Source organism: Lithobates pipiens, unplaced genomic scaffold (genome assembly GCF_037356315.1).
Source record: "Lithobates pipiens isolate NorthernLeopardFrog02 unplaced genomic scaffold, aLitPip1_a1.2 Scaffold_16, whole genome shotgun sequence".
Lineage (NCBI taxonomy): Eukaryota > Metazoa > Chordata > Amphibia > Anura > Ranidae > Lithobates > Lithobates pipiens.
Genome location: NW_027507748.1, coordinates 107,904,659 through 108,193,016, shown reverse-complemented (window position 1 = coordinate 108,193,016; position 288,358 = coordinate 107,904,659). Strand labels below are relative to the sequence as shown.

General features: G+C 44.2%; 2 protein-coding genes across 2 annotated transcripts in view; one reads left to right on the top strand and one right to left on the bottom strand.

Moving 5' to 3' along the window:
• Positions 1-42,700, bottom strand: part of ZRSR2 (zinc finger CCCH-type, RNA binding motif and serine/arginine rich 2) — a 55,654-nt gene extending 12,954 nt beyond the window's left edge. The window contains exons 1-9 of the mRNA XM_077480239.1: positions 42,542-42,700; positions 38,160-38,239; positions 29,544-29,628; positions 29,271-29,376; positions 22,675-22,758; positions 17,465-17,503; positions 17,100-17,215; positions 14,921-15,134; positions 4,675-4,730 (exon numbers count right to left, since the gene is read on the bottom strand). Coding sequence (XP_077336365.1) covers positions 4,675-4,730; positions 14,921-15,134; positions 17,100-17,215; positions 17,465-17,503; positions 22,675-22,758; positions 29,271-29,376; positions 29,544-29,628; positions 38,160-38,239; positions 42,542-42,585 — 824 coding nt within the window. The 5' untranslated portion in view covers positions 42,586-42,700. The remainder of the gene's footprint in view (positions 1-4,674; positions 4,731-14,920; positions 15,135-17,099; positions 17,216-17,464; positions 17,504-22,674; positions 22,759-29,270; positions 29,377-29,543; positions 29,629-38,159; positions 38,240-42,541) is intronic.
• Positions 42,701-76,567: 33,867 nt separating this feature from the next.
• On the top strand, positions 76,568-221,619 carry CLTRN (collectrin, amino acid transport regulator). Its single transcript, XM_077480238.1, has 6 exons — positions 76,568-76,711; positions 82,554-82,612; positions 159,226-159,308; positions 159,752-159,868; positions 194,536-194,727; positions 221,089-221,619. Exons 1-6 carry the CDS (start codon positions 76,621-76,623, stop codon positions 221,231-221,233), a joined length of 687 nt encoding a protein of 228 aa, XP_077336364.1. The 5' UTR covers positions 76,568-76,620; the 3' UTR covers positions 221,234-221,619.
• The last annotated feature ends 66,739 nt before the right edge of the window (positions 221,620-288,358 follow it).

Here is a 288,358-nt window from a genome sequence, read left to right as displayed (position 1 = left end):
ACAGGGAGACCAGGCAATACTGGTGGCTAGTCAATTTCCCTCTGCTGGCCTTTTATTTTTTTGGGACATTGCTTCAGACATTGTTCAGTGCCTCTAACACACATAGAGAGGAAAAAAAAAAAAAACACACTTGCCACAATCCAAGTTAACTATAGCAGCACAAAATGGTGCCTTCTTTGCTGCGAGGTGACTGCAGGCCACTTTAACCTTGATTTCAGATATTAGGTGTATGCCCTGTTGGTAGCTGAGAGACTGCCATAGGCAGTATCCTTCAGTCATAGCTGACAGACTGGCTAGCCAGAGATGCTGCAGAATAATGCTCCCTCTGAAAGTATTGCATCACAAAAGTCATTCCTGCAGCTGCTTGTGTGTTCTATACTTTTATAACAGTGCCTCTTCAAAGTACAACTACACTTTTGCTACAGATACTCCAGTCCCCTGAGCTAATTTAACATAGAATCCACTTAAGTATCTGTACTGTAGGAGTACTGAGTAAATTCAGCCAGCAATGGAAATTACTACACAGAGGATAAAAACTCCACTGGGTGTCACTAACACAGAGAAGTAAATATGTAGCTAAAGTGACTTTGTCCTTTAAGCACTACTGTAACAACATGAATATAGGTTGATATTTTGTGTCTCTGATAAAAAACCGAGCTCATAGCTGTGTTTAAGACAAAGGATTAGCTTGGATCATACTGAGCACTTCAGAAGTTCCTCTGCAGAATACAAAATGTAAAAAACACTGCATGCCCACCCCTGTGAATGAAACATTTTACTTATACTACAATCACCCAGCTCAGAAAACCGTTGTTTTGGAGAGATAAGAAATAGTGACTTATTTGTTATCTGGGGTCTGCCTAAAAGACAACATGAAAAAAAAAATCTGTTTGTTCCAAACACATCATGTGCATTTCTGAAATACAAATCAAGCCAAAATAGTGAAAATATAAATTGATGTAATTGTCTGCAACAATTTAGAAATACTGTTAGAAAAAGTTAGAAAACATAGCAGGGAAGAACAAAAAGAAAAAAAAAGAAAATAAAAAAGGAATCTACTGCTCAGCTTCCTTTCATATACTGCCATCTGTAATAGTCAAAATATATTGCTCATTGATGCAATTTTCTTAGCGCAGATGATCAAATGTTAGTTCCAGCAAACATACTCAATGATGGACATGTAGGGTCAGATCTCATCTTCTTACTGAACTGTTTTTGGATACCAGAGCAAAAAAACAAAGCAAAAACAAGTAGGGATCAGTGGTGGCAAACAGGACAGAAGATGAGAGTAGTAGTAGTGTGTATCAGCAAAGCTGGGACTAGAGAGTTGGATCTGAGAAGTATAAGGTGATCTATACTACCTTTTAATACATAGATATACAAGAGCTTATATACATATTTTCTAGGTAAATACATTCTGCTCTTGTGCAGCCATCACTGATTTTACACACTGAAGGCCAAGCTCTACACCTATGCATGTATGACTCATTCAGGGCCAACATGTAAACAATATTGTGTAACCAGCAGTGGCAGTTTGACTGAAGCCAAGGCCATTCTGTCGCTGTGCTGCCTCTGATTACAAACAAATGAGGTTTACATGCTGGCGCTAAGCAGCGGCAGCATATAGGGCTCACTTACACTGTATGTAAACAATAGCATAAATGTTTACAAGAATAGAAACCTAAAATGCAATCCAAATCAGATCAAGAATACCCAAAAAACGGACCAGCGTGAATAAGCCCATACCATATACAGTGGGGCAAAAAAGTATTTAGTCAGCCACCAATTGTGCAAGTTCTCCCACTTAAAAAGATGAGAGGCCTGTAATCGTCATCATAGGTATACCTCAACTATGAGAGACAAAATGTGGAAACAAATCCAGACAGACAATCACATTGTCTGATTTTTGAAAGAACTTATTTGCAAATTATGGTGGAAAATAAGTATTTGGTCACCTACAAATAAGCAAGATTTCTGTCTCTCACAGACCTGTATCATCTTCTTTAAGAGGCTCCTCTGTCCTCCACTCATTATCTGTATTAATGGCACCTGTTTGAACTTATCAGTATAAAAGACACCTGTCCACAACCTCGAACAGTCACACTCCAAAGCGCTACTATGATGAAGACCAAAGAGCTATTGAAGGACACAAGAAACAAAATTGTAGACCTGCACCAGGCTGGGAAGACTGAATCTGCAATAGGCAAGTAGCTTGGTGTGAAGAAATCAAGTGTGGGAGCAATAATTAGAAAAAGGAAGACATACAAAACCACTGATAATCTCCCTTGATCAGGGGCTCCACGCAAGATCTCACCCATGGGGTCAAAATTATCACAAGAACAGTGAGCAAAAATCCCAGAACCACACAGGGGGGGGGGCCTAGTGAATGACCTGCAGAGAGCTGGGACCAACGTAACAAAGGCTACCATCAGTAACACACTACTCGCCAGGGACTCAGATCCTGCAGTGCCAGACGCGTCCCCCTGCTTAAACCAGTACATGTCCGAGCCCGTCTAAGGTTTGCTAGAGAGCATTTGGATGATCCAGAAGAGGATTGGGAGAATGTCATATGGTCAGATGAAACCAAAGTAGAACTGTTTGGTAGAAACACAACTCGTGTTTGGAGGAGAGAGAATGCTGAGTTTCAACCAAAGAACACCATACCTACTGTGAAGCATGGGGGTAGCAACATCATGCTTTGGGGGCTGTTTCTCTGCAAGGGGAACAGGACGACTGATCCGTGTACATGAAAGAATGAATGGAGTCATATATCATGAGATTTTGAGTGCAAACCTCCTCCCATCAGCAAGGGCAATAAAGATGAAACGTGGCTGGGTCTTTCAGTATGACAATGATCCAAAACACACCGCCTGGGCAACGAAGGAGTGGCTTCATAAGAAGCATTTCAAGGTCCTGGAGTTGCCTAGCCAGTCTCCAGATCTCAATCCCAAAGAAAACCTTCGGAGGAAGTTGAAAGTCTGTGTTTCCCAGTGACAGCCCCAAAGCATCACTGCTCTAGAGGAGATCTGCATGGAGGAATGGGCTAACATACCAGCAACATTGTGCGACAACCTTGTGATGACTTACAGAAAACTTTTGGACCTCTCTCATTGCCAACAAAGGATATATAACAAAGTATTGAGATAAACTTTTGATATTGACAAAACACTTATTATTTTCCACCATAATTCGAAAATAAATTAATTATTTCCAAATCAGACAATGTGATTGTCTGGATTTGTTTCCACATTTTGTCTCTCATAGTTGAGGTATACCTATGATGACAATTACAGGCCTCATCTTTTTATGTGGGAGAACTTCCACAATTGGTGGCTGACTAAATACTTTTTTGCCCCATTGTAATACTGTTGTGTGCAGATCTATAGAAATTATGGATCTCAGCACAGCAAAAAGTACACCAGTGTGCATGAGCCCTAAAGTTAATGTGACAATGAGGCTTGAACAGAACTTTGCCTGATGGAACCTTTTGCTTGCACTCCTATGTCTAACTGCGAACTGAAATGGAAAGGCAATTTTTTTTATGACATTATATTAAACCATTTTCTTACAAAATATTAAAGTGGATGTAAAGCATCTCATCATTTCTAAATTACTTCCATAGTGCTGATCTATAAGGATATACATGCCTCCTGCATGTATCTTTACCTGTCACATATCACCCTTTTAGCCATTTGGAGATCTGCAATACTCAGGATTCTGTGGGCAGGTCTGTAGTCCAGGGCTCGGTTGGTGGTGTTGTGAATACAGTATACTCCCCGCCCACCTCTACAGTCCCCTTGGCCAGGCATCATATTTCTTACACTGAACTTCTGCTGGTCTTGTTTATTATGCCCCATGATCACCAACATTCAGTCAAAACAAGAAAGTCCCCACATGACTTCAGCATGCCCAATCATGCTGAGGTGTGGAGCAGCCAATCCTGGGAGAGCTGGAGAAGAAAGGAGGGGGGATGTGAAGTTCACAGAATGCCTCTCTCACACTCTGAATAAGATAAGGATATCTGTTTTTATCTTGCTGAGAATAAGAGGACTGCTCAGAGCTGGATTAACTCTTCACGTCAAGATTGGACACAAATGAAACGACATCCTCTGCTGTAAGAGAGGAGTCTTGCTTCAAGAAAGGGAAAAAAATAAAATCTTCTCCCTGCAAGTTATGAGCACAATGTGCTAGTATGCATCACATAGTATTAAAGACTTACCTTAGAATGAAACCCTCCAGTGGTGCGATATCACAGCTGACAGGGTATCCATCCTCACCCGGTTTTCCTTCCGGGTTCACAGGCTTCAACAGTTTGACTGGCCAAGGTGTGAGAACGTCACTCCCGTGCATGCACGTGACAGTCACAGGTGTAGCAGGGCTCTCTCAATGGATGGTGCGCCGTCCATTGAGAGCGCAGTGTGCCCGTGACGTCACAGGCTGCTACAGCTCTCGAACGGTGCACATTTAGGAAATATTTACTGCAACTACAAGCCCTATTTTAGGTAAAAGAATACGGAGTTTACTACCACTTAAACAAGCTTGGAGAAACAATGTCAACAGCTGCACAGTGCATGCAGCCTGGTGGGAAGTAAACTTGTAAACCATACAGTTCACAGCAGAGAGAGAGGAAAAAAAAAAAAAAAAAAGAGTAAATAATAAAATAGTAACACTTACATCTGATATTGTACGTACACATTTCCTCTTAAATGAGGCTCGAAATTACAGCTAACCTGGAGAGAAAACAACAAAGAGATTACACTTGACTTGTATATAACATGTAGATACATATTTCTGATTATGACTACTCTCCGGGACTTTTACCAGATGCAAGAAGTGGGGTTTTCTCCATTACACAATACCTCTCATGAAACATTAAAAGTATGACAAACCCCCTCCAAAAAACAAAACAAAAAAACAAAACAAAACAAAAACACAATAAAGAGCTTCCCATAGCATTCACAACTGAGTTCAACACATTCCCACCGTTGTACAGAAAGTGAAAACCTTGACAGGTGTGCAACTTTATTTCTCTTTCATTCATTGACTGACACAGCTCCAGTAATCTTGACCGTAGGTTATTACACCACCTTCAGGAGAGGACTAGGCAGAACATGTAATATGTGAAAAACAACAGAACTTTACAGTTCTGCCCAGGGGGCGGTCTCTCTGGTAATAACCTCTCAGCCTGCCTCCTGCAGCTCAGCTTATTTCTGCCTAGAGAATGAGAAGGAGACTTAGGGTCCCTGCGGGACCATCGGTCCTGGGAATTTTCTGCATTTTTGCCTTTTGCGCAAGATTTTAAGATCCTGTGATCTGCTATCAACAGCAGGCTGGATAATCTAGATCCTTGAAGTCTCCCCAGGCTGGCTCGGCTACGACATGCCACTCAGGCTCCAGGGGCGGCCGGTGAGTGCAACGCTCCGGGGCACACATATGACCGAACTATCAATGGCCTTGTCACAGTGTGCCGTACTGCTCAGGAGTGGGTCTGTGATGGAATGTCCCCAACTCGTCCGGATAGCAAGTACAGCTCTCCGTGCCTCAGTGGGATTGAGCAGCTGGGCATTCCCCTGGGAGGTCGATTAGGGGGGTCCCTCTCTGTCCACATTTTCCTCCCCCCCCCCACGTGGGGGATGCTGCATGACTGGGCTTCTGAGTGGCGTGGGTACCTGGGCCAGGGGTCCTCCGGGGGGGCTCTGGCCTTAGATTGGGGGCTGCGTTGGGTGTCTGTGTCCCTGGGTGTCTGGAGGCTCTGCATGTGCTGTCGCCATAGTGCTGTTCTGCCGCCATTATCTCTGTTCATTCACTGTGTACAGTTGCTTGTCGGCCATTTTCTGTGCATCTCAGTGGAAAGCATGGTCGGTGGCCATTTTCCCTGTGATTGTCCCTTATACAGGGCGGCCATTTTGTTGTAGCTTAGCACAGTTTTTATCCTCAGAACGGCAAGTTTTTTTTGCTCTGGACACCTGGGAGCTGATACCGGATGCAGACACCTGTAACAAAATAGCACAGCACTCGGTCGGGGTGGCGAGTTCTGAGGTGGGGTTCTGAGGTCTGCAGCAGCTAGGAGGGTAGGATTGTGCACCTGTCCTAAGTCCCCAAGGTGGAAGACAGGGTGGGTCAGCATGGCTTCAGAGACTGGTGTTTCTTCCCCAGAACTCCCTGCAATTGCAACCGCCTCATCTGAAAACAGTGCAGTGCCTTTGGACGGTTTGTCGGCAGTCCTTGAAACGTTCGTTGCCAGGGTGGAGGCGGTGTACAGGCACAAAAGGTGATAAGTGGCACCTGCCCCCCCCCCCCCCCATCCTCCAGGAACAGCTCTGATGCAGACTCGGGCCCCGCAGCAACTGGCTGCCCCTGCTCTGATGTGTCTGATGACGCTGACCAAGACCGATCGGACAGTAAGGATGATTCCCTGTCCGGGTCCGCGCAAGACAAATCGCTAGTTGGAGCACTTATCACAGCTGTGTGCGATACCCTGAAAATTCAGGATACAGCAGGATCCTCTGCTGAAGTAGCAGTCCCTTTTGGGTCCCGTAAGCCAGTCCGTACACCTAAGGTGTTTCCATATCTGACTTATTTCGATAAGTTCATATACAAGGAATGGGGAAGCCCGCAGCGGACCTTCTCGGTCCCCAAAAGAATGGTGGGATAACCCTTTGAGGAGAGCTTTCTTAAAAAAAAAAAAAAAATGGTTGGCTTCCACGGTCGTGGACCCCCCCCCCCCAGGATCCAGGTTAAATAAAGTAACCACGATCCCGGTAGAGGGGACACCTGCATTTAAGGACCCTACCGACAGGAAGGCCGAGGCAGTGGCCCGTTCCTTGTTTACGGTTGTGGGGCAGCATTACGACCAGTACTGGTCACAGCACTAGTGTCACAGACACTGAATGGGCAAAACTTTTGCACCCTAAATTGGAGAAGCAGTAGGCTACTCCTGTCTGTGTGAAACTAGCAGACCAGTTAGTGCACGGCCTTAAGTACGTTTGTGTCGCAGCCCTGGATAGGCTTCCTTTGCTCTCCAGGGCTTAAGTGTCAGTAGTGGTGCTGCGGCGCCTGATTTGGCTAAAATGCTGGTCTGCAGACCAGGCATCTAAAAAAGCCTTGACGGATCTACCCTTTCTTGGTAATCAGCTATTTGGAGCCTCGCTGGATGACATTATTAAGAATGTCACCAGGTGGGAAGAGCACCTTGCTCCCACAGGCCAGGAAGAGTAAGGAGTCACACCGCAAGCAGGGGCCCTCATTTTCCGCTCAAGAGACTTTTTCGTCTGCCTGGGACTTAGACTAAATGATCCAAGTCTGACAGGGCGACTACTGAGCGACAGACGTGCCCCTGGACTCGCAAGTCTAACAAGCCTGCAAACAAAAGTGCTACGGTATGAAGGTTTCTCCCCGCCCATCACTCGGATGAGGGATCGCCTTCGGGAGTTTGCAGTGTGGTGGGCCTCTAGGCTGTCCGACCAATGGGTCTGCGGACTGATTTCATCGGCTACAAGATAGAGTTCCTCTCTTGGCCACCAAACAGTTCTTCCCCTCCAGCATACCCTTACTCCCGGCTCACCGGGAGGCCCTATCGGGGGCAGTAAGGGACCTGCTAAGCTGCGGGGTGATAGTGCCTGTTCCGGAAACGGAAAGGTTTCAGGGGTTCTACTCCAATCTGTTTGTAGTCCCCAAAAAGGAAGGGGGTATGTCCAATTTTGGACCTGAAAGCCCTCAATTTCTTTGTAAAAGTACAGAGGTTCAGAATGGAATCAGTTTGGTCAGTTGTCGCTGCACTCCATCAGGGGCACTCCTTGGTGTCCTTGGACATCCAGGACGCGTACCTGCACATACCCATATGCCTCAGGTTTCTGCAATTTGTAGTAGGGGAAGCCCACTGCCAGTTTGTGGCTCTCCCCTTTGGCTTGGCTGCAGCACCCGAGTCTTTACTAAAGTATTGGCTCCAATTTTGGCATTGTTGCAACAACGCGAGATCGCAATCGTGGGTTACCTAGACGATCTCCTCCCGAGAGCAGCTTCCGCCTCAGAATTAAAAGGAGGATGTGGCGATCACCATTCAAACCTTGCAGAAATTTGGGTGCCTGTTGAACCTAAAGAAGTCAGTGCTTGTGCCGACTCAGCACCTGGAGTACCTAGGCTTACTGCTGGACTCCGTGGAAGCGAGTGTTTCTCCCTTCAGACAAACTGCAGACTCTGTTGATGAACCGCAGGTTGTCGTAGATGCGCTTCTGCACGAGAGTCCTGGGTCTCATGGTGGCTTCCTTCGAGGTGGTACCGTGCTCCCAGTTTCACACCAGAGTCTTGCAGAAGGAGATATTGACAAAATGGGACAAATCTCCGTTATCCCTGGATCGGCAGATTCGGGTGAGCCAGTCAGTCAGGGACTCCCTACTCTGGTGGCTGAGATCCCCGGCACTTCGGTCTGGGAAGTCATTCCTACCTCTACATTGGGCAGTGATCACAACGGACACCAGTCTGACTGGCTGGGGTGGAATACTGGGAGTACAGTCGACCCAGGGCCTCTGGTCGGGGGGAGGAATCCAAGTTGCAGATCAATGTGCTCAAGCTCCGAGCGATCAGGCTATGCCTCTCCACATGGTCGACGAGACTAAGAGGGCGTCAGATCAGGATCTAGTCAGACAACGCCATGGCGGTGGCATAGGTCAACCATCAAGGAGGAACAAGAAGCTCGGCTGCAGCATGGGAGGTCGTTCACATCCTTCAGTGGGGAGAGCGACATGTACCGGGCCCTGTCGGCCATTTACATTCAGGGAGTAGAAAACTGGCAGGCAGACTAAGTCACCAGATGCTGGACCCATTAGAGTGGTCCTTGCATCCAGAGGTGTTCAGGCTTCTGTGCCTGCAGTGGGGCACACCAGACGTGGATCTCCTGGTCTCCCGACTCAATCGGAAGGTGCCGAGGTTCGAATCTAGGACAAGAGATCCTTAGTCGGGCACGTTAGACACGTTGGTGGCTCCATGGGATCAGTACCAACTGATCCACGCCTAATCTCCACTAAAACTGTTACCACGTCTGCTACGCAGAGTGGAGGATGAGGTACTGATACGGATTGCCCCAAATTGGTCTTGGCGTCCCTGGTACGCTGACCTAGTACGCCTGGTTGCGGATGCTCCCTGGCGGCTACAGATGCGAGAAGACCTTCTGTCTCAAGGTCCCATTCTCCATCCTGCTTTACCATCTCTCGTTTTAACGGCATGGCTGTTGAGAGCCAGGTGCTAAGGAACCGAGGCCTGTCTAATTCTGTGATTTCAACTATGTTGAGGGCACAGAAATCTTCTTCTCGGATGATATACCATCGTACATGGAAGGCTCAGATCTCCATGTGTGAGGAGATGGTATGGCGTCCACGCACCTGTTCCGTTTCCAGGATCCTGCTGTTCCTACAGCGAGGAGTAGAGACTACAAACTGGCTTTTAGCAGCTTTAAAGGGACAGATATCAGCTTTGGCTGTGCCCCCCCCCCCAACGACCCCTGGCATCTCACTCCCTAGTAAGCACCTTTGCACAAGGAGTCCAGCATGTAGTTCCTCCGGTGCGCCCACCCTTGCCCCCATGGGATCTGAACCTGCCACTATTAGCACTTCAGAAACCGCCATTTGAGATCATCAGGGAAATTCCCTGGTTGTCTCTTTCCCAGAAAGTGGTCTTCCTAGTGGCCATTACATCGGCCAGGAGGGTTTCGGAACTGGCGGCCTTGTCTTGCAAGTCACCCCATCTTGTTATCCACAAGGAAGGTGGTTTCATCTTTTCACATCAATGAAGACATTGTGTTACCATCTCTGTGTCCTGAACCAACAAATCCCAAGGAGGTGGCCCTCCATTCCCTGGACGTGGTCCGGGCTCTAAGGGTATATCTGTCTGCTATGGCTCCCTTCTGGAAGTCAGCCTCTCTGTTCGTTTCGGTAGCTGGTCCGGAAAAAGGGATGGCGGTCTCATCAGCTACCATTTCCAGGTGGATCAGACAGATCGTGGTCCAGGCTTATGCCTTGAAAGGGCAGGTGCCCCCCCTTCCTGTCATGGCCTATTCCACCAGGGCAATTGGGACCTCTTAGGCCTTCCGGCATCAAGCGTCAGTTGCTCAAGTGTGTAAGGCAGGGGACTTGGTCGTCAGTTCACACCTTTACAAAGTTCTACAAAGTGGATGTAAGCGCATCGTCTGATGCCTGCTTTGGCCGCAAAATGTTGCAATTTTACACTCCTTCTTCTGTTAAGAAAAAGTTACCTTTTTTGAATGTTAATGCACTTTGCTGCATTTGGTTTAATCGCAAGTTCTGATGCGGTTAGTTCAGATGGTGACTCCCCTGTTAGGGCGCATCGCAGGTTGTGGGTGACGTTATGTTGCTGTTCCCACCCCCCCGTTATGACACGGCTTGGGGGGAAGTCCCTACGGTCAAGATTACTGGTGCTGTGTCAGTCAATGAACGAAATAGAAAAAAAGATTTTTGCACTCACCGTAAAATCCTTTTCTCTGAGCTTCACTGAATGACAGCACCCTCCCCTCCTATTGGTTTACGTTATACTGCTTGTTGACGTACTGAGCTGCAGGAGGCAGGCTGAGGGGTTATTACTAGAGGGACCGCCCCCCGGGGCGGAACTGTAAAGTTTGGTTGTTTTTCACATGCATTACATGTTGTGCCTAGTCCTCTCCTGAAGGTGGCGTAATAACCTACGGTCAAGATTACTGGAGCTATGTCAGTCAGTCAATGAACTTCAGAGAAAAGGATTTTACTGTGAGTACAAAAATCCTATTATCTTGGCTATTACAGGCAAACATAACAGTCTGTAATATTCTTCCTATAGGGCCACTTCAGTTGTGTGTTGGAATATATAGCTTACCACTAAGGCATGTGTGTTTTAATTATCTTCTATGCCAATAATCTACAAAAATGATGACATTAGTATTCATATTTATTATAATCAATTTCACAACCACCATTTAATGAAAGGTCTGTATTTTGTGTACAGTGGTCAATGATCACTGACCTCCCCCCAAAGCACAGGGCAAAACATGTACACACACAGTTCCATTAAAATTCATGGACATCTTTCACATATTATTTAAAAGCAGAGGTCCGCCCACCCCTGCAAAAATGAAAAGCCAGTAGCTACACATACTGCAGCTGCTGACTTTTAATAATCAGACACTTGCCTGTCCTGGAGTCCAGCGATGTCAGCACCACAGCTCATATGTTTCCGTCAGGTGATGCCGTCGCCATTGCTGGTAGTGAGGCATTACGGCTTCACGCCGGGTCCCTACTGCGCATGTGCGAGGCACCTCTGGACTCTTGGCGGGGGAAGGAGGAGGAAGCTGAGCCACTGATGTAATGCGCTGCAGTCTGGTCTCCCAGAAGTGGGGACAGGATACCCACAACCCCCCCCCCCCCCCCCCCCCCGAACGTTGCCAAATGGGATCGGAGAATTTTCTACAAGCAAAGTCTGTTCTCAAGCCCCTCCCACTCCATTCAGAAGAAAATACCCAATACTTCTGGGTATTGAGTGTGTGAACACATGTCGCACAGAGTCCATGACTACTGGCTTACACAGACCATTCCATTGCTCTCAATGACTGAATGGAAACTGATGACTTGTATGACTGAACTGAACCAAATGACTGGTAAGTAATGCATTTTCTAACTGCAGCAGAATTTCATTTAAAAATTGAAGACTGCATAGGGACCTCAAATATAGCTAACAAAATAATTAAAGTTGCTGGAAATGTATCTTGTTAATGCAGCTGGTTAGTAAGAGAACAGATCCTATTTTTCAGGCCCATGTGTTTTAATTAGAGGTTGACTGATATATAGGCAGATTTTTGGCGTTTTCTTTAAATAATCAGCATCGGCCCATTGTGCTAATAAAAAAAGGCGGATTTAAAACTTCAGCGCAACTTGCAAATGACTTCTGTAATAGAAGTTAATGCAAGTTGCCTGAAGTCTTCCCGTGGAGGCTTGTCTCTCCAATCTGGGCAGCCTGCCAAGTCTGAGAAAAGAAGCAAAGATACACAATGTTTATACTTATCAATGGACTGAACTCCAATTGTAGGAGTTTTCAGTTTAACCATTTAAAGACTAAATCTTTTCTGACACTTGCTGCTTACAAAAATATTGTATTTTCTGCTAGAAAAATCACTTAGAACCCACAAATATATATATTTTATTTATTTTTATTTTTTTAAAGCAGAGACCCAAGGGAATAAAATAGCGGTTGTTGCAATATTTTATATCACACCGTATTTGCACAGCGGTCTTTCAAACTAAATTTTTTGGGGGAAAAATACACTTTAATGAAAAAAAACAAATAAACTCTAAATAGTAAAGTTAGCAAATTTTTTTTCGGCCAAAAGTTTTGATTACCTGTTTTTGTGTATTTAATATTTAAGATATCGTTTATCTAAATTATACATACAAGTGAACCGATTGGAGGTTTGTTTTGTTTAATAAATGTTTACATGCAAGACATTTTCTGTATCACTTATTACTTAAGGCTGCATTCATACTCGAACGGGCAGGCCTTGATGGTAAAATGCTGCTAGTTTTAGCGGTGCTTTACCGTCATTTTAGCTGCGTTATTCGCCCGCCAGCAGGGAGCTTATAACCCAGCTAGCGGTCGACGAAGGGGTTACATGCGCCCGTGTAACGCTGCTGCCAAATTGATTTACAGGCACTTCGGCAGCAGTGCCCATTCATTTCAATGGGCAGTAGTGATTGAGGAGCAGTATACACCGCTCCAAAGATGCTGCTTGCAGGACCTTTTTATTTTTTTTTATTTATTTTTTTTAACATCCTGCCAGCGCACCACCTGGCAAGAGACACATAGCCAACATATTCTGTTTGATTTTCTAGTTGTTATTGATTTGCAAGGCATCACAGTTAGGACTTGGTGGCCCTGTCCAGAGAGGAGACAGGACCACAGTACAGTCACTACCTGATGGCACATAGCCTGTCAAAAATGTTTCATGGTCTTTTGATCAGACCTCCAGAGAAGAATGGGGAAACAAGTCTTTAATAATTCATCTGTCAAGCTGTCGCAGTGAAACAACAAATACTAAAGAAGTGACATTTGGAGAACTAAACAACTCAAGTACAAAGTATCTGAAAGAAAAGTAGAAGTCATCCTTAGCAACCAAATCTCCAACGATCAACTGCTTTCACATCAATAGAAATGATTAGTATAGCTTTAGAAAAGTATTACGTGTAAAGAGAATATGCAATCATGTAGAAATCCCTGTGTGTGAGAAATATATATATATATATATATATATATATATATATATATATATATATATATATATATATATATATATATATATATATATATATATATATACATATATACACACACAGTTTTTATCGGTGTATGACATGCACTTATTTCCCCCTTAAATTCAGGTGGAAAATCACGGGTGCTTGTTATACACCGATCCCTGCCAATTGTGAGTGGAGCGTGCGCCAACGACATACATAAAGCCGAGTACATTGTGTAGGTCAGCGGCGCTCGCTTCGCTCCTCTCTCAATCAGCGGAGATCAAGCACCAATTTTAAATAGTCTGCAATCATAACACAACGCATCATACACACTCACCTCTGTCATCATGCATTAAGACCTTAAATGGCCTAGTGGGATCGGTAAGCACAGATGCCATTTTCAGGGAATCAGGCATCGGACAGTATATGAGCCTTTCTACTGCTGCATTTAAAGCTCAACATCCTTATCGACATTGCAAGGTCCATCTGTGCTGTCAGTCCCCCAAAGCCATTTTTGTAAGATGCTCTGAGCCGCAGTCGCACATCATCAAGTACAATACAGGACCAATGGCCTATACAGAACATGAGGACAGCAGGGATGCGAGAGAGGGATAGCACCGGAGTAAGGCAATTATTACACTTTATTAATATCCTTATTCTTCATCCCACAGTGTTAAAAACGAATGTTGCAAATTCAAGTGATTGTAAAGTTTTTTTTTTTTTTTAAACAGTGCAGTTGGTTTTGCACAGGGCAGCCCGGATCCTCCACTTCTCGGGTCCCTTTTTGCTGATCCTGGCCTCTCCCTCTCTCCGTGTATATTGTTAAAAAGATGAAGTAGCAATGTTTATGTGGTTGATATCTACATCCAGTAGATGCTTTTGAGATCATATTGAGTTTGTGTGTGCCAATTAAGATTTCCATGCACGTTTTGAACAACATACAATTTACAAACATGTGTACAAAATTTGGACATAAAAAAATTAATTGTTCCATTGTTTAAAATGTCTTTAGTTTCTATGCTTTCTGGAAATGTATGGTCGGAGGATCTTTGACAAACGTTAAAGCCTGTGATATGAATGTGAAAAATATTGTCTCTTGAGGTGAAAAGTGGAAGACAGCGCCCATCAGTCAAACAATTTAAACTTCTTGCAACTTTCTGGGCATAGACACACTTACTTTATTTACAGTACATTGTCAGGAAATTCTGTAGTTGCAGCATGACTGACACCTGCTGGCCACAATCAAAAATGGTTTCCAACTTTCTAAAACTCCTTTTACTCAAAAGTGGAACTTCCGCTCATCTTTCTCCTCTCCCCCTCTAGTGCCACATTTGGCAGGTCCCCCTTCCCCACTTCTGGAGATGGAGCCGTCCCTCGGAAGTTTGGCCCCCCTCCTCCTTCCTCCAACGCCGGACCAATTAGAAAGCGCACTTCGCGCATGCGCAGTAGGGAACCAGCGGCAGCACCCAACAGCTGAAAACAGCCTGGGGTGCCGACATCACAGGAACCCTGGACAGGCAAGTGTCCTTATTTAAAAATTCGGCAGCTACAGTATGTGTAGCTGCTGACTTAATTTTTCATGGGGGGGCAGGAGCACCTCTTTAAGGAAAGCAGAAATAACCTTCGATGACAAGTACTATGTGGAGCTTTACCTTGAATTGGATGAGTTGTCCAACGCTCTTAAATTCAGGTACAACATCATCGTAGAATTCTAAAAACTGCTGGTAAATTTCTTCATCTCCATATTCCAAGCAGGCGTCTGTGTCGTAATCATCCCGTCTGCACTGCTCCATACCATATGTAATAAACATGTTACGGATAAGGAGGGTCTGACTTGAAGAAGGGTAGTCATGCTTGCGGGAACACCTGTATATTAGGGCAAAAAGATGCAAAACCCAATAGGGATTATCACTGATATTATAATAAATCATAAACTGAAGACAGAGTCAGTCCACCTAAATCTATATTTGTCTTGAGTGAGCTGAATCACATACTGAAATCTGTAGCCCATCATGAATTCTCATTCTCCTTGATGCATCATCTATACATTAGGCAACATAAGATGTGTAAAAATTGCAGCAGGCCACACTGCCACTGAAGGTCCTGCCATAGAAAACAATAGGGGATAGTATAACCCACTTCCATATATTGAAATCAGAGTGCCTTAGAATTTAAATGCTAAAAGTGTAAACTCTAGAAAATGGTTTATCTTCTTGTGAAGACAAAAAAATAAAATAAAAAATAAAAAGAATAACTGCAACTTCAGGCCTCAAGTAATAGTAACGTATAAAGAATGTCACGAGTCACGACTGGGCTGACAAAAATCTGAATATTTGTCTTAAATGATTTAAGATATGGTTGGGCTACAGCAGCGGATCCGCCTGCTCAGCGGGGATCTGTCCACTCCTCTTGTTAGATGTAAACAAACCACCTGTCCTTTTACATCTGGCTGTCATCCAATCTGCTAGACATCCATCTGTTTCTAACGGATAGGATCAGATGTTGGTAGGTATCAATGGATGATCTGATTAGGTCCACCTGAAAAGCTGGCAGGCAGATCAGATTAGTCCGTCCATGTGAAAGGGGCCTATCTGGCCACTCTTGGTTATGAGATGAACATTTGCCCCTTTATTTACCTATGCTGAAATTCAAAATCATCCAAAATGTCTTAGGGCATATGTTGACAGGTGTTTTTTTATGTTGTGTTTGCTATACCACATGCATCATAAAGCAGGTCAAACAGACTGAATTGTCATTTGTACTGCTTAATTCAAGTCAATAGTATTTTAATGATCTGCATTTCCAACACATCAAACAGAGGAAAACATCATCTGTCAGCATGAGCCCTTATTCAACTTCGGAGATAGCAGGAAACGGATAGGACCTCACAGTGCCTTTAGGGGTGACTGACTGCAGCCAATTTTCACATGACTCGGACTTGGAGTAAACTCCCTTTCAACCTCCAGTATGAATAGATGAAGCAACAGTGGGTTCAAAAGGAATGCATTGGCTTAGAATTTCACAGTACAATTTTAAAACCAAAGGATGGGAACTATGAAGCTAAAGTGATTTAACTAGCACATTTAAGGAAAAAAAAAAACCCACACACGCACAGGAAGTTTAGAGTTCATTTAGTGGAGGGTCAACTCCTTAAAGGCGTTACTAAACCCAGGACCCTGCATTCACTATATCTGGTATCCCACAGCACACACAGAACATGGAAAATGCAGTTATTTTAGTAAATATAACCTTCTAAATACCTTTTCTCATGAGCAGTATATCGCAGTCTTGTGACTTCTATCAGTGCCTGGTTATAGCTTGTAGAATACATTTTCATACTGCACTGGCTGTCCTATCAGGATGCAGGACCCCTGACCCTCTGTCTGGACAGTGAAAACAGGCCCTGTGCTGATCACATGCACTCTCCCAAGGGGGGGGGGGGGCCCAACCTCTAGAAATACACACCAAAATGAGCATGTGCAGCCTATTTATCTGGACATGTTTTGGAGACAAAATGCAAGAAGGGGGGGGGGGGGGGGGGAATCAGTCTTTTTACACAATTAACCTTATGGTCCACACTGAGTATAACAAGCATGCTTTACTGCATATACAGACTTATTTTACCGTTGAGGGTTTAGTAACACTTTAAGACAAATGCAACAATGAATGGCATGGTGTTCTCTTCAGCAAGTGTAAGTTTCAAGTCCAGGCCTACAAGCACAGCAAGCCTGTGATCAGAGACACCTTGAGCGCATCAAAACTATTAGACGGTATGAAAAGTTCAAAAATATTAAACTTCTACAATAATGAACATAGGTTTTTGTCAATTACCTTTCACCAAATCTACAGGATCCAGTTTTGAGGTAAAACGGGCAATTAGCTCTGTCTTTTTCTGTGCCATAACCTTCTGGTGCCTCTGGATTGTGCCATGTGCCACCATTTTCTAACTGTGGAGGAAACAATGACATGATATCAGCCAAGAAATAGGTTTGACCTTCTTTGTGTTCTTATTGGGATAAAGAAATGTATTTTATTAGCTAATGCTAGGAATGTAAAGGTGCTCATCAAACCCAGTAGAAGACTGAAACGGATCACACTTTAAAACAAAGTCTTAGTTGAGCATCACGTTAGCTTAGTCATGTAATATCACCATCTTTGTATCTTTAGTCAAGCCCAGATAATGTCATATATCTTACCTGACTCTCAGCTTCATCCAGCATCTTCTGAACGGCCTCCTAGAAATGGTGTAAACACAGGGCTAGTAAAAACCTCCATAGTGCACAGTATCTGCTTCACGGGTTAAGAATGTCTAACATGTATAACATACACAAGATAAACACTACATAATGGTTACTAAAATGATACTATATAATGCACTTTACAAAGACAAGAGTTCATAATCTAATAAAATTTACAAGTCTCCCCACTGTCAGAATACAAAAGCCCAGCTAGGAGTATTCCCCCATCCACACTCCGCTGGTTGAAAAAAAAAAACCAGACTCATCATTTGGCTGCCTAACACAATCACTAAAACATGTAAAAAATAGTGACACACCTCAAAAAGCATGCAAAACAAAAAACAAAGCATAAACAAATAAAGTAATAAAGCTGTAAATTCCACTGTGATGTCCAATATAGTGACCGATATAAAGCAATAACACCAGTGTTGATACAGCAATTCTTCTTAGAAATGCTTCAGTGATCTTCCACCACCAAGTGAATGCCAAAACTTACCAAAGTGAGTAGCTGCCATCACAGCAGCTAAAACGCCCAAAAGAGCATGTTGATCCAGCAAAGAACATTGCAGCAGAGGAACTCCAAGTTCCTCTTCTTTAGAAAGCCTCCAACTATGGATTAATGAAGCTCACCAAGAGCCAGATAAAAAGTTCCTATAGTGTAGTATTGTTAAAAACATGCATACAGCAGATATAGGACAGTGAATCAATGAACACACATCTGAAAGCTGCTGTTGACCCAGAACCTAGCAATGGCTTGACTTCAGCACGAATGAAACTCTCCATCTGAAGCGGTTCGTCCAAAGGGACGTCATCAAGCGATCAAAGATTTAGGTTTTTAACAATACTATTTACTGTTTTGGGCGTTTCAGCTGCTGTGATGGCATCTACTCTCTTTGGCGAGTTTGAAATTCACGTGTTGGTGGGAGATCACTGAAGCATTTCTAAGAAGAATTGCTGTATCAACACTGGTGTTATTGCTCTATATCGGTCACTATATTGGACATCACATCGGAATTACAGCTTTATTACACTGACTTTATTTGCATTATTTGTTTATGCTTTATGTTTTTCATTTTACAATACATGCTTTTGAGGCGCTTCACTATTATTTTGTACATTTTCACTGAAGCAAACATGCTGCTTTTTGGTGTTAGCAGCCTTACCAGAAATATTTTTACACAGCACGGATAGCACTTTCTTTATAATCACTAGAACATAATGACAGACAAACATGCAGAGACAGCAGCAATGAGGTTTTCCAAGGTTGAATGACATGCAGCCTGTTCATTCTGACTCAATCTCATTTAAAACAAAAAGCCAGTACAATATTGATTTTTAAATTTGTCAGGACCTACAGATTTTTACATTTTTTTTACTTTATGCACTACATCAGAACAGATTTGAATTATGTTATTTAGAAAGTGTGAGGAACTCAAAAATAAACTGAAGCAAATAGAAAAGCACTGTTCTTGCTAGGGACGCCATTGTTTTTTGTTATTGTAAACAACATAACTCCTTCAGAACCCTGTTGAAAGTATAGTTATCCTTTATGCCACTGGGACTCCAAAGATAAAAGTGCAGAGTTGTGTCCCCTGAATTTACCATGCTTTAACATGTTATTCTGTGATAAAAAATACATTGCTGGGTACATCCATATATGCGTTTTGCGTATTCCATCTACAAAGTGTACAGCAATGCCTATTTATATGTCCAAGAAACCAACTTCTACAAAAACATGCCAGTATGCCTCAGAGTTCTGGAGATACACTCCAGTGAAACCTTTAAATGTAGCATGAAATTAAGCAAAAATGTATATGCCAACAGACACAAAGTATGCACCCCTTTCATTTATTCTAAATATGCAAGCCTATGGTTATTCTGAAACAATGTATACACCAATCTGAGCTCTAGCTGCAATGGGCCAACACCCTGGACGTCCTTCAGAACATTGTTCTGAGCTCACAGTACAATAATGCACGACTCACATTATCGTAAATGGAAAGGGTCAGGTAGAGTCACATTGGGAAAAGAGGATTAACACTGTAAAGCACTGTAGCACAGATAATAAATCAGGAAGCAGAGTCTGTATGTGTTTAGGGCAAATATTGCTACTTTGCAAACATATAGGAATTGCAAACTATAGAGAGTAAATAGTTGGGCACCTATAGCATAAAATCGAAATATACCGTATATACTCGAGTATAGGCCGACCCGAATATAAGCCGAGGCCCCCAATTTACCCCCAAAAAACTGGAAAACTTATTGACTCGTGTATAAGCCGAGGGTGAGACATGGCTGTCCATCCCTGTGTGTCCATCCATCCATCCCTGTGTGTGTGTCCGTCCATCCATCCCTGTGTGTGTGTCCATCCATCCCTGTGTGTGTGTCCATCCATCCCTGTGTGTGTGTCCATCCATCCATCCCTGTGTGTGTCCGTGCAGCCTTGTGTGTGTCCAGCCTACCTGTGTCCCGAGCCTACCTGTGTCCCGAGCCTCCGTCGTCCCGAGCCTCCGTCGTCCCGAGCCTCCGTCGTCCCGAGCCTCCGTCGTCCCGAGCCTCCGTCGTCCCGAGCCTCCGTCGTCCCGAGCCTCCGTCGTCCCGAGCCTCCGTCGTCCCGAGCCTCCGTCGTCCCTTGCCGAGCCGAGCCTCCGTCCTTCCAGGATCGCCGCTCTTCTCGGCGGCCATTCTACAATTCAAAAGCCGCGCCTCCGCCTGTGATAGGCGGAACACTCAATTTCCCAGCAGCCTGTGTTCCGCCTATCACGGACATCCTCTCATCCTCGTCCGTAGTAAGAGGATGAGCGGATGTCCGTGATAGGCGGAACACTGACTGCTGGGAAATTGAGTGTTCCGCCTATCACAGGCGGAGGCGGAGGCGCGGCTTTTGAATTGTAGAATGTCCGCCGTCTGTCTGCTCGACACGCTGATCGGGCAGTCAGACGGCGATGACTCGAGTATAAGCCGAGGGGGGCACTTTCAGCCTCAAAAAAGAGGCTGAAAATCTCGGCTTATACTCGAGTATATACGGTAAGACTTACAGGCTGCTCTTATTGGCATGTGGAAATATACGGAATCCATACACATCTATATGTACATCTTTTATATTAATTTAATGTGAAAACATTTAATGGAATATCTCAGATACTTTCTAATAAAAAGATACATCTTGGTGCAGTGAGGCTTGGTAGGCTTAGCATGTGGAAATAAGGTTAAGGAATCATTTTTCAAAAATGATGAACTAGGTTTCCTTGCAATACAGGATCAATTATCAAAGACAATGTCTTAATAATAGATTTACATATTGGTCAATATATCAACAGCCACCTAAATGTAATACAATTAATTTACTGACAATAAAAGTAGATCAGTCAATGGAAAGGTTTTGCACAAAACCAGGTGCAACGATGTACCTACATATACTTTTCTTGTGAAACCTGCTCAGTAGCTCCCTGCGAATCCTAAAACCTGGTGTAGAGGGTATATCGGTTTGCATTATGAGGGTGGAAGGGGGTGTCAGAATGTTCTACTAAAAAAAAAAGTGTATGCCCCTATGCTTGCCAACAAGATTCTGTATTAGCAGGAACTAGCTTAAAAAAAAGAGATATCATACCTACCCAGGTGGATGTAGCATTGGTCCGATTCTGCATCTGTCCCCCACCTCGCCGCTAACACTGAGAACCAAGCGATTGAACACCATCGATCGCTCGGTTCTCACAGCTCTGTGAGCAGAGAGCTCCTGACTGTCGATCAGCGGCTTTCTGCTCTGATCCCCTGCGCTTACTGGATCGGTGGGCTGTGGAATGGGCAGGAGCATCCAGCTCATGCTCTAAGCGGCTCACCGAGAGCCTGAGCCGAGTGCTGGTCCAGGGATCAGGGCGGATACAGACTCTATGGTCGTGATGATGCCCGAGCCTTGACTGACTGTGCAATTAGAAGAAAGCAGACTTTAGCCTGCTCTCTGCTGAAAACGGTCACAGGAGTGCAAAATGAACTGCACTCCTGTGATCCAGAAGAGAAGAAATACAGCCAAACAAGCTTTGGCTGTACTTCTCCTTTAGGGTAAATATGTCAGACTGATCAATTTTCCTTGTGAAGGGTTCACTTTAAAGAAAGTCTGCATGTCAGTAATATGTTAGGAGAATTCTAATGGGCTTTAATGTGCACTAAAGTGAATTCTTCTCCCCAACATTATACGCCCAGCAGCCACTCGGCTGTTATTACAAGCAGCGGGAGAGGACAATCCCACCTCCTCCCGCCCAGGCTCTCCCGTGCCACTGGGAGGCCCAAGCAAACAGCCGGCACATCTGCCGGCTGGCCGAAGACCCAAACAAAGTCAATGCTTCGTACAGATCTAGTAACCCAGAAACAAAGTCAGGACATCACTTCCCGGATTACTGGCATTTTAAGAGATGCAAGTTTTCAAATAAAAAGTATTAAAAAATGCGATATTGGCATTTTGAATACTTTCCAGTGCAGAGGAGGGGTTTGGGGTCTTATAAACCCCTGATCCCTTCATAAAGAGCATCTGTCACTGCCTATTACTGTCACAAGGGATGTTTACATCCCTTGTGACAGCAATAACTGTGATAAAAAAAATTAAAAAAAAAGTAACTTTTTAAAAGTACAGAATATTGCCACACAATATTGGCTATCGGCCTGAGAGGTTGCCGAAATATTGGTATCGTATAGGCACCCCGAAAAAACTATATCATAAAGTTGATGTGGCAGCAACTTCAACGGTGGCTGAGCTAGCCACAGAATCAATCATCTTTAGTAAACTTTCATAATCTCTAAAGAAGCTGCTAATCTCTGTGGCACATCAGAAATTCATAGCTGCATACACAAGCATTACAGCCATCTATAACAGCAGCACCACTGTATTAATCTACAAATAACCAGAGAAAATTACTAGAAAAATGTTTAGCTGCTACAAATCCCTGCTATAAAGCTGCTGGAGAGCTATGAGCCTTGGTAACCACATCCTCTATCCATCTCATAGTGCAGCATGGAAGAGCAAGAGAAACTGGATAGTCATTAATATAAAACACAAGTTATCCAAGGCAGTTCTTAGACAGACGTATTCTGGCTGTTAATTTAGGATACAACAGACATCTGACTAGAGCTGAAGCAGGATAGAAGTATGTTTATCCTCCTACTGCAGGAATCACCTCTCTTTCTCTCTTCTTCACTTCTTCTGGATCTTCTGCTCTCTCTTTCATCTCTTGCTCTCTCCATTCTGCTATCATCCGTCTCTATGGGAAATAAAAACACATCACTTACACTGAATCAAATGACTGCAGTTAGCCTCACATCTAATTACATTGTTTTAATAAGCTTCTAGGTCTTAATTTTGAAAACAGCACAATGAGACACATAATGCATAAAAGAGGTGGTATAAAACAGTAACACTGTACACAGAAGCAACTCCCAGCTGTACATATAAGAATTACATCTTATGCACATTTTGTGTCAGGGCCCTGGGCTTCCATACTTGGGCATGCTTTCACAATTTTTATCTGGTTGGAAAAGGGAAAGAATCAGCATTTCTTTTACCTTGCATACACGACGTTATGTTTTAAAGGAAACTTGTGAAGATTTTTAAGAATATTAAGTCAGGGCTCGACAAAACCCGGGCACCAGGTCGATTAGATTTAGCGACCTGGCGCAGCACAGCTGGGGGTATCCTGTCTCCTTAGACCCCCCTGGCGTGATCGCGTAGGGCCGCGCAGCCGGTAATTGAGCCCCCGGCTTTGAGGCCTTCTGCGATCCTATGGTTCCTTCTGGAATCTGGCGCCCTTTACTTAGAACTCCTAAACATGATATATATTTTTTATTCTAACACCCTAGAGAATAAAATGGTGGTTGTTGCAATACTGTCTGTGACACCGTATTTGCACAGCGGACTTACAAGCGCACTTTTTTGGGGAAAAATCATTTATTTAATAGAAAAAAAAAAAAATAAGACAACAGTAAAGTTAGCCCAATTTTTTTTTATATTGTGAAAGATAATGTTACACCGAGTAAATCGATACCCAACATGTTATGCCTCAAAATTGCGCCTGCTCATGGAATGGCGACAAACTTTTACCCTTTAAAATCTTCATAGGCGACGTTTAAAAAAAAATTCTACAGGTTGAACCTTTTTAAGTTACAGAGGAGGTCTAGGGCTAGAATTATTGCTCTCACTCTACCGATCACAGCGATACCTCACATGTGTGGTTTGAACACCGCTTTCATATGCGTTCGCTTCTGCACGCAAGCTTGGCGGGACAGGGCGCGTTTAAAAAAAAATTTTTTTTCTTATTTTAACTTTTATTTTTAATTTTTTTTTCACTGTTCTTTTAAAAAAAAGTGTGTCACTTTTATTCCTATTACAAGGAATGTAAAAATCCCTTGTAATAGAAAAAAGCATGACAGATCCTCTTACATATGAGATCTGGGGGTCAGAGAGACCTCACATCTCATATTTACACTAAAATGCAATTTAAAAAAAAATTGTCATTTGAAAAAAATAAAAAAAATAAAATGTCCCTCTAAGAGCTATGGGCAATGACTTGGAGACAGGTGGGGGGCTGGGGGCGCATCTTCCCCTCACTCGTCTCCATGTCAGGCCAGGGACAGGTCCAGATCACCGTCACGGACCTGGCGCCTAACTTTTTTAGCTGGCTCCTAGATTCCAAGCCAATTTGTCAACCCCTGTGTTAAGAACTTCTATCCTTACCCTTGTTCGCTGTTTAGTTCAAACACGTATGCAGGATAGACATTTTAATAATCTTGACCCCTCACAAACATGCCACAAAAGGCAGCTCCCATGTTTCTAAATCTATGAAATATTTAGTAAGGCAAGCACAGTTTATGAAATGGAATCCTCAAGCATTTCCCCTAGTCCTGCTCTCAGACCTTCCAAGTCTGAGAGATTGGACTGCAAAGAGAATGTAGAACCTCCCATAATTAATCTAAGGCTGGAGTCATACCACTTTCTTTACATTAATGACACTGGCTAAATGCACTTGAGCTTACCCATGTTCACATCGTTTTTTCAACACATTGCACTGATGTACATTTTTTCAATGGGTTGCATTGATTTGCAGTTTTTTTTTTTTTGTTCAAAGCAGAAGCCAAAAATAAAATGTAAATGTTATTTTCCTGAACATGTGTTGCACTATGCTGTGACAGAATGCAATGTGTTGCATGTGAAGGCAACATGTTCCAATTTTATCTAATGCACACCATCACAACTTTTTTCTTCCAATCAGGATTGCTTTATTGTAGTCAAGGTATCAGAATACCAAAAAAAAAAAAAAAAAAAAAACACACCACACAATTACAATGATCAGAACAAACAATAACCAGGTGACATGGCATCACAGCATTAAGGAGATACACATTAAGGTGTACAGTAAAACATCCAGTTTCATTCTAGAGAGAGTTAGTTGTAAACAGCATAGTAAGAGAGAAATACTACCACAGTGCCCTCAGAATAAAGTAAGATCACTGTACTATAGAAGGGGCAACTAAAGGCAGGGTGAGTCAGCAGGACATCACCATCCACCTGTCAGGGTGCACTCATTGGGAAGTCCACGGCTGCCACACCTTGGACAGCCACGACTAATGTACATTAGTTTGTAAAGAGGTAGCGTAGCATCAATCATGGCTTCATAGAACAATGTGGGAGATGACCAGTTACAAAGGATCTTTTTTTTGGCATAGCAAGTAGGAAAGCAACAGTTTGCTGTGTTGAGATCTCTTAGCATTATCAGGAATGCCCAGCAGGGTCAGTTTCAGGGACACAGGGATCTTTACCTGGAGTTGAGTATTGATGAGCTCAAAAATATCAGACAAAAAAAACTATGATCTTAGGGCACTACCAGAACATACTGTATGGAAGAATGTACCCAGCTGCGTCCGACAGCAGGGCAGTGGGGTTCCTTGTCTGGATATATTCTTTGTAACCTTACCGGGGTAAAGTATACACGGTGCACAAATTTCGTTTGGATCAGTTTATCCTTAGAGGATATCACCAAGCTAGGGCAATGTTTTTCAAGGCAATCCTTTCAGTCTTCCCTGTCTACGTTGGGGATATCCTTTTCCCAATTATCCCATAGTCTCTCAATTTTAGAAGAATCAGTAACAAGTAAGGTCCTCAATAATGCAGAGAGTCGCTTCTCTAAAACCCTCAGGGCTAGCTCTTCAACTGGATGTAACTGTAGGAAAAGCTAAGCAGGGAATTGTGACCCGGCAGCATGCCTCAACTGAGCATATCGAAAAAACATGCAACCTGGAAGTTAGTGTCCTGGACTCCGGAGTGTTCTTACATGATATCTTGCCCAGACTTGAGGGTTTGGAACTGATTGGAAGTCATCTAGCCTAGGGTTACCCCATAGAGCAGTGATGGAGAACCTTGTAGTTCCAAAACATCTGGGGTGCCAAGGTTCGTCATCACTGCCATAGAGGGTGTACAGGTGACCATCATTCCCTAAGCAGCAACCGACGCCCAGCAGCCTCCCGAACCAATGTTGTCCTAGTCAGGCCTGGCACATCATTGTATGCTCTTGCTCCTCTATATACTAGGTTTTGAAAGTCTGATAAGGAGCCCATATAGGCAGCCTCAACACATACCGCAGCATTAGCCCTCAAACCCCCAGTACGCCACCACCAAGACCGCAGCCCAGTAGTATACTTGGAAGTTGGGTATGGGTAAGGCCAATCATAGTTACAACACAGTCCATCAAGTCCAACCTATGTGTGTGATTAACCACTTAAAGACCAGCTCACGCCGATATACATTGGCAGAATGGCACGGCTGGGCAAAGTAACATACCTGTACGACACTTTAAATTCCCCACTGTGCGCGCGCCTGCCGCGAGCTCTGACCGCGGACTCGATGTCTGCGATCGTGTCACGTAGCTGAAGAAAGGGGAGATGCCAGTGTAAACACAGCATCTTCCCGTTCTGCCTAGTGACAGGACACTGATGGTCTGCTCCCTCTTATCGGGAGCAGTGATCAGCGTCGTGTCACTGCTAGCCCACCCCCCAGATAGTTAGAATCAGTCCCTGGGACACTTAACCCCTTACCTGGCCCCTAGTGGTTTAACCCCTTCAGTGCCAGTGACATTTTTACAGTAATCAATGCAATTGTATTGCATTGATCGCTGTATTAATGGCAATGGTCCAAAAAATTTATCAAAATTGTCTGATGTGTCCGCCATAATGTCACAGTCACGATAAAAAATAAAAAAAATTTGACTACTAAAAATGCCATAAAACTATTCCCCATTTTGTAGACGCTATAACTTTTGCGCAAACCAATCAATATCGCTTATTGCGATTTTTTACCAAAAATATGTAGAGGAATACGTATCGGCCTAAACGGAGGAAGAAAAAAAAAATTTTTGGGGGATATTTATTATAGCAAAAAATATTGCTTTTTTTCTCTTCAAAATTGTCACCATTTGTGTTTATAGCGCAAGAAAATAAAAACCGCAAAGACGATCAAATAGCTCCAAAAGAAAGCCCCATTTGGGGGGGGGGGGGGGGGGGGGAGGACGTTGATTTTGTTTGGGAGCAACGTCGCACGACTGCGTGTCAGTTAAAGCAACGCAGTGTCGAATCGCAAAAAGTGGCCTGGTCATTTGCCAGCCAAATTGTCCGGGGGTGAAGTGGTTATATGTCAGTATTACATTGTATATCCCTGTATGTTGTGGTTGTTCAGGTGCTTATCTAATAGTTTATTGAAACTATCAATGGCGGCCCCCCCGCCCCCCACTTAGACCACCGCCTGTGGAAGGGAATTCCACATTCTTGCCACTCTTACAGTGAAGAACCCTCTACGTAGATTAAGGTTAAACCTCTTTTCTTCTAATTTTAATGAGTGGGCACAAGTCTTGTTAAACTGCCTTCTGCGAAAAAGTTTTATCCCTATTGTGGGGTCACCAGTATGGCATTTGTATATTCAAATCATATCCCCTCTCAAGCATCTCTTCTCCAGAGAGAATAAGTTCAGTGCTCACAACCTTTCCTCATAACTATTATCCTCCAGATCCTTTATTAGCTTTGTTGCCATTCTGAGTACTCGCTCCATTTTTCAGTACATCCTTCCTGAGGACTGGTGCCCAGAACTGGACAGCATACTCCAGGTGTGGCCGGACCAGAGTCTTGTAGAATTGGAGAATTATCGTTTTCTCTCTAGAATGAATCCCCTTTTTAATGCATGCCAATATTCTGTTTGCTTTGTTAGCAGCAGCTTGGCAATGCATGCCATTGCTGAGCCTATCTACTAGGGCCCCCAGGGCCTTTTCCATCCTAAATTCCCCCAGAGGTTCTCCCCCCAGTGTATAGATTGAATTCATATTTTTGCCACCCAAAAGCATTACTTTACATTTATTTACATTTACATTTTTCTACATTGAACCTCATTTGCCATGTAGTTGCCCATCCAATTAATTTGTTCAGATCTTTTTGCAAGGTTTCCACATCCTGCAGAGAAGTTATTGCCCTGCTTAGCTTAGTATTGTCTGCAAATACAGAGATTGAATGGTTTACCCCATCCTCCGGGTCGTTTATGAACAAATAAATAGGATTGGTCCCAGCACAGAACCCTGGGGAACCCCACTACCCACCCCTGACCATTCCGAGTACTCCCCCATTTATTACCACCCTCTGTAATCCCCCGTGTTGCACCGAGAGGGGTAGCGTTGATTTAGCTAGCCGAGGAAGGGCACCATTCCAGATAAAAGAACCCACACTATGGTCCATTTCATGCCTTCACAACTAAACAGAGCTTATTGCAAACATTCCATGCAGCAACACAGGCCAATGGATTCCTGAGCATGAGGCGTAAAAAGGTTGTAAGGTATGGTGATCTGACAACATAACTGTTACAACTTTTTTTTTGTACTTTAACCGTTACCCAATCACCTTCTGTATAAATACGGCGGAATGTGGCTCTCCTGTGCTAATTGCAAAATATATTATATATATCTATCTCTCCTTTAAGAGCCATAGTAGGCGCTCGGGGGTCACGATGCGTGTGGCCACACACACATCCCTGTTCTGTCAAGGGAGGAGAAACAGATAGCCTGTTCCTACTAAGTAGTCCTAGCCCCTCAGTTAGAATACACATTTAACCCCTTGATCGCCCCCTAGTGTTAATCCCTTCCCTGCCAGTGACATTTATACAGTAATCAGTGGCTATTTTTAGCTCCGACCGCTGTATAAATGTCAATGGTCCAAAGTGTCCGATCAGTCTTGTTTTAGATGCTATAACTTTTGCACAAAAAAACTTTTGCACAAAACAACATGTGTGTGTGTGTGTGTGTGTGTGTGTGTGTACATACACACACACACACACACTTTTGACCAAAAATATGTAGCAGAATACATATTGGCCTAAATTGATGAAGAAATTATTTTTTTTTTTTTAAACAATTGGGATATTATAGCAAAAAATTGTGTTTTCAAAATGGTTGCCCTTTTTTTAGCGCAAAAAAAAAAAAAAAAAAAAATAAAAAATAAAAACAGTAGCGGTTATAAAATACCACAAAAAGAAAGCTCTATGTGTGGGTAAAATAGGATGTAAATTTTGTTTGTGTAAAACATCGCACAAACACGCAATGGTCAGGTAAAGCAACGCAGTGCCGTATAGCAAAAAATGGCCTGGTCAGGAAGGGGGTAAATTCTCCAGGGCTGAAGTGGTTAAAGTTAGGCTGTTCTATACCATATTGGATACATATTGGCCAAGAAGGAAAATCATTAAATTATTTACCTCCTCTTCTTCCCGTTTCCTGGCTGCTTCCTCCTTTTCCTTTTTCAGTCTGAATTCTTCTTGAGCTTTCTGCTCTCGAAGAAGCCATTCTTCATGCAACCTCTGCCTGTATGTGCAATAAAATTAGTCCACATCAGTTATAATTAACGCACAAAACATTTATGGTCAATTGAGAGGACACAGCTAGTTGGAAAGTTATTTTACGCTCATCTAAAAATAATGACTGCAAAATAAAACAAATTTAGAACACACGTTTGATATAATGTCACAGACCTTTCAATCACATACTGGAGGTCATCATCCTCTTCATCATCCTCTTCATCAATATCTTCAGCAGAGACATGACCTTTCTTCTCTTCTGCCATACAGAAAAGTATCAAGTTAAAGAAGAACTTCAGGATCTTTTTTCCTGTTTAAAAATTAGGTCTAAAAGCTGGAGTCCTGCTTTAAAGTATGTAAATATTTTGTTTTCAATTTTCGTGAACAACTCAACTCTTGCTTACCCCCCTCAAACTTATAGAAGCTAATCCAAAATTCAGATTTTCTTCATCGCCAGTACCAGACAGCAAAAATAATGTTCCCCTAAAAAATTATCTACACACACAGTATCGCACAAAAGGGGAGTACAAACCCTCACATTTTTGTAAATATTTTATTATATCTTTTCATGTGACAACACTGAAAAAAAAATGACACGTTGCTACGGTAGTGTAGAGTAGTGAGTGTACAGCTTGTATAACAGTGTGAATTTGCTGTCCCCTCAAAATAACTCAACATGCAGCCATTATACAGGGGAGCAGGTGTGTTAAATTTGGTGTTATTGCTCTCACTCTCTTACTTGTCACTGGAAGTTCAACATGACACCTCATGTTAAAGAACTCTGAGGATATGAAAAAAAAAAAAAAAAAAAAAAAAAAAATCTTACTTACCGGTAATGTTTTTTCCAAGAGGCTTTCAGGACAGCACACTCGAGAGACCACGGCTCCTCCTATCTCAGGAAACACTGTCTCCACCAGATCTTTAAGCCCTTGTACACACGGTCGGACATTCCGATGGAAAATGTCCGATCGGACCGCGTTGTCGGATAATCCGACCGTGTGTGGGCTTCATCTGACTTTTTCCGTCAGAGTGTCCGACCAACAAATCGACAATATGATCCGATCGGACTTTGTCCGATCGTTTCTAGAGAATTCCGGTTGGACAACGTGCCACTCATGCTCGGATCAAATTCCTAGACCAAAGCTATTGGCTACTAGCCTGAACGTAGTCCCGTCCTAACGAAATAACGTCATCACGTTACGAACGATCGGATTTTCTGACAACTTTGTCCAACCGTGTGTATGCAATACCAGTTTCGGGCAAAATTCGTCAGAAAAAAAAAAAGACGGATTTTGTTGTCGGAACGTTCGACAAAAAAAAAAAAAAAAAAAAAAAAAGATATCAGATTTCTTAAACTGTTCCGTAATCTCCAGATATTTTAGTACACATCTCCGGTCATCTAACCTGTGGAAGACATGCTCCCGTTCCCTCACAGGATTTGAACAAAAAAAGTGGGCAAACAGATTTCCTGGCTTCTATGAAATTTAGAAGCCACCTTTGGTAAAAAAAAAAAAGGCCGGATCCGGTTTAAAAATAATCCAATCCGGAAAGACTTGAAGGAAAGGTGCCCTCCTCGAGAGGGCTTCTAGCTCACTAACCCTCCTTGCGTTAGTGATTGCTATCAGAAAAACAGTCTGGAGGGTTAAAAATGTCACCATACAAGACTCAATAGGCTCAAAAGGATCCTCTGTAAGAGCCTGCAATACTAGGGAGAGATCCCAAACAGGAAAGTTATGGAAGCCGACTGGTCTCTGCCGATTTAAAGCTTTAACCACTTCAGGACCGCCGTATTGCCATTGTACGTCAGCACAATGGCACAGGCAGGCAGAATCACGTACATCTACGTGATTGCCTTCCAGCGGGTGGGGGGTCCCATCGGACCCCCTCCCGCTGGTTACGGCGGTCCGATTCGGTGCAGGAGCGCTCCGTGATGAGGGGATGGCCGTTCGTTTTCGGCCACCCCCTCTGGATCGCTCCTGGCCAATGAGAAGCTTCCTCCCCTGTGTATTGTTTACACAGGAAGGAGGAAGTGATGTCATTCTCCTCGGGGCGGTCTTTTTGACCGGACTACGAGGAGAAGAGTAAAAGTAAGTGTGCACGAACACTACACTGACATGTAGGTACACACAGGCACACAAACCCCCCCCGATCGCCCCCCGATCCCCCCCCCCTCCCCCCCCAGTCACAGTGTCACTGATTGCATTGATCATTTCTTTACTGATCAATGCATTCAGTGTCAGTTGTGACAGTAAAAACTGTCAGGACAGTTAGTGTTAGGTCCAGGGTAGCCCCCTATCACCCCCCAATAAAGATTTAACCCCCTGATTGCCCCTAGAGTTAACCCTTTCACCCCCTTTTGCCAGTGTCACTAAGCGATCATTTTTCTGATCGCTGCATGTGTCGCTAGTGTCGCTAGGTAGCTAGTTATTTTTTTAGGTTCACCGCCAGGTTTTTATATCGCTAGGTACCCCGATATACTACCCAATAATGTTTTTAACCCCCTGATTGCCGCTAGTTAACCCTTTCACCCCCTTTTGCCAGTGTCACTAAGCGATCGTTTTTCTGATCGCTGCATTAGTGTCGCTACAGTCGCTAGGTAGCTAGTTATTTTTTTAGGTTCACCGCCAGGTTTTTATAGCGCTAGGTACCCCGATATACTACCCAATAATGGTTTTAACCCCCTGATTTCCGCTAGTTAACCCTTTCACCCCCTTTTGCCAGTGTCACTAAGCGATAATTTTTCTGAACGCTGCATCAGTGTCGCTAGGTAGCTAGTTAACTAGGCTCCCAAAAAGTCCCCCACATGTGGTATCCCCGTACTCGGGAGAAGCAGCAGAATTTATTTTGGGGTGTAATTTGACTTCTGCCCATAGCATGTGTGAGCAATATATCATTTAGTGACAACTTTGTGCAAAAAAAAAAAAGTTTGTAATATTCCTGCAACTTTTGGCAAAATATAAAATATTCCATGGACTCAACATGCCTCTCAGTAAATAGCTTGGGGTGTCTACTTTCCAAAATGGGGTCATTTGGGGGGGTTTTGTGCTATTTTGGCATTTTATGGCCTTCGAAACTGTGATAGGTAGTGAGGAGTTAAATCAAAAATTTGCACCCTTAGAAATCCTGAAGGTGGTGATTGGTTTTCGGGGTGCTGTGCGCGACTAGACTCCCAAAAAGTCCCACACATGTGGTATCCCCGTACTCGGGAGAAGCAGCAGAATGTATTTTGGGGTGTCATTTCACATATAACCATGGCATGTGTGAGCAATATATCATTTAGTGACAACTTTTTGTAAAAAAAAATTTTTTTTTTTTTTTTTGTCATTATTCAATCCCTTAGGACAAAAAAAAAATAAATATTCAATGGGCTCAACATACCCATCAGCAATTTCCTTGGGGTGTCTACTTTCCAAAATGGGGTCATTTGGGGGGGGATTTGTACTGCCCTGCCATTTTAGCACCTCAAGAAATGAGATCGGCAGTCATAAATTAAAAGCTGTGTAAATTCCAGAAAATGTACTCTAGTTTGTAGACGCTATAACTTTTGCGCAAACCAAAAAATATACGCTTATTGACATTTTTTTTACTAAAGACATGTGGCTGAATAAATTTTGCCCTCAATGTATGACTAAAATTTAGTTTATTCGATTTTTCTTATAACAAAAAGAAGAAAATATCTTTTTTTTTCAAAATTTTCGCTCTTTTTTCATTTATATCGCAAAAAAAAAAAAATCGCAGAGGCAATCAAATACCATCAAAAGAAAGCTCTATTTGTGGGAAGAAAAGGACGCAAATTTCGTTTGGGTGCAATATTGCATGACCGCGCAATTACCAGTTAAAGCAGCGCAGTGCGAAATTGCAAAAAGACCTCTGGTCCTTAAGGTGTTTATTGGTCCGGAACTGAAAGGATTCACTGCTAGTTGTTCAAGGAATACACTTAAAGCCGAAACCTGACCCTTAAGTACTAAGGGCTAGTCCCTTATCTGCCCCACTCTGTAGGAACTCCAGCACTGCTACTGGACTGCGAACGTTAAAAGGAGCTCTCTGAGCACCAAGAATTGAACTTCTTCCAGACTTTCAAATAAATCTTGCGCGTCTCTTTCCTACAATTTAGAAGAGTCGCTACCAACCTTTCGGAGAACTCCTTGCTTCTCAGCATTTCCTCTTCAGTAGCTAGGCTACCAGATTCCAACTCTCCACCTGAGGGCAGCAGATTGGGCCTTGATATAGGAGGTCTTCACTGACTGGCAATATCCAAGGTGGTTCCACCGCCAGCTTCTTTAGGACAGAGAACCATGGCCTCCTGGGCCAGTGTGGCACTATTAAGATCAGGGTCATGTCCTCTGACTGGAATTTCCTCAAGACTGCGGGCAACAGTATGGGGGGCATAGCACTTTGAAAAATACCAGCTCTGAGAAAGAGCGTCCACCTCTATTGCCCTGTCCCACCGGTTCAGAGAGAAGAGGGGAGATTTTGCGTTCTCCCTTAAAGTGAAAAGGTACCCACATGGAACCCCCCACTTCTGGATAATCATGCTGTAGATGACTTGACTCAGAACCCAGTCTCTCTCCCTCAACTTCCTGAGGAAGTCTGCCATCTGGTTTAACCCCCCTTTTAGGTGTACTGCAGATAGTGAGAGCACCGTGACCTTGGCCCAGTTGAATATTGTTTCCGTCAGAGCCCACATGGAACCGCTTCTGGTGGCCCCCTGATGGCTGATTAAGCAACTGCTGAGGAATTGTCTGAACAGACCTGGACGTGATGTCCCTGGAGCTCCTGTTGGAAAGCTCTGAGAGCCAGGGAAATGGCTTTCAGCTGTCTCCAGTTCGAGGACCTCCCCACATCCTCGACTCTCCAAGATCCCTGCGTCAGTCTCATCCTCAGGTGTGCTCCCCAAACCTATGCCACTTGCGTCTGTTATGACAACCTTGGACACTGGCAGTAACCATTCCAGACCCTGCAATAGATTTGCTACCTTCCTTCACCACCACATATAGAGTCTGGAGGGCTTATGTTTCCTCGTGCGAGTCCAAGGGTTGGCACCCTCAGAAGTACAACATAGACAGAATTCTTGCCTTTCTACAAATAGGGGTAGAGATGAAGCTGGCCTTGAGTACCATCAAGGGCCAAGTCTCAGCTTTATTGGTATTTTTTCAAAGACCGCTTGCTTCACATTCTTTGGTCCAAGTTTTTATACAACCTTTTTTCAAATCAAAGTGCACTCGACCAGAGCAGTGCATCATCAGGCCTCCATAGCTTCAGTACATACATTCACTATGCTTTATCATGTGGATATAAGAAGACATGAGGATGTCGCATTTGGGCGCAGTGTGCTGCAGGCAGCAGTATAGGTCCTCAAGTCTGGGGGTGCCCTATTGGTTGTGTCTCCCTCCCCTCAAATAGCATTACTATGGGACCTCCCATATAGTTTCTACTATGGCTCTGTGTCCTGTGATATATGATAAATAAAATAGGATTTTTATAACAGGGACACAGAGGTCCCTCTCCTCTTTCTGGGGTTTAGGTATATTGCTTTGCTAAAAAACCTGACGTACTCCTGGTAGTAGGAGGGGTTATATAGGGTGTGAACTTCCTGTATTGGGAATGCCAGTGTCAATCACCTGAAGGTGCCTATATACCAATATAATTACTACTATGGCTCTGTGTCCCGTGATGTACTCCAAGAAAATTATTTCAGGCAAGCCATTATAAAAATCCTATTTTTGTTCAGATGGTGTCACTCGTGTGTGGCGGCAACCAGGTGAAGAGTACAAACATAAGTGTGCCTTGCCTACAATCAAGCATGGTGGTGGGAGTGTCATGGTCTGGGGTTGCACGAGTGCTGCTGGCACTGGGGATCTACAGTTCATTGAGGGTACCATGAATGCCAACATGTACTGTGACATACTGAAGCAGAGCATGATCCCCTCCCCTTGGAGACTGGGCCGCAAGGCAATATTGCAAAAGGATAACAACCCCAAAACACACCTCCAAGATGACCACTGCCTTGCTAAAGAAGCCAAGGGTAAAAGGTGATGGACTGGCCAACAATGTCCCCAGACCTATACCTTATTGAGCATCTGTGGGGCATCCTCAAAATGAAAGGTGGAGAAGCGCAAGGTCTCTAACATCCACCAGCTCTGTGACGTCGTCATGGAGGAGTGGAAGAGGACTCCAGTGGCCACCTGTGAAGCTCTGATGAAAACAATGGTGGCAACACAAAATACTGACACTTTGGCCCCAATTTGCACATTTTCTCTTAGGGGTGTACTCACTTGTGTTACCAGCGGTTTAGCCATTAATGGCTGCGTTTAGTTATTTTGAAGGGACAGCAAATTTACACTGTTATACAAGCTGTACACTCACTACTTTACATTACATTGTAGCAAAGTATCACACACACACAGTATTTATCGGTGTATAACACACACTATATTTTCCCCCTTAAATTCAGGGGAAAATCGTGGGTGCTTGTTATACACTGATCCCTGCTGATTGTGAGTGGACCGAGTGCCACCGACATACATAAAGCCGAATACACTCGGCTTTGTGTAGGTCGGCGGCGCTTGCTTCACTCCTCTCGCAATCAGCGGCGATCAACGCCAATTTTAAATAGCCTGCAATCATAACACAAGGCTGCAATGATGGGGGCATTTAACCACTTCCTGACCGGCGCGCGATGATGTATAGCACGGGCAGGCAAATTGGCATACAGGTACATCCATTTGTATTTGCCGCCCTGCCATCGTGCATGTCAGGATCCCCGTGAGTCCAGTCGTGGGTCCTGCGGACTCTATCACCGCGGGGAGGCTGAGGTTCTGCCTAGCAACAAGTGACAGTGATCTCTGCTCCCTGTGATTGGAGCAGAGATCAGTGTTCACTAACACACAGCCCAGCCGCCCACAGTTAGTAACAAGCCCCTATGAGACACTTAACCCCTACAATGCCACCCCCTGGTTAACCCATTCACTGCCAGTGTCATTTACACAGGAATCAGTGCATTTGTATAGCACCGATTGCTGTATAAATGACAATGGTCCCAAAAATGTGTCAAAAAGGTCCGATGTGTCTGCCATAATGTGGCAGTCACAAAAAAAAAAAAAAATTAATAAAAAAAATGCCATAAAACTATCCCCTATTTTTTAAACGGTATAAATTTTGTGCAAACCAATCAATAAATCACTTATTGCGATTTTTTTTTACCAAAAATATGTAGAAGAATACGTATCGGCCTAACCTGAGGAAAAAAAATGTTTTTTTATATATTTTTGGGGGAATATTTATTATAGTAATAAATGCGTTTTTTTTTCAAAATTGTCGCTCTATTTTTGTTTATAGTGCAAAAAATAAAACCCGCAGGGGTGATCAAATACCACCAAAAGAACGCTCTATTTGTGGGAAAAAAAGGCAGTCATAAAATCTAGCAACATCCACACACTGCAACTCCGGATCTTGTATTAAAGGACAAGTTCACTTTTAAATAAAATGCAAATTTTTTTTCTGCTAGTAAATATTTTTTATATCTTTTTTTTTTTATAGGAGCCTGAAAAGCATTGCATCCACAATTAGCAAATTGCGGTGAAATGCAGGATTCCTACACACTGCCAGTGTAAGCTGTCTGCCCTTACATCATAAGGGGAAGGAAGAACCTACTAGAGCACTCAATGCCCTAGTAGTTCAATGAGAACTACAAGCAGACAGCTGCAAAGGAAGCTGGTACTTGTAGTACATTCATTCACAGAACTCTGAATGACATGCCCGGGTGGGCGGAGCCCTGTAGGCTACGTTCTTTTCAAATATTAAACAGCAGGTACAGCTGTCACAGGGAGTGGCTGCAAGATCGGGAACATGTTACATGCTCCACCCAAAAAAAAAAAAACAGGTGGGACATGTAAAATGTTTTTGAAGGTGAATGTATCCCTTAAAAAGTAGAAAAGGTAAAACTTTTTTTCATTTTGGATAGAATAAGGAAGGGTTATAACCAGTCAGGTTTTTCTTCCCCATCTGTGTCCCACTGGGGAGATTTATCTTCACTTCCTGTCCCATAGCCTTTACAGGAAGTGAGAGGAAATCCCTCCAAAGTGAGGGAATCCTTGGTTGACAACAGCGTAACCAGAACTAGTGTCCCTATTGGAAGATTTCACCTCTATTACTGTTATGAGGACAATACAACATTTGGAACATTCTTCCACTTTTGATGATAATGGTAAGCAGGAGAAATACAGAGGGTCAATCTCCCTAACGGGGACACAGCCAACAGTGAAAATCTGACAAGTGTTTGTATTCTTCTCCACTCTACCCAAAGATAAAAAAAATAAATAAAAGTTTTACTTTTTGGCTGGGTTCACAGTATTGCAAATTTCTCTGCATCCAATTCACAAAGCAGGAGATTATGACCAGCTCTCTATGGAGCCGGTTCACACATTTCTGCAGCAGCTCTGGTGTGAACTGCACAGGAGTGCTGTGCGTCTTTTAGTCCATTTCAGGTCCAAATTTGGCCAAAAATTTTGGCTGAAACGAAACGGTGAGCGGAGACGCACCAGACTCCTGCTGTGAGCTCCTATGTGAATGCTGCATCGCACCGAGAGCTGGTGATTGTCAGTCTGTACTTCCCGTTTAAAGTTTGATACATTGCAGCTTACCAGTTCCTAGTAACCTTTATCCTAGTGCATTCTCTTCTGCAATAAAGAGTCTACCTGCTCACAGATTGTTAATTTTATACTTTAGTTCACCTTTAATTATTGGAAATTCTCACTTTCATTAGAAGTACAAAGCTTTCAAATGACAAACCTGCTTCTCTTAATTTAGCAAGAGCCTGTCTTTTCTTCCTTCGCTTTTCCTTCTTTAGAAGAGCTCTGCTTTGTTTGTGGCTGAAATAAAGAGAAATAATTAAAATTAATTAAGTAAAATCAACTCAGTCCCTGTGTTTATTAGTGTCCATGAATGCCTTTAAATGATGGGGATATGAATAAAATCTGTATAGCATGGTCCCAATTGGGCTAGAACACCATCTGTCATCAAAGGCTGCGCTGCCACATAATGTGAAGAAGGATCAGTCATTCGGCTCTTTTTCTCAATTCTTTCATAGCTACAAAACTTTTGGAGCCATAGGCAGATCACAAAATGTTTGATACGTTTTAAAGGTAATGTGTATGTATAGCCTAAACCTTTTGTATTTTGGGTAGAGTAGGAAAGGGTTAAAACCCCTGCCAGGTTATTTTTAGCTGCCTGTGTACATTTCTGCTCACTTCCTGTCCCAGAAGTGCAACAGGAAATAAAAAAAAAAAAAAAAAAAAACCTGGGATGGGGGAATTCCCTTTTTAGTTGTCACTTATATCTGTCTCCATTAGAAGTTTTTCCCCTACTCCTTCTGGGGAGGATGCCAAAATCTTGAGTTTCCCCCTTTACTTTCTCTCTCATCTGCATTGATCATCATGACAAATAAGGGGTGAATCTTGGGGACACAGACAACAAAGCAATAAAGCAGATACCTGTATAATCCAGGTATTTGTTCCCACTTCCGGGCATAGATACCTGCAGTATCTGTGGATATCTATGCTACATCCGTCACCCCCGCTGTCTTCTGGTAGACACACAGGTCCCAGAAGACAGCAGGGACCAGTTGAATCGCACATGCGCAGTGGGGAGCCAGGCTGTGAAGCTTTTCTTCTAAATTCCAAAGGATGTTTACAATCCTTGTAATAGGAATAAAAGCGACACATTTATTTTTTTTAAAGAACAGTGTAAAAAAATTACAAATTTTGAACGGGCCCTGTCCTGCCGAGCTCGCATATGAAAAGTGTTTAAACCACATGTGAGGTATTGCCGTGATCGGTAGAGCAAGAGCAATAATTATAGCACTAGAGTTCCTTTGTAAGTCTAAACATGCAACCTGTACAATTTTTTTAAACATTGCCTATAGATATTTTTGAGGGTGAAAGTTTGTCGCCATTCCACAAGCGGGCACAGTTTTTCAGTGCAACATGTTCGGTATCAATTTACTCAGCGTAACATATTTCACAATATAAAAAAAAAAAAAAAAAAAAAATTGGGCTAACTTTACTGTTGTCCTATTTTTTTAACTCATAAAAGTGTATTTTTTCCAAAAAAGTGCTCTTGTAAGACCGCTGCGAAAATACAGTGCGACAGAAAGTATTGCAACAACTGCAATTTTATTTTCTAGCCTCTTGCCAACCAGCTGCCGCAGTTTTACTGCAGCAGAATGGCACAACTGGGCGAAACAATGCTACCTTACGTCTCTTTGCCTTTTCACTGCCAGAGGCATGTGCCCAGAGCTGATGCAAGTGCCCGGCAAGTAATCAGTAAGGTTTTATAGCACCAATCACAGTATAATTGCCACTGGTTTCAAAAATGTGTCAAAAGTGTCCAATGTGTACGCCATAATGTCGCAGTCCCAATAAAAATTGCAGAATGCCGCCATTACTAGTAAAAATAATAACAATAAAAATAATGCCATAAATATATTGGCCTAAACTGAGGAAAACATTTTGTTTTTTCTTCTTCGACACGTCATGAATGCCAGTTCTGGGGAGAGGAGGGGCAGAGGAGCGGGGCTTTGTACGCCGGCATCACTGGACCGTGCGACTGGTGAGTGTCTGACTTGAATTTTTTTTTTTTTACTGGCACTTACCGATAGAGTTTTCATGGTAGTCTCTGTGTTAAGGAGCACTAGCATCACCATCTCTGCTCCACCTCAGATCTTCAGCCATTCGATTTTCTTACAGTTTATAGCAGGGTTTGTGCCCCTATGAGAATCGAATACCACCGCTTATCTGACATAAGGCAGGGCTCAAGCAGTAATGCGAGTGGCTGTAGTACTAATTCACACAGCGTGCGGTGACAGATGTTTTATTGCACTGGGGGAGCTATGTGATGCGCTCAACACACCGCTCACTACTGCAGTGATAAAGCACTCTGACAGCTCTCTGTTCGCTAATTAAAGTGGAAGTAAACTCCCCTATTGTTTTCATCCACGGAAGCTGCCATCTTTGCCTCTGTTTAATCTTCAGCTGCCACGGTGCTGCACATGTGATCCATTATGACACCAGCCAATGGGTAGTTTGACAGTTCAGTTGAGAGCACAGCCAATGTGCAGTTAGCATTCCTGGCATGCCTTTTTTTTTAAACTGTTTAACCACTTGCTTACTGGGCACTTAAACCCCCCTCATGCCCAGACCAATTTTCAGCTTTCAGCACTGATGCACTTTGAATGACAATTGCGCGGTCATACAACACTGTACCCAAATGAAATTTTTATCATTTTTTTCCCACAAATAGAGCTTTCTTTTGGTGGCATTTAATTACAGTTGGGAGTTTTATTTTTTGCTAAACAAACCAAAAAATATGCAAAAAAAATAAAATATAAATCATGTTTAATAGTTTGTTATAAAATTTTGCAAACAGGTCATTTTTCTCCTTCATTTAAATGCGCTGATGAGGCGGCACTGGTGGGCACTGATAGGCACGGTTAAGGTGGCACCGATAGGCACAGATAAGGCAGTACTGATGGGCACGGATGGGTGGCACGGATGGGTGGCACATGAGGTGCAGCACTGTTGTTGAGGCAGATTGTGGGAACTGATAGGTGGCACTATGGGCACTAAGGGGTGGTACTGATGGGTGGCACTTTTACTATATGTATGTTGCACTGGCCTCGGGCAGGTGGGCACTGATGACTTGGCCGTGATCGGCACTCAAGTCCCTCTCACGGCCGCCTGTGATCGGCACTCAAGTCCCTCTCACGGCCGCCTGTGATCGGCACTCAAGTCCCTCTCACGGCCGCCTGTGATCGGCACTCAAGTCCCTCTCACGGCCGCCTGTGATCGGCTTTTTTTTTTCTCTCCTCAATAGCCGATTACCGGCTCTGTTGTGATCACCATGATCAGCTGTCATTGGCTGACAGCTGATCACGTGGTAAGGGGTCAGGATCGACCCCTTGCTTCGATCCGTGATCAAGCGAGTCTCAGACTCGCTGATCTCAGGGGACGAGCAGGCCACTCGTGCACGGGACGACTTCAATAGACGTAGTCCCGGCAAAGCAGGTCCACGCTGTAGCCGTCATTCGGCTATAGCGCGGATCTCAAGCGGTTAAAGAGGAAGTACACCCTAATGGGTTTACTTCCTCTTTGATTCCCTGCAAAGGTAAAGCATAATGGACTACTATGCATCGCATAGTGCGCCGTAGACAGCGGCGGCTGTCTTCAGGTAAATATCTCCTAAACCGTATAGGTTTAGGAGATATTTCTTGGACCTACAGGTAAGCCTTAATCTAGGCTTACCTGTAGGTCAAAGTGGTTTAAGCCTCCTGCTGTGCGACCCAGTTCCTAGCAGAGTAAAGAAATCTCATCAGCACACCAAGGATTGTTAACAAAAGGGTCTAAAGCTTTTATTTCCGTGGTCACAAGTAAACATACAGCAAACCAGTTCCTAGCAGGCCACGGACCGGTACCGGTGGCCAGGAGGTTGGGGACCTCTGGCGTAAAGGAAAGATGTGTATACTGACCTAATCCTAGGGTGCTTTGGTCGGGTCATCTCCCCAACTTCAATGTAGGGCAGCGGATACCCCACAGTAAGTCTATGGGTGACATCAGGCTCTGCAGCCATTGTCGCCGATCTCTCCTCTTACCTGAGGCCACCCGCTGGGGAGGTCACATAACACGGGGCCACGAGCGCGGCCCAAAAGCGGGTCACGGCCCAAGAGCGGGTCGCAGACTACAGACTAGTGGCAGGGACTGTCTTAAACATAGGACAAGCCTCAATGAATTGTAAATGAATGGAGACACATGACATGAGACTGCTAGATATCACTGCTATAACACGGCAATAGGGAAAAGCCTGATTAGTGTCTGTAGGGGCCCTGAGGGCCACAGTGTGGTCACTAGGGCCTGCCATAAAGCAGTAGCCTTCTACACATGGAATATTCCCTATTTCAGATCAGTACTCCGCCTCCCGCTCTATCACCCGCACACAATATGACCGCAGCCTGTGTGTAGAAGACTGCTAAGCTTATTCTGGCCTCCTGTATACAGGCCGGGGCCTTCACCCGGCTCCCCGCACTCTCCGGTCTGATGTCCTCATACACCCCGCTTCTCCTTGTACGGCTCTCGCACCTCATACATACTGTATATACGCTTCACACTCCGAGCCCTCACCTCACCCGCTCCTCTTCCGTACTCCCCACACCGGGGGCCGCCATCTTTGTTTAGCTCCCAGCAGCGCACAGCAACTACGGAAGCCGAATGTTAACGAGAGCTGAGCGAGGAGCCATGTGATTCCGAACTCATCTATGGAATAGGAAACGTGTGTGCGGCCAGACCAGAGAGGAGGCTGACAGAGAAGAGGCTCTTCTCCTCAGGATACTAACGAGTACATAATAATAATGTACAAAGTGATGGTGAAGGACACAGAGCTGCTATTCCCCCTGAAAACACCACACATTTCTGTGCCCCCATTACACCACATGTATGAGGATACCTTTTTTTTTTCGTTTTTTTTGTGATATGACACTGGGTTACTGTGACAATTGCGCAGTCTTGCGACACTGTACACATTTAACAAGTATTTTTCTTCTCCTCCCCCCACAAATAGAGATTTCCTTTGGTGGCATTTGATCAGCACTGCCTTTTCTGATTTCTGCACTATTAACCATTTGCTTACTGAGCACATAAACCCCCCTCCTATCCGGACCAATTTTCAACTTTTCGCGCTGACGCACTTTGACAATTGTGCGGTCATACAACACTGTACGCAAATTCAATTTTTGTATTTTTTTTCCCCCAAATAGAGATTTCTTTTGGTGGTAATTGATCACCTCTGCAATTTTTATTTTTTGTTCAAAAAATGTAAAAAGACCGCATTTAAATATTTTTTTTTTTTTTTTTATTTTGTTATAAAATTTTAAAACTGGTAATTTTGTCCGTCATTGATTTACGCTGATGAGGCGGCACTGTTGGGCACCAATAGGTGGCAGTGATGGGCACCGATCGGTTACACTGATAGGCAGCACATCTATGTAGCACTGATTGGCACCACTTGCGGGCATTGAGAGGTGGCACTTGTGGGTACTTTCAGGTTCCAATTATGAGGCATAATTGCCTCTTCCGTTTCGGGGACCGATGTCCCTTTAAGGTGAGCCAGTGATCGCCTTTTTTTCTCCTCCGCTGTCAGCGTGAGGTGAAAAAAAAAGCCAGAGGGCTTTCACACTACAGCTGTGCGCTGGCAGGACGTCAGGGAAAAGTCCTGCCAACAGCTTCTTTGGAGCGGTGAAGGAGTGGTGTGTTTACTGCTCCTCCACCGCTGCTACCCATTGAAATCAATGGGGCAGCACTGTAATACCGCCGGCAAAACGCAGCTATTGCGGCGTATTGCCAGAGGTTTTAACCCTTTCTCGGCCGCTAGCGGGGGTAAAAGCGCCCCGCTAGTGGCCGAAATGCACAGCAAATCCGGCGGTAAAATGCCGCTATGGGTGGTGTGGTGTGAAAGGGGTCTTAAGGAAGTGATAGATTTTATTCCCTGCTTTTCTGCATCCAGCCTCTCTTACCGATGATAGGTGGGTGCCAGTGGACATCCCATGGCCGGCACCCACTGATTGGCTTCTGTTGTGACTAATCACACCAGAAGCAGCACACCTGTGGTGCAAGCCCCCTAAGCAGAAGTGCAGAATCACATATATACAGTATACAGCATCTCACAAAAGTGAATACACCCCTCACATTTTTGTAAATTAATGTCTAAACTGCTGGCAAGACAAGTGATTCCGATAAGCGCCCTGCCCGCACACACCCTCAACCACCGCCCAGGGTTGTTGGGAAGAGGTACTTGTCCCCCTCATCCCCACCCCATGTTGAGGGCATGTGGCCTGGTATGGTCCAGGAGGGGGCAGGCACTCGCCCCCCCCCCCCACTTCCTGACCTGCCGGGCTGCATGCTCAGAAAAGGGTCCGAAATTAATTGGGGGGGAATTGGCGTGGGGTTCCCCTTAAAATCGGTACCAGATGGAAGGGTCTGATATGGTCTTGGGGGGGGGGTGATCCCACATTGTTGTTCCCCCTCAAGAATCATACCAGACTCAAATGGCCTGGTATGGTCAGATTCCATTCATGGACGTCAGATATGAATTTGCAGGGCAAAGTTGGAGGAGGAGGAGGGAGAAGACCGGAGGAAGAGGACATGGAGCTATGATGGGGGACATTCTTAATTTTTAATCAAGGACTTGTCAAAAAACGTCTTTTGATTATATTTACACTACACTGCTTTTTTGGAGGTGAATGATTGGAGTACAATGTTCCATCATTCACATGGGGCCTGGGATCTGGGGGTCCCCTTTCAGATCCCGATAAGCCCCCTGCCTGCATACCCCCACAACCACCACCCTGGGATGTCAGGAAGAGGCCCTTGTCACCCCCCCCCCCCCATGTTGAGGGCACGTGGACTAGTATGGTCCAGTAGGGGGCAGGCACTCGCCCCCCCCCTTCCTGACCTGCCGGGCTGCATGCTTGGATAAGTGTCTGGTATGGATTTTGGGGGACTCACTCCATTTTGAAAAAAAACTAATTAGCATAGGGTTCCCCTTGAAAACGATACCAGACAAAAGGGTCAGTTATGGTCTCGGAGGGGGACCCCACACCATTTATTTTTAAACTTTTGACGTGGGTTCCCTCTCAAGAATTATACCAGACTCAAAGGGCCTGGTATGGTCGGACACTATTCATGGAAGTCAGACATGAAGTCGCAGGGCAAATTGGGATTGGAGTGTTGGAGTAGTGTGAATCCGGCCTAAGAGAAATTTTATTGTTAGCAGACAGAAAGCAATAGAAGAGATAAAAGCAGTGCATATCCATAGATTACATGTCCAGGATACAGCAAAGCTCCCAACTGTCCCTGATTTCGGGGAACACAGACATACTACTGCCTTACACAGACTCATCATTGGATCTCACCTCTTTATCCAGCCATGTGCCAAAGCTCCGTGCTCCCTCCTTAGATTCTGTGAAAAGCATTGCCATTAGAAGTCCCCTCCTTCTTCACCTCCCGCTCTCTGCACTACTCCCAGAGCCTCTCTCTGAGTTCACAAGAGCCGAAACTATAGAGAAGGCATTGGAGGTCAATGCTCACTGACAGTGTTGAGAACAGGACTGGAAACAACATTGGGTTGTAAACATCGGCCACAATCTTGATTTGCGGCAGAACCCCTGGGGACCACCAACATTTTTTCGTGGACCATCAGTGATCCACAGTCCACTGGTTGGTGGCCACTGCTTTAACCACTTCGATTCGGCACTGTGTCGCTTTAACTGACAATTCCTCCGTCGTGCGACGTAGCTCTCAAACCAAATTGACGTCCTTTTTTCCCCCACAAATAGAGCGTTCTTTTGGTGGTATTTGATCACCCCTGCGGTTTTTATTTTTTGTGCTATAAACAAAAAAAGAGTGACAATTTTGAAAAAAACACATTATTTTTTACTTTTTGCTATAATAAATATCCCCCAAAAATATATTAAAAAAATTTCTCTAATCATCTTCCAGGACGGCAGGCCTAAGAGAGATGACTGGTCCACCTGACAGGAAACACAATCAACAACAAGTTTAAAAGTCCCCACCCCTCCCTCAGACCCTCAGTTCTTGATTGTGTTTCCCACAGGATGGCAGCGAAACCAAGTTTCTCCTTTTTTGTTTTTTTCTGAGGGGTCTGGGACCCCGTTTTTCTCTAAACAGGATTATTTTTCCTGGGACTCAGACAGACAGGGTCTGTGATGGTCTCGTGTAACCCCCAGGAGCACCTGGGGGGGTTAGGATAATCCTCAGGCCGCGTACACACGCGGGGACTGTTCGCCCAACTTTGTTCGTCAAACAGTTTGAGCGGACAGTCCGCTCAAAATTAGCATGGACGGACTTGGCCACACACGACGAACGAACAGTCCGCTGAAACTTGCGCAATGACGTGAACGGCACGTACGACGGGACTAGAAATACGACGTCCTATACACTGCAATGCAACCTTCGCCGTGTAAATCCTTTCTGAGCATGCGCGGAACTTAGTTTGACGAACAAGCCTACACACGGGCAGACTGTCCGCTCAAACCAAGTTTCAGCGGACAGTTTTACGGAATTTCCGAAAAACTTTGTTCGTCAGACTGTCCGCTGAAACTGTCCGCTGAAGCCCACACACGAGCAGACTGTCCGCCGAAACACTGTTCAGCGGACAAAGTTGGGCGAACAGTCCCCGCGTGTGTACGCGGCCTCACTCAAGGTCTTTCCTCAGGAAAGCCTTGTTTTCAGCCGCAGGGGACAGGGGAGTTGTCCTAATCGTGCTGCTCCCCATATTGTGTTTGTGCCTCACCTAGAACTGGGTTCGTTGGTGGAGGCGGGGAGCTGCATCTTTCCAAGCAGTGCTGAACGCGGTGGCGTGCGTTCCAGCACTACTGCACATGTCCGGAAGTTCGTCGAAAGACGCGTCACTTCCGGGCATCGAGTTTCCGGATAGAGGAGATCTCGCTGGGTCTGGACGCCGGCGTGCGTTCCATCATCACTGCGCAAGACCGGAAGTCCGGCGGGAGGGCCCGACGTCGCCGGGCGACGGACCTCCAAAAAATGGCGCCAATCAGCGGTCATTTAAATGGCAGAGGGTGCAGTGGAAAGCACCCAGGCAGCATTTCTGGTGAAGCGCTTCATGCATTGCAGCATCTCCAAGACAAACAAGGGGAACGCTCAAGACAGCACCTGATCCAGCGATCCTGCAGGGCAGCTAAATCGCTATGGAAATGGAAGGTCCGTCTGAGCAAACAGCCATTGAGGTCGCCACAGGGGGTGAGTGATCCAGCTGTGTTTTGTAGGGGCAGGGTACTCTGAGGCAGACCCCCCCTGGCCTCTTTAGGACATGAGTAGCTAATTGTTTATTTTCTACTGTTTCCAGGGACTGAAGGCTCTAGCCAGAGGTCAGCCTGTAGGTCTAAAGGAAAGGCTACTTCGAAGTCCAAGCGTCGTGGTTATTGTAATTATAAATTAGCACAAGACCACAGCAAGCCTTTCTGTGATAGATGTATCTTTAAGCTCGCAGGCAAGGAGACCGCCCAGGTTGTGAAAGAATGTAGGGCCTTACAGAGGTTAGCCACCCTCCAGTCTTTCCAAACTACTCTATTGAAGAGTCAGGATGAGGGTCCTTCTGGGAGGGAGACCCCTCATTCACAGGAAAACTTTTCCACATCTTATACGGACAAGTTCACAGGGCCAGGTCTCCCTGTTGTCTGAGGTGGAGGAAGACAGGTCCCAGTTTTTAGTACTGAGGAGGAAGATTCAGTCCAGGATAGCCAGGGGGAGGCTAAGCCTAGGGGACTTTTGTTCTCGACGGAGGACATGGAAGGCCTATTAAAGGCCATTTACACCTCAGAAGATATCCAGGTCCCCTCTGCACAGGATAGGGTGTATAGGGGCCTAGGAAGGTTACAGGCCAGAACCTTTCCCATCCACCAGTCTCTGAAGGATATAGTCCTCAGAGAATGGAAGGAACCTGAACGTAAGCTCCTCAAACTGAAAGCTTGGAAGAGGTGTTCCTTTAAGGATGAGGAGGAGGAAGGTTTAAAAAAAAAAAAAAAAAACTCCTCGTTTGGATGCAGCCCTAGCACAGGTGTCTAAGAGGTCTGATTTATCCTTCGAAGACTCTGGAAACATCCAGGATCAGATGGATAAAAGGTCTGAGATATTACTCAAAGGGGTGGGAGGCGAATGGCGCCGGCCCTAGCCTCCGCCTGTGTAGCCAGAAAGGCAGACGCCTGGCTTGACAGATCGATGGATCACGTCTCCCGGGGTAAGGAGACTATAGAGATTGTAGACTCGCTGGAGGTAATCAGTCGAGCGGTAGCGTATGTGGCAGATGCAGCGGTGGAGACTGTTAGGACCACAGCTAAGTCAGCAGCACTTCTAAACTCCACCAGGAGGGCCCTATGGGTAAAGACCTGGGATGGAGATTTCACTTCCAAGTCTCGCTTATGCGGCATTCCCTTTGAGGTTTCCCTGTTTGGGTCAGGGCTAGATCATATCCTGTCCCGTCCTACTGAAAAGGGAAAGAAGTTCCCTGTGAGGCCCAAGAGGGAAAGGGGTAAGAGATTTTTTTCGAGGCCCCCACTCAAAGACTCATAAGGGGAAAGTGGAACAGAGGAAGAAGTGGAACCTTGGAAAGGGGAGAGAAAAAAGTGCAATTCTTTTTTCCAGTTCCGGAGCCTCTCCGAAAGAAGGTCTTCCCCCACGGAACTTCCTTATTACCTTTCTTCCCAGGGACCCAGCCAGGGCAGAGGGGTTACTGGGAAATTTAAAGGAGCTGGCAGAGCAAGGGGTTATTGCTCCAGTACCAACCAGTCAGTTGTCCCAGGGTTTTTTACTTACACGTGTTTGTTGTTCCAAAACCCTCAGGCAGATTTCGGTTAATAATACATTTGAGAGGACTCAACCGTTGCTTACTTCCCAAGAGGTTCAGAATGGAGAGTATTTATTCAGTAAGAAAACATCTTCAGGCAAGAGTCTTATGGTCACTCTGGACCTGAAGGACGCATATCTATGCGTACACATTGCTCCCGAACACCAGAAGTACCTACGCTTCGCAGTATGCATACAGCAGAAGGTACAACACTGGCAGTTCAGAGCACTTCCCTTTGGGCTGGCGGCAAGCACAAGGGTATTTACAAAGGTGATGGCCGAAGTCGTAGCATACCTACACCTGCAGGGGATAGGGTTAATACCCTACCTGGACGACTTGCTGATCTACAGTGTGGATGAGAGGCAAGCGGTGATAGACAGAGACATCATGTTAGAAGGGGACTCCTGAGTGGCTCAGTGGGTAGATGCGCCGGCTGTGCCAATGCGAGCCGGTGCAGTTGTGAGTTCGAATCCCAGCAGCGGCAGGCTTGGATCGACACAACGATAGCTTGTGACTGGCCTGGAGGCTGTAACAGGGATAGTGCAAGTGCGTTGGCCCCTGGAAGGGCTGGAGACCTTGGGCTGGATGGTCAGTCGGGAGAAGTCCTCACTGACGCCATCTCAATCCAAACTATACCTAGGCTACCTGTTAGATTCGCAGGCACAGAGGGTATTCCTACCAATAGAAAGGGTAGTGAAGGTCCAGGTTGCGGTTGTCACCCTTCTCGAAAGAGGAGAAGCCTCTCTGAGATATGAGTCTGCTGGGTCTCATGACCGCCTGCATACCGGCAGTAACCTGGGCACAACTACTTTCTCGGCAGCTTCCCTCACAGAGGAGGTCTCTCTCGACCCACATAATCTGTTGAAAGGTCGCCCCTGGTCCCAGGTAGACCCATTGGTCTCGACCACGGGGGGCTCATCTGGGAGACCGATATACCCAGGGGTCCTGGAACCGCAGCCAAGCCAGGGAATCCTCCAATTTCAGGGAGCTTCTGGTAGTAGGCAAAGCCCTAGACTATTTCCAACAGCAGCTGCAGGACAGAGAGGTTCAGGTCCTCTCAGACAACCTGGTCACGGTTGCATACCTAAACCACCAAGGAGGGACAAGGTTCTTCTTCCTGGTGTGCAGGCATTTTGGCAAGCCAGAAATGGAATTGTTCGCTTCCCGGAGGAATGCGAAGGTCCGCAGGTTTTTCTCCCTTTACAAGGATCAAGAAGCAGAAGGGATAGACTCTCTTAGGCCTGCCGTCCTGGAAGATTTCCTAGAAAAGCTGTTACCGGTAAGTGTAACTGGTTATTTTTTTTCCTCAGTTTAGGCCGATACGTATTCTCCTACATATTTTTGGTAAAAAAAAGTTTTTTAAAAATCGCAATAAGCGCTTATTAATTGGTTTGCGCAAAAGTTATAGCGTCTACAAAATAGGGGATAGTTTTATAAATTTTTTATTTTTATAAATTTTTTTTTTGTAGTAATGGTGGTGATCTAAGATTTTTATTGTGACTGTGACATTATGGCGGACACGTCTGACAGTTTTGACACATTTTTGGGACCATTGGCATTAATACAGCGATCAGTGCGATTAAAATTGCATTGATTACTGTAAAAATTTCACTGGCAGTGAAGGGGTTAGTGTGTGTCCTAGGAAGTGTTCTAACTGAAGGTGGATGGGGACTGTGTAGGGAAACTAACAGATCGTCTGTTCATACTCTGTATGAACAGACGATCTGTCAGTTTACTCCTCAGAGAACCGGAAACTGTGTAAGACGTAAAGAGGACACGTCTGACAGTTTTGACACATTTTTGGGACCATTGGCATTAATACAGCGATCAGTGCGATTAAAATTGCATTGATTACTGTAAAAATTTCACTGGCAGTGAAGGGGTTAGTGTGTGTCCTAGGAAGTGTTCTAACTGAAGGTGGATGGGGACTGTGTAGGGAAACTAACAGATCGTCTGTTCATACTCTGTATGAACAGACGATCTGTCAGTTTACTCCTCAGAGAACCGGAAACTGTGTGTTTACACACACAGCTCTCGGTTCTCCGTGTGCCCCAAGCAATCGCAGGAGCCCATCGGTGATCAAGACCGCTGGGCACTTGCATCAGCTCGGGGAGTTTATGTTAGTGGCCATTTATGTTACTGATGTAACATAACGCCGATTCGCACAGCCGAGCCATGTTGCCACAGTACAACTGCGGCGGCTGGTCGGCTAGCAGTTAAGAGAGTGAGATTTTTCTTTAAATACAGGACATTATTGTTATACAGGTCATACAAAGAGGGAGAAGGAGGTTTCACGGACACTGGCTGCAGGGACCTTTTCTGCCCACATTCACCCTGTTACATAGTTACATAGTTAGTCAGGTTGAAAAAAAGACACAAGTCCATCCAGTTCAACCAAAAAATAATAATAATAATATATATATCATATACATATATATACATACACTATACATACATATATATATATATATATATATATACACACACACATACTACATATACCTACACATACATACACATAATAAATATACCAGCCCATATACCCAATTCTATACCCACAGTTGATCCAGAGGAAGGCAAAAAACCCCAGCAGAGCATGATCCAATTTGCTAAAGCAGGGGAAAAAATTCCTTCCTGATCCCCCGAGAGGCAATCGGATTTTCCCCCGGATCAACTTTACCTATAAATTTTAGTACCCAGTTATATTACGTACACTTAGGAAATAATCCAGGCCTTTCTTAAAGCAATCCACTGAGCTGGCCATAACTACCTCTGCAGGGAGTCTATTCCACATTTTCACAGCTCTTACTGTGAAGAAACCTTTCCGTATTTGGAGATGAAATCTCTTCTCCTCTAGACGTAAAGAGTGCCCCCTTGTCCTCTTTGTTGACTTTAAAGTGAATAACTCGACACCAAGTTCCCTATATGGACCCCTTATATATTTGTACATGTACCCTGTTATTTGTTATTGTAATATTTTTCTTTTTGTTTCATTTTTGAAGGACCGTTTTCTTGTATTTGCCCTAAAAACTATTCCTGGTTTCAGTGGCAGCCCATGAATTGCAGGTGCACGCCCCCCCCCCCCTATCCCTGGCACTACCCCCCTATCTATGCGCCTGAGTCTCTTTCAGGACGGAGGGTGCATGGATTCCTATGGCGGAGGTGGGAGGGTGTGTTTTTTTCGAAGCACCTGATTAGAGCCAGAGGCTGTAATAGGCTTCAAAAAAGGGTGGGCTCTCACCAACCTGCCTCCTGATTGGACTAAAGGAACTTTAGTGTGAAAAAAGCAAAAAATGTATTCGCTATGGTCAGACAATTGGGTGGGATCGGGGGGCAAAGAAGTGCGTCCCATCCCATCCATATGTGTGACCATAGCGAATACATATTTGCTATTTTCACACTAAATTTCCTTTAGTACAATCAGTAGGCAGGTCCATGAGACCTGTTTCCTAATTGGCCAATGCTCCTGGCGATCCTATTGGATGCCTGGCACTTAGGAAGACAAGACACACCCTGGAGAGACACATGCTGGAGCAACACCTCCGCCGCCGCTGCTGCCCGCACACAAGACACAGGACTCGGAGGAGCCCCGCACACAGGAGGAGACTGCCCGCAGCCCCGCACACAGGAGACACCACCACAGCCCGGTAAGTGCCGGACCTCCCACATGGGGTCCCTGAATGCTGTCAATGCTGTGCCATGCTGCCGTGGGGGGATAGGGTGCTGATTGTTTGACGCCCCTCCCCTAAGAAATCCACCAGCCGCCTCTGCCTGGTTTGTTTTATTTGGAACTATACATGTTCATTGAAAGAGCTGGTCACATTGGTCTCTGTTCCATGTACTCCTTTGTAGTCTCGGGACTGTGTGGGTGGCTATCTGTTGATTAGCTTACTGTTAATTAGGTTAATTAGATCACTGTTAGCTGTTGGCTATTCCTAGCGCTGGCCTTACACCGAGCGAATTCCGTGGTTGCAGGAAATAAATTTGCTCAATTTCCCCATCAACACAGATCGTGCCGATGCAGGGCTCCATCCTGCCAGGCCATTGTGTTCTCCCAGCAGGGGGGCAGGGGCAGGTGGGGGAAGTAGACCCCCCCCCGGGAGAAGACAGTAATTATTGCTAGCGACAAATTGCAAGAGAATCTGGCAGGCTGGTTGTACCCTAAGTCAATCAACTTGGTAGCTTCAGCCTGCCTTTTACAGTGCCTTGCGAAAGTATTCGGCCCCCTTGAACTTTTCAACCTTTTGCCACATTTCAGGCTTCAAACATAAAGATATAAAATTTTAATTTTTTGTGAAGAATCACCAACAAGTGGGACACAATTGTGAAGTGGAACGAAATCTATTGGATATTTTAAACTTTTTTAGCAAATTAAAAACTGAAAAGTGGTGCGTGCAAAATTATTCGGCCCCTTTACTTTCAGTGCAGCAAACTCAATCCAGAAGTTCAGCGAGGATCTCTGAATGATCCAATGTTGTCCTAAATGACTGATGGTGATAAATAGAATCCACCTGTGTGTAATCAAGTCTCTGTATAAATGCACCTGCTCTGTGATAGTCTCAGGGTTCTGTTGAAAGCGCAGAGAGCATCATTTAGACCAAGGAACACACCAGGCAGGTCCGTAATTGAAGGACATTCTGTGCTCTACAAACTATTATTACCTTGTCTCTTCCCATAGTTATCTAGTTTATAAAACCCTACTAGGCACACTGATATAAAGTTACTTATGAAAACACACACATTGCTGCTAGTAAAACACTATCTTATTTATTTCCCAAGAAATTAGGAAAGCTAACATAAAGTATTAAAAAGACATTACAATATCACAAAGCTTACAATCAGAACATATAATAAAAGAATATGAAAGATACTTATCATACGGTCCTCCGTGAGGCTTTGCTGCCTCGGCTAGGCTCAGACCAGGAGAGGGCCTTCACCATGAGGTTTAGGCCGGAGCCATCACCCAGAGTAGGCCGAATCACCACATGGCAGGCTCTTGCAGCAAACAGAGAGACAGCTCTCTTTGATGAATCCCTTTTTGATAAACACACACCATCCAAACCGCATCCTACTGCCAGTCCCATTTGCTTTGGAACAATCAGTGTTCACATGACAGCCCTCCTTATATTACGCAAGGGGGCCGAATAATTTTGCACGCCCCACTTTTCATTTTTTTATTAGTTAAAAAAGTTTCAAAAATCCAATAGATTTCGTTCCACTTCACAATTGTGTCCCACTTGTTGGTGATTCTTCACAAAAAATAAAAATTTTATATCTTTATGTTTGAAACCTGAAATGTGGCAAAAGGTTGAAAAGTTCAAGGGGGCTGAATACTTTCGCAAGGCACTATAACGGTTTGAATCTCGGCTGGTTCGAACTGTATATGGCCAGTCTAAGGCCGCGTACACACGGGCGGACTGTCTGCCCAACTTAGTCCGCTGAACAGTGTTTCAGCGGACAATCCGCTCGTGTGTGGGCTTCAGCGGACTTTTTCAGCGGACAGTCTGACGAACAAAGTCTTACGGAATTTCCGTAAGACAGTCCGTTCAAACTTGGTTTTGTCCGTCCAAACTTGGTTTCAGCGGACAGTCCGCTCGTGTGTAGGCAAGTTGGACAGACTAAGTATGGCGCATGCTCAGAAAGGGTTTACACGGCCGAAGGTTGCATTGCAGTGTATAGGACGTCGTTTTTCTAGTCCCGTCGTACGTGCTGTACACGTCATCATGCACGCTTTCAGCGGACTGTCTGCTCATCGTGTGTGGTCAAGTCCGTTCATGCTAATTTTGAACGGACTGTCTGTCGGATTGTCTGCCGAACTTAGTTGGGCAGACAATCCGCCCGTGTGTACGCGGCCTTAGATGTGCTGATCATATTACTGTTTACAGTTTGCATTTTTAGGATAATGTGATCAAGCTCTTATCTGATTTTATGTGGTATATATTCTGTGTGAATTTACAGTAAAGTCAGTTCCAGTTTGCACCTAAGCTAGTGTTGTCTAGTTCCTGGGTACAAGTCTGAGCTATAATACCTGGTTCCAGATTCCAGATTGGAGGAAGCTGTATCTTGGCAGCACCAAGATGGAGTGCCAGGGGCTCCGACACAGAGGGGAAGAGGTTAATATACAGGTTACATACAGTGGGAGGATGGAGATGAGGGGATAAGGGAGCTTGAGGAGTTAAATGACCACAAGGAGATGAGATGTACAGAAGAGCAGAGTCAAAGTGTTAAAAAAAATCAATCCCATAATCAATTACAACCCCTCACCATGAATATGATGCTGTTTTTTTTTAAATCTTTTTACATGTAGGTTTGTCTGTTGATTTTTCCTTGCAGTGCTGATAGAAGTATGTTTTCAGGTTGCCCCGGTTTCAATAAACCCTAGCTACAAACAAAACACGTTATATTGTTGTGAATAGGGTGCAATTGTTGGCGCCTTTGGTATGTTTTTATTGCCATCTTTTGTTAAATCACTGGAAGAAGGTGCTACAGCTGTCATAAAAAAAACTATACTATATAAAACAAAAAGTAAAGTTAATCTTTATCTGCTATTGGTATACAATTACTGTCTTTCCTTATTTTGGTAACTTATCACCTATAAAGTATACAATACTCAGCACATTCAGGCTGATGATTAACAGGTTGTAAAAAGGACTCTGCCAGCTTTAACGACTGTTATTTTTAAGTGATGATTTGTGGACAGGAAAGGTATAGTCCGTATATGTTCAGCAAGAGAATTAAAATTATGTTGAAGTTGTTTTTTTTTTATTATTTATTTTGATAAAAGATTAAAAGTATTTCCCTTGAATTCCTATGTACCTATTTACATCTGTGCCCTGTGTGTGTGTTGCGTTCTGAAAAGCCTGCATGCAGTCATTGTTAATTTTGACATCAAATTTCAATTTAGTTTTAGTTATAGTCTTTGGACTAAAATGCCATTTTAGTTTCAGTCCTATTTTAGTCTTTTGACTAAAACACCAATTTAGTTTTAGTCCTATTTTAGTCATCTGAATTGTTTTAGTTTTAGTCCTATTTTAGTCGACTAAAATCTTTGAGTACATTTTTTCATCTAAAAATTTAATGGGTTTAGTTAATAACATATGGTTATGGTTGTTAACCTTTTACACCCACTTTAAACTACAGGTAAGCCTATAATTAGGCTTACCTGTAGCTGCACTGGATATCTCCTAAACCTACACGGTTTAGGAGATATCCCTGTATTTGCATGTGCCGACATCATGCGGCACATCCGCACTTAAGCCACTTGAAGCAACGGCACGTACATGTACTGTGCCGTTCCCAGCGGCTTCCGCGCATGCGTGGGAGTGACGTCATCGCGGCTCTAGCCAATCACCATGCCGGAGCTGCGATACCCGGAAGTAACCTCCGGGATAGATGTCGCTGACCAGAGGGGGGAGATGAGGACGGCTGCGGGGGCTTCATTCTCGGGTAAGTAATTCATAATGAGCTAGAATGCTATGCATACTAGCTCATTATGACTTTATCTTTTTTTTGTTTGTGAGTGTTTTTCTTGTTTGTTTTTTCAGGAGGGTTTACAACCACTTTAACCAGTTGCCGACCGCCGCACGACGATGTACGTCGATAGCATGGCACGGGCAGGCATATTGGCGTACATGTACGTCCCTTGCCTCCCGCGGGTCGGGGGCCCGATCGGGCCCCCGCCCGGTGCCTGCGGCGGTCGGTATTCGTGCGGGAGCGATCCCGGACGAGGGGACGGCCATTCGTTCATGGCCACCCCCTCGCGATCGCTCCCGACGAATAGGAATCCCCCGTGACATCACTTCCTCTCCTGTAATGTAAACACAGGAGAGGAAGTGATGTATTCTCTCCTCCGTGTCGGTATTTTCCGTTCCGACACGGAGGAGAGCGGATCGGTGAGTTGCACCAACACTCTACACACACAGTAGAACATGCCAGGCACACTCACACCCCCCCTTTACCCCCCGATCACCCCCCCAATTACCCCTGCCCCCCAGTCACAGTGACACCAATGTCATTTTTTTTTTTTTTTTTTTTTTATTTGCATTGGTGTCATTTGTGACTGTAATAACTGTTAGGGCAGTTAGAGTTAGCCCCCTTTAGTTCTAATGTACCCCCCTAACCCCCCCAATAAAGGTTTAACCCCGTGATCACCCCCCGTCGCCAGTGTCACTAAGGCTGGGTTCACATTGCAGCGGTTTATGAGAACGAATGTGATTCGCACCGCACTGCAGTGCAAATCACATCCGATCTCTGTGCGATTCGAGTTCAGCCATTCGCCGCACCCGCCGCACCCGCCACACCCGCCGCACCCACCGCAAATTCGCACGGGACCCTTTTTTTGGCCCGCAGCAGAATCGGATCGCATGGGTGTTCACACCATGCGATCCGAGTTTGCAGATCGCACTGCGATATGCGAACTGATCTGGGGGTGTCAGTAACATTTCACTGACACTCCCAGCAGTTCGCATAGGGCAGTGTGAACTGCCGCCGGGAGGCATGCGATGCGGGAACCCGCCGCGGATTTGCGGCGTTTCCGCATCGCTCCAGTGTGAACCCAGCCTAATAAGCGATCATTTTTCTGATCGTCGTATTAGTGTCACAGGTGACGCTAGTTAGGCAGGTAGGTATTTAGGTTCGCCGCAGCTTTTTATAGCGCCAGGGACCCCCATATACTACCGCATAAAGCCCCCTGATTGCCCCCTAGTTAACCCTTTCACCAGTGATCACCATATAACTGTTACAGGTGACGCTGGTTGGTTAGTTATTTTTTATAGTTTCAGGGCACCCGCCATTTATTACCTAATAAAGGTTTAACCCCCTGATCACCCGGCGGGTGTCATTTGTGACTAATAACTGTTAGGGCAGTTAGGGTTAGCCCCCTTTAGTTCTAAGGTACCCCCCTAACCCCCCCAATAAAGGTTTAACCCCGTGATCACCCCCCGTCGCCAGTGTCACTAAGGCTGGGTTCACATTGCAGCGGTTTATGAGAACGGATGTGATTCGCACCGCACTGCAGTGCAAATCACATCCGATCTCTGTGCGATTCGAGTTCAGCCATTCGCCGCACCCGCCGCACCCGCCACACCCGCCGCACCCGCCGCAAATTCGCACGGGACCCTTTTTTTGGCCCGCAGCAGAATCGGATCGCATGGGTGTTCACACCATGCGATCCGAGTTTGCAGATCGCACTGCGATATGCGAACTGATCTGGGGGTGTCAGTAACATTTCACTGACACTCCCAGCAGTTCGCATAGGGCAGTGTGAACTGCCGCCGGGAGGCATGCGATGCGGGAACCCGCCGCGCATTCGTGGCGTTCCCGCATCGCTCCAGTGTGAACCCAGCCTAATAAGCGATCGTTTTTCTGATCGCTGTATTAGTGTCACAGGTGACGCTAGTTAGGCAGGTAGGTATTTAGGTTCGCCGCAGCTTTTTATAGCGCCAGGGACCCCCATATACTACCGCATAAAGCCCCCTGATTGCCCCCTAGTTAACCCTTTCACCAGTGATCACCATATAACTGTTACAGGTGACGCTGGTTGGTTAGTTATTTTTTTATAGTTTCAGGGCACCCGCCATTTATTACCTAGTCTCACTAGTGTACCCCTAAATTTAGGGGTGTCTACTTTCCAAAATGGGGTCATTTGGGGGGGGTTTGTGCCATCTTGGCATTTTATGGCCTTCAAAACTGTAACGCCCTTAGAAAGCCTGAAGGCGGTGCTTGGTTTTCGGGGCCCCGTACGCGGCTAGGCTCCCAAAAAGTCCCACATATGTGGTATCCCCGTACTCAGGAGAAGCAGCAGAATTTATTTTGGGGTGTCATTTCACATATGCCCATGGCATGCGTGAGCAATATATCATTTAGTGACAACTTTGTGAAAAAAAAAAAAAAAAAAAAAAAGTTTGTAATTTTCCCGCAACTTGTGGCAAAATATAAAATATTCCATGGACTCAACATGCCTCTCAGCAAATAGCTTGGGGTGTCTACTTTCTAAAATGGGGTCATTTGTGGGGGTTTTGTGCCATCTTGGCATTTTATGGCCTTCAAAACTGTAATAGGTAGTGAGAAGTGAACTCAAAAATTTACGCCCTTAGAAAGCCTGAAGGCGGTGCTTGGTTTTCGGGGCCCCGTACGCGGCTAGGCTCCCAAAAAGTCCCACATATGTGGTATCCCCGTACTCAGGAGAAGCAGCAGAATTTATTTTGGGGTGTCATTTCACATATGCCCATGGCATGTGTGAGCAATATATCATTTAGTGACAACTTTGTGAAAAAAAAAAAAAAAAAAAAAAAGTTTGTAATTTTCCCGCAACTTGTGGCAAAATATAAAATATTCCATGAACTCAACATGCCTCTCAGCAAATAGCTTGGGGTGTCTACTTTCTAAAATGGGGTCATTTGTGGGGGTTTTGTGCCATCTTGGCATTTTATGGCCTTCAAAACTGTAATAGGTAGTGAGAAGTGAACTCAAAAATGTACGCCCTTAGAAAGCCTGAAGGCGGTGCTTGGTTTTCGGGGCCCCGTACGCGGCTAGGCTCCCAAAAAGTCCCACATATGTGGTATCCCCGTACTCAGGAGAAGCAGCAGAATTTATTTTGGGGTGTTATTTCACATACGCCCATAGCATGTGTGAGCAATATATCATTTAGTGACAACTTTGTGTAAAAAAAAAAAAAAATTTTTTTTTTTGTCATTATTCAATCGCTTGAGGCAAAAAAATAAAATATTCAATGGGCTCAACATGCCTCTTATCAATTTCCTTAGGGGGTCTACTTTCCAAAATGGGGTCATTTGGGGGGGTTTTGTACTGCCCTGCCATTTTAGCACCTCAAGAAATGAGATAGGCAGTCGTAAACTAAAAGCTGCGTAAATTGCAGAAAACGTACCTTAGTTTGTAGATGTGACAACTTTTGCGCAAACCAATAAATATACAATTATTGACTTTTTTTTTACCAAAGACATGTGGCTGAATACATTTTGGCCTAAATGTATGACTAAAATTGAGTTTATTGGATTTTTCTAATAACAAAAAGTAGAAAATATCATTTTTTTTCAAAATTTGCGGTCTTTTTACGTTTATATCGCAAAAAATAAAAATCGCAGAGGCAATCAAATACCATCAAAAGAAAGCTCTATTTGTGGGAAGAAAAGGACGCAAATTTTGTTTGGGTACAACATTGCATGACCGCGCAATTACCAGTTAAAGCAGCGCAGTGCCAAAGTGTAAAAAGACCTCTGGTCATTTACCAGCAAAATGGTCCGGTCTGAAAGTGGTTAATCTGTGCCTGTAAGTGCATGTTCAAACCTTAAAGTGGTTGTAAACCCTCCTGAAAAACAAAACAAAAAAAAACACCCTGAAAGATAAAGCCATTGTGATATGTCTTTATGAATAAAACCACGTTTCATAAACAAATATATTGCTTTTTGACAAGCAGAAGTACAACTTGAAAACATAAAAAACACATAAAACGAAACTCTATTGACTGTAATGCTATTGTACAAATTACCTGAATATATTACCAGCATTAAATATTAAAGTGGTTGTTAATGCATTATTATAAGTCTATGCCAGCCCCTCTATTAGAGGCTGGCATAGCACACTGTGTATGTTGTATTTAAAAAGGAGCAGTGTAAATATTGAATATCAGCTGTCTTCAGGGCAATCTCATCGCTCGCGGCCGCTTTCCAGCTCTGATAGATGTCGTCTGTGGGAGGGGCCGTGATCTCCCTCTGACGTCAGGGGGAGATCACGTGGCTACTTGTCTCCTCCGCAGAAGCCACCCATCAGAGCTGGAAAGCAGCCGCGAGTCACGTGACCAGCCTAAAGACAGCTGATTTCAGTACTTGCACTGCTCGTTTTTAAATACACTTTACACATTGTGCTATGCCAGCCTCTAATAGTGAGGCTGGCACTGACAAATGTAAGATTTTAATATTAAAATAATAACGGCCGGGCCGGAGACAGACAGAGAGGGCGCTGACAGCTAGGAAGGTGGGGGGGGAGGGGGGAGAGAGGAGAGCAGAGAGCAGGCAGCCTATCACAGAGGGAGGCACTTTGACCACGGAGATCAGGATGGAGCTGCTCTGGTTATCGTGGTCTGTTTAGAGAGGGTATATAGGAAGTGGTGGGTATAGTTTTTTTTTTTACAGTTTAGAGTGGGGCAGATTACATAGCACAAGTGCTGTGTGGGACCAGAATATTCCTTTTTTTTGGGGGTTAACAAGCACTTTAAGAAAAGCATTTTTATTATTTTTTTTTCTTTTAGCAGCTTAGGAGATGCCCCTACTTATTCTTATGTTGTAGTGCAATGTTAGTTTTGACGTCAAATTTTAAGTTAGTTTTAGTCATAGTCTTTTGACTAAAATGCTATTTAGGTTTTTAGTTGTATTTTAGTCATCTCAATTGTTTTAGTTTTAGTTGTATTTAGTCAACTAAAATACCGTATTTATCAGCGTATAACATGCACTGGCGTATAACACACACCTTAACTTTAAGAGGGAAGTTTCAGGAAAAAACCTTACATTTTAAAATAAGGGTCAGTGCCCTGCAGCCTCACCAGTGCTCATCAATGCAGCCTGATCTATGCCCATCTGCAGCCTCTAATATGCCCATTATTGTAGCCTGTTTAGTGCCCATGCGCAGCCTCTAACATTCCCATCTGCAGCCTCTAATGTGCCCATTCTTGCAGCCTGTTTAGTGCCCATCTGCAGCCTCTAATGTGCCCATTATTGCAGCCTCTAACATGCCCATCTGCAGCCTCTAACATGCCCACGATTGCAGCCTGTTTAGTATACATCTGCATACTTGCCTTTGTAGATGATTGTAGCCGCACCATTGCTGGATGACACAGATCCGTGATCTCCTGTGTATCCGGCGCTCCGTCACTCACAGTCCCACCCGGCTCATATGATGGACAGAGCAGTGGTCCAATGCCGGGCCAGAGGGGTGAGACTGTGTGTGACAGCGCCGGATATACTGCTCTGTGTTATCCAGCGGCGCTCATCTCCTCCTTGCACTCCGAGTAGCAGGGATCGGCGTATAATACGCACACCCGATTTCCCCCTGATTTTCAGGGGGAAAAGTGCGTGTTATATGCTGATAAATACGGTAGTATTAATTTTAGTAGAAGAAAATATTTTAGTCATCAAAATGAACACTGCATGTAGCATCTTTTGTGCACTTTGTATACAATGGGGAGCTGCGCTAAATGTGTACACAAAAAGTTTTTATGTGACCCCAAAAAATTAATTCACCAAAAAAAATTTAGTTTAAACCCAACACTAACAAAAGTGAATAAAAGTGAATCAAATTGTTAATAAATACATAGATAAATAAAGTGTAAAAAAATCAATTCATCATATGAATAAATAAACATGAAAAAATTCACATAAAAGCATCTATCACAATAAATTGATATGTGAGAGAAAAAAACCCAAATTGTGCTAACATAATATTATCACAAATAAGTGAAATGAATATGAATGAATAATATATGAAAAAACACCTCACTAAATGAATAAATATAAATAGATAAAAATATGTTTACAAAAATGAATTTCATGCAGTGTATATAAAGTAAATAAAAAATAGTCCACATAAATCCCAAAAGGTTTTTCTTTTTTAGTCGATCCAATGTGCAATGAAAAGTGACACCAATAAGAAATCGTGTGACCAGAATTCCACTGAAGCACCTCCACCAATGGATAATGTGAGCCGCTTACCAGAGCATAAGATCTCAGTGTTAAGTGGGATCAAAAACGCATTTGTAGATACCCTAGATGGACAGTCCTGGGAACTACAGCAAGCCTCTCTCTCCAGACACTCCACCAGGTGGAACGTTAATGCCACAAAATGTATAAAAAACAACAAGGGAACACATACATAGTGTAAAACCCTTTTTAATAAACTAATAAATAAAATGCAATTACACTCACATAGTCAGCATGTATATCAGCACTTCACAAAATCGAGCCAGCCGGCTCTCGGCTACCACCCGCACTTCTGGGTCTACGTAGAACGCGGTGACGTCAGCACGCCGTTCCTCCCTATGCGTTTCGTCACTATACGGACGTGGTCATGGTATCCCGTGACCCCGCGCTGGTGAGCAAATACTCCAAAAATCTAATTTACTATAGTTCCCTGAAACGAAATAGCGCCCAAATCCTTACGCTGCTAAAAGCTGGAGAATTGCACACGGAAATAATGTTTAGGCCATGATATAATTGCCTAAATAATATTGCAAGTTGTTATATTAGCAGGTTATTTCTCACACACAGCATATGCATAGCACAAATTACACTCCAAAACACATTCTGCTACTCCTCCTGAGTATGGCGATACCACATGTGTGAGACTTTTACACAGCGTGGCCACATACAGAGGCCCAACATGCAGGGAGCACCATCAGGTGTTCTAGGGACATAAGTTTCAAATCTAATTTCACTACCTATTACACTTTTGTGAGGCACTGTAGTGGCATGGATGATAACTGATGTGCATGAATGGGGATGGATGAGCCGTGGATGGGGATGGCTGAGCATGAATGAGTATGGCCGGGAACGGCTGAGTATGGATGGGTACGGCTGAGTATGGATGGGTATAGATGGTATGGGTGGGTACAGCAGAGTATGGATGGGTATAGATGGGAAGGGTGGGTATGGATAAGTATGGCTGAGTACGGCTGAGTATGGCTAATTATGGATGGGGGGTGTATGGGATGACTGAGGATGCATGGATGAATGAGTATTGCTGAGGATGGATGGCTGAGTGTGCTGAGTATGGATGGGTATGCTGAGCATGGATGGTGGAGTATGCTGAATATGGATGAGTATGCTAAGTATGGATGGGTGAGCGTGGGTGGATGGGTAAGTATGCTGAGTATGGATGGGTATGCTGAGCATGGGTGGATGGGTATGCAGAGTATGGATGGGTATGCAGAGTATGGATGGATAAGTATGCAGAGTATGGATGGGTATGCATGGATGGATGGATCTGTCACTGAGCAGTGCTGTGTATACTACACATGCAGCCCACAGTGCTGCTACCGATCTCTCCTTTCTCCACTCGCACTGGATGGAGAGGGGAGGGAGGAACCGGATATGACGTTGGTTTGTTTACATGTGATCGCTCTGTCATTTGACGGAGCGATCACACGGTAAACGACCACCATCAGCGGATGTTCTCGGGTGTTCACCCCAGGGGGCTTGCGAGAACGGGGTTCTGGGAGGACATCACTGTATGCCCTCCCTGAGTTAAGCAACCGCCCTGTAGCTGTCATTTGGCTATGGGCCGGTTGCTAAGTGGTTAAAGATAATCTGCTTTTAAACTGTGTGAAAAGGTGATTTCTACACTGAAATATCTTTAAAAATCTGAGAAGAGATAAATTCCCCATTTTTTTACAACTAGGTATCAACATAACTGAGCATGCTCAGATCTGCAAATAGCGCTATAGTAAATACCAAAATTAGCGCTTGGCTAAAATGCATTTTTGAGAGTGAAAATTATAGTTCAGTACAAATTTCAGCCATTGATTCTAATGCTACAATAAATAAATACTTTTAATGTTGAAATTAACCACTTAAGCCCCGGACCAATTGTCAGCCTAAGGACCAGAGGTCTTTTTACAATTTCGCACTGCACTGCTTTAACTGGTAATTGCCCGGTCATGCAATGTTGTACCCAAACGAAATTTGCGTCCTTTTCTTTCCACAAATAGAGCTTTCTTTTGATGGTATTTGATTGCCTCTGTTGTCACTAAATGATATATTGCTCACACATGCCATAGTTATATGTGGAATTGCACCCCAAAATATATTCTGCTGCTTCTCCTGAGTACGGGGATACCACATATGTGGGACTTGATGGCACCCCGAAAACCAATCACTGCCTTCAGGATTTCTAAGGGTGCACATTTTTGATTTCATTCCTCACTACCTATCACAGTTTCAAAGACCATAAAATGCCAAAATAGCACAAAACCCCCCCAAATTACCCAATTTTGGAAAGTAGACACCCCAAGCTATTTACTGAGAGGCATGTTGAGTCCATGGAATATTTTATATTTTGCCACAAGTTGCAGGAATATTACAAACTTTTTTTTTTTTTGCACAAAGTTGTCACTAAATGATATATTGCTCACACATGCTAATGGGCATATGTGAAATTACACCTCAAAATAAATTCTGCTGCTTCTCCTGAGTACGGGGATACCACATGTAGGGGACTTTTTGGGAGCCTAGCCGCGTACGGGACCCCGAAATCCAAGCACTGCCTTTAGGATTTAAATATAAAACGCTACCAAAAAAAACTGTTAGCGATCGCAGGGATCAGGCCTGACTCTGCGAATGCTGCAGTTATGTGTTTAGTGTTTTGTAAGTAACAGTGCACTTGGGTGGGCTGGGCGGAGGGGCAAAACGCAGGTGCTAGCAGGTATCTGGGCTGATCCGGCTAACAATGCATTTTTTTGGAACCCTAAACTGCTGGGGACGCTAGTATAGATCTGATCAGATCAGATATTGATCTGTTCAGATACTATACCACTACGGGAGGTGTATGCTTTGCGCTTGGGTGTTAGCGGTACTGGGACTAACCTAGCGCTGCCTGGGGTGACGCAGACCCTGACCCTAAAACCTAATTGATATCACCCGCCGGGTGATCAGGGGGTTAAACCTTTATTGGGTGATAAATGGTGGGTGCCCTGATGCTATAAAAAGCAAACTAACTAACCAGAGTCACCCGTAACACTTATACGGTGATCACTGGTGAAAGGGTTAACTAGGGGCAATCAGGGGGTTAAAACCTTTATTAGGTAGTATATGGGGGTCCCTGACGCTATATAAAAATCTGACGGGGAACCTAAATAACTAACTGGCTAACCAGCGTCACCAGTGACACTTATACGGTGATCGCTGGTGAAAGGGTTAACTCTAGGGGCAATCAGGGGGTTAAAATCTTTATTAGGTAGTATATGGGGGTACCTAACGCTATAAAAACCTGGCGGTGAACCTAAAAAATAACTAGCTACCTAGCGGCACCAGTGACACTAATGCAGCAATCAGAAAAACGATCGCTTAGTGACACTGGCAAAAGGGGGGTGAAAGAGTTACCTGGGGGCAATCAGGGGGTTAAACCTTTATGGGGGGAGGTAGGGGGCTACCCTGGACATAACACTAACTGCCCTGACACTTTTTACTGTCACAATTGACACTAAATGCAGTGATCAGTAAATAAATGATCACTGCAATCAGTGACACTGACTGTGTACCTACGTGTCAGTGTAGTGTTGGTGCAAACTTACTATGTCCTCTCCTCGCAGTCCGGTCAAAAAGACCGCCCCGAGGAGAATGACATCACTTCCTCCTGCCTATGTTTACACTACACAGGCGGGGGAAGCTTCTCATTCGCCAGGAGCGATCGAGAGGGGATGGCCAGAAACCAACAGCCATCCCCTCATCCCAGATCGCTCCTGAAGCGAAACGGACCGCCGCAGCCAGCGGGAGGGGGTCCGTTCGGACCCTACACCCGCTGGAAGGCAAGCACGTACGGATACGTGCTTGTGCCTGTACATGCCATTCTGCCGACGTAGAATTACATGCGGTGGTCCTTAAGTGGTTAAATATATCTTTCTCTGAAATAAATGTTCCTTGCAACAATGTTGCTGCTTCTATTTTGTTTTTTTCTCATCTATTTTGTTTTTAAAGAGGAAGTAAAGGCACTGACATTTTTTTTTTTTAAATGCAACCTGCAAGGCAAAGGCATAATGAGCTAGTATGCATGGCATTCTAGCTCATTATGAATAACTTACCTGAGAACGAAGCCCCCGAAGCAGTCCTCATTCTTCATCTTCACCGCTGCCATGTATCCCGGAGTGACTTCCGGGTCTCGCTGCTCCAGCGATGTGATTCGCTGGAGCCGCGATGACGTCACTCCTGCGCATGGGAGCCGCCACGAGCAGCATAGCGACATTATCTGCAGCATGCTCAGTGCGCCTGTGCGGTGCGGTGCATTTCTTTTTGTAAATATCTCCTAAACCGTGTAGGTTTAGGAGATATTTCTTGGACCTACAGGTAAGCCTTAATCTAGGCTTACCTGTAGGTCAAAGTGGTTTGTAAGGGTTTACAAACACTTTAAGAATACTAGAATGTACAATGTTTTGATAAAATATATTTTTCTCTGTCACTTTCACTCGTTACTCGCCATCTCACAACAATCTTTACCCAAACTCACATAGGTGTTTTTACAAAGCACAAACATTACCATTGCTGATGCAAATTTAAAATGAGTCCAAATTTTTTGTGCTTTTCATTATTTCCAAATAATCATAATTTGAGCCCACAAAATGTGATGTGTCTACCAATAGAAATCAAAATGTAATTCCAAAAAATTTGAGGATAATATCACTATTCACTACTAATATCACTATACACTTACCCACAAAGACCCACCAAATATCACAGAATAAGTCAAGAAGAATAACTTGAGTAATGTAATTCCATCACCTGTATGTCCAAAGAAATGCAGTATTTATGTGTATTGATGTGTAGGAGGCTCTCACATGTGGCAGCTCTGTGGCTTAGAGGTTTTAACTTCTGCTTAGTATCTCTGGGTTTGAATCCCAAACATGCTGCTTAATATAGAGAAGTTCTCTTATCTCCCAGGTTTATGTGTAGGAGGGTTTCACCACCATTGCAAATCTTGCCAGATACACTATCTAGTCAAAAGTATTGGGATATCTGCTTCTACACACACATGACCTTTAACCACTTTCAGACCGGACCAATTTGCTGGTCAAAGACCAGACCACTTTTTGCGATTCGGCACTGCGTCGATTTAACTGACAATTGCGTGGTCGTGCGACGTGGCTCCCAAACAAAATTGACGTCCTTTTTTTCCCACAAATAGAGCTTTCTTTTGGTGGTATTTGATCACCCCTGCGGTTTTTATTTTTTGCGCTATAAACAAAAATAGAGCGACAATTTTGAAAAAAACGCATTATTTTTTACTTTTTGTTATAATAAATATCCCCCAAAAATATATAAAAAAAACATTTTTTTCCCTCAATTTAGGCCGATACGTACTCTTCTACATATTTTTGGTAAAAAAAATCGCAATAAGCGATTATTGATTGGTTTGCGCAAAAGTTATAGCGTTTACAAAATAGGGATAGTTTTATAGCATTTTTATTAATAATTTTTTATTATTTTTTTTTTACTAGTAATGGCGGTGATCTGCGATTTTTATTGTGACTGCGACATTGTCGGGGACCCATCGGACATTTTTGACACATTTTTTGGACCATTGTCATTTATACAGTAATCACTGCTATATAAATGCAGTGATTCCTGTGTAAATGACACTGGCAGTGAAAGGGTTAACCAGTGGGTGGCAGTGTAGGGGTTAAGTGTTCCTAGGGGTGTGTTACTAACTGTGGGGGGGTTGGGCTTTCATTTAGTGTACACTGATCTCTGCTCCAATCACATGGAGCAGAGATCAGCGTCACTAGTTGCTAGGCAGAATGGAAAAATTTTGTTTATACAGCATTTGCTCCATTCGGCCGCTCCGTGAGACGATCGCGGGGATGCCCGCGGCGATCGAGTCCGCGGGTCCCGCGACCGGACTCACGGGGGTCCCGACCAGCGCGGGAGCGCGCCGCCGGCGGCGCGCTCCCGATGGCAGGGCGGCATCGAATATTGGACGTACATGTACGCCAATATGCCTGCCCGTGCCATTCTGTCGACGTACATCGTCGTGCGCTGGTCGGGAAGTGGTTAATGGCAGCCCAGTCTTAGGCTGGCCATACATTATACACTTTTCTTCTATAGATTTCCTTTAGATTTACCAAAACCATATAATATCAGGATGGCACACCTGAGAGATGAGGGCTCCTCCCTACAGGAAACACAATCACTTGACAGCTTTATTATAAGTCCCCACCCTTCCCCTTGATCCTCAGTATTGATTGTGTTTCTCCCAAACACAGCAGCATGTTTGTGTCTTATCTGTTCTACAGGTGACTGTACATCATAAAATGCAACAGTGGAGGCTGGGTGTGACTTCCTGCTTTTGTATTCCATATAAATCTTGGGCTGGCTACCCTTCAGAAATATAAGATTTATGGCCTGTATATCTGTGATATTATATAATTGTCACTTTTATTCCAGACCTTATTTTCCATGCAAATGGAAAGAACAGATGTTCCGACTGCAAAAAAAAAAAAAAAAGATTTTCAGTCCATTCAGGCATGCCAGAGGTATTTCCTAGACTTGAACCCAGTAGGACACTGGAAGAAGGACATAAAATCACCTGATTTTTTTTTTTTTTTGGAAAATATGGAGTTCTATGGTTTGTAGATGCAGCATCAGAACTTATCTGACCTGTTTACCCGATCCGATTTACAGCTTGGCAGATTTCCTTCATGTCGCCCCCTTGGACGAACTGAATGTAGCTAGTCAATATTCGTCTTTTACTATAAACTTAATTCCCTGTAGTAGGGATCTGCTTAATTTAACACTCATTAGTACCAATAGGCACCCATTTGTGCTTACAGTGGATTATGGTCTCAGACACCTGATATTTATGAAATAGTTACTATCAGTTCTTATCAGGCTCCTTTCTGCTTAATTTTAATGCATCTACCTGTAGAGGTATAAAGATTCTGGGGATATAGAACACTCTCATATCTGACATGTCAGCATTCAGATGGGAAGAGAACCAGAAGTTGGGTATGCTTGGTTAAATACCTGTCCAGTCCTCGGAGCCCAGGGAATAAGCTTCCATAAATATATTATCCTTAAGTGGGTTCTTGCCTTTTCACCATGGTGATGGCAAATAAATAAAAAGGGGGCCCACAAGGATTGTCAGTCAGGAAGCCTCTTTCTAAATCGTTCTCCTGAACAGACTAATGGTTTAAAACCAGGTGTTCTGTGTTCACCAAGTAGTTCCATGTTTCACAGAACAAGTCTCTGTTTAGTCCTTTTAATGGTCCTATGCAGCAGTTACAGACATTATAGACCACGATTGCTAGAAGGTTGACCGTCAATTTTTCTAACTTACAAAATTCACAGGCTCTCAGAATTTACCTTTAAGAGCCCATGCCACCTAGATCCTGCATCCAAAGAGAAGGCAGGGACATAGATGGAGCAGACCTGCAGATCAGTTACATGATCCAGCTAGGATACCTTCATCACACACTAAGGAGTAGAGGTCAAAAATTCAGGTCAAAGCCTGACATTTGGCAGAAAGGCCTTGCAGGCAGAGGTCCCACCCTAAAGTAGGCCTGCGGTTAATTGGTTACCCTCTCAGGTGTGCCGTCCTGGAAGGTGATAGGAGAAAACCTACGTTAGACTTACCAGTAACAGTATTCTACTTCCCACCCTATGTGGAGGGAAAAGATCATCTAAACGTTAGGCAGTAAGTACCTATGTAGAGCAATGCTCCTTGTGAGCCAGTTCAGGATTACTTTATTACATACCGAGGATCAAGGGGAGGGTGGGGACTTATAACAAAGCTGTCAAGTGATTGTGTTTTCTGTAGGGAGGAGCCCTCATCTCTCAGGTGTGCCGTCCTGGAAGGTTCGTAGAAATACCGTTACTGGTAAGTTTAACGTAGGTTTTCATAGTTGGGTGACTTTTCCAGCAAATTTGGACCTCTGAGTTGCATGACAAGTTGTAACCCATGATTCTCAATGATAACCATTCATATCTCTGCTACTTTAAGTCACACCAACTTCAAAGTAATCCCTGTACTACTTTAGTGTGACTTTCATGTGACTTGAGGTAGATAGGGCGCAGTATTACACAGGCATTCCCAGAAGTTGGGGCCAAGTTGCAGCGGCAAAGTGACAGCAAAATAGTATGACTTTCAGGTCGTGGCAGTGTGAATGAGAATTTGGCCCTATTGTCACTTGTGCATCCTGAAAATGGGGCAAATTTGTCCCTGCATACCTTGGTTTGACTTTTTGAGGTCCATGCACCACAAGATTACGCATACATTGCTTCAAGTCATGGCAAAGCTGTGCAATTTTAAGGTCGCACAAGTGCAAATGAGGCCTTATTCAAAGGTGTTATCAATTAATCTCTTTAGGTTACTTTCACACTTGGGTGACTTTTCATGCAGCTTTGGACTTTAGAGTTACATGAAAATATTGTCTCCCATGGTTTCCATTCATATCTATGCATCTTCACCCATGTTCATATAGCTTTGAATTGACATGTCAACTTGCAGGCCAAATCGGCGCCTGTTGACGGCAATAGAACTGTCTGAATTGGTGCAACGCCACAATGATTCCCAAAAGTAGTTCCTCCACTACCTTGGGCGACTTCAGGGGGCGATTTCTTACTTTACAACTTTTTGAGATGGGTATAAGGGACATACCACCTAAAACACCTTCCTAAAGGAGAATTATTCCCAAAAAAATGTAATATTAGTTAAACCTCCAAGTGCTTTATTTTTTTACCAATAATATTTATTTAGATTGGCTTTGGAAATTTACAAACAAAGCAATTTAGAAATTAGATGAAAGGTTTAACACTGGGAAACCCTTTTTGAAAGATAAAAAGTGCATTTTATATATAACTATACAGATCAGAACAAAATGAGGGACAGAGGGATTTGTTCCAAATCAGGGACAGTTGGGACCTATGTGATTTCACTAGACATCTGTGCAGGAAAGTGCACTGATGTCTCTGAAATCACCCACAAAGTCGAGCTGAGGCCCCTTTCACACTTGTGCAACTTTGGACATCAGAGTTGCATGACAAGTCATACGCCATGATTTTCAATGTGTACCATTCATATCTGTGTGACTTCAAGTCACACCAACTTCAAAGTAGTGAGCCATGTGTTCAAATCCCACTGAAAGCATCACCTCCTGAAAGCGTTCATTGTACTCAGCAGCATAATTAGCCAATGCACATCAGTTTGGTTTATTCCATATTTTAACTCCTCAAATGCAAGCAGTGGTATGTACTTAATCAATTATATTATGGTGTGGAATTCCAGAAATCAAGGAAAAAAACATCGTAGGGTCCTCCCCAGTACATACCAGGTTCTTCGGGTTTGGTATAGACTTTAAGGGGAACCCACACCAAAATGTAAAATAAAATTGAAAAATTCCTTTATTAAAAATAAAAAAATAAAAAAAAGATTCCAGCGGCGGTAATCCACTCTTGCTATCCAGCGACAGACAGTCATCTCTCCAGCGATGGCTCATCTCATCCAGCGCAGCGAATACATCCTTCTTCTGTCTCCGTGGAGGAGACACTGCAAGGTTTCCGGCGGCCTGACGTTTCTTATATACGGTGGGCGGGGCCACCCGCCACCCGCCACCCGTCACCTGACCCCACCCCCCTCTGACGCAAGGGGAAACCCGGGGTTCCCCGTGACGTATGGGTGACCCCGCCCACCCTGGTGTAACGGAAACCTGCCTGTGTTACATCAGAGGGGTGCGGGGTCACCCATACGTCACAGGGAACGGGTGGCCCCGCCCTCCGTATATAAGAAACGTCAGGCCGCCGGAATGCCTGCAGTGTCTCCTCCACGGAGACAGAAGAAGGATGTATTCGCTGCGCTGGATGAGATGAGCCATCGCTGGAGAGATGACCGTCCGTCGCTGGATAGCAAGAGTGGATTACCGCCGCTGGAATCTTTTTCTTATTTTTTTATTTTTAATAAAGGAATTTTTCAAAAGTGTATTTGTTTTATTTAACCATTTTTTACACTTTCTTTGTGAAATGGTAGGGGTACTTTTGTACCCCCTTACCATTTCAAACAGGGGGGGGGGCCGGGATCTGGGGGTCCCCTTGTTAAAGGGGGCTTCCAGATTCTGATAAGCCCCCCGCCCGCAGACCTCCACAACCACCGGCCACGGTTGTGGGGATGAGGCCCTTGTCCTCATCAACATGGGGACAAGGTGCTTTGAGGGGTCACAGACCCCCAAAGCATCCTCCCAATGTTGAGGACATATGGCCTGGTACGGTTCAGGAGGGAGGGGGGGCCGCTCTAGTCCCCTGCTCTTTTCCTGCGGCCTGCCAGGTTGCGTGCTCGGATAAAGGGTCTGGTATGGATTTTTAGGGGGAACCCCACGTCAATTTTTTTTTAATTTGACGCGGGGTTCCCCTTAATATCCATACCAGACCTGAAGGGTCTGGTTATGGATATTTAGGGGGAACCCCACGTCAAATTTTTTCTTAAATTTGAGGCAGGGTTCCCCTTAATATCCATACCAGACCTGAAGGGCCTGGTAATTGAATTTGGGGGACCCCCACGCTTTTTTTATTTATTTATTTATTTATTTTTTTATCAATGACTTTCAATGAGTGTTCTCTGTATTAGGGAGCCGACAATTCATAATAGCTGCGAGTGATTTTAAAGGACTTTTTTTCCTGCATAAATGACACTTTGTGCAGGGACAGTTCTAAGCACCAGAAACATGAGCCCCTTCACAGGCATACTATAGACAACCCCCCCCCCCCCCTACGAAATTTAAAGGGATATTACACTTTTATTGTTTCACTTTAATCATTTTTAAAATCACTGCTCCCGAAAAAACGGCCGTTTTTAAAACTTTTTTTGCATTGATACATGTCCCCTGGGGCAGGACCCGGGTCCCCAAACACTTTTTAGGACAGTAACTTGCAGAATCTTTTCTCTCTGTCAAATCTTTTTTCTCTGTCGAATATTTTCTCTATATAATCTTGGTCTAATAGAGGTAAGGTTAGGCACATTCGACCACAGGTTCTATAGACAGATTGTTATTGTCAGAGTCATGTCGAATCTCCTATTCTATATCGAACTGTTGTAACAATGAAAACGAAAATAAAGCATTTATTTATGTCGGATCTTTCGTTTTTCAGATTTTGTGCTTTCGTTATCGTTTGTCAAAACGAAAACGAAAATAGCTGAAATTCGGACGAAAATGCATTCGGACGAAAACGAATGCACATGTCTAGTTACAATACAATATGAGAGGAGCCAAATAACCACAGTTTTTCAAAGAAGGTCATTAAAGGGGTGTTCCAGCGGAAATATATATTTTTTTAAAGTCAGCAGCTACAAACACTGTAGCTGCTGACTTAATAAGGACACTTGCTTGTCCAGGGCGCCTGCGATGTCAGCCCCCCCCCCCTCCGAGGCCGATACATCCCTTGTTTCATGTCCCGGCACTGCCATCCTCACTAAGGGAAACAGGCAGTGGAGCAACGCAGCTTCACGGCCTGTTTACTGCTGCGCATGCGCGAGTCGTGCACCGCTTTGTGATTGTGACACACACATTTCCCAGAACACAGTGTGCCCCATTCCCCAGAAGACAATGCGAGGAGGAGAAGACTGAAGATCACCGCGGAGTAGGAAGAGGCAGATTAGGAAGATCTGCCTAGCAACAGGGGTTTCTGGTAAATTAAAAACATTTTTTTTCCAAATGTTTTTTTTTTTTTTTTTTTAAGAATATTAATACAATTTTTTTTTTTTTTTAGGGTGGCCCTCCATTTTAACAACTTTGCGCCCGCGCTATAGCCAAAAGATGGCTACAGAGCGGCCGGGAGGGCGTCCCTGGACGTCCTCCTGTTTACTTCCCTAATGCGCGCCGCCGCGGGCGCATCGGGGAAGTTCTGTGTTGGCCGTGTCCCTTGGACACAGCCAATCACAGATCGTGCTAAATGGCCAATCACAGCGGCCATTTAGCACTCGATCGGGCTCATCTCTCATCGCCGGCTCCCCTCCTCACACAGAGACAGCGTGTGAGGAGGTAGAGCTTCCGTGCTGCAGCGTCTGTGAGTACACACACACACACACACACACACACACAGTAAAACACACACACACAGTAAAACACAGACACAGTGAAACACACACACATGCCCACCTGTCCCCAGTGCCACCTATCAGTGCTATCTGTCCCCTGTGCCAGCTATCAGTGCCATCTGCCCCCAATGCGACCTGTCCCCAGTGCCACCTATTAGTGCCATCTGTCCCCAGTGCCACCTGTCAGTTCCATGTGTCCCCAGTGCCACTTTTCAATGCCACCTGTCCCCAGTGCCACCTAACAGTGTCATCTGTTCCCAGTACCACCTGTCCCCAGTGCCACCTACCCGTGCTACCTGTCCCCAGTGCCATCCGTCCCTAGTACCACGTGTCCCCAGTGCCGCTTGTCCCTAGTGCCATGTATCCCCAGTGCCACCTGTCAGTGTCACATGTCATCAGTGCCACCTGTCAGTGTCACGTGTCATCAGTGCCACATATTAGTGCCATCTGTCATCAGTGTCAGGTGTCATCAGTGCCACGTATTAGTGCCATCTGTCATCAGTGCCACGTATTAGTGCCATCTGTCATCAGTGCCACATCAGTGTCATCAGTGCCACAGATTAGTTCCATCTGTCATTGGTGTCAAGTGTCATCAGTTCCACATCAGTGTCACGTGCCATCTGCCATCAGTGCCAAGTCAGTGTCATATGTCATTGTCCTGGTGCTCCAGGGCCTTCAAAAGTGTAATATGTAGTCAACAAGTAACAAGTACAAGATGTGTAATTTATGCTCCTAACATGTGATGGCGCTCCCTGCATGTTGGGCCTCTCTATGTGGCCAGGCTGTGAAAAAGTCCCACACATGTGGTATCGTAATACTCAGGAGGAGTAGCAAAATTTAATTTGGGGTGTCATTTGTGGTATACACATGCCATGTGAGAGAAATAACCTATTACAATGACAATTTTGCGGGGAAAAAAAAAAATCTTCATTTTGCAAAGAATTGTGGGAAAAAATGACAACACCAAAAACCTCACCATGCCTCTTACTAAATACCTTGGAATGTCTACTTTCCAAAAAGGGGTCATTTGGGGGGTATTTCTACTTTCCTGGCTTGTTCGGGTCGCAAGAAATGAGATCGGCCACCAGTACATCAGATGTGATCAATTTTGTGTGATTCACACCACAGCTTGTGGACTCTCTAACTTTCACAAAGACCAAATAATATCCACTAATTTGGGTTATTTTTACCAAAGCTATGTAGCACCATAAATTATGGATAAAATTTCTGAAGAAAAATTTATAATTTGCATAATTTTATCATAGAAACAAAGAAAAATGCGTTTTTTTTCAAAATTTTCTGTCTTTTTTCAAAATGTTCTGTCTTTTTTCATTTATAGCGCAAAAAAATAAAAAACCCATAGGTGATCAAATACCACCAAAAGAAAGGTCTATTTGTGGGAAAAAAAGGACAAAAAATTAATTTGGGTACAGTGCTGCATGACTGAGTAATTGTCATTCAAAGTGTGAGAGCACCGAAAGCTGAAAATTGGTCTGGGCAGGAGGGGTGTTTAAGTGCCCAGTAGGCAAGTGGTTAATGGAATTATATTTATTTATTTTAAATGTACATGTAAATGTATTAAAGAAGATAAATCCAAATGTCAATGACTCAATGATCATTGAGATGCCCAAGATAAGGGCTTATATACATGACTACCTATACAGTGTCTTTGTCTCTACAGCCTTTAAAGCTTATATCCTATTTTTCATATTGCCTTCTTTTTGTCCTACAACAGAGCAGTATTTTAACGAGCAATATTATACAAAAATATATTTATTGTATACGATCTTCTACTTGGAAACTTCTATAATGCCCTTCTCAGCAATCATTATTGGTTGTATCTGGAAATCATTAGGAAATGCAAATAATTTTTTATAATTACTGTCTTATACTGGTGACAAATTGCTAGAATAACATGGCCATTTCAGATCATTTGGCTCAAGACCGTGAGATTAATAATTAAGCCCTTTTCACAGGCTAAGTTTTTAAGTCTGCTTCTCAGTGACCCAGAATTCTTTTTTTTCTCATGGATTTTCATTCTACAAGGATGCTGGCAAAAACTCTAATTCTTATTTTCTTTCTGTTCCACTTTGGAAATTCTGATCTATGCAAACCAGGTAAAACCAAATAATTACATTTACAGGACTGTTTTGTATATGAAATGTACAACCCTGATCTCATATTGGTATGTGAGAAGTGGAGAAGTATCTTAGTGCTTGGAAAATGTACATTGTATTTTATTTTTATACACATTTTGAGGGACGTGTGTTGTCTTTGTAATGCCTGCTTTCATTTTTCTAACTAGAATTGGAACAATATGTGCTGTAATCTGATTGGCTTGCAAACAAATACTGTTGTCTCAGTTTTTATGCATCAGACTATATTTTATCATACTAATTTAAAGTATTAACATTTACATCAAATTATAGTTATTAATAATATGGATGGAGGGTGAACTTGTTACATGATTTGAATTATTGCAACTCAACCATGCAATAATCGGATTGCATATTTGCAAAAGGTGACCACAGCCCGTAGGTTATGGCTACCGGAACACCAGACTAACAGCTTGGGACTTGCCAGTGCAAATATGGCAATCCCTATTGATCTCTAGCAATACAACTCTAGAGTCTGGCATACACTATCCAGTGGATGTTCATTTCAGTTTGATTGAAAACAGTTGATCCTAGGTCTATTCTTGGTGAAATGCTCAATAGCTGTGGTTTATACGAGTTCAAAAGTTATATGAAAAATACAAGCTTTTATAACTGTGTATATATCTCTGCGCTGGTCTGGTATGGAACTGCTGCAACCCAAATCTTGAAAGGGATAAAAATAAACACAAATAACTGATGATGCACTGTTCCTTTAAATTAGTGAACTCATGTGATGAAAAACGAATTTACCACACAATATGAGTGAATTGAGTGCTCAAGCGAAAACTGTATATGAATATACTCTAATGACAAATTCACCATTAGTGATACAAATAAAAAAGGTGCAATGAAAAATGCATTGTGTAAAAAAATTCATGATGTGCCAAAAAGGGATTATAGTATTAAACTCAAGTCCACTTGATAGAAATTATGACAAATGAATGTGTGAATATATCTTTCCACTCCATGACTGCCAGTGTTCAGAAAAAAATTACCACATTGTTCTGTCCATAAGAAAAGAGACCTCTTACCACATCTGATGGATCCCTATTACAGCGATCAAAGGAGCTTGTGCAGGCATAATCACAGGTGTGAAGGATTCAGCAAACATGTCTTTATATGCTTGCAGTGATGAATTCCATGTATTCAAGGATCATATATTGAGAGGGAGAAGCCTCATAGTATAAATCAGCCAACTTTTTATTAAAAAATATATGTTAAACCTACATTGAGGTTAAAAAATTCAAGCATGAACTGTTTTCCTAGCGGCTGTATTAGCCTGACAGCTAACTCAGATAGCGTTGCAAGTACTTTCCGATCCAAAATTCCCACACAACTGTCCTCTACTTGGAAATGGAGGAGACCCAGTCCCAGTAGACAGTTGTGTGGAAATGCATCGGATCGGAGAGTACTTGCAACGCTATCTTAGCTAGCTGGCAGGCTGATACCGCCACTAGGCTTGAATTTTGTTTGTGTTCATTTTGATTTAATATTAATATTATATTATTTAATATTAACATTATTTAATATTAACATTTAATATTGTATTCTTTACTCAGTTCACATGCTCCACTAACTATTAGTGTTACTGGGCTGTTCTGTGTTCTATCCTCATATCCCACTCCCTATGTGTGCATGTATATGACTGCTGCTTACCAGTAACCCGTGCAGGTTACTCGCACAACATAAGCCAAGTAACTCTACACGGCGTTGTCCTATGTTTCATAAAACATTGATATGTGTGAAATAAACGCATCAACTAAAGCAATATATATGATCAAAGCCTATAACACCATCCTCAAGTGCATATATAAAACATCTCTTTCAAAAAAAGTCCCATTAGCCAGTATGAAGTGATCTTATTCAATAAAACACTTCACCACTGCAATACTTCTTTGTGTTTCATGCAAAGGCACTTGTGCACCCCCTTGCTTCTCCCACACTCAACAAAGAGTGTTGACCCAGTGCTTTACAGAAAATTAGTCACACACTTGTGGATTTCTCCTTTCTGAGTATTGGCAGTGTTTGGCCTCCTTTCTGCTCTCCTGTTGTTGACCTCCAGTTCTTCCAATGGCAGCAACAGGTCCAGGTCTTCTGTGGGTTTGTATCCCCAAATTAACGATGGGACAACTGAAGGCAAAGCCTCCATTGTTCAGAAACATTTAATTTTAATAAAAAGAAAGTTTCCATTACATTCACATAAATTTATAATCAAACCACATGTAGACCCAGAACTGCTGCCACAGCGTGCATTCCACAGGTAGGAAGTGATATCACCAGACGTTCCTCCCACTGCGTTTCGCTAACCAATCAGCATCTTCAGGAGTAGGAGCTGCTCCTGCAGTTTGATTATACATTTATATGAGTATAATAGAAACGTTTTTCTTTTTAATGAACTGCACTGTGGCACCTTCCCCTTCTGTTGCTCCATCTTTCATTTGAAGATACAAATCTCCAGGAGATCTGGACCTATTGCCCTCTTTGGAAGAACTGGAGGACACCATCAGGAGGGCAGTAGGGAGGACAACCAATGGCAATACCCAGGAGGGAGAAATTCACAAGTGGGTTTGGCTCATTTTCTGTAAAGCACTGGGTCAACACTCTTTGGTAAATGCAGGAGAAGTAAGGGGGTGCACAAGTGTCTTTCCAGGAAACACAAAGTATTGCAGTGGTGAACTGTTTTATTGAATAAGAGCACTTCATACTGGCTGATGGGACTTTTTTTAAAGAGATGACGTTTTATATATGCACTTAACCACTCTGCGCCCGTGCTATAGCCAAAAGACGGCTACATCGCAGACGCTATCTGCCGGGAGGCCGTCCCTGGACGTCCTCCCTTTAACTTCCCCTCTGCGCGCCATCGCGGGCGCGCATCGGGGAAGTTCTGTGCTGGTCATGTCCCCCGTACACAGCCAGTCACAGATCTCTGTAAACGGCCAATCACAGCGGCTGTTTACAGCGCGATCGGCGTGCCCAATAAGAGATGATCTCATATGTAAACATATGAGATCATCTCTCAGCGCTGCTCTCCCTCCTCACACAGACAGCGTGTGAGGAGGGAGAGATGAACCGCTGCAGAGATACAGCAGTTAGTGTAAATAAATAAATAAATAAAACGAAAATAAAGTGCCCATCTGTCCCCACTGCCACCTGTCCCCACTGCCATCTGCCCCCACTGCCACCTGTCAGTGCCATCTGCACCCACTGCCACCTGTCATCAGTGCCATCTGTCGCCAGTGCCATCTGTCATCAGTGCCACCTGTCATCAGTGCCACCTGTCCCCAGTGCCACCTGTCCTCAGTGCCACCTGTCCCCAGCGCCATGTATAAGTGCCACCTGTCATCAGTGCCACCTGTCATCCGTGCCTCATCAGTGCCATAAGTCATCAGTGCCACATAGTGCCATCTGTCATCAGTGCCACGTGTCATCAGGGCCACATAGTGCCATCTGTCATCAGTGCCATATCAGTGTCACGTGTCATCAGTGCCACATATTAGTGCCATCTGTCAGTGCCACGTATCAGTGCCATCTGTCATCAGTGCCACCTGTCAGTGTCACGTGCCATCTGTTATCAGTGTCACGTGTCATCAATGCCAGGTATCAGGGCCATCTGTCATCAGTGTCACGTGTCATCAGTGCCACGTATTAGTGCCATCTGTCATCAGTGCCACGTATTAGGGCCATGTGTCAGTGCCACGTATCATCAGTGCCACGTATAAGTGCCATCTGTCATCAGTGCCACATATTAGTGCCACCTGTCAGTGTCACGTGTCATCAGTGCCACGTATTAGTGGCATCTGTCATCAGTGCCACGTATCAGTGCCATCTGTCATCAGTGCCACGTCTGTGTCACGTGTCATTGTCCTGTTGCTCCAGGGCCTTCAAAAGTGTAATAGGTAGTCAACAAGTTAGATGTTTAATTTATGCTCCTTGAACACATGATGGCACTCCCTGCATGTTGGGCCTCTCTATGTGGCCAGGCTGTGGAAAAGTCCCACACATGTGGTATCGTAATACTCAGGAGGAGTAGCAGAATTTATTTTGGTGCGTTATTTGTGGTATACACATGCCACATGAGAGAAATAACCTATTACAAGGACAATTTTGTGGAAAAAATTAAAATAAAAGAAAAAATCTTCATTTTACAAAGAATTGTGGGAAAAAATGACAACATCAAAAAGCTCACCATTCCTCTTACTAAATACCTTAAAATGTCTACTTTCAAAAAAGGGGTCATTTGGGGGGTATTTGTACTTTCCTGCCTTGTTCGGGTTGCAAGAAACGAGATCGGCCACCAGTACATCAGATGTGATCAATTTTGTGTGATTCGCACCACAGCTTGTAGACTCTCTAACTTTCACAAAGACCAAATAATATCCACTAATTTGGGTTATTTTTACCAAGGACATGTAGCAGTATAAATTGTGGCCAAAATGTATGAAGAAAAATTAATAATTTGCTAAATTTTCTATCACAGAAACAAAGAAAAATGTGTTTTTTTTCAATATTTTTGGTCTTTTTTCATTTATAGCGCAAAAAAAAAAAAAAAAACAGATGTGATCAAATACTACCAAATGAAAGCTCTATTTGTGGGAAAAAAAAGACAAAAAAATCATTTGGGTACAGTGTTGCATGACTGAGTAATTGTCATTCAAATTGTGAGAGCACCGAAAGCTGAAAATTGGTCTGGGCAGGGGGGGTGTTTAACCCCCCTGACGGTATTCCCGAGTCTGGCTCGGGGTGAAATTTTTATACCAAAAGCGGTATCCCCGAGCCAGACTCGGGACTGCATTGCTGGATCCAGGAGGATGTTTACTTACCTTCTCCCTCGGATCCAGCGTTGTCTCCCCGCTGTATGAGCGAGCCGTGTCTCGCTCTATCTATCATGGAGCTGATCTCCGTTCCCTGCGAGCGTTGCGACGCACGGGCACGGAGATCGGCGCCAAATTCAAAAAGTGAAACACACAGTATACATACAGTATAATGTAATCTTACAGATTACATTGCTGTATGTAAATATTTCACCTCCCCTTTGTCCCTAGTGGTCTGTCCAGTGTCCTGCATGCAGTTTTATATAATAAAAACTGTTTTTTCTGCCTAGAAACTGGAGATTGTCCATAGCAACCAAAACTGTCACTTTACATCAAAAATGGTTTTAGACCAGCTAGAAAACAGCGATAATAAATTGTAATCACTCGCAGAATTGAGGGATAGCGATTTGTGGGGAGATCCGTCATCAAATACTGAAAAGTAATGACAGTGACAATTCTGCAACTGAGCAAATTTCAGTGTTTTTGATTTGCTTACATTATTGAATAATTTTTATTATTGTTATATTATTATTTGGTACAATTATTTATCGTTTTTTATTATATTATAATTTATGATTTCATTTTTCAAACTTTATTATACCCGGGATGTCTGCTAGACTCTGGTTTGGACAGATTTAAGAGAGTTATTCCTAAGAATTACAGGACTACAATTTAAAACGCCAAATTTCCATGCAAAATAATGGTACCGCTTTTAGCACCTAAAATCCGAAATAATCATACCGCCAGGGAGGTTAAGTGCCCAGTAGGCAAGTAGTTAAGGATGGTGTTATAAGGTGTTAAGTTAATTTGCTTAAGCTACAAGAACATATTGGTAAGCTAACTGCCCTCTGAACAAATTGACCCTAGAGTGTATGTTTCACACCAAGTTGTATACACCATGGAGACATGATACAGTAAATATGGTTATAGGAACTATATCATTAATGCATAATGTGATGGTAAATATTAATTAGTGTTGTATTAATCTTCAGATGCACCAGGTGCCTTTAAAGTTCGACTAAGTATCAAGAAAGCTCTGGGGGACAATGCAGTGAGTACATATGTCTTAAAATATCATGTCATTGTTCCTATGTATTGGATGAGTAATATTGTAATACATTTCAGTTCTACATATTCTGTTTTTTTTTTTTTCATTGCGTGATTATAATTTAAACAGCTGTTGTATAAATGTTATGCTCCAGCCAAGCCTATTTTTTGAGTATTCTTGGGAGCCATAAATACTTATGTTACGTTTTTATTGCTGTCCATAACTTTTGTTAAGGAGGTTTCACTTACTGTAACTTGCTCTTTCTATGACAGCTGAAGAGGGGAACAGTTGTCACTGAGAAAATCTCCTCAGTGGGGGCACAGTCTAAAAGTACTACTGTTTTACCTGGAACCAAGCTTACATTTTCAGAATTCAGACAACAGTAGCTCACCTTGTCTGCGATACTGCTGTGAAGCTGGAGTCTTTATGTACATGCAACAACTGAGTAATAAAGATTTGTTAAACATTTCCAACTCTGTTCAGATGAATAGCTGTGACCCCCTTGGTGCCCATCATGCAGCCTGTGGGACAATTGCAGCCTGCAGGTTCTCTCTGTGCGGCCCACAGCATCCTGTGTAGGGTCAGCCACCTTGGGCACCAATGCAAAATGGCAGCAGGATTCTGGGCACTGGGAAGCTCTCTGTGTTCCCATACCCCAAAATATGAAGATATTAGGGTCAGGTGGAGTGATCTCTGCAGGACATTAGAAGCAAGTCATGGCCTGATGTCATCAGAGAGAGAGCAGTGTAGGAGTGTATGCCATTGCCACCTTCCGCCAGTGGGGGTGTTAACAGCACTACCACTGACCACCAATACAGAAGATGCAGGGGGTGGGGTGTAAGTGCGCTGCCACTGACTATCAAGGCAGTTTGGAGTTAATAACATCCAGCTTTGGTGCCAGGGACCACAAAAATAACCCCCAGTATTGGTGTAAGTGTCTGCAGTACTACCCCCTAGCTCTGTTGTCAATAACTGCAAAAATATCCCTCAACATTGGTGTCAGTAACACAATAATAAACTCCAGCATTGGCATCAGGGACTGAAAAATTCCCCCCAGCAAGCACTGGTTCAGGTGATCACAATAATAACCCCCAGCATTGGTGTCAGTGTCTGAATTAATAACCCCAGCATTGGTGTTAGTGCCTACAGGAGTTGCCTCCAAATTGGTGCACAGTGGCATTGCCTTTTCAAACCTCCTTCACTGGTAGTCAGTGGCAATGCCCATGTGCCCCTAGTGTGCATAAAGAATTCAGTAAGTCCAAAATTTTCAGGCATTGAGGTGTGTTACATTCCACTTTTGAATGGGCTGCCCAACTTGACACAATGGAAGGAATTTTCTAAAAGTGGAGCAGAAATAATCCGGAGCAGCAGTGTATTGTAACCAATCAGCTTCTAACTTCAGCTTGCTCAGCTAAGTTTTGAAATTGAGAGCTAGTGTAGCAGAATCTCTAACCTCTACCAGTCTAATGAGAACCTTTGAGGCCACAGACCACTGACATCCTTCAATATGTAGTGGGTTGTGAGGCATTTTAATGGTCCTTTTTATATTTTGCAGGGAAAGAGGGTTAGGGTCAGGACAACCTTGAGTAGTTGTAATTTCAATCGACAGACTCCGAGACTTCAATAGGAGGACAGCCATACAGGGAAAGGACCCAGCAAGGCACCACTTCTGTATGTGGAGGATTGCTGTCCCCTATGGCAAAAGTACTTAACAGTTCCAAACACAAAGTTCAACAGTTCACTCAGCTTCACTACAATGTCCACATGTAGCTCCTCAGCCCCTTGAGATCCTAGTCTCTCACTGAACTCACTGATTCACTGACTCTGAATCACATGAGCTCCTCAAGGCTTTTGCGGTGGTATCTCCCTCAAGCGTCACCCACGCTTCCCTGCTGGGTCTCTAGCTTGGCACTCCAGATATCTCTCAAGCTTTACCCCCGCTGACTGGCTCGGTCCCTGGTATGACACACAAGGCTGCTCTGCAAGCGTCACCTCCGCTGGTTGGGTCCCTGACTTGATCACTGCCTGAAGTTTCCTGATTCTCCACTTTGCCCATTCGACTTGCTTCAGTTACTCACTGTGGTCCTTGGTAAAGGTGCTTGGTCCCTTACAGCTTCCCTTCTACCTTCTTTGGTTGGTCTACAAGCCACAGTCCCAACCCTACGCTGCCCTCTTACTTCTGGATAGGCCCTTACACAGCCTAGAAGCCAGATGCCCCTGGATTAGGCATAATCTCCGGCCTAGCAGCCTGGGGCGTAAGGCACATCTCCACCCAGACAGCGGTCCAGGTGGCACAGAACATAGATCACCTGACCCCACTCAAATATATAGGTTCTCCCAGCAGGCCAATGAATTCGAGAAAACCCCTACCAATTGGCTGGGACCTCCCATATACCCATAACTTGACCTTGAAATGTCCTTCTCATGTCTAATGCCACAAGCACCCGACCACCTAGTGGCAGAAGAGAAAAGTACAACAAGGCCAAACTTAGGGAGAAATCAATGGATCTCTAACAACTATCTACAGTAGCTACTCCTGACAAGAAATATGGTGAGGAGGTTCCTGACTAAACACCAGGACGCCAGATCAGAATGTGATTGGTTGTCATGCACAGCTGCTCCAGACTTTGTTTGCTCCAGTCTTAGTAAATTCCCCTGATGTACTTCAATGTACAAAAATGAACTTCCATAGTGTGGCCCTCTGGAAGTGCCATGTTTTGGGCAAGAACCTAACCTGCCATTAGACAAAGCTGGGTAAAAATAGCAGAAATTACTAAAGTACATGTAGAATCTATATATGGCCAGTACAAGAAATGTGTTAGAACGATCAAAGTGCAGAATTTATAAATGTTTAACATGCAGCACATAGAGAATGAAGTAAACAGCTACCTAATCCATAAAGCTATGTTAAAGAACATTAAAATGTCCATGCACAATCTGACTGCCTTACAATGTTTCCTGGGCCAATTTCTGCCCTAAAGAGGGGCACTCTGTTTCCATAGATATTCCTTTTTCAAGCAATATAGGGAAGAGGTATAATGCAGAGATCATTGTGGCACTGGGAAAACCTGTTTGATCATATTGTTCCCTGTCATGTGTTGCCCCATAGAAAATAAATTGTGGATCTGGCCTGAAAAAAGCCGCATTGCTAGATTGTCATTAAAGCAGAATTTAACCCAAAACTAAAAATGTAATATATTGTTGTTTAGCAATCATTAGATCCGGTGGCTTTTTTAAATTTTCTTGGCATTATTTCCCTTCATTTCCACCCAGTGATTTGTCCAATAACACAATTCTTGTATTAGAATGCCCTCACTCTGAATGAAGGTGCTGGCAGGCACCTTTGAACAGCAGCATTGTTAATCTGGGGGAGGGGAGTGTTAGATGTTGTAGCAGGTTTAAATACACTAAGGCTTCATGCACACGAGACGCAGATGCAAACACTGCTGGACACATGTTGAAACCGGCGTTTAGAAACGCGCGTTTTGCCGCGATTTTTACCGCGATTTAGCGGCGTTTTACCGCGTTTTACCGCGGTTGCGTCTAGAAGCGTTTAGTTAAGCTAACATCATAGACCCTCCCCAGCTCAAAAAAACAGTATTATTAACTATTTCAGCAATTTTGTGAGACCAGAGTGAGTAGCAGCAGCTGTGAGAGCTGCAGTGTACTTGTATTTAGCGTGTCACTTGCCACGGCACCTGCCACAAGTTGTGGATTGTCCACTTGCCACGTCACTTGCCACGTCACTTGCCACGTCATCTGCCACAAGTTGTGGATTGTCCAACTGCCACGTCACCTGCCACAAGTTGTGGATTGTCCACTTGCCACGTGACTTGCCACATCACCAGCCACGTCACTTGCCACGTCACCTGCCACAAGTTTTGGATTGTCCACTTGCCACGTCACTTGCCACAAGTTGGGGATTGTCCACTTGCCACATCACCTGCCACGTCACCTGCCACAAGTTGTGGATTGTCCACTTGCCACGTCACTTGCCACATCACCTGCCACGTCACTTGCCTCGAGATGTGGATTGTCCACTTTCCACGTCATCTGCCATGCCACCTGCCACAAGCTGTGGATTGTCCACTTGCCACGTCACCAGCCACATCACCTGCCACAAGTTGTGGATTGTCCACTTGCCACGTCACTTGCCACATCACCTGCCACGTCACTTGCCACAACACCTGCCACAACACCTGCCACAAGTTGTGGATTGTCTACTTGCCACGTCACTTGCCACATCCCCTGCCACGTCACTTGCCACGTCACCTGCCACAAGTTGTGGATTGTCCACTTGCCACGTCACCTGCCACGTCACCTGCCACAAGTTGTGGATTGTCCACTTGCCACGTCACTTGCCACGTCACCTGCCACAAGTTGGGGATTGTCCACATCACCTGCCACGTCACTTGCCACATCACCTGCCACAAGTTGTGGATTGTCCACTTGCCACGTCACTTGCCACATCACCTGCCACGTCACTTGCCACAAGATGTGGATTGTCCACTTTCCATGTCACCTGCCATGCCACCTGCCACAAGTTGTGGATTGTCCACTTGCCACGTCACAAGCCACATCACCTGCCACAAGTTTTGGATTTCCACATGCCACGTGACTTGCCACATCACCTGCCACATCACTTGCCACGTCACCTGTCACAAGTTGTGGATTGTCCACTTGCCACATCACTTGCCACCTGCCATGTCACTTGCCACAAGCTGTGGATTGTCCACTTGCCACGTCACTTGCCACGTCACCTGCCACGTCACTTGCCACGTCACCTGCCACAAGTTTTGGATTGTCCACTTGCCACGTCACTTGCCATGTCAGCTGCCACGTCACTTGCCACAAGATGTGGATTGTCCACTTGTCACATCACCAGCCACATCACTTGCCACATCACCTGCCACGTCACCTGCCACAAGTTGAGGATTGTCCACTTGCCACGTCACTTGCCACATCACCTGCCACGTCACTTGCCACGAGATGTGGATTGTCCACTTTCCACGTCATCTGCCATGCCACCTGCCACAAGCTGTGGATTGTCCACTTGCCACGTCACCAGCCACATCACCTGCCACAAGTTGTGGATTGTCCACTTGCCACGTCACTTGCCACATCACCTGCCACGTCACTTGCCACATCACCTGCCACAAGTTATGGATTGTCTACTTGCCACGTCACTTGCCACATCACCTTCCACGTCACTTGCCACAAGATGTGGATTGTCCACTTTCCACGTCACCTGCCATGCCACCTGCCACAAGTTGTGGATTGTCCACTTGCCACGTCACCAGCCACATCACCTGCCACAAGTTGTGGATTGTCCACTTGCCACACCACTTTCCACGTCACCTGCCACAAGATGTGGATTGTCCACTTGCCACATCACCAGCCACATCACCTGCCACAAGTTGTGGATTGTCCACTTGCCACGTCACTTGCCACATCACCTGCCACGTCACTTGCCACGAGATGTGGATTGTCCACTTTCCACGTCATCTGCCATGCCACCTGCCACAAGCTGTGGATTGTCCACTTGCCACGTCACCAGCCGCATCACCTGCCACAAGTTGTGGATTGTCCACTTGCCACGTCACTTGCCACATCACCTGCCACGTCACTTGCCACATCACCTGCCACAAGTTATGGATTGTCTACTTGCCACGTCACTTGCCACATCACCTGCCACGTCACTTGCCACAAGATGTGGATTGTCCACTTTCCACGTCACCTGCCATGCCACCTGCCACAAGTTGTGGATTGTCCACTTGCCACGTCACCAGCCACATCACCTGCCACAAGTTGTGGATTGTCCACTTGCCACACCACTTTCCACGTCACCTGCCACGTCACCTGCCACAAGATGTGGATTGTCCACTTGCCACGTCACCAGCCACATCACCTGCCACAAGTTGTGGATTGTCCACTTGCCACATCACTTTCCACGTCACCTGCCACGTCACCTGCCACAAGTTGTGGATTGTCCACTTGCTACGTCCCTTGCCACGTCCCCTGCCACATCACCTGCCACAAGTGGATTGTCCACTTGCTACATCACTTGCCACATCACCTGCCACAAGTTGTGGATTGTCCACTTGCCACGTCACCTGACACAAGTTGTGGATTGTCCACTCGCCACATCACTTGCCACATCCCCTGCCACAAGTGGATTGTCCACTTGCCACGTCACTTGCCACGTCCCCTGCCACAAGTGGATTGTCCACTTGCCACGTCACTTGCCACGTCACCTGCCACAAGTTATGGATTGTCCACTTGCCACGTCACATGCCAGTCACCTGCCACAAGTTGTTGATTTTCCACTTGCCACGTCACCTGCCAGGTCACTTGCCGCGTCACCTGCCAGGTCACTTGCCACGTCACCTGCCACAAGTTGTGGATTGTCCACTTTCCACGTCACTTGCCACTTCACCTGCCACGTCACTTGCCACAAGTTGTGGATTGTCCACTTGCCACATCACTTGGCACCTGCCATGTCACTTGCCACAAAATGTGGATTGTCCACTTGCCACGTCACTTGCCACCTGCCATGTCACTTGCCACAAGTTGTGGATTGTCCACTTGCAATTGCAATTGTTTAAAATATTTTTCTAATGGTTTTTCATCATTTGCAATCATTTTTGAGATTTTTAATGTAAAAAAAAAGGTCACCTTTAAAAACGCATATAAACGCAAACGCGGCTAAACGCGGTAGCGGCGTTTTGCCGCGTTTTACCGCGTTTTGCCGCGTTTTGCGTCTGAAACGTGGAAATTTTTGCTTCTGAACGCATTTTTTTGCTTCTGGAAAAACGAGATTAAACGCAACTGCATAAAAACGGAAAAAAACGAGACTGTGTGCATGGACACATAGGATAACATTGAATGAGTTCAGGGGCAGTTGAAAAAACTGTCCAACTGCATCTGAACGCGCGTTTAACTGCGTCTCGTGTGCATGAGGCCTAACAAACTGAAGCCAAACTCCAGCTCACACTTTAGGCAGTTACAGCAAACAGTTTTTTTTCTTTTGGGGTAAAGGTTTTACATAAATAAATAAAAGCTTATCATTGTAAGCATCTCTGTCAGCGGTAAATAGGTTGCCTCAAACCTGTAACCGCAACAGATTTACTGGCCATATCTCAGATAAAAATAAAGGAAAGAAAGCCTAATAAAGAAAACCAATGCTGCCATCACATCTAAGAATTGGTAAACTGCAATAAAATACATGTTTGTTTTTGGGTTTATAGGCACCTTAAGTCAGTTATTGCAATCAGTGTGGAAAAAACATCCACTAAAATGGTGTCCAGCTTTTTGAAAAGTCAGGATAAGTGAAAAGTTTTAAAAAGGCTGCTATGTTAGTATGTTTTCTTAAAGTGATTGTAAAGGTAAATAAAAGAAAATAACAAACATGTCTATACTTACCTGCTCTGTACAATGGAATTGCTCCTCTTGAACCTCTTCTTTTTAGGTCCCCCGCCAACACTCCTTGCTCTGTCCAGTGATCCCATGGGAGGCTGCTTCCCATGGGAGCACTTGTATGTGCTCGCTCCAGAGCTGCGTCCATTGACACAGACACAGGGACTCGACCCTGCCCCCCCCCCCCCATCCCTCATCACTGGCTTTGATTGGTGGCACTGGAAGCCAATGGCTCCCAGTCCCCCAGCAAAGCCAGTGAGACCCGGAAGGGAGGGGAGATAAGAGCTGCAGACGTGCACGGTGCTGGATCGAATGAGGGCTCACATAAGTAAAAATGGGGGGGGGGGGGGTTTGATGCTGACACAAACATTTGTTACCTTAATGCATTAAGGTAAAAACTGTTTAGGATTTACAACCACTTTAAGGCAAAGGAAAAAAATAGACCATTTATTAGTGTCTGTAAGCCAGTCTAAAATGGAACACACAAAAAGCATGTAGGTATATATCTTGCACAGACATGATATAAATATCTGAATAAATAACTTTTTCTATATGAGAACCATCTTGGCTCACCCAGATGTGACTTGTTTTCATATAATTTGGCATCCTTCTATTAGTTAAAGTTCAATTTGGCCTGAGCCAAGTGATATAAATCATAAAATATGGCACCAAATGTGGCACCCTATCACCCATGGATTTCAATGGGAAATTTTGAATAAGAAGCCAAGCTATTCCTATATGAAAACCATATTGGCTCACCCAAATTCTACTTGTTTTATGCTCATTGGGCACCCTACTATTAGTTGGAGTTCAATTTGGCCTAAGTCAAGTGATATAAATCATAAAATATTGCACCAAACTTGTCACCCTGTCACCCATGCATTTCAATGGGACAATCCAAATAAGAAGCCAAGCTATTCCTATATGAAAACCATCTTGACTCACCCAAATTCCACTTGATTTATACTCATTGGGCACCCTACTATATAGGAAAGTTCAATTTGGCTCGAGCCAAGTGATAGCAATCATAAAATTATGGCACCAAACGTGACACCATGACAGCCGTGCATTTCAATGGGAAATTTTGAATAGGAAGCCAATCCTATATGTAACCCATCTTGGCTCACCCAAATTCCACGTGTCTTATACTCACTGGGCATCCTAATATATAGGAAAGTTCAATTTGGCCCGAGCCAAGTGATATAAAACAGGAAGTATGGCACCAAACTTGTCACCCTGTCACCCATGCATTTCAATGGGAAATTCCACATAAGAAGCCAAGCTATTCCTGTATGAAAACCATCTTGTCTTACCTAAATTCCAGTTGTTTATACTCATTGGGCATCCTTCTATATAGGAAAGTTCAATTTGGCCTGAGCTAAGTGATATAAATCATGAAATATTGCACCCTGACAGCCATGCATTTCAATAGGAAGTTACAAATAAGAAGTTAAGCTATTCCTATATGAAAACCATCTAGGCTCACTCAAATTCCACTTCTTTTATACTCTTTGGGCATCCTACTATTAGTTGAAGTTCAATGTAGCCCGAGCCAAGTGATATAAACACAACACCAAACTTATCACTCTGACTGCCATACATTTCAATGGGAAATTCTGAATAAGAAGCCATTTAAGTGGAATTTGGGTGAGCCAAGATGGTTTTCATATTGGAATAGCTTGGCTTCTTAATCTGAATTTCCCATTGAAATGCATGGGTGACAGTGTACCATATTTTATGATTTATATCACTTGGCTCAGGCCAAATTGAACTTTAAACTAATAGAAGGATGTCAAATTATATGAAAAAAAGTCGCATCTGGGTGAGTCAAGATGGTTCTCATATAGAAAAAGTTATTTATCGAGAATAACCCTTTAAATACATGGCAGTTAGGGAGACAGAATTGTTGTGAAAGTTCACAATTGTATTATAAACTTTGCAGATGATTGTTTAGTAAATAATCACCTTTGCGAATAAACATCCAACCTGAATAAGAACTGGCCGAAAAAGGAGCCAACTTCTGCTTCATTAATGCCCATGGTTTTTCAGATGAGTGCATAAAGGTAGAGGTTCTTCACTTTTTGATCATACGGCGTATGATTTACTGCACTGGGAATCACCGCTATTAAAGGTCTCAAGTGGATGTTTTGCTACTTTGGGACTTTTATTGGACTTTCTGAATGTTTACTAACACGGGCACTTTATGGCCACTATAGTGGCTCCTTTTATAAGGGTTTTCACATGTAATTACAGTTAGATGCACTTTTGTTTACTTTGTTTATATTTATGCACTATTTGTTATATAAGTCTTTGATGCACTTTATGTTGGATTGCTGCAATCTTTTTTGGTTATTTTGAATATTAGATTGGTTGGTCACCTATATGTGCCGCTTCTATCTCTGAGTGCTCACTTGCATTTTTATTTTGATGTTGAAGAGATTAGCTACATTTTAGGAATGTGTTTTGAGTTGAACATGGCTGCAAATAATTTGTAATTATCAAGTTCTTTTGGTTAATAATAGTGATGTACTATGTAACGTTGTTCATTTATACATGATACAACATTAGGGCTTGTGTAGATGAGCAAATATAGTATGCTCTCCTTTGCATTAAGCTTGTCTTTGAGAACAGTTTGAGATACTTCTGAGCTCCATTTTAGTTCCTTCACAGGTTTATTTGACTTCCAGGAAATCTCCTTCTGACCAGCATATGACCTGCATGTGCATTGCCATTGAATTGTAAGAGGAAAATAGAAGTTCAGATGTCAACAAAAGCTCATATACGCGGGCTCTGGGCACAAATTCTGTATTTGCAAGGTGTAATATTCTAAGGATGGTAGTAGTGGAAAGCATGCGCTTCTTCAGCAAAAAGTCATGTGTGTTGCATCCCAGAGGAAATTTTAACTACTTCACTTTAGTCCTAGATACCCTCAGTATAACAGAGCCTTTCATAAAGTATTTTAGCACTGCTGTTGATCCCCTTTTTCAATTTTTAGATCTCCTCAACTACAGATGGGGATCATGTTGTATTTTAGGTCTGCTAAATTTCTCCACAGCGTATTGAGTTTAGGTGGATCTTAACCAGGGTGGATAAAAATCTAATATTTTTTACATTTTTATTAAATGTATTTACTAAAATGCCTTTGAAATAAAAATCTATCTAAAGATAGTTTTCTATTTAAGATACATTAACAATTTTGTTTATTTAGCATGAAATGGAGCTTAGTTATGTAGCATGAGGCTGTATATTCTGCAACGTTTACATTTTTTGGTAAACTCATTCAATGAATCCAAGCTCTGCAAGCAGAGATAACATGCACTGCATTGATGCATTCAGAAAATTTCACAGAAACCATGAGATAAAACAAAGTTCAGGAATATTCCTTTATCCCATTGTTTTGAAAATCTATGTACACTACAAATGGTATGATTGAATCGGTTCTGATATTGCTGTTTTACTAACCTGAGAGCTTAGTATTCTAAGTAGAAAACCTTTGACTTTATTTAAATCAAATCCACCCTAATCTTAACTGTTCCAAAGTTAACAACACTCCTCCAGGTTCATGCACATCACTTTAGGTTACTGAATCACAGGGCTCAGTGATATGCAAGCTTTTATTGTGAAGTGTCTTTCCCCGACCCCTCTGCCTCTAATCCTTCAGATTTTATCAGGAGAGTTCAGGTTCACCAAGTCAATCTAAATCGTATTTTAAGTATTATGCCGCGTACACACGATCAGACTATCCGGCGGACAATCCGCCCGTGTGTGGGCTCGGGCGGACTTTTTTTCCCCAAAAGTCCGGCGGACTTAGAAAGTAGTTTTGACTCAAAAATTGTCCGGCTGTGTGTGTGCTAGTCCGCCGTACTTTTCAAATGAATGGACTTTCCCGCACACGGAGGAAAGTCCGTTCATTTTGAACGCAGCTCCAGGTAACCGGGACTAGTGAAGGAAGTCAATGTCGCCGCCTATGGCGGCGAGATTGACACGTCGCTGGCCCCGTCACCTGGTATGGACTTAAAGGGGAAACCCTATGCCGAAAAAACGGTGTGGGGGTCCCCCAGAGTCCATATAAGACCCTTATCCAAGCACAGAACTGGTCAGGAAAGGGGGTGGGGACGAGTGAGCGCCCCCCCCCTCCTGAACCGTACCAGGGCGCGTGCCCTCAACATGGGGTGTGCAAAGCACCTTGTCCCCATGATGAGGACAAGGGCCTTTTCCTGACAACCCTGGCCGTTGGTTGTCAGGGTCTGCGGGAGGGGGGCTTATCGGAATCCGGGAGTCCCCTTTAATAAGGGGGCCCCCAGATACCGGCCCCCCACACTATGTGAATAAGTAAGGGGTACAATGTACCCCTACCCATTCACCTGGTAAAAAAATGTAAATAAAACACAACACACAAGGGTTTAAAATAATTTATTGCACAGCTCCGGGGGTCTTCTTTCGTCTTGGGGGGTCTTCTCGCCGGACTCCTCCGCTATCTTCTGCTAGCTCTTTTACTAGCGGAGGAGCCCGGCTTTCTTCTTCGTTGCCGCCCAGGGGTCTTCTTCCGACTTAGGGGGTCTTGCCCCCCTCTTCGGGGGTCTTGTCCCCCTCTTCGGTTCTTCTTGCTGGGCCTCCGCTTTCTTCCTTTACCTCTTTTACTAGTGGTGGCCCGGTCTTCTGTCGCCGCCGCCGCCTCTTATTCTGACTTCGGGGGTCTTGTCCCCCTCTTCAGTTCTTCTTGCCGGGCTTCCACGTCTTCTTCCAGCTCTTTTACAAGCGGTGGCATGGTCTTTTATCACCGCCGCCGCCTTCTCTTCTTCTTGTTCTTCTTGTTCTTCTTGTTCTTCTTCTTCCTTGAGATGTTGATTCAACGCACTCTCTGGCCGCAATGACAGGGACGTGGTGTTATATAGGGACATCGCCGGGGTGATGTCCCCGCCCCTTATGATGTCACAGTCCCAGAGTGACATGGGACAGATGGAGTGAATGAATAGATGATGTGCCCACCTATTCCATGGTTTTGGTAAATCTAAAGGAGATTTTACAATCAGATTGTATAGTGTATGGCCACCTTTATACACCTGAAATTAACTAGTTGCGCTTTCAGTGCCATTAATTGTTAACGGCACAGCAAACACACATTTTGCCACATGAAAAAAATTGGCGAGAAGTGCAGCAAAATACACAGTAAAAAAACATGCAACCCACACCAGGCCAAAATGTCCCATGAGCTACTTTTCCATGTGTAGGACAGCCCATTGAAATCAACTGGCTGCCCTATGCGTGTCACGGGAAAAACAAGCCAAAAAACTTTCGCTCCCTGTACTCAAGGTGTGAAAGGGACCTAAACATGAAATTGGTGTGTTTACACAAGAACAGTGAGGCTCTATTCGTATCTGTGTGTTTCCAAGCGCATGGCAAACTGCATAGAAAATACACGGTATGCTGTACATTTCAGAAACACGCTGCAAATGCACCAAAAAGAAAGGTAAAAAATGCACCATGCTCCATTCTAAATAATAGTTCTGGAGTTTCTTTGGGGCGATAGTTGTGCATAGGGCAGCCTGTTCAAGTAAATGGACTGTCATATGCACGATGAGCGGAAGCTGTCCAAAAAAATCCCATGTGCAGGAACGTGAGTTCCTGCTATTTGAAGATGTGAACAGGGTCTGACAGCTGATTGTCTCCATCCACTCCCTTCTATGTACTTGTATAAAGATGACCATACATTATGCAATCTGATTGTACAATCTCTGTACAATGTCCTTTAGATTTACTAGAACTATGGAAAAGGAGGACTTGTTCTGAACAATCTATCAATTTGTATCAAATCAGGCAAGCCCTTACACTACATAGCTGATCGTAGCTCTAAAGGAGATTATACAATTAGATTGTAATAAGTATGGTCATCTTAAGGGAAGAATTAGGTGGTGGTATAGTAATGAGAGAGGTATGGTCCAGACTGGTAATAACACTCTCTTCTGCATAGTTCCCAACTCTCCCTGATTTCGAGGGACTGTCCCTGATTTGGAACAAAGTCCTTCTGTCCTTCTTTCCTCCTCCTTTGTCCCTCATTGTGGTCTGATCTATATAGTTGTATATAAAATGCACTTTTTAGCTTTCAATAAGTGTTTTCCAGTGCTAAATCTTTCATCCAATTTCTAAATTGCTGCATTTGTAAATTTCAAAGTCAGTATAAATGAATAGGGGTAAAAAAAAAAAAAAAAAAAAAAAAGCACTTGCGGGTTTAAGTAATCATTTTTTTAGTTTCTTTTAAGGGGTGTGGCAGGGGGCATGTCTTATGCCTACATACTTTTGCTAATAGGTGCCCCTCATTCTCTTCTCAAAAAGTTTTGAGGTATGCACATCTGTGATACAAAAACACAGGGAATGATGGGAGCCGACCTAAAGGACATGATGCAAGCAGAAAGAATTTTTTAAAACTCAGAAACATAACATTTCAAACCTTTTGTGGATGATATATATGAAAGATAAGAACATTGGGATGACTGGGCCAGCAATGATATTACAAAAGGATTCTGCCAAAAAGGTTAACAGCCTTTAAACTGATGTCTAATGTCTAATGTTGCCCTGCCTTAGATGTCTTTATTGGCTGCCAGGTGCTTTTCATAGCTCTGATTTTGTCATATAAGTTACTCACTAGACGTTAATCATTCCCCATTGTTTGTTAGCAGATGACTTTTGATTTTTATGATAGTTTCTTTGGCATTTCTTCCTATGATCTTAATATTATACACACTGGGTGGTGCTGTTCCATCATAAGCCACTTTTAGATTCCTCTCCCTACAATAGATTTGCCACAATAATAATATTTTTTTTGACAATCTGAAACTTTTCGTCTGTCATCAGCCTCACTTTTGTTTAAGTCAGCTAATAGATAAATGTAAATTTTTTTGAACACTGTATTTTTTTGTATAGTTGTATTGTGTTATTTTGCCATTTGCTTCTTTGTGTTCACTATCGCTTTTATGATTGCAAACAAAGCAAAAGAAAATGAATACCAAAGAACAGTATTTATTTTATTTATTTCAATATTATTTAATATATTGTACTAAACTCAACAGGGAACACTGAACCATTCACATAAGTCCTTATCCTAATGGACTTACAGTTTAATCCACTTACCACACACACAAAGCTGCAATGTTGGAGAACATAATACTATATTACGATAATATATGCATTAAAAATATAATTACTACCCTTGTGTTTTCAATTGTATTGTATTTCAAAAGGCAGATGTTAAATCTGAGCTCAGTGCACTTGTTAACAACACCATTGAATACAGTTATTTACTTATTAAAATTCATTATATGTACTGTATGTTAAATGCAACCAGTTGAAATATCCAAATTCAAGTGAATATAACTTGATTTTAGCCACTTGTAATGCAACATTTAGACCGGTGAGAGGGAGGGGTAGTACAAGTGTATCCATTTTAGTAAGGTCCCTCATTTGGCTAGAACTATTGGGCGGCGTATGGTGTCCCTATATAACCTGGTGTGGAGGAGTCTATGGAAGAGGAGTGATGGGAACAGGCTACCCCTGATATTTGTTAGGTATGTCTGTAGCCTGAGAAAGAGAGTACCCTTCAGGGCAGACCATGGAGACTCTGAGAGAGAACTCAATATTAGAAGACCTAATATGATGAGTGTGGGAGAGTTGGCCGGACAACGAATGTTGAAGTCCCTATATCTGATGTCTGTGTACGGAATATAAAGCTATGGAGTTGGAGAATGCAGTTTAAAGATAAATATGTTGTTACCACAGTAAAATCATTAAAAGGCTGCTCGTGTGGACATTCCTTTAATATTGGTGATGGGCCTCAGGCCAGGCAGTAGCCTAAAATGGCAGCGTCTCTCCCTATACAAGAGTGTGCATACCCTAAGTCGTCTCTGGCTATGAAGGACATGGAGCCTCATTTACAATGCCACTCTACAAGAGCATTACTGTAGACCTTGGGCTGATGGTGGCCCTGCAGAAAGGATTTGCTATCTGTTGTACGTAGGTGATACCCTCATACCTGATTGCCCTCACTGTAGACAGTTAACCGTGACTATGGCTCCCTAAGCACAAAGTGAGAGATGTCCTTTTTGTTCGTGACCAAGGGAAACCCTGCAAGCAGAGTGCCTGGGAGGAGAGTGGCATGGCCCCTCAGGAAGATCCAGCAATGCAGCCAGAGACAGGACATTTGGGCTCTCCGAGTTCTGCCAGTCTCACTCCTTATGCTGTCTGTGATTGGCAGTCAGGTTCCTCCAATGTCCCCTAGCTTGATACTGTTCATTGGGAGCCCACCTGTTAGGTACCTGGTGTTGAAGCCAGACTTGTAGAAGGAGACCTCTCTTACAATGCTGGTTCAGGAGCAACTGGAATGGGAACAGCGGTCTCGAGAGCACAGTGGGTAGGATTGCCTGCTGGAATAGGGCCGCTGGGACTGATAGAGGAGAAGAGATCCCTCTGGATGGCTGGACGGCTGGCGGACCAGGGCTTAAAGTTGATAGAAGAGCTGAGGAATGCAAGCAGCAGCTACAGGAGCCGATGAGAGGAACCACAGGCATAGCAGAACACTGAACAGGCAGCAGGTTGGAGCAGGGTCGGATGGTCCGGGTCAGTAGGCAAGCAGACAGGTGATAGCAGCAGGCAAAGGCAGCGTCGGTAAAACTGGGAGAGGTCGGCAACGGAATCACAGGCAGAAGTGGTAGCAAGGTCAGACAGGCCAGGTCGGGTTTGGCGAAGGCAGAGAAGTCAGACGAAGCCGGGTCGGTAACAGTAGCGGATGATCAGGTTCAGGTTCAGATAGTCAGGAGCTGAGACAAAACAGCGCCGCACCAGCGCACTAGGAGAACCTTTAAGCGTTCAGTGGCGGCAAACAGCGGTATCGCGCACACTCACACGCACGCGCACGCACGCGCACACGCGTGCCGGCAGCATGTGCCGTCGCCTGCCAGTGTGAACACGCTGAGGCTCAGTTTGAGGAGAAGCGCACGCACGCAGCTGTGCCTGTCCATCGCTGGTAAGTCCCTGACACCACCTACAATGTGGTGGAGGAGGCTGTTGTGGTGTTTTCCTGTGGAGTGTTTGTTGGTGAGACACCCCTTGTGATAGTGTGACAGAGTCTGTCTTTGTACCTGTATTGGAGGACTGAAAACCGGACAAGACAGCAATGGACCTTGCGGGTTTAGAGGTCACTGGCATGGTGTCACTAGAGCAGGGTGTTGTGGACGCTGAGGAAGCTCCTGGGGCTGTGTGGGGAGCTCCGTTGCCCCAAGGGGGTTATTGAAAGGTGCCTAATCCATACACGGCTGTGCATGCAGTGGTGACTCTGGAGCTTTACAGTGTGGAGGATCAGGAGGGAGGTTTCCCATTGGCTTTGGCTCCCAGTCATTACCTGCCCCCTGGTAGGTGCCATCTAACCCGATTAACCCAGCTCCACTGCTATCTTGTCCGACATGTGCAAGACCTTTAGGGGTTAGACTTTTCGTATGTGCCAGAGGACCTGTTTAAGCTTATTGAGGCCGAAGGGCAGAAGATCTATGAAACAGTGGTGTGGGAACATCTTCATATGCCAAAGTTCCGCTGTTCCCTAGTTGGAAACTCTGTCCTTATCTGTGAGTTCTGGTGTTGTTTCAATGAATAGAACTTTGGCCAACATGTTTTTAATGGACAAAGTAGTGCTATCCAAACTAAAAGGAAATGACCTGCAATATTAAGTGCACCAGCAGCACCCTGAAATGGTGGAGTGGCAGGACTACCCAGACCAAGCTGCTATTTGTAGATACACAATGTTACCAAAAGTATTGGGACCAGTGTTGCCAACCACCTGTGTTTTTACAAGCAGCCCTTAAAAATGGTAGTGACAGTTTGCCTCATAACTGCGCATGCACAGTTCCGGAGCAAGCCGACAGTCCGAGATTGTGATATTCTCTGGAGTGCCTGTGTGTCTGTGCAGGCGGGTGCCTGAGCAAGTGTGATACCATATTCATGGTGCATTTCTCTCCACCCCCACCAGTCAGCCGCTAAAATAAAATAAAGTGGAGTGTGGTCTCATGTGCAGGGTGGACCGGATGGGTCTCCTGAGCTCAGCAAGGCAAGCCAGCCAGGGACAGACGAGCGTGTGTCAGCCAGTCAGTGACTCAGTGCAGACTGGTAGTGCTTTTCTGGACTGGAGTCTGGACTCTTAAAATACCAGTGACCAGCTGCACCTGTCCTGGACTAGATATACCTAGGGATGATACAAACAACGTATGGCAGAAAGTTGTTGTAGAATTTACTTTCACATTTAGATATCATCTATTCATCCAGCTATTCTACCTTTGTGCAAATAGTAAGTGCCTGAGATGAACATAATTGGGAGTTGACCCATGTTGTGGAGATTTGTTACTGGAAATCTTGTCCCTGATGAATGCCACACTAAAAGGAACAATATATTCTCTACTACTCACTCGGCTCCAGATATTGACCTGTCTGTTCTATACCCCACATGGCTTGGCTACTGTGCAGTGTTCTGTGCATTCAATACTAAGGATGGCTCCCCTCTGCAGATTGTGCTGTATGGTCTGTTCTCTGACCCCTCCACTATAATTATACAATGCACATTGGATATGCCACACCGCTCCTTTTTCCTGTACTTTTTATACAGAACACCACCACTCAATTAACAGCACTGTATATTTTATACTGCACAGCCACTCCACTCAGTATACATAACTGGATATTTTGCACTTCACGCTGCTCTATTCTGCATATTGTGCATTAAATACTCTACATGCTGTACATTGTGCTGCCTGTACATCATGTACTGCTAACCATTACACTTTGTACACTGAGTTTAACCTTTTATACTTTAAAGCTCTATGCTATACTGTATACTTCAAATGTCTCCACTCTGTGCCATTCATTTGAAGAACAGAGACTGTCAGTGTCACTGGAAGAGGGGACATGTGTGTGTCACTCCTGTTGGTCTGGTGAGGACACAATGAGTCAGACTTGGGTGTCATTATCATCTGTGCTGCTGCACATGTTGTCAGTGTTGCTGCCATGAATCAGACTGAGACAGAAGCACAGTTAAATCTCACTTGTTTAATAATAATTAATAAATGTAAACAGAGTAAACATAGTAAAAACCTAGCCAGAGTACAGGAACCAGAACGGATAGTCAAACAAGCCAAAATGGCAGGGAGCCAGAGATAAACGTAGTAGAACAGCAAGCAGGATCTGGAGCTGTCAGCCAAGCAAGTTTTTAACAGGAACACAGGAGAACGTCTCTAGAGATGTGACCAAGGCGAAGGCAGAGATCATCTGGGCTGGACGGCTTAAGTAGGCAGGACTGACGAGCAAGATATCATCAACAGGTGAGTCACTGTGGAGAGATAGGAGCTGGCAATTAGCCAGCAGCTGAGCGGCCAGCTCGGAAAAGGAAGGGCTGAGCCCAGCCCTGACAGGCCCTGACAGTACTTTTCAATGACCCCTCCCCCTCGGAGGACCACCAGGCTTGAGGGGAAAATGTTTATGCAAATCACGGAGAAGGACAGGGGCATGCATGTCCAAGGATGAGACCCAAGAGTGTTCCTCTAGACCGTACCCTTTCCAATGCATCAGGTACTGTATGCACCCACGGAACTTATGGGAGTCAACAATGGACTGTACTTCATACCTTCATAGGTGGTAAAGCAGTTGCAGACCAAAGTTTTTAATAAGGAGATATGAAATACATTTGAGATACGCATATTAGAAGGAAGGTCTAATGCGTAAGCCACTGAGTTAATCCTGCAAAGAATATGGAACGGCCCAATAAACCGAGGAGCGTACTTTATAGAGAGAACACGAAGTCCAAGGTTGCGAGATGATAGCCAGACCCTGTCCCCAACCTATTCGGAAAGGCGCAGGCAGGCGTCTGCGGTCAGCATGGAGTCTGTACCTATCATTAGCATGTCGCAAAGCCTTTTGGACCTGTGCCCAAGTGGAACGAAGCCCACAGAGATGCTCCTCTAACGCAGGAATTCTCTGCATAAAAAATGAATCAGGCAACATGGAAGGTTGGAAACCATAGTTTACCATAAACAGGGACAATTGGGAAGAAAAATTCAAGGCACTATTGTGAGCAAACTCTGCCCATGGTAAGAGCTCTGACCAATTGTTATGATGGTCAGAAATATAGCAACATAGGAATTGCTCCAAGGACTGATTGGCTCGTTCTGCCGCCCCATTAGACTACGGGTGATATGCAGAGGAGAAAGCAAGCTGAATTCCCAACTGTGCACAAAAGGCTAGCCAGAACCGGGACACAAACTGACTACCCCTGTCCGAGACAATCACCTTGGGTAGCCCATGTAAGTGAAAGATCCCCTGAGCAAAAATGGAAGCCAGTTTCTTAGAAGTGGGCAACTTCTTAAGTGGAATACGAGACATTTTCAAGAACTGGTCAACCACCATAAGGATAACTGTGTTGCCCTGGGAGTTGGGTAACTCCACAATGAAATCCATAGACAGGTGGGTCCAGTGACTCTCTTCATTGGGTATGGGTTGTAAGAGGCCCACTAGAAGGTGTTGTGGAGCCTTACTCTGCACACACATGGAACAGGCAGCTATGAAAGCAGTTACATCAGCATGTAGACTAGGCCACCAGAATTGTTGGGAAATGGCCCAAAAGAGTTGATTCCTCCCAGGGTGGCCAGCAGCAGAATAGTAAGTCTGGAGAATGGTAGTACGGAGACTCACTGGGACAAAGCAGCAGTCACAAGGTTTCTCAGGAGGAGCATGAATCTGAGCAGCAAGAATTTTGTCGCCCCAAGGAGAAGTGAGACTGGTGCGAACCATAGCCAGAATATGATCAGGAGTAATCACAGGAACCGTAACCAACTCCATCTTGGAAGTGGAGAAAAATTGTTTTGACAAAGCGTCCTTACATTCTTAGTACCAGGTAAGAATGAGACAATGTAATTGAAACTAGACAAGAAAAGAGCCCATCGCTCCCTTCTGGGGGAGAGGCGTTTAGCCACAGACAAGAATGTGAGATTCTCATGGTCAGTAAGAAAGAGAACTGGTACAGTGGTACATTTGAGGAGATGTCTCCATTCTTTCAGGGCTTAAATGATCGCTAACAGCTCTCTGTCACCAATATCGTAATTGCACTCCGCAGGTGACAATTTCTTGCAAAAAAGGACCCACAAGGATTCAGAGCGCTTTCAGAGGTAGGATATATACCCCCTATAATCAATACAAGGTCTTAGTTCAACACTTTTCTTCTTCACAAAGAAGAAACCAGCACCAGCAGGAGACTAGGATCTGCAGATGAAACCTTGAGAAAGTGTGTCTGCAACATACTCCTCCATGGCCTTATCCTCCAAGACCAACAAAGGGTAAACCCGGCCACAAGGGGTTATGGCACCAGGTTGAAGGTCAATTGTGCAATCATACGACCAGTGTGGAGGCAAACTATGGGCTTGACCTTTGTCAAAGACATCGCTAAAATAAAAATCACGGTACTCCTCCGACAGGGAGAAGAGAGAATAAGTGCATAGGACATTGGCTACCTTCTGGAAGCATGTCTTACTGCATTGTGGCAACCAGGAGAGAAACTCAGCATGGAGCCAATCAAAAGAGGGGTTGTGCATCTGTAACCAAGGATAACCAATAACCAGCGGAAACCTGGGTGAGCACATAACGTAGAATTGGATTAACTCATGGTGAAGAGCCCCTACAGCCATGGACAACAGAACAGTCTCATGATTCACATGGGCAAGCTGTAGAGGTCTCCCATCAAGAGCCTCAATGGCAAGTTGAGTGTCACGCAGCTGCAGCAGAATCGAGTGCTTTGATACAAAGGCAGCATCAATGAACAGGCCTGCAGCCCCAGAGTTGATTAGAGCCTGTATTTCGACAGACGACTCTGCCCAAGAAAGGGTAACTGAAACCAGGGGTTTATCCTTCTGGATAACTGGGGACAAAGCAACACCACCTAAGGTCTGTCCGTGACAAGACCTCAAGGTTTGGGCACTCCCTGGACAGTTAGAACAAGACTTTAAAAAGTGACCTGCCTTGCCACAATAAAGGTACAATCTCTGCCTCCTCCTAAGGGTTCTCTCATCCACAGAGAGAGGCGCGAAGCCCAAGTGCATGGGTTCATCTTCACTGACCAACTCGGTACCAGGAGGCATGTGAGGTGAGGGAGGCAAGGGTGGGACTGCAAAGCTCGGAGACATTTAAAGGAGGCTTCCGCAAGTGCTCCTTAAAAGAGAATCTTTCTCTGAGTCTGGAGTCAAAGAAGATGGCAAACGTGATCAACTTCTCCAGCTCAGTAGGCATATCTCAGGCTGCTATCTCATCCTTGATGGTATCCGAGAGACCATCAAAAAAATCAGCTACGAGGGCCTCATTGTTCCAAGCAACCTCTGCTGCCAGAGTACAGAATTCAATGGTGTAATCGGCAACAGTTCTCGTAGTCTGATGCACATGAGGTAATTGGCAGCAGAAGTGGAGCATGCGGAAACATCAAATACCCTTTTAAGCCACAAACTCAGGGTAACTCAAGACAACAGGTTTTTGCATCTCCCATAGAGGGTTTGCCCAGGCCAAGGCTCTCTCAGAAAGTAAAGGTATCACGAAACCTACTTTGCTTCTGTCCGTGGGAAACACCTGGGGTGGCATCTAAAATTATATCTCAACCTGGTTGAGAAACCCTCTGCATTGGACTGGATCGCCCCCAAATCACTAAGGAAGTGGAGTGGAACCAGACATACCTCTTATAGAGGTAATACTCGAGGCGGGTGCCTGCACAGAGACTGGAATGAAATACAGGCTGTACTACAGCAGCCACAGTGGGAGATTCCAGATGAGCCGTGCAACTCAGGAGCATTTGTAACGCCATGGCAAATTGATCCATGCAGTGATCTTGCTCATCCAATCTGGAAAAAATATTACCAACAAGTAGATTGACTGCATCTTCTGAATTCATGGCCTTCGCCTACTGTCAGAAACCATGAATCAGACTGAGACAGAAGTACAGTTAAATCTCACTTGTTTAATAATAATAAAAAAGATAAACAGAGTAAACGTAGTGAAAACATAGCCATAATTCGGAACAGATAGTCAGACAAGCCAAAACAGCAGGGAGCCAGAGATGAGCGTAGTATTAGAACAAGCAGGATCTGGAGCCAGAAGGAATGTCAGCCAAGCAAGTCTTTAACAGGAACACAGGAGAGAGTTTCTAGAGATGTGACCAAGGCGAAGGCAGAGATCATCTGGGCTTAGGTAGGCAGGACTGACAAGCAGGATATCATCAACAGGTGAGTTACCGGGGAGCTATAAGAGTTAGCAATTAGCCGACAGCTGAGCGGCCAGCTCAGAGAAGCTGAGCCCAGCCCTGACAGTCGCTGAGAGTGGCTCTCTTGGCTCTTGCTGTGGGGGCAAAAGCAAAGCAGTCTCTCTCTCTCTGGGCATAGGTGACAAAAAATGATGGGTTATAATAACCCCACCCTTGCTATTTTAAAAACATAAGAATTTTTTCTAACCTTAATATCTGCCTTAACCCCCCTGGCTGTATTCCTGGGTCTGGCCAGTACCATTAGCGGTAACCCCCAGCCAGACTCGGGACCGCATCGCTGGATCCAGGAAGAGGTTACATGCCTTGTCCCCTGGATCCAGCGATGTCTCCCCGCAGTGCGAGCGAGCTGTCCTCCGCTCGATCTATCACATCGCCGGGCTCCGTTCCCTGCGAGCGTTGCGACGCACGGGGATGGAGAGCGGTGCCAAATTCAAAAAGTAAAACACACACATTACATACAGTATAATGTAATCTTATAGATTACATTGCTGTATGTAATTATTTCACCTTTGTCCCTAGTGGTTTCTCCAGTGTCCTGCATGCAGTTTAATATTGTAAAAACTGTTCTTTCTGCCTGGCAACTGGAGATTGTCCATAGCAACCAAAACTGTCCCTTTACATCAAAAGTGATTTTAGTCCTGCTAGAAAACAGTGATAATAAATTGGAATCACTCGCAGGATTGAGCGATAGCGTTTTGTGGGGAGATCCGTCATTAAACACTGAAAAGTAATGACAGTGACAATTCTGCAACTGAGCAAATTTCAGTGTTTTTGATTTGATTACATTATTGAATCATTTTTTATTATTGTTATATTATTATTTGGTATAAATATTTATAGTTACTTATTATATTATAATTTATGATTTCATTTTTCCAATCTTATCATACCCAGGATGTCTGCTAGACTCTGGTTTGGACAGATTTAAGTGAGTTATTCCTAAGGGATTACAGGCCTACAATATAAAACGCCAAATTCTATGCAAAATAATGGTACCGCTTTCAGCAGCTAAAATCTGAAATAATCATACCGCTAGGGAGGTTAAATCGCTTTGCTAATTACATATTGTTTTCAGTGGCTGCTGGTACTCCATTTTTTGAGGGGGGGGGGGGCGGCAAACCAACCACCCCCCCCCCACCTCCCTGTCACTCGCTTGTCTGCCCATCAGTCCCACACATACCCCATCTAGGTTGGGAGCAGCTGCTCCTCCTCAGCGGCTTCCCCTTTGTCTCCTCTTCCTCGGCGACTCCCTCCTTGGTGGCCAATATGGTAGTTTTTCCTCTTGGCCAATCGAGACTCAGGACCTGCTTCCTGATTTACCGGAAGGGTCTCATGACCCACTTCCTTATTGGCCGAGAGGAGAATCAGGAAGACAGTACCGAATATTAATTTGCTGTTGTCACATGGATGTTCTCTGTGCCCCAGCCCACCCTTTTTGAAGCCAAATAGAGCCTCCATCTCATGTGCTTCGAAAAAAAGAAAAACACATTGGAATCCATGTGTCCAGCGCCCTGCATGTGGATTAGGGGCTGGGCGCATGGATTAGGGGGGCGGCACCTCTGCGCCCCTCATGAACGTGCCACCACTGATTTTATTGTTTGTAGCTTAAATACTGAAATTTGCACCTAAAACTGTAATTTTGCAACTTTTGGAAATGCCAGTGAAAACTTGTCTGTGCCAGTAAACTTTGGTTGTCATGTCAGTTAAATTTCAATCTGGTAAGTTGGCAACACTGAGCTATGAGTAAGCGCTGTTTGTAGCGTGAAACGCGTTAGCTATTTTATTCAAAAATCCTTTTTTGTTCCCTTTTTGCTGTGACGTTTTGTTCAATGAAGTTTTGCACTTGCATTTTGAAGAAATAAAGGCATCTCATTTTTACACAATCCGGAGTGCGGCTATCCAGAGTTTCGTTCTGTTTCTACACAAGTTGGCAACACTGATTGGGACGCCTGCCTTTACACACACATGAACTTTAATGGCATCCCAGCCTTAGTCCAATATTGAGTTGGCCCACCCTTTACAGCTATAACAGCTTCAACACTTCTGGGAAAGCTATCCACAAGGTTTAGAAGTGTGTCTATGGGCAGGGCTAGTGCTAGACTATTTTGCCCCCTAGGCAAGACCAGCTACTTGCGCCCCCCCCCCAAAAAAAAAGCTGCTAACAGAGAGGGGCAATTGGGGATGAGATGGAGAGGGGGGATTGGGGATGAGAGAGAGAGGGGGGATTGGGGATGAGAGAGAGAGGAGGGGGTTTGGGGATGAGAAAGAGAGGAAATGGGGATGAGAGAGAGAGAGAGAGGATTGGGGGTAAAAGAGAGAGGGGGGTGAGAGAGAGAGAGGGGATTGGGGATGTAAGAGAGAGAGAGGGGGGGTTGGTGATGAGAGAGGGAGAAGGGGGAATTGGGGGTGAGAGAGAGGGGGGGGTTGGGGATGAAAGAGAGGGTATTGGGGATGAGAGAGAGGGGGGACTGGGATGATAGAGAGGGGACTGGGGGTGAGAGAGTGAGAGGATTGGGGACAAGAGAGAGAGGGTTAGGGATGAGAGAGAGGGGGGATTGAGGATGAGAGAGAGGGGGGTTTGGGGATGAGAGAGAGAGGAGGGTTTGGGGATGAGAGAGAGGGGGGATTGGGGGTGAGAGAGAGAGAGAGAGAGGTGGGATGGAGGATGAGAAAGAGAGAGGGGAATTGGGCAGAAAGGGGGAGGATGATAAAGGGGGGGTGGGGAACGAGAGAGATGGGGATTGGAGATGAAAGGGGGGTGAGGAGGGATTGAGGATGAAAGAGGGGGGATTGGGGATGAGAGAGAGGGGGGGATTGGGGATGAGAGAGGGGGATTGGGGATGAGAAAGAGGGGAGGATTAGAGAGGGGGGATTGGGGATAAGAGAGAGGGGGTTGAGGATAAGAATGAGGGGGGAGAGTGAGAGAGGGTAGGTTGAGGATGAGAGAGGGGGTTGAGAATGAAAAGGGAGTGAAAGGGGGGTTGAGGATGAGAGAGAGTTGAGGGTGATGGGGGGAAGAGGAGAGAGGGGGAAGGATGAGAGAGATGGAGGATGAGAGAGGGAGGATGAAATGGGGGGGGGGTTACCTAGCCCTGTCTGCAGTACTTTCTGTGCACCCCTTGTGACAGTCTGTGGGTAAGTGTGTTATGCCCGGTACCTCCTTTCATAGATGTTCACACTGCCCAGCAGCCGGCCCTTCTTCTGGCTGGTGAGGATGGGGGTGCTCTGCACTATGCCATTAGACCACTGGGACTGTCCCGGGTAGCAGTCCCTGGATGTATGTGAGGTTCGCCGGTCCTCGGGGGGCCCCCGATCCGCCTGTCCTTAGGCCGCTGTTGGAGCTGGAAGTGGAAACTGGAGAGGATGGTGTGGGGTTGATTTTTAGGGGTTGGGTTGGCCCCTTAGTCCCATTTGAAGGGAACTCTTAAGGCATCAGCATACCACCGATGCTGCATCCAGCTAGGCAAGTATGATTCAAGAAAAAAACTGATTCCCATACTTCTCTTTTAAACTTGTAAACTTAAAAAAAATTACTGGCATGGCTTAAGAATCTAGCTGGGGGGACATTTATCAATTCTGCCTCAAAGATAATGCTAAACAGGAGCAGTGACACGGATTTTGAGACATATTTACTACAGGGTTACAGGTTGATTCATAAATCCCTCTCTCTGGTGCTCTAAAGTCCATGATCATTTCTCAATTACTCATTTGTTTAGTGTGAAATCTATCTCAGACTATGCGAATCTACCACAATTGGCTGCACAGGATTACAGGCACAGGGCGTGCAGAAAGTCATTGCATATACTTTGCTTAAAGGGTGACCTGATTTTGTTGCTAATTTGCACGATAAATATTCACTTATTGTGTTAGGACTTCTCACTTTATGAGATCTAGAACTGGTTTTAACCACTTCAGCCCCCCGGACCAATTGTCAGCCTAAGGACCAGAGGTCTTTTTACAATTTCCCACTGCACTGCTTTAACTGGTAATTTCGCGGTCATGCAATGTTGTACCCAAACGAAATTTGCGTCCTTTTCTTCCCACAAATAGAGCTTTCTTTTTTTTTTTTTATCTTTATTTAAGGAATGCGGTACATATAATGCAGTTTCATAACACATTGATTCACCAACAAAAATTTGGTGCCAGACCAAAGAGACAGTATATCATTGATGTCCGTAATTAATATATGACAAGACCAATAGTCACAGGACTATCACTCACTTGTGACATTCTGGAAGTCGAACATTCTCATTTCCCCCACCTTATGATTTTTGTAGTAAATCCAGGCCTTGTATCAAACCCCTCCTCAGCCCCCTCCCCCCAGAGAGAAAAAAAAAAGGGGGGGCCCATTGGACCTGTGTCATGTGGTAGAGTAGGACATTAAGGGGGGGTAGACCATCTGTAAATTGGGGTAATACTGTCCCTTTGTGGCAGGCCATGACCCATCATTACGTGTGGGCTTAAATTTGGAAAATGCACCCATTGTGGTATATAGCCCATAGGACTGGATTTGCGGTGTAGTGCCAGAGGTTTCCCGCACTCTAAGGGTATTTTAACCACTTCAATACAGGGCACTTAAACACCTTCCTGCCCAGACCAATTTTGAGCTTTCAGCGCTGTCGCACTTTGAATGACAATTGCGTGGTCATGCTACACTGTACCCAAATGAAATTTTTATCATTTTTTTCCCCACAAATAGAGCTTTCTTTTGGTGGTATTTGATCACCTCTACGGTTTTTATTTTTTGCGCTACAAATAAAAAATACCGAAAATTTTGAAAGAAAATTTTTTTTTTGTTTCAGTTTCAAAACTTTGTAAATAAGTACGTTTTCTCCTTCACTGATGGGCACTGATGGGGCTACACTGATGGGCACTGATAAGGCGGCACTGATGGGCACCAATGATGTGGCACCAATGAAGTGGCCCTGATGAGGTGGCATTGATGGATACTGATATGTGGCACTGATAGGCGGCACTGATGGGCGACACGGATGGGTGGCACTGATGGGCAACACAGATGGGCACTGATAGGTGGCACAAATTGGCACTGATAGCTGGCACGGATTGGCATGGATGGGCATGGATGGGCGGCACAGATGGGCATGGATAGGTGGCACAGATGGGCATGGATAGGCGGCACAGATGGGCACGGATGGGCACTGATAGGTGGCACAGGTGGGCACTGATAGGCGGCACAGGTGGGCACTCATAGGCGGCATTGGTGTTATACTGTACTAATGGATGCCAATCAGTGCCAAACAATAATGCATGCCAATCAGTGATGCCCATTGTGGGCACTGATTGGCATCCATTATGGGCACTGATTGGCATCCATTGTGGCACTGACTGGCATCCCTGGTGGTCTAGGGAGGATTACCATTTGCTGGGCATCCCTGGTGGTCTGGTGGCTTCCCTGGTGGTCCAGTGTGGGCATCCTCGGCAAGGCTGTGCTGATAATCCATCAGCACAGACCCCTCTGTCAGAGGAGCAGCCGATCGGCTCTCCTCTACTCGCGTCTGACAGACGCGAGTGAGGAAAAGTCGATCACCGGCTCTTCCTATTTACACTGTGATCAGCCGTGATTGGACATGGCTGATCACATGGTAAAGAGTCTCCGTTGGAGACTCTTTACTGAGATCGTAGTTGCCGGGTGTCAGACTGACACCCCGCAACAACGATCGCCGCGATCCGCGCCCCCGGGGGCGCGCATCGGCTCATAATCCTGATCACGTCATATGACGTCCGATCAGGATTATGCAACCACTTTGTCACCGTCAATTGCCTATAGGGCGGGCGGCAAGTGGTTAACATAAGGAGGAGAAGAAGAGATAGAGACAAAGAACATAGAAAAAGGAAGCAGCAGGTAAACAAGAGGGGACATTGGGGTTAGGTTTAAGAATATTGCTGCTGGATTATCCTGAAGGGAGATATCTGTGATTTTGTGAATGATCTGCAAGACCTGTCTCCAGAACTGGGCCAGGTCTGGGCACTCCCAGAAAATGTGGAGCAGTGTGCCAGTGTGGGTGCCACATCTCCAACATAGGGGGCTAAGGCCTGTAGGGGGCTGATGGGGTCCTGTACCATCGCGTCACAATCTTGTAGGTTATCTCCTGATATTTGCTACACATGGATGATTTGTGCGCAAACAGGAGGATACGTTTTTTTTTGATCTTCCGTGAATGTGGTATGGAGATCCCCTTCCCACTTCCTCAAGTAGGGAGGGTCAGCTTGCGATGCGTGAGCGAGTAAGATATTATAGGAGTGAGAAAGAGACCCCCGTATGGGCCCCTCACCCAGACACAAGCCCTCGAAGGGAGTCTGTTGTCTGCCAAAGCAGCCGCTGTCTGGGAGGGATCAGAGGAAGTGTGCAAGTTGTGAAATCTTCCATTTCCCCAGAATTGAAGAATTAAGGACAGGATATATGCTTGCCGGGTTAACCCACTCCGAGGGGCCGAGAAAAGTGGAGGCTCTGACCAAGCTCTGATCGGAGTCTAAAGGATCCGTCCAATACTCCTGGTGGGAAGTCCGGGTGTCCGATTATGGGCATTAACAGAGATGGAGAGCTGACCGTCCCTGCAATTCTGAAATATGTGTGGAGTGCTTGCATGGTGGGTTCGATTAAAGGATGCGGCGAAGAGAATCTGGAAAATCGCGACCCACTCCAGGGTAGTCCTGCCAGGGGAATCGACATCGATTCCTGCTCTAGTCGTACCCACAATTTTTGGGGTGAATGTCTGCACCAGTCCACAACTCTATTCATATGGACTGCTGTGTGATACAGGGCGGGTTGGGAAGGCCAACCCCCCCTCTGAGTTTCGGTCTCTGTAATAGCGAACCCTTAAGCCGCGCTGGCTTACCCTGCCAGACGTACTTAATGAAGAGGGAACGTAACTTACTAAAGAAGCTACGCGGTATCCTTACCGGCAGTGTCTGTAAGAGGTAGAGCAATCGTGGCATAACGTTCATCTTTAAGACATTGCATCTACCAAACCAAGAAAATGCCAGATTCTTCCATCTTTCTAAATCCAGAGAGATACTATTCCTGAGTACGAGGATACCAAATATGTGGGACTTTTTGGGAGTCTAGCCGCGTACGGGACCCCGAAAACCAATCACTGCCTTCAGGATTTCTAAGGGTGCAAATATTTGATTTCACTCCTCACTACCTATCATAGTTTCGAAGGCCATAAAAAGGCCAAAATAGCACAACCCCCCCCCCCCCCCCCGAATGACCCCATTTTGGAAAGTAGACACCCCAAGCTATTTACTGAGAGGCATGTTGAGTCCATGAAATATTTTATATTTTGCCACAAGTTGCAGGAATATAAAAAAATTTTTTTTTGCACAAAGTTGTCACTAAATGATATATTGCTCACACATGCTATGGGCATAAGTGAAATTACAACCCAAAATAAATTCTGCTGCTTCTCCCGAGTATGGGGATACCACATGTGGGGGACTTTTTGGGAGCCTAGCCACGTACGGGACCCCGAAAACCAAGCACTGCCTTCAGGATTTAAATATAAAACGCTACCAAAAAAAACTGTTAGCGATCGCAGGGATCAGGCCTGACTCTGCGAACGCTGCAGTTATGTGTTTAGTGTTTTGTAAGTGACAGTGATCGATCGATACTGCACTTGGGTGGGCTGGGCGGAGGGGCAAAACGCAGGTGCTAGCAGGTATCTGGGCTGATCCTGCTAACAATGCGTTGGCTGGGGACGCTAGTATAGATCTGATCAGATCAGATATTGATCTGTTCAGATACTACACCACTACGGGAGGTGTATGCTTTGCGCGTGGGTGTTAGCAGTACTGGCACTAACCTGGCGCTGCCTGGGGCGACGCACACCCTGACCCTAAAACCTAATTGATATCACCCGCCGGGTGATCAGAGGGTTAAACCTTTATTGGGTAATAAATGGTGGGTGCCCTGATGCTATAAAAAGCAAACTAACTAACCAGAGTCACCCGTAACACTTATACGGTGATCACTGGTGAAAGAGTTAACTAGGGGCAATCAGGGGGTTAAAATCTTTATTAGGTAATATATGGGGGTCCCTGGCGCTATATAAAAACCTGACGGGGAACCTAAATAATTAACTGGCTAACCAGCGTCACCAGTGGCACTTATACGGTGATCGCTGGTGAAAGGGTTAACTCTAGGGGCAATCAGGGGGTTAAAACCATTATTGGGTAGTATATGGGGGTACCTAGCGCTATAAAAACCTGGTGGTGAACCTAAAAAAATAACTAGCTACCTAGCGGCACTAGTGACACTAATGCAGCGATCAGAAAAACGATCGCTTAGTGACACCGGCAAAAGGGGGTGAAAGGGTTAACTCTAGGGGCAATCAGGGGGTTAAACCTTTATGGGGGGGGCTACCCTGGACCTAACACTAACTGTCCTGACAGTTTTTACTGTCACAACTGACACTAAATGCAGTGATCAGTAAATAAATGATCACTGCAATCAGTGACACTGTGACTGGGAGGGGGGGCAGGGGGAGATGGGGGGGGGGGATTTGTGTGCCTATGCGTACCTACATGTCAGTGTAGTGTTTGGTGCACTACTTTCTGTGTTCTCCTCGCAGTCCGGTCAAAAAGACCGCCCCGAGGAGAATGACATCACTTCCTCCCTGCCTGTGTTTACTATACACAGCGGGGAAGCTTCTCATTCGCCAGGAGCGATCGAGAGGGGATGGCCAGAAACCAACGGCCATCCCCTCATCCCGGATCGCTCCTGCAGCAAAACGGACCACCGCATCTAGCGGGAGGGGGTCCGATCGGACCCCCCACCTGCTGGAAGGCGAGCACGTACATGTATGTGCTTGTGCCTGTCGTTGCCATTGCGCCAACGTACATTGCCATGCGGCGGTCCTTAAGTGGTTAAGTTATATAATCGGCAGCTGATGGGATGATTTCATTAATAATTACTCTCTTAGGGATCTATTTTTCACTCCAGATTCACACAACTTTCATCCAAGAATCTACAGCACTTGAGCAGAAAAAAATGTTTTGCACTGCAGTGCATTACGGTAATGTGCATTGCACGTTAACATGTTTTATCCGTGCATTAGCTGATTGCGGTGATATTTTCTGGCTTGGGAAAAATCCTGCATGTCTGTTGTTTGTCCATTCTTCGTTATTGGCATCCTTTTCAAAAATGATTGGGCTACCATAACACAATCAATGCATTCTACAACACACGTATGTGCATGAGATAACAAAAGGCTCTAGAACGGCGATATGTAAATGAGCCCTTAACCACTTGCCGACCGCCTAACGCCGATGTACGTCGGCAGAATGGCACGGGCAGGCATAAGCACGTACATGTACGTGATTTGCCTCCCGCGGGTCGGGGGCCCGATCGGGCCCCCGCCCGGTGCCTGCGGCGGTCGGTTTTCGTTCGGGAGCGATCCCGGACGAGGGGACGGCCATTCATTCATGGCCACCCCCTCGCGATCGCTCCCGACGAATAGAAATCCCCGGTGACATCACTTCCTCTCCTGTAATGTAAACACAGGAGAGGAAGTGATGTATTCTCTCCTCCGTGTCGGTATTTTTCGTTCCGACACGGAGGAGAGCGGATCAGTGAGTTGCACCAACACATCCCACACACAGTAGAACATGCCAGGCACACTCACACCCCCCCTTTACCCCCCGATCACCCCCCCAATTACCCCTGCCCCCCAGTCACAGTGACACCAATGTCATTTTTTTTTTTTTTTTTTTTTTTTTTGCATTGGTGTCATTTGTGACTGTAATAACTGTTAGGGCAGTTAGAGTTAGCCCCCTTTAGTTCTAATGTACCCCCCTAACCCCCCCAATAAAGGTTTAACCCCGTGATCACCCCCCGTCGCCAGTGTCACTAAGGCTGGGTTCACATTGCAGCGGTTTATGAGAACGAATGTGATTCGCACCGCACTGCAGTGCAAATCACATCCGATCTCTGTGCGATTCGAGTTCAGCCATTCGCCGCACCCGCCGCACCCGCCACACCCGCCGCACCCGCCGCAAATTCGCACGGGACCCTTTTTTTGGCCCGCAGCAGAATCGGATCGCATGGGTGTTCACACCATGCGATCCGAGTTTGCAGATCGCACTGCGATATGCGAACTGATCTGGGGGTGTCAGTAACATTTCACTGACACTCCCAGCAGTTCGCATAGGGCAGTGTGAACTGCCGCCGGGAGGCATGCGATGCGGGAACCCGCCGCGGATTCGCGGCGTTTCCGCATCGCTCCAGTGTGAACCCAGCCTAATAAGCGATCATTTTTCTGATCGCCGTATTAGTGTCCCAGGTGACGCTAGTTAGGCAGGTAGGTATTTAGGTTCGCCGCAGCTTTTTATAGCGCCAGGGACCCCCATATACTACCGCATAAAGCCCCCTGATTGCCCCCTAGTTAACCCTTTCACCAGTGATCACCATATAACTGTTACAGGTGACGCTGGTTGGTTAGTTATTTTTTTATAGTTTCAGGGCACCCGCCATTTATTACCTAATAAAGGTTTAACCCCCTGATCACCCGGCGGGTGTCATTTGTGACTAATAACTGTTAGGGCAGTTAGGGTTAGCCCCCTTTAGTTCTAAGGTACCCCCCTAACCCCCCCAATAAAGGTTTAACCCCGTGATCACCCCCCGTCGCCAGTGTCACTAAGGCTGGGTTCAGATTGCAGCGGTTTGAGAACGGATGTGATTCGCACTGCAGTGCAAATCACATCCGATCTCTGTGCGATTCGAGTTCAGCCATTCGCCGCACCCGCCACACCCGCCGCACCCGCCGCAAATTCGCACGGGACCCTTTTTTTGGCCCGCAGCAGAATCGGATCGCATGGGTGTTCACACCATGCGATCCGAGTTTGCAGATCGCACTGCGATATGCGAACTGATCTGGGGGTGTCAGTAACATTTCACTGACACTCCCAGCAGTTCGCATAGGGCAGTGTGAACTGCCGCCGGGAGGCATGCGATGCGGGAACCCGCCGCGCATTCGTGGCGTTCCCGCATCGCTCCAGTGTGAACCCAGCCTAATAAGCGATCGTTTTTCTGATCGCTGTATTAGTGTCACAGGTGACGCTAGTTAGGCAAGTAGGTATTTAGGTTCGCCGCAGCTTTTTATAGCGCCAGGGACCCCCATATACTACCGCATAAAGCCCCCTGATTGCCCCCTAGTTAACCCTTTCACCAGTGATCACCATATAACTGTTACAGGTGACGCTGGTTGGTTAGTTATTTTTTTATAGTTTCAGGGCACCCGCCATTTATTACCTAGTCTCACTAGTGTACCCCTAAATTTAGGGGTGTCTACTTTCCAAAATGGGGTCATTTGGGGGGGGTTTGTGCCATCTTGGCATTTTATGGCCTTCAAAACTGTAACGCCCTTAGAAAGCCTGAAGGCGGTGCTTGGTTTTCGGGGCCCCGTACGCGGCTAGGCTCCCAAAAAGTCCCACATATGTGGTATCCCCGTACTCAGGAGAAGCAGCAGAATTTATTTTGGGGTGTCATTTCACATATGCCCATGGCATGCGTGAGCAATATATCATTTAGTGACAACTTTGTGAAAAAAAAAAAAAAAAAAAAAAAGTTTGTAATTTTCCCGCAACTTGTGGCAAAATATAAAATATTCCATGGACTCAACATGCCTCTCAGCAAATAGCTTGGGGTGTCTACTTTCTAAAATGGGGTCATTTGTGGGGGTTTTGTGCCATCTTGGCATTTTATGGCCTTCAAAACTGTAATAGGTAGTGAGGAGTGAAGTCAAATATTTACGCCCTTAGAAAGCCTGAAGGCGGTGCTTGGTTTTCGGGGCCCCGTACGCGGCTAGGCTCCCAAAAAGTCCCACATATGTGGTATCCCCGTACTCAGGAGAAGCAGCAGAATTTATTTTGGGGTGTCATTTCACATATGCCCATGGCATGTGTGAGCAATATATCATTTAGTGACAACTTTGTGAAAAAAAAAAAAAAAAAAAAAAAGTTTGTAATTTTCCCGCAACTTGTGGCAAAATATAAAATATTCCATGAACTCAACATGCCTCTCAGCAAATAGCTTGGGGTGTCTACTTTCTAAAATGGGGTCATTTGTGGGGGTTTTGTGCCATCTTGGCATTTTATGGCCTTCAAAACTGTAATAGGTAGTGAGAAGTGAACTCAAAAATTTACGCCCTTAGAAAGCCTGAAGGCGGTGCTTGGTTTTCGGGGCCCCGTACGCGGCTAGGCTCCCAAAAAGTCCCACATATGTGGTATCCCCGTACTCAGGAGAAGCAGCAGAATTTATTTTGGGGTGTCATTTCACATACGCCCATAGCATGTGTGAGCAATATATCATTTAGTGACAACTTTGTGTAAAAAAAAAAAAAAAATTTTTTTTTTGTCATTATTCAATCGCTTGAGGCAAAAAAATAAAATATTCAATGGGCTCAACATGCCTCTTATCAATTTCCTTAGGGGGTCTACTTTCCAAAATGGGGTCATTTGGGGGGGTTTTGTACTGCCCTGCCATTTTAGCACCTCAAGAAATGAGATAGGCAGTCGTAAACTAAAAGCTGCGTAAATTCCAGAAAACGTACCTTAGTTTGTAGATGTGACAACTTTTGCGCAAACCAATAAATATACAATTATTGACTTTTTTTTTACCAAAGACATGTGGCTGAATACATTTTGGCCTAAATGTATGACTAAAATTGAGTTTATTGGATTTTTCTAATAACAAAAAGTAGAAAATATCATTTTTTTTCAAAATTTGCGGTCTTTTTACGTTTATATCGCAAAAAATAAAAATCGCAGAGGCAATCAAATACCATCAAAAGAAAGCTCTATTTGTGGGAAGAAAAGGACGCAAATTTTGTTTGGGTACAACATTGCATGACCGCGCAATTACCAGTTAAAGCAGCGCAGTGCCAAAGTGTAAAAAGACCTCTGGTCATTTACCAGCAAAATGGTCCGGTCTGAAAGTGGTTAATGTTAGTAATATTGAGTTACTCTCCTTTGCGAAGCTGCATTGATAAGACACTGTGTGTTTGTGTTTGTTTAACTTTTTTGGAATAGTATCAATTATGGTGTAATGTATAATCACCATTTTCTTAGCTACAATGTTGTAAAGATTTGTCATTAACAAGCTTGAGGAAAAAAAAAAAGAAGGAAATTTCCAAAAGACAACATGTTTTCTGGTTGTGTGACTCATTACCATGTCTCAAATTGGTCTTTTTAATTTTTTATGTCTTCATATGCCTAACAGCCTTCATATATTAAAGTGTCTGATCTGTTATCAATTTATTATTGCCACCAATCACTTTCATCTCCTTGTAAAATATATATCTGGAACTTGATTGTTTGGATTGGATTGTAATTTCATTGTACAGTCTGTTATGCAAAAAATAAAGGCCAACTTGGTGTATGCATAGGTCCAGCTTGGAGTATGCATATGCTACACATGTGGTTTCCATAGAAGGTGACAATCACCGTTCTAGTTACCGTTACCATTACTACAGTGGTCACTGCTCTCTTCTGGGTACTGTGCTGAGTGGCTGCTCTTCTGCATAGTGAACACAGGAAGTCACTCATTTGCCAGGTGCCAGTTACTGAAAGCCTTGCATTTTTCTCAATGGATGTAATGCCGCGTACACACGACCGGACTTTTTCCGGCAGACTAGGTCCGTCGGTCTTCCCGACTGACTTTTAGCGGACTTCCAAACGAACGGACTTGGCCACATGCAATCACACCAAAGTCTGACAGATTCGACCGTGATGATGTACGACCGGACTAGAATAAGGAAATTCATAGCCAGTAACCAATAGCTGCCCTCGCGTCGGTTTTCGTCTATCAGACTAGCATACAGACAAACAGATTTTTCGACCAGACTTGAGTCCGTCGGAAAGATTTGAAACATGTTCTAAATCTAAAGACCTTTCGATTTTTAGACAGCAAAGGTCCGATGAAGACCACACACGGTCGAATTGTCAGACGGATTCGTTCTGTCAGACCTTTGCTGACGAAAAGTCCAGCCGTGTGTACACGGCATTAGGCGTTCTCTGATTGGATGATGTAGAGGTTGTGATTCCACCACCCCACCTTATCCAACCAAAGAATGGTTTGCATTCATTGAAAATAATGCAAGGCATTCTGTGGTTGTTACCTTGCACATATATTCATACCACAGGTATGGCATATGCATATTTATATTGTATTTATTTCAGGTACAGTACCTCGAATTGTGAGTAATGAGGTTTATGGGCTATTATTTAAAAAAAATCCTGGCTTGCATTGTCTCACAAGATTCAAGCCAATGGGCTGTGCAGTACTGCATTTGGCCAGATGCAGAGGCGACAGTGACACTTGGTTTCCAAGTGTCTCTGGCGCCCCCAACCTCTGGCCACATGCAGTACTGTATACAATAGCAGTCACTGTGGAACTAGTTAACTCCCATTGGCTCCTATGGGGAAACTCACTTTGATATACGAGTGCTTTGGATTACAAGCATTCTTTTGGAATGAATTATGCTTGTAATCCAAGGGACCACTGTACTTATATAGCGCCATCAATTTATGCAGCTTTTTACATATATATTGTGCATTCTCAGGTATGCGGTATTTATATCGATGGCATTGTTATAATGTAATGTAAACAACTGGCTTTAAAAAAAAACAAATCTTCTACAATTTAATCACCTTGCTGCTAAAAAAAAACCCTTGGGGAACTGTCCCATTTTTTTCCCTTTTTTGGGGTGTGCAGCTTTGCCTACTCTCACATATGTGTCCTTCTATTTCACTGATAATTGTTCAATCCCAAGCTGGCCTCCCATCCATTGCCCTGCCCCTAGACATTGCACTGCTGACTCACTTGACTCTGTCCAACAAACGAATAGCCGACCATTAATGGATCTTTTTATTCAATCTCTTAACAGGAGACGTTCCCCATGACTGGCAGGCAGCAGTAGTGTATTTAGGTTTTGTGCTGCCCTAGACCTGACTAAAGCCATGTACCCTCTAATTTAAATATGACCCACCCCTTCCTGTCAAGGCCATACCCCTTGCTGTTTAAGACCTGTCCTGAAATTTTCGAGTGCAGGCACTAGTTCTGAGGGCCTGGGAGGGAGGGGGGGACAATGGATTCCCTTAATTTGCATAGATTTCCTCTAACTTCCTGTTTGGCTATGAGGCAGGGAGGGGAAAGAAATGTCTGCAATGGGACAGGGATGGTAAAAAATAAACTGACAGGGGCTATAACCCTCCTTTACTCTATCCAAAATAAAAAAAGAAGTGTTGCCTATAGTGGTACTTTAAGCACAAATTTCTGATAATTTTATGGAGAGGACTAAGAAGATATAACCAAGGTGCAGCAGAAAACATATAGCACAGTGAGAAAGATTTGTGGTCCAGGATGATAGGACAGTCAAAATTAGAAGCAGCTTCGCCCCCCCCCCCCCCCCCCCACAGTTGCAGAATGCCAGCCGCCCGCATATCGGAAGTAGTGCGGCCGCTTTATGGGGGCACTAGACTAAGTTGGCTCTCAGCCCAGTCCACCCCATAAGACTGGCGATACACTAACAGTGTAGTGCAAGCCGGCGGGGACTCTTTCCATGCTGCCCCCCTGCAAAGTGCTGCCCTAGGCCTAGGCCTTGTTGGCCTAGGCCAGGATACAGCGGTGGCTAATATGGCACCTAGCAAGGTGGAAGCTGGAAATTAAAGGTCAGTCAGTTTAACATCAGTTGTAGTCAAGTTAATGGAATCACTCCTGAAAAGAATGATCCCTGATCACCTAAAAATACACAACTTGCTGGATCCAAAGCAGCATGGCTTTACTGAGGGCAGATCATGTCAGACTAATCTGATTGAATTTTTTTACTATATTACCAATGTTTTGGACCAGGGTGATTCTGTGGACATAGCATATCTTGGTTTCAGTAAGGCATTTAATACAGTTCCACATAATGATCTAATACAAAAGTTGTACAAGCTAGGACTTCACCTTTAACCTTCAGTGGATATCCGGTTGGTTAACCGCTTGCCTACCAGCGTACACCGATTAACATTGGCAGAATGGCACTGGTGGGCAAAATGGCGTACAGGTACGTCCCCTTTATGAAGCAGTGCTGCGGGTGCGCGTACCTGCCACGGACTTCATGACCATGACCATGGGTCCCACAAACTCAATGTCCACCGGGTGCGATCGTGTCACTGAGACGTAGAATGGGGAGATGCTCTGTGACAGTGACAGGACAGAGATCACTGCTCTCTGTCATTGAGAGCAGTGATCACTGTCATGTGAGGTGTAGCTCCCCCCAGTTAGAATCACTCCCTAGGACACACTTAAAGCGGTTGTAAAGGTTTGTGTTTTTTGCATAGGATGCAATAAGGTGAAAAAACATCCGACAATACCGGCTCCCCAGCCCCCCCGTTTTACTTACCTGAGCCCGTTCACCTGCTGCTCTCACCCCCGATGTCCTCTTCGCCGCTCAGCCTGGCCATTGATTGGCTAGAGTGAATGGATTGAAAGCAGCACAGACATTGGCTCGCGCTGCTGTCAATCACATCCAATGATGCGATGCGCCGGGGCCGAGTGATACAGTGAGCGGCTATAGCCCCCGGCTGTATCACGGAAGCACGCCCACAAGAACTAACCACCATGCAAGAGTGCTTGCATGAAGGTGATTAGTTCATGCGCGGAGGAACTGAGACAGCCGCAGAGGGACCCCAGAAGACCAGGTCCGGGGCCACTCTGTGCAAAATGAGCTGCACAGTGGAGGTAAGTATAACATGTTTGTTATTTTTTTTTTAAATTGTCTTTACAACCCTTTTAACCCCTTCACCGCCCCCTAGTGGTTAACCCCTTCACTGCCAGTGTCATCTACACAGTAATTAATGCATTTTTATAGCACTGATCGCTGTATAAATGACAATGGTCCCAAAATAGTGTCAAAAGTGTCCAATTTGTCCGCCATAATGTTGTAGTCACAATAAAAATTGCAGAACACCACCATTACTAATTAAAAAAAAAAATTAATAATAAAAATGCTATAAATCTATCCCCTATTTTGTAGATGCTATAAATTTTGTTCAAATCAATCATTATTGCGATTTTTTTTTTTACCAAAAATATGTTGAAGAATACATATTGGCCTAAACTGAGGAAAAAAAAAGTTTTTTTATACCTTTTTGGGGGATAATTATTATAGCAAAACCTAAAAAAATAGCTTTTTTTCAAAATTGTCGCTCTTTTTTTGTTTATAGCACAAAAAATAAAAACCGCAGAGGCGATCAAATACCACCAAAAGAAAGCTCTATTTGTGGGAAAAAAAGCACGTTGATTTTGTTTCAGTGTAATGTTGCACAGCCGCGCAATTGTCAGTTAAAGAGACGCAGTGCAGAGTCGCAAAAAGTGCTCTGGTCAGGAAGGGGGGCTGAAGAAGTTAAAGGATACCAAAGTGTGGTTGTAAATGGGGTTCACTTGGAACAGAGATGAGTCACTAGTGGTATTCCACAAGGCTCTGTACTGGGCCCTGTTCTATTTAATCTCTATGTAAGTGGTATAACTAAAGGTTTGTTGGGCAAGGTATGTCTTTTTTCTGATGACACAAAGCTGTGTAATAGAGTTGATATCCCTGGAGGTGTCTGTAACATGGAACATGATTTGGCATTGCTAGAAGATTGATCAAAGCAGTGGGGACTGCAGTTCAATGATTTTAAATGTAAAATAATGCACCTGGGGAAAAATAATCCCCTAAAGAGTACAACATTGGGGGTACAGTGTTAGTCAGCACTACAGAAGAAAAAGATTTGGGGGTACAGATTATGTTAGATGATTATAAAATGAGCAAACAGTGTGAACAGGCAGGGGGGAAAGTGAATTCCTAGGATACATCACTAGAAGGATCACCAACAAGAGGAAGGAGGTTTTGAATACCCTATACAGATCTGCTGAAAGGTTGGTTCATGCCTTTGTCTCCTCTAGCTGGATTACTGCAACGCACTTCTCATTGGGATTCCGAGAAAGAGTCTGCAGAGGTTACAGTATATTCAAAACTCTGCAGCGAGGATCCTAATGAGAGTGCGGAAGCATGAGCATATTACTCCAATTCTTAAATCTCTTCATTGGCTCCCGGTTTCTGCTAGAATTGAGTATAAGGTTTCTCTTCTTACCCATCAATGCATATATGGACATGCTCCACCTTATCTTAGGGAACTTCTTAGATTGCAAAATTTATCTAGTTCCCTTCGTTCAACTAATTTGAATTGTCTAGAGATTCCAAAAACTAGATTGAAGACAATGGGAGATAGGGCTTTTTGTGCTGCTGCCCCACGCCTGTGGAATGCTTTGCCTGATAGTTTGAGGGTTCCTCAGTCTACTGATAATTTAAAAAAAGGATTAAAGACTTTTCTTTTTAGTAAATTTTTTGAATTATGTTAGCTGTATGTTTTGATTGTAACCATGTAGCACTTTGAGATCTTTTGATGGAAAGTGCTTTATAAATAAAATGTATTATTATTATTATTATCTTTAGTGAGACCCCATTTAGAATACTGTGTCCAGTTTTGGAGACCTCACTTACACAAAGACATTGATAGAATTGAACAAGTCCAGTGATGGGTAACAAAAATGGTGAAAGGTCTGGGGGATAAAACATATCGAGAGCAACTTCAGGAACTTTATATGTTCAGTCTGGAGGAAAGAAAAGAAAGGAGAGACATGATTGAATCCTTTAAATACATCAAGGGCGTGAATAAGGTTCAGAAGGGCAGTTTTTTCAATATGAAACCAAAATCAAGAACACAGGGACATGACTTATAACTAACTGGAGGAAAGCTCAAAATGAATATTAGAAAGTATTATTTTACTGAAAGGGTAGTTGATGCTTGGAATAAACTTCCAGGAGAGGTAGTGAGACAGTCAACAGTAAGGCTTGATTCACACTTGTGTGATCACAGACATCACATGTGATACACACCACATTGCTGTGCAGATCACATGCGATGTCTGTACAAACTGTATGGCTGAAATTGCATCACATTTGAACCAAAATGGTGCAGGACCCTTTTTTTGGTCCGTACTGGAATTGGATCGCATGGGTGTTCACATCTATGCTATCTGATTCCTGCACCATTTCACAGTTTGCACTACGATCTGCGAACCGATCTGGGGGTGTCATTACCTTTACATTGACACCCACAGCAGTTTGCAGATGTCAGCATGAACCACTGGCAAGTAACATGCGATGCGAGAACCCTCATTAGAATTGCACAGGTTCCCTCATCACATATGTGTGAACCAGGACTAAATGGCTTTAACCACTTCCCGACCAGCGCACGACGATGTACGTCGACAGAATGGCACGGGCAGGCATATTGGCGTACATGTACGTCCAATATTCGTTGCCGCCGTGCCATCGGGAGCGCGCCGCCGGCGGCGCGCTTCCGCGCTGGTCGGGACCCCCGTGAGTCCGGTCGCGGGACCCGCGGACTCGATCGCCGCGGGCATCCCCGCGATCGTCTCACGGAGCGGCCGAATGGAGGAAATGCTGTATAAACAACATTTTTCCATTCTGCCTAGCAACTAGTGACGCTGATCTCTGCTCCATGTGATTGGAGCAGAGATCAGTGTACACTAAATGAAAGCCCAACCCCCTCACAGTTAGTAACACACCCCTAGGAACACTTAACCCCTACACTGCCACCCACTGGTTAACCCTTTCACTGCCAGTGTCATTTACACAGGAATCACTGCATTTATATAGCAGTGATTACTGTATAAATGACAATGGTCCCAAAAATGTGTCAAAAATGTCCGATGGGTCCCCCACAATGTCGCAGTCACAATAAAAATCGCAGATCGCTGCCATTACTAGTAAAAAAAAAAATAATAAAAAATTATTAATAAAAATGCTATAAAACTATCCCTATTTTGTAAACGCTATAACTTTTGCGCAAACCAATCAATAATCGCTTATTGCGATTTTTTTACCAAAAATATGTAGAAGAATACGTATCGGCCTAGACTGAGGGAAAAAAATGTTTTTTTATATATTTTTGGGGATATTTATTATTACAAAAAGTAAAAAATAATGCGTTTTTTTCAAAATTATCGCTCTATTTTTGTTTATAGCGCAAAAAATAAAAACCGCAGGGGTGATCAAATACCACCAAAAGAAAGCTCTATTTGTGGGAAAAAAAGGACATTAATTTTGTTTGGGAGCCACGTCGCATGACCGCGCAATTGTCAGTTAAAGCGACGCAGTGCCGAATCGCAAAAAGTGGTCTGGTCTTTGACCAGCAAATTGGTCCGGTCTGAAAGTGGTTAAAGGTGCCTGGGACAAACATAGATCTATACTCAGACAAAAAAGTCTCGATGGACTACTCTGTCTTTTATCTACTATCACTTTTTTGTTTGTACACTGCCCTACAAACTGCTGGCCCTAGCCTCTGCCCTGCAACATTCCTTGTGTCTCTTATGCCCTGTGCACACGATCGGAAATTCAGACGGAAAATGTCTGATTGGATTATATTGACATAAAAAATCCGATCATGTGGAGGCTTTATCGGACTTTTTCTGTCGGAAATTACGATGGAAAAAATTTGAGAGGAGGATCTAAAATTGTCAGACAAAAAAATCCGATATGACTTTTTACGATCGTTTGTAGAGAATTCCGAAAGACAAAGTGCCATGCATGCTCAGATCAAATTATGAGACCAAAGCTATTGGCTACTAGCCTCTACGTAGTCCCTTCGTACGCAACGAACGTCACCACATTCCTAACGATCGGATTTTCCGACAACTTTGTCTGACCGTGTGTATGCAAGACCAATTTTGGACAAAAAAATAAAAAATAAAATAGATTTTGTGGTCAGAATGTCCGACCGTGTGTACAGGGCATTAGTCTAGCACTGGTGCAGGTAAGGGCTATTAACATAGATTACTATGCTGCATGAAATGTATGTGTTTCATAACATATTTGTGATGCAACACAGAGAAATGGCTAGGCCCCGCATGGAGCTCGGAACAAGAACTTGTCCGTCTCACTGATGAATAGGAACAAGGTAAGTAGATTATTTATTGGACATAGGGGAGTTCATCAACCATGACACTACAAACTGAACCCATCGACACAGGCATGAAGCCAAGAGCAAGGAGAACCTGGGAAAATTTTTTGTGGAAGACGAGACTAGAAAAATCTTTGTATTGTGGGTGGGGGAGATATGGAGAGACACATTGTGATAAAATATTTTTTCAGAACATTGTAACAAAATTGTCAGAACTGGAGGTTTGGGGGTGAGAGTTTATGTGGATTACTTTCTACTAATTAAAGCTGGCATGACACTATAAGAAAAGATGTTGCAAGCAGTTAATTCCTGCCAGGAGCACTGCATTTACTTTTTTTTTAATTGTAATCTTTTTTTTATTTTTATCATGCTTATTCCATACAAAAAAATAAAGAGATATAAATCATTATTTTTAAACAAGAGTTCCATATGTATAGAAAGTTAAACGTTTTACCATCATCTCTTCTTATTATACAGATAAGTCCAAAAAGTCAGCTACAAATATAATAATACCTCCATAAACCAACATCAAATACACTTACAAGACAAAACAACACCAAACTCACATCTATATGTTATTTTTCAAAGAAACTAAGTTATGTTCTACTCATCACCTTAATCTACTATAGTTCACTCTCCTCATCCTCATACCCACCCTCCCCCTCTCCACCACACAAGCCATCATACATTGAATTACTCGTATTCAGCCAATATCTCCAGATTTTAATACATTTTTGAGATGTTCCTCAATGTTTATACGCTAGTCTCTCTTTTCTTAACCACTTGCTTACTGGGCACTTAAACCCCCCTCAGTCCCAGACCAATTTTCAGCTTTCAGCGCTGATGCACTTTGAATGACAATTGCGCGGGCATACAACACTGTACCCAAATGAAATTTTTATCATTTTTTTCCCACAAATAGAGCTTTCTTTTGGTGGTATTTAGTTACAGCTCTGAGTTTTATTTTTTGCTAAACAAACAAAAAAAGATGCAAAAAAAAAAAAAAATCATGTTTTAATAGTTTGTTATAAAATTTTGCAAACGGGTCATTTTTCTCCTTCATTGAAGTGCGCTGATTAGGTGGCACTGATAGGCTGCACTGGTGGGCACTGATGGGCTGCATTGGTGGGCACTGATAGGCTGCATTGGTGGGCACTGATAGGCTGCATTGGTGGGCACTGATAGGCATAGTTAAGGCGGCACTAATAGGCACAGATAAGGCGGCACCGATGGGCACAGATAAGGCGGCACTGATGGGCAAAGATGGGCACAGATAAGATGGCACGGATGGGTGGCATGGATGTGTGGCACGGATGGGTGGCACGGATGGGCACTGATAGGTACCACTGATAGATGGGACTGATGGGCACTGATAGGTGGCACTGATAGGTGGCTCTGATAGGTGGCACTGCTGGGCACTGATGGACGGCACTGCTGGGCACTGGTAGATGACACTGATGGGCACGGATATGTGGCACTGGGGTGCAGCACCTTTGAGGCAGATTGTGGGCACTGTGGGTGGCACTGTGGGTCTCACTGTGGGTGGCACTGCTGGGTGGCACTGTGGGCACTGCTGGGTGGCACTGTGGGCACTGCTGGGTGGCACTATGGGCACTGCTGGGTGGCACTGACGGGGGGCACTTACTTTTAATAAGTGTGGCACTGCAGGAGGCAGGTGGGCACTGGCAGGGGGCAGGTGGGCGCTAGCAGGGCTGGCCGTGATCGGGACTGATGTCCCGATCACGGCCGCCGGTGATCGGCTTTTTTTTTTCTCCTCGCGCTGACAGCGCGAGGAAGAATAATAGCCGATTACCGGCTCCGTTATATCACATGATCAGCTGTCATTGGCTGACAGCTGATCACGTGATAAGGGGTCGGGATCGACCCCTTGCACGGATCGGTGATCAGACTGTCCGCTGAAAGCCCACACATGAGCGGACTGTCCGCCGAAACACTGTTCAGCGGACAAAGTTGAGCGAACAGTCCCCGCGTGTGTACGCGGCCTAAGACTTTTAGCTTGCCCTTCTGCCTTCATGTATTTAATAATATATGATAGATCCCTCCTATTAATCCTCATTTAAGTCCTGTTGAAGTGGCTTTCAATAATATATCTGATGGATTATATTGTAGTTGGAATGTTAGGGCTTGACTTTGTAAAGCATGCTGTATCTGAAGATATTGATAGAAGTTGCTGTTTGATAATTGGAGCCGCTCCTTCAGAATATTAAAGGGTAGTAAAATATCCACTTCCAATAATTGATAAAGAAAAGTTAACCCAGCCCTTTTCCATCCCAAAAATTCAGATATTTTATTCAGCTTAGGTAAGCAGTAATTCTCCCATATGTTTTGTATAACCCTTATGCTGGGTAAGCATGCATATTGTCTCCCACAGTTTGTGAATTAAATGAAAGGTTGGAAATGTTCTAATGGTAGTGGTTTAAACTGAGTCCTTACTATGTTCTGTTTGGGATCTATATTATCTAATTCCTCCCAACCACACCAGTGTTGAAGTTGAGCTGCTATGAAATATAATCTTGACTTGAGTTAGGAACTGCCCATCCCCCTCTATCTTTTGCCTGTTGCAGGGTTTCTACGTTTATTCTTGGTTTACCATGTTTCCATATGAGATCTCTAAAGGTCGCATCTATTGTTCTAAACAATTTTGATGTCAACCAAACTGGGGAATTGTGTAATAAAAATAATAATTGCGGGAGCCACACCATCTTCACCAGATTTGCTCTCACTATCATCGTTAGTGGGAATTTGCTCCAAGTTTTACTTTGTTGCCTAAAGTTACCTAAAAGAGGAAGCAAGTTTTTATCTATATAAACCTAATCAAATCATATATATATATATATATATATATATATATATATATATATATATATATATTTATAAACCCTCATCAAATCATTCTCTGCAGCTATTACCTTTTGTACCACCAATCCCTCCCTTTAGAATGTAAGCTACAGGGCCCCCTGTACCTTTTGTATTGTACTGTAATTGTGTTGTCCCCCCTATACATTGTAAAGCGCTGCGTAAACTGTTGGCGCTATATAAATCAATAATAATAATAATCTATATAATCCTTAACATTTGGAGTAATTCTCACACCTAAATATTTAAAAAGCTGAACATATTTCATCTGATGCTTCTGGTGTGAGAGCTTCATCTGTATTGAATCCATCGGATCAATAGGCATAATTACCGACTTGTCCCAATTTATATTAAATCCTGAGAATGTACCAAAATAGTTAATAAGTGAGATACCATTAGACAAAAATGTCATATGTATCTCCTAGAAAAACTAAGGCATTGTCTGCAAAGAGTGCTATTTTTCCCTCTCCTGTACTTCTCTTAAAGTCCGCTATATCTGGGCATACGTGAATAGCCTCCGCCAAGGGTTCTACAGCTAATGCAAAAAGAAGGGGGGACAAGGGACATCCCTGCCTTGTTCCTCTCTTCAAAAAAAAAAAAGGTAATGAAATTAATCCTTTGACCCATACTCTTGCACTCGGAGAGCTATATAGCAATTGTATCCACTTTATGAATTTTGGCCCTATTCCAAAGTGTCTTAGGGAAGTTCACAAATATTCTCACTCTATACTATCAAATGCTTTAAATGCATCCAAAGACATAATCACTCTATTTCCAGTGTTGTCTATGGGTAATTGTAAATTTAAAAATAAGCATCTAATATTATTAGCTACTGATCTATTAGGAATAAATCCCGATTGATCAGGATGTATTAACTTGCCAATATACTTTGAGAGTCTAGTTGCCATTACCTTTGCCAAAATTTTAACATCTGTTGTCAATAGTGATATTGGATGATATGCATCAGGCTTTGTTTGATCTTTACCCTGTTTAAAAATAGAAATAATCACAGCCTCATTCATTGAAGGCGGCAAAGGCCCCTCCTCATAGGCATGATTAAAAACCACTAAGAGATCAGGTAATAGCACATCTCCATACGTTTTGTATATCTCTCCTGGTAGGCCATCTGACCCAGGAGATTTATTTTTGGATAAGCTAGTCACCGCAGCTCTTAACCTCCCTAGCGGTGATCCCGAGTCTGGCTCGGGCTGGGATTTCAGTACCACGAGCGGTAACCCCGAGCCAGACTTGGGATTGCATCGCTGGATACAGGGAGGATACAGGGAGAAGTTACTTACCTTGTCCCCTGGATCCAGCGATGTCCTCCACGCTGTGTGATCGAGCTGTCCTCCGCTTGATTCACACAGTGCCCGAGTGCTGCCGAGCTCCGTTCCCTGCGACGTTACGGCACACGGGAGCGGAGATCGGTAAAAAATTACACACCTCCTTTGTCCCTAGTGGTCTGTCCAGTGCCCTGCATGCACTTTTATATTATAAATACAGTTTTTTCTGTCTGGAATTTGGAGATTGCCCATAGCAACCAAAAACTGTCCCTTTATGTCAAAAGTAATTTTAGACAAGCTAGAAAACAGTGATAATAAATTATAATCACTTGCAGAATTGAGCGATAGCGATTTGTGGGGAAATTCGTCATCAAACACTAAATCTAATGACAGAGACAATTCTGCAAATGAGCAAATTTCAATGTTTTTGGATTTGATTACATTATTGAATAATTTTTATTATTATTTATTATCATTATTTATTATATTATAAACTTTATCATACTCGGGATGTCTGCTAGACTCTGGTTTGAACAGATTTAAGAAAGTTATTCCTAAGAATTGCAGGCCTACAATATAAAATGCCAAATTTCCATGCAAAATAATTGTACCGCTTTCAGCACCTAAAATCAGAACTAATCATACCGCCAGGGAGGTTAATTCTTCCACTGTTAATGGTTTCTCTAACATATCCGTCTCATCATCCAATAATATTGGCAAGTCAATAGACTCAAAGAACTTTTTCATATCCCCCCTCTCGATCTACAGTTCTACTTGAATATAACTTTTGACTTAGAAGATATACCGGATAGGCAAAGATTATGGAGGTTGGATGAGTCTCTCTTACATGATCATAAATTATTCGAGGCTTTGGAAATGGATCTGAATTTATTTTTTAAAGAAAACAATGTAGAGAATATTACACCAACGGTCTTGTGGGAGACTCATAAGGTATATATGAGAGGGAGATTGATAGCGGAAGCAGCCAAAAGAAGGAAAATATGGATAGCGCGAAAACTATTGATCTTACAGGAAATCCAGGAGTTGGAACAGTTACATAAAGGATTAAACGACCATAAAATAATGGTCGAATTAACAGGAAAACGGGAAGCATTGAGAGAGCTATTAGAGCAGGAAACTAGGCAGGTCTTTTTGAAGTCTGCCAAAAGGCAATATGAATTTGGTAACAAACCGGGGAGAGTTCTAGCAGGGGTTATTAAACCTAGAAGAAACTATAATTATATTGCAAAAATTAAAGACAAGAAGGGAGTAATGAAATATTCAACAAGAGACATTAGTAACATCTTCTCAGAATATTATCAGCTATTATATAAGGTGAATGACAGTCAGGACCCCAAGGATAAACAAAATAGAAGGGGAAAAATCGAGCAATATCTTCGGAAGGTAGAGCTACCGAGGATAAAAGAGGAGGATGCTGGTATACTCGATAGGGATATCTCTAAGGAGGAAATAGAGAGAGCAATTAAGGATAGCAAGAATGGGAAAAGTCCAGGGCCCGATGGGTACACATCACTATACTTTAAAAAGTGTATGGGACCTTTGAAACCCTATTTCTATCAGTATATGAATTCAATCGGGGGAGGAAGAGAGATACGTAAGGAAGCTCTGGGGGCCTTTATAACTATACTAGCAAAGGAAGGGAAAGAGCCAACATTATGTTCCAGCTTTAGACCCATCTCTCTGATTAATGAGGATGTAAAAATTTATGCAAGGATCCTGGTGGAGAGACTGAAACAATATATGCCAGATTGCATAGAAGGTGATCAGGCAGGTTTTGTACCAGGGAGGGAGGCGAGGGACAATATTTTGAGGACAACCCTTTTAATGCATGAAGCTAAAAAGAGGAAGCAGTCTTCCCTTTTTCTATCGGTAGACGCTGAAAAGGCCTTTCATAGGTTAGAATGGGAATATATGCTGCGGACACTACATAAATTTGGCTTTGGCCCAAGAATGTTAAGGTGGATAGAGGCTCTATACTCCAACCCCACAGCTCAGATTCAGGTGAACGGAACTCTGTCAAATTCTTTTGGGCTCTACAATGGGACACGTCAGGGATGCCCACTTTCCCCTTTACTTTTCATATTCTCTTTGGAACCTCTTTTGGCATCTATAAGAGTGAATTATGAAATTGAAGGAATAAAGGTCTTAGGGAACGAGCATAAGATATCTGCATTTGCAGATGATATTATGCTTTATATAACGAACCCTAGGATCCTGCAGGAGTTAGACGAATACGGGAGTGTCTCGAATTTTAAGATAAATAGGGAGAAAACTGAGATACTAAATGTCTATACTTCCCCAAAGGAGGGAAGAGAGCTTAGAGCTCTCTTCCCCTTTGTGTGGAAAGAGAGGGGCCTAAAGTATCTGGGAGTATACTTATCGACATCAGTAGCAGATTTATATCAGGATAATTATCTCCCTCTCTTAAATAGAATTAAACAAGGTCTTAAAGGATATCCAGCACATAGACTGTCATGGTTCTGTAGGATAAGTGTAATTAAGATGATGATCCTTCCAAAAGCCTTATATATCTTCCAAAGTCTCCCGATTAATGTCCCAAAGGCTTATTTTAAAATTATTAAATCCTTGATCCAGAAATGTATATGGAATAAAAGAGGAAGTCGTATTTCCTATAAGATAATGAGTAGACCTAAGGAAAAGGGAGGGATATCCCTTCCAGACTTACAAAAATACCATATAGCAGCGGTAGTGAGGAGAATTTTGGATTGGGTTTATAATGCCCCATATAAAAAATGGGTATTACTGGAAGATAACATGAGTAAAGTTGTCCTGAATCAGACCATCTGGATTCCAATGAAGTTCAGAGGTCTCCCTAGAGGAATATCCCCGATTACAATGGAAACATTAAGAACATGGGATGGGGTACTTAAAGGTACAGTAGGACAAAATAATAGCCCCTTAATGCCCTTGTCAGGAAATAATTATTTTCCCCTGGGGAAAGAAAATAAAATGTTCTTAAAATGGACCCATAGGGACCAACTGAGATTAAGGGACGTGATAAAAGTAAATAGCTTGTCTTCTCTAGCAGAGTTACGAGAGAAATATGGTAGAACACCGTGGGACGGATGGAGGTATAGACAACTCCAACACTTTGTAGAGTCCCTCCCTAAACCTCTCCGCTCAGGAGATAGTTTAAATCACTGGGAAAAACTGATGGACCGAGGGGGATTGGGTAGACAGGGGATCTCTAAAATATATAGGATCTTAATAACTTTGATGGAGGATGAGGCTATGTCACCTCTGGGGAGATGGGAAGGCGAACTGAATCAATCAATTTCGGAAAAATTGAAAGGGAAAGTCATGGACTATATCCATTCCACCTCAATGGATACAAGGACAAAAGAAATGAATTATAAATTAATGGTTAAGTGGTATTATGTCCCATCTAAAATGCATAAAATGAATCTATCACCCTTATGTTGGAGAGAATGTGGGAAGGAGGGAACTCATGCCCATATATGGTGGCGATGTAGCTTAATTCAGTCATACTGGGAAGAAGTGCTGGGCCTAATTAAAGAGATTGATGGGACGGAAATAGAACTGGATCCCTGGAAATGCTTGTTCCATGCGACTGAGGGCCCTAGGGAAAAATATAGGACAGCACTTACCCCATTTTTACTGAATGCAGCGAAAGCATTGGTTCTGAGACATTGGAAAGTAAAGGAAATACCAGGGGTAGGAGAATGGTTCAGGGAAATAGATAGAATGAGGATTATGGAAGAACTAATACATCTTGAAAGGGGGGTAGGAACAAGATTCCAGGATACTTGGAGGAACTGGCTGGAATTTAGAAAGTCCTCAACTTATTTGGGAATTATGGGGGATGGGGGGAGCGTCTAGGGGTCTGTCGCTGGATGTCTCCCTAACTCACACCTTTTTTTTTTCTTCTTCGGGGGGGGGGGCACGGGGGGCACAGGGAGGGGGAGTGGGGATTTTTCCCCCTCCCCCTTTTTATTTTATTTTTTATTTTTATTATTATTATTTTTTTTAACACTTATATAAATTCATGGAAGGAGGGAGTGGGGATAGAGGGAGAGGAATCTCGACCTTATATATATATATATATATATATATATATATATATCACATATTGAAATTAAGAAAAGGAGTCACGGGGGAGAGGAAATAGTAAGGGTAAGATAAGATCACAAGAGGAAAACTGGGATCACTAGGGTGAAGAAAGCTCTCCCCTTTTTTTTTTTTTAATTAAGGATCGATCCGGCCGGGTACCCAATGTGAACTTTCTTATCCCTTATTTTTTTATGAATGTTGATAATGTGGAAATAACATGAATGCTAAACAAAGTGATTTGTAATAGTATGTATAAGAAATATTTTTTACTGTTTTTTGTAAATGTGGAAAACGAAATAAAAATACTTAAAATGAATATAACTTTTGATAAAATGTCTGAAACACTTCCAAAATTTCTATGGTATTATTAGTCCTCCCATGTTCAGACATTTGAATTTCTGTTATAAAGGCTGTTGGACACTGCGCCTTTACCACAAAGGCCAATATATGTCCTGCTTCTTCTCCCTCCTCAAAATAAGGTTGCTGTAAAAAAAAACATTTTATTCTCTGCTTTCTTTATAGCTACTTGTGCATATTTTTCTTGGCTGATTCTCCATTTTGTTTGAGTTTTTTTATTTGGGTTATTTATATATGTTGCTTCAGCTTGCATCATACTATCAGCAAGGGTTTTTTCCACACTCTGGATTGCTTCTTTTTTTTTGAAATTTGTAATATAAGTAATCCTCTAAGATAAGCTTTCTGAGCATCCCAATACATTAAGGGCAAGTACGTGGATTCATTTATATGCTGTAATTAAATAAGCTCTAGTTTAATATCTTCTAGAGGAAGCAAGGAAATCCAATACGGATTCACCTTCCAAAGTCTGTCTCCCTTATTAGTCCTAAGCAAAAGGGAAATAGTCAAAGGAGAGTGATCTGAGATACATCTAGCCTCATATTTGATCTCACTTAGATATGGCAACAGAGAAATAGACCCTAGTGCCAGATCTATTCTGGATAAGGTTTTATATGTACCTGAAAAACATGAGAATTGCCTAGTCGTTGGGGTTGCAATCTCCAAAGATCCAGCAACCCCATTTCCTTTACATATTTAGCAAAGGCTGTAGTCCCTTATGGATATTGCTTATCTAATAGGGAGAGTTTGTCATTTGAAGCATCCATATAATTGTTAAAGTCACTGATTACTATACATAGACTATCTAGTTTATCTGATATAAACACAACAAGTTTCTTCAGTATTTCTGGGGTATATGGAGGTGGAATATAAATATTAGCCAATACACACCTTTGCCCAGCCAATAGGCAGTACAGAAAAATATATCAGCCCCTACTGTCCTTCTTAAATTGCATTGAAAGTCAATTGTATTGGATATACCAGTAAGTATAGATACTCCACGAGAATATGATGTATATGTTGAGTGAAATTGAATTTTAAACAGTTTTTTTTTTTTAGATAATGTAAAGTACTAGAAAGTAAATGAGTTTTCTGGAAGCACATTACAGAAGGCGAGAATCTCGCCAATGAGGTAAAGACAGCTTGCCGCTTTGAAGGAGTACCCAGCCCTCTAACATTCCATGAAATTATTATATCTCTCTGAAAGGTCATAAGATAGCATCACCATACATCTTAACTTCAGTTATATTCAACTTACAAACTATATCCATACTTCAATATCCATATGGTCATGGGGAAACAAGAGAACAAAGAGATAAAAAACAGATAGTAAAGAAAGGGGGACAGACCAGAAATGTATATACTATATTTACATTTTTTTTTTTTAGAAGGAACCATTATTTAATACCCACAGAATCAATGGTAGACAGGATAGGGGGAGGGAGGGGAGACACAGAGAGAAGAAAGGAGATCTGAAACATGCGCAAGAAACCAAGATGAAAAAACAAATATGTGATGAGAAATATAAACATACTGACATATAGAACATAAACAAACAGACAAACATATAACAAAACCCTTAAAAGACAATAACACACGCCACAAAACAAAGAAACAATCATAGGGTTTATATGATCCAAAAGAGCCCAAAATTAGAGCAAAAAAAAGAAAGAGGAAAAAAGAAGAAACCATCCATAACATTTTAACCAATTAATTAGCAAAAATTTATTTCAATGTGTATGATTATCCATCCATTGAGTCGCTGCTTCCGGTGATGTAAAAAAAAAAAAAAAGTATTGTCCTTAGTCTTTACTCTTAGTCTAGCTGGAAACAGCATAGCATAGGACAGATCCAATTGCCTCAATCGTCGCTTCACCTCTTCAAATCCTGCTCTTTGGCGCTGTACATTTGCTGAAAAATCAGGAAAAAGCTTATCTTTGCACCATTCATCCATATATCTACTAATTGTCTAGCTCTTTGTAATATCATGTCTCTATCTTTATAGTTCATTGTTTTCAAAATGAAAGTTATAGGTCTTGATTGCTCTCCCGATGGCAGAGATCCTCATCTTAAAGAGGTCAGACTATGATGGGAATCATGGGCTGTAGAGAAATCCTAATGTGAGAAAGGCCAAGATCATGGCTAAAGTTGTGAGAAGTCTGCACAGGAGGACTTTTGGGGTATGACGTTCCAAGGATCATCTGACTTGAAAGTGCAGTTGTAGGGTAAAGTGGATTGGCCTTTCTGAAATAATCCCCAGTGTGTCAACATGTGCTAGCTCCCATCATGGGGGATCAATGGACGTGTTTCAGGGGTGCAACCCCTTCCTCTCACCTACTTTAGTGTGGAGGAAGGGGTTGCACCCACAAAACGTGTACATTGATATGCCTTGATGGGAGATAGCACATGTTGACACACTGTGTGTTTTGGGGCTTTAGCAAAATAGATGTAGGCCAAAAACACACATTTTAAGCATGGGATCATAAGGGAAATCCAAATTTTGTGTGAATCTTCAAAATTTGGCTTTTAGAGGAGTGAGATCACCCCATATGATGAAAGAAAGATCAACACAGTTTTGACATACTATAGTCTCATATGGCCTTCACTTTAGCATTGTTGAACTTTGTAAGTTCCTGAGTTGGGGATGTGTATTTTATGTTTTTAAACATGCCTGTTCAGCCCCCAAAAAAAGGTAAATTAATGTTAAACATACATGTTATACACCAAGATGTTGGTTTGTTCAAAAATTTTTTATAACACACATGTGAATGTGCTTGGAGTAAAATGTTTTATACTCAACAATAGTGATGGACGAACGTTTCGCCCGGCGGTCGTTTCGCGGCGAATTTCCGACTTTCGCCGTCCGCGGGTTCGAACGCCTTTTTCCGTCGTTCGCCCCGGCGGACTTACGTGTTTAATGTATACAAGAACTTTAACCTTTCGTGACACGTTTATCATGTGTTACAGGACAACCAATTGAGACATGACAGCTCATGGACACTTGGACATTCCCCCTAACCTATAAATACACCCGATCCGGTGGCCATTTTACATTCTTTCTTCTGTCACTGTAGGGAAAGGATCCTGTGTGGAGTAGGGACAGAGAAAACGCTAGCTATTTGGTACACAAAAGTTCTTTTCAGGACTGGTATAGGTGTTAGGTCAGCAGCCTGAGTTTCTTTTGTCAGTTTAGATAAAGGGACAGAGCGCTGTATGCTGCTATTTTAGGGACAGCTCAGCCAGATTAGTCTTTCTTCATCATCATCATCATCATCATCATTAGCTGTTACTATCAGGTCCACAAAAGAGCTATTCCAGCTAATCGTTCCAGCCTACTCTTTTTTGCCAATTTGTATAGGGACAGGCAGGAAGCAGTGTGTCAGGCAGTGAGGATAATTTTAAAGACTTGCTGTTACTATTAGTTCCACAAAGGTTCTTTTCAGGACTGGTATCAGTGGTACGGTAATAGGCTTGTACACGTATAATATTCTTTCTTCCAAATATAGAAAGAATATTATACTTGACTGCTGCCCTTCTGCTGCAGTCTGCTAATCATTCACAACTCACTTGTTCCACAAAGCTCTTTATCAGGACTGGTAACTTGGTCTGTCTAGGGTGCTACGGTACATAGGCTTGGGTGCGGTACAGTCTGCTGTTCTGTAAGGACCGCTATCGGTCCACAATACATAGGGTTGCCGTGCACTACTGCTGACCGCTGCCCTATACTGCAGCAGTCCTTCAGCGGTATAGGGACTGACGCACAGTCTGCTAAACACTAATACACAACCTGCTTGGTCCACAAAAGTTCTTATAAGGACTGGTAACTTGGTATAGGGTGCTACGGTACATAGGCCTGAGTGCGTTACAGTCTGCTGTTCTGTAAGGACCGCTATCGGTCCACAATACATAGGGTTGACGTGCACTACTGCTGACCGCTGCCCTATACTGCAGCAGTCCTTCAGCGGTATAGGGACTGACGCACAGTCTGCTAAACACTAACACACACAACCTGCTTGGTCCACAAAAGTTTTTATAAGGACTGGTAACTTGGTATAGGGTGCTACGGTACATAGGCCTGAGTGCAGTACAGTCTGCTGTTCTGTAAGGACTGCTATCGGTCCACAATACATAGGGTTGCCGTGCACTACTGCTGACCGCTGCCCTATACTGCAGCAGTCCTTCAGCGGTATAGGGACTGACGCACAGTCTGCTAAACACTAATACACAACCTGCTTGGTCCACAAAAGTTCTTATAAGGACTGGTAACTTGGTATAGGGTGCTACGGTACATAGGCCTGAGTGCAGTACAGTCTGCTGTTCTGTAAGGACCGCTATCGGTCCACAATACATAGGGTTGCCGTGCACTACTGCTGACCGCTGCCCTATACTGCAGCAGTCCTTCATTGGTATAGGGACTGACGTACAGTCTGCTAATCACTAACACACAACCTGCTTGGTCCACAAAAGTTCTTATAAGGACTGGTAACTTGGTATAGGGTGCTACGGTACATAGGCCTGAGTGCGTTACAGTCTGCTGTTCTGTAAGGACCGCTATCGGTCCACAATACATAGGGTTGCCGTGCACTACTGCTGACCGCTGCCCTATACTGCAGCAGTCCTTCAGCGGTATAGGGACTGACGCACAGTCTGCTAAACACTAACACACAACCTGCTTGGTCCACAAAAGTTTTTATAAGGACTGGTAACTTGGTATAGGGTGCTACGGTACATAGGCCTGAGTGCAGTACAGTCTGCTGTTCTGTAAGGACCGCTATCGGTCCACAATACATAGGGTTGCCGTGCACTACTGCTGACCGCTGCCCTATACTGCAGCAGTCCTTCATTGGTATAGGGACTGACGTACAGTCTGCTAATCACTAACACACAACCTGCTTGGTCCACAAAAGTTCTTATAAGGACTGGTAACTTGGTATAGGGTGCTACGGTACATAGGCCTGAGTGCGTTACAGTCTGCTGTTCTGTAAGGACCGCTATCGGTCCACAATACATAGGGTTGCCGTGCACTACTGCTGACCGCTGCCCTATACTGCAGCAGTCCTTCAGCGGTATAGGGACTGACGCACAGTCTGCTAAACACTAACACACAACCTGCTTGGTCCACAAAAGTTTTTATAAGGACTGGTAACTTGGTATAGGGTGCTACGGTACATAGGCCTGAGTGCAGTACAGTCTGCTGTTCTGTAAGGACCGCTATCGGTCCACAATACATAGGGTTGACGTGCACTACTGCTGACCGCTGCCCTATACTGCAGCAGTCCTTCAGCGGTATAGGGACTAAGAGTTTTGTCACAGGGTGATTTAAAAAATGACAGGCAGAGGAAGAGGCAGGCCCTTCCGCAGGGGTGGTAGGGGTAGGGCAGGAGCAACAGCCTTGAGCCAAAGTGGGAAGTTGCAGAAGGTGCGTTCAATTACTTTAAAGGACGCACCAGACTTGGTTGAGTGGCTCACTCAGCCTTATTCTTCTGCACCCTCCTCATCCTCTCGATCTGCACCCTCTTCTTCACTCTCTGCTATGTGCACCCCCAAAGACACTACCACCAACAACACCACCACCACCACATACCTTCCGCTTGAGTGCAAATGGGGGCCTTCATGCTCCAGTGTTTTAATAGGGACCCCCGTATAAAAAGCATGAGGGTCAAGGACCAGTACTGGGTGGCAACGTACTTAGATCCCCGGTACAAACACAAAATGGCGGAAATGTTACCGCCGTCGCAGAGGGCTGTCAGAATGCAGCACTTCCAGGCCTTGCTTCGAGAAATGCTGCATTCTGCTTTTGCGTGCGCTGGCAGAGGAGCAATTCCCACTCCCAGAGAAGGATTTGCGGGTACCAATCCAACAGCGCCTGCAAGAAGAGGCCGGTTTGAAGATGTGTTGGTGACTTCGGATATGAGGTCATTCTTTCAGCCGACCCATCGACAGGTGTCATCCGGATCCAGCATCAGGGAACGCCTAGACCGTCAGGTGTCCGACTACATTGGGTTAACGGCCGATGTGGACGCTCTGAGGAGTGATGAACCCCTAGACTACTGGGTGGGCAGGCTTGACCTCTGGCCAGAGCTTGCCCAATTTGCAATCGAACTGTTGGCTTGCCCCTCATCCAGTGTCCTGTCCGAAAGGACGTTCAGCGCAGCAGGGGGGATTGTGACCGATAAGCGTACTCGCCTAGCTCACGACAGTGTTAACTACCTCACATTTCTAAAAATGAATGAGGCATGGATCTCGGAGGAATTCAACACATGTGATCAGTAGACCATGTATATGTCTATAAACAATTTTTGGAATCAAGCACACAGACCTTCTTAATTCATTTGGCTCACTTCCCTGACCCAAAAAAGCACACCGTACTATATGCCCCTACCCTCCTCTTTGAAGAGGTTGAGCGGTGTCATATTTCTACTGGGGCTGCTTATTATGAGGGGTTCCCACCATCCCTGTGCTGTGCTGACTTCCTCCTGGGTGTTCTTATTATGAGGGGCTCCCACCATCCCTGTGCTGTGCTGACTTCCTCCTGGGGGTTCTTATTATGAGGGGATCACACCATCCCTGTGCTGTGCTGACTTCCTCCTGGGGCTGCTTACGGTGCTGCTGTCAGCGCTGTATGTCACGGAGCTGCTGTCAGCGCTGTATGTCACGGAGCTGCTGTCAGCGCTGTATGTCACGGAGCTGCTGTCAGCGCTGTATGTCACGGAGCTGCTGTCAGCGCTGTATGTCACGGAGCTGCTGTCAGCGCTGTATGTCACGGAGCTGCTGTCAGCGCTGTATGTCACGGAGCTGCTGTCAGCGCTGTATGTCACGGTGCTGCTGTCAGCGCTGTATGTCACGGAGCTGCTGTCAGCGCTGTATGTCACGGAGCTGCTGTCAGTGCTGTATGTCACGGAGCTGCTGTCAGCGCTGTATGTCACGGAGCTGCTGTCAGCGCTGTATGTCACGGAGCTGCTGTCAGCGCTGTATGTCACGGTGCTGCTGTCAGCGCTGTATGTCACGGAGCTGCTGTCAGCGCTGTATGTCACGGAGCTGCTGTCAGCGCTGTATGTCACGGAGCTGCTGTCAGCGCTGTATGTCACGGTGCTGATGTCAGTGCTCTGTATTACGGTGCTGCTGTCAGTGCTCTGTATCTCCTGCACCCTCTTGTTTGCCTACCCTGGTCCCTGACCTTCCCTCTCCTCCATTGCCTTCATTAGCTCCATAGTCCTGAATTGTCAGAACAATTTCCCAAATAAAAAAAAAATGCTTGTAGTTATCGATCCCAAATTCACCTCATACATGTATTATGCTATTGTCCAGGTGGTGGGACTACGTGCTACCCCCTAATAATTACCCCGTGGCCGCAAATTCGACCTAAAGGTTTGCGAAATTCGCCTCCCATTGAAGTCAATGGAGCCCGCGGCGAACGGTCGTTTTCGCGAACGTTTGTGTCCGTTCGCGTTTCGCGTTCGCGAAACGTCCCGTCGGAAGTTCGTCCATCACTACTCAACAATGAGTGGCTTCTTATTACAATGCTCAATACCAGTGTATTTGTTAAGTTGGTGTAGTTACAGTGACAATGTGCTGCCAAATGTCCCATAATCAGGCCATTTTAGCTGAAGAAGAGATTGTCACCTCATGTATCAAATAAGTTGCGCTTGCACTGTTGAAGAAAATGGACAAAATTAAAAGGCCATTTGAGAACCTAGGAGACAGATAAGAAACACAAACAGTAATTCAATTAAAATAGGATTTTATTTTAAATAAAAAAAATATTGCACATCCGCAATATTTTATTGTAAACAATTGCCTCTCTACCCAAGACATACTCTACATATTTTTCTCTGACTTTGTGGGCTCTTTGGGGGGGGGGGGGGGGGGGTAAGCCAGGATGGCCACTTTCGAGACTGACAACAGATCGCTGCAGGTTCCGAAGAAAACTCGGCCTCATAGCCAGATAGCTGGCTGCATTCTTTCGAAGGTGCAGAATGCAACAGCTCAATCTAAACGTGGTTTAGTTTATATTCAGCCAGGTTCATGGCCGTTAGGAAGATCCTGAACCAGCTTGACATTATGCCAAAGGCATTCTCTACCACTCTGGCACGTGACAGCTGGAAATTGAAAACCCTCTGCTCTGGGGTCCTCACGGAGAACGGCCTCGTGAGATGTTCCCCCAGAGCAAAGGCCTCATCCGTGACAAATTGAGGCCCTCAACATTCTCCTCCAGAGGTGGCAACCCCAAGGTGCCATTTTGTAGATGCCGATAAAACTCAGTCTGGGCGATCACTTCTCCGTCAGAGTTTCGTCCGTTCTTCCCAACGTCCAGGTAGATGAACTCATAATTGGGAAAGTCCCACTGGTGGAGAAACTGGGAAGCCACAGTCTGCCATTCCTGTGGGTTGGAAGGAAACTGTGGAGTCAAACAAGAAAAATAAATTTCTGTGGAGTCAAACAAGAAAAAAAAAAAAGTTTGCACATAATATTGCAAGTAGATTAGACACAAACATTCTTGGCCAACATAAGTATAACATTTATTGAAATGAGAATATAAAGACAAAAGTGTAAGGTCAACTTATCAGATTCCTCACCCCCTCTGGTGGCCCATTGGTTAAATGTTATGGTGGGAGGGATGGGTAGATGTTTTGGACAGGTAACCCTCTTCAATTCATTGAGAGCTGAATGCATAAATAATGTGTGTTACTTTGGCCAGCCCCTCCTTACTTACACTATTGGCAGCCCACTGGACAGGTAAGAAGTGTCATAATCCAAAAACATGAATACACACTGTCCAAATTGAAGCACATTTTTACATTCTGCAATTACCTATCAAGATAATAGGAGAATAAAACTTTAAACGACACCATTTCAAAGTATTCAGGCAGGCACCTGCACTACATGCTTTGGTCAATTCATTCATAAATATGACCACAAAAGAGGTAGGTATAGTGTGTATGGTTTTGGCAAAGTCAGTTATTTACTAAAGGAAAATCCACTTTGCACTACAAGTGCATTGAAAGTGCACCGAAAAGTGCACTTGGAAGTAAAGTCGCTGTAGATCCAAGGAGGACATGCAAGGAAAATAAAAAACAGCATTTTAGTTTGTACATGATTGGATGATAAAATCAGCAGAACTTCCACTCATTTCAGATCTATCCCTTAGATCTAGAGCGACTGCACTTGAAAATGCACTGAAAGTGCACTTTCAAGTGCACTTGCAGTACAAAGTGGATTTGCCTTTCGTAAATAACCCCCACAGTATCTATAACCATACCATCAACACAACTCTACTTTTTAGCATTAAAAAGTAGTCCTTGCACTCCTGTTCTTTTTCAAATGCAAAAATAAAACTTTAAATGCAAATATAAAGATATGAAAAGACACCAAATTGTGCAGACAGTATTACCACTTTCTGACTTAGCAGTATCCACAAGCCATGCCATGTCCTTTTTTTTTCATGCGCCCAGAATGCACAGGTGCAGCATCCAGGCTTAAATAAAATGCAGCTGGATAGGGCTGAATACCATACTAAATGGTGCTCGTGTTTAGGGAAAATGGTTTTCAGGAAAGTATGCCTGAACTTAAGTGTTCTACCTGCAAATGTGGGGCATTCTTCATTACAGGTGTTATGTCACTATATCTATGTAGCACTAACCCCCGAAAGGAGCTGCTAGTTATTTTTGGGCTTACCTTCTGTTCTCCTTGTGGCATGTCTAGGGGATGTCCTATGGTAATTAGCCCAGTAACTCGAGACTGACAACAGATCCACTTGAATGGATTTTATTTGCAAAACACAGTCAATTGAACAGTCTTTCAACCTGGGATCAAAGGGTTGGAAAGGAGGTTCAGGTACTCTTAGTGTCAAAGTCATAAAAACGTTGAAGAACTTGCTTACTTTGACTGCATCCAGAGAATAGCCATTCGCATCTGGATGGTCACCCAGGTTGGACAGTCCCTCTCTCACAAGGCCTAGCAGCCAACAAGGTGCTTACTCAGGAACAAGTCTCTGCCACAGACGTGGTTGCAGAACGTACAAAATAATGTCTCTGCCACAGACGTTGTTGTAGAACATGTAGGGAAACTAAACTTGAAACACTTGTAGGATATCTGGATCTTTCAGCCTGCTTGACGATATCCACTAGACCGGATTCTCTCGGTTACTTCAGCCCTTCCAGGCTCTTGTTAAGAAAACCAACCCATACGTGGTGTTCTTCTAAAGAGTCCTCCCATGGGATGCTCGAAGTACTCTGGGTCTCTTCCGAACCGGAGACGGCACCCAACCACCTCAGAATCCTCCTCTAGTTTCCTTGCCTCGGGCTAGCCAGCCCCGAGACATTAAAGTTGGGTGGATCCACACCCCAGGCCAAGCCTGTCTATCTAACCCACCCATTCTCCGACGGTTTGATAGATGCTCTCCGGTGAATCCTGGAAAAGAAAAGAACATATATACAATACTTTACACCTAAACTATTAGAAGGCAGGATTCCACCAATCTCCATGGATTCCTCTCCTCTAAAGTATAAAACTTCTAAAACCGTTTTTTTTCCCTGTAAAACAATGCTAATTGTGCCGACTCGTGCCACCTGGTGGTATGTGTCGCTGACGTGCAGTCTCTAACTTAAAACAGATTAAATGTTCTTGACACGCGGATGATCCTTTCTCTGTGTGACTGGCTCTGTCTGACTACCCCATAGTTCAGTAGCTTCAAAAGAAAATGCAGAGTTGAAGACCCGGAGAAGCTCTCCTTGCAAATTTCAAAGTCTTGACTCAGGAACAGTTCACCAGTAGAAACGGGGATCAGGCAAAGTTAAATCTTTCCCCAGTGCATCCACAGTAGAAATAAAGTATACGGCACTGTCTTTATCCGGTCTGCAGATCACAACTTTGTCCTCATAGATGTGCCGACCGTAGCTCCAATGCTGTAGACATCCGACAAACTGTTCATAAAGCTCCGGTGAGAAAGCCTTCTTCCTGAGCGACTTTGGTACGTTAAAATAGCTCCAAACTTCACCCTCATACCAGGCCTCATGGTTCTTTTCAATGACAGTCATAATGTCCCTTGGAACATAGGGGAATTCCAACCCCATACTCTGTTGCCACCCGCTTATTCTAAAAGTCTCTGAGACCCAGATTGGCCTCGTCATGATCGGGCATTTTATTTCTTTATAGAATGGCTTAACAACTATCAGCCGTTAAAAGAAAGTTCAAAGAGTACTCGCGGCAATTTAGGTTCAAAGTGCGAGTCATCTCCCTCATCCGAGCCAGAACGGTTCCCCGAGCTCTGCGACGACTCCTCTGCAGGCCGGCAGTTCCCGGTGACAACACCAGCAGTTTCCCTGTGCCTGTCTACAGGTATCCTCTTCCAAATGTTCGGCCCGGGACGGCGTATGGACGATCCAGTTTTATGGCCACAAGAAACACTGAGTGCCTTCCCTTTCTTGCCATCCAGCTTCTCAACAGCAACACTCACGGCAGGGGTCATGTCCATGACCTTCAGGGCAGTCTTCCGGGCTTTAGAGGGAGCAGCATCCTCTCTGGTAATACGAGCTCCAACAGATGATGCTGGAGCGTAGACGATCGCCTCTTCTGTTGCCATACCCATGACCCAGTCCATGTGGTAGGCCCGAGGCAATTCAGTGGGCTGTTCAACCTTGAAGGTATATTGTCCACACCTCTTACATCTGGAGAATGACCGAAGGTTGGCGACCAGGCTGTTGCATTTTCCACAAAGCATACCCAGGCCCTCAATGTCTCCAGTAGTGTACAGTATAAACCACGCCTGCGGCAGCAGGCGAATGCCCGTGTCAGTGAGCACAGTACCAGGCAGCTGTATTCCTGTGGGACCCCTTTCAAGAGGCATCCTGGGTCCTGACACAGGTTACACACCTGGAGCACGGTACATTTCTAAGGAAAATCTTCGCTCCAACACTCCGAGAGAAAATTGACCGGTCTCTACTCTTTCCACAACACACAATCACGCGGTGCCTTGTGTAGGAAAGAACAACTCAGACTCCTCCCACTGCTTGGGTTGCGCAACTTTGCTAGCTTTTTGGCAAGGGCTCCTCCTACGCTTATGCACCTCAGTGAAAGTCTGAGTGAAGATGGCGCTGATGGCGCAGTTCAAAAACACACAACCCTCTGTCTTTGCTTTACCACGTGTACAGTTCCTTTGCGGGGTAATGGAAAAATCCTGGACTACGAGCCCCCACATGTAGCACTAACCCCCGAGCTGCTGGTTACTTTTGGGCTTACCATTACCTTCTGTTCTCCTTGTGGCATGTCTAGTGGATGTCCCGTGGTAAATAGCCCAGTAACTCGAGACTGACAACAGATCCACTTGAATTGATTTTATTTGCAAAACTCAGTCAATTGAACAATCTTTCAACTTGGGATCAGAGTTGGAAAGGAGGTTCAGGTACTCTTAGTGTCAAAGTCATAAAAACTTTGAAGAACTTGCTTACTTTGACTGCATCCAGAGAATAGCCATTTGCAGCTGGATGGTCACCCAGGTTGGACAGTCCCTCTCTCACAAGGCCTAGCAGCCAACAAGGTGCCTACTCAGGAACAAGTCTCTGCCACAGACGTTGTAGAACGTACACAATAATGTCTCTGCCACAGACGTTGTTGTAGAACATGTAGGGAAACTAAACTTGAAACACTTGCAGGATACCTGGATCTTTCAGCCTGCTTGGCGATATCCACAAGACCGGATTCTCTCGGTTACTTTAGCCCTTCCAGGCTCTTGTTATGAAAACCAACCCGTACGTGGTGTTCTTCTAAAGAGTCCTCCCCTGGAATGCTCAAAGTACTCTGGGTCTCTTCCGAACCGGAGACGGCACCCAACCACCTCAGAATCCTCCTCTAGTTTCCTTGCCTCGGGCTAGCCAGCCCCGAGACATTAAAGTTGGGTGGATCCACACCCCAGGCCATAGCCTTCCTGGGGGCTGGTCTGAAGGACCAGGACCATGTAATCAGCTCTTCATACTGGACCGGAACCCCAAACCACGTGACGTCCACATCTTAAATACCCTCTCCCAGAGGGCACAGCGATAGGGCCACTCCCACTGACCTGACTCCGAAAGAGAGTAAATTAAGCACCTAACCAGACCATAGTTCCATGCCTGCCACAAGAGACAGCGCCCCCTGTGGGCAGGCTGAACATCTCACAGCCCAGTCAGACTGATGCAGAGGTCCAATTTAGACAAATAAACCCAAACCGAACTGCAGTTTAGACAAAGTTTAACTTTGAAAAACGCATAGCGCGTGCTCTTCAGGAGCCGCCGCTACAATTCTATGTAGAGATCTCTATTTGGAGATTTTTTTTATGGGTAAACTTAGGCTTTAACTCCACACTGTGTCATAAAAGCTATTTCAGGTTCCATTAATATTGGCATTTTCTGACCTTCTTACCTTGGCATTAAGTATTCAAGCATAAAAACCCAGAAGTCTGTTGCATAATTATTTACTAATTATATCAGCTTGCAGTGCACTTTTACATTCTTTTTTTTTGCTGTGCTGAAAAATAGAGCTGCTAAAAGTGCAAAACCAAGGTGACGGCATGTGGGGTCAGTGGGACTAATTTTCCAAATTGCTGATCTATCTCTGCAAATGAAACAGGATTTTGCCTTGCACATGACTGGATGACTGAAAAATAGTAGTAAATAGAGCTAAACTTGTGTGTTCTTTTTTCCTAACTTTAAAAAAAAGGATGGCTATGAGCAATCTCCAAATTGGCTTTTTAAGCTTACAGAATGCTGAGAAGGGACACCTCTCATCTGAAAGTGCTAGGCAATCACAAGGTATTGTCACCAGGGTTGCGCCAAGGCAGAGGCAGAAAAGGCACCTGCCTTCAGCGCTGCACTGCATGGCACTTGCTCATGGCTCTGCATCACCCAGCTGTGTCCTGAGATGTGCAGGTCTGAGCTGTCAAGGTGACAACTTTGGGGGCGATTTTAGAGAATCATCTGTGTGTGGGATTCTGCACAGATGTCAATGGAAGTCTCACCCTGAAATCACCATAAGTAGTACAGAAACTACTTTTGGAAATTGCTGTGGCGCCTCAAATGCAGTGTCGCACGACGCTGCCATTGCCGGCAATTGCTGCCGATTTGGCATGGATTTGACATGTCAAACAGCATGCCAAATCGCATCAATGAAAACCAGAGCTAAAACAACATTTAGCCCCTCAATAACCCTTAATGAACATTAATTATTATTTAATAAAGTAGAATTAAAACAAAACTTTTTTTTCATTTTGGATAGGGTAAGGAAGGGCTACAATGCCTGATAATTTTATTTTTGCAATCAGTGTCACATTTGGGAGATTTCCACTCATTGTCTGTCTTATAGCCAAAACAGGAAGTGAGAATACTTACTATAATATATATACAGTATATATACACAGTATTTTATTTTTCTTCCTTTTTTTCTTTGTATAATTACATGTATGTAAAATTATTAAAGAGGGATTCCACCTACAAAAAAAATATTAAAAGCCAGCAGCTATAAATACTACAGCTGCTGACTTTTAATAAATGGACACTCACCTGTCCCGGGTTCCAGCGATGCCGGCAGCCGAGGCCGATCGATGGCTCGGCTCTCGGCTGCTGCCGCCACCATTCTAGGTGAGGGAATCAGGAAGTGAAGCGAATCGGCTCCACTTCCCAGTTCCCTACTGCGCATGCGCGAGTCGCGCAGCGCAATAGGAATTGTCCGCGCTGTCTCTGAGACCCGTGTGTGTCCCAGCAGACAGCGCGTCAGGACAGGAAATGGCGTAGACTCCCGCGGGAGTCTATGCCCGGAAGTGGGTGTAAATACCTGTCTTTGACAGGTATCTCCACCCCCCTCCCCCCTGAAAGGTGCCAATTGTGACACTGGAGGGGGGGAGGGTTCCGATTAGTGGAAGTTCCACTTTAGGGTGGAACCCCGCTTTAAATGTGCATTTACTCCAGTTTGTAATACTTATTTTTAAAAATGTTTTGTACCACAAACATGATTCTTGTGCCTTTATCAAGGGGACAAGCCACAGAATATAATTTGTAGTTAACCATAAAATTTGTAGTTAAAGTTTTTGTTGACCCTTATTTTTTAATTAACTCCTTTAATCCTTTCCCAGCGCAAGGGGTGTTTTTTGACATTCTCACTAGAGCACCTTGTCCTGGCAAGGTTTTTTAAATAAAAGAAGGAAACTAAATCTAATGCTCGCCATACCCAGCTGTACCAGGTATTTCACTTTGCTGCTGCCTTGTGAATGAAGGAGCGAGGGAATGAAGCACATGCAAGGGTTACTGGGGGAGTTAAGTGACCCTGCTCTCCAGGGGGAAAGTAAAGGGTCACTTTAACAAAAAACGGGACTGATAGAGTATTAAAGATGTCAAAGCTGACCTATCATTATGGAAAGGCTAGATGGCTGGATGTCATTCTACACCAATGGCTTTGATGCTTTTTTTGAGGCATGTAGTAGCAGTCCACATATTCTCTCAGTACCAGTTTGCTTTATGAAAGTTGGTCTAGCAAAAGGCTTGTAGAAATGAAGACCATTAACCAGTATATATGCAGCAGGAAAACCACCCAGCCCTAGTTAGTGACAAATTCTTCTGTAACTATCCTGTTCCTGGCCAAATTAGATGTATGCCATGCTGTATAAACTATTTACATTTAGTTTTTCACATTCTGCCTGAGCCTTTTAAAGTGAAGAAGTGAACTTACGGGAAAGTTATTTATGTGAAAGTTTAACTTGTGATTTACTATCTGCTGCTCCCATGGGCCAGAAATTAACAGGTCGAAGTGAAAACTGCAGCAGTTCTGGTGCTTCCGACACTAATTAGCAAGAACTACTTCTACAGCTGCTCAAGCATCACATATTCTCTGCTAGGGACACTTGTGTGGTGATATATTAATTTAGTACCTGTTTCACACAAATAGGTTAAAAACAAATTTACTATTAATCATTTCCATGCTTGCCTTCTACTTCTCTTCCATTTGGGAAAGCAAACATGGAAAAGTTGAAGGCCAAATGTGAATTGCTTGCATCATTAGGCATTTATATTAGGACCGCTGTGACTATATGGCTTGGTGCACATAAAGTTAATACACGAAGCCTAAGCAAAGTGGATGGACACACACTGTATAACTGTATTGCATGAGATCGCTTCCTGGTTCATCTTTACCATGCAAATGTTTTCTACCCCTGTGTAAAAGTCAAAAATGTTAGCTAGAACCACAGAGTAAACCTTTGAAACTTGAAGACTCCATGTCACATGTATATTACCCATGTTTCAGGCCCTCGCAGGGTCCCTTTCCCATGGCAACAATATGACCTACCTAAAATACCCTGTAAGGCCCTGAAACATTGATATTGAACTTGTGGCTCGTTAGAACATGTAAAAAGTAACTTTTAAAGTACTGGTGACTTTCACCAACCACTCTGCTCTGCTTGGAGCTTGTATTTAGTTGAAAACTCCTCTGTGTGCTCTGGTTCTTTTGCACAGTTCAAACATTGTGGTCAGTGAACAAATTTCCACCTAAATTGGTGTATGTGTTTAAATTACGGGTCTACAAGTTCCTTTGAAGACAGGTATTAGAATGAGCAGCATATGTAGTGTTTACAGTGCAATGTAATGTTTTAGTGCTATTAAAGCGGAGTTCCAGCTACAAACTATATATATATATATATATATATATATATATATATATATATATATATATATATATATATATATATATATATTTATACCTTTCACAAGCATTTCAAAAGGAATTTTAACAGTCACATCTTCTGTTAAATTTCTTCCCCAATGTCCGGTTTCATCTGTTTAAACAACTTTGATCCTGGTGTTCTGGCCATTTTCATTTTGCTGGTGGGCATGTGAAGCCCACAAGCATCCTGTTCCAGCATACGGTACCCGTTCTCTCCCCGATCTCGCACATGCGCATTGTGTCATTGTTCTGACTAGAAATACACCCTGTCGAAAAATGCCCGCTCTGTACTGCGCATGCACAGCGCTTGCGTAATATGGAGCCGCCGAACAGTGGAATCCAATGTTCGGCGACTTTCTGTGGCTCTGTTTTGTGCAAGCGCATGTGTAATACCGGGCGGGCATTATTCGACGGGGGCATTTTTCGACAGGACACCGTCAACTAAACCGGTTTCCATCATAGCGGGCGTCGTCGGAAATGCCCGCCCCATTGTGATGGCAATGAAGCACTTGGCGTTTCCCACTGACTCCTGGGAAATGATGACACACATCTCCCAGGAGCAGTAGCGAGCGGTGGCACAGAGGGAAGTGACGTCAGGAGCCGAGGTGATGAAGGAGGCAGATTTCAAGGGACCACATAGCAACAGGCATAAAAAGGTAAGTAAAAAAAAAAACATTTTCCCCAATTTTTTTTTTTTACTTATTTCATGCACATTAACCACTTGCCGACCGCCGCACGACGATGTACGTCGACAGAATGGCACGGGCAGGCATAAGGGCTTACATGTACGTCCTTGCCTGCCCACGGGTCGGGGGCCCGATCGGGCCCCCGCCCGGTGCCTGCGGCGGTCGGTATTCATTCGGGAGCGATCCCGGACGAGGGGACGGCCATTCATTCATGGCCACCCCCTCGCGATCGCTCCCGACGAATGAAAATGTCCGGTGACATCACTTCCTCTCCTGTAATGTAAACACAGGAGAGGAAGTGATGTATTCTCTCCTCCGTGTCGGTATTTTTCGTTCCGGCACCGAGGAGAGAGCATCGGTGAGTTGCACAAGCACTACACTACACAGTAGAACATGCCAGGCACACTCACACCCCCCCTTTACCCCCCGATCACCCCCCAATTACCCCTGCCCCCCCAGTCACAGTGACACCAATTGCTTTTTTTTTTTTTTTTTTGCATTGGTGTCATTTGTGACTGTAATAACTGTTAGGGCAGTTAGGGTTAGCCCCCTTTAGTTCTAATGTGCCCCCCTAACCCCCCCAATAAAGGTTTAACCCCGTAATCACCCCCCGTCGCCAGTGTCACTAAGGCTGGGTTCACATTGCAGCGGTTTATGAGAACGAATGTGATTCGCACCGCACTGCAGTGCAAATCACATCCGATCTCTGTGCGATTCGAGTTCAGCCATACAGATAGTATGGCTGAATTCGTGTCGCACCCGCCGCACCCGCCGCAAATTCGCACGGGACCCTTTTTTTGGCCCGCAGCAGAATCGGATCGCATGGGTGTTCACACCATGCGATCCGAGTTTGCAGATCGCACTGCGATATGCGAACTGATCTGGGGGTGTCATTAACATTTCACTGACACTCCCAGCAGTTCGCATAGGGCAGTGTGAACTGCCGCCGGGAGGCATGCGATGCGGGAACCCGCCACGGATTCGTGGCGTTCCCGCATCGCTCCAGTGTGAACCCAGCCTAATAAGCGATCATTTTTCTGATCGCTGTATTAGTGTCACAGGTGACGCTAGTTAGGCAGGTAGGTATTTAGGTTCGCCGCAGCTTTTTATAGCGCCAGGGACCCCCATATACTACCGCATAAAGCCCCCTGATTTCCCCCTAGTTAACCCTTTCACCAGTGATCACCATATAACTGTTACAGGTGACGCTGGTTGGTTAGTTATTTTTTTATAGTTTCAGGGCACCCGCCATTTATTACCTAATAAAGGTTTAACCCCCTGATCACCCGGCGGGTGTCATTTGTGACTGTAATAACTGTTAGGGCAGTTAGGGTTAGCCCCCTTTAGTTCTAAGGTACCCCCCTAACCCCCCCAATAAAGGTTTAACCCCGTGATCACCCCCCGTCGCCAGTGTCACTAAGGCTGGGTTCACATTGCAGCGGTTTATGAGAACGGATGTGATTCGCGCCGCACTGCAGTGCAAATCACATCCGATCTCTGTGCGATTCGAGTTCAGCCATACAGATAGTATGGCTGAATTCGTGTCGCACCCGCCGCACCCGCCGCAAACTCGCACGGGACCCTTTTTTTGGTCCGCAGCAGAATCGGATCGCATGGGTGTTCACACCATGCGATCCGAGTTTGCAGATCGCACTGCGATATGCGAACTGATCTGGGGGTGTCATTAACATTTCACTGACACTCCCAGCAGTTCGCATAGGGCAGTGTGAACTGCCGCCGGGAGGCATGTGATGCGGGAACCCGCCGCGCATTCGTGGCGTTCCCACATCGCTCCAGTGTGAACCCAGCCTAATAAGCGATCGTTTTTCTGATCGCTGTATTAGTGTCACAGGTGACGCTAGTTAGGCAGGTAGGTATTTAGGTTCGCCGCAGCTTTTTATAGCGCCAGGGACCCCCATATACTACCGCATAAAGCCCCCTGATTGCCCCCTAGTTAACCCTTTCACCAGTGATCACCATATAACTGTTACAGGTGACGCTGGTTGGTTAGTTATTTTTTTTATAGTTTCAGGGCACCCGCCATTTATTACCTAGTCTCACTAGTGTACCCCTAAATTTAGGGGTGTCTACTTTCCAAAATGGGGTCATTTGGGGGGGGGGGGTTTGTGCCATCTTGGCATTTTATGGCTTTCAAAACTGTAATGCCCTTAGAAATCCTGAAGGCAGTGCTTGGCTCCCAAAAAGTCCCACATATGTGGTATCCCCGTACTCAGGAGAAGCAGCAGAATTTATTTTGGGGTGTCATTTCACATATGCCCATGGCATGCGTGAGCAATATATCATTTAGTGACAACTTTGTGAAAAAAAAAAAAAGTTTGTAATTTTCCCGCAACTTGTGGCAAAATATAAAATATTCCATGGACTCAAAATGCCTCTCAGCAAATAGCTTGGGGTGTCTACTTTCTAAAATGGGGTCATTTGTGGGGGTTTTGTGCCATCTTGGCATTTTATAGCCTTCAAAACTGTAATAGGTAGTGAGAAGTGAAATCAAAAATTTACGCCCTTAGAAAGCCTGAAGGCGGTGCTTGGTTTTCGGGGCCCCGTACGCGGCTAGGCTCCCAAAAAGTCCCACATATGTGGTATCCCCGTACTCAGGAGAAGCAGCAGAATTTATTTTGGGGTGTCATTTCACATATGCCCATAGCATGTGTGAGCAATATATCATTTAGTGACAACTTTGTGTAAAAAAAAAAATTATTTTTTGTCATTATTCAATCACTTGAGGCAAAAAAATAAAATATTCAATGGGCTCAACATGCCACTTATCAATTTCCTTAGGGTGTCTACTTTCCAAAATGGGGTCATTTGGGGGGGTTTTGTACTGCCCTGCCATTTTAGCACCTCAAGAAATGAGATAGGCAGTCGTAAACTAAAAGCTGCGTAAATTCCAGAAAACGTACCTTAGTTTGTAGATGTGACAACTTTTGCGCAAACCAATAAATATACAATTATTTACTTTTTTGTTTACCAAAGACATGTGGCTGAATACATTTTGGCCTAAATGTATGACTAAAATTGAGTTTATTGGATTTTTCTAATAACAAAAAGTAGAAAATATCATTTTTTTTCAAAATTTGCGGTCTTTTTACGTTTATATCGCAAAAAATAAAAATCGCAGAGGCAATCAAATACCATCAAAAGAAAGCTCTATTTGTGGGAAGAAAAGGACGCAAATTTTGTTTGGGTACAACATTGCATGACCGCGCAATTACCAGTTAAAGCAACGCAGTGCCAAATTGTAAAAAGACCTCTGGTCATTTACCAGCAAAATGGTCCGGTCTGAAAGTGGTTAATGACATTGTTATTTTTATTTTTGGTTGGAACTCCACTTTAAGCAGCTAAAATAATAAAAAAAAAGGAAAAGCAGTACAATATCGACTGGTTGCTACTTAATCCTATTTTCCAATTAAAATAAATACAATTATTGACCAGGAAAAAATGTCAATATGACTGCTGGCTTTCAGACATGTTCACCTCGAGACTGCTCGATACTATGATCAATAAAGCTTCATTCATCATGAAAACTATGGGGACAAAGACATTTATTGATGCTGGATATCCGCATCAGTTCATTCAGAGAAGTGCAAACAACTCCTTGGTAGTTAAAAAATCCTCTGTAAATAAACACTGCCACTATATGACCCTGAAAACCATACGCTGTGCACAGCCGTGTAACTGTAAAGTACAGTAACTGACACAGTAAAATAATAGGAAAATCGTGACCTTTGAGCAGTGAATGCAGCATACTCAGTGACTGAAAAGTACAACAGGGTCCCTGTAAATAATCAAATAAAAGCACATTACAATTAGTTGCAAACTATATTAAAGGTAAGAAAAATATTTTTAGTTGAGTGTAAATTGTGCGTTATTGCAGTATTGCAGGTCATTTTTGCTCTGACATTAAATATTCATGTTATTGTATTAAATATAGAGATTTGTACTTCAAACTTCAATACCACAGGGAACTCTTACGGCAGAGGACTCATGGGTATGCCGTACCTTCAGAGTGCATGCGCCGGTGATGTCACTGGCTGCATCACTGGCTGCATCTAAAGTAAATATCTTCTAAACAGTGCATGTTTTGGAGATATTTACTGTACATATAGGTAAGCCTTATTTTAGGCTTACCTGTAGGCAAAAATCATCCAACCAGGGCTTTTTTTCAGCAGGAACTAGGGGGAACTCAGTTCCACCTCATGTCTTCTGTTCCCTTCTCACCACTATCAATTGGTAACACTAAAGTCCAGCTTCTGAGTTTACAAGTGATAGCTTATCTCCCAGTAGCTCCCACAGGTCAGATCTCCTGCGCAGATCCCACTGAGTGCTGGACAGCGTCAAGGGAGATACAGCCATACCCCACTTTTAAGTACACATCGGGGTTTATTTACTAAAGCTAGAACGTGAAAAATCAGGCTCACTTCTGCATAGAAACAAATGAGTTTCCAGGTTTTATTACCTAAGCTTAATTGAACAAGCTGGGGTTAGAAGCTCTTTGGTTTATATGGATAAGTGTGCCCGATTTTGCACGTTCTAGCTTTAGTAAATAAACCCAATTGCATACATAAAAGTGGAGTATACCTGTTCAGAACAGGTGCCCAGGGTTCAGTGCAGTCAAGGGCAGGAGAGTGTGCATGGTAGGCTGCACCCTCCGTGGTCTCCATTTTTCTCCCCGTGACCAGTAGTTGATGTTCCTACTGCATGACCTCCCTTGCAAGTGACTGTAGTATAGTATGGTAGGAGGTGATACAGCCGGATAGGTGCTTTAGCTTAATATTGCAACTAAGGTAAGACATATGACAGATGATGGAGCTTTTAAGGAGGGGGGAGAAGAGGAGGGCAGTGGGGGGAGGAGTTGTATTTAGAGGGAAGAGCTACTATTTGATGCCATTTAGCAGGTATGTGTGTGTGGCAGGCGTGGTTGAATTCCTGCACCTTTTCTCTGAGAAAAAAAGCCCTGACTAAAACAGTACAGACTGTTCACTTAGCAAAGTGAATTTTCACTCTGCAAGGATGTTTTCCCTTAGCTTAGTGCATGAGGTGAGATCTGTTACGTTGATCATCCAATCATGCGCAAGTAAAAATCCAGTTTCTCTCCTTGCACACAGGTATTCTTTGCAAAGTAAATTTTTATCTCATTCACTAAGCTAAGTAAAAATTCCCAGCAAATTATATAAAGATGTATACAAACCAACATCCTTGTCCCAGTTTCCAAAATAGTGCAGGACTAAGCTTTCAAACTCTGAGCTAAGAGCTACTAACATCAGGGGAGAGAAATTGCATGGAAGGGGGTTTGAATCAGAGAAAGAGCTTTCTCCTGTGGTGGTGGAGGTGAACTGCCATGGCTAGGCCTTACTCAATCGATAAACACACCTAGCGTCAGCACGCATCCAGCTGCATTTTACACGTTTTTATAAGCGTCAAGGGTTTTTTCTGCCAAAACTCTGCTGCTCCTGGATGCACTGGCAGTGTTGTTTTCTGTCTCTAAAAGCACCTGCTACTAAACATTGCTAAAATCCTATGTGTGCATGTTCACATAGGCTAACATGTAGGGGAGTTTAGAGGCAGGAAAAAACAGTAGTAAGAAGAGCCGGCACAACTGTAATCCTTGAAGTGTCGTTTATTGGTACATCAGAGTCACAATAAAACAATAAAGCTGATGCATTTTGGCAATAGCCTTAGTCGGCCTATCAGGTTAGTGTCACTAACCTGATAGGCCAATTATGTAGAGATGGAGCTTGCATATGTGTATGTGAGCATATATATATTTTGCCATATCTGTTTCAAACTAGCTACAACTAAGGCTATTACTGAAGTGTGTCAGCTTTATTGTTTTATTCTCACTGATGTACCAATAAATGACACTTCAAGGATTACAGTTTTGCCAGCTCTTCTTACTACTGTTGCATTGGAGTGTATTGGGACACATCGAGCCTCGGCACCTGTGGGTGGACCTGATGTATGGATTGAGTTATCCCTGCAGAGAGCGCTGTTACTTTTCTTCTTTTCCATGGAGGAAAAAACAGACGCTCCCAGAAGCAGCTGCAAGAATGTCCAATACGTATGAGGCCTAGGACAGAGGACAGAGATGCGGGACTGTCCCAGTACATCCCGGACAGTTGCCATTTATGTATGTGTATTGAGCAAATACTCAGTGTCTGCCCCAAAGTACATAAATAATTGCAAATTATATATCAAAACATTGATACGATTATTGATAAGATTATTGACATCTAGCTGATTTATTTTACATACTTAGCTAAAAATTGTTAAAAGATTTTGCAATCATTTTAAAACGAGACCCGTACTAAGAAGATCACCAGGGTTTTTACTACTGACCCCCTCTAAAACTAGCTAAACTAATTCCCAGCTTGTCCCTGACCTCAATACTTTCAGTCACTGATCTGAACAAGCAGACAGATATAAGGTGTTGCTAGGATTGTGAATGACCCCGGGGCATCCTTGGGCTCCTGGAACAAATAAAAACTGCAGTGTGTGCCTTAAATGGGCATAATTGTCTACTTGGTGTATACTCTGTGCCCATATTCAGCAGTCAAGCTGGTGTGTGGTTTCTGTTGAGTAGTGTATTTTGATGTTTTAACTCATAGGTAATCACCTAATAATCAAGTTTTAAATCACTTTCCAGCAAAGAGAAAATGTATGGGAACTCTGATTATTAGGAATACAGTGAAATTAAAATCAAAAGTTTATTGCATTTGTTTTATATTGCATTATAATTAGATCACATTGGTCTGCGTTTTTTTTACCTTGATATGTTGATGACATGATATGGTCTGATACTTATTTGTGCCTCCTGTTCTTTAACAGTACAGCTGGAATACTGATGAAGAATTTCTCTTTAAGGCTGTGATGGCCTTTGTAATGCGAACTCATGTGAACAATACAATTCAGTAAGTTACACTATAAGTTTTACTTTTGTTGAAAAATCCATAATCTATCACCAGATAAACTAGGATTTATTTATGCAAGGATTTTATCAAACAATTAGTTCTTTCGCCAATTGATTTCTAAATTAGAACAATAATCACCTGAGCAATAATCATAGGACTATAATCATCTGAGCAATCTCAATGTTTTGATAAGACCATTTGCAGTGCGTTTTAGTGATAAAGTAAATCCTTTGGCATAAAATCTCATATAAAAATATATAAATAGAACATCCCATATATGAGTAGTACTTCAGATACAATCTTCATTGTGCTCCAATTAGACTAGTAAAATTTACAATGAAAGTATTACCTCGACCACCTCACATTTTCTGTCACTGAAACACATTTCATAAATGTACATGTACCGGTTAATAATGTGTTGCTGTTTTGTATTTTGTACATAGGATCTCCAATATTCTTCTGTGCAATGTAACTCAGAGAGTTTCATTCTGGTTTGTGGTGACGACCCCTTCAAACAGTTCAGAACCTATTGACAGCACAAAAGTGAAAAATGCTATAAGGTATATGCAAAATTTTATAATTTAGTAACATTGCAAAACTATTACAATTACAGATCTGGAGGTAAAACTTGAGCTTATGACTTTGGGAAGTGTTTTTTGTATTTTCCCTTGCTCTCTCCAGGCACCAAACACATAAGCTAAGGTGAGAATTCATGTTTATGGAATGGCTACTTGATAGGTAATCCTTATCCTTTGCATGTTTATGGCCACCCAAGTGACCTAGAATAAGGTCCAGATGGACAATTTCCTTTCAAGTTCAAGAAAGATTAGGGGGAGCAATAAGTGATCAGGAAAAGTCTGAGACAGGAAGAAGAGGGTAGAAATGTAGGAAGTGGTGCAGTCCATAAAGAGTATCAGGCATTTTCCCTCTTTTTAGATACCTACGATGTTTTGATCAAAGCCCTTAGCACATAATCAGTCTTTTGTTGACAATAGTACCAGAAATGCCGCATTTACACGACCGGTTTTCCTGTAGGAATAAACTCCAAAGGTTTTTCTGATGGAGTTCTGCTGAAACTGTCGTGTGTACACACGATCGCACCAAGTCTGCTCGTTAAGAACGCGGTGATGTACAGCACGTACGACGGGACTAGAAAAAGGATGTTCAGGACAGCATACAGATGAGCGGTTTTCCCGTTAGGAATGGGTTCCATCGGAAATATTTATGTAGCACTGACCCCCAAAGGAGCAGCTGGTTTTGTTGGGCTTACCGTTACCTTCTTGACCTTGTATGCGTCTAGGGGTTTCCGAGGTAGATAGAACAAAGAACTGCAGAGACTGACACTGGATGCACCTTTGGGATTTTTATTTGCAGAAAAGGTAGACGAAACACAGTCTCTTGATGTAGGATAGAGGGCTTAGGTAGAAAGTTCAGGTACTCTTGGAACTGCTCAAGCTAGAAACTCTCTCACTATAGAAATCCAGAGAATAGCCACTCACAACTGGATTCTCACAGCTACCAGATAGACCTCCTCTCACTAGGCCTAGCAGCCGATAGAGTGCTCAAATAAAGCAAAGCCTCTGCCACAGACTTACATGTAGAAATTGATGAATAAAGTCTCTGCAACAGACTTGTTGTAGAACGCTGATGAATAAAGTCTCTGCCACAGACTTGTTGTAGAACACTTGTTGTAACTGAAGGATGTAGACAAATATAGAGAGCCCTCATACGGTACCATTATCTTGCAGCCAGTCCGGCGATACCGTATGAGTGTAGATTCACTTGGTGTCTTTCAACTAAGCCTTCAGGCTCTTTCTGAGAAGCCAGCCTTGTGCATAGTCTTCTCCCAAAGAGTCCTCCCCTGGTTGCTGCCTCTCCACAGATGAGACGGCACCAATCCTCCTTCCAGTTACTTTGCCTCGGGCTAGCCAGCCCGAGACTCGGAATTGGATGGATCCGCACCCCAGGCCATGAGGGCCATGGGGGCTGGTCAGGAGGACCAGGACCAAACAGACAGAAAGATCTTCTGAACCGGAACCCAGAAGCACGTGATGTCAGTACCTTAAGTACCCTCTCCCAGAGTGCACAGCATGACACTCCCACTGGGCTAGTTCCGAGAAAGAATGACAATCAAAGAGCCTAGCTAAAGTGCATTCTCGCACTTGCCAAAAGTGACAGCGACACCTGTGGTCAAGCAGAACCCAGTGCAATCCAGCTAGGCTGGTACTGAAACCATAATTTGGTAGAATTAAATCTAAAACCAAACTGCGGTTTTAGTCATTTTAAATAGAGAATAAAACATAGCGCATGCTCTTCAGGAGCCGGCGGTACATTTAAAACATGTTCTATTTCTAGGTCCGTCAGAATTTTTGTAACAAAAAAGTCCGATAAGGCATTCACAAGATCGGAATATATGATGAAAAGCTTCCATCTGACTTTTTCTGTCAGACATTCTGCTTGTGTGTATGCGGCATAAGTCTATGTTTAACTTCTTGAAAAATAATCAGCTGCCTGTCCATCACTCAGGAACCCTGTGTCATTCTTAGAAGTTTTAGTTTGGCTTTTATGAATGACACAGCGAGGTGGAAAAGGTGGGCATAGTCGAGCTCTCTTGATAAGAGCTCCTGACAACCCCTTAGTGTGTTAAACCCTGCTGCACCAGATTATGGGATGTAAGATCATTGAAAATTTCTACTAAACTAAGAAGAATCAGCACAAGGGACACATCATACTAAATGTAAGTTATGTCCCTGCTGCAAATATTTGTTTGTAATTTAGGCTTAAAGAAGCATTCCAGCCATTTCTGTGTTTATTAAAAAGTCTTAAAAGACTTTTAATAAACACATACTCCCCTGTCCCAGGATCCAGCAATGTGGCCGTCCGAAGCCTCGGTTCTCTCCCCCGCCCCTCCCGTCGAGTGACGGTCAGTGGGAAGAATTTTCCTTTCATTGGTAGTCATTGGGAAGAACTGAATTGCCCCCTTACAGATAGCTAAAAAGATCAATGGTGCCAATAGAAACTTATCTGAGTCTGAGTCAGAAATTTCTCATTGTGAATTTAGTGAATTTGAGTGTTCAGGAGGGTGTGCCTGTCCAGCGAGATATTCATTGCTTTAGGCTTTGCCTTGTCTACCTATAAAGCTGACACACCCACAAATGCTGAAACAGTGGAGAAACACTGGGCAGTGAGGTATGAAGATGTGAGAGATGTAGCATATGACTGTATGCAAAGTATAGTACTTTTCTTTAATCGTGCATAACAGGACACAGAGTTATAGTAGTTACTATGTGGGTTATAGGCCACCTTCAGGTGCTGGACACTGGCTCACCCTAAACAGGAAGTTGCCTCCCTATATAAGCCCTCCCATACTAGGAGTACCTCAGTTTTTTCGCCAGTGTCTAAGGTGTTGGTCATGAGCGAAGATGTGCTGTGCTGAGCTCCACTGGAGTAATCCTTGCTGGGGCTAGCTATGCAGCCAGATCCATTAAAAGTGTCTTTTAGACCGAATAGAATGGTACCTGGGCCCCGTGGTAGAAAAAATTAGGTTTGCCTGTAATGCTTCTTTTTTTAGAGAGCTGGACTCCGGCATCCAATACTTTGGTATTTTAAGCCATAACGTTTTACTGGCGGTGTGCTATTACAGGGGTAGGAGTGTGGGTTCCCCGAGGGTCCCCATTCCTGAATGTTTGTTAATGGAACCCACCGTGAAGGGGGAAGATTGGGTCTGTTGGTTTTACCACAGAAAACCCTGCAGCGGGAAAGGTAAGGGGAGTTTTTCTAAGAATTTTTTTAATTTTTCCTCTTAAATGTCTCCTTAAAAAAAAAAAGAAAAGTAAATGTTGTCATGCCTAAGTGTCCCCACTGGGGGCTGTATGAAGAACGTACCTTCTCATGCTTTTCTCAGAGATCACGCTGTATCAGGAAGCAGCAGACTCCTTTCCTCCGGCGAGCAGCTCAGACCTCTGGTGAGTTTGGGGGGGTTTTTGCTTCCACCAGACACCCCCCACCTGGGATAAGCTCTCCCCCTATTCACAGGGAAGGGGAGAGCTGATTAAAAGTTGGAATTCCTTTTTCTGATTAAAAGTTGGAATTCCTATAAAACAGGTTGAGTGTCTCAGTCTGTGCTGAGAGTAAGTGGTATATGTCAAATCCTTGAGAGACCAGCAAAATCAAACGGAGATGTCTAACTCATTTTGGATCTCTAAACCGGTTCCTGAATATCCGCTCTTTTTTATATAGAGTCAATCCAATCAGTTGTCTCCATCTTACAAGGAAGAGAAGTTTTTATGTCGATCGACATCAAGGGTGCATACCTCCATGGGCATATTTCCCTGCCCACAAGAAATATTTACTTTTTAGGCTAGAAAATCTTCATTTTCAGTTTTTAGCTCTGATTGCGGTCTAGCTACTGCACCTTGAGTGTTTACAAAGATTTTGGCTCCTCCTTTAGCCAGACTAAGGGCCCAAGGTATAACGATTATAGTTTACCTAGACGATTGGCTCTTGATAGACCAGTCGGTAGCCCGCTTAGACCAAAGTATGGTCACCTCATTCAACTACCTGAAATAGCTCAACCTAGAGAAATCTTCCTTAAATCCATTAAGGAGATTAAAAAAAACTTGGGTCTGTTCATAGATACACCCATAAAAGGGTATTCTCGCTCCAGGCAAAGATCAGCGCCATAAAGGAACTGATTAAAGTGGCCGAGGCCTGAGCATGAGGGAAAGATAGTGGCTTCATTTAAGGCCGTTCCTTATGCTCAGTTTCATTCGAGACTGCTGAATAATGTTATCTTATCGACTTGGAACAAGAGGGTTCAAGTTTATGCTTAATAACCAAAAAAACTGCAAAGGGAAAAATCCTTCCTACAGTTACCTGGGAAGTGGTAACAACATACTCCAACCTTTTTTAGGTTTGAGAGCAGTCCTGAAAGAGATAACTTTCCAAGAGAAGTGTCCAGATCAGAAATCACCTTGCCCATTAACATTCTACAGATTCGGGCAGAGTGCTTGGTCCTGAGGGCCTGGACGTTTAATTTGCGGAGCTGTCCTGTCAGGATGCAATCTGACAATGCCACAGCAGTGGCCTATATCAATCCCCAAAGGGGCACAAGAAATTGTGCAGCCCAGAAAGAGGTGAATCATATGCTATCTTGGGCAGAAAACAATGTACCTTGCCTATTGGCAGTTTTCATTCTAGGAATAGAAAATTGGCAGGCGGTCTATTTGAGTCGCCAGCAGTTGTTCCTGGGAGAAAGATTCCTTCAACTTTGTTAAAAACAAAGGATCCGCTAGCATGCGGAACAGGTGCCTTGGTGTTCCCGTGGAATCAGTTTTACTGTTTTATGCATTCCCTCCTTTTCTGCCTGCATCCATAACTTCTTCACAGACTCAAGCAGGAAGGAAAGTCTGTGATTTTTGTGGCCCAGCGTGGCCCAGAAGATCTTGGTATGCAGAGATCATAAGGTTGGCGGTAGGGGTCCCATGGACCCTACCACCATGTCCAGACCTTTTCTCGCTAGGTCCAGTATTCCATCTTACCTTTCAAATGCTAAATTTAACGGTTTGGCTATTGAGACCCACATTCTGAGGAAACATGGGCTGTCAAGTTCAGTGGTATCTACCTTGGTTAATGCAAGGAAGCCTGCCTCCATAATCATATATTATGGAGTCTGAAAAGCATATGTCTCCTGGTATGAGACCAGGGGTTGGCACCCCAGGAAATCCTTGTCTAGTGCCTCATTGAATATGGAAATAGTCTGAGGAGGAGCCACTATACCTGATATGTTCTTCAGGTTGTGAATATAGAACAGATCAACTTAAGAAACTCATCTTAGAAGTCCCATTTCTAAAAAGTGAATGTGAGGTAATCCCACAAAAATGTTTTAAAGGCTTTCCTCACATCTAGTGAAAGTAGTATAGTCTTGAATGCATATGCATAGGAAAAAATGATTTCTTCTGTTGGAATCACTGTGATAGATGCACGAAGTATATCATACGGGGGGGGGGGCTGTAGTCCCCTCCCCGCAGCATTATATGCCAAAATAGAGTGTGGAGTCAAGAGATCCCCAAGATCTATATATAGGTAATATAAAAGGGAGTACCTGTCCAGGCCCGGAGCTTTGCCTGGTTGCATTTGTGCTATCGCCATAGCCACTTCCGCTGCCGAAAGTGGCTCTTCTAAAGAGACTTTGGGCAAGTCCTCATCTGAGAGGCAGGGAAGTCCTGACCTCTGAATGTAATCCTGTATGGCCTTCTGTTTGGAAGATTTCTCCAAATCGGATAAAGGCTGAGGAGGATTATAAAGTGAGGTATAACACCTTCTGAATATTTCTGTGATCTCCTCCGTCGCATGGACCTTGGTTTGACCATCATTAATTAGTTCAGGGAGGAACACGTGAGCTTGCTGGACTTTAAGGGCACATGCCAGCAGTTTCCCACACTTGTTACTATATTGATAGAATGTACGTCTGCATTTAGCAATCGTGGCTTTGGCTTTATCCAGAGCCAGAGAACGCAATTGGTTTCTCAGAACCGTGAGGTCCGCTAGAGCCTTGTCTGCCAGTGATATCTTATGAGTGGCCTCCAGGGTCTTAATCTTTTCCAAGAGATCAACAGTTTGCTGAGCTCTGGCCATATTGAGATGGGACGCAATCTTAATCAGGGTTCCCCTAATATAGCTTTTATGCGCCTTCCATACCATCATTGGAGCACTATCTGAGCTCACGTTAGAAGAGAAAAAGTGTCTCAGCTCCCTGGATACCTCCTCAATGACTTCTGGGGTTTGAATCAATGATTTATTCAACTTCCACATCCACTGTTTAGGAATGGGGGAAGCAAATCTATGTCTACAATGATCACCGCACCTTACGCAAAATCACCTAATTTGTCAAGAACTGGTTCCAAATAGGTAATCTGATTTGAGTTAGGGAGGTAGAAGTTTACCAGGGTGACCAAAGAGCCTCCGATGGTCCCCTTCACAAAAATAGCTTGTCCTTTTGCATCACCCAACTGATCCCTGAACGACCACGGGGTTGAGCTGCGGACCAAAATACTAACTCCCTTTGATTTAGAATCAGGAGAGCACCGTGGTATGCCGCCGGGAAAGAGCGATCATGGAGTTTTGGTAGTTTATCAGCACAAAAGTGTGTCTCTGGGAGGAAGCAAACATGAGCTTTTATATGTTTCAGATTAGTGGGTATCATGGAGCGTTTCTCTGGGGTGTTACATCCCTTCACATTGATGGAAATTAGATGAATAGGCTCTGTTTTACCTGTGGTCATAGTGGAGGCTGGTGGAGGAATGGGAGGAAAAAAAAGGGGGGGTGGGGGGGGTGGAGAGGGGTAAGAGAAGAAAGAGAGAAAGAGATGTAGAGTGGGAAACCAGAGGGCTTTGTTAATATTTTTATCTCACATTGGATGGGTGTTGTGCTTAGGTAGCACTACTATGATTCTAACCATGGTTGAAGAATAGTGTAGAGTTGAAGTTTCTGAGAATTTTATGTAGAACTGGGTACATATCCGATCTTGGTTTCCTACCAAATTGCAGGAAAATAATAGATTTTTTATCCCTTCAAAAAAGACAACAGTATATCAGCATCTGCCTGGTTCGATAATGGGATGGTATTGATGGAAATATATGCTTGAGAAGAAGGTTTTGGCTTTATCTTGCAAGAGGGGAAGGGTATCAGTATTGATAGTAATTTATTTAGATGGGTTTGGAATTCCTGTAAAATCTCATCATTATTCATTTTTATGCACTTACAATAGTAGACTCCCTTGGCACTGTGTTTGTCTGGAGAAAAAGATGTAATTGGATGAAAATTTTCAGCCCTGACATCAAATTTTAACTTTGTAATGACCGGTGGTATCGTTATCAACAGGATTACTATTTTGGTGACATCAAGTCCATAAGACTCACATGGAAAATTTGATGTTACTTATTTCAGTATTGCCATAAATGCTTTCATATCCACTTATGTTAAGTTTTATGTTCTTCTAAAATGGGGAGCTTTAAAAATATATTCACAGGGAAGGGGAGAGCTGATTAAAAGTTGGAATTCCTTTTTCTGATTAAAAGTTGGAATTCCTATAAAACAGGTTGAGTGTCTCAGTCTGTGCTGAGAGTAAGTGGTATATGTCAAATCCTTGAGAGACCAGTTTTAAACAGGTGCTCAAAGTTATCTCTGTTCAGCAGGCCCAGGTTCTGGCAAGCTCCTAGTAGCTTTATGTTGGCAATAGACGCTATGAGAGATTCTATCTTTAGGCCTCACGCCTTTTGCGGGGCTGGTACATATGTATAGAATACTGTGGTTGAAAAATTAGTCAGCCGAAGCGTCATATATACAAAAAAACAAAAAAAAAACTCCTGGCTGGTTTCCCTTTATGCGGTGAACAGCTGGTTGGGATATCTTGGGTAATTCATCCAAAGAATTTCTAGTGGAAAGATTACGCCTTTGCCATTTAAGAAAAGGAGTAAATGTATTTAATTTAAACAAGCTCCTTATCCAGTGCTAGGGGCATCAGCCTCCAGGCAGTCACGACGACTTCCACCGTCAAGTTCAAAAGGCAATCCTCAGAGACAAAAGAAACCTACAAACAAGATACTAAAGACTCCTTATGAGGTGGGCACCCCGGCTCACTCGGGGGGAATGGCTTCTGCAGTTCTCAAGGGTCTGGCAGAAAGAATGTCAAGACAGATGGGTGGCTTCTTCCATAGCTCTACAGTACAATCTGGGGTTTCAAGAGTTCCCGTCTCCTCATTTTCTCAGATCTTTTTTCACAGCAAAATCAAACGGAGATGTCTAACTCATTTTGGATCTCTAAACCGGTTCCTGAATATCCGCTCTTTTTTATATAGAGTCAATCCAATCAGTTGTCTCCATCTTACAAGGAAGAGAAGTTTTTATGTCGATCGACATCAAGGGTGCATACCTCCATGGGCATATTTCCCTGCCCACAAGAAATATTTACTTTTTAGGCTAGAAAATCTTCATTTTCAGTTTTTAGCTCTGATTGCGGTCTAGCTACTGCACCTTGAGTGTTTACAAAGATTTTGGCTCCTCCTTTAGCCAGACTAAGGGCCCAAGGTATAACGATTATAGTTTACCTAGACGATTGGCTCTTGATAGACCAGTCGGTAGCCCGCTTAGACCAAAGTATGGTCCCCTCATTCAACTACCTGAAATAGCTCAACCTAGAGAAATCTTCCTTAAATCCATTAAGGAGATTAAAAAAAACTTGGGTCTGTTCATAGATACACCCATAAAAGGGTATTCTCGCTCCAGGCAAAGATCAGTGCCATAAAGGAACTGATTAAAGTGGCCGAGGCCTGAGCATGAGGGAAAGATAGTGGCTTCATTTAAGGCCGTTCCTTATGCTCAGTTTCATTCGAGACTGCTGAAAAATGTTATCTTATCGACTTGGAACAAGAGGGTTCAAGTTTATGCTTAATAACCAAAAAACTGCAAAGGGAAAAATCCTTCCTACAGTTACCTGGGAAGTGGTAACAACATACTCCAACCTTTTTTAGGTTTGAGAGCAGTCCTGAAAGAGATAACTTTCCAAGAGAAGTGTCCAGATCAGAAATTACCTTGCCCATTAACATTCTACAGATTCGGGCAGAGTGCTTGGTCCTGAGGGCCTGGACGTTTTAATTTGCGGAGCTGTCCTGTCAGGATGCAATCTGACAATGCCACAGCAGTGGCCTATATCAATCCCCAAAGGGGCACAAGAAATTGTGCAGCCCAGAAAGAGGTGAATCATATGCTATCTTGGGCAGAAAACAATGTACCTTGCCTATTGGCAGTTTTCATTCTAGGAATAGAAAATTGGCAGGCGGTCTATTTGAGTCGCCAGCAGTTGTTCCTGGGAGAAAGATTCCTTCAACTTTGTTAAAAACAAAGGATCCGCTAGCATGCGGAACAGGTGCCTTGGTGTTCCCGTGGAATCAGTTTTACTGTTTTATGCATTCCCTCCTTTTCTGCCTGCATCCATAACTTCTTCACAGACTCAAGCAGGAAGGGAAGTCTGTGATTTTTGTGGCCCAGCGTGGCCCAGAAGATCTTGGTATGCAGAGATCATAAGGTTGGCGGTAGGGGTCCCATGGACCCTACCACCATGTCCAGACCTTTTCTCGCTAGGTCCAGTATTCCATCTTACCTTTCAAATGCTAAATTTAACGGTTTGGCTATTGAGACCCACATTCTGAGGAAACATGGGCTGTCAAGTTCAGTGGTATCTACCTTGGTTAATGCAAGGAAGCCTGCCTCCATAATCATATATTATGGAGTCTGAAAAGCATATGTCTCCTGGTATGAGACCAGGGGTTGGCACCCCAGGAAATCCTTGTCTAGTGCCTCATTGAATATGGAAATAGTCTGAGGAGGAGCCACTATACCTGATATGTTCTTCAGGTTGTGAATATAGAACAGATCAACTTAAGAAACTCATCTTAGAAGTCCCATTTCTAAAAAGTGAATGTGAGGTAATCCCACAAAAATGTTTTAAAGGCTTTCCTCACATCTAGTGAAAGTAGTATAGTCTTGAATGCATATGCATAGGAAAAAATGATTTCTTCTGTTGGAATCACTGTGATAGATGCACGAAGTATATCATACGGGGGGGGGGGGGCTGTAGTCCCCTCCCCGCAGCATTATATGCCAAAATAAAGTGTGGAGTCAAGAGATCCCCAAGGTCTATATATAGGTAATATAAAAGGGAGTACCTGTCCAGGCCCGGAGCTTTGCCTGGTTGCATTTGTGCTATCGCCATAGCCACTTCCGCTGCCGAAAGTGGCTCTTCTAAAGAGACTTTGGGCAAGTCCTCATCTGAGAGGCAGGGAAGTCCTGACCTCTGAATGTAATCCTGTATGGCCTTCTGTTTGGAAGATTTCTCCAAATCGGATAAAGGCTGAGGAGGATTATAAAGTGAGGTATAACACCTTCTGAATATTTCTGTGATCTCCTCCGTCGCATGGACCTTGGTTTGACCATCATTAATTAGTTCAGGGAGGAACACGTGAGCTTGCTGGACTTTAAGGGCACATGCCAGCAGTTTCCCACACTTGTTACTATATTGATAGAATGTACGTCTGCATTTAGCAATCGTGGCTTTGGCTTTATCCAGAGCCAGAGAACGCAATTGGTTTCTCAGAACCGTGAGGTCCGCTAGAGCCTTGTCTGCCAGTGATATCTTATGAGTGGCCTCCAGGGTCTTAATCTTTTCCAAGAGATCAACAGTTTGCTGAGCTCTGGCCATATTGAGATGGGACGCAATCTTAATCAGGGTTCCCCTAATATAGCTTTTATGCGCCTTCCATACCATCATTGGAGCACTATCTGAGCTCACGTTAGAAGAGAAAAAGTGTCTCAGCTCCCTGGATACCTCCTCAATGACTTCTGGGGTTTGAATCAATGATTTATTCAACTTCCACATCCACTGTTTAGGAATGGGGGAAGCAAATCTATGTCTACAATGATCACCGCACCTTACGCAAAATCACCTAATTTGTCAAGAACTGGTTCCAAATAGGTAATCTGATTTGAGTTAGGGAGGTAGAAGTTTACCAGGGTGACCAAAGAGCCTCCGATGGTCCCCTTCACAAAAATAGCTTGTCCTTTTGCATCACCCAACTGATCCCTGAACGACCACGGGGTTGAGCTGCGGACCAAAATACTAACTCCCTTTGATTTAGAATCAGGAGAGCACCGTGGTATGCCGCCAGGAAAGAGCGATCATGGAGTTTTGGTAGTTTATCAGCACAAAAGTGTGTCTCTGGGAGGAAGCAAACATGAGCTTTTATATGTTTCAGATTAGTGGGTATCATGGAGCGTTTCTCTGGGGTGTTACATCCCTTCACATTGATGGAAATTAGATGAATAGGCTCTGTTTTACCTGTGGTCATAGTGGAGGCTGGTGGAGGAATGGGAGGAAAAAAAAGGGGGGTGGGGGGGTGGAGAGGGGTAAGAGAAGAAAGAGAGAAAGAGATGTAGAGTGGGAAACCAGAGGGCTTTGTTAATATTTTTATATCACATTGGATGGGTGTTGTGCTTAGGTAGCACTACTATGATTCTAACCATGGTTGAAGAATAGTGTAGAGTTGAAGTTTCTGAGAATTTTATGTAGAACTGGGTACATATCCGATCTTGGTTTCCTACCAGATTGCAGGAAAATAATAGATTTTTTATCCCTTCAAAAAAGACAACAGTATATCAGCATCTGCCTGGTTCGATAATGGGATGGTATTGATGGAAATATATGCTTGAGAAGAAGGTTTTGGCTTTATCTTGCAAGAGGGGAAGGGTATCAGTATTGATAGTAATTTATTTAGATGGGTTTGGAATTCCTGTAAAATCTCATCATTATTCATTTTTATGCACTTACAATAGTAGACTCCCTTGGCACTGTGTTTGTCTGGAGAAAAAGATGTAATTGGATGAAAATTTTCAGCCCTGACATCAAATTTTAACTTTGTAATGACCGGTGGTATCGTTATCAACAGGATTACTATTTTGGTGACATCAAGTGCATAAGACTCACATGGAAAATTTGATGTTACTTATTTCAGTATTGCCATAAATGCTTTCATATCCACTTATGTTAAGTTTTATGTTCTTCTAAAATGGGGAGCTTTAAAAAATATATTCACAGGGAAGGGGAGAGCTGATTAAAAGTTGGAATTCCTTTTTCTGATTAAAAGTTGGAATTCCTTTTTCTGATTAAAAGTTGGAATTCCTATAAAACAGGTTGAGTGTCTCAGTCTGTGCTGAGAGTAAGTGGTATATGTCAAATCCTTGAGAGACCAGTTTTAAACAGGTGCTCAAAGTTATCTCTGTTCAGCAGGCCCAGGTTCTGGCAAGCTCCTAGTAGCTTTATGTTGGCAATAGACGCTATGAGAGATTCTATCTTTAGGCCTCACGCCTTTTGCGGGGCTGGTACATATGTATAGAATACTGTGGTTGAAAAATTAGTCAGCCGAAGCGTCATATATACAAAAAAAAAAAAAAAAAACTCCTGGCTGGTTTCCCTTTATGCGGTGAACAGCTGGTTGGGATATCTTGGGTAATTCATCCAAAGAATTTCTAGTGGAAAGATTACGCCTTTGCCATTTAAGAAAAGGAGTAAATGTATTTCATTTAAACAAGCTCCTTATCCAGTGCTAGGGGCATCAGCCTCCAGGCAGTCACGACGACTTCCACCGTCAAGTTCAAAAGGCAATCCTCAGAGACAAAAGAAACCTACAAACAAGATACTAAAGACTCCTTATGAGGTGGGCACCCCGGCTCACTCGGGGGGAATGGCTTCTGCAGTTCTCAAGGGTCTGGCAGAAAGAATGTCAAGACAGATGGGTGGCTTCTTCCATAGCTCTACAGTACAATCTGGGGTTTCAAGAGTTCCCGTCTCCTCATTTTCTCAGATCTTTTTTCACAGCAAAATCAAACGGAGATGTCTAACTCATTTTGGATCTCTAAACCGGTTCCTGAATATCCGCTCTTTTTTATATAGAGTCAATCCAATCAGTTGTCTCCATCTTACAAGGAAGAGAAGTTTTTATGTCGATCGACATCAAGGGTGCATACCTCCATGGGCATATTTCCCTGCCCACAAGAAATATTTACTTTTTAGGCTAGAAAATCTTCATTTTCAGTTTTTAGCTCTGATTGCGGTCTAGCTACTGCACCTTGAGTGTTTACAAAGATTTTGGCTCCTCCTTTAGCCAGACTAAGGGCCCAAGGTATAACGATTATAGTTTACCTAGACGATTGGCTCTTGATAGACCAGTCGGTAGCCCGCTTAGACCAAAGTATGGTCCCCTCATTCAACTACCTGAAATAGCTCAACCTAGAGAAATCTTCCTTAAATCCATTAAGGAGATTAAAAAAAACTTGGGTCTGTTCATAGATACACCCATAAAAGGGTATTCTCGCTCCAGGCAAAGATCAGTGCCATAAAGGAACTGATTAAAGTGGCCGAGGCCTGAGCATGAGGGAAAGATAGTGGCTTCATTTAAGGCCGTTCCTTATGCTCAGTTTCATTCGAGACTGCTGAAAAATGTTATCTTATCGACTTGGAACAAGAGGGTTCAAGTTTATGCTTAATAACCAAAAAAACTGCAAAGGGAAAAATCCTTCCTACAGTTACCTGGGAAGTGGTAACAACATACTCCAACCTTTTTTAGGTTTGAGAGCAGTCCTGAAAGAGATAACTTTCCAAGAGAAGTGTCCAGATCAGAAATTACCTTGCCCATTAACATTCTACAGATTCGGGCAGAGTGCTTGGTCCTGAGGGCCTGGACGTTTTAATTTGCGGAGCTGTCCTGTCAGGATGCAATCTGACAATGCCACAGCAGTGGCCTATATCAATCCCCAAAGGGGCACAAGAAATTGTGCAGCCCAGAAAGAGGTGAATCATATGCTATCTTGGGCAGAAAACAATGTACCTTGCCTATTGGCAGTTTTCATTCTAGGAATAGAAAATTGGCAGGCGGTCTATTTGAGTCGCCAGCAGTTGTTCCTGGGAGAAAGATTCCTTCAACTTTGTTAAAAACAAAGGATCCGCTAGCATGCGGAACAGGTGCCTTGGTGTTCCCGTGGAATCAGTTTTACTGTTTTATGCATTCCCTCCTTTTCTGCCTGCATCCATAACTTCTTCACAGACTCAAGCAGGAAGGGAAGTCTGTGATTTTTGTGGCCCAGCGTGGCCCAGAAGATCTTGGTATGCAGAGATCATAAGGTTGGCGGTAGGGGTCCCATGGACCCTACCACCATGTCCAGACCTTTTCTCGCTAGGTCCAGTATTCCATCTTACCTTTCAAATGCTAAATTTAACGGTTTGGCTATTGAGACCCACATTCTGAGGAAACATGGGCTGTCAAGTTCAGTGGTATCTACCTTGGTTAATGCAAGGAAGCCTGCCTCCATAATCATATATTATGGAGTCTGAAAAGCATATGTCTCCTGGTATGAGACCAGGGGTTGGCACCCCAGGAAATCCTTGTCTAGTGCCTCATTGAATATGGAAATAGTCTGAGGAGGAGCCACTATACCTGATATGTTCTTCAGGTTGTGAATATAGAACAGATCAACTTAAGAAACTCATCTTAGAAGTCCCATTTCTAAAAAGTGAATGTGAGGTAATCCCACAAAAATGTTTTAAAGGCTTTCCTCACATCTAGTGAAAGTAGTATAGTCTTGAATGCATATGCATAGGAAAAAATGATTTCTTCTGTTGGAATCACTGTGATAGATGCACGAAGTATATCATACGGGGGGGGGGGGGGGCTGTAGTCCCCTCCCCGCAGCATTATATGCCAAAATAAAGTGTGGAGTCAAGAGATCCCCAAGGTCTATATATAGGTAATATAAAAGGGAGTACCTGTCCAGGCCCGGAGCTTTGCCTGGTTGCATTTGTGCTATCGCCATAGCCACTTCCGCTGCCGAAAGTGGCTCTTCTAAAGAGACTTTGGGCAAGTCCTCATCTGAGAGGCAGGGAAGTCCTGACCTCTGAATGTAATCCTGTATGGCCTTCTGTTTGGAAGATTTCTCCAAATCGGATAAAGGCTGAGGAGGATTATAAAGTGAGGTATAACACCTTCTGAATATTTCTGTGATCTCCTCCATCGCATGGACCTTGGTTTGACCATCATTAATTAGTTCAGGGAGGAACACGTGAGCTTGCTGGACTTTAAGGGCACATGCCAGCAGTTTCCCACACTTGTTACTATATTGATAGAATGTACGTCTGCATTTAGCAATCGTGGCTTTGGCTTTATCCAGAGCCAGAGAACGCAATTGGTTTCTCAGAACCGTGAGGTCCGCTAGAGCCTTGTCTGCCAGTGATATCTTATGAGTGGCCTCCAGGGTCTTAATCTTTTCCAAGAGATCAACAGTTTGCTGAGCTCTGGCCATATTGAGATGGGACGCAATCTTAATCAGGGTTCCCCTAATATAGCTTTTATGCGCCTTCCATACCATCATTGGAGCACTATCTGAGCTCACGTTAGAAGAGAAAAAGTGTCTCAGCTCCCTGGATACCTCCTCAATGACTTCTGGGGTTTGAATCAATGATTTATTCAACTTCCACATCCACTGTTTAGGAATGGGGGAAGCAAATCTATGTCTACAATGATCACCGCACCTTACGCAAAATCACCTAATTTGTCAAGAACTGGTTCCAAATAGGTAATCTGATTTGAGTTAGGGAGGTAGAAGTTTACCAGGGTGACCAAAGAGCCTCCGATGGTCCCCTTCACAAAAATAGCTTGTCCTTTTGCATCACCCAACTGATCCCTGAACGACCACGGGGTTGAGCTGCGGACCAAAATACTAACTCCCTTTGATTTAGAATCAGGAGAGCACCGTGGTATGCCGCCGGGAAAGAGCGATCATGGAGTTTTGGTAGTTTATCAGCACAAAAGTGTGTCTCTGGGAGGAAGCAAACATGAGCTTTTATATGTTTCAGATTAGTGGGTATCATGGAGCGTTTCTCTGGGGTGTTACATCCCTTCACATTGATGGAAATTAGATGAATAGGCTCTGTTTTACCTGTGGTCATAGTGGAGGCTGGTGGAGGAATGGGAGGAAAAAAAAGGGGGGTGGGGGGGTGGAGAGGGGTAAGAGAAGAAAGAGAGAAAGAGATGTAGAGTGGGAAACCAGAGGGCTTTGTTAATATTTTTATATCACATTGGATGGGTGTTGTGCTTAGGTAGCACTACTATGATTCTAACCATGGTTGAAGAATAGTGTAGAGTTGAAGTTTCTGAGAATTTTATGTAGAACTGGGTACATATCCGATCTTGGTTTCCTACCAGATTGCAGGAAAATAATAGATTTTTTATCCCTTCAAAAAAGACAACAGTATATCAGCATCTGCCTGGTTCGATAATGGGATGGTATTGATGGAAATATATGCTTGAGAAGAAGGTTTTGGCTTTATCTTGCAAGAGGGGAAGGGTATCAGTATTGATAGTAATTTATTTAGATGGGTTTGGAATTCCTGTAAAATCTCATCATTATTCATTTTTATGCACTTACAATAGTAGACTCCCTTGGCACTGTGTTTGTCTGGAGAAAAAGATGTAATTGGATGAAAATTTTCAGCCCTGACATCAAATTTTAACTTTGTAATGACCGGTGGTATCGTTATCAACAGGATTACTATTTTGGTGACATCAAGTCCATAAGACTCACATGGAAAATTTGATGTTACTTATTTCAGTATTGCCATAAATGCTTTCATATCCACTTATGTTAAGTTTTATGTTCTTCTAAAATGGGGAGCTTTAAAAAATATATTCACAGGGAAGGGGAGAGCTGATTAAAAGTTGGAATTCCTTTTTCTGATTAAAAGTTGGAATTCCTTTTTCTGATTAAAAGTTGGAATTCCTATAAAACAGGTTGAGTGTCTCAGTCTGTGCTGAGAGTAAGTGGTATATGTCAAATCCTTGAGAGACCAGTTTTAAACAGGTGCTCAAAGTTATCTCTGTTCAGCAGGCCCAGGTTCTGGCAAGCTCCTAGTAGCTTTATGTTGGCAATAGACGCTATGAGAGATTCTATCTTTAGGCCTCATGCCTTTTGCGGGGCTGGTACATATGTATAGAATACTGTGGTTGAAAAATTAGTCAGCCGAAGCGTCATATATACAAAAAAACAAAAAAAAAACTCCTGGCTGGTTTCCCTTTATGCGGTGAACAGCTGGTTGGGATATCTTGGGTAATTCATCCAAAGAATTTCTAGTGGAAAGATTACGCCTTTGCCATTTAAGAAAAGGAGTAAATGTATTTCATTTAAACAAGCTCCTTATCCAGTGCTAGGGGCATCAGCCTCCAGGCAGTCACGACGACTTCCACCGTCAAGTTCAAAAGGCAATCCTCAGAGACAAAAGAAACCTACAAACAAGATACTAAAGACTCCTTATGAGGTGGGCACCCCGGCTCACTCGGGGGGAATGGCTTCTGCAGTTCTCAAGGGTCTGGCAGAAAGAATGTCAAGACAGATGGGTGGCTTCTTCCATAGCTCTACAGTACAATCTGGGGTTTCAAGAGTTCCCGTCTCCTCATTTTCTCAGATCTTTTTTCACAGCAAAATCAAACGGAGATGTCTAACTCATTTTGGATCTCTAAACCGGTTCCTGAATATCCGCTCTTTTTTATATAGAGTCAATCCAATCAGTTGTCTCCATCTTACAAGGAAGAGAAGTTTTTATGTCGATCGACATCAAGGGTGCATACCTCCATGGGCATATTTCCCTGCCCACAAGAAATATTTACTTTTTAGGCTAGAAAATCTTCATTTTCAGTTTTTAGCTCTGATTGCGGTCTAGCTACTGCACCTTGAGTGTTTACAAAGATTTTGGCTCCTCCTTTAGCCAGACTAAGGGCCCAAGGTATAACGATTATAGTTTACCTAGACGATTGGCTCTTGATAGACCAGTCGGTAGCCCGCTTAGACCAAAGTATGGTCACCTCATTCAACTACCTGAAATAGCTCAACCTAGAGAAATCTTCCTTAAATCCATTAAGGAGATTAAAAAAAACTTGGGTCTGTTCATAGATACACCCATAAAAGGGTATTCTCGCTCCAGGCAAAGATCAGTGCCATAAAGGAACTGATTAAAGTGGCCGAGGCCTGAGCATGAGGGAAAGATAGTGGCTTCATTTAAGGCCGTTCCTTATGCTCAGTTTCATTCGAGACTGCTGAAAAATGTTATCTTATCGACTTGGAACAAGAAGGTTCAAGTTTATGCTTAATAACCAAAAAAACTGCAAAGGGAAAAATCCTTCCTACAGTTACCTGGGAAGTGGTAACAACATACTCCAACCTTTTTTAGGTTTGAGAGCAGTCCTGAAAGAGATAACTTTCCAAGAGAAGTGTCCAGATCAGAAATTACCTTGCCCATTAACATTCTACAGATTCGGGCAGAGTGCTTGGTCCTGAGGGCCTGGACGTTTTAATTTGCGGAGCTGTCCTGTCAGGATGCAATCTGACAATGCCACAGCAGTGGCCTATATCAATCCCCAAAGGGGCACAAGAAATTGTGCAGCCCAGAAAGAGGTGAATCATATGCTATCTTGGGCAGAAAACAATGTACCTTGCCTATTGGCAGTTTTCATTCTAGGAATAGAAAATTGGCAGGCGGTCTATTTGAGTCGCCAGCAGTTGTTCCTGGGAGAAAGATTCCTTCAACTTTGTTAAAAACAAAGGATCCGCTAGCATGCGGAACAGGTGCCTTGGTGTTCCCGTGGAATCAGTTTTACTGTTTTATGCATTCCCTCCTTTTCTGCCTGCATCCATAACTTCTTCACAGACTCAAGCAGGAAGGGAAGTCTGTGATTTTTGTGGCCCAGCGTGGCCCAGAAGATCTTGGTATGCAGAGATCATAAGGTTGGCGGTAGGGGTCCCATGGACCCTACCACCATGTCCAGACCTTTTCTCGCTAGGTCCAGTATTCCATCTTACCTTTCAAATGCTAAATTTAACGGTTTGGCTATTGAGACCCACATTCTGAGGAAACATGGGCTGTCAAGTTCAGTGGTATCTACCTTGGTTAATGCAAGGAAGCCTGCCTCCATAATCATATATTATGGAGTCTGAAAAGCATATGTCTCCTGGTATGAGACCAGGGGTTGGCACCCCAGGAAATCCTTGTCTAGTGCCTCATTGAATATGGAAATAGTCTGAGGAGGAGCCACTATACCTGATATGTTCTTCAGGTTGTGAATATAGAACAGATCAACTTAAGAAACTCATCTTAGAAGTCCCATTTCTAAAAAGTGAATGTGAGGTAATCCCACAAAAATGTTTTAAAGGCTTTCCTCACATCTAGTGAAAGTAGTATAGTCTTGAATGCATATGCATAGGAAAAAATGATTTCTTCTGTTGGAATCACTGTGATAGATGCACGAAGTATATCATACGGGGGGGGGGGGGGGGGCTGTAGTCCCCTCCCCGCAGCATTATATGCCAAAATAAAGTGTGGAGTCAAGAGATCCCCAAGGTCTATATATAGGTAATATAAAAGGGAGTACCTGTCCAGGCCCGGAGCTTTGCCTGGTTGCATTTGTGCTATCGCCATAGCCACTTCCGCTGCCGAAAGTGGCTCTTCTAAAGAGACTTTGGGCAAGTCCTCATCTGAGAGGCAGGGAAGTCCTGACCTCTGAATGTAATCCTGTATGGCCTTCTGTTTGGAAGATTTCTCCAAATCGGATAAAGGCTGAGGAGGATTATAAAGTGAGGTATAACACCTTCTGAATATTTCTGTGATCTCCTCCATCGCATGGACCTTGGTTTGACCATCATTAATTAGTTCAGGGAGGAACACGTGAGCTTGCTGGACTTTAAGGGCACATGCCAGCAGTTTCCCACACTTGTTACTATATTGATAGAATGTACGTCTGCATTTAGCAATCGTGGCTTTGGCTTTATCCAGAGCCAGAGAACGCAATTGGTTTCTCAGAACCGTGAGGTCCGCTAGAGCCTTGTCTGCCAGTGATATCTTATGAGTGGCCTCCAGGGTCTTAATCTTTTCCAAGAGATCAACAGTTTGCTGAGCTCTGGCCATATTGAGATGGGACGCAATCTTAATCAGGGTTCCCCTAATATAGCTTTTATGCGCCTTCCATACCATCATTGGAGCACTATCTGAGCTCACGTTAGAAGAGAAAAAGTGTCTCAGCTCCCTGGATACCTCCTCAATGACTTCTGGGGTTTGAATCAATGATTTATTCAACTTCCACATCCACTGTTTAGGAATGGGGGAAGCAAATCTATGTCTACAATGATCACCGCACCTTACGCAAAATCACCTAATTTGTCAAGAACTGGTTCCAAATAGGTAATCTGATTTGAGTTAGGGAGGTAGAAGTTTACCAGGGTGACCAAAGAGCCTCCGATGGTCCCCTTCACAAAAATAGCTTGTCCTTTTGCATCACCCAACTGATCCCTGAACGACCACGGGGTTGAGCTGCGGACCAAAATACTAACTCCCTTTGATTTAGAATCAGGAGAGCACCGTGGTATGCCGCCGGGAAAGAGCGATCATGGAGTTTTGGTAGTTTATCAGCACAAAAGTGTGTCTCTGGGAGGAAGCAAACATGAGCTTTTATATGTTTCAGATTAGTGGGTATCATGGAGCGTTTCTCTGGGGTGTTACATCCCTTCACATTGATGGAAATTAGATGAATAGGCTCTGTTTTACCTGTGGTCATAGTGGAGGCTGGTGGAGGAATGGGAGGAAAAAAAAGGGGGGTGGGGGGGTGGAGAGGGGTAAGAGAAGAAAGAGAGAAAGAGATGTAGAGTGGGAAACCAGAGGGCTTTGTTAATATTTTTATATCACATTGGATGGGTGTTGTGCTTAGGTAGCACTACTATGATTCTAACCATGGTTGAAGAATAGTGTAGAGTTGAAGTTTCTGAGAATTTTATGTAGAACTGGGTACATATCCGATCTTGGTTTCCTACCAGATTGCAGGAAAATAATAGATTTTTTATCCCTTCAAAAAAGACAACAGTATATCAGCATCTGCCTGGTTCGATAATGGGATGGTATTGATGGAAATATATGCTTGAGAAGAAGGTTTTGGCTTTATCTTGCAAGAGGGGAAGGGTATCAGTATTGATAGTAATTTATTTAGATGGGTTTGGAATTCCTGTAAAATCTCATCATTATTCATTTTTATGCACTTACAATAGTAGACTCCCTTGGCACTGTGTTTGTCTGGAGAAAAAGATGTAATTGGATGAAAATTTTCAGCCCTGACATCAAATTTTAACTTTGTAATGACCGGTGGTATCGTTATCAACAGGATTACTATTTTGGTGACATCAAGTCCATAAGACTCACATGGAAAATTTGATGTTACTTATTTCAGTATTGCCATAAATGCTTTCATATCCACTTATGTTAAGTTTTATGTTCTTCTAAAATGGGGAGCTTTAAAAAATATATTCACAGGGAAGGGGAGAGCTGATTAAAAGTTGGAATTCCTTTTTCTGATTAAAAGTTGGAATTCCTTTTTCTGATTAAAAGTTGGAATTCCTATAAAACAGGTTGAGTGTCTCAGTCTGTGCTGAGAGTAAGTGGTATATGTCAAATCCTTGAGAGACCAGTTTTAAACAGGTGCTCAAAGTTATCTCTGTTCAGCAGGCCCAGGTTCTGGCAAGCTCCTAGTAGCTTTATGTTGGCAATAGACGCTATGAGAGATTCTATCTTTAGGCCTCATGCCTTTTGCGGGGCTGGTACATATGTATAGAATACTGTGGTTGAAAAATTTGTCAGCCGAAGCGTCATATATACAAAAAAAAAAAAAAAAACTCCTGGCTGGTTTCCCTTTATGCGGTGAACAGCTGGTTGGGATATCTTGGGTAATTCATCCAAAGAATTTCTAGTGGAAAGATTACGCCTTTGCCATTTAAGAAAAGGAGTAAATGTATTTCATTTAAACAAGCTCCTTATCCAGTGCTAGGGGCATCAGCCTCCAGGCAGTCACGACGACTTCCACCGTCAAGTTCAAAAGGCAATCCTCAGAGACAAAAGAAACCTACAAACAAGATACTAAAGACTCCTTATGAGGTGGGCACCCCGGCTCACTCGGGGGGAATGGCTTCTGCAGTTCTCAAGGGTCTGGCAGAAAGAATGTCAAGACAGATGGGTGGCTTCTTCCATAGCTCTATAGTACAATCTGGGGTTTCAAGAGTTCCCGTCTCCTCATTTTCTCAGATCTTTTTTCACAGCAAAATCAAACGGAGATGTCTAACTCATTTTGGATCTCTAAACCGGTTCCTGAATATCCGCTCTTTTTTATATAGAGTCAATCCAATCAGTTGTCTCCATCTTACAAGGAAGAGAAGTTTTTATGTCGATCGACATCAAGGGTGCATACCTCCATGGGCATATTTCCCTGCCCACAAGAAATATTTACTTTTTAGGCTAGAAAATCTTCATTTTCAGTTTTTAGCTCTGATTGCGGTCTAGCTACTGCACCTTGAGTGTTTACAAAGATTTTGGCTCCTCCTTTAGCCAGACTAAGGGCCCAAGGTATAACGATTATAGTTTACCTAGACGATTGGCTCTTGATAGACCAGTCGGTAGCCCGCTTAGACCAAAGTATGGTCACCTCATTCAACTACCTGAAATAGCTCAACCTAGAGAAATCTTCCTTAAATCCATTAAGGAGATTAAAAAAAACTTGGGTCTGTTCATAGATACACCCATAAAAGGGTATTCTCGCTCCAGGCAAAGATCAGTGCCATAAAGGAACTGATTAAAGTGGCCGAGGCCTGAGCATGAGGGAAAGATAGTGGCTTCATTTAAGGCCGTTCCTTATGCTCAGTTTCATTCGAGACTGCTGAAAAATGTTATCTTATCGACTTGGAACAAGAAGGTTCAAGTTTATGCTTAATAACCAAAAAAACTGCAAAGGGAAAAATCCTTCCTACAGTTACCTGGGAAGTGGTAACAACATACTCCAACCTTTTTTAGGTTTGAGAGCAGTCCTGAAAGAGATAACTTTCCAAGAGAAGTGTCCAGATCAGAAATTACCTTGCCCATTAACATTCTACAGATTCGGGCAGAGTGCTTGGTCCTGAGGGCCTGGACGTTTTAATTTGCGGAGCTGTCCTGTCAGGATGCAATCTGACAATGCCACAGCAGTGGCCTATATCAATCCCCAAAGGGGCACAAGAAATTGTGCAGCCCAGAAAGAGGTGAATCATATGCTATCTTGGGCAGAAAACAATGTACCTTGCCTATTGGCAGTTTTCATTCTAGGAATAGAAAATTGGCAGGCGGTCTATTTGAGTCGCCAGCAGTTGTTCCTGGGAGAAAGATTCCTTCAACTTTGTTAAAAACAAAGGATCCGCTAGCATGCGGAACAGGTGTCTTGGTGTTCCCGTGGAATCAGTTTTACTGTTTTATGCATTCCCTCCTTTTCTGCCTGCATCCATAACTTCTTCACAGACTCAAGCAGGAAGGGAAGTCTGTGATTTTTGTGGCCCAGCGTGGCCCAGAAGATCTTGGTATGCAGAGATCATAAGGTTGGCGGTAGGGGTCCCATGGACCCTACCACCATGTCCAGACCTTTTCTCGCTAGGTCCAGTATTCCATCTTACCTTTCAAATGCAAAATTTAACGGTTTGGCTATTGAGACCCACATTCTGAGGAAACATGGGCTGTCAAGTTCAGTGGTATCTACCTTGGTTAATGCAAGGAAGCCTGCCTCCATAATCATATATTATGGAGTCTGAAAAGCATATGTCTCCTGGTATGAGACCAGGGGTTGGCACCCCAGGAAATAGGTCATAGGTAGACTCCTTGACCTTCTGCAGATGGGGTTAGAAATAAAGTTGGCCTTGAGTACTTTCAAAGGACAGGTCTCGGACTTATCTGCATTTTTTCAATGACCAATTGCTTTGCATTCTCTGGTTCGTAGCTTTATTCAGGGAGTAACTTGGCTTAAAGTGGTTGTAAACCCTTACAACACACTTTGACCTACAGGTAAGCCTAGATTAAGGCTTACCTGTAGGTCCAAGAAATATATCCAAACCTACACGGTTTAGGAGATATTTGCCGAAAGAGAGGCTCCGCTGTCTACGGCGCATGCACTGAGCGTGCAACTGTCAACGGCGGATATGCCGCGAGTGGCGGCTCCTGTGCACATGTGAGGGAGTGACGTCATCGCGGCTTCGCTAAATGACAGCGGCGTGGGAAAGCGAGACCCACCGAGAAGATGGATGCGCTGGACTACAGGGGACAGCGGTGACATCGCTGGCTTCTGTGTCAGGTAAGTGACACATAATGGGCTACTATGCGATGCATAGTAGTCCATTATGCTTTACCTTTGCAGGGAATGAAAGAGGAAGTAAGCTCATCAGGGTTTACTTCCTCTTTAATTCTCCAGTTAGGTTACCCTTGAACCCTTGGGACTTGAATTTAGTTCTGTCAGCATTACAAAAATAGCTTTTTTTGAGCCGATACAACATATTCCCTTGGTCCTTTTTTTGACAAGGAAATGTTTTTTTGATAACCATATCTTCTGCAAAAAGGGTATCAGAGTTGGCTGCTCTTTCTTGTAAAGAGCCATATTATTATTATTCACAAGTATAAGGTAGTATTGCGTCCTCATCCTAACTTACCGAAGTAGTATCAGGTTTTTATCTAAACCAGTATATTGTTCTACTTTCATTTTTTTCCAGAACCCTGTTCTATGGAAGAAAAATCAATACATCTTGATGTGGCGAGAGCAGTTAAAGTCTACTTAAAGGCGACTGATCAGATTCGGAAAACGGATGTTTTGTTCATATTGCCTGAAGGTCCTAAAAGAGGACAGGCAGTATCGAAATCTACTATTTCTAAATGGATTCAACAAGTAACCGTTCAAGCTTATGGTTTAAAGAGGTAGATTCCACCCTCTCAAATCAAAACGCACTCCTCTAGGGCTGTTAGTAATCCGTGGGCAGTGCATCACTAAGCCTCCATGGCTCAAATCTGCAAGGCCACAACTTGGTCTTCAATCCATAACTTTACCAGATTCTATCAGGTGAATGTAAAAAGGCATGAGGATATCACCTTTGGGGCGTAGTGTGCTGCAGGCAGCAGTATAACTCCTCTAGTCTTGTGTTGCCCTAATTCTGTTTTGTCTCGCTCCCCTCAGTTGGCATTGCTATGGGACATCCCACATAGTAACTACTATGGCTCTGTGTCCCGTGATCTACGATAAAAGAAAATAGGATTTTTATAACAGCTTACCTGTAAAATCCTTTTCTTTTGAAGTACATCATGGGACACAGGGTCCTGCCCCTCTTTCTAGTATACACATGTATTGCTTTGCTATACAACTGAGGTACTCCCAGTATGGGAGGGGTTATATAGGCAGGCAAATTCCTGTTTAGGATGTGCCAGTGTCCAGCACCTGAAGGTGGCCTATAACCCACATAGTAACTACTATGGCTCTGTGTCACGTAATGTACTTCAAAAGAAAAGGATTTTACAGGTAAGCTGTTATAAAAATCCTATTTTTAGTCTGCTATTTCTATGCTCTAGATGTGGGGATTAGATCTGATAGCCGCTGTTGGAAGGCAACATGGTTTAATATCATAGTTCTGGAGTTTCTATTTCAATTTGGTTGTATCAACCAGAAAGAAACTCCCGGACTATGATATTAAACCATGTTGCCTTCCAACAGCCACTGACAAAGATTCAAGTACTAAAACAAAAAATATAATTGAAGCGTGGCATCCTTGTCTAGTGCCTCATTGAATATGGAAATAGTCTGAGGAGGAGCCACTATACCTGATATGTTCTTCAGGTTGTGAATATAGAACAGATCAACTTAAGAAACTCATCTTAGAAGTCCCATTTCTAAAAAGTGAATGTGAGGTAATCCCACAAAAATGTTTTAAAGGCTTTCCTCACATCTAGTGAAAGTAGTATAGTCTTGAATGCATATGCATAGGAAAAAATGATTTCTTCTGTTGGAATCACTGTGATAGATGCACGAAGTATATCATACGGGGGGGGGGGGGGCTGTAGTCCCCTCCCCGCAGCATTATATGCCAAAATAAAGTGTGGAGTCAAGAGATCCCCAAGGTCTATATATAGGTAATATAAAAGGGAGTACCTGTCCAGGCCCGGAGCTTTGCCTGGTTGCATTTGTGCTATCGCCATAGCCACTTCCGCTGCCGAAAGTGGCTCTTCTAAAGAGACTTTGGGCAAGTCCTCATCTGAGAGGCAGGGAAGTCCTGACCTCTGAATGTAATCCTGTATGGCCTTCTGTTTGGAAGATTTCTCCAAATCGGATAAAGGCTGAGGAGGATTATAAAGTGAGGTATAACACCTTCTGAATATTTCTGTGATCTCCTCCGTCGCATGGACCTTGGTTTGACAATCATTAATTAGTTCAGGGAGGAACACGTGAGCTTGCTGGACTTTAAGGGCACATGCCAGCAGTTTCCCACACTTGTTACAATATTGATAGAATGTACGTCTGCATTTAGCAATCGTGGCTTTGGCTTTATCCAGAGCCAGAGAACGCAATTGGTTTCTCAGAACCGTGAGGTCCGCTAGAGCCTTGTCTGCCAGTGATATCTTATGAGTGGCCTCCAGGGTCTTAATCTTTTCCAAGAGATCAACAGTTTGCTGAGCTCTGGCCATATTGAGATGGGACGCAATCTTAATCAGGGTTCCCCTAATATAGCTTTTATGCGCCTTCCATACCATCATTGGAGCACTATCTGAGCTCACGTTAGAAGAGAAAAAGTGTCTCAGCTCCCTGGATACCTCCTCAATGACTTCTGGGGTTTGAATCAATGATTTATTCAACTTCCACATCCACTGTTTAGGAATGGGGGAAGCAAATCTATGTCTACAATGATCACCGCACCTTACGCAAAATCACCTAATTTGTCAAGAACTGGTTCCAAATAGGTAATCTGATTTGAGTTAGGGAGGTAGAAGTTTACCAGGGTGACCAAAGAGCCTCCGATGGTCCCCTTCACAAAAATAGCTTGTCCTTTTGCATCACCCAACTGATCCCTGAACGACCACGGGGTTGAGCTGCGGACCAAAATACTAACTCCCTTTGATTTAGAATCAGGAGAGCACCGTGGTATGCCGCCGGGAAAGAGCGATCATGGAGTTTTGGTAGTTTATCAGCACAAAAGTGTGTCTCTGGGAGGAAGCAAACATGAGCTTTTATATGTTTCAGATTAGTGGGTATCATGGAGCGTTTCTCTGGGGTGTTACATCCCTTCACATTGATGGAAATTAGATGAATAGGCTCTGTTTTACCTGTGGTCATAGTGGAGGCTGGTGGAGGAATGGGAGGAAAAAAAAGGGGGGGTGGGGGGGGTGGAGAGGGGTAAGAGAAGAAAGAGAGAAAGAGATGTAGAGTGGGAAACCAGAGGGCTTTGTTAATATTTTTATATCACATTGGATGGGTGTTGTGCTTAGGTAGCACTACTATGATTCTAACCATGGTTGAAGAATAGTGTAGAGTTGAAGTTTTTGAGAATTTTATGTAGAACTGGGTACATATCCGATCTTGGTTTCCTACCAGATTGCAGGAAAATAATAGATTTTTTATCCCTTCAAAAAAGACAACAGTATATCAGCATCTGCCTGGTTCGATAATGGGATGGTATTGATGGAAATATATGCTTGAGAAGAAGGTTTTGGCTTTATCTTGCAAGAGGGGAAGGGTATCAGTATTGATAGTAATTTATTTAGATGGGTTTGGAATTCCTGTAAAATCTCATCATTATTCATTTTTATGCACTTACAATAGTAGACTCCCTTGGCACTGTGTTTGTCTGGAGAAAAAGATGTAATTGGATGAAAATTTTCAGCCCTGACATCAAATTTTAACTTTGTAATGACCGGTGGTATCGTTATCAACAGGATTACTATTTTGGTGACATCAAGTCCATAAGACTCACATGGAAAATTTGATGTTACTTATTTCAGTATTGCCATAAATGCTTTCATATCCACTTATGTTAAGTTTTATGTTCTTCTAAAATGGGGAGCTTTAAAAAATATATTCACAGGGAAGGGGAGAGCTGATTAAAAGTTGGAATTCCTTTTTCTGATTAAAAGTTGGAATTCCTTTTTCTGATTAAAAGTTGGAATTCCTATAAAACAGGTTGAGTGTCTCAGTCTGTGCTGAGAGTAAGTGGTATATGTCAAATCCTTGAGAGACCAGTTTTAAACAGGTGCTCAAAGTTATCTCTGTTCAGCAGGCCCAGGTTCTGGCAAGCTCCTAGTAGCTTTATGTTGGCAATAGACGCTATGAGAGATTCTATCTTTAGGCCTCATGCCTTTTGCGGGGCTGGTACATATGTATAGAATACTGTGGTTGAAAAATTTGTCAGCCGAAGCGTCATATATACAAAAAAAAAAAAAAAAACTCCTGGCTGGTTTCCCTTTATGCGGTGAACAGCTGGTTGGGATATCTTGGGTAATTCATCCAAAGAATTTCTAGTGGAAAGATTACGCCTTTGCCATTTAAGAAAAGGAGTAAATGTATTTCATTTAAACAAGCTCCTTATCCAGTGCTAGGGGCATCAGCCTCCAGGCAGTCACGACGACTTCCACCGTCAAGTTCAAAAGGCAATCCTCAGAGACAAAAGAAACCTACAAACAAGATACTAAAGACTCCTTATGAGGTGGGCACCCCGGCTCACTCGGGGGGAATGGCTTCTGCAGTTCTCAAGGGTCTGGCAGAAAGAATGTCAAGACAGATGGGTGGCTTCTTCCATAGCTCTACAGTACAATCTGGGGTTTCAAGAGTTCCCGTCTCCTCATTTTCTCAGATCTTTTTTCACAGCAAAATCAAACGGAGATGTCTAACTCATTTTGGATCTCTAAACCGGTTCCTGAATATCCGCTCTTTTTTATATAGAGTCAATCCAATCAGTTGTCTCCATCTTACAAGGAAGAGAAGTTTTTATGTCGATCGACATCAAGGGTGCATACCTCCATGGGCATATTTCCCTGCCCACAAGAAATATTTACTTTTTAGGCTAGAAAATCTTCATTTTCAGTTTTTAGCTCTGATTGCGGTCTAGCTACTGCACCTTGAGTGTTTACAAAGATTTTGGCTCCTCCTTTAGCCAGACTAAGGGCCCAAGGTATAACGATTATAGTTTACCTAGACGATTGGCTCTTGATAGACCAGTCGGTAGCCCGCTTAGACCAAAGTATGGTCACCTCATTCAACTACCTGAAATAGCTCAACCTAGAGAAATCTTCCTTAAATCCATTAAGGAGATTAAAAAAAACTTGGGTCTGTTCATAGATACACCCATAAAAGGGTATTCTCGCTCCAGGCAAAGATCAGTGCCATAAAGGAACTGATTAAAGTGGCCGAGGCCTGAGCATGAGGGAAAGATAGTGGCTTCATTTAAGGCCGTTCCTTATGCTCAGTTTCATTCGAGACTGCTGAAAAATGTTATCTTATCGACTTGGAACAAGAAGGTTCAAGTTTATGCTTAATAACCAAAAAAACTGCAAAGGGAAAAATCCTTCCTACAGTTACCTGGGAAGTGGTAACAACATACTCCAACCTTTTTTAGGTTTGAGAGCAGTCCTGAAAGAGATAACTTTCCAAGAGAAGTGTCCAGATCAGAAATTACCTTGCCCATTAACATTCTACAGATTCGGGCAGAGTGCTTGGTCCTGAGGGCCTGGACGTTTTAATTTGCGGAGCTGTCCTGTCAGGATGCAATCTGACAATGCCACAGCAGTGGCCTATATCAATCCCCAAAGGGGCACAAGAAATTGTGCAGCCCAGAAAGAGGTGAATCATATGCTATCTTGGGCAGAAAACAATGTACCTTGCCTATTGGCAGTTTTCATTCTAGGAATAGAAAATTGGCAGGCGGTCTATTTGAGTCGCCAGCAGTTGTTCCTGGGAGAAAGATTCCTTCAACTTTGTTAAAAACAAAGGATCCGCTAGCATGCGGAACAGGTGCCTTGGTGTTCCCGTGGAATCAGTTTTACTGTTTTATGCATTCCCTCCTTTTCTGCCTGCATCCATAACTTCTTCACAGACTCAAGCAGGAAGGGAAGTCTGTGATTTTTGTGGCCCAGCGTGGCCCAGAAGATCTTGGTATGCAGAGATCATAAGGTTGGCGGTAGGGGTCCCATGGACCCTACCACCATGTCCAGACCTTTTCTCGCTAGGTCCAGTATTCCATCTTACCTTTCAAATGCAAAATTTAACGGTTTGGCTATTGAGACCCACATTCTGAGGAAACATGGGCTGTCAAGTTCAGTGGTATCTACCTTGGTTAATGCAAGGAAGCCTGCCTCCATAATCATATATTATGGAGTCTGAAAAGCATATGTCTCCTGGTATGAGACCAGGGGTTGGCACCCCAGGAAATAGGTCATAGGTAGACTCCTTGACCTTCTGCAGATGGGGTTAGAAATAAAGTTGGCCTTGAGTACTTTCAAAGGACAGGTCTCGGACTTATCTGCATTTTTTCAATGACCAATTGCTTTGCATTCTCTGGTTCGTAGCTTTATTCAGGGAGTAACTTGGCTTAAAGTGGTTGTAAACCCTTACAACACACTTTGACCTACAGGTAAGCCTAGATTAAGGCTTACCTGTAGGTCCAAGAAATATATCCAAACCTACACGGTTTAGGAGATATTTGCCGAAAGAGAGGCTCCGCTGTCTACGGCGCATGCACTGAGCGTGCAACTGTCAACGGCGGATATGCCGCGAGTGGCGGCTCCTGTGCACATGTGAGGGAGTGACGTCATCGCGGCTTCGCTAAATGACAGCGGCGTGGGAAAGCGAGACCCACCGAGAAGATGGATGCGCTGGACTACAGGGGACAGCGGTGACATCGCTGGCTTCTGTGTCAGGTAAGTGACACATAATGGGCTACTATGCGATGCATAGTAGTCCATTATGCTTTACCTTTGCAGGGAATGAAAGAGGAAGTAAGCTCATCAGGGTTTACTTCCTCTTTAATTCTCCAGTTAGGTTACCCTTGAACCCTTGGGACTTGAATTTAGTTCTGTCAGCATTACAAAAATAGCTTTTTTTGAGCCGATACAACATATTCCCTTGGCCCTTTTTTTGACAAGGAAATGTTTTTTTGATAACCATATCTTCTGCAAAAAGGGTATCAGAGTTGGCTGCTCTTTCTTGTAAAGAGCCATATTATTATTATTCACAAGTATAAGGTAGTATTGCGTCCTCATCCTAACTTACCGAAGTAGTATCAGGTTTTTATCTAAACCAGTATATTGTTCTACTTTCATTTTTTTCCAGAACCCTGTTCTATGGAAGAAAAATCAATACATCTTGATGTGGCGAGAGCAGTTAAAGTCTACTTAAAGGCGACTGATCAGATTCGGAAAACGGATGTTTTGTTCATATTGCCTGAAGGTCCTAAAAGAGGACAGGCAGTATCGAAATCTACTATTTCTAAATGGATTCAACAAGTAACCGTTCAAGCTTATGGTTTAAAGAGGTAGATTCCACCCTCTCAAATCAAAACGCACTCCTCTAGGGCTGTTAGTAATCCGTGGGCAGTGCATCACTAAGCCTCCATGGCTCAAATCTGCAAGGCCACAACTTGGTCTTCAATCCATAACTTTACCAGATTCTATCAGGTGAATGTAAAAAGGCATGAGGATATCACCTTTGGGGCGTAGTGTGCTGCAGGCAGCAGTATAACTCCTCTAGTCTTGTGTTGCCCTAATTCTGTTTTGTCTCGCTCCCCTCAGTTGGCATTGCTATGGGACATCCCACATAGTAACTACTATGGCTCTGTGTCCCGTGATCTACGATAAAAGAAAATAGGATTTTTATAACAGCTTACCTGTAAAATCCTTTTCTTTTGAAGTACATCATGGGACACAGGGTCCTGCCCCTCTTTCTAGTATACACATGTATTGCTTTGCTATACAACTGAGGTACTCCCAGTATGGGAGGGGTTATATAGGCAGGCAAATTCCTGTTTAGGATGTGCCAGTGTCCAGCACCTGAAGGTGGCCTATAACCCACATAGTAACTACTATGGCTCTGTGTCACGTAATGTACTTCAAAAGAAAAGGATTTTACAGGTAAGCTGTTATAAAAATCCTATTTTTAGTCTGCTATTTCTATGCTCTAGATGTGGGGATTAGATCTGATAGCCGCTGTTGGAAGGCAACATGGTTTAATATCATAGTTCTGGAGTTTCTATTTCAATTTGGTTGTATCAACCAGAAAGAAACTCCCGGACTATGATATTAAACCATGTTGCCTTCCAACAGCCACTGACAAAGATTCAAGTACTAAAACAAAAAATATAATTGAAGCGTGGCATCCTTGTCTAGTGCCTCATTGAATATGGAAATAGTCTGAGGAGGAGCCACTATACCTGATATGTTCTTCAGGTTGTGAATATAGAACAGATCAACTTAAGAAACTCATCTTAGAAGTCCCATTTCTAAAAAGTGAATGTGAGGTAATCCCACAAAAATGTTTTAAAGGCTTTCCTCACATCTAGTGAAAGTAGTATAGTCTTGAATGCATATGCATAGGAAAAAATGATTTCTTCTGTTGGAATCACTGTGATAGATGCACGAAGTATATCATACGGGGGGGGGGGGGGGCTGTAGTCCCCTCCCCGCAGCATTATATGCCAAAATAAAGTGTGGAGTCAAGAGATCCCCAAGGTCTATATATAGGTAATATAAAAGGGAGTACCTGTCCAGGCCCGGAGCTTTGCCTGGTTGCATTTGTGCTATCGCCATAGCCACTTCCGCTGCCGAAAGTGGCTCTTCTAAAGAGACTTTGGGCAAGTCCTCATCTGAGAGGCAGGGAAGTCCTGACCTCTGAATGTAATCCTGTATGGCCTTCTGTTTGGAAGATTTCTCCAAATCGGATAAAGGCTGAGGAGGATTATAAAGTGAGGTATAACACCTTCTGAATATTTCTGTGATCTCCTCCGTCGCATGGACCTTGGTTTGACAATCATTAATTAGTTCAGGGAGGAACACGTGAGCTTGCTGGACTTTAAGGGCACATGCCAGCAGTTTCCCACACTTGTTACTATATTGATAGAATGTACGTCTGCATTTAGCAATCGTGGCTTTGGCTTTATCCAGAGCCAGAGAACGCAATTGGTTTCTCAGAACCGTGAGGTCCGCTAGAGCCTTGTCTGCCAGTGATATCTTATGAGTGGCCTCCAGGGTCTTAATCTTTTCCAAGAGATCAACAGTTTGCTGAGCTCTGGCCATATTGAGATGGGACGCAATCTTAATCAGGGTTCCCCTAATATAGCTTTTATGCGCCTTCCATACCATCATTGGAGCACTATCTGAGCTCACGTTAGAAGAGAAAAAGTGTCTCAGCTCCCTGGATACCTCCTCAATGACTTCTGGGGTTTGAATCAATGATTTATTCAACTTCCACATCCACTGTTTAGGAATGGGGGAAGCAAATCTATGTCTACAATGATCACCGCACCTTACGCAAAATCACCTAATTTGTCAAGAACTGGTTCCAAATAGGTAATCTGATTTGAGTTAGGGAGGTAGAAGTTTACCAGGGTGACCAAAGAGCCTCCGATGGTCCCCTTCACAAAAATAGCTTGTCCTTTTGCATCACCCAACTGATCCCTGAACGACCACGGGGTTGAGCTGCGGACCAAAATACTAACTCCCTTTGATTTAGAATCAGGAGAGCACCGTGGTATGCCGCCGGGAAAGAGCGATCATGGAGTTTTGGTAGTTTATCAGCACAAAAGTGTGTCTCTGGGAGGAAGCAAACATGAGCTTTTATATGTTTCAGATTAGTGGGTATCATGGAGCGTTTCTCTGGGGTGTTACATCCCTTCACATTGATGGAAATTAGATGAATAGGCTCTGTTTTACCTGTGGTCATAGTGGAGGCTGGTGGAGGAATGGGAGGAAAAAAAAGGGGGGGTGGGGGGGGTGGAGAGGGGTAAGAGAAGAAAGAGAGAAAGAGATGTAGAGTGGGAAACCAGAGGGCTTTGTTAATATTTTTATATCACATTGGATGGGTGTTGTGCTTAGGTAGCACTACTATGATTCTAACCATGGTTGAAGAATAGTGTAGAGTTGAAGTTTTTGAGAATTTTATGTAGAACTGGGTACATATCCGATCTTGGTTTCCTACCAGATTGCAGGAAAATAATAGATTTTTTATCCCTTCAAAAAAGACAACAGTATATCAGCATCTGCCTGGTTCGATAATGGGATGGTATTGATGGAAATATATGCTTGAGAAGAAGGTTTTGGCTTTATCTTGCAAGAGGGGAAGGGTATCAGTATTGATAGTAATTTATTTAGATGGGTTTGGAATTCCTGTAAAATCTCATCATTATTCATTTTTATGCACTTACAATAGTAGACTCCCTTGGCACTGTGTTTGTCTGGAGAAAAAGATGTAATTGGATGAAAATTTTCAGCCCTGACATCAAATTTTAACTTTGTAATGACCAGTGGTATCGTTATCAACAGGATTACTATTTTGGTGACATCAAGTCCATAAGACTCACATGGAAAATTTGATGTTACTTATTTCAGTATTGCCATAAATGCTTTCATATCCACTTATGTTAAGTTTTATGTTCTTCTAAAATGGGGAGCTTTAAAAAATATATTTTATATTATCTAGAAGTACAATTGTATTATTAATTGAGGGTTTGTGTTAAATAAAAAGGATACATAACATTTAGTCAGAATTTTTTGTGAATGTGTTTACAGGCTTGAAAGGAACAGGATTAACAGTGCATTTCTGTTAAATGACAATACTTTGGAGTTTGTTGATATACCGCCTACAATTGCTCCAGTAACCAGTTATTCCAATCAGTCTTGGCTTATCGTGTTGGGGGTTGTGGCTGGCCTTCTAGGACTGGCAAGCATTTTCCTTACAGTCTCAGGAATAAAGCGATATAGGTAAGTTATAAATTTTTATTGCAATTTTTTTTAAATATATATATATATATATATATATATATTTTTTTTAAACAATATAATTTTATTAATAATAATCTCATATGAAAAGAGAGAAACAATTTATGACAATGAATGATAATATAGTTTGAGACATAATGTATGGTTAACCACTTGCTTACTGGGCAATTAAACCCCCCTCCTGCCCAGACCATTTTCAGCTTTCAGCGCTGATGCACTTTGAATGACAATTGCGCGGTCCTACAACACTGTACCCAAATTTAAATTTTATAATTTTTTTCCCACAAATAGAGCTTTCTTTTGGTGGTATTTAATTCCAGCTGGGAGTTTTATTTTTTGCTAAACAAACAAAAAAAGAAAAGCAAAATAAAAAATAAAAAAAAATCATGTTTAATAGTTTGTTATAAAATTTTGCAAACAGGTAATTTTTCTCCTTCGTTGAAATGCGCTGATGAGGCGGCGCTGGTGGGCACTGATGGGCTGCACAGTTAAGTTGGCACTAATAGGCACAGATAAGGTGGCACCGATGGGCACAGATAAGGCAGTACTGATGGGCACAGATAAGGCGGCACTGATGGGCAAAGATGGGCACAGATAAGATGGCACAGATGGGCGGCACGGAGGCATGGATGGGTTTCACGGATGGGTGGCATGGATGAGTGGCACGGATAGGTGGCATGGAAGGGCACTGATGGGTACCACAGATAGATGGGACTGATGGGCACTGATGGGTGGCACTGATAGGTGGCACTGCTGGGCACTGATGGGTGGCACTGCTGGGCACTGATGGGCGGCACTGCTGGGCACTGCTGGGCACTGGTAGATGACACTGATGGGCAAGGATATGTGGCACTGAGGTGCAGAACTGTTTTTGCGGCAGATTGTGGGCACTGATAGGTGGCACTGTGGGCACCGATAGATGGCACTGTAGGCACTGATAGGTGGCACTGTGGGCACTAATGGGTGGCACTGTGGGCACTGATGGGGGGCACTTTGGGCACTGATGGGGGGCACTTTTTTATTCTATAGGTGGCACTGTCAGGGGGCAGGTGGGCACTGATACGCTGGCCGTTATCGGGACTGATGTCCCGATCACGGCCGCCGGTGATTGGCTTTTTTTTTTCTCCTCGCACTGTCAGCGCGAGGAGGAAAAATAGCCCATTACGGCTCTGTTTTGTCACATGATCAGCTGTCATTGGCTGACAGCTGATCACGTGGTAAGGGGTCGGGATCGACCCCTTGCTCGGATCCGTGATCAGGCGAGTCTCCTAGACTCGCCGATCACAGAGCGCGCCGCGCGCGCCCCTCAGGGAGCGTGCAGGCCGCTCGTGCACGGGACGACGTCAATAGACGTAGTCCCGGCAAAGCAGGTCCGCGCTGTAGCCGTCATTCGGCTATAGCGCGGATCTCTAGAGGTTAAGCATTAGAACTAGCACTATTTCTTCTTCCACCTTGCTCGTATAACAAGAAATAGATTATAATACTCCCTGTGACTTCATTACCAGGCTTGTAAAAGTTTTGCAGGTACAGCTGTTGGGAGCTCAGTTCCTATTGACGTATGCATCCTCCAAAGTCTACATTTCCCAAAAAGCTGCTTTTCTATACACATGTAGACTTTTAGGAGTTAAGGCAGCAGCATTTTCGCTGTGAACGAAAACAATGTATGCACATGGCGTTGGACTGACAGGGGTGGAGATAGGGAGAGTTCTGTAGTCCAGCAGGCAGGAGGCTGACAATGCGGACTGGGAGTTTTTAAATGGATAAAAGGGGACAAGGGAAAATGTGCATGTATTGGAGAAGTGTATTGAGTATATTCTTTTATTTGCCCTGACATATGCTTTACATAACTCTTACAACTGAAGATATATAACTGCTTCTTATTCTGCATTAAGTTTTCATGACTTTACCCTGGGTTGTATTTATGACATTTTTCAACCTCCTGTCCTGTTATATTATGGTAAACAATAACATAGTCTACACAGGGAAAATGTGGGTAACATCCAAGATGCATAATGGGATCTGAGCTTTTTTAACTTTGCCTCACTTTGTTAATATTGAAAATATTTTGCAGAGCTATTTGTTCTTCAAACCTGCATGATCATTTGTTATGTGTGAATGCCGGTAAAAAGGAATGTTAATAGGCTATTTTATTTTACACATAAATTTACATGCAAATTTGAAGGAAGACTAGCTCTGTACTTTTTTTTTTATTTGGATACATCCCTAAATGTCCAGACCAGGTGAAGTGCTTCACTTAGCCATGTCTCATTCTCAGCATATCGAAGTGGGTCAAACATAAAAAAAAAAACCAGACCACATTATGCAGCTTAAACTTTACCTAGGTCTATCCTGTATAGGCCATTCACTTGCCTACCTTAGTGTAATATGGGAGAGTACACATACAAAATATGTAAGAATGTCAAATACCAGGCGATATAATAGTTGCTCTCTCACTGTGAAAAAAATTGGTAAAAGTGTTAATTTGCTGTACTAGTTTAACAACTCATTGACTATAAAGTATACCTAAAGCCATATGCTTTTTCATTTTGCATAGAGTAAATGAGGGATAAAACACCTGTCAGTTTTTTTTTTTGTTTTTTTATTTCTATATCTCATTAGGGACATTTCCCTTTATGTCCTGCAGACTCAGCAGGGAGTGAGAGATTATCTTTCAAAAGTAAGGGAAATTCCCTAATAGACAGTTTTCACAAGAGCAAGTGTCTCCACTTTTCTCTCTACTCCTATTTTGGTTGCAAGTCAAAATTCAAATTTACCATCACTTTCTTTCTCTGCAATATTGATGATCGTAAAGCTTAAAGAGAGAAAGATGTTCCAACTCACTTTATCCAAATTTGAAAAAAAACGTTTTGTTTAGTTATACTTTAAAGTGATACTTAATGCTATGTACACACGTACCGTGCGGCCCCCCACCCCAAAGCATCTTGTCCCTATGTTGATGAGGACAAGGGCCTCTTCCCGACAACCCTGGCCATTGGTTGTCAGGGTCTGCGGGCGGGGGGCTTATTGGACTCCCCGGATCCCAGCCCCCCACCCTTTGTGAATGAGTATGGGGTACAATGTACCCCTACCCATTCACCTGTGAAAAAAAGGTAAAAAAAAAACACAACACACACGGGTTAAAATAGTTTATTGCACAGCTCCGGGGGTCTTCTTCCGTCTTCGGGGGTCTTCTCACCGGACTCCTCCGCTATCTTCTGCTAGCTCTTTTACTAGTGGAGGAGCCCGGCTTTCTTCTTCGCCGCCGTCGCCCTCTTCTTCCGACTTCGGGGGTCTTGTCCCCCTCTTTGGGGGTCTTTTCCCCCTCTTTGGTTCTTCTTGTCGGGCCACCGTGCCTTCTAGCGTCCGCCGGACTTTTGGGTAAAAAAAGTCCGCCGGAGCCTACGCACGGGCGGATTGTCCGGCGGACTTGAGTCCTCCGGACTTTTCCACCGGATTGTTTGATCGTGTGTACGCGGCATAAGTCTCAATTTTTTTGTTTGAAAATAACAAACATGCCATACTTACCTGCACTGTGGAGTGGTTTTGCACAGAGCAGCCCAGATTCTCCTCTTTTTGGGTCCCTCGCCAGCGCTTCTGGCCCCTCCCTCCTGCTGAGTGCCCTGAGCTGAGCTGCTTCTCTGTGTGTCCATTCAGACAGGGAGTTTTGATTGACAGCAGCGGGAGCCAATGGCGCACGCTGCTGTCTCAGGCAATGAGGAGAGGGAGTCTCGGACAGCTGAGCCTCTTTTGCAACATTTCTGAATCAAGATGGACTCAGATAGTATGAGGGGGATGAGGGGGGCCGCTGCACACAGAAGGTTTTTTATCCTAATGCATAGAATACATTAAAGAGGTGTTCCTCTGAAGAAAAAATAAATAAAAGTCAGCAGCTACAAATACTGCAGCTGCTGACTTTTAATAATCGGACGCTTACCTGTCCCAGGGTCCAGCGATGCGGGAGAACAAAGCCCCACTCATGCCCCCCTCCTCTCAGCGGCGCTGGCATTGCAACTGTGGGCACCCGGCTATGGCTTCACAGCCGGGCACCCACTGCTCATGCGCGAGCTGCGCCGTGCGCCGTGATTGGCCGCGCAGTTATCTGGGACCTGTCACGTGTCCCAGATGACTGACAGGAGGGAGGGGCAGAGCTGAGCCCTTCCTGAGCCAAGGGTAAGTGACATCAGGTGCCCGGGCACTGAAGGAGGCAGAATACGAGGGACCCCCTAGCAACAGGCATTTAGAGGTGAGTTAAAAAAAAAAAAATCCAAATGTTTTTTTTTTTTTTTTTTTTGGTAATTTTAGCCATTTTTTTTAGTATGTGGAACACCACTTTAAGATAAAAAAAACCCTTCTGCCTTTACAACCACTTTAAGATATAATCTTGTTCCAAATAGGACTCCATCGTCTTATTTAATTCAGACATAAATATAGTGCAGACAATTGCAGTACTTTACATTCACATCAGTCCCCAGCCTTAGGGAATATACAATCAGAGGTCCCTTTTTAGATGAATACATGCACACACACATACTAGGGCCAATTTATACAACAACCAATCAACCTACCAGCTTGCCTTTTGAGTGTCGGGGGAAACTGAACGGACTGGAGGAAACCCACGCAAGCGCAGGGAGAATATGAAAACTCCATGTAGACAGTTCTGCACTAAATTACTGTTCTGTCCAAAAGTTTCAGAATTTTTTAAATCATATATTCATAATATTAACATTGTCTGCTGCTTAAATAAAGAAAATCTCTTCCACAAAAAGTATATATATTCAAACAATGTTAAAACAAGAGAAGGTTTGAGACTTTAAATGAAACATGCAAAATATAAATGAGTAACAAACTGTAATTTTAGTAAACAGATTTATTATATATTAACATAAATAGGTCAAAACTGGTACACACATACACATAAATATGATGTCAATTCCATACAACACGAAAATACACATCAATGCAAGGGCATAGTGTTAATTGTAGCTCACAGATCAATTTCTAAAATCATGGATAGGTGGCTGGCTCTAAGTAGAAAACGCATTGGTATAGCATCCGTAGCTCCACGCGTTTCTTGGTTACCACTCATCAGGAGCAGATGCTGCCAGAATGTCTAAAAAATATAAAGTATAAGGTATCAATACTAATTCAAACTGAGTATGGAAATGCAGAATTATAATGGGGGAAATGATGTAACATCTACCCATACTTACTGACTACCCACAAACCATATGGTCATAGTGAAATGTGAAATTATAGTAAAAGCAATTGTTAATTTATTAATCATTCTGAAAGAATTCTATATTTTCCTTGTTCTAATATTCAAAAGCCGTCACTCTAGATTGACTAAACTATCTAAGTTAAATTGATGCTGGGTAGGTTTTGAAGTGCTATATAGAAAACAACAAATCTCTCCTCATGCTTCCTAGTGTGGCTGTCACCGATCATCTGTTCCCTGTTATAGGGAAAGACGATTAGTGACGTCATATGCCAAGCCAAGCCCCCAACAGTAAAAAAAACACATCACACTTAACCCCTCCCCACCCTCTAGTGGTTAACTCCTTCACTGCCAGTGTCATTTACACAGGAATCAGTGCATTTAAATAGCACTGATTGCTGTATAAATGACAATGGTCCAAAAAATGTCCGATGTGTCCGCCATAATGTAGCAGTAACAATAAAAATCGCTGATCGCCGCCATTACTAGTAAAAAAAAAGATATTAATAAAAATGCTATAAAACTTCCATTTTTTGTAAACGCTATAACTTTTGCGCAACCCAATTAATAATCGCTAATTGCATTTTTTTTAACTAAAAATATGTAGAAGCATACATATCGGCCTAAACTGAGGAAAAAAAAATGTTTTTATATATTTTTTGGGGATATTTATTATAGCAAAAAGTAAAAAATATTGAATTTTTTTCAAAATTGTGCCTCTATTCTTGTTTATAGCGCAAAAAATAAAAACCGCAGAGGTGATCAAATACCACCAAAAGAAAGCTCTATTTGTTGGAAAAAAGGAAGCCAATTTTGTTTGGGAGCCACGTCGCATGACCACGCAATTGTCAGTTAAAGCGACGAAGTGCCAAATCGCAAAAAGGGGCCTGGTCCTTTGGCTGCAAATTGATCCGGGGCTTAAGTGGTTAAACTAGAAACACTTTTTTTTTAAATATAATTCTTTATTCAATGTTTTATCTTTTTTTCCAGTTGTACACAGAGCATATGAACAATATAAAACAATAACATGAAAAGGGATAAACCTATAATTAAAGTGGAGAGCAAATCTAACATTACAACCTCACAATAAAGCAAATAAGGCTGCGGAATCTCATATTAGGTTCATATAATTAGGAATTTAGAGCCACCGAATATACCTAGTAATAAATATTACTACAATCATTAATCTGGATTACACTCCTCCATATCACTACATTAAATTCTTCCTTTATTATATTGTCCCTTCTCTACTTTAAAATTAAATATACCTCTCCCCTGGCCCCATCCCTTGGAGGCCGTGGGAGGGACAGAAAAGAGAAAGAAAAGAAAAAAGAAGAAAAAAAAAAAACCACAACATTAATTTAAAGTCATCCATGGCTGCCAGATTTCCCTACATTCCTCCACTCTGCCATGGAATAAGGCTGTCATATTTTCCATTGTCCTAATGTCTTCTATTCTGGAGAACCAATGTTGCATTAGTGGTGTAATAGTAGATTTCCATAGGTCTTGGATACATGCTCGGGCAGCGTTCAACAAATGTGCTATCAGTGACTTTTTATATTTATGGAGGGGTATCGCATTTAGGTGCAGGAGATATCCCAGAGGGTCCGAGCCAAGGTCAACTGATGTCAGTTGTTTGATCCAGTTCCCCACTTCCTTCTAAAACAGTATAATTGAAGGGCATACCCAGAAAATATAAAATAATGTCCCTGGCTCTTTCTTGCACCGCCAACATAGGTTAGAGGTTCGTGGGTAAAGTTTATTAAGTAGGGCCAGAACCCTGTACCACCTGACCAGCAGCTTATAGCCCTGTTTTTGAAAACGACTTGCTATTGAAGACTTTTGGGCCAGTGAAATAATCCTTTTGATTTGCATGCTTGTAAAGGAAATTTGAAGGTCTTCTTCCCAGAGGTGTATATACGAAGGGACATGGCCTTCTGCAGGCTCAATGATCAGTTTATGGAAAAATGCCAGTGAATGTGGTTCATATTTCCCCTGCCGCACATAGATGCTTAAAGGGTGTCGGTGGCCTAACATGAAGTCCCGCATCTTGTAAAAACCTTAAATAATGTGCTAACTGAAAGGTTGACCAGAGGCCCAAGGGGGGCTGTGAAAGGTTGGATAGATCTTCTATAGACATCCATCCCTGCGAAGTAGCAAAATGCATACGTCTAGTTATGCCAAGTCGTATTAAGCCCCAGAGCTGTTTATTATCAAGTCCAGGCGTGAAGTCTGGGTTCTGAAGCACTGGTGTTAAAGGTGATGGATTGGGAAAAAAGGCCCTTTATTGAAAGTGTTTGAATAAAGACTGCAATTGTAGCCCCAATCGTAGGGTGCCTCTTCAATCCCCGATAGTATTTATGGGCAACCCAGGGAAGCACAGATAAAGTTATTGGTGAAGCTTGTTGTTCTACTTGTACCCAGGGTTTGGTCTGCGGGGAAATACACCATGACACCATTCTAAAAGTGTAAGGCTTGATAATATGAGATCAAGTCGGGTAAACAGATTCCTCCCTGAGATTTAGAGAGCACTAACAGGGAGTAACAGAGTCTGGCAACATATTGCTCCAAAGAAATGTAATTAACAATGTCCTACACAAACTAAAAAAGGCTTGAGGTAGTTTAATAGGTATTGCTTGCATTAGATATAAAATATGTGGGAGCAATGTCATCTTAAATGCGTTACACCTCCTAAACCATGTAAGGGTAAGTGTTTGCCACAACTGGAGATGTGATCGCATTTTAGATAATAATGGACAAAAATTGATCTCATATAATGAGGCAGTGTCCGGGGTTAATTTAACCCCCAAATATTAAAAAAAGACTGAACCCATTTAAACCGATAGAGAACTAGAAACACTTTTAATCTCCAAGGAACTTATACCCCCTTCGATCTTGACACACCCTCTTATTGGCCCCACACTAGAAGCCTTCAAAAATACTTGTGCCAAATTTGCGGTCTCTGCAAAAATATGCCCAATTACACTATTGCGCAACAACCCAGACTTTCTCTCGGGAATGACAAGAACCTTTGTGGAGACAGAATTGCCCCACGTGGAAATGCTAGCTTAGCATTTTTTTTTATAGAGGCCATTTCCTACGCCTCACTGATCTCGCAGAATGGCCCAAAACGGGCTTATTCCCGCTCTGGCCCTATATTCGGCTCAAACACTTCCTAGACGACCCAGCACGTAGGGGAGGCTTTACCAGGAATCCCACGATTTTGGAGTTACTCTGTTGAAGCGCTCCCCCACAGAGGCACGTTATCTCTACACTCTATGCTTCTCTTTATGAACACGCACCAGAAAGCTTGCGCTTGGAGCGGGTCCACTGGGAGTCGGTACTTGACAGAAACATAGAGGAAAAAAGTTGGGACAAGATTAACTTCTATCTCCACAAAAAACGTCTCAGTGCAAGAGAACGGCTACAAGTTGAGAACACGTGGTACAGAATACCAGACTTAATAGGTCCTTCCTCCTCCTCCCCCTACCCTATCTCCACCCCCCTCTTTCTCCTCTCCTCCATCTCCCCCCCCCCCCCCATTGCCCTCCCTTTTTTTTGTTATGTCCTTCCCCTATGACTCTGCCCCCAGAAAATTAAACAGGAAATTGCCTAACTTGTGGCAGGCTTGAACTCTATCCAGCTGCAGGTCTAGGCATACGAATGATAAGTTCAAAGATAGAGTGAGACACACTTGGTATGTGCGGGTGCAAACTTATGACCTCTGTACTGTTTTCTGTTTTTTTCCTATTGTTTTTGTATGTAATGGATTTGGATTCATACAATTTGCTCCTTTTTTTATTCTCTGCATATGTTTAATAAATAAATAGTTTGTGGAAAAAAAAAAGGAAAAACACTTTTAAGGATCTAAATGAGATTTTTGCATAATTGTCAAAGATCTCAGATAGGGGTCTAATTAAAATTCCTCATAAAAACAAACAGTATTTTCTGCCAAATACTGATAAAGTGAGTTGTTAGATGGAAAACAACAGACAGACCTCCAAGGTCTGTTTTAATGGTTTACATCAGAGCAGCATGACTCACTAAATGCTAATGAATATTCTTGTTTGTATTGTGTGAGACACTACAATTATCCAAAAGTTTTTTTTTTTTGTTTTGTTTTTTATTATTTAAGCCCAAGGGATAAATGGCTGCAATGGTTAGTCATAATTTATCCTTAGAAAATGACTGGATCCAAAAGTGTACATGAAAAATGTGCCAAGTTGTTTTGATGATTACTATAATCTGTCCTCTTCTTACTCTCCTATTATGTTTGATGAATTGTTGTTTCCTGACGGCTCCATGTCAGCACAGCTGGGTATAGGCTCCGCCCCTCAAGCCTCCAGGACTTAACTCATATAAATTTGAGCCCACCTACAGCTTTGTCGTTCTTCTTTTTTCTTCCTATGCGCAGGGCCTAGGTGTGCTCCTCTACCTGGCTGGTCTAAAGGGCTGGCCATCTGTCCATGTGTGTGTGGATAAGGCTGGACGCAGTCCCTGGTGTCTCAGCTAAATTACCTTTAATCCAGGGAGCCCTGCTGCTGGTCCTTGGGGTGGCTTTTATCAGCCTTGTCTGGAGTCTGCTGGGTCCATGTAAAGTGGGCAGCGATGTTGGCAGAGTCCCTCCTACGCACCTGCACCCACTCTATGCCGGTGTTTACGGTCGGATGATGGAGGTTGGGTGAGCTTAATTTGAAAAATGCTTTGTATCCAAATGAATGCTGCATTGCTGAGTATTGTTGTGCCTTGCTCCCTGCAGCCACTATGCATAGCCTGAGCTCCTCCACGGGGAGTACTCCGCATAACAGATGCACAAAGTAATATTTTGTCTGTTCACACATGGCAATAACCTGTTGGTGGCTTCTCATGTTTGCTTTACTATTGTGCCATTGTGTCAACCCTTTCAAAAGACCAGCTTTTCCAAGGTAGAGGAGCCACCTGTGGATGACTACTGGAGCCAGCTATGGCCTGTTGAGATATGGGATATCCTTTTATATTTCTATGTGCTCTCCAGTTTTTCACCCCCCCCAAAAAAGGGGGATGTTTATGATGTCTACAATCAGTTCCCTTGGTTTGTGTACATTGCAGAATGTTATTGTAATTCTGTTGCCAATTCCTAAGTTTTTTGCTGTTCTGAACATACTTTCTCATTATGTCCTGATTCCCGGCAGGGCAAGGTTTAGCTCATTAACCACCTATTTTACTGCATTTAATTATTTTTATGGGCTGGTTTGTTAACTGGCACGCAAAACCCTGTGGAAAGGTTATCTATTGGTAATTACCAGTCTCAGAGCTAAACAACCCTCTTCAGGCTCTTCAATAAAGAAGACATGGATGAACATGGCTGTATGAGTCTTGTTTTTATATGGTTATATGTTTTGGCAATGACCAGTCTAATAGCCTTCCCAGGCAAAGCAGCCTCTTCAGACTCTCCAAAGGGGAAGATGTGGAGGAACATGACTGTGTGAATCTTGCTTTGATTAAGCAACCAGAGATGAGGATGATGATACCTAACAGGTTGTCTTATTTATTAAACAAGTGACCAATACACTCAAAGGAGTTATTCCCACTTACCCTGTGAAGGGGTTAAATTCTCCGGCAAGGAGCAGTCTCATAACTTTCCAAAGCAAAACATCCCTCTTCAGACTCTATAAGAGGAATACACAGATGAGCATGACAGTATGTATCCCACTGGCTCAAGCAGCCAGGTATAAGGATGATACCTAATAGGAAGTCACATTCAATAAACACATTGTCAATACTCTCTTCAGGGGGCCTTGCAGAAAGGTTTGTGCAACGCGTTCCCAGTGCCTGGGAGGTTACAAATTCCTAGTCCTGGACAATGTGTTGCTTAGGCTTCGGTCATTCACAGAAGGAGCGGTGATCCACGTTACAAGGGTAAGGTTGCAGACCTTATCTTGCCGTCACGGGGGAGCAGAGAATGAAACATCTTCAGGAGGCCTTGCAGAAAGGTTTGTGCAACGCGTTCCCAGTGCCTGGGAGGTTACAAATTCCTGGTCCTGGACAACGTATTGCTTAGGCTTTGGTCAGTCACAGAAGGAGCGGTGGAGAAGGTGGCCGTCTGACTGATGTGTTCAGACAATTTTTTAGCCTGCAGCCCCAAGGTATGATTGATTCCAGCAACCATCACCAGCGTCTGATTTACATGGTGCAGGAATACCTAGGAACAAGATCAGACTTGGACACCTTTCCCACCGAAAATCATTGAGGATGGATCACTGGCCAGAGCTTGCGCAGTATGCAATTGAGCTACTGGCCTGTCCTGCACATTCAGTGCTGCTGGAGGCTTTGTAACCAATCACAGGGTGCGTCTGTCCACCGACACGGTCGATCGACTGACCTTCATAAAAATGAATCAGTCTTGGCTCACCACCAGCTACCAAACACCTGATGCTGATGTAACCGAATAATTTTTTTTGAAATGTCAGATCCCTTGAAGACTGCCTATGCTGATGCTGAGTGACTATCCTCTTCCTCGTCAATGATCATTCTGCTTGTAAGAACATTTTTGGTTCTGGGCACCGCTACCAGTGGCTAAGGCCCAATTTTTTAGCCCCTGTTTAACAGGGGCATGTAATTACAATTTTTGATGCAATACTTTGCAGCAGGGCTCATTCCTGCACTCCAACTAGAGTATCTGTGAGGGGTTGCAGTGTTGTGGCACCAGCACCAGGGCCTAAGCCCAATTTTTCAGCCCCCGTTTAACAGAGGCATGTAATTACAATTTTTGATGCAATATTTTGCAGGAGGGTTCATTGCTGTGCTCAACTACAGTATCTGTGAGGGGTTGCAGTGTTGTGGCACCAGTGCCTAAGGCCCAATTTTTCTGCCCCTGTCTAACAGGGGCATGTAATTACAATTTTTGATGCAATACTTTGCAACAGGGCTCATTCCTGCGCTCCAACTAGAGTATCTGTGAGGGGTTGCAGTGTTGTGGCACCAGTGCATAAGGCCCAATTTTTCTGCCCTTTTTCAACCAGGACATGTAATTACAATTCTTGATCTAATATTTCACAGCAGGGCTCATTCCTGTGCCCACCAAGAGTAACTGTGAGGGCTTGCAGTGTTGTGGCAACACCACCACCACCAAAAGCCCAATTTTTCTGCCCCTGTTCAACAGGTGCATGCAATTACAATTTTTGATATAATATTTCACAGCAGGGCCCGTTCCAGCGCCCACCAAGAGTAACTGTGAGGACTTACAGTGTTGTGGCACCAATTTTTCTACCACTGTTCAACAAAGGCATGTAATTACAATTCTTGATATAAAAGGGAAATTCTCTCCTATAAGGCCGCGTACACACGGGCGGACTGTTCACCCAACTTTCTGCTCGTGTGTGGGCTTCAGCGGACAGTTTCAGCGGACAGTCTGACGAACAAAGTTTTTCAGAATTTCCGTAAGACTGTCCGCTGAAACTTGGTTTGAGCGGACAGTCCGCTCGTGTGTAGGCTTGTTCGAGAAACTAAGTCTCGCGCATGCTCAGAAAGAATTTACACGGCGAAGGTTGCATTGCAGTGTATTGGACTTCGAATCTCTCGTCCCGTCGTACGTGCCGTTCACGTCATCGCGCAAGTTTTCAGCGGACTGTTCGTTCGTCGTGTGTGGTCAAGTCCGTTCATGCTAATTTTGAACGGACTGTTTGTCAAACTGTTTGACGAACCTAGTTGGGCGGACAGTCCGCCCGTGTGTACGCGGCCTAAGAGTTAATATGGGAAAAATGTGTCTCCTCTCAACTGATGCTTTATCACCAATCCTTGTTTCACTAAACACCCCACATTTTCAAAAACCATTTGTCATTGGGACACAAAGTGAGGTGAAATCTTCTGAAGAGGTGCACACACACACACAGCAAAACAAATGTTACAGGGGTGATAACCCTTCCCTATGTTTTCCAAAAAGCTTACAAATAGATTTTTTGGCTGGAGCTACACTTTAACCACTTGCTTACTGGGCACTTAAACCCCCCTCAGTCCCAGACCAATTTTCAGCTTTCAGCGCTGATGCACTTTGAATGACAATTGCGCGGGCATACAACACTGTACCCAAATGAAATTTTTATCATTTTTTTCCCACAAATAGAGCTTTCTTTTGGTGGTATTTAGTTACAGCTCGGAGTTTTATTTTTTTGCTAAACAAACAAAAAAAGATGCAAAAAAAAAAAAATCATGTTTTAATAATTTGTTATAAAATTTTGCAAACGGGTAATTTTTCTCCTTCATTGAAGTGCGCTGATTAGGCGGCACTGATAGGCTGCATTGGTGGGCACTGATGGGCTGCATTGGTGGGCACTGATAGGCTGCATTGGTGGGCACTGATAGGCTGCACTGGTGGGCACTGATAGGCATAGTTAAGGCGGCACTAATAGGCACAGATAAGGCGGCACCGATGGGCACAGATAAGGCGGCACTGATGGGCAAAGATGGGCACAGATAAGATGACATGGATGGGTGGCACGGATGGGTGGCACGGATGGGTGGCATGGATGGGCACTGATAGGTACCACTGATAGATGGGACTGATGGGCACTGATAGGTGGCACTGATAGGTGGCTCTGATAGGTGGCACTGCTGGGCACTGTTGGGCGGCACTGCTGGGCACGGATATGTGGCACTGGGGTGCAGCACCTTTGAGGCAGATTGTGGGCACTGCTGGGTGGCACTGTGGGTGGCACTGTGGGTGGCACTGCTGGGTGGCACTGGGCACTGCTGGGTGGCACTGTGGGCACTGCTGGGTGGCACTGACAGGGGGCACTTACTTTTAATAAGTGTGGCACTGCAGGGGGCAGGTGGGCACTGGCAGGGGGCAGGTGGGCGCTTGCATTGCTGGCCGTGATCGGGACTGATGTCCCGATCACGGCCGCCGGTGATCGGCTTTTTTTTTTCTCCTCGCGCTGTCAGAGCGAGGAGGAATAATAGCCGATTACCGGCTCCGTTATATCACATGATCAGCTGTCATTGGCTGACAGCTGATCACGTGATAAGGGGTTGGGATCGACCCCTTGCACGGATTGGTGATCAGGCGAGTCTCATGGACTCGCCGATCACAGAGCGCGCCGCGCGCGCCCCTCAGGGGGCGCGCAGGCCACTCGTACACGGGACTACGTCTATTGACGTCATCCCGGAAAAGGAGATCCGCGCTGTAGCCGTCATTCCCTGACTTGTTTGCACCGCCTGTATACTGCTCTTCAGAGTATATAGGGCCTGGGGGCCCACGCCTTTCCTTTTTTAATTTGGGTGCGAGGTTCCTCTTAATATCCATACAAGACCCAAATGGGCTGGGGGGGGGGGGTACCATAATTTTTCTCAATGATTTTCATCCATATTGCCAGACATTACATTAAAGCCGCAAACAGTTTTAAATTACTTTTTTTCCTTTACAAATGTCATTTTGTGCAGGGACAGTTCTAAACACAGGAAACACATGCCATTTCACAGGCATACCATAGACACCCCCCAGGTACGATATTTATTTTTTCACTTTAAGCATCTTTAAAATCACCACTCTCGAAAAATCCGTCCGTTTTTAAAACTTTTTTTGCATTGATACATGTCCCCTGGGGCAGGACCTGGGTCTCAAAACCCTATTTAGGACAATAACTTGCATATTAGCCTTTAAAATTAGCACTTTTGACTCTTGAACGTTCGAGTCCCATAGACTTTAACGGGTTTCTAATGTTCACGCAAGCTTTCAGTCCATTCGCAGGTTCTGATGCGAACTGAACCGGGGGTCGTTCGGCTCATCCCTACTCATCATCAGTGCCACCTGTCAGTGCCAATCAGTACCGCCTATCAGTGCCAATCAGTGCCACCTGTCAGTGCCCATCACAGCCGCCTGTCAGTGCACATCACAGCCGTCTGTCAGTGCCCATCAGTGCCGCCTATCAGTGCCGCGTGGCAGTTCCCATCAGTACTGCCTGTCAGTGCCCATCAGTGCCACCTATCAGTTCCCATCAGTGCTGCATATCAGTGCGACCTATTGGTGCCCATCAGTGCTGCATATCAGTTCTGCCTATCAGTGCCCATCAATTCTACACATCAGTGCCACCTTATCGGTGCCTGTCAGTGAAGGGGAAAACAACATTTTATGATAGAAACTAAAAAAAATAATATTTTTTTTCAAAAATGTTGGTCTTTTTTAGTTTGTTTAGCAAAAAATAAAAATCCCAGAGGTGATCAAATACCACCAAAAGAAAGCTCTATTTGTGGGAAAAAAAATTATAAAAATTTACTTTGAGTACAGTGTTGCATGACCGCGCAATTGTCATTCAAAGTGTGACAGCGCTGAAAGCTGAAATTTGTCCTCGGCAGGAAGGGGCGTAAGTGCCTGATATTGAAGTGGTTAAGCATGTGGTCAGTACACTCTAAAGGAGTTGTTTCCACTCACTCTGTGAAGGGGTCATATACAGTGCCTTGTGAAAGTATTCGGCCCCCTTGAACTTTTCAACCTTTTGCCACATTTCAGGCTTCAAACATAAAGATATAACATTTTTATTTTTTGTGAAGAATCACCAAGTGGGACACAATTGTGAAGTGGAACGAAATCTATTGGATTTTTGAAACTTTTTTAACTAATAAAAAAATGAAAAGTGGTGCGTGCAAAATTATTCGGCCCCCTTGCGTTAATACTTTGTAGAGCCACCTTTTGCTGCCATTACAGCTGCAAGTCGCTTGGGGTATGTCTCTATCAGTTTTGCACATCGAGAGACTGAAATTCTTGCCCATTCTTCCTTGCAAAACAGCTCGAGCTCAGTGAGGTTGGATGGAGAGCGTTTGTGAACAGCAGTTTTGAGCTCTTTCCACAGATTCTCCATTGGATTCAGGTCTGGACTTTGACTTGGCCATTCTAACACCTGGATACGTTTATTTGTGAACCATTCCTTTGTAGATTTTGCTGTATGTTTGGGATCATTGTCTTGTTGGAAGATGAATTTCGGTGACAGTTTCAAGTCTTTTGCAGACTCCAACAGGTTTTCATCCAGAATGGTCCTGTATTTGGCTGCATCCATCTTCCCCTCAATTTTAACCATCTTCCCTGTCCCTGCTGAAGAAAAGCAGGCCCAAACCATGATGCTGCCACCACCATGTTTGACAGTGGGGATGGTGTGTTGATGGTGATGAGCTGTGTTGCTTTTACGCCAAACATATTGTTTTGCATTGTGGGCAAAAAGTTCAATTTTGGTTTCATCTGACCAGAGCACCTTCTTCCATATGTTTTGTGTGTGTCCCAGGTGGCTTGTGGCAAACTTTAGACGAGACTTTTTATGGATATCTTTGAGAAATGGCTTTCTTCTTGCCACTCTTCCATAAAGGCCAGATTTGTGCAGTGTACGACTGATTGTTGTCCTATGGACAGACTCTCCCACCTCAGCTGTAGTTCTCTGCAGTTCATCCAGAGTGATCATGGGCCTCTTGGCTGCATCTCTGATCAGTCTTCTCCTTGTCTGAGCTGAAAGTTTAGAGGGACGGCCAGGTCTTGGTAGATTTGCAGTGATCTGATACTCCTTCCATTTCAAAATTATCGCTTGCACCGTGCTCCTTGGGTTGTTTAAAGCTTGGGAAATCTTTTTGTATCCAAATCCGGCTTTAAACTTCTCCACAACAGTATAACGGACCTGCCTGGTGTGTTCCTTGGTCTTCATGATGCTCTCTGCGCTTTCAACAGAACCCTGAGACTATCACAGAGCAGGTGCATTTATACAGAGACTTGATTACACACAGGTGGATTCTATTTATCACCTCGCTCCAGCAGCTCAGGTAGGCCGTTCAATTTGGGTTTCTGGACCAGTGGCCTAAACTTGTGGTTGAAGAAACTTAATCATCTGCAATTTCATTCCCTTTTAATGACCTAGTGGCTGGTGGTGCAGTCAGACACCAGAAAAGTAGTAAGGGAGCCCTACTTCAAGAGCAATTTGCTCAGGGCCAATGTTCTTTTCAATGGTCCAAGATGGTGTCCAACATCCTGGAGTTGAGAGCAACTCTTAGTCTTCAGTCATCTCATCTGGGGTAAGCCTGTCCTGGTAAAGTTGGACAGCGCAACACTGTGGCCTACATCTGGAAACAAGGCTGAAGGAGGTTTCCCTAATTCTAGAATCTGCCCAAGTCTGCAAGCAATCGGGTTGGAGATGCTGAACGCAGAGTGGATCTCCAAGACAGCTTATGCCTTTCTGCTGCTCCCTCTGATTGTCAGCTTCCAGCTGAGGCTGTGGCAGGGGAAGGTGGCAGTTCTGGTGAGGATCCCAGATTGGCCAGAGGGGCCTTGGTACCCTCTGCTCATACTTCTGAATGTCAAGGATTGACTCCCTCTGCCTGTAAGATCAAATCTTCTCCAAAGTCCCATTCATCCAGCATCCGACAGGCTCAGGCTGATGGCCTGGGTCTGGAGAGGCAGAGGATAATGAATTTTGTATGCTCTGTGAAGATTGTGAATACTCTTACGAAAACAAGAAAGGACAGTGCTAACTGTGCCTATAGTAGAATATGACATACATTCCCAGCATGATTGCTATAGGCACACATTTTAGCTATTTCTACCTTCACTAGCAAACAGTGGGCATCCAACACTTAATTATACAGTTTTTTTCAAGATGCAGTTTGGTTGAAACCTTGAAATGTTGTTTCCGAAATGGGATCTCCCATTGCCGTTGGACGTTCCTGCATCTTCAGATGCCTTCAATCACCCTGTGGTACCTCTCACTGAAAACTGCTTTACTGGTGGCAATAACATCAACCAGAAGAGAGTCAGCATTGGTGGCCTTGGTTTAAAGAACCCATACCCCCGTATCGAAGGCTATATTAGAATCCCCCCGTATAAGACAGCGCCCTCGGTCAGAGGATTCAAAGAGCTAAATAAAGATGCAAAGAATTGTGATTGGCCTCTATTTGATGCATAGTAAGATATAGTTTGTTATCAATGACACCCTTCACGAGTAGGAATCTGCCCTCGGGGTCTTTAAATTCTGAAATGAATGAGAACTGGCAAGAACGGAAGAAAAATATTGCCACCCCTTTTGTCTTTGAATATGCATTAGCAAGATCAAATTTAGGAAATTTGGGATGAATATATGAGGGGGTATAGGTGCTTGGAAAGTGTGTTTCCTGTAGAATCTTCTGTCATTTAATTGGTGAGTTTAATCCCTGGACATTGTGTGATACAATGCGCAGGGGAGGGATTGGTGTGGAAGAGTCAGCCATGGAGCAGTGTAGGAGAAAACGTGAATGAACACCAGTCACTTACCCTGAAACCAGTGGGAGAAGCATAAAGCGGTGTGTTGATGCAGTTGGATTCGTGGTATATAGTTTGCCAGGATAGGTGCGAGCTTATCTGGTTCACGAGGGAAAAAGAAGAATTGATGCAAGGAAAAAGAAGTAGTCGAGAAAAATAACAGAAATTAAGCATGGTAAACAGACAAAGAAGTGGGGGATACCCATTCTAATCTTAATAACAATAATAAAAAAAAGTAAAAACAAGAACAATATGTGTCCCTCTAAAAAGAGGGGTAATCCTGGCCAGGAGAGAGGAAACATATGTGTCTCCAGAGTCAGGAGGAGGTGCATGTGCACCTCGCCAGTCATCGCACTCTTATGTGGAGAACTAAGATAAGATGCAACAGTAAGGGCATCAACATAAATTTCTGAAAATTAAAAGCATAAAGACATTGAAACCAGCTTTTGTGTGGCACAGTGGAAGCATGAGCTTGGAGGAGGAAAATGTGGTTTTGTCTTAGAAAGGGAGGGGGGAGTTATGGGGAAGAAGAGAGCGGGGATCCTGACCAGTAGGAGTACACTGCTGGGCAAATCTCCAGGGAGGAAGACAGTCAGGAGGGCTGGTGAGTGGTACAGTCAAAGGACTGAGAGGAATGCCTGAAGGGACTGGGTGCAAGCAGTCTAGGGTGGATGCAGAGTCGGTCTGGGAGGACTGTGGAGTTTTAGCCAGGAGGGCTAGTGAAAGGGGCAGATGCAACCAGGAAAACTCTGAGTGCCTAAAGAGTTGGTACTGGGAGCAGTAGCCACAGGAATAGGACTGCTGAGCATGTATTTCCTGCTGCACGACTAAATGGGCCCCATGGTCCCTGCCTGCAAAGGGCACTTGCATCTAACCTATGTTGGATCACCCTTACAGTGTAAGCTGGTCTTGGGAGATGTAGTTCTACAAGCAAGATTGTGTTGGAGGTAGAAGAGGAAGTGTATATACAGTGTGTAGTTAGTGTCTCTGAAAAATTATTTTTGTGCTGATCAAGTGGGCATTCCATAATACTTTAATAATAATAATAATCTCCTATCCAATTCAACTCCCCTAATAAAATACAAAAATAAAGCAGCAAGGACTGATTCCTGACTCCAGCGTTTGAGGAAAATTCGGTGTGCCTGGCTGTGCAGGGTGGGGGATACTCATATTTACCAGCGGCTATTATGGGTGTAGCGCTACACTTACAGCATACAGTGCAACAAACATTTTGTTTGGATCTAGTAATTCTCTATGAGCCTGTGTACTCAATAAAATGCCACAGTATTTTTTCTAACCACAGATCCAAATCTTTAGTTTATTCATAGACCTTAATCAGTATAGGGTGTTGTTCTGAGAAGTGATAGAGTTCTAGTGATAAATACATTTTTTTCTCCTGTAATTAACACAAAAAAAAGTTATGCTGGGTGCATAATTGCCATTTAATAGCTATAGGTCATCATAATTTCTTTCAGTGACACACACCAATTCCAAGTTCAGAAAACACAATAAAATGTTATTAGGGTTAATGATTTCCGAGTGTAGGAATTACCACTAACTGTGTCATAAACACCTGAGATATGCATTATTCGTGATCTTTGACTTTCTTATCTAGTGATTTCAAAAGTAACCTTATGTGCAGTGCACATGGTACAACGTCTTTCTGAATAATTTGTACAAGGTTCAAGGCAAAACAATGATAATATTAAAGTCTGTTTATGAGGACAATCACTTCAGATTTGCCAACAAACTCATTCAGCTGATTTATGAAGTACATTTGCCACTAATATTTGCTAACATAATCTTCCCTTCAGAAACAACTCACCTACCAACACATGCATGTGTTTGGGGTTTACAAAAAAATAATTAAATAACATATAGTATCTATTTATGAGACAATATATGTTATAGGAAATACAGTTGGTGTTAGTAAGTAGCTTCTATATATGTAATAACATGTCATTAAATTCTAAATCACATTAAAGCTGACTTTTCACTCCTTTTCTTAAAGTGATTCTAAAGGCAGAAGATTTTTTATCTTAATGCATAGATAGTAAAAAACCTTCTGTGTGCAGCAGCCCCCCTAATATGTACCTGAGCCCCATTTCGATCCAGCAATGTTGCACAAGTGACTCGGCTGTCCAGGACTCTCACTCCTGATTGGCTGAGACACACGGCAGACACCATTGGCTTATGCTGCTGTCAATAAAAGTTAATGAGCCAATAAGGAGAGAGAGAGGGTGGAGCCAAGCCAGGGCTCCATGCCTTAATGGACACACAGAGCAGCAGCTCGGCTTGGGGCCCCCGCAACTTCTTTCTGTGGGGCAATCTGCAGGAGGGAGGGGCCAGGAGTGCTGGCAAGGGACCCGAGAAGAGGAGGATCTGGGCTGCTCTGTGCAAAACCACTGCACATAGCAGGTAAGTATAACATGTTTCTTATTTAAAAAAAAAAAAAAACACGACTTTAGTATCACTTCAGCCCTGGAAGATTTTACCCCCTTCCTGACCAGAGCACTTTTTACAATTTGCCGCTGCATTGATTTACCTGACAATTGAGCGGTCACGCGACACTGTACCCAAACAAAATTTGCGTCCTTTTTTCCCACAAATAGAACTTTCTTTTGGTGGTATTTGATCACCTCTGCGGTTTTTATATTTTGCGCTATAAACAGAAAAAGAGTGACAATTTAAAAAAAAAATAGTTTTTACATTTTGCTATAATATCCCCAAAAATGTTTTTAAAAAACAAATTTCTTTATTAGTTTAGGTCAATATATATTCTTTTACATATTTTTGGTGAAAAAAAATCACAATACGCGTACATGGATTAGTTTGCGCAAAACGTATAGCATCTACAAACTATGGGAAAGATTTATGGCATTTTAATGGCTTTTTATTTATTTATTTTACTAGTAATGGCGGTGATCTGCAATTTTTTGCGGTATTGTAATGGACAGTTTGGATACTTTTGACACGTTGTTGGGACCATTGACATTTATGCAGTGATTAGTGCTATAAATATGCACTGGTTATTGTGTAAATGTCACTGGCAGGGGGAAATCAAAGGGTTAACTGTGTGTTCCCTGGATGTGTTCTAACTGTATGGAGATACGACTGACTAGGAGAGGAGACAGATCATTGTTCCAACATAGTAGGAACACACGATCTGTCTCCTTTCCTCTGACAGATCAGGGATTTGTGTGTTTTACGAGCATCGGGCCCCCCCTCCCCGCCATGCAGTGGGCGTATGCGTGCCCTTTGGCAGCTCTTAAAGGGAAACACGTATATATATATGGGATTTCGCCCAGGAGAGCAATTGTGCTGCAGTAAATCTGCGTGAGCCTTTTGAGAACTGGTTAAGATCATTTCCCCTTTTTACATTACAGTCTGTCTGTGCATGGATGAAATCTCATGCATTGCTACTTGGGGTGACTAAGGCAGGCCATACATGGAATACATGCTCGATTCCCCCATCAACACAGACAGTGTTGATGGGGGAATCCATCACACAGAGCCATTGTATTCTCCAGGCTGGGGGTAGTTGAAGCTGTCCCTGCCTGGAGAAGACAGTCATTATTGCTAGCAGCTATACCATCTGCTAGGGATAATCTCATTTAAAATCCGGCAGGGACAGCTCATACATGGTTCAAGTCTCAGCCGGTTCCTGCTGAACTGCTCGAGGTTTAAACTGTCTATGGCCCGCCTAAGTTGCACATCCCAGGAGGTGCTCAGATACGCTATGGGGTCTCTATCAAATTACTGGCAGAGATCCAAGCTGTTTCTGCACATGCAGGGAAGATTTGGCGCATGCTCAGACACATTCTGGGCCACGACATGTCTGTGCATGCCCCAGATCGTGATTCAAGATGGTGACCTGAGAGAAGAATGGTGAAGGGAGAACTTTGTCTGCAAAGAAGACAACAATGGACTAGTATGTATGTTTTGTTTTTGTTTTTTATATTTTATACAGGGACAAGTGTTAAGGACTACATTGAAAGGTAGGGCATAGTTTCTTTTTTAAGCACAAGTATTAGTTTGATTAGATAGAATTAGCTTTGTTCCAGTGTATTTTCAGAATGGATTTGGAATGAGAAATATTTTAAATAGGGATGGGGTATTGCAGGGCAAAATCTATTCTCTCTGAGGTCCCACGACATGTTTTTAGAACCATTCCTTCTAGAAATATTCTATTTTGTCATTGTGGTTGATTTACTAAAGGCAAATAGGCTGTTCATGTTGTAAGGGAAGTTACTCTTTGCAAAGGAAGTCGCCCCAGAGCTTAGTGAATGAGGTGAAGCTCTCCTGACTTCCAGCTGCCAATGATGTGCAAGCAAAAATACAGTTAACAGTTAATAAAACCTCAGCATATCCAGTAAGCTCTGCGAAAAATTCTCTTGCAAAGCCAAAATGTTCTATTTGGCTTTAGTAAACCAACCACATTGAGAAAATAAATTGTTTTTTATTGGTCATGATCCAGGGCAGCTTTGTTTTAGAGCTGAACAGTCTGATTTCAATGTGCACTGTGGATATCTCTTTTTTTTGTTTAAATCTGTTTATTGTTCTTCAGAACACAAAAAAACAGAACTAAATACATTGGTCATAAAAGGTATCAAAGTGACCCATGCAAGGAACATGTCAATTATAGTCAATTATACAAAGCAGAGCAGTAAATATGTCATAAATATGTAAATAAATATATATCACTATAGTGTTTACAACAGACTGGTTCGGGGAGGGGGGGGGGGGTCTTTGGAGGCTGTAGAGGGGTCTGCTAGCCATTTTAACCATACCTTGTCATTAAGGGCAGCCTCTATTAACATAAGTGTCTCTGTAGAGGGGTAAACTGTTGTTGATTAGTTGTTTCCAGAGGGAGAGAGGAAGGGGAGTAGGTTTGCGCCAGCTGAGGGCTATGGCTTTGCAGGCATAGAATAGGAGAAACCCCACCAGAGGGCATCCCGCTACCGTAGGGATTAATTGTTCTATCAAGCCCAGCATGCAAATTGCCATGGAAGGTTGTAATGGTATGGTGGTGATTTGAGATACGAAAGCTAATATCTCCTTCCAGTACTGTCAATAGCCGGTAAAGTCCCCCCACAACGCCAACACCCAGGAGGCAGTCGGGATTAATTTTGTGCAGTCTGTGGGGAGTAAAGTATGCACGATGGACCATCTTGAATTGGATCAGACAATCTTCTAGCGAGACAAGGGAGCTAAAAGGGAAGTCGCATATGTCATCCCAGTCATCGTTGTCAAAGTCTGGGATGTCATGTGACCATTTAGATCTAAGTTTCTCCAGAGTTGGAAGGGAGATGATTATCAAATGAGAGTATAGCTGAGATGTGGGGTTCTTTGCACAGTCTGATCTAAGGAGGTCCTCCAGTGCAGATTGGGCCAGCTGGGGGGGGAAAGTAGGAGAATTGACAATTGAAGGCATGAGAGAGCTGGAGGAAACAAAAAAAGTAGGACTGTGGGAATCAGAAGTCAATTTGGATAGCAGGGCCAGGGATTGATTGGAGATGACCTTGGCCATTGTTTTAATGTTGAATTTGGTCCAGGCATGGGGTTCAAGCAATTTGTAGACGTGTTCCATGGTGAGGCTCAGCCAAAGGGGGGCACTGGGGGAGATCGCATATTTGGGGTATCGTTCTATTTTGACCTGCCCCCCATGCACGTAATGTGGTGTACATGGAGGGTGTCAGTGGGTAAGGGGCCCGGGGACTGTGAAATAGTAAAAATTCCAGCACTTTCAGAGACTACACCATTGCCGCCTCAACTAGGGTAGCGGGGCTGGTTATATCCGGATTGAGCCACCAAGCAGCAGTAATTAGCTGGGTGGCCAAAAAGTATTTATAGATATCGGGGCATGCCAGCCCTCCTTGGGAGACCGGACACACTAGTGTGGACTGGCTGTATCTGTTTAAGAATAAGTATCTGAAGCTCTCGACCCATTGTAGGGGAATATCAGGGGGAGCATTGGTGCGGGCTGTGGGATCTATAGGGAACAGAAGGAACATTGTCCAATTGACTTTGAGGCCTGAGGCCTTGACAGAGAGAAGGACGGTGACAGCCCCCCCCCCCCGTGTTTGGTGGCCGAAGTAGGTTCCCGCTGGAGAAATTGCAGCCACGGAGGACCCCCCAGAGAAAAGGCCACTCAACGGTGTTAAAGGCCTTTTTTATGTCCAGTTAGGCGACCACCCTAGATCCCTCATTCAGATGTTGTGCATGTATGTTGGTAAATAGGTGTCTCAGGTTCACGTCAGTTCCTCTATTGGCCATGAAATCAGTCTGGTCAGTTTCAATGACAGTTGGAAGTAGGGCTTGTACTCTCATGGTTAGTAATTTGGTGAGGATTTTGAAATCTGCGTTAGGTAGGGCAATAGGCCTGTAGGAGGCGCAGTAGGTGGAGTCTTTAGGAGCTATTTGGATTAGAATTACATGGGATGGCTCATGGAGGCTGGGAGGGCACCATCAGCCAAGCACTGGGAGTAAAGCTGGGCCAATTTGGGGGCAAGCAGGTCCCCTTGGGTCTTGTAGAACTCGTTAGGAAGGCCATCTGGGCCTGGAGAAGGACCCAATCGCCTTCAGTACCTCCATTCGGGGTAATCAGTCTCATCGAGGACTCCCTTTCCGCGTCTGAGAGCCAACCAAATGCCATTGGGTCCAGCCAGGGTGCAAGGTCCTGGGGCTGGAAATCCGAGGGCAGCACGGAGGTATAGAGGGAGCTGTAATAGTGGCGAAAGGCATCTAGTATGTCTGGTAGAGAAGAGACAGATTCTCCCGAATGGGAAGACTATACTAGGTATCACTATCATGGATTGGTCATGCTGTGCCAGCATCGCCAATAGGCGACTGTTGTGGTCACCCTGTTCAAAAAATCTTTGTCTGTTCCGGTAGAGGTCTAATCTGGTGACCTCAGTGAGGTGGAGGTGCAAATGACATTTTGCGGCATTGAGAGAGTCAAAGTGTGTGTCAGTGGGGTCAGCAGCATAGTGTCTGGCTGGGATTGTACAGTGGCCTAGAGAGCAGTCGTGGTAACAGTTTTTTCCCTGCGAATCCAGCAATAGAGGAGATGTACTGCCCTCTGGTAAAAGCTTTGAAGGGGTCTTAAGTCGCTTCTGGGGAGGAGGACCCCGTGTTAAGGTCCCAGTACTTTGCAAGGCAAGGCGTGATGGTACTTGTCAAGTCAGCATGGGAGAGCCAATGAGCCCCAAACGCCAAAGGGCCGAAGTTCAGGAGGAGGGGGAGCAAATGCTAAGGAGTAGGGGACTGTGATCTGAGAGTCCACTGGGTAAGTATGAGGCATCTAAAATATCTATCATCATGGTTGGGTTTGCAGTGGCCAGGTCAATATGGGAGGAAGTTTTGTATCTGGCGGAGAAACAGGAGTAGGCTCTGGTTGTGGGATGTTTCCATCTCCAGACCTAGGTCACTCCCATTGCCTGGGCCCAGGAGAGCAGATCTGTGGAAAAATGTTGGGGGGGGGGGGGTGAGACAGGTCTGTCCAGGTCTGGGGACAGAATGCCATTAAAATCGCCCATAAGTAGTAGCCTTGCAGGGCAGTACGGGGTACTCCTCTCCAGAATGGTGTATAGAGTAGATGATGTAAAGGGAGGGGGGATGTAGAGACACTGATTGGTGACAGTATGTTGAAGGAGTTTTCCTATGACTAGGCTATGACTAGGCTGTATTATTACATGTTTCTACATGACAGATAGATAGATAGATAGATAAATAGATAGATAGATAGATAGATAGATAGATAGATAGATAGATAGATAGATAGATAGATAGATAGATAGATAGATAGATAGATAGATAGCGGTTACTTGATACATTTTATTTGTAAATGTGTTTGAGCAAAGTATTTATTTGCAATTTTCTACAGAAAGAAAAAAGTTGCTGAAGAAACTGATGAATCTGAAGACAAGATGAAACCTGCAGAAACAATTGAAAATGGAACTCGTTGCGAAAACATCCATATTCCTGAAGGAGTGGACAATGTGGGCTTTGAGGATATTACTCCCCTTTAAATTGGAACTTGGATTTTTTTCTTGACTGAGGAGGAACACCCTTAACAGAACCATCTATATATATATATATATATATATATATATATATATATATAAATATATTATTTATATATATATATATATATATATATATATATATATATATATATATACACTTTATCCCTACAGACACTTCCAAACTAGGATTCCAAGAGGATTGACTATTTAGGTTCACTTGGATAATGCAATAGTTCATGAGTGAATTACCAGCTGCAATTGTATTCAAGCAAGATAACTGTGGAGATCAAGTGGAGGGTGATGGGCTACTGTGAGTTAGGTAATGGGGATAACAAGCTTATGTCATATTGTATTCCAAACAATACAAAAGTGCCAAAATTACTACTTTGCACCTTTGCAATGTGTGTGCTTTGTTTCTAAAGGTTAAAGGTTTTTACCCATTAAGTTAAAAAAATAACTTCTGTCTTCAGCCCCTCAGCCCCCCTTATATTTTTCAGAGCCCAATCTCAATCCAAGTGCACCGTCTCTCTCCTTACCGAGAGCCTTTGGCTCCTGCCTTTGTCAATCACAGCCAGTGAGAGCGGGAGGCGGGGCTGAACTGCACTCTGTGTGTCAATGGATACACACAGCGCAACTCAAGAGCAAGCCTGCCTGAGAACCCCCATAACAAGTTGCTTGCTATGAGGGCACTTGGTGGGGGAGGAACCACGAGTATGGTACCCCCAGAAGTGGAATATTGGGCCTTCTCTGAACGAAACCATTGCACAGAGCAGGTAAGTAAAAATATGGGGTTTTTTTTGTAATCCTTTAGAATCACTTTAAATCTGTTCATTGTCACTCTGACTTTAGGTAAGTCATTAAAGGGGATCTTTTACATTTCTATTTAAGTGGATCGCAGCTCAAAAAAGTGACGACTTGTTATCCTAAATGAAACCTTGAAAAATATTAGTTGTGAATAAGCAGTACCTTGAAAAATCTACATTTTGGTCTAATTTCCTCCTGCATAAATAGCAATGCACTTCATTGCATGTGACTGTGTCTGTGTCTTGGCATTACTGTGCATTAAAGTGCACCCGTATCCAGACTATGGTCATTACATTATTTGCATATTAATAACAACCAACAAAAGAGCTTTAATACAATCCATTCCTAAGCTCTCTTGCTGAATGTAGTGTGAAGTAATCAAAGCAGAACTTCCTCCTCCCCAACATTATTAATAGCCTTTTTTGTTTGGGGGGGGGGGGGGCATTTCTTGTTTCTTTTCTTTTTCTTTTTTTTTTCCAATGGCTCCACTCCCTGCTGCCATTCTGAATTAGGCAAGAATGACGTATCCTGCTCCTGCAGGTTCCTGGGATATCTCTGTCATAAATCACTGGAGACAATACGCAGAGCAGCTAGAGCTGTATAACATGTCCTCAGTGGCTAAGCTGCCTGAACCTGGAATGGGCAGGGAGTTGAGAACTCCAAGATGGCAGAGCAGAACAACGACTATGACACCAAAACAGTGGATCACAGCAGGGCAATGCTGGCTTTGCTGGGCAGAAACCCAGCATAACACGAGTCTTCTGCTTTACAGACCTTTGTCCTCAAACACATGGGCCCCTATATGTCAGTATCACTTGGTACAGCATTCAGCCCCATCCAGCCGTAGACTTTGACAGGCTGCAGGCAGAGGGACTGGGACTGGGCACTGCACCTGTCCCTCCTCAATGCACTAAAATGCCAGGAGTGCACGTGATGTTCCTGTGTGCAAGGGGTCTGAGGGGGGATAGAGGGAAGAAGAAACAGGGGAGAGCGAGTTTCTGCTTTAATTTACAAAGATAATAATAAAGACTGAATGTGGGTTTTATTTGGTTTCTGATAGCTTAGAAATATCAGCTGTTTGTTTTCATTAGAGGTCTGGGAGACTGTCAAGACTCCGATGCAAAAGAAAGTAATAGGAAACAAGTTGAAGTGTTTCCAATGTGAACTCTTGAATGATGGTGAATTTATCCACAATGCCTATAGCTACAGATATGGATGGGGGCTTGTTTTCATTTTCAGTGGTCTTTATGTGAAAGATTTTTCAGAAATGGCTTAGGTCATTTATGAAGTTACATAGTGATATTTTTTTATTGTTAGTAAGTTTACATGGAGTAAAAATATTTGTAAAATGTTTCATGGCCATCATCATTCCTTAAAAAGTTCTATGCTGGTGAGAAACAGTATGTGAAATTCTCTTTGAGAAGAAATAAAAAGAGAGAAGAAAGAAAAAGAGAAAATTAGTAGGAAAAGAGAGGGAGAGGGGTGAGAAAGGACATTGAAAGGCTATATGGCAAGAGCTTTAGGGGGTCCTCCGATTGGAAGTAATGACTTAGGGGGAGGAGCTGGAGGTTCCAGAATATTTTATGTTGAATGAGGGCTTGTTTTAAAGTGCTTTTATGTTTGTTTGTTTTTAGGTACATACTTTTATTTGAATAGTCTGGGCACAGGTTACCTTTAACCTCATACCCATATATTGTATATCTGCATTATAAGATCTATGACTCTGTGCCTCTGACTGCTAGTCTCTCAAGATTTGAAAGAAGATTTGGGAATGCCACCACTGGGCTGAAGAGAAACCTGTTCCTAAGGATCTCTAGTGCAAGGGTGATTCTGCTTTGTTTATTCTGGGCTTTACTCACTACTCTCACTGCTTACTAATTATTCCCACATCTGTCATTAGGATGAGGAAGCAAAATTGTGGCAGTACCACTATGGCAATCTCCACATATAGAAACCGTGCAGAACAAAACATGAGTCATCCCAGCTGGGAGAACACAATGACTATTGCTAGCAGCTATAGCTGCAGGAAATAATCGCATGCTGAAAATCCAACATGCTGGTTGTACCCAAGTTGATCAGTGGATCAACTTGTGTGAAAGCAGCCTGCCCAAAAATGGTTTGAATCTCGGGTTGGTTCAGCAGGGAACCATCTATGGCTGGCTTAGGAGTAAGGGAAAGCATGAAAAAGCTGTAAAGGTAAGCGTCTGCAATTTAAAGTGATATTAAAGGCAAAGTTTTTTTTTACTTAAAATAAAAAAGGAGTTATACTTAAGTAGCTGTCAGGGCTGGGCTCTCAGTAAGGATGAGCTCTTTTTTCGCCAGTGTCTAAGGTGTTGGTCACGAGTAAAGATGTGCTGTGCTGAGCTCCACTGGGGCAATCCTTGCTGGGGCTAGCTATGCAGCCGGATCCATTCAAAGTGTCTTTTAGATCAAATTGAATGGTACCCGTATCCTAAGAAACAAGGTTTTGCTTGTAAACGCTTCTCTTTTTAGATAGCTGGACCCCAGGATCCAGTACTATTGGTATAAAGGATTGTGGGTTCCCAGAGGGTCCCTGATTCCTGAAGGTTTTTTTAACGGAACCCACCGTGAAGGGTGAAGATTGGGTCTGTTGGTTTTATCACAGAAAACCCTGCGGTGGGAAAGGTAAGTGGAGTTTTCTATGGAATCTTTAAAATTTTCTTATCAAATGTCTCCTTTAAATTAAATATTGTCATTCCTAAGTGTCACCACTGGGGGGCTGTATGGAGCACGTACCTTCTCATGCTTTGCTCAGAGATCAAGCTGTGTCACAAAAGCAGCAGATTATTTCCTCTGGCTAGCAGGCAACCCTCCGGTAAGTTTGGGGGGATTTTGCTTCCTCCAGACACCCCCACCTGGGCTGAACTCTTCACCTCTTCATGAGGTTGAGTAAAAGGGAGAACTAAAAACGATCGGCAATGCCATTTTCTTTCACCACTCCTGCTCGGCAGAAGCTTCCAGGTCTCCTCCACACCATCCCTCCCTCCTGTCGGGAATGGAGGCATGTGCTTGCGCGGGAAAACTCTTTTTTGAAAGAGAAAGGGGGGGCGTGATGCGATGGTGGGGGCAGGGCTTAGCGTGGCGTTAGCGTCTTCCAACACGGGAGTGTATTTAAAAAAAAAAAAAAAAACCCTATTTGTGCTGGCTGCCAAATTGTCAGAGAGACATAAGAGCAAAGAGGTGCATGAAAGAGATTTTGGTGACACAGGCAATTCCTATTTGACACATTTACTATTTGCATCGGCTGAGCATTAATAGCAGTGACATGGGCTGGACTATTGCTCAAGCAGTGGATGTGATTTCTTCTGGTAGTACCTCTGCTTTGTGTATCAGGCTAAGGTCGGAAGGGGGGGTTGAAACACCCCCAAAAAAGAGCTAAAAGGGTCTCCCTCAAGTTCTGGAAAGCCTACTCATCTCTACAAATGGCATCCTGCCCTGAGAGAGGGTGGCTGGTCAGAGTGAGCATCGGGGCCAGGAAATGTTTGCAGCTGTTTTCAACACTACAGCCCCTGTTTATTTTACTAAAAATATATTTTTTCCTCAGCCATGATAGGTTTAAAAAAAAAAGGTTTAGCAACTTTAATCGCATCCCAGTGTGGGTCAAAATGCGACAGGTGATCTTCCATTACCTAGGACCCTCAAACTGAGGAACCAGGGGTAGGAGAAGATGAATTCCCTCAGGGGACTGTAATGAGGCTGATGACTTCTCTTCTGAGGTGTCAAATGTGGGAGAATCAGCTGTTTCAATCTTAAGATTGATGGTGCAATTTCTTGCTAAATGGTCTGCTCCACATTTATGTACCCTTAACTGAGTGTTTGGGTCCGCTAAAGCCCCTTCAAACTGTGCATGCCTTTTCCTGTGCATTCATTGTTGGAAAAGCTTTTTTTGTATCTGAGAGGATCACCCAGATAAGCAATATTTCCCCATCTAAAAAGTTTTCACACTTTTTCCTGTGGTGGAGGAAATTCACTAAGTAGTGTATGCCAGCAATTAAAATTAACGCTGCTATATCCTCTGTGAATAAGAGTTTGACTTGTCCGGCAGTCAATGCTCAAATGCTTAGGGATCCAACGGATAAAAAGTTGGAATTCCTAGTAAAAAAAACAAAAAACAACACTTTTTTCTCTGGCAGATTGAGTGTCTTTGCTTAATCGTTGAGAGACCAGTTTAAACCGATGTTCAAGGTTATCCTGCTCAGCAGGCCCAGGATCTGGCAGCTTTATGTTTGCAATAGTTGCTATGAGAGATTCTATCCTTCAGGCCTTCGCCCTTTGCTAAGCACCATGCAGAAGCTCCTGGCTAGTCTTCCTTTTTGCTGTGAAACAGCTATTTTGGGATGTTTTGGATAATAAATCTAAAGAAATTCTAGTGGAAAAAGTACCCCTTTTTCCATTTAAGAAAAGGAGTAAATGTATTTTCGTTTTAAAGCTCCTTCTTCTGTGCCAGGGGCATCAGCCTCCAGGCAGTCACGATGGCTTCCGCCATCAAGTTCAAAAGGTAATCTTCAGGGTTAACCCCAGGGACAAAAGAGGTCTTGTGGGAGGAAACCTACAATATACTGAAGCCTCCTTATGAGGAGACGCCCCCACTTGCTCAATGGGGGGAATTCTTCTGGTGTCCTCAAGGATCTGGCAAGAAGAGTGTCGAGACAAATGGGGGACTTCCTCAATAGCTCCAAGGTACAAACTGGAGTTCCAAGAGTTCCCGCCTTCTCGTTTTCTCAGATCAAATGTTCCTAAGGATCCAGAAAAAAAGAAGTCTTTCTCTCAAGCATTGGACCATCTTTTGGCAAAAAGTGATCATGGTGACGCCCATGTGAGAAAAGAGGTTGGGGTTTGGTTAAATCCAAATGGACATTCTGGATCTCAAAAATCCAAATTCAATTCCTGAATATAACCACTCTTTTTTTTTTTTGCATGGAGTCAATCTAATCAGCTATCTCCATTCTACAAGGAGGAGAACTTCTGGCATCAATTGACGTCAAAGATGCATATCTCCATATGCCTATTTCCTCTCTCACTAGTAATATCTACTTTTCAAGGGGGAAAATCTTAATTTTCAGTGTGTAGCTCTGCTTTCCAGTCTAGCTACTGCACCTTGAGTGTTTACAATGGTTCTGGCCCCTCTTCTAGCCAGATTAAGGGCCCAAAGTATAACGATTATGGTTTACCTGGACGATCTGTTCTTGATAGTCCAGTTGGTAGCCCGCTTAGACCAAAGTATGGTCACCACATTCAACTACCTGAAATATCTAGGTCGGATTCTCAACCAAGGAGAAATCTTCTTTAAAACCATAAAGAAGACTAAAATACTTGGGTCTAATCATAGGTACACCCAGAAAAGGATATTCTTGCCCCAGGCAAAGATCAGCGCCATAAAGGAACTGATTTAGGTGGTCAAAGCAAGATGAATTCTTCTATTCAACTTTGCATGAGGTTGTTGGGAAAGATGGTGGCTTCATTTGAGGCCATTCCTTATGCACAGTTTAATTCGAGACTGCTGCAAAACAGTATCCTATTGGCTTGGAACAAAGGGTTCAAGCTCTAGATTCCCAATGTGTCTGACCTATGGGCTGTATTAATAACCAAGGGAATACAAGAAGTTGTGCAGCCCTGAGAAAGGTGAATCATATACTATCTTGGGCAGAAAACAATGTACTTTGCCTATCGGCGTTCTTTATCCTAGGAATAGAAAATTGGCAGGCGGTCTACTTGAGTAGCAGGCAGTTGTTCCCGGGGGAATGGTTCCTTCACTCCGATATCTTCCTGTCAATATGTCAAAGATAGAGGATCCCATACATAAATCTGTTTATGTCCAGGTTCAAAAAAGAAATTGTCAACTTTGTGTCAAAAACAAAGGATCCGCTAGCATGCAGAACAGATGCCTTGCTATTCCTGTGGAATTGGTTCTCACTGGTTTATGCATTCCCTCCTATTCTGCCTGCGTCTACGACTTCTTCGCAGGATCAAGCAGGAAGGGAAGTTTGTGATTCTTGTGGCCCCCAGAGGGTATGCAGAGATAGTAAAGATGACAGTAGAGGACCCATGGACCCTACTGCCACGGCCAGACCTTCTTTCGCAGGGTCCTGTATTCCATCCTACTTTACAAACGCTAAATTTAACGGTTTGGCTATTGAGACCCACACTCTGAAGAAATGTGGGCTGTCAGGTTCATTGGTTTCTATCTTGGTTAATGCAAGAGAACCGGCCTCCATAATTATATATCATGGAGTCTGGGAAGCATATGTCTCCTGGTGTGAAGCCAGGGGTTGCACCCCAGGAAATAGGTCAAAGGTAGAATCCTTGACTTTCTGCAGATGGTGTGAGAAATAAAGCTGGTCTTGAGTGCTTTCTAAGTACAGGTTTCAGCCTTATCGGTATTATTTCAATGACCACTTGCTTCGCTTTCTTTGGTTCGTAACTTTATTCGGGGGTAACATGGCTTAATGCCCGGTTAGGTCACCCCTAAACCCTTGGGACTTGAATTTAGTTTTGGCGGCATTACAAAACAGCCTTTTTTTGGACCGATACAACATATTCCCTTGGTCCTTTTTTGACAAGGAAACTATTTTTTCTGGTAACCATATCTGCTGCAAGAAGGATATCAGAATTGGCTGCTTTTTCTTGTACAGAGCCATATTATTATTATTCACAAGGATAAGGTAGTATTGCGTCCTCATCCTAACTTTTTACCAAAGGTAGCATCAGGTTTTTTATCTAAACCAAGATATTGTTCTATCTTCATTTTTTCCAGAACCTTGTTCTTTTTTTTTTTGCTACATCAGCGAATTTATCTGCGAGGGCAAATCAACTTAACGTTCATTTTGTTTTCCTCGTCTTATCATTGTAGCTCATCTTTTAAATTAACATTACCAACAATAGTCTTTATTCGTTTATATATATAAAAAATAGAGCCCAATTATCCTATACTATCCCTAGTATTTAGCCCATTCCCACCCTCGCACTGCTTCTTCCCATTATTTTACCCCCCCCGATCCCCCCCCCACCCTCTTTTATTTCCTATGCGGATAGAAGAAAGGAAAAGGAAGCCCAGAGCACACAACAAGACACTGAACGTCAAGCCTCAATCAGGCCTCCTCCCTTTATCCTTTTATATTCTAACCTGCTCAGCGTAGCTCCAGGTTTTTTTAAACTTTTTCCACTTCTGCCAACTATCTATTGCCAGGTCTTCATCCTCGTATCCATCCCTATGTCTGACCATTTGGTAAGTTTCTTCTACTGCATCAATCCATTCCCAAATTGGTGGACTTTCCTCTTTTTGCCAGTTCTTAGGGATCACTCTTTTAGCAGCGTTCTAAAGATGCGGTACTAATGACTCTTGATATTTTTTTATTTCCCCTTTAGTGCCGTGGAATAAAACGATCCATGGATCCTCCGGGATTATGATATTCGTAATTTCTTTTACATAGTTTAAAATCTTCTTCCAATATGTGTTAATTTTTGGACAACTAATCCACAAGTGAGTCATCGTCCCTGCCTCTTTACACCCTCGCCAACAGTCCCCTGACCTGCTCGGTTAGAATTTATGGATTTTATCTGGTGTAACATACCATCTTGAAATGCATTTATAATTCATTTCTGCAGTATAGCTATCTGCTGCTGATCTATGGACCAGTTTAAATTTTTTTCCCAATGTGCCTTTATCACATAGTGAACCTAGTTCCCTTTCCCATTTTTGTATATACGGGGGGCTCTCCAGCCCCTCCCCCTCAGTCAGGAGCTCGTACAGCCTGGAGACGATCCTCTTTGGGTTATCTGTTAAACACAGCCTCTCCAGTGGAGAGAGCTCGTTTTCCCTTTTCAATGGCTGCGGTAAGCTCCCCACAAAGTGGGCCAGCTGGAGATACCTCCACTCATCTACTTTCCCTATTTCCCCTTTATATTTTAATTCATAAAGTGACCTCATCCTTCCATTTTTGGTGATATCTTTTACACACACCTTCCCCTTATTTAACCAATTCCCACTATTAATTTTTAATCCAGGAGGAAAATATTCATTCTCAGTTAACTCAATAAGTGGCGAGTTATACTGACCGTTTAATTTCTTGTATGCCCCATTCCAAACCTTCAGTGCATTTAGTGTTAAAACATTAATATTTACATCTAGTGTCCTGTACTTTGGTGGATTCCACACTATTTTATTCAACTGTGCCCTACTGAAAGTGTTCTCTATATCTATCCATCTTTTCTCCTTATTATTCCCCCTAACCCACTCCACGACTCTTGACAGCACGATAGCTTTGTAGTATTTCTGAATATCTGGAACTGCTAAACCCCCTTTTCCTTTACTTCGTTTTAATGTAGTGAAGGGTATTCTTGGTTTCTTATTATTCCAGATAAAATCCATTATTAAGGATTTCATCTTAGGGAAAAAATACTTTGGGATTGCTAAGGGGATCATCTGTAGTTTATATAATATTTTTGGCACAATATACATTTTCAATGCGCAGATACGTCCTAACCAGGATAGTGATCTATTAGCTAATCTTTTACTTTCTTTCTTAATTTCTTCTAATAAGGGAAGATAGTTTAATTTATACATCTTCTCTATAGTGGTCGCTAATTTTATTCCGAGATAGTTCAATTCCTTTCGCCAGGGGAACTCAAACTTTTTTTGGAGCTTCTCTTTATCTAATTTACCCATGTTTAAATTCAAGATCTCTGATTTTGCCTGATTGATTTTAAAATTCGAGAGTTGACCATATTGTACTATTACTTCCATTAGTTTAGGCATGGAGACACCGGGGTTATTGATGTAAAATAAAATATCGTCTGCGAAAGCAGCCAATTTGTGTTCTTCCTTCCCTATTTTGATTCCCCTAATCTGTGGGTCGTTACGGATTGTGGAAAGCAGTGGTTCCAGGGATAATACAAATAACATAGGTGACAACGGGCATCCCTGCCTCGTTCCGTTTTTTAACTCAAAAGGTAAGGACATCATACCGTTAACCCTGACCCTCGCGGTAGGGTGTCTATATAGTGTCCCTATTCTCTTAATCATTTTGGGACCTACCCCCATCATTCTCAACGTCTGGAGCATAAAGCCCCAGCTCACCCTGTCAAAAGCCTTCTGGGCATCAATCGACCAGAGTAGACTGGGGCCCCCCCCTAATTCCCTGGGAGAGAAGGAGCACCGTTCGCACCCCATTGTCCTTTCCTTCCCGCCCTGGTATAAAACCCACCTGGTCTGGGTGAATCAATGTGCCCATCATGGCCTTCATTCTTCCCGCCAGCACCTTAGCAAAAAGCTTAATATCAGCGTTAAGTAACGAAATAGGCCTATAATTAGGGCACCTTGTCTCATCCTTCCCCTCCTTCCGGATTATAGTTATATTAGCAGAAGCTGCCTCTTTACTCAACTCATAATCCATACCCAGTCCATTCATATAACTACATAAATGCGGAATTAATATTTCTTTATATTTTTTATAGTAGTATACCGTAAACCCATCCAGGCCTGGGCTTTTCCCCGAGACTGATTCCATAAGTGCCCTTTTTAATTCCTCCTCTGTTATGGGTTTATCCAAATCTTCCTTGTCTGTTTCCGTAATTTTTGTTAACTGGGCCTTTTCCAGGAACTCTTCTCTTTGTGCCTCCTTATCCTCCCCCGCAAGTCCCTCTAGCTGCTCTACTGAGTATACTTTCTCATAATAGTTTTTAAATGTTTCTGCTATCTCAGATGATCTAAAAAACATTTCACCCTTTCCTGAATGAATCTTTTCTATGAAGTTCCCAGATTTTTCCTTTTGTAACTTTCTTGCAAGGTATTTGGTGGGTTTATTCCCGCCATAATACCTGTCCCTGGTTCTCTGACTGAGGGTTTTTTGAGTTTCTTGTTCCATTAAAATTTTCAGTTCTTCCCTCTTGGCTATTAATTTTGGGAGGATCCTTTTGTCTTGATTCCCTTTTTGTTTATGTTGTTTTTCTATTATATGCATTTCCTCCATTATGGTTCTTATTTTACCTAGTCGCTCTTTTTTCTTCCTAGCTCCCTGGGATATCAGGATACCCCTGATATAGACTTTGTGGGCCTCCCATAAATTTTGCCTTGATACCTCTTCCGTATTATTTATAGCAAAATACTGTTTTATTTCTTTCTCAATCTCTTTTCCTACCTCCTCATCTTGGAGTAAACCCTCATTCAGACGCCATGAGAAGGGTATCCTTTCCTCTCCCCTTACTACCATCTTCATTCCCACCGGGGCATGGTCTGAAATAGTAGTTGTCTCGATCCTGGTCTCTATAATCCTTTCCAAAATTCTATGTTCAACATATATATAATCGATCCGGGAGTACGTCCCATGCACAGGGGAGTAAAACGTATAGTCTTTTTCATTTTGGTGTTGTACCCGCCATGCATCCACTAATTGGGATGCATGTAGTTTTTGTTTAGTTCTTTTAAGTTGAATCCTACTAGTCCCCTGTGCACAGGACGTACTATCCAAACTTGGTTCCATGCTAAAATTCATATCTCCCATCAAGATCACCGGGCCTTTCTTAAAATCCATCAATTTACCCAGAAAGTTGACCAAATATTTTTGCGGAGTCGCGATTAGGTGCATATAGATTAGCTAAGGTACACTCCATTTCTCCCAATTTCCCCTTTAATACTAAGTACCTTCCCTCGGGATCAACTAGTCTATCCTCCAACTTGAATTGCACCTTCACTCCAAACCCTATAGCCACTCCCCTACTCTTATTTGTTATAGCATCGCCATAGTACCAAACTGGGAATTCTTTGGAATATAGTTTAGTGTTCGCTTCATGGGAAAAATGGGTTTCCTGTAGACTAATCACATCTACTTTATAGTAATTGAGCTCTTTTAGGATCTTATGCCTCTTACTTGGGGTGTTCAGCCCTTTGACGTTATACGTCATAAAATTTATGACCGACATCTAGTGTCTCCCTTTTGATCCTGTCGCTTCTCCCTCCTCCTCTGAACCTCCGCCCCCCCCCTTCCCCCGCATAGGTTTTTTCCCCCCTCCCCCCCTCCCATCCCATCCTTCCCCTCCCCCATCCCCCTTCCCCCCTCCCTCCCCCCATCCCCGGCCCAATGTCGGCCTTTAACTCGCCGGTGGCTCTATAGTACTTAACCATCCTTGAGTCTCCTCTCCAGGGTAAACCCGCATGCCTGCCCCGTCCTCCCTCCCGGCCCCCAACATACGAGGGGGGGACCGGGAGGGAGGACCGTAGCCCCCTAACTTTCCTACAATCCACTCCACCCCCCCCTCACCCCCTCCCCTCCCCTCCCCATCCCCCCATCCGGGAAGGTCTGGGACCCGCAAATCCAATTTTTTACAGAAGTCCTCTAATTCCTCCGGGAATCTCAGTCTAGCTGACACCCCGTCCCCCAAGCCAATTAAACATGAGGGGAAACCCCAGTTATATTTAATATTTTTCTTCTTCATTTCTTCCAACAATGGTTTTAATAATCTTCTCCTGGTCAACGTCTCGGGCGCCAAGTCCGTGAATATTTGTACCTCTGTGTCCATATAAAAAGGGGGCCACCCCTCTCCTCAACTTCACTCCGATATCTTCTTTGTCCTTATAGAACCTGAATCTCACAATAATATCCTGGGGTCTACTAGCCCCGTTATTTCTCCATTGACCAATCCGGTGTACTCTCTCAATTGCTGGAAATTCCTCCTTCTCTTCTTCCAGGAATGGGCCGAATATAATTTTGATGATTTTATTTAAATCTTCCCCTCTAGATTCTGGCACTGATCGGATTCGCATATTTTTCCGTCTGTTGCGGTTTTCCTGGTCTTCTAATCTATATAGAAGTCCCATCTGATTTTGCTGGGAGAGTTTAACCTTTTCCTTCAACTTTGTGACCTCCTGGGCCAGATTCTCTACCCTTTCCTCCGTCACCTCCACTCTTTTTAACAGATGACCCAAGTCAACACGTAACAGGTTTATATCTGCTTTAATTGACTTTTCCATTCGTGTAAACATTTCCATCAGATCGCCTTTTGTTAGTATTTGGTCCTCCGTTCTTCCTTCCTCCAGTTTACTTATTTCTGTGTCACTCCCATTTCCTAATTCTTCTAAGGACTGATCTGGGGTCTCCCCGAGTTTATCTTCCCGCCCCTTTCTCTTCACCGTCTTAGGGTGTTGGTGTCTGGTACTTTCCTGGTCTCTGGGGCTCGGACCCTGTGTCATGAACTGTCTTATTGAACTCTCGTTCCCTCTATCTTTTGGAGTTTTCAAGGGACCTCCCTTTGTTTTGCTTGTCGACTTACTCATTGTTGCTTCCTTTCCTTTTTTTATTTGCTTCCCCAGTTTCCTCTCAAGTGGGCTTCTATCCCCTTCTAGGACCAGTTTATTATTGTTGGGGAGATATTATCCAAGATCTTCCAATTTCCCCTCTAGTCGCCAGTTACTGGGCCTCCAGGTTTGTTTGCTACCAGGTAATCTGCTTATAAATTCACCTTCTATGATCCGTGAACTTCTTGTTGAACAGAATATTTAGGCTTTTATTACCTGGTTCTTTAATTATCAGTCCATACGCAGTTATTTTTAACCGTTTAGCTCGTATAGAAATCTTGGAAGTCCGGTTCTTTAAAGCCCTTCCAATATAGCAAACTCATATAAATGAATAAAGATTCTAATTCCATCTTATTCCATACCTCTATTGAGGGGTCCAGGGAGGTGGGCTTAATCACCAACCTTTAGGATTTTGCCCAATTATTAGCACCAACTTCCAGTAGACCTCTTTAGAGTTCTCCCGTTTTCACAACAATTCTCCCTGTCGCCCCTATTTCCTTCTCCTCCTCAAGTCGCATTCTATGTGAAAGGGGTTTTATGTAAACCACATAAGCTCTCAGTTCGCCCAATAGGGGGTAAAATTGCCACTGCACACCTCCGCCATTTAATTAGTAATTATCGCTTAATATTTCTCCAAGTTCATATTTCTTTCATGCTTCCCTGCCATTATGCACATAGGGGAAAGCGCACAGCCCAAATGGTATAAGACAGAGCTTGTATACCTCTAACTTCTCCTTTAAGGGAGCTACTCCACTCGCTCTCTTATACTGATTTGAGGATATCAAAAGGAAAAAAAAAGGAACATTTGTTTGTGTTTATATCGAAGAAGGAAAAAAAAGAGTCTTACCAGTCTTTCCAATTTTAAGCAATAGCCAACAAGTCTCTCAGGTCCCCCTGACATTTACTCATACCTTGCTGTACTGCTTTTCATCCAGGAGGAAAACTTTATCTTGACCCGGTTTATTTCCCTCTCCAGTCGCCTGATCCCCAGGCGTACATTTATCCTCAGCCTCTGTAACATAAGGGCAGACCGGCAGATGGAGAGAGGGGGGGGGGAGGGAGGAGAGAGACACACGGGTCAGCAGCCACCTCACCGCTCCGATGGTGAACCTCCGCTCTTTTCCTTCTCCAGAACGCGGGGTCAATCCCCGCGTCTCTTCCGACGGTGCTAGCGGTGACTTCGCCGTCCGGTCCGTGTCCCACTCGGAGCCTCTCTTGCTCCGATGTCCACAGCCCTCCGTGTTCCTTCCCTCTCGGGCTTCCGCGCACGCATGCCGGCTCCTCCCCCCTGGTCAGAGGTCACGGCGTCAGCTCGTCATGACGCTCCTGCAGAACCTTGTTCTATGGAAGAAAAGTCACTGCATTCTCTTGATGTGGTGAGAGCAGTCAAAGTCTACTTAAAGGCGACTGATCAGATTTGGAAAACAGATGTTTTGTTCGTATTACCTGAAGGTCCTAAAAGAAAATCTACGGAATCTACTATTTCTAAATGGATTCAACAAGTAATCGTTCAAGCTTATGGTTTAAAGAGGTAGATTCCACCCTCTCAAATCAAAACGCACTCCTCTAGGGCTGTTAGTGCTCCGTGGGCAGTGCATCACTAAGCCTCCATGGCTAAAATCTGCAAGGCCACAAATTGGTCTTCAATCCATATATTTACCAGATTCTATCAGGTGAATGTAAAAAGGCATGAAGATATCGCCTTTGGGGCGTAGTGTGCAGCAGGCAGCAGTATAACTCCTCTAGTCTCATGTTGCCCTAGTTCTGTTGTGTCTCCCTCCCTTCATTTGGCATTGCTATGGGACATCCCATATAGTAGCTACTATGGCTGTGTCCCGTGAGGTACGATTAAAGAAAATAGGATTTTTATAACAGCTTACCTATAAAATCATTTTCTTTTGAAGTACATCACGGGACACAGCAGTCCCGCCCCTCTTTCTAGTATACACGTGTATTGCTTTGCTACAAAACTGAGATACTCCCAGTATGGGAGGGGTTATATAAGCAGGAAACTTCCTGTTTAGGGTGTGCCAGTGTCCAACACCTGAAGGTGGACTATGACCCACATAGTAACTACTATGGCTCTGTGTCCCATGATGTACTTCAAAAGAAAAGTATTTTACAGGTAAGCTGTTATAAAAATCCTATTTTTATTTACAATTCTTCTTTTTTTTTTATATATATTGTCACCAGTGCAGTACAACATCATAATATAACTTGTGTGGTGATGATCACAGACACTGACTGGTGACAGTATGTAAAAAAAAAGAAAAAAAAATTGAATCTTTTTTAAATTTTAAATTTTTTTTTACATACAGTGACCAGAACAATACAGTGTTACCATAGTAATGCTGTACTACTCTGAAGAGGTGATCAGGATTTTTTTTTTTACACACTATGATTGCTTATAACTGTAAATTTTACAGTTATAAGCAACCATTTTTTTCTGAATGAAAACTATTCATTCAGTGTTTAATATTGTGATTAGCTGTGATTGGTCACAGCTAATCACAAGGTACAGATGGGCTGTGAATGGCCCTGTCTGTACCAATGTAAACACTGTGACCAATTACAAGAGTACACATGAATGGCATGAAACAAACCTATTCATTTTGTACAATTGTCATGTGATCTGCTGTGATTAGCCACAGTGATCACATGTTATTGACAGCGGCCATTACAGTGATCTGTCATTAGCCATGTCTGGTGGATCTACAGAGTGCGGCCTGTGTGGCGTGATCCTGGGAGGATAAAAGGGGTTAAAATATTAATTAGGTATTATATCAGCTAGTATCTTAGTATACTCCTTGTCCTAGGTCATCAAGGAAGGAAGCTTATCAGCAGTAAGATATGTGTGATAATTATTATTATCTACTTACTGCAATTCAAAGTAATAATGTTGAAACCTAAAATGATACTATAAAGCATTTTTCTCAGTGATGAGTACAAATAATTTCAACTCAATCAGCTGTAAACTTAAAGTGGTTGTTAAGGTATTTTATTTTTCCTACAATAAAAAACATATTATGCTTACTGTACCTGCTCTCTGCAATGGTATTGCACAGAGCAGCTGAGAACCTTCTCTTCTGGGGCCCCCAACTGCGCTCTAGGCTCCTCCTCTTCTGCGTGTGCCACTATAGGAAGCCACTTCTTTCCTCTATTTTCACCTAGTAAACTGGCCAGTAAATTTGTTATTTTTCAACAGAACAATCTCTCATACAAATGTATCAGTTAGAAGTATAGAGACAAACCATCTAATACTGACAGGGTTGCTTACAATAACCAGCTTTTATTTATTTACATAAAACCTTTATCCCAAAAAGCAAAAAGACTGTTGCTATAACTGTAGTATTAGTTAGAGTTTGGCTTCAGTTTGTTAGTGTATTGAAATCTGCATGTACATCCAACACTCCCCTCCCCCCAGACTGACAATGCTGCCATCTAAAGGTGTCCCTGTGCTCTTTCATTCAGAGTGGAGGCACCCAGATACAGGAGGTGTGTTACTGGATAGATCAGTGATGGTGAACCCTGGCACCCCAGATGTTTTGGAACTACATTTCCCATGATGCTCATGCACTCTGCAGTGTAGTTGAGCATCATGGGAAATGTAGTTCTGAACATCTGGGTTGCCAAGGTTCACCATCACTGGGCTAGATCATCAGGTGAAAAAAAAAAGGGAAAAGGGCAATAAAAAAGATAAAAAAGAAAAGAAAACAGATCTGAAACCTTGAACTTTAATATGCTGCCTGCAAGACTTCAGGCTTGGTTGCCAGGACCCCAAATTGCACCCTTTTGAAACCTCCAACACTTTTAGGCTGATGGAGTTCAGAGAAGGTGACTGTTGGAAATCCATTTTGGACATTCATTCTATACTAGACCCCCTTTGCCTAGATGGCAGGCATTACAGTTTGGACATTGAGTTAAGTTGCAAGGATCCTGCCCTGCTCTGTCATGGTCTTTCAATGGCATTCACAGCACTTAATCCCTCCTGAGGATTACGAGCCCTCTTACCCGAAAGAAGGGAAGTAAGACTCTCAACAGCACTTTTCTCAAGTACTGTACAAAGAGACTATAGGGTTGATTAACTAAAAATGGAGTGCAATATCTGGTACAGCTCTGCGTAGAAACCAATCAGCTTCCAGGTTTTATTGTCAAAGCTTGATTGAACAAGCTGAAGTTAGAAGCTGATTGGCTACCATGCACAACTGTACCAGATTTTGCACTCTCTAGTTTTAGTAAATCAACCCCTGTATGCTGTTTTTTGCCAATAAGTCTTCCCTATCTTAAGCTAATAAAGGGAATGGAGGACCTCAGTCATGAGGAACAACTACAAACATTAAACCTATTCTCTCTGGAGAAGAGACACTTATGTTCCCATAAGAAATGCTTTTTTCCCACTTAGTGATATGAACGGTCCTGAAGGGGAACGTAGCTCTCAACCCTCTTTTCCACCCAGTTCGGGAGGAATCTCAATGGTTGGTCCCCATCAGGTTTCCAATGTGGACCCCATGGGAAGAGGTTCATCTAGTTTGGCAGGACCAAGTAATTGGGGTTTTCTCAAGCCCCCACAAGACACCAAAAGATTGGGGGAAAGAGGAGAGGAACCAGAGAGGAGAGGCGGGCCAGAGCAGCAAAAAAGTCTTCCCTATCTTAAGCTAATAAAGGGAATTGAGGACCTCAGTTATGAGGAACAACTACAAACATTAAACCTATTCTCTCTGGAGAAGAGACACTTGAGAGGATATATGGTAACAATACACAAAAACCTCAATGGCAATTCTAGCATAGGGAGGAAACTATTCCATTTCATGGAGCTTAAAGTGATATTAAAGTCTCAGTTTTTTTGTTCGGTCACTGCACAGACCAGTGGTTTACACAGAGAAGCCCAGATCCTTCTCTTCTTGGCCCCTCCCTCCTGCCAAGTGCCCCCACAGCAAACAGCTTGCTATGGGGGCAACCGAGCCAAGCTGCAGCTCCGTTTGTCCATTAAAACACTGAGCCATTGTTCGGCCCCACCCCCTCCCTCTCCTCATTGTCTCATTGACTTTGATTGACAGAAGTGGGAGCCAATGGTGCCTGCTGCTATCTCAGACAACGAGGAGGGAGAGTCCCGGACAGCCAAGTTTCTCGTGCAACATCACCTTCTGCCTTTAGGACCACTTTAAGAAGACATGTGGCCACTCAGTGAAACTGGAGGAGAAGCGGTTTAACCTTAAACTGCATAGGGAGTTCTTTACTCTTAGAACACTAAGGATATGGAACTACCTTCCACAATTAGTGGTGTCAGCGGAAAGTGCCAAAAGTTTCAAAAAACTCTTATGCCACCTACAGACACTCGCAATTTCTGACAACAAATGCTCGATACGAGCTTGTTGTTGGAAATTCCGACCGTGTGCAGGCTCCATAGGACATTTGCTGTTGGAATTTCTGACAACATAAAGTTGAGAGCTGGATCTCAAATTTTCCGACAGCAAAATCCATTGTCATAAATTCCGAGCGTGTGTAGACAATTTGTGTGTAGACAATTCCGACACACAAAATTCCACGCATGCTCTGACTCAAGTACGAGACGGAAGCGCTCGGTCTGGTAAAACTAGCATTCATAATGGAGATAGCACATTCGTCACTCTCTCTTTTAATGCAGCGCATTTTCTTCTTCTTTATAATGCTACAATAATGAAGTTGTTTTGCTGCTGATATTCACACAGATTTCTGACATTTCTCGTGATCTCCTGAATAATCTTTTTTTTTTTTTTTTTGCTAGATCTCTAGAATAATGTTTATATATTTTTTTATAGTGACCTACTTTTTTTTTTTTTTTTTTATCAAGTTCTCCTGATTTTTTTGTTTATTTTTTTTTTGTAGTGCTCTCCATAATATTTTTTTTTTCGTTTTGTGTGTCAAGTTACCACAACACCATTATTATAGTGTGAGGGGGTTCGCTCGGTAGCGGGTGTGTGTGACCCCCCTGGATGGGTTCACAACACAAAGTCAGGCACAGCAGACAGCGGTGTAGGTGCAAAAAACAAAAGATCCGGTTTATTTAGGCTACATGCAGTGATACATATAACAGCCAAACAAAATAAAACAAGAAAATAAATCCTGGTCAGCTTGACCTCTAACTACACACGTAGACTCCCTGTCTAACAACTGGGTGCAGCCTTGTGCTGCCCCAGTCCCTGTCTCTATTGTAGGGGTTTGCCACACAGGCGTTAACTCACCGCACAGAACAGATCTCAGACTCCCCAGTCTATACACACAAAACTGGTTCCAGGATGGAGCATCTCCCTATGCATGCTGGGGTTTTTTGTAGAGGTCTTAATGAGCCCACTTACTACAGCTGGGCTCATTAACTCTTCCCCTCTAATTGTAAAAGTCTGCATAAAGCCTGAATCTAGGACACACATATTTCCCATCCTGAATACAACCAGGTGATTTTACCTGCGTGCTGCCACATACCCCCCCCTCTTGTTTCAAACTTGGGGTTGTAACACAAGCAGCCAGACACGCATGTATCCGAGACAAAGCATCCACATTCCCCATTTTAACACCAGGGCGATGCTTAACTGTAAAGTTAAATTCCTGTAGGGCCAGGAACCACCTATTTACCCTTCTATTGGTCTCCTTGTTTTGAGCCATCCACTTTAAAGGAGCGTGATCAGTCACCAGGTCAAAGTGCCTACCTAGCAGATAGTACCGAAGGGAATCTAGAGCCCACTTCACTGCTAAACATTCCTTCTCAATCGTGGAGTAATTTACCTCATGGGACTTTAACTTCCTGCTGAGGTAAATGACTGGGTGCTCTTCCCCGTTCCAGACCTGGGATAACACTGCTCCTAACCCAACGTCTGATGCATCAGTTTGTACAACAAAGTCCTTAGAGAAGTCTGGTGAGTACAATGCTGGCTGGCTACATAAGGCTGTTTTTAAGGACTGAAATGCTTCCTCAGCCTCTGGGGACCATTTAACCATAACCGACTCTTTCCCTTTTGTCAGGTTGGTGAGGGGCACAGCCTGAGAAGCAAAATGGGGAATGAATCGTCGATAATAGCCAGCGATTCCCAGAAAGGCTCGTACCTGTTTCTTGCTGTTGGGACGTGGCCAACTCTGTATGGCCTCGACTTTATTGACCTCCCAATAGTGTACCCAAGATATTTGGCCTCCTCCTGTCCAATGGTACACTTCTTTGGATTGGCCGTAAACCCAGCTTCCCGGATAGAGTCTAGGACTGCTTGTACTTTTGGCAAATGTGAGACCCAGTCTGTGCTATGGATAATCACATCATCCAGGTAAGCTGCAGCATATTTATGATGGGGCCTCAGAATCTTATCCATTTTCCGCTGGAATGTTGCCGGTGCATTCTGTAACCCAAACGGCATTCTCTTATATTGGAATGCCCCATCTGGGGTTACAAACGCAGTTTTCTCCTTGGCCGACTCGGCCAGGGGAATTTGCCAATACCCTTTGGTGAGATCAAGAGTTGTCATATATCGGGCTGTTCCCAGCCGGTCAACCAACTCATCTATACGTGGCATGGGGTAGGTGTCAAATTTTGTAACTTTATTTAATTGTCTAAAATCGTTACAAAACCGCCAGCTCCCATCAGGTTTGGGCACTAGTACAATAGGACTGGACCAGTCACTCTGGGACTCCTCTATCACACCCAATTCCAGCATCCTTTGAACCTCCCCACGTATTGCCTCCCGTCGGGCCTCTGGTATTCTATAAGGTTTTAGTTTTACCCTTTCTCCTGGCGGGGTGATAATATCATGCTCTACGCCAGATGTTTGTCCCGGAAGCTCAGAGAAAATCTCTTTGTTACGAAGTACAAACTCTTTAACCTCCTGTTGTTGGGGTTTCGATAAGGTGTCTGCTATTCCAACCTCAGGAACTAAGCAATCAGGCTGTACTTGTGACAAAGTCTCTGCGACTAGGGATTCCCTATCCCTCCAGGCTTTCAGCAGATTGACGTGATAGATCTGCTCCGGCTTTCGCCTTCCTGGCTGTCTAACCCTGTAGTTCACCTCACTAATTTTTTCAATTACTTCATATGGACCTTGCCATTTGGCCAGAAATTTGCTTTCAACCGTAGGGACTAGCACCAAGACCCTATCCCCCGGGGAAAAAGTACGTGTCTTGGCCCCACGGTTGTACACTCTCTGCTGTGCTAACTGCGCTTGGGTTAAATGTTCCTTTACAATTGGCATTACCTGTGCAATTCTATCTTGCATCAGGGCGACATGCTCAATCACACTCCTGTGAGGAGAACTCTCATTTTCCCAAGTTTCCTTGGCGATATCCAGCAGCCCTCTTGGGTGTCTCCCATAGAGCAACTCGAAGGGTGAGAAACCCGTAGAGGATTGGGGTACCTCCCTAATGGCAAACATCAGATAGGGTATTAGACAATCCCAATTCTTTCCATCTCTATCCACCACCTTCTTTAACATTTGTTTTAGGGTTTTGTTGAATCTTTCAACCAACCCATCTGTTTGGGGGTGATACACAGATGTACACAATTGCTTCACTTTGTACAACTTGCATAATTCTTTCATAACCCGGGACATAAAGGGTGTACCTTGGTCCGTAAGCAGTTCCTTACAAATACCCACGCGGCTAAAAACAAGGGATAGCTCTTTGGCTATGGTTTTGGCCGAGGTATTTCGGAGAGGAATTGCTTCCGGATAACGGGTGGCATAGTCCAATATAACCAAAATGTACTGATGCCCCCTAGCACACTTCATTATCGGACCTACCAAATCCATTGCGATCCTCTCAAAGGGGACCTCAATGATAGGAAGAGGTACCAGTGGGTTACGGAAATGTGGCATAGGTGCCGACTTCTGACACACAGGGCAGGAGGAACAATACTTTTCTATTTCCTTCATGACCCCAGGCCAATAGAATCTCTGCAATACCCTCTCTCTGGTTTTCTCTGTCCCCAGATGACCTCCCAGAATGTGTCCATGAGCCAATTCTAACACCAACTTCCTGTAAGGTTTGGGCACTACAAGTTGCTCAATGGTTTCTTCTGCCCTTTGAGCCACTCGATATAGCAGGTCCCTTTCCATAGTGAAGTAAGGATAAGGGCAAGTCTTATCTGGGTTCACTAACTCGCCATCTATTTTCACCACATTTTCCCGTGCCTTTATTAGGGTGGGGTCTTTTAACTGTTCTGTGGCAAAATTTTCCCTGTGAACCTCAAGATCCGAAAACTCCACAGACGGCATGTTTTCATCTGAGGATGTTGGCTCCTCCCCAGTTTCTCGAGTTTCCCCCGCCAATACCGACAAGGGAAATTCAGGAGAGTCCTCACCACTCCCAGAGGAATTCTGGTCATCTTCCTGGTTTATAGGGGCACCAATGGGGGCCTCAGGACAATCCCAGAGTTCCCAGAATTTTGGAAAATCCCTTCCCACAATAGCATCATGTGGTAACTGAGACACTAACCCCACCTGATGAGAGAGGTTACCTTTGGGGGTCTCAAAAAACACTGAAGTTACAGGATACTCTCGGGTGTCCCCATGCACACAAATAACAGCCACCCTGTTCTTCCCAGAGACCTCTGTAGTAACTAATTCAGCTTTTATCAATGTTACCAGGCTACCTGAATCTAGCAACACATCAACATGTCTACCATTAATACACATTTTACATAAATGTTTCTCAGGTCCCCGAATGGCAGTGCATGCAACTGTCGCAAACAGCGACTGACGTCTCTCCCTTATAAAGTCACATTGCATAGGCTCATCCACAACTGGGCAATTGGCTGCAATATGTCCCTCTTGCCGGCAGCGGTAGCAAATAATTTTTTTCGCTGCCTCTTGCAGCATGGGCTTCCTGGGCTGCTCCCGCCAGACCTTAGGTAGAACTCCCACCCTCTCACTCTCTCCACCCTCACCCCTTGGAGTCATCTTACCCGCCACTGGGGATGATCTGGTCTTAGGGGGGAAAGTCCGTGAGTCCCTGGAAGAGGTGGTCAAGTTCTCTGTAGCCAAGTACCTCTCAACCAGATCCACAAGTTTATCTGCATTTTCTGGGTCTCCATGGCTTACCCATTTTTGGATGGCAGTAGGAAGAGCTCTCAGGAAACGATCCATAACCACACGTTCCACAATGTTTGGTGCGGTCAAAATCTCTGGCTGCAGCCACTTCCTGCTCAGGTGAATGAGATCATACATTTGAGACCTGGGAGGTTTTCCAACCTGAAAAGTCCAGTTATGCACACGCTGAGCCCGGACTGCCAGGGTGACACCCCGCCGTGCCAATATTTCTGCTTTTAGCACCACATAGTCTTTTGCTTGGTCAGGCTCTAGGTCATAATAAGCTTTCTGCGATTCCCCAGTTAACAGAGGGGCCACCAGTCCAGCCCATTGCTCCTTAGGCCACTTTTCCCTTTCAGCAGTCCTTTCAAATGTGGTCAAAAACACCTCCGGATCATCCTCTCCAGTCATTTTTGTCAGTAAACGGCTCACACCAAAGGTTGCGGTATTATTGTACCCACTTGCTTCATTGGTCTGCGGACGTTGCTGTATCAATGTCTCTATTTGCTGTTGAAAATTCTGCTCTTGCTTCTGCAACAGGTCTATGAAGCGGGCTTCAGATCGCTGCTGGGCTTGTTGCTGAGCTTCCAAACTCTGCTGCAAAGTTGCATTTGTCTGCTGCTGATTTGCATTTGCCTGCTGCTGGGCTTCCAAACTCTGCTGCAAAGTTGCATTTGTCTGCTGCTGATTTGCATTTGCCTGCTGCTGGGCTTGTTGTTGAGCTGCAAGGCTCTTTTGTAAAGCTGCATTTGTTTGCTGCTGGTTTGCATTTGCTAGAGCCAGCTGTCTCAGTATCTCCTCCATGCTGGCCTTAACAACAAAAAAAAAAAAAAACTGCCAAAATTCTCCACCAACTGTGAGGGGGTTCGCTCGGTAGCGGGTGTGTGTGACCCCCTGGATGGGTTCACAACACAAAGTCAGGCACAGCAGACAGCGGTGTAGGTGCAAAAAACAAAAGATCCGGTTTATTTAGGCTACATGCAGTGATACATATAACAGCCAAACAAAATAAAACAAGAAAATAAATCCTGGTCAGCTTGACCTCTAACTACACACGTAGACTCCCTGTCTAACAACTGGGTGCAGCCTTGTGCTGCCCCAGTCCCTGTCTCTATTGGAGGGGTTTGCCACACAGGCGTTAACTCACCGCACAGAACAGATCTCAGACTCCCCAGTCTATACACACAAAACTGGTTCCAGGATGGAGCATCTCCCTATGCATGCTGGGGTTTTTTGTAGAGGTCTTAATGAGCCCACTTACTACAGCTGGGCTCATTAACTCTTCCCCTCTAATTGTAAAAGTCTGCATAAAGCCTGAATCTAGGACACACATATTTCCCATCCTGAATACAACCAGGTGATTTTACCTGCGTGCTGCCACAATAGTTACATAGTTAGTCAGGTTGAAAAAGGACACCGGTCCATCCAGTTCAACCACAAAAAAATAAAATAAAAATAATAGTATCATACAATCCCATATACCCAATTCTATACCAACAGTTGATCCAGAGGAAGGCGAAAACCCAGCAGAGCATGATCCAATTTGCTAAAGCAGGGGAAAAAATTCCTTCCTGATCCCCCGAGAGGCAATCGGATTTTCCCAAGATCAACTTTGTATTTTTTAACCTCAAGGAGATTGGTTGGTGTTGGTGTCCCTTGTTAATTTGACATTATATTTTTTAAATGTACCTGCCTACTCACAAACTGTCCCTTTTTGTTTTTATTTCTCAAAATTTTTATTTTCAGGTTAAGAAATAACATACATTTTGAAAATGGACATCACAATATTGATAACAGAGTTTTGCATTACAATATAAGAGTAATTCCGAAAAAGTGCTCTAGAGCTCAACAAGCTGATTACAAAGACATATCGGGGAAATAATAGGCGAATGTAAGACCGTAAGGCATATGTTTGAACTCAGTTCATGAACCAGATTGATTCAGGTTTCTGGGTGCCGTAGCGGTAACAACAGATGCGGAGAGATCAGGGCGGGCCAGGGAAGAACCCTTTACACCAGGCACCCCCATGAGGATCAAGCTGTGCTGGGCTGGGTTCATAGCCCCCCAAATCCAACCCCCATCCCACCACATATCCGCAGTTGTGACCAGTACTATGGCTGGCCTTAATCACAACTGTAGAACCAAAACTTCTAACTTTCAGATAAAAAAGAACCTTCTGACATACCAAATATTTAGGGAGTAACAAGAGAAAGCAGTAGGATAGTGAAAGAAGAGTAAAGAGAGAGAATGTACTAGGAGTATGAGATTAACTATCTATGGGTTTTACATAGTTACATAGTTAGTCAGGTTGAAAAAAGACACAAGTCTATCCAGTTAAACCACAAAAAAAAAAAAAAAATATATATATATAATATCACACCAGCCCATATACCCAATTTATACCCACAGTTGATCCAGAGGAAGGCAAAAAACCTCAGCAGAGCATGATCCAATTTGCTAAAGCAGGGGAAAAAAATTCCTTCCTGATCCCCCGAGAGGCAATCGGATTTTCCCCGGATCAACTTTCCCTATAAATGTCAGTACCCAGTTATATTATGTACACTTAGGAAATAATCCAGGCCTTTCTTAAAGCAATTCACTGAGCTGGCCATAACCACCTCTGCAGGGAGTCTATTCTACATTTTCACAGCTCTTACTGTGAAGAAACCTTTCTGTATTTGGAGATGAAATCTCTTTTCCTCTAGACGTAAAGAGTGCCCCCTTGGTTTTGCAGAAGTATCATTCAGGCTTAGTGCAGGGAGAGAGGGATATGCCCATATATTGGGCCCAGGGCTCGCACGTGGCTTAAAATTTGCCTACCGTGTTTAGGAGAATGTTGGATAACTTTTCTTGGGACATTATCCAGGATACTTTCCTGAGGGTTGTTTTTATTGAAATTTTTGGTTGTTTCCAGGCCTTTGCTATGGTTAGTTTAGCACCCACAAGAATGAAATGTATTAGCCTTCGAGTGGATTTTTGGGATCACTCCATTGAGTGACCATCGGAGACCTGGGTACCTGGCTGCCAGTGAGCCTATCGATTATATTGAAAATTTTCCTCCAGAATAAGCGTACTCTGGGACACTCCCACCATATGTGGGCCATTGTTCCTGACAGATGGCAGCCTCTGAAGCACAGAGCATCTGCTTAATCATACATTGCTGCCAGTCTCGATGGTGCGTAGTACCATATAGAGAGTGCTTTCAGGCTGGCTTATACGAGGGAGGTATTTAAAATGCCCTTGAATGATTTGAAGCATGCCGACTGCCAGACCTCCAGGTCCCAGCTGAATTGGAAATCCGATTCCCATTCTGACATAAAGGGGAGTTTTGCGTGCGGTTGCACTAGGGACAGATAAATAATCGAAATCCCTCCCCTCTGTCCCAGTCCCTGACCACAGCATATTTTGTAAGAAGTAAACCTAGGCGGCTTTGGTTTTTCTGGCCAGATAGAGACTAAGTAATGTGATATTTGTTGGAATCTGAATCGCTCTGAGAGGGGTAGTTCCAGCTTATGGATACAGTGATCAAGGAAGATAGGGCCCGAGGATGTGAAAAAATGTCCGATCCGGTACAGTCCTTTGTCCAGCCACCATTTGAAAACTACTATGTTCATACCTGAGGGGAATTCAGGGTTATTAAATAAATGTGACAGCGGTTTGCTCGCTGAGGTCAGGGTTGTCACTGTGCGGAATCGGTCCCATAGGGCTAAAGAATGAGACAGGGTCAGCGCTATTATCAGCGGACGGGCTTTTGTGGGCACCACAACAAGAAGTCGAGAGTGTGACGGAGGACTGCTTGTCTTTCAATTTGGATCCAGTCTGTTTTTTCGTATTTGGAATACACTGCTGAAATCTGTGCTATCCTGGCTGCGTAGTAGCACTGAACTAACTTAGGTAGACCCAATTTTCCTCTTTTCTTATGACAATATAATGAGCTTTGCAGAATTCTGTAATCCCCCCCTTACCCCAGATGAATTTCAGAATTTTACTCTGAAAGGAATTAATTTGAGCTTGTTTGATCGGTATGGGCAGGGAGGAAAACAGGTAAAGTAGTTTGGGCTGGTCATTTCCGGCCTGTCCAAGAAAAGTTGCATTTGGACCAGGTCTGGAGGTCTGTTTCCAGTTTGCGAGTTTGCGGGTAGTCATTATTATAGAAGGATTCCGTCTTTGGTGTCAAGTTGATTCCTAGGTATTTAATGGATGTTTTATTCCAGGGATATACAATTAGCGGACCTCCATCTGTTGCAAAACTACAAGTTCCATCATGCCTCTGCCTTTGGGTGTCATGCTTGTGGCTGTCAGAGTCTTGCTATGCCTCATGGGACTTGTAGTTCTGCAACAGCTGGAGGTCCGCTAATTGCATATCCCTGTTTTATTCCATGCAAATGTAAAAGAGTGTTGGAGCAGGGAGACCGTGTCTAGAGGGAGGGAGACATTCATTGCTAGGGACTTGGATAATTTCACTTGAAGTCCTGAAATCACCGCAAATTCTTCAAGCGTCTGACATAAGTTCGGCAGGGATGTGATAGGTGAGGAGAGGAATAATAGAATATTATCCGCATACAGACTGCATTTGTGAGTTTGAGGACCGCACGCTACTCCTTTTATATTTGGGTTTTGCCAAATTGCTATAGCGAGGGTTTCAATAGCCACCACAAAGATTAGTGGCTAGAGTGGACACCCTTGCCTGGTACCTATTTTAATGTGTATTGGTTTCGAGTAATAACCCTGTAGGTGAACTTCCATGAGCCTGTCTCCAAAGCCCCATCGCTCCAAAAGAGTGAAGATATACGGCCAGGAGACAGAATCAAAGGCCTTCTGTTTAGGGACCCCTTCCCAGTTGGATTGGAGAATAGAGACATGTCGATTGCCCGCCTAATTTGATCAGGGCCCTGTCTGCCAGGAATTAAACCAACTTGATCCTTGTGTATGTAATGCCGATAAAGGCTGAAAAACGGTTGGGGAGGATTTTTGTCAGTATTTTAAGGTCGCTATTAATTTGTGAATTATGGCAGTAGTTGTTGACATCCTCTGGGTTTTTATCTGGCTTTGGGATCACCGTTATGTATGCTGCATTAAGGTGTGTGTCTATTGGGTCACCGTGGGTTTTGGCGTTGAAATATTTTGCTAAGAACGGCGCCAAGGTGTTGGCAAATGTTTTGTAGAAAGGGTTGGGTAGTCCATCAGGGCCTGGAGCAGATCCAGTTTTAAGTTCCTTTATGACCCCTAGAACCTCTTCCTCCAAGAAGGAAGCATCTAGGATACTCTTGTGTTCAGGGGACAGGGCAGGGATCGGCAATGAATCCAGGAAATGTGCAATAGCCGTATTGTCTTTGGAAACAGGGGCCTTATAGAGTTTTATATAGAAACTCCAAAAGGCCTCCAGGATTTTCCTAGGATTAGCTGAGAGACCGTGTCTGGGAATCCTGATCTGTGGCATTACATGTAGCCGTATTCTGGGGGATAATTTGGATGCAAGCATAGTTCCAATCTTGTCTTTCTGTGTGTAGAATTTGTTTTTTTTCCATCGTAAGTATTTTTTGGCTTGTGTTGTGAGAGCAAGGTTTAAGCCCAGCTTTAGTTTATCAAGTTGGGTTATTGTTGTGTTTGAGGTTTTTTTTTGTATTGTGCTCAAGCTGAAATGTACTCTCTTTCTAATTTCTTTATATCAGCTGTTCTTTCCCATTTAATTTGGGCTGACATTTTAATGATTTCCCCCCTAATGAATGCCTTGTGTGCTGCCCACAGGGTTTCCTCTGAGACATGCTCAGTGTTGTTGAGTTTAAAGTAGTCTTTTAAAGATTGTTCAAGCATGGTAACTCTGAATGGATTGGACGGTAGGAACTCATTCAGTCACCAGTGTCTCTGTCTAGATTTTGGGGAGGAAAGGCCGATGGACATTACAACTAGAGAATGATCTGACAATATTGAGTCTCTGATTTGTGCTTTTAAGACCAGGGGGATTGAGTGTGCGGGGACTAAAATGTGATAGATTTTGGCGTATGTGTGGTGCGGAGCAGAGTAGTGGGTGAAGTCCCTAGTGGAGTGGTTTAGTTCTCTCCAAATGTCTGCAAGACCTTGAGAGTGTAGTCATTTGGCTATTTTATGGCTGGCTTTGAGTGGGCATGATCAAAGGCAATGTTTGAGTCACTGGTTAGAATAACTGTACCTTCAAGTAGGGGATTGAGGAATAGGAGTAGGGGAATAGTCAAACAAAGAAAGCTGTCTGTCACCTGTTGGGGGCATAATATGATACCAGAGAATATAGTTGATACTCTATCGTGCCTTTGACTAAGAGAAACCTGCCCTCGGGGGTCCTTCATTTCCAAGGTCCAGGAGAATTTGCAGTTCTTAGAGAATGCAATGGCTACCCCTTGGACTTATTTTCTGTGTTTGCTAGAAAGAACTGGGGAAAGTGTGAGTGTAGGAACGTCGGACTGTACCGGATCGGGAAGTGTGTCTCCTGAAGCATAATGTCATCCAGGTTGAGCGACTTGTAAAAATTCAAGATTTTTCTGCATTTGAGAGGGGAATTCAACCCTTGAACTTTATGGGAAGCAATCCTGAGAGAGTTTATGGTAGAACTAGACATTGGAACAAAGGGGATGGGTGTGGATGCATTCACTGACACTTATCAGGAGAAGTCTTCGCCCATGGTGTCGTGCGACTGAAGTTTCCCCCTCAAGCTGTTGGATTTTCTCATGAAGCCTGTCATAATTCTGTCATAGATAAAATTATTAGCTGTTGTTTGATAGAGCAACAAAGTGAAGAGAGATAGGATAGAAAAAGAAGAGGAAGAAGGGTGAGAATAGAAAAACTTTTGGAGGGAGGTATGATCAGGCAGGGTATAGGGGGGAGAAGGGGGGATGAGGAAGGGGAAGGGTTGGGGGAGGGTAGAGATTTGGGAGGGAGGATGGGTGGATCATTAGGTGAGACTTTGAAGCAATTGAAATAATTGACCCAGTCAGTTCTGTAGCGTGTAAACAACTCTAAAGAAAAACTTGAAGCACATCAGGGCAAGAAGAGTGTCCAGCAACTCCAGATGCTCATAAAAAAAAGGGGTGGGAAAAGGGGGAGGGGAGTGGGCGATGGAAGAGCCTAATGTTTAGAGTGGCTGAGGACCACTAGTGGGGAGGAAGGGGTCAGAGCCCCAAGCCGGCGGGGTGACCTAGGTCAAAAGAAAGGAGTTAACAGAGTAACATCGTGTTAGACAGTCCATGAGGAGCCAATGATTAACTGGGGTGTGGGACCTTTGTTACCCAATCTTTGCGCTTTTGGTTTATTCCAGAGGGGGGATGACGGGCTGATTGGTGGTGGCCTCTTGGTTGATCTGGAGGAGGATGTTTCCATTTCTGAGTCCTGGGAAATAATTTTCAGGTTTAGGAGGAGCTTCTCTCCTGATGTGAAGTTGGTGAAGGCCTGGTTTTGTCCGTTGTAAGAAAATGTTACCGCAAACGGGAATGCCCACCTATATTTGATGTCTTTCTGGGACATCAAGGACAGAAGTGGCTTCAGGGAGTGTCTGCGTTGAATTGTTGAGGGCAAAAGGTCGGCGAAGATCTGGACTGCATGTCCTTGGCAGGTCACCTGGGACATAGTGTGAGTTTGCTTCATGACAGCTTCTTTTATCGCATAATAGTGTGGCTTGACTATTATGTCTCTGGGAGATCCATCCTTCCTTGGGTGCCCCAGGGCCCTGTGGGCTCTATCCAATTCTAGCCACTGTTGTTGGGTGTTAGGCAGTAGAGACGTGATTAGGTCTTGGGTCGCTGCCGATACATCTGTGATGGTTTCTGGTAAGCACCTATTCTGGAAATTGTGCTGTCTGGACCTATTCTCCAGATCATCAATGCGTGATGAAGCGGTATCAAGTTGGTCCTGCAGAGTTTGGATCAGATCCGAGTTTTGGCTAGACACTGCGGGCCTAGGGTCCACTTTACTTTCATTTGCTTCTATCCGGGAGCCTATATTCTCCAGGTCTGATTTTATGTCCCCTGTTATTTTGGCGGCAGTAGTGGCTAAATCCCATTCTAGGAGGGCTGATAGTTTGTCATATAGGTTTGCTGCATTAAAGTTGTGGTCTTGGGAATGCAGACCAGGGGTGGTGAAGTCACTGTGGAGAGGCCTGTTAGGCCCTGCAGGGGAGAGAGCCTGCTCTTCCATGGTGTGGCCAATGAGGGATTCTGTGGAGGCAGGTGACGGAGTAATTGCCTGCTGGCTGATCCCATGGGTTAGAGGGGTATAGTTCAGGATGGCTGGGGTGAGCACTTGCCTTTGTTTTGTGCCTCCGTCCGTGTTGTAAGCATGAGGCTGGGAGCCTGCATTGGCCGTGGCGGCCATATTGGTACACCCGGCTCGGGTGGAGGCCTCGAACTGCGGCCCCAGATAGCAGAAGATTGCCGGATTGCTCATTCGGCGGTGTGGCTTGGTTCGTTTGTGGGACCGATCCCCTAGCTGGGTGCCTTCCTGGGGCGAATTTCATGGTGCTGTGGGCGACGTTAGACTGTGGTGCTGCGGAGGTCCTGGCTCAAGTGGCCATCTTGGGCACTCCTCAAACTGTCCTTTTGAAGTAAAACACATAGCCAAGTATTTGTGATTAAAAATAGACATTTATTAGGGGTCATAACAAAATAAAGAGGAAGGCAACGCTGGATAAACTGGTGAAATTGGCAAAGCCTTTGTACCCCAGGGCAGACATCAATTATTTGACAGGCAAAATTGGGAGCTTGAGGAGTCCATTTAATAGGGAGCACAATATGGTCCAGGACTCAGAGAGATCGGGAGCAGCAGCAGATTACATATATGTCCTGTGGTCTTACAACAGCCTGCGTCTTTTGTCAGACCGGACTGAACCCAGGCTATCGCTCTCGTCTTCCTTCAACGCTTTCTTCTGGGCTATGGCTCTGGTGTTGGAGTTGTGGCAGAGGTGGAGGAGGAGGATGGTCGCACTCACAAACATGGCTTTTACTTGTGAGTTCGCCCCTAAACCCCTTATTTAGGGCCTGATAGATCACTTCCTCACAAATGAGGCATTGGCCCACCTCTATTTCCTGCATTTTGCTAGCAGCCATGCAGGCATAGGCCTCTTGAATATTGGGGGTGCTTCTGAGGGTCGCAGTAGCCTCCCGGTCCTTTTTGTTGTAAGCCAGAGGGGAGGAACCTGGGATTCAGTCAGGCTACTGGGCCCGGCCACCTCCTGGATACCACTTTCCCTGGTCACCTCCAGGCTGAGACTTTCCATGGCCTCCTCCTGGCTGACACTTTCCATGGCCTCCTCTTGGCTGAGACTTTCCTATGTATGAAAATGGGACATAGTTTTAGTTGTTTGGTCATCCATCACACACAATTTTGAGCTCATGACTATTGCAAATTAAATGTTAACAAATAGAAAAGACTATCATTCTGACCCCAGCATTTTTCATTCTTGTCCCAGTCATTTTGGCTACTATTGTCTATTGATATATATTAACCACTTAGTTAAATCAGAAATTAGTGATCAATAAGAACATTTAGTTAACATCATTATGTTGAACAATGCTATACCTGACTCAAGCTGGGCTCCTCCACAACTTCTTTCTGGGTGGAAGGCCCAGGTTAGACGTCGGAAGCCTCAGCTGGGGTGGAAGAGTGGAAGGAAGGGTTGATAGTGATGGCCTGATTTCAGTCTGGTGTGACAAAAACCGCAGTCTGTCATAGTACCAGAGCCTGGGGACTTAAATTTCATCTGCTGCTGCTTCTGATCTCATGAAATCAAGGACTTTTTTGCGCTTCCTATTATATGTGCTCCTCAGGCCGCCAGTTTTGCACTTCAAATAGGGGATGGTTGCCGTGGGAATCACCGGCTTCACCAATTCCAGCAATTGATCCAGCGCTGCCTTCCTCTTTATTTTATTATTATAAAAAGGGTGTTTCACCTGCCACAGAAAGGGCAGCTCTCTGTATTTATCAATGAAGCTAGGGAGAAAGTCATGATCGTTAAATCACTCAATTTTATCTGCAAGACACAACACAAGACAAACCCTAATGTCAGGCTAAACTCTCATAATCTTGTCCCAATACAGGCCTCAATCTATAAGCAGTATAGGCCGCTGATGCCCCAAGTTAAAATTGTACCTTCGTCAGCACGATCGGCGCTTATGCTACTCCTTCCTCCGCTCACAGATCTTATGTATGACGCATGCATGTTATGCTTTATATACACTGCGCATGCATGAAACTCCGCCCGCCCCGACCTTCTTTCTAGTATATTCCCCGCCCCATCTCTTTCGGCACAGTGGGAGAATACATGGCGGAGAAAGTGCAAGTGCATGCAGATAGCAGTAAAGGCAAAAGCCCGGAGCCACAAACGTCCCGGATGAGATTTAAGGCCTCAAATAGGGTCTTTGTAGAGGTGGTGGAGATAGCGGACATCTTGAAGAGGGCCGACTATGATAGGAAGTATGGACCTTACCCAAACCCAAATGTGAGAAAGGCCGAGATCATGACTAAAGTTGTGAGATGTCTGTACAGGAATTTTGGGGTATAATAATCCAAGGATCAATTGAGGAAATGCTGGTCTGACCTGAAATTGAGGGTAGCATGAGTATTTGTCGTGTGTTCCTATTATTATTATTACTTTTGTGCTGGTACATGTGCTTTTCTTTACTGTTGTACACTTTAAAATGGCAAGTTTCAGGTTCGTGGGCACAGTAATCGTTCGTAGTAAACATCGTTTGTTCGCTCACTAATACAATGTTTTTGGCAGATGCAGGTTAACTACATTTGTTTATGCCTATTTGAATTAAAATAAGTTTGTTGTCTAGGTGGGTTTGTAGCTAGAATGAAATGTAAACTTGATTCAGTGTAAGGAGAGGACACTCAGCAGCTTTACAGATCTGGAGCACTAGTGTGGGACACTAGAACAAACTTTTTAGGGTGTCCTACACAGGTGGATACTAGAGGTGTCTCCATGTGTGAAACTTGCCAAGGCTTTTTTTTGCCCCCTCTGCAGGTGAACACAATGGTGATACTGAACACAGTCCCTGGGAAGTCATCCTATACATTTTTCCCTGATTGTTTGATGGATAATGTTACCCTGTACCTACTTACCTATGCATTTGCATTGATATAGCTTCTCGTGACCATATACACTGAAGATTTCTTTTGACCATTTATTTTCTGTCTTGCCAACAAAATAAAGGAATAAAAAAAGAAAATGGATGCACCCATCACAAATATTGATTGGTAAACATTTTTGGTCTTGAATTGAATGCCACTTTATCATATGGAGCTGTGTTTAGATCCACCTTAAAATTGGAAAGTATTCAATCAGTAGAGCCTATCTTCAGCAGTTAAAGAAAATAGCATTTCATACAAAGAGCTGTTCAAGTTAATATTAAAATAACCAGTTGATATTTACTATGCAGACAGTGGCTGAAATAATTTGGCTACATATTTTATTTAAACATTTTTTCTTTAAACAAAAAAGTATCAATTGCCTTGGACTATATATTGATATATCTAGCTCACCATGCTCTAATATTGAGTATTATTAATGTAACATCAAGCCTCAAGTTTAACCTCTTGCTAACACATACAGTGCTTGCAGTGAACTTTGTATCCTATAGTTAGGACGGATGTGGCTTCAATTACTGTGTGCTAAGTGCATGTCGCTGTTATAAATTACACTGTAATGGTCCTTAACCCTCTTCATGATGGAGACTACAGTGTGTTCAGCACTATGAAGTATGGGTTCAGAAAATGTAAAAAAAAAAAAAACATATATATATATATATATATATATATATATATATATATATATATATATATATATATATATATATATATATATATATATATATATATATTAGCATTTAATATACAAAATAACAAGACCAAAGAAAAGAGAAACATAAAATAAGACAAAACAGTATGTCCCATAAACATATCTCACTAATGCATGTCAGATAATTAACAAAGTAGGTCAATTAAACCCCCAAATGCCAGTACATGAGATCAAGCCGTATATTACAGCAATACATAAAAATAAAATATAAAAAGAGAGCTCCAGAAACACACCTGGGTGAGTAGTAGCACAAATAGAATGTCATAAAATTAGGTAACAGAATAAACTGGCAATGGATAAACAGCAAGCAGTGGGAAAATATTTTATAGATATTTTATACACACATTTTTCTCTTTCAAGAGTTTTATTGAACTACATTATGCCATGGAAGAAATATTGGTGGTATAGGGGACAACCATTTCTGAGCTAATAATTTTCAAGATAGAAAAAGTAAACGTATCACCATTCATCTAAGCATTGGGGATAACATGACATTTGGTCATGGGCGTCTGCAAGGGAGTGCAAGGGGGGTCAAGTCCCCCCCCCCCCGTGATCAGGGATTGAATCGGCACTGTTACATTCAGCATAGTGGCATCATCAAGGTATCATCAAGGTGCTTTCAAGCCCCCCATCAGTGTAGTTTCACTGTGGGCTCTTTTCCCTCCTCAGTCCAGCGCTGTGACAGGGGAAAGTCAAGCTGCGGGCTGTCAGGTTTCCCCCGCTCACCCCTCCCTTCTCCTGTCAGGGAGAAGAGACGACCCCTAGTTTCCCTGCCCAGCTTCCTGTCCACTCTGTTGCTTCCCCATTGGCCACAATGGAGGTTCAATCAGAGGATACTAGGAGAGGAGATCATCAGGGGACATGTAGTCCTGAAGATTGGCAGCCCTGTTTTCCACAAGCAGGAGGCTACAGCTCAATCGAGAGAGCACTTGAGAGGCTGCAGCCTGGAAAAAAGCTGAAGGACTGAGTGCTACAGAACAAAGAAAGTGGAGTGTGCTGGGCAGAAGCCAGAGAGAGAGAGAGAGAGACAGCCTAGTTTCCCAGCCCAGCTTCCTACCCACTCTGTTCCTTCCCCCATGGCCACAATGGAGGGCCAATCAGAGGATACTAGGAGAGGAGAGCATCATAGCACATGTATTCCTGAAGACTGGCAGCCCTGTTTTCTACAAGGAGGAGGTTACAGCTCGATCGAGAGAAAGAGAGCGCTTGAGAGACTGCAGCCTGGAAAAAAGCTGAGGGACTGAGTGCTACAGGACAAAGAAAGAGGAGTGTGCTGGGCAGAAGCCAGAGAGAGAGAGCCACATTGCTCAGCGCCACCAGAGAGAGAGCCACGCTGCTGCACAGCACCACCACAGAGAGAGCCATTCTGCTGCACAACACCATCAGAGAGAGAGCCAAGCTGCTGCACAGCACAACCAGAGCGAGAAAGACTGAGCCACTGCCAGGGTACAGACATGCTACATTACTGACTATAGTCGCCCAGTGAACCCAGAGTGAGCGAATATCCATCCGGAGGGATCACTGCTGCTGTTTCTCTGGGTCTGGTAAGAGGACCTGTTGGCCATTATCCATTACTGTTCCTAGGGACTGAGCCATTAGGAAGTACCTAACATGCTATCCTCTACCCTAATACTGCCTGCAGGCCTTATTGACCACTGCAATGCATACCAACAAGCTCCAACGCTGGGCTGCCAGCTGGGCTATTGGCACAAAAATAGGGGGGTTAGCACCATGTTTTACTGCACCAGGTGACGCCAACCCTAGTGACGCCACTGATTCAGCAGCTGTGCCAGCAATTTACATTTGTGTCCCTGGTCCTGGGCACCTTCATTCCAGGATCAATATGCTAAACAGCAAAGGAAAGGAATAACCCTAGTAGAGCGGAATCACTTGGGAATTATGTAGCATTCGTCATTCCCCCTCCAGAGGAGTGGTTCTACATACCAGAAAAAGGAGAAACTGAATTTATTGATGGGAGAATTTCCCAGAGGAGCAGGTATAAAGTGACCCCAGATGTTAATTCAGTATCAGAATTTAATCGTTTTTTTTGGACACAGAACATTGTAAAGAAGAACATCATAAAATGTATCAAACCTCCACCGAATAACAACGTTGTTATTGATTAAAAGAAAGAAGCACACACTGGGCCCATAAACTCCTATGTTAAAGAGTGAGAAAAGTCCATCCACAACACATGGGCGTCCGCAGAACTTTTTCCAAGGGGGGGCATCATTTCAAGGCCACTCATGCTCCGCCCCTTTTTGACAATCTCATGAAAATCTTTCCACTGGTAATACATGTGTGTTATATAACAGATAATTCATCTTCACTTTGTATTGGAAGTTACTCTGGCGGCTGTGTTCCATGCCCATATAGCCTAGAGAATGTACATCTTTTTACATTGCAATACATCTGTTGTGGCCATATTTTGATCTCATACTGTCACTGTATAGGCCGTTTTCATCAAGATAAAAATATGGCAAAAACAGATATATTGCAATGTAAAAAGATGTACATTCTCTAGGCTATATGGGCATGGTACGCAGCCACCTGAGTAACCTTGCGGATGCCCATGCTTTCAAAAACCAGCCCTGGAAAAAATTTCATACCAGCCTCACAGCATTATTATACCAGCCCAACAGCATAACGTCATTATTTTCTTGTTCATGAAAGGGAAAACCATACATTTTAAAGCACATTTGATGAAGATAGTATTAGATATAGATATGAAATCACATAGGGCTTTATATATATATATATATATATATATATATATATATAAATTCCAGTTAATAGTGGTAAGTGATCAATCATCAAGGGGGACCCCAGAAACTCAGAACATGGGGGGGGGACCACCTTCTGCAGAAAGAATACTCTAAGGTAAGGGGGGTGGGTTACTAATATAAGGAGGAAACCCTTTATATCAGTGCCCCTTACAATATCGTATTCACTCCCCCCTTACATCAGTGACCGCCGACTGGCCTAGCGGTGCTTTCACTGACCTCCTCTCAGGTGCACTGTGCAGGGCTCAGTCAGTCGGCTCCAGCTTGGAGGTTTTATCCTATAGTCTCCTGTCCACAGTCCACACAAGTCTGACTTCTCCCATGATCCCCATCCTGGCGGTGCTCCCACTCTTGACTCCTCTCCAGACTACCTCAGAGACTGCAGACATGCTACAGGAGATGGACAGAGACTGCAGACTTGATGCAAGAGCTCAATGCAGCCTCACCAGTGCCCATCAAATTCAGCCTCACTGTGCCCACCAAATTCAGCCTCACTGTGTCCACCAAATGCAGCATCACTGTGCCCACCAAATGCAGCCTCACTGTGCCCACCAAATGCAGCCTCACTGTGCCCCCCAAAATGCAGCCTCACTGTTCCCACCAAAATTCAGCCTCACTGTGCCCACCAAAATGCAGCCTCACTGTTCCCATCAAATTGCAGCCTCACTGTGTCCATCAAATGCAGCCTCACTGTGTCCATCAAATGCAGCTTTACTGTGCCGTGAAAGCAGTCTCACTGTGCCCATCATTGCAGCCCCACCTGTGCCCCATGTCCCAGTCTGCAGTCCCTGTCTGTGGGAAGGTGTGTTGTTGATGCTCGGTACAGTACCTTGCATGCCAGCAGGATATCCATGACGGCCAGCAGCAGGCAGGGTCTGTTCTCGTTTTGGATGGGGACGGTGCTCCTTCCAGAGGATCTGTCTGCTGTAAGATGGAGTGGTCCCTGGCCACCTGCACCTTCAGCCGTCCTCATTTTCCAGCCCCAGTCAGCCTGCCCTCTGGTCCTGGGGAAGTGGAGAGCACTGAGTGGGAGTTGGAGAGAAGGGGGAGCAAAGAGTACTGGCGGGGATGGAGAACACATGGGTGGGGGCAAAGAGCGAGGGGGAGTGGAGATCACAGGGGTGAGAAGCTGAGAGCGCTGGGGGGGAACTTGAGAGTACTGGGGGGTCCAACAAGAACAGGGGTAGAGAGCACGGTAGGCTGAGAACACTGGGGGGGGCTAAGAGTGTGGGGTGGTGAAGAGCACTGGGGGGCTAAGAGTGTGGGGGGGTGAGGAGCACTGGGGGGGCAGAAAAACAGGGGTGGAGAGCACGGGGGCTGGAGAATACTGGGGGTGTACAAAGAGCAGGGGGAGTGGAGAGCAATGGGGGGGAGCTTGAGAGCACCAGTGGGGGCCAGAAAGAACAGGGGTGGAAAGCACGGGGGACTGGAGAGCACTATGGGGGGTGGAGAGCACATGGGTGGGGGCAAAATGCAGGGGGAGTCGAGAGTACAGGGGTGGGGAGTGGAGAGTGCTGGAGGGGAGCCAAAAAGAACAGGGGTGGAGAGCACGGAGAGTAGAGAGCACTGGGGGGGGGGGCAGAAAGAACAGGGTGGGGAGAATGGGGGGCTGGAGAGCACTAAGGTGGGGGATGGAGAGTGATGGGGAGAGATGAAGAGCACTGGGGGGGAGAAAGAACAGGGGGAGAGCACTGGGGGGAGTGGAGAGCACTGAGGGGAGAGCACTGGGGGTGAAAGAACAGGGGGAGAGAGGAGAGCGCTGGGGGGGAGGAGAGCACTGGGGGGGCACTGGAGGGAGTGGAGAGAACTGGGGGGGGGAAAGAACAAGGGGGAGAGCACTGGGGGGAGAACGGGGGGAGAGCACAGAGGGGAGAGGACTGGGGGAGTGGAGAGCACTGTGGGGGGGGGAGCACTGGGCGGAGTGGAGAGCACTGGGGGGAACAGGGGGGAGAGCACTGGGGGGGACAGGGGGGAGAGCACTGGGGGGGAGAGCACTGGGATGGTGGCTAGAGAAGGATAAAACTGGGGGGGGGGCAGGAGAGAGTGGGGGGGGGGCAGGAGAGTGTGGTGGAGGAGAGCACTGGAGGGGTGGCAGGAGAGTATGGTGGTGGAGACCACTGAGGGGGGGCAGGAGAGTGTGGCAGTGGAGGAGAGCACTGGGAGGGGGCAGGAGAGTGCAGTGGTGGAGGGGAGCACTGTAGGGGGGGGCAGGAGAGTGTGGTGGTGGAAGAGAGCACTGGAGGGGGTGGCAGGAGAGTGTGGTGGTGGAGGAGAGCACTGGAGGGGGTGGCAGGAGAGTGTGGTGGAGGAGGAGAGCACTGGAGGGGGTGGCAGGAGAGTGTGGTGGTGGAGGAGACCACTGGAGGGAGTGGCAGGAGAGTGTGCTGGTGGAGGAGAGCACTGGGGGGGGGCAGGAGAGTGCGGTGGTGGAGGAGAGCACTGGGGGGGCAGGAGAGTGCGGTGGTGGAGGAGACCACTGAGGGGGGGCAGGAGAGTGCTGTGGTGGAGGAGAGCACTGGGGGGGCAGGAGAGTGCGGTGGTGGAGTAGAGCACTGGGGGGCAGGAGAGTGCGTGGTGGAGGAGAGCACGGGGGCAGGAGAGTGCGTGGTGGAGGAGAGCACGGGGGGAGGCAGGAGAGTGCGGTGGTGGAGGAGAGCACTGGGGGGGGCAGGAGAGTGCGTGGTGGAGGAGAGCACGGGGGGCAAGAGAGTGCGGTGGTGGAGGAGAGCACTGGGGGGGCAGGAGAGTGCGGTGGTGGAGGAGAGCACTGGGGGGGCAGGAGAGTGCGGTAGTGGAGGAGAGTACTGGGGGGGCAGGAGAGTGCGGTGGTGGAGGAGAGCACTGGGGGGGGGCAGGAGAGTGCAGTGGTGGAGGAGAGCACTGGGGGGGGGCAGGAGAGTGCAGTGGTGGAGGAGAGCACTGGGGGGGGGGGCAGGAGAGTGTGGTGGTGGAGGAGAGCACTGGGGGGCAGGAGAGTGCTGTGGTGGAGGAGAGCACTGGGGGGGCAGGAGAGTGCGGTGGTGGAGGAGAGCACTGGGGGGGCAGGAGAGTGCTGTGGTGGAGGAGAGCACTGGGGGGGCAGGAGAGTGCAGTGGTGGAGGAGAGCACTGGGGGGGGCAGGAGAGTGCGGTGGTGGAGGAGAGCACTGGGGGGGCAGGAGAGTGCGCTGGTGGTGGAGACCACTGGGGGGCAGGAGCGTGCGGTGGTGGAGGAGAGCACTGGGGGGCAGGAGAGTGCGGTGGTGGAGGAGAGCACTGGGGGGGGCAGAAGAGTACTGGGGGGGCAGGAGAGTGCGGTGGTGGAGGAGAGCACTGGGGGGGGCAGGAGAGTGCGGTGGTGGAGGAGAGCACTGGGGGGGGCAGGAGAGTGCGGTGGTGGAGGAGAGCACTGGGGGGGCAGGAGAGTGCTGTGGTGGAGGAGAGCACTGGGGGGGCAGGAGAGTGCAGTGGTGGAGGAGAGCACTGGGGGGGGCAGGAGAGTGCGGTGGTGGAGGAGAGCACTGGGGGGGCAGGAGAGTGTGCTGGTGGTGGAGACCACTGGGGGGCAGGAGCGTGCGGTGGTGGAGGAGAGCACTGGGGGGCAGGAGAGTGCGGTGGTGGAGGAGAGCATGGGGGGGGCAGAAGAGTACTGGGGGGCAGGAGAGTGCGGTGGTGGAGGAGAGCACTGGGGGGGGCAGGAGAGTGCGGTGGTGGAGGAGAGCACTGGGGGGGCAGGAGAGTGCGGTGGTGGAGGAGAGCACTGGGGGGGGGCAGGAGAGTGCGGTGGTGGAGGAGAGCACTGGGGTGGGGGGCAGGAGAGTGTGGTGGTGGAGGAGAGCACTGGGGGGGCAGGAGAGTGCGGTGGTGGAGGAGAGCACTGGGGGGGCAGGAGAGTGCGGTGGTGGAGGAGAGCACTGGGGGGGGCAGGAGAGTGCGGTGGTGGAGGAGAGCACTGGGGGGGCAGGAGAGTGCGGTGGTGGAGGAGAGCACTGGGGGGGGGCAGGAGAGTGCTGTGGTGGAGGAGAGCACTGGGGGGCAGGAGAGTGCGGTGGTGGAGGAGAGCACTGGGGGGGGCAGGAGAGTGCGGTGGTGGAGGAGAGCACTGGGGGGGGGCAGGAGAGTGCGGTGGTGGAGGAGAGCACTGGGGGGGGGCAGGAGAGTGCTGTGGTGGAGGAGAGCACTGGGGGGGGAGGAGAGTGCTGTGGCGGAGGAGAGTACTGGGGGGGCAGGAGAGTGCAGTGGTGGAGGAGAGCACTGGGGGGGGGGGCAGGAGAGTGCGGTGTTGGAGGAGACCACTGGGGGGCAGGAGAGTGCTGTGGTGGAGGAGAGCACTGGGGGGGGCAGGAGAGTGTGTGGTGGAGGAGACCACTGGGGGGGGCAGGAGAGTGCGGTGGTGGAGGAGAGCACTGGGGGGGGCAGCAGAGTGCGATGGTGGAGTAGAGCACTGCATCCCCCCCCCCCTTCGATCCTCCTATCCAGGCACTGTGGCACGAATGGGCATCTACTCCTCTGGATCACAGCGCTGGATGGCTGGAGGAGAGCACTGGGGGGGCAGGAGAGTGCGTGGTGGAGGAGAGCACGGGGGCAGGAGAGTGCGGTGGTGGAGGAGAGCACTGGGGGGGCAGGAGAGTGCGGTGGTGGAGGAGAGCACTGGGGGGGGCAGGAGAGTGCGGTGGTGGAGGAGAGCACTGGGGGGGGGGGGGCAGGAGAGTGCGGTGGTGGAGGAGAGCACTGGGGTGGGGGGCAGGAGAGTGTGGTGGTGGAGGAGAGCACTGGGGGGGCAGGAGAGTGCGGTGGTGGAGGAGAGCACTGGGGGGGCAGGAGAGTGCGGTGGTGGAGGAGAGCACTGGGGGGGCAGGAGAGTGCGGTGGTGGAGGAGAGCACTGGGGGGGCAGGAGAGTGCGGTGGTGGAGGAGAGCACTGGGGGGGGCAGGAGAGTGCTGTGGTGGAGGAGAGCACTGGGGGGCAGGAGAGTGCGGTGGTGGAGGAGAGCACTGGGGGGGGGCAGGAGAGTGCGGTGGTGGAGGAGAGCACTGGGGGGGGCAGGAGAGTGCGGTGGTGGAGGAGAGCACTGGGGGGGGCAGGAGAGTGCTGTGGTGGAGGAGAGCACTGGGGGGGCAGGAGAGTGCTGTGGCGGAGGAGAGTACTGGGGGGGCAGGAGAGTGCAGTGGTGGAGGAGAGCACTGGGGGGGGGGGCAGGAGAGTGCAGTGTTGGAGGAGACCACTGGGGGGCAGGAGAGTGCTGTGGTGGAGGAGAGCACTGGGGGGGGCAGGAGAGTGTGTGGTGGAGGAGACCACTGGGGGGGCAGGAGAGTGCGGTGGTGGAGGAGAGCACTGGGGGGGGCAGCAGAGTGCGATGGTGGAGTAGAGCACTGCAGCCCCCCCCCCCCTCTTCGATCCTCCTATCCAGGCACTGTGGCACGAATGGGCATCTACTCCTCTGGATCACAGCGCTGGATGGCTGGAGGAGAGCACTGGGGGGGCAGGAGAGTGCGTGGTGGAGGAGAGCACGGGGGCAGGAGAGTGCGGTGGTGGAGGAGAGCACTGGGGGGGCAGGAGAGTGCGGTGGTGGAGGAGAGCACTGTGGGGGCAGGAGAGTGCGTGGTGGAGGAGAGCACTGGGGGGGCAGGAGAGTGCGTGGTGGAGGAGAGCACGGGGGGAGGCAGGAGAGTGCGGTGGTGGAGGAGAGCACTGGGGGGGCAGGAGAGTGCGTGGTGGAGGAGAGCACGGGGGGAGGCAGGAGAGTGCGGTGGTGGAGGAGAGCACTGGGGGGGCAGGAGAGTGCGTGGTGGAGGAGAGCACGGGGGGCAGGAGAGTGCGGTGGTGGAGGAGAGCACTGGGGGGGGGGGCAGGAGAGTGCGGTGGTGGAGGAGAGCACTGGGGGGGGCAGGAGAGTGCGGTGGTGGAGGAGAGCACTGGGGGGGGCAGGAGAGTGCTGTGGTGGAGGAGAGCACTGGGGGGGGGCAGGAAAGTGCTGTGGCGGAGGAGAGTACTGGGGGGGCAGGAGAGTGCAGTGGTGGAGGAGAGCACGGGGGGGGGGGCAGGAGAGTGCGGTGTTGGAGGAGACCACTGGGGGGGCAGGAGAGTGCTGTGGTGGAGGAGAGCACTGGGGGGGGCAGGAGAGTGTGTGGTGGAGGAGACCACTGGGGGGGCAGGAGAGTGCGGTGGTGGAGGAGAGCACTGCGGGGGGGCAGCAGAGTGCGATGGTGGAGTAGAGCACTGCAGCCCCCCCCCCCCTTCGATCCTCCTATCCAGGCACTGTGGCACGAATGGGCATCTACTCCTCTGGATCACAGCGCTGGATGGCTGTGTTCGGCAGCCGCTCTGTACCACAGTCCCGCCCCCCCCAGACCGTCTCATGTGATAGGCGGAACGTGATTCTACTATCACACAAGCTGGTCTGGGGGGGGGCGGGACTGTGGTACAGAGCGGCCGCCGAACACAGCCATCCAGCGCTGTGATCCAGAGGAGAGAGCGGAGGATGCAGCATGGCGGTGGCGGCGGCAACACCTTGGGGATTCCAGGGGGGGGGCACTTGACCCCCCTTGCCCCCTGCTGCGGACGCCCATGCCACAACATAGATAGGGGTATCAATCGTGTATACTGCTCGTTGAGCGATGTAGGGAATATTACAAAGATTTGTAACATGATTGTATCCCTTCTGCATACTCACCTTCATTCTGGGAAAATACAGTGTCCTGGAATGAAATAGAGGACACCGGACACCCTGCTGATTCCCAGAAGTGTCCGCAGTCTCTGACCATCTCTTGTACTACGTCTGCAGTCTCTGACCGTCTTTTGTAGTATGTCTGCAGTCTCTGATCGTCTACTGTACCATGTCTGCAATCTCTGACCGTCTCCTGTACTACGTCTGCAGTCTCTGACCGTCTTTTGTAGTATGTCTGCAGTCTCTGATCGTCTGCTGTACCATGTCTGCAATCTCTGACCGTCACCTGTAGTATAAATTGTGAAAAAAACAATCAGCGCCAAAATAAATTACTTCCTCCTATAACAGGGTAAATGTGTGAAATCACCAATATATGTGACTGCACAGCTGCTGAACACTTACAGTGATACACCACACCAAATTCAATATTGTTTTCTAAATAGTGCAGCACTGTGTCTCATTAAAAAATGTGCGTACACAATTTATAGTAAACATTTCATGACCAAAAAAAAATATTTTAAATGAAAAGAATGAAAATGTCAAAAAATTAGAAAAAAAAAAACAGTTCATATGTGTCAATGCTTCCAAAACAATCACAGCTGTGTGTGTTCGTCCTCAAAAGGGCCAATATCCAGTGCACACCTCCACCAGCTAAAGTGCCTGCTCACCTCAAAGATGAATGTAAAAGCATAGACAAATCACTCCTCGTGTCCACCACAATGGATCAGCTTTCACTCTCCAATGGTAATCCTACAGTCTCCAGACTGCTCCTCTGTGTGGGTAATCATCTTTTGTATTGCCGCCAGACAAACCTTCCTTCACTTTCTGATAAGTGCTCAATCACACTATTGCTTCAGTAGGTTATAGACATGAAACAACAAACACAAGTGCCATAGTGTACTCTGTTTGCATGTTTATTAAAAGCCCCCAAAACAAATCCACTTACAAGATAAAAACTTTAAAACAGCATGTCTCAAATTATCACTTCATTCCCCGCAAATATACACTCACAAAGCTTCACAGATTCAGCTCCTCCCCTCTAAACGCGTGTCGGCATCTCATTGGCCTTCACATGTATTATGTCCGCAGTCCCTGACCATCTCATGTAGTATGTCCACAGTCTCTGACCATCTCCTATACTATGTCTGTAGTCTCTGACCATCTCATGTACTATGTCTGTAGTCTCTGACCGTCTCATGTACTATGTCCACAGTCTCTGACCATCTTCTGTACTATGTCCGCAGTCTCTAACCATCTCCTGTATCATGTCTGCAATCTCTGACCATCTCCTTTATCATGTCCACAGTCTCTGTCCATCTCCTGTACCATGTCCGCAGTCTCTGACCATCTCCTGTACTACATTTGCAGTCTCTGGCCATGATCGTGTGATAATGACATTGTCGAAAGGGGGCGGGGCATGGTGACCTTAAAATGATGCCCTCCCCCCTGAAAAAAGTTCTGTGGATGTCCATGCATTTGGTATAATACTTAGAAGTGCAATCTTAGGATCCAAAGGTAAACTAGTACGATCAATGTCATTAATCCTATCAAATAAAGAGGTTCCGATACCAAAATAGCTTTGGACATCTCCAAAAGTATGTGTACAAGTGTACCCACATTGTTTATACCCCTGGGACAATTAGGAGATGGCTCACACCCTCGCAGGTGTAACTTCCCAGAGGAGTATAATAAACTCTATGTACTTTAAACAATTACGTAAACTTTTGAGATGGCGATAAGGAAACTAAGGAAATAACCTCAAGAGCTTCTGTCCACTGCTCCTCATCCAAAGGGCCCAGATCTTGTTTCAAACTCTCATCACACCTCAAATGGACTCCGGCACTATTAGCAGTCATAAAAGCAGAATAAAGATTACCATTGAGACCCTTCTTTATCAGTGTTGCTAATGCAACCATAGTTAGCACTCAGGATGAATTATACTTCAAGGGAACAGTGCGAGATTGTGCCATCAGTGTGTGAGGGAGCTGCAAATATTGCAAAAGTGATTGTTTAGGTAACTGAAATTGTTTTAATAGAGATTGGAAGGAAAGTAAAATATCATTGTCGAATAACTGACAAATGAAGAGAATGCCATCTGCTGACAGATCCCAAATCTCTCCAATTTGGACAGTTCGGTAAAATTCTAATTATTCCAAGCTGAGGTATATTGAGTATATTCATATGGAAAAAAGCACAGAAAAGAGCCTCTGAGTGCAATGTTTAATACATAATACAATAAAAGTATCCAACACTTACACGTAGGTAAGTACAGATGTTCTCATAGGAGATTAACGTCTCACAATGGTATTGCCGGTCAGGGCCGTTTTTAAGGCAGGGCAAAAGGGGCAGCTGCCCTGGGCCCTGTCATTGTTGTGGGGCCCAGAGAAGCTGCTTCATACTTGCCAACTATCCCAGTTTAAATTCTGTCATCCCTTGAGGTTTTAGTCCCATGCTGTGCCGTGATATCTCAGTGTGAAGTTCTGTTACTAATGTTGTCCAGCTCTGCCCTATTGTTGTGTGCAGATGACTCACTTGCAGACCCTGTGTTTATATGTAAATACCAACATTGATATGTAAATAGTGATTGCATTCATATGTAAATAGAGGCAGACCGGCAGGATTCATATGTAAATAGGGGCTATATTCATATGTATATCATGCCCCCCTGAGGTCATATCCACCATCACCTATACTGAATGCTGCCCACTGGGGAGGTGAAGGGGCATGCTTGAAAGTCTGCACTGCCACTGAGCCCAGGAATCCTAGGTTACCTAGGAGTTTAGTGTTTATTAATGGGCCCCCTCATCTCCCCAGTCCATGGTTTGCAGGCAGTGAGGATATGATGTGCTATAACCTCTAGAAACCAATCAATGAGCAGTATTGATGTACAGTAATCTCTAGCAACCAATCAACAAGCATAAATAGCAACCAGTCAGTGAGCGGTAAAGATATACTGTAACCTCTGGCAACCAAATGCCATAGCTGCCTGATCTGATTCGGTAAACTGTTTTTTAGTCTTGCTGCTTTTTATTCTCAAAGCAGGTAGAGAGCGAAACTTCATGGAGGGGGGGGGGGGGGGCAAAAAAAATGTTTGCCCAGGGTCCAATCAATATTAAAGACAGCCCTGTTGCCAGTGTCTAGAGCATGTCCAGAGGAGTGCCAAGTCCAGGCTATGAAAGCCGCAAGGAGCCAGAGAGGAAGCATGTTGTTTCCTTTGGAGGAGATGGGGACAGTCTGCTAGTGGAACAACGTGTGACCTCAGTGGGGTCAGGGGAAACACGGCGTATTTCAAAGCATGCTTGAGGCCCGTATGGAGCATGCACACTCCTTTCCCAAGTGCTTCCAGATCCCAAATCTCTCCAATTTGGACAGTTTGGGAAAAGTCTAATTATTCTAAACTGGGGTATATTGAGTATAACCAGAATGTTCAGTGATCGCTTGTAAATAAGAACAAGCATAGGAAATTGCCTTAAAATATGAAAATGGCCTGATTCCAAAAAAGATATTAATGATGTGGAAGATGGGCAATAGGCAATCTCTGAATAGGGCCCCCTAAATTTAAGGAACCTCAACCCCCCTAAATGTTGAAGTTGGGTAGCAATAAAATATAGTTTGGCTTTAGGGACTGCCAACCCACATCTATCCTTTAACCACTTTCAGACCGGACCATTTTGCTGGTAAATGACCAGAGGTCTTTTTACAATTTGGCACTGCGCTGCTTTAACTGGTAATTGCGCGGTCATGCAATGTTGTACCCAAACAAAATTTGCGTCCTTTTCTTCCCACAAATAGAGCTTTCTTTTGATGGTATTTGATTGCCTCTGCGATTTTTATTTTTTGCGATATAAATGGAAACATTTTGAAAAAAAATGATATTTTCTACTTTTTGTTATTAGAAAAATCCAATAAACTAAATTTTAGTCATACATTTAGGCCAAAATGTATTCAGCCACATGTCTTTGGTAAAAAAAAAGTCAATAACTGTATATTTATTGGTTTGCGCAAAAGTTGTCACATCTACAAACTAAGGTACGTTTTCTGGAATTTACGCAGCTTTTAGTTTACGACTGCCTATCTCTTTTCTTGAGGTGCTAAAATGGCAGGGCAGTACAAAACCCCCCCAAATGACCCCATGTTGGAAAGTAGACCCCTAAGGAAATTGATAAGTGGCATGTTGAGCCCATTGAATATTTTTTTTTTTTGCCTCAAGCGATTGAATAATGACAAAAAAAATTTTTTTTTTTTTTTTTTTTTACACAAAGTTGTCACTAAATGATATATTGCTCACACATGCTATGGGCATATGTGAAATGACACCCCAAAATAAATTCTGCTGCTTCTCCTGAGTACGGGGATACCACATATGTGGGATTTTTTGGGAGCCTAGCCGCGTACGGGGCCCCGAAAGCCAAGAACCGCCTTCAGGTTTTCTAAGGGCGTAAATATTTGACTTCACTCCTCACTACCTATTACAGTTTTGAAGGCCATAAAATGCCAAGATGGCACAAAACCCCCACAAATGACCCCATTTTAGAAAGTAGACACCCCAAGCTATTTTCTGAGAGGCATGTTGAGTCCATGGAATATTTTATATTTTGCCACAAGTTGCGGGAAAATTACAAACTTTAATTTTTTTTTATTTTTTTTTCACAAAGTTGTCACTAAATGATATATTGCTCACACATGCCATGGGCATATGTGAAATGACACCCCAAAATAAATTCTGCTGCTTCTCCTGAGTACGGGGATACCACATGTGTGGGATTTTTTGGGAGCCTAGCCGCGTACGGGGCCCCGAAAGCCAAGAACCGCCTTCAGGTTTTCTAAGGGCGTAAATATTTGACTTCACTCCTCACTACCTATTACAGTTTTGAAGGCCATAAAATGCCAAGATGGCACAAAACCCCCACAAATGACCCCATTTTAGAAAGTAGACACCCCAACCTATTTGCTGAGAGGCATGTTGAGTCCATGGAATATTTTATATTTTGCCACAAGTTGCGGGAAAATTACAAACTTTTTTATTTTATTTTATTTTTTCACAAAGTTGTCACTAAATGATATATTGCTCACGCATGCCATGGGCATATGTGAAATGACACCTCAAAATACATTCTGCTGCTTCTCCTGAGTACGGGATACCACATATGTGGGACTTTTTGGGAGCCTAGCCGCGTACGGGGCCCCGAAAACCAAGCACCGCCTTCAGGCTTTCTAAGGGCGTTACAGTTTTGAAGGCCATAAAATGCCAAGATGGCACAAACGCCCCCCAAATGACCCCATTTTGGAAAGTAGACACCCCTAAATTTAGGGGTACACTAGTGAGACTAAGTAATAAATGGCGGGTGCCCTGAAACTATAAAAAAATAACTAACCAACCAGTGTCACCTGTAACCGTTATATGGTGATCACTGGTGAAAGGGTTAACTAGGGGGCAATCAGGGGGCTTTATGCGGTAGTATATGGGGGTCCCTGGCGCTATAAAAAGCTGCGGCGAACCTAAATACCTACCTGCCTAACTAGCGTCACCTGTGACACTAATACAGCGATCAGAAAAACGATTGCTTATTAGGCTGGGTTCACACTGGAGCGATGCAGGAACGCCACAAATCCGCATCGCATGCCTCCCGGCGGCAGTTCACACTGCCCTATGCGAACTGCTGGGAGTGTCAGTGAAATGTTAATGACACCCCCAGATCAGTTCGCATATCGCAGTGCGATCTGCAAACTCGGATAGCATGGTGTGAACACCCATGCGATCCGATTCTGCTGCGGACCAAAAAAAGGGTCCGTGCGAGTTTGCGGCGGGTGCGGCGGGTGCGACACGAATTCAGCCATACTATCTGTATGGCTGAACTCGAATCGCACAGAGATCGGATGTGATTTGCACTGCAGTGCGGTGTGAATCACATCCGTTCTCAAACCGCTGCAATGTGAACCCAGCCTTAGTGACAGACACTGGCGACGGGGGGTGATCACGGGGTTAAACCTTTATTGGGGGGGTTAGGGGGGTACCTTAGAACTAAAGGGGGCTAACCCTAACTGCCCTAACAGTTATTACAGTCACAAATGACACCCGCCGGGTGATCAGGGGGTTAAACCTTTATTAGGTAATAAATGGCGGGTGCCCTGAAACTATAAAAAAATAACTAACCAACCAGCGTCACCTGTAACAGTTATATGGTGATCACTGGTGAAAGGGTTAACTAGGGGGCAATCAGGGGGCTTTATGCGGTAGTATATGGGGGTCCCTGGCGCTATAAAAAGTTGCGGCGAACCTAAATACCTACCTGCCTAACTAGCGTCACCTGTGACACTAATACAGCGATCAGAAAAATGATCGCTTATTAGGCTGGGTTCACACTGGAGCGATGCGGGAACGCCACGAATCCGTGGCGGGTTCCCGCATCGCATGCCTCCCGGCGGCAGTTCACACTGCCCTATGCGAACTGCTGGGAGTGTCAGTGAAATGTTAATGACACCCCCAGATCAGTTCGCATATCGCAGTGCGATCTGCAAACTCGGATCGCATGGTGTGAACACCCATGCGATCCGATTCTGCTGCGGACCAAAAAAAGGGTCCCGTGCGAATTTGCGGCGGGTGCGGCGGGTGCGGCGCGAATTCAGCCATACTATCTGTATGGCTGAACTCGAATCGCACAGAGATCGGATGTGATTTGCACTGCAGTGCGGTGCGAATCACATTCGTTCTCATAAACCGCTGCAATGTGAACCCAGCCTTAGTTTCACTGGCGACGGGGGGTGATTACGGGGTTAAACCTTTATTGGGGGGGTTAGGGGGGCACATTAGAACTAAAGGGGGCTAACCCTAACTGCCCTAACAGTTATTACAGTCACAAATGACACCAATGCAAAAAAAAAAAAAAAATGCAATTGGTGTCACTGTGACTGGGGGGGCAGGGGTAATTGGGGGGGTGATCGGGGGGTAAAGGGGGGGTGTGAGTGTGCCTGGCATGTTCTACTGTACGTGTGGTGTGTTGGTGCAACTCACCGATCCTCTCTCCTCGGTGCCGGAACTAAAAATACCGACACGGAGGAGAGATTACATCACTTCCTCTCCTGTGTTTACATTACAGGAGAGGAAGTGATGTCACGGAGCATTTCTATTCGTCGGGAGCGATCGCGAGGGGGTGGCCATGAATGAATGGCCGCCCCCTCATCCCGGATCGCTCCCGAACGAATACCGACCGCCGCAGGCACCGGGGGGGCCCGATCGGGCCCCCCACCCGCGGGAAGGCAGGGACTTATATATACGCCCATATGCCTGCCCGTGCCATTCTGCCGACGTATATCGTCGTGCGGCGGTCGGCAAGTGGTTAAAAGTTGCAGTATTGTCAATATAATTTGGAGCCACTTTTGCTTCCAAATAAGATCTCTGAAAAGGGACTGAATTTTTTGAACACCTGTTGTATAATCTAAACTGGAGAACTATAAAGAGCTTATAACAATTGTGGCATCTAAATCATTTTTACCAAATTTTCCCTACTTACCACTGATAGAATCAATTTACATCAAGTCTTCCTCATCTTCAGTGAGAGTATATATATCTATACATATATCTGCAATGTTTTCTTATCTCTCTCCAAAGCCCTATGTCCTGTGTGTTTATGCTGCTCCATTCCTCTGTTATTAGCATGATAACTTCTGACAAGTTCTCTGACAACTGAGATAAAAACAACCTGAAGTTTGTGTCGGGGAGGTTGCTATAAATTGATTAGCAGAAAGCTGGTCTATTCACAACACATTCCTTCCTTCCTTTGCCTATGTGGAGGGGGTTGTCACACAGTGCAGGGGCATTGCTATATCTACAAAAGATCTGGGGCTAGAACCCATAGCAGTGAAGTAAAGAAAATCATACGCTTGGGCGGGCATACACATGTATATAATATATATGTGTGTGTGTATATATCTATATCTATATATATATATATATATATATATCTATATATATATATATATATACATACACACACACACACACACACACACACACACACACACACACAGAATCTCACAAAAGCGAGTAGACCCCTCACATTTTTGTCAATATTTTGTTATATTTTTTCATGTGAAAAGAAATTACACTTTGCTACAATGTAAAGTAATGTGCGTACAGCTTGTATAACAGTGCAAATTTGCTGTCCCCTCAAAATAACTCAACTCAACGCACAGCCATTAATGTCGAAACCACTGGCAAAAAAAGTGAGTACACCCCTAAGTGAAAATGTCCAAATTGGGCCCAATTAGCAATTTTCCCTCCCCGGTATCATGTGACTCATTAGTGTTACAAGGTCTCAGGTGTGAATGGGGAGCAGGTGTGTTAAAGTGGGGGTTATCACTCTCACTCTCTTATACTTGTCACTGGAAGTTCAACATGGCACCTCATGGCAAAGAACTCTCTGAGGATCTGAAAAAAAAGAATTGTTGCTCTATATAAAGATGGCCTAGGCTATAAGAAGATTACCAAGACCCTGAAACTGAGCTGCAGCAGGGTGGCCAAGAGCATACATACACCAGTTTAACAGGACAGGTTCCACTCAGAACAGGCCTCGCCATGGGCGACCAAAGAAGTTGAGTGCACGTGCTCAGGGTCATATCCAGAGGTTGTCTTTAGGAAATAGATGTATAAGTGCTGCCAGCATTGCTGCAGAGGTTGAGAGGGGGGGTCAGCCTGTCAGTGCTCAGACAATATGCTGTACACTGCCCCAAATTGGTCTGCATGACTGTCCCCCCAGAAGGAAGCCTCTTCTAAAGATGATGCACAAGAAAGCTTACAAAAAGTTTGCTGAAGACAGGCAGACTGAGGACATGGATTACTGGAACCATGTCCTGTGGTCTGATAAAACCAAGATAAACTTATTTGGTTCAGATGGTGTCCTACAGTCAAGCATGGTGATGGGAGTGTCATGGTCTGGGGCTGCATGAGTGCTGTTGGCACTGGAGAGCTACAGTTCACTAAGGGAACCACGAATGCCAACATGTACTGTGACATACCGAAGCAGAGCATGATCCCCTTCCTTTGGAGACTGGGCATCTCTGCAGAGAGACCGAGGGATTAGGATGTGGGTATAACACAGCACCCAGCAAGGAGGCCTGAGGATTAGGATGTGGGCAGAACACAGTACCCAGGAAAGAGACCTGAGGATTAGGATGTGGGCAAAACACAGCACTCTGCAGGGAGACCAGAGGATTAAGATGTGGGCAGAACACAGCAGCTAGCAAGGAGACCTGAGGATTAGGATGTGGGCAGAACACAGCACCCAGCAAAAAGACCAGAAGACTAGGATGTGGGCAGAACACAGCACCCAATTATTCCCTAGTCTACTCCCAATCATTGTGGAGGGTGATTTTATTTTGCAGACATCTCACACAGGTGAATTCTGCATTCAGCTATTTCAGCTCTGCTTTGTGCCTTGTGATGGTGCATTGTACATACACCAAGAGATTTTCTGATGTACTGCTGACATTAGAATCACCACATCTGCCCCTGCTATAAACACACATAAGACAGAGTGCAGGCTGGAGGGAAGGAGAACACATACTCTTCTCTCCAGTTATCTTAACACACTCAAGCGGACAGGTGGCAACCCTAGACTCAGGGGCTATAGCCCCAATAGCCACCCCCTAGCGACACCACTAATACAGTGTATGCCAAGACTCCCAGTGCTAGAAAGAATCTCTAACAGGATGTGCACTTTATAAAGAATATAGCAAGCAGAAGACAGCAGCTATACATGTAAAACTTATGTAGGGAGATTTGTTTTATCCCTGTGTATATCTGAGGCTGTTCACTTCACTGCGTGTATGTGAGGGTTTACATCCACTTTAATATTAAAGTGTTACTAAATGTGATATGCAAATAGTTAATCTGCCCACCCACAGTGCCCACAGCTTATAAATCTTCGTTTTACATTAAAATGCTGCCACTATACACCTTTTTGGCTGATCTGTATACCATGGTCACACGATAACCAGCAGAGTTTGTCCAGAGCTGTGTGTGCAGGTAGGAGGAGATTAGCCCGTATACATGTCCACATGGGTGATGTCAATATCATGTAACCTGGCTAGCTCTGAAAACAAGGAAATGTTCTCTGCAGCATAAAGGACAGGAATGAGTATGTGCAGGTTGGCTACCCTGCCTGTGTGTTCGCTGGCCTTCCCCAGATAGGCAGTGCAGGAGGGAAGGATCTTTGCATACAGGATCAAATAGCCTTTTTACACAATGCAGAGGAATAACCCCATATGTTCCACAGTTACTTTATTAGACAGCTCCGGGGGTCTTCTTCCATCTTTGGGGGTCTTCTCATCAGACTCCTCCACTATCTTCTGCTCTTTTGCTAGCTCTTTTACTAACGGAGGAGCCCTGCTTTCTCCTTCGTCGCCGCCGCCGTCCGGGATCTTCTTCCAACTTCGGGGTCTTGTCCCGCTCTTTGGTTCTTCCTGCCGGGCCTCCACTTTCTTCTTCCCACTCTTTTACTAGTGTTAGCCTGGTCTTCTTTTGTTTCTGCTTCTTCTGCTCCTGTTTCTTCTTCTTCTTCCTCCTTCCAATGTTGACACGATGCTCTCTCTGCCCGTAATGGCAGGGACGCGTTGTGCGGCGAATTATATAGGGACAAGGGGCGGGGTCCCCAGGTGATGTCACATGGTGACCCCCGCTTATGATGTCACAGTCCCAGAGGATGCTGGGCATGCTCACAACGTGTCCCTGCTATTACGGCCAGAGAGAATGTTGTGTCAACATCGGAAGAAGGAAGAAGAAGAAGAAGCAGAAGCAGAAGAAGCAGAAGGCGGAGGCGACAGCTACAGAAGACCAGGCCAACACTAGTAAAAGAGCTGGAAGCAGAAAGCGGAGGCCCGGCAAGAAGAACCGAAGAGCGGGACAAGACCCCGAAGTTGGAAGAAGACCCCTGGACGGCGGCGGCGACAAAGGAGAAAACCAGGCTCCTCCGTTAGTAAAAGAGCTAGCAAAAGAGCAGAAGATAGCAGAGGAGTCCGGCGAGAAGACCCCTGAAGACGGAAGAAGACCACCGGAGCTTTAAAAACCTGTGTTGTGTTTTTTTTATGTACACTTTTTTCCTCAGGTGAATGGGTAGGGGTACATCGTACCCCATACTCATTCACATAGGGTGGGGGGCCAGAATCTGGGGGCCCCTTATTAAAGGGGGCTCCCGGATTCTGATAAGCCCCCTGCCAGCAGACCCCGAAACCAGCAGCCAGGGTTGTCGGGAAGAGGCCCTTGTCCTCATCAATATGGGGACAAGGTGCTTTGGGGTGGGGCCGCCGCTGGAGGCGGCAACATTGACTTCCTTCGCTAGTTCCATCTACTCAGAGCCACGTTCAAAATGAACATACTTTACTCTGTGTGTGGGCAAGTCCATTCATTTCAAAAGTCCGGCGGACTCCCGCCATAGTCCGGTGGATTTTCCGCTGGAAAAGTCCGGTCATGTGTAGGCAGGTCCACTCGCTCAGAAAGTCCGGCAGACCTCTGCTGCAAAGTCCGGCGGGTTGTCCGCCGGATAGTCTGATCGTGTGTACGCGGCATCAGTGTCCTCTAGCGCCTGCTGCAAATCCTCTAAAGTGATAGGGGCATCTAAAAGGAGGCGATCTTCTTCAGACAAAAATGGCAAAGAAATGGAGTCTAAGAAATTATTTAGATTGTCAATATACTCAACATTTACAGACAAATCTACCTGAAGGAGAAAATCTTGAATCAAAAGTAAAAAGTCACTGACTTCAGCACACTGTTCTTGTGGATTAATTATCTAACTAAATAATTTTTTTGCCCCACAATTACTAAACGTCTGTATTGGAAGAATTTTAGGAAACTTGTTATTTAGGAGTACCCTTTCATTTAACCCCTGATTAAATGTTTCAAAGAGGAATTTTGCAGTATGGATGAGGTCATCATTCCACTTTTTATTATTTCACAACTTCTTATCTTATCTGGTGATCTTTCAGTCCTCTCGGTCCACCAGGAATGTGCCTGATGCATGCATAACCAATGCCACATAAAGATGAAAACTGTGGCCAGGTTAAACCCAAGAACAAAAATGTATTATATTACAGCTTACCAATCCTTAGATGTGGTGACTGCATTAAATTCAAAGGGGTTGTAAAACAACCCAATTACCGTATTTATCGGCGTATAATACGCATATTAATTTTAAGAGGGAAGTTTCAGGAAAAAAACTAAAATTTTAAATAAGGAACTTTGAAGGAAAATAAGGGGCAGTGCCCATCTGCAGCCTCACCATTGCCATCAATGCAGCAGCCTCACCATTGCCAGCAATGCAGAAGCCTCACCATTGTCTTCAATGCAGCAGCCTCACCATTGCCATCAGTGCAGCCTGATTGATGCCCATCTGCAGCTTAGAGGGGACAGGGAGGGGGCAGGATGAGTGACGACAGATTACATACAGTGTGGATCTCTTATGATAGACAGAACAGTGGTCCAATGGCTGCCCAGGAGACAGGACTTCCTATTACAGAGCCAGCCAAGTAAATAGGAGATTCTCACTGTATGCAATCTGACAGCGCTCCTACCGCCCCCTCCCTGCCCCCTCCGAGGCAGCTAAAATTGAAGTACTGGCGTATAACATGCACACGCTATTTGCACCTGATTTTCAGGGTGAAAAAGTGTGTGTTATATGCCAATAAATACAGTACTTTAAAATAGAAATGAAAGGCAAAACATTTGTGTATAGATATAAAAATACATTATAATACCTTTTTTCCCTTTTTTGTAAGTGATCACATTCCCTCTGTTTGCTCTGCATAAGAGCTGGGGGAAGGAGAAGCAGAAGCACAATGAGCTTGCCAGTCAATGGCTGTGCAGTGGGGGCTTGTCAAAACAAGTCTGATCCTTGGAGAAGAGTACACTGAGTTCCCAGCATAGCTAGAGAACTGACCACGTGTACTCTCCTGCTTAGTGTGGTCAGTTTTTAATAGGAAAGCAGAGGGACTGAAAGGAACACCAGGTATTTCACATAAAGAAAGCATGCAAAGAGAATAGGATACTTTCTAATACAAGTACATGGTGTGGCAGGCACATATCAGGAATATGAAGTTTTGGGGTAATAAATGCTTTTTTATCAAGTTTTCCATTGTTTTCATACTGCCAGTAACACATGTCCAGTGACAACTCTCACTAACTATACTGCATCTGGAGGAGCAGCGTTGTCATCCAATGTTGCTCACGTCTGGTTTCATAACATGAGGAGGGGGTGTTCTGTAGTTCAAAGAGGTGAGCTGGCAGGGCTGATAGGAGTTATTAGGATTTAAATCCCAACTCCAGTAATATCCTTAATATATGCTTGCAGTGGACTCCTTTCGCATCGAAAAAGTTAAAGTGATTCTAAAGTTAAATTTTTATCCTAAAACGAAAACAAGTTATACTTACCTACTCTGTGCAATGGTCTTAATAGCAAGGATAGCCAGCATGACTGAAGTAGTATGGATGTCACAGGACAGTTTACCTCCTAGGGAGAAAGGAAGCATACATCCAGCCTGTATGTTCAATAAACGGTACAGCACTTCAGAATGCTGGGGAGGATCTCACCAACATACTTCTCGAGGAGTAACACATTGTGATGTAAGGCATTTTTGTAGCTTTTTTAAGCCCATTTCCAGCTAAAACATTACTTTTTTTTTCAATAAAAATTGGAAAGGGTTTGAGTCCCGGTTTTAATCATCATCTGTGTCCCTATTGGATATACACTATATCCCCTCATTTCTTTTTGGGACAGAAAGTGATATATATATATATATATATATATATATATATATATATATATATATATATATATATATATATATATATATATATATATATGTATATGTATATATATATATATATATATATATATATATATATGTATATATAGCTACTTGGAGATGTTCTGTATATAGAGTGTGTACTGACCACTCCCCAGAAACATAATTTCCTGCTTATGTGATTGGCTCACTAATTTTCCCAGTAGTCTGCCTAAGATACAAGATTTCAGGCATGCCCTGCAACAAAAATTTTAAATTTTGGTGAGATATTTCACCAAATATGCTGGACCTGGGATGCAGGCCCAGCTGCTTTCCTCATTAGTGCCCTGCAGGTGCCACAGCTGACTGACAATTATGAAACCACTCCCATTAGACCCCCTTTGCACAGAAGCACAGATAAACACACATGGATTTCTTCAGAATAACAAAAGATAGGAATCTGCAGCAAAGGTTGTTAGAATATTTGCAATGTACATAGATCACCCAGGGGGGAATGTTTTTTTCTCAACAAAAGTGGAATTACGCTTAAAGCTATCTCACCACAACTGGAACAGTTATAGAGATCATACTTTCAGTGCTTAGATTGCGGGAGCAGAACAATAAACAAAAATACATTTCTGAATGGAATTATATAGAGTTGTATGTAAATACTCACAGGGGGTATGGAAAATGTAAATCACATAGAATATATCACAGTTAAGGGGGTTGTAAAGGCAGAAGATTTTTTTATCTTAATGCATTCTATGCATTGAGATTAAACAGCCTTCTGTGTGTAGCAGCCACCCTCAATTCCCCTAATACTTACCTTAGCCCATCTCTATACAGCGATGTCCATGAGTCCCTTGGCTGTCCGGGACTCTCCCTCCTGATTGGCTGAGACACAACAGGGGTGCCATTAGCTCCCGCTGCTGTCAATCAAAGTCAGTTAGACAATCAGGAGAGAGAGGGGGTGGGGCCGAACTGCAGCTCCATGTCTAAAAGAACACATGGAGCTGCAGCTCGGCTCAGGTGACACCATAACAAGCTGCTTGCTATGGGGTCACTCGACAGGAGGGAGGGGCCAGAAGCAGCGAAGAGGGACCCGAGAAGAGGAGAATCTGAGCTGTTCTGTGCAAAACCACTGCACAGAGCAGGCAAGTATACCTATGTTTCTTATTTTAAAAAAGAAGACTTTAAGTTACCTCTAAATTATATTGCTTCATATAATGATAAAATAGTACTGATGTCATACTGTACAATGACAGACCAGCAATAAAATAATCCACGCACTGCTCATAAAACGCTTTATACTGAAAATCTAAATAATAACTAGTGTGATTCAGAGATTGGTTGAAATCAGTTTGATTAGATTAGAGATTCAGTTTATGCAACAACAACCTGGGTGCAATTTGAAGATCAGCTGAAATGAGTTTGCTTATATTATGCAACAACATAATAGAAAGTCCAGAGGATACTAGAGCTTGTTGGTTTTCACTGTAAGAAAATTGTGCAGAAAGCATTTTATTGCATGTTGTGACATACGATGTGACTCTGTAGCACGTTGGTTTAAAAGAAAGCGTTCCTATATGGTATAATAGGGAATATGGGGAGCTCAATAAGTTATAGGGGTTTGAATTGTGGTATATATATATAAAGGGATATGGTATATGGTACAATTGTATATAATGCTTCTCCACTATGGTCTCTATATACTAAGGGATACTAAGAATAGTCTTATTTTCCAATGTTATTCCATGCTAAATTTCAAACAATGGTGGTTGTTCCGGATAAAGAACAGTGGTCCAAAGGGATATGTTAATTGAACATGTTGGATGAGGCTACATTACCAGAAAATACATGTCACTATCATTCGAGTGTTATTTGAAGCCTGCAAATGAATTGCCGAAAAATGTTTATCCCCCTATTTCCCCACGCTGGCGGAACTGAAAACACAAATAAATCATACTATATCCAAAAAAAAGCTAACCAACATAGAATTTGCCCAAACTAATTTGAAAAAAATTGGAATAGGTGACTTGCTACCCTGGGTTTATCTCCGACTTCATTCATGTTGTCTTAAAAGAGAGGCAGGCTGGCTGGTGTGTCCTATATTGGAGGGAGTGTAGGTATTAATGACGATCAGCCAGTTATTATATTGCTTTTGACTGTGTGAAATATATGTGGGATTTAGAAGGCAAGGCACAGTGTGTGTGTTTTTGTTATGTTTTGGTGTTTAGTATATTTTTATTGGGCTTTCTCTTTGGTTATGTAGAAGAGTGATTTAAGGTGGTATTTGGATAAATCATTTCTAGAAGACTTATAATTATATTGACATTTAATTGTAACTAAGAGATTGGATTGTTGGTATTGTAAGAAAAATGTCTAAAAATTAATAAAAATTATTGTAAAAAATAAAAGAAAGCATCCAGAAAAAAAGCTGTATTGCAACACATGGAAAATAATGCAATGCAATGTTTCTGTGGTGCCTCTTTTACTCCAGGCTCCAACTGTATATAGGACCATGACTTCTGCTCAGTTAAGAATAAGACTTCCGTTTACCACTAAGACACATCTTCTCTCTTTTAGCTTTCAAATATTAGAAATCAAGTAAACAGTAGCGTCTCTGGCTCATGACAGTTGAAAGATGGGGCTGAGTGTAGTCTAGGGGAGGGATGGTAGTTAAAATGGCTCTGTTGAAATGCCAGGCAAGTTTGATTGGGCAAAGCTAGGGTACTTTCTGGTAGTATTGAGTCTGCTCAACCCTCCTGACCCCCGTCCCCCCTCTACATACCTATTGGTCATTGAGGCAGCCATTATATTATTGTGTAAGAGAGTTGCTCAGTGAGACTCAACTTCAATTTGGTAAAGTGAAATTTGAACAGAGGTGAAAAGCTTGAAGCTGCTATGGCTAAGACCCAGAAAGGGGCTGAAATGCATGAACCCTGCTTTGTATTGGATTCTCCTTCAATATGTTGCTGGATTCACAAATAAAGATTACATGTAGCTTTAAGCTTTGACATACCGTGCTGGACCTTTATCTATTCTACATTGGCATTTTTATAGTATTTTCAAAATTTTGCTTATGGTCCCTTCAAACTAGACTTTGCAGCAATGCGCCATATACTGGAACCTAGGATATTTAGACTTTAGGGGAGTTTCCCTTTTAACATGTCTTTATCATGTTAGCCTTGTAAATAAGAATATTAGGCAAATAAAATTGTCCTGTATGTTGAATAAACTTTTAATGTTACATGCGTGTATATAACTGTTCAATAGGAATGAGCTGACGCTTTGGTCAGAACCTAGGTTTGGATGGACCTTTGGCTATCCTGGTGTTTGGGTGGAGCCCAAATGTATTTTTTAATTCTTTATTTGGATCATCACATTACAGGCTTGAAGTACATACAGTAGTAGGCATTTAGCAGTGTGAACCAGTCGTATTGTCAGATTAAAAAAATGTACATAAAAATTTGACATGAATTTCACAATTTCAAATCTGTTGTAAGTCAAGTACTAAGCATAAAACCACAGATAAGTCATTATAGTAGTATACACCTGTCTTTCCCTAATCCCTTTAATTTTCTCACACTGGAAGAGAAACGGTTTAGAAGAAAGTGCAGAGGCACTGCTTATGGGAGAGAAAGACAGTTAAGTCATGTGTAAGGATGGGCTGGTGAATTATCAGAAAGAGGGCAAGGAAGTAGTAAAGGGGAGCAAGAAATAGTAGGAGGAAATTAGGCCAAAACTATTGTCTGTCTGGCCCCCTGTTTAACAAGAGTTGAATCTCATATATAGAAGCAGTATTTCTACTGCTTCTATATATGACAGCTTTTTTGCTTGCTATGTCCATAGTGTAGCAATACCCCGTAAGGGCTGCTGAGTGTTGTGGTCCGTCTCTCACCCTGCCCAGCCAGGCACACATTTTCAAGCATCCAGACATATGAAATAGTCCTTGAACTTGTTTTTGTTTTTTTTATTGAGGGGAATTATTGAGAGAAATCATGAGATGCCCAGATAATTGAAAGTCAATGTTGGGACCCAACTTTATACACCCACGGCAGGGACGTGTAGTCAGGGGAGGCCATGAACATTAAAAAAATGTTAAGAATAAAAAAAAATTGAGCTTTGAGGGTAGTAGTTTGGTGACCTCAGGTCACTGAGACCCCAAATTGGGGGGGGGGGTAGGCACACTCTGTTTGCAGCAGACTGAGAGGTTGAGCTCACAGTGCCTCTCCTCACTTCTTGTCAGAGGCACTGAGCTCAATGGACAGCTTGGAGTCTTGGACCAATGGTAAAGTACCATTAGCCCCAGCTGTCCAATAAAAATGCTGCAGTGGAGGCCCACCTCTCACTGCAGTGTCATAGAAGGAGGGCATGTGTCTAATCACAGATATTCCATCAGGTAAGAGCCCTGGCCCTGATGGATTTACTTCAAAATTTTATAAAACATTCAAAGACTATTTGTCCCCATTTATGCTATGGGTGTTTAACTCTATCTCTTCCTCTAACCCATTTACGACCCAAACATTGGAAGCTCATATCACTTTGATTCTCAAACCAGGTAAAGATTTAACATTATGTTCTAGTTATTGCCCAATATCCTTAATTGGAGTAGACATAAAATATACGCTAAATTAATTGCGCTATGGCTCCAATCTATTATTCCTAGCCTGGTACATAAAGACCAGACCAGATTTGTCCAAGGAAGAGAAACACGCGAAAACACGATAAAAACACTTTTACTCATGGACTATGCCCAAATAGCTAAAATACCAGCATGCCTACTCTCGGTTGACGCAGAGAAGGCTTTCAATCGGGTTGGGTGACCTTTTTTTCTAATCCTCTTTAAGGCAAATAGGGATGGGCCAAAATTTTCTTTACAAGATCTTGGCATTATATACTAAACCAGAGGTTAGAATATGGATCAATGGATCATTAACCACAAGTTTCCCTATACAAAATGGTACCCGCCATGGATGCCGTTCATCCTCCTTGCTTTATGTCCTAGTGATGGAACACTTAGCGATAGCAATTAGACAGAATCCTTCTTTCACTGGCATAAGGTTAGATCGACAAGAAATAAAACTTTCCTTGTTTGCTGATGATCTGTTTCTAACCCTCATATTTCTATGCCTTCTATTTTATCTGAAGTCAAACGCTTTGGAGTCCTGAGTAATTTCAAAGTAAATTTTTCAAAATTGGAAATTCTTACTGTGCCACTTTCATCACACCAAGTGGCGACGCTGAAGAATAATTTCCCATTTAAATTCTGCTCCTCTACATTAAAATATCTAGGAATCAATATACCCACAGATTCGACTCAATTATATCCAGCTAAATTCATCCCTCTTATGCAATGTATTCTAAAAGATCTGAAAAAATATGACTCAAATTTATATTCTTGGTTCGGGAGGATTAACATATTGAAAATTGACATAATACCGCATTTTCTGTATCTTTTTCAAACTATCCCTATTCCTATACCCAGATCTTTTTTCTCTATTCTACAATCTGCCTTTGTCAAGTTTATCTGGGGGAACAAGAGATCTAGATTAATTTGGAAAACATTAACATTACCTAAAACGAAAGGAGGAGCAGGTGTACCGGATCTTTATTATTATTATATTGCGGCAGTCCTTACTAGATTAGTGAATTGGTTCCATCACTCGGATACTAAACAAACCATTTTGAGCTTCAAGCACTTCCCTGGTTGGATCTATCTTATCAGGGTATTCATCAAGATACATCCTTTTCCTTACCTTTTCTTATGTTCCATTTATTGAGCATTTGACACAAAATGATTTTGCTTTCTTCACAAATAGGACCAATGACACCCTTATTTGGAAACCCACAATTTCCACCTGCAGTAGATCGGTTACATTTTTTTATGTGGAACAAGGAGTCCCACTGAAGAGTAAATCAAGTTATCTATCAGGGTAAACTTCCACCCATAATGAACTTAATGCCTACACAACAGCCTTTGTTTATGCAATGGATGGAATATCAGCAATTACTATATTTTTTGTCCTCTATTCCTTTAAACAAACCCTTTAACAGAGATTTAAATCTCCATGAGTCCATCTTGCTGCAAAGCACTAGACCAAAACACGTTTTGTCAGCAGTATATAAGATTCTTATTGGAAAAAATCATGCCGAGCTCCCAGAATTTGCAAATAAATGGGCATTGGATCTTAATGTTGAAATTGGAGCATAAGAATGGGAGAAGTCTTTTATCCTTACACATTGTCTGTCACTGGCAACTAAAGCCCAAGAGACAAGCTATAAGCTTGTTTTCCGTTGGTATCGATGCCCAACTTCATTACAGCGTATTTTTTCAGACGTGTCGGATAACTGTTGGCGATGCCATCCTGCCTCGGGCTCGTTGTTACACATATGGTGGGGATGCCCTCAAATTTGTAAACGACTGTATACTATAATTACAGAGGAGGTAGTTTCAAATACACAACAAATTACGCTGTTGTCCATTTACCAGGCTCATATAAAAATATCAAAAAAGGCTTTCTCAGATATTGGGTGACAGCTGCAAGATTGGTTATTCTGCGCCACTGGCGATCAACACAATCCTCTTCAGTGAATGAATGGGTAGTGGAAATGGATCATACTGAAAAGATGGAGACCCTCCTGGCATATGAATTGGACATACTTGAAAAATGTCGGCAGATATGGGCCCCTTGGAGGGCCTTTAGGGAATCAACAGGAAATGAAAGGGCTAAGTGGCTATTAGAATAGAACCTAAATATTTTCTAATAAGGTTTCAATACAGGATGTGTATATATGTTAAGGAAAGGGAAGGAAGGGAAATTTAAATGTTTTTTTTTTGGGTTTGTTTATGTTAATTTGTATAATGAACTGTATTTGTAAGATGCTTTGGTGGTATGATAATACCATAAATGTGTGTATATATATATATCTTTTGTCTAATAACTTTTCAATAAAACTAAGATTGATATAAAAGACAAATGCTCCTTTCCAGCCCAGCCCTCTTAACTACAAAGAAAAAAACATGGTTTTATGGGTATAAGATTTACCCATAATCAGGGCCGGACTGGGAATAAAAACCAGCCCTGGAAAAAATGTTATACCAGCCCCAGAATTTTTTTTATACCAGCCCCATAGCATTATTATACCAGCCCAACAGCATAACGTCATTATTTTCTTGTTCATGAAAGGCCTCTCCACAGTCCACACACGTCTGACTTCTCCCATGACCCCCATCTTAGTGACACTCCCACTCTTGACTCCTCTCCAAACTCCCTCAAAGACTGCCGACAATGATATGATACAAGAGATGGTCAGAGACTGCAGATATGATACAAGAGATCAATGCAGTCTCACCAGTGCCCATCAAATGCAGCCTCACTGTGCACATAATCGCAGCCTGACTGTGCCCATAATTGCAGAGAGAGGGAGATATGCATGCTTTGCAGGCAAAAATAAATAAATAAATGCACATTTTTTTTTTTTACCTGCAACATTTTTTAATTATTATAATAAATTAGTTCACTTTTTATTATGATTTATATTATTATAGTAAATAAGTTAATTTTTTTCTAAAGAATCCATGAGAGAGAGAGATATAGAGGGGCTGCAATGGTGTCAGAGAGAGGGGGGCTGCAATGCTGTGAGACAGGGGGTGCAATGGTGAGAGAGAGAGAGAGAGAGAGAGAGAGGGGGGGTGCAATGGTGAGAGAGAGAGGGGGGGTGCAATGGTGAGAGAGAGGGTGCAATGGTGAGAGAGAGAGAGGGGGTGCAATGGTTAGAGAGAGAGAGGGGGGGTGCAATGGTTAGAGAGAGAGAGGGGGTGCAATGGTGAGAGAGAGGGTAGTGCAATGGTGAGAGAGGGGGGTGCAATGGCGAGAGAGAGAGGGGGGTGCAATGGTATCAGAGAGAGGGGGTGCAATGGTATCAGAGAGAGGGGGTGCAATGGTGTGAGAGAGAGGGGTTGCAATGGTGTGAGAGAGAGGGGGTGCAATGATATCAGAGAGAGAGGGGGTGCAATGGTATCAGAGAGAGGGGGTGCAATGGTATCAGAGAGAGGGGGTGCAATGGTATCAGAGAGAGGGGTGCAATGGTATCAGAGAGAGGGTGGGCTGCACTGGTGAGGGAGAGAGAGGGGGGCTGCACTGGCGAGGGAGAGAAGGGGGGTGCAATGGTGAGAGAGAGAGGGGGTGCAATGGTGAGAGAGAGAGGGGGTGCAATGGTGAGAGAGAGGGGGGTGCAATGGTATCAGAGAGAGGTGGTGCAATGGTATCAGAGAGAGGGGGTGCAATGGTATCAGAGAGAGGGGGTGCAATGGTATCAGAGAGAGAGAGGGGAGCTGCACTGGTGAGGGAGAGAGAGGGGGCTGCACTGGTGAGGGAGAGAGAGGGGGGCTGCACTGGTGAGGGAGAGAGAGGTGGGCTGCATTGGTGAGGGAGAGAGAGGGGGCTGCACTGGTGAGGGGGGGCTGCACTGGTGAGGGAGAGAGAGGGGGGCTGCACTGGTGAGAGAGAGAGGGGGGCTGCACTGGTGAGAGAGAGAGAGAGGGGGCTGCACTGATGAGAGAGAGAGAGGGGGGCTGCACTGGTGAGAGAGAGAGAGGGGGCTACACTGGTGAGAGAGAGAGGGGGCTGCACTGGTGAGAGAGAGAGGGGGCTGCGCTGGAGAGAGAGAGGGGGCTGCGTTGGAGAGAGAGAGAGAGGGGGCTGCACTGGGGAGAGAGAGAGGGAGAGGGGGCTGCACTGGAGAGAGAGAGAGAGGGGGCTGCACTGAAGAGAGAGAGAGGGGGCTGCACTGGACAGAGAGAGAGGGGGCTGCACTGGAGAGAGAGAGAGGGGGCTGCACTGGAGAGAGAGAGAGAGAGAGGGGGGGCTGCGCTGGAGAGAGAGAGAGAGAGAGGGGGGGCTGCGCTGGAGAGAGAGAGAGAGAGGGGGCTGCGCTGGAGAGAGA

Bases quoted from the DNA above. Each gene is read 5' to 3' on its own strand.
- CLTRN (XM_077480238.1), top strand. From the start codon at position 76,621: ATGGATTTTCATTCTACAAGGATGCTGGCAAAAACTCTAATTCTTATT. The intron at 76,712-82,553 runs GTAAAACCAAAT...ATTAATCTTCAG, and splicing joins TTCTGATCTATGCAAACCAG to ATGCACCAGGTGCCTTTAAA. The intron at 194,728-221,088 runs GTAAGTTATAAA...AATTTTCTACAG, and splicing joins TCAGGAATAAAGCGATATAG to AAAGAAAAAAGTTGCTGAAG.